Raw genomic sequence first — 240,923 nt, 5'->3', positions numbered from 1 at the left:
ATAAGAGCATTAATCACAGCTCATTTTGTGCCATAACTATGCCAAAATTTTATTTGTATAGTCTCCGTTCATCCCACCACAGGGCCTTTATTCTTGATGGCCCCTCTGCCAGGAACTTTTCCGTAGTTATTCACATGCCTGGCTTTGTCACTTCATTCAGATCACTCCTTAAACATCAGTAAGATCCTCACAGAGGACCCCAAATAAAATGACTTCCTGGAACCTCTTTCTCTGTTCTCTTCGTTTTTGTTCATAAATACTTATTACCTTAAATTTAGATAGAAAGACAGCTAGATGTAATATTTAGAAAGATATACATGTATTTTGTTGTTGTTTATGCTTTTGTTTGTCTGACTCCTCCAGTATAAGTTCCATGAAGACAGGGACTCTATTTCTTTTGTTCAACACCTTTATCCTTAGCACCTAAAACATCTGACACACGTTAGACAATTAATAAATATGTGTTGGATGACTGAAAGGATCCTCACAGTAATTCAGTAAGATGGAGACTATTATTATCTCCAATTTACAGATGAGAAAACTGGTGCTCAGAAAGTTAAATTATTATTCAAAGTTTCAAAGGTAGTAAGCATCTGAAGCAGGATTCAAACCTAGGCCAGTCTGACTCCAGGGCCTGCCCTCTTAACCATGCCATGCTCTGCAACTGCAAGAACAGAAAGCCTATGTGCATGGACAGAGCCTGACTAGCCCAATGGCTCAGTGAACTGGGGAGGCTGCCAAGGGAGCCAGGAATTTGTGGACAATTAACATTTGAGCAGCAGGGGCAAGGCAGATCCGTGAGAAAGGGAGAAGACATGATCTCAAAGATGCGGTAGGGGGTTAAGAAAAAGATCCAGGCCAGGCACAGTGGCTCACGCCTGTAATCCCAGCACTTTGAGAAGCCAAGGTGGGCGGATCACTTGAGGTCAGGAGTTCGAGACCATCCTGGCCAACATGGTGAAACCCTGTCTTCCACTAAAAATACAAAAATTAGCCGGGTATACACCTGTAATCCCAGCTACTCAGGAGGCTGAAGTAGAAGAATGGCTTGAACCCAGGAGGCAGAGGCTGCAGTGAGCCGAGATTGTGCCACTATACTCCAGCCTGGGTGACAGAGCAAGACTTCATCTCAGAAAAAAAAAAAAAAAGAAAAGAAAAGAAAAGAAAGAAAGAAAAAGATCCAAAGAGATTTGATGGTCTGCTAGAGGATTTTAGCAAAAAGAAGAATCTTACTATTAAATGTAATCTGAGAAGCTAAGGCCAACTTTTGACCCAGGCAGAAAGTCTTTCCATGGCATTTTCTTTTTATCTACAGAATAGGAAATGTGATCATGCATCAGAGATAATCAGAGATAGTCACTAAATATTCATAATGCTAAGAACGCAGCAAAAAATGGGAAGAAAGTGGTTAGATCAATATCAAAGGAAGACATTTAATACAAAGTGAGTCTTTCAAAAATATCCTTGACTCCAGTGAATTCAATGAAGGATTTTTTGCAAATTCCTCAAAGAATTTCCTTATATTATTTAAAATGTGCTGGAATATAAAAAATTATTTTGTGTTTTGTGTTGCCCAGCCTATTTTATGAGATAAGTACCATTTTGTTAAAATTTTATATTTAATATAGATAATAAATTGACTACCCCAAATGGTGGAATGCAAGGATAGCATATTACAAGGAAAATGTTACAAACAACTAACATTAACTAGACAAAGGATGAAATAATCATTTCAAAAAAAGTTGGGGAGGCTATCAGTAAAATTCAGTATCTATTACTGATAAAAATGTTGGAGGAAAAAGTGTATCAGAAAATATAATCATGGGCCAGTCGCGGTGGCTCACGCCTGTAATCCTAGCACTTTGGGAGGCCGAGGTAGGTGGGTCACCTGAGGTCAGGAGTTTGAGACCAGCCTGGCCAACGTAGTGAAACCTTGTCTCTACTAAAAATGCAAAAATTTGCGCGTGGTGGCACGCGCGCCTGTAATCCCAACTACTCGGGTGGCTGAGGAAGGAGAATCACTTGAACCCAGAAGGCATAGGTTGCAATGAGCTGAGATCCCGCCACTGCACCTCCAGTCTGGGGTACAAGAGTGAAACTCGGTCTCAAAAAAAAAGAAAATGTAATCATGTTCAGAGAAGAGAGGAAAGGATGTAGTAAGTCTAGAAAACCAATAACAGCAACTATAACAAATAATTGCAATAAAACATTTGAAATCCTCGATAAGGAGTTTGTGTTTAAAAGTTCTACAAAGGCCGGGCGCTGTGGCTCACGTCTGTAATCCCAGCACTTTGGGAAGCTGAGGTGGGCGGATCTCTTGAGGTCAGGAGTTTGAGACCAGCCTGGCCAACATGGTGAAACCCCGTCTCTACTAAAAATGCAAAAAAAAATTAGCCAGGCATGGTGGCGGGTGCCTGTAATCCCAGCTACTTGAGATGCTGAGGTTCGAGAATCACTTGAATCCAGGAGGCAGAGGTTGCAATGAACCGAGATGGTGCCACACAGCACTCCAGCCTGGGCAACAGAGACTCCATCTCAAAAAAAAAAAAAGTTCTAAATAAGCCAGGTGCTATGGTTCACGTCTACAATCCCAGCACTTTGGGAAGCTGACGCAGGAGGATTGCTTGAGCCCAGGAATTTGAGACCAGCCTGGGCAACATAGTGAGACCTCATCTCTACTAAAAAAAAAAAAAAAAATTAGCCTGGGGTGGTGGCCCACGCCTATGGTCCCAGTCACTTGGGAGGCTGAGGGAGGAGGTTCGCTTGAGTCTGAGAGGTTGAAGCTGCAATGAGCCATGGTTGGACCACTGCACTCCAGCCTGGGTAACAGAGCAAGACTCTGTTTCAAAAAATAAAAATAAATAAATAAAAATTCTAAATAAATAAAACTTTGTTTTTAGCGAGCATAACTCCCTAAAAATCCAAGAAATTCAGCCAAAACAAAGCAACAGCATCAATAACAAAAAAAAATCCTAGAAGCAATAAATTCAAAGTTACAGGGTACATGGGTATCAGTTTTCAAAGAATCAAATGTATCCCTAAATATTAGGGAGACAGAAAATACAGCATAAAGAGCTTCTATTTACAATAGAATGAAAACAAATTACGCTCAAGGTTTACTGTGTGCAGCATATAGTAATTATTAAAGAAAATTTAAAAGTACAATGAGAAAAATAAAAAAACATGAATTCGTGGAAAGCTAAACCTGACTGCCATTTGGGAAGGCAGAACGTAGTAAAGATAAAAATAAGTTACTATGAAAGAGTCAATTCAATATCAATTAAAATCCTTGCTGCATTTTTATAAAACATGACATATTGGTTGTGACATTCAGCTGCAAGAGTAATCAGGCAAGAATCTCAGAGGTTTTTTCTAAGTAATTATGAAGCGAATGAATAGATCACTGATGCTAACATATTTACCCCAACAGATTTTAAAACACATCAGACCACTGGCCGGGCGCGGTGGCTCACGCCTGTAATCCCAGCACTTTGGGAGGCCAAGGTCGGCAGATCACGAGGTCAGGAGTTCAAGACCAGCCTGGCCAACATAGTGAAACCCTGTCTTTACTAAAAATACAAAAATTAGCCAGACATGGTGGCGCATGTCTGTAGTCCCAGCTACTCAGGAGGCTGAGGCAGGAGAATTGCTTGAACCCGGTAGGTGGAGGTTGCAGTGAGCTGAGATTGCACCACTGCACTCCAGTTTGGGCAACAGAGTGAGACTTCGTCTCAAAAAAAAAAAAAAAAAAAAATCAGACCAAAGTGGCAATTATCAAAACCTTGTAGCATTAAGATAAAACCTGAAAACTCATTAGTCATTCAACATCTATTCAGGGACTATTTGTGGACCAGCTGCCCTGTGCCAAGCACTATCCTAGGAGCCAGGTATACAGCTGTGAAAAAAACAGGGAAGGTCCCTAGGGTCATGGAGAACCAGACAAGTCGACAAGATAAGTCAATCAGACAAGTCAACAGTTAACAGGCAGGATAATTTCAGAGGGAGAGAAGTGTTGTGAAGATCAAAAGTGATAGAGAGAGGGCTGGCGCCGGAGGGGCTGTTTTGGATTTAACTATGAGAGAAGGCCTCTCCGAAGAGGTGGACTTTTGAGCTAAGATCTCTAGAACAAAATGAGCTTTCTAAAAATAATTTCAATTGATTGTATCTCCATAAAGTTGCTTTTGGGCAATGCCCATCTGCAAGACTGACCTAAGTGTTACTGTCACATAGATGATGCATAGAAAAACATAGGAATTTTAACTTTAATTCTAACCTTCTTCTTAAGAATTTTATGTTCATCTACATTAAACACAAAGACTGGGAGAAAACATTTGTAATATATATGACAAGGGTTTCCTACAAATCAATATAAAAAAGAAAACAATGGAAAATTGGGCAAATTGTAAGAATGACAATTTACAAAATAAATAAATAAAGTCCAAGACCAGGCATGGTGGCTCATGCCTATAATCCCAGCACTTTGGGATGCCCAGGTCGGCAGATCACCCAAGGTCAGGAGTTCAAGATCAGCCTGGCCAACATGGCAAAACCCCATCTCTACTAAAAAATACAAAAAAATCAGCTGGGTATGGTGGCATGTGCCTGTAGTCTCAGCTACTTAGAAGGCTGAGGCACGAGAATCGCTTGAACACAGGTGGTGGAGGTTGCAGTGAGCTGAGATTGCACCGCTGCACTCCAGCCTGTCAAAAGAAAGAAAGAGAGAAAGAAAGGAAGGAAGAAAGGAAAGAGAGAAAGAAAGAAAGGAAGAAATGAAAGAAAGAAAGAAACAAAGAAAGAAACAAAGAAAGAAAGAAAACCAGAAAGCCAGTAAACATAAGAGAAAATGCTCACATTGACAATTTAAAAATGCAAATTAAAACTACAAGATATCAAAGTTCACTGATTATAATAGTAAAAATCAAGGTCATCTAGCATAATCAAAGGTGTGAAGGGCAGACATTCTTGCATCCTATTGTTGGGATGCAGATAGATAAACACTTTTAAAGACCAATTGGCAGAATCTTTTAAGATCGTTAATGAGTGTACTCTATGATTCAGCAACAGGAACTGATTCTACAGAAATAGAAGCTCAAGGGCCTAATGATATCTATGTGCAAGAATGACACTCTAGCAATTTTATTAATGGTTAAAAAAATGGAAAATATCTCATAAATCCATCAGTAATGGGAATGATTGAATAGAGCATGGTCAATACAGAATATGGAAGCCTCACAGCACTGAAAAAAAAAAGCTTTATGTACATGACAGGTTGGTAGAGAGTTGAATGATTGTTTAAAAGTTGAAAAATACCTCCTTTTAGATATCTATTTGTATAAACATAGAAAAAAGACTGGAAGGACATGCAGCACATTGTTACCAGCAGTAACTTCAGCAGTGGGGAGAATCTGAGTTTGGAGGGAGGGAAGGTGGGGCTTTCAATTTTTATCTTAAACATTTTTAATAGAGAAGAAAAATCCAATCTGTTAAAGAAATAGACGATCATTTATCCCAGCTGGGAAGGGAGCATTTCTATTTCTGAATATTCAAGGAGGATTGCATCAGCACCAAGATGAATGTTTCCAGATACAGTCATATTTTTAAAAAAGCATGCCCAACCAAAATGCAATTAAATAAATATCAGGCCAGGCTTGGTGGCTCACTTATGTAATCCCAACATTTTAGGAGGCCAAGGCCAAGGATTGCTTGAGCCCAGGAGTTTGAGACCAGCCTGGGCAACACAGGGGCACCCCGTCTTTACTAAAATAAAATTTAAAAAATTAGCCGGGCATGGTGGCACATGCCTGTGGTCCCAGCTACTTGGGAGGCTGAGGTGGGAGGATCACTTGGACCTGGGAGGTTGAGGCTGGAGTAAGCCATAATCGCACCATTACACTCCAGCCTGGGCAACAAAGTGAGATCCTGTCTCAAAAAGTAAATAAACAAATATCAAACAACAGAATGGGAAAATCTATGTGACGTGCATAATTGAAAAGTATATATAATGGTTGACAGAAAAGTATAGATGCTTCAGATTATTCTTGGAAGGAGGTAGAATCCTATGGACATGCAAAACATATATACAGTTAATATAGTCAAAGCACTTACTAATACACCAGAGAAGGTCAATGGAAGAGGTAAGTACATCATTTTAAAATGAGAAAAGGCAACGCTATCACATGGAAAAGCATATTTTTACTCTCACTGAGAAAAGCTGCATATTAATCCACAAATAAAACTACTACTGAATTCAAGCTACCTATTGAGCACATACTATATATGTCACATAGTGCTTTTTGTAGAGCACCTCACTTAAGGTAGAAGGTATCCTCTTTTAAAAATAAGAAAAGAGAGGTACAGAGGTTAGGTAACTTGCTCAAAGCCACACAGCTGACAAGTGGAGGAGTTGGGATTGAAATCCAGGACTGGTTCCAGAGCCCAAGATCTGATCTATTCTGCTAGCTGATCTCCTAAAATTAAAAGATCAAACCCAATGTTAGTGGAAAAGTGTGCCTTGCTAAAAAACACACACAGAGTACCTGCTTTTTTTTTTTTTTTTTTTTGAGATGGAGTCTCAAAAACAGACGGGAGAATATTAGTCCAAACTGCAACTGCACCATTTTGTAAGCTCCCTGCTATGGTTTTCTGTTTGTTTGTTTGTTTGTTTGTTTGTTTGTCTGTCTGAGATGGAGTCACTCTGTCACCGAGACTGGAGTGCAGTGATGCAATCTCAACTCACTGCAACCTCTGCCTTCTGGATTCAGATGTTTCTCCTGCCTCAGCCTCCAGAGCAGCTGGGATTACAGGTGCCCACAACCACACCTGGCTAAATTTTGTATTTTTAGTAGAGATGGGGTTTCACCATATTGGCCAGGAAGGTCTCGATCTCAGCCTCCCAAAGTGCTGGGATTACAGGCGTGAGCCACCGCGCCCGGCCGAATACCCGCTTTATTTTTGAGTCATCTATTTGGGATACCTCTAAGCCTCCAAAGTCTGCAGGACCACCCAAGAACTTTGTTCTAGTTCTGCCCTCAGACTGAAACTCTCTCTATAGCAGGGCCTGCTCCAATCGTCCTCAAACCCAAAGACTGAGACTTCTAGGTTCTTGGTTAAAACCTTCATGAGGCCTTTGCGACAGCAGACCTGGACCATCGCCAAGGCAAGACTTCTGGATTCTTGGTTAGAACTTTCAGGAGGCCTTTGTGATGCCAGACCTGGGTCATTGCCCCAGCAACCACAGGGCCTGGGACTGGGGGGTTCCCAGATCCTTGAAGCTCACTCCGCCTCCTCACTCTCACTGCATTTCCCACCTGCCTGTGGGCCCTGTGGCATCTTCATCACTGAGGCACCTGGTTACGCTTCACCTCTTGTTTCCTGCCCTCACTGCGTTTCCTGCCCTCACTGCATTTCCTCACCTCTACCTTTTTATCCTTCCACCCTAGGCTCCTCTCCTCCCTCTTCCCTCACTCCTGACTCTTCCTCTTCCCAGCGGACGGCTCGAGGACCGCTCAGTCTCTCCTCTCTCACTTCCCTTCCTCTCTCTCACCTTCACCACCCAACACCTCCCTCCCTGCCTCTTTCTTTCTGCTCCCTCATTCTCTCCCCACCACTCTCTTCTCGTGGCCCCCTTGCCCGCGCGCCCTCTTCCCTTCCCCTTGCCTCACTCTCTCAGCTTTCTTCCCACAGTTGAGCTCGGGCAGCTCTTTCTGTGGATAGCTATGGGGCTTTGGGGGAAGAAAGGGACAGTGGCTCCCCATGACCAGAGTCCAAGACGAAGACCTAAAACAGGGCTTATCAAGAAAAAAATGGTGAAGAGGGAAAAACAGAAGCGCAATATGGAGGAACTGAAGAAGGAAGTGGTCATGGTGAGGCCACCCAAAGTGGGCGCTGACAGCTGCCCTCTGAAAACACTCCTCCACCTATCTTTAACATCTTACCTTGAGAATGAAACACACAGGCCAGAGCCACATCTCTTCTCTGTTAGGCTTTGGAGGGAAGGAGAGGGTTAAAAAAAAAAAAAAAAAAGATACACACAGAGAGACAGGGCAGCTCAACAGCAAGCACAGGTATATTGCAGACACCTGTGGAAGTGGGGGACCAGCTTAATTCCACAGTCCACTGCCACTTACAGGCTGGGTACTTATAGGGATGGGTAGGAGGAGTCTGGGCTGTATGGCCTGCTGCCTGGCAGGATATCGATAAGATGTTCTCATGATGAGGTGATTTTTGGCCCTTGTTTCCACAGAATATAATCATGGTATTCCTTGGACCTTTGCCCAGCAGGATGTGATAGGGATGTTTCTTTAGTGGGGTCTTTGTCTTTAATTGGGCCTTCGTCTGCCCTGTGGTCAGGTGGTTAGGCAGGCTGTTTCTCTGGCCCGAACCCCCGTGAAATGTTTCACTTTGACCAAGGCCTGTAAAATAGTGGGGAGCTAGGCCGGGCATGGTGTCACACACCTGTAATCCCAGCACTTTGGGAGGCTGAGGCAGGCAGATCACCTGAGGTCAGGAGTTTGAGACAAGCCTGGCCAACATGGTGAAACCCCGCCTCTAAAAATACAAAAATTAGCTGGGCCTGGTGATGGGCCCCTGTAATCCCAGCTGCTTGGGAGGCTGAGGCAGGAGAAACACCTGTTGGGAGGCAGAGGTTGCAGTGAGTCGAAATCGCACCACTGTACTCCAGCCTGGGCAACAGAGTGACTCCATCTCAAAAAAAAATTTGCAGGGAGCTTACAAAATGGAGCAGTCACAGTTTGGACTAACATTCTCCAGTCTGTTTCTCCCCCTCTCCCTGGAAATGACCTGGGCCACCCCCTGTCCCTCAGTGCCTCTACTGTCCCCTCAGGATGATCACAAATTAACCTTGGAAGAGCTGAGCACCAAGTACTCCGTGGACCTGACAAAGGTGAGTAAGAAGCTCCCTGAGGAGGCAGAGAGTCTCCAACTCTGACTGTGAGGCTGCCAGGACAAAAGCTGAACTAGGAATCCAGCCCCCTAACTTCAAGTCCAATGTTCCCACCCCTCACCCTCTGCCTGGCCACGTTCCATGGACACTACCTGGAAAAAGCTGAAAATGGTAACTACCCTCAAAGAGAGTGTAGGACTAGATAAGAGAATAAGAATGCTTTAGGGCAGTGCTGGTCAAACGTCTTGTCCTTAGGTCTCCTTTACACTCTTAGAATTTATCTAGGACCGCAAAGAACTTGTGCTTATGTGGCTTAAGTCTGTCTATATTTACCATATTAGAAATTAAAATTGAGAGTTTTAAAATGTATTTCTCAATTCATTTAAAAATAACAAAAATAAAGTTATCATATATTCATATATAATATGTTTTGACAAATAACTGTATTTTTCAAAACAAAAAAATTAGCAGCATCTTACATTTTTGCAAACCTCTTCAATGTCTTGCTTTTTAATAGAAGATAGCTGGATTCTCAAATATTTTCTGTATAATATCTGTTGTGATGTTATGCCAGTTGGCCTTCAGAAAATTCCACTATATACTCTTAAGAAAATGAGAGTAAAAAAAGGCAAACAATGATTTAGTATTACTATGAAAATTGACCTTGTGGACCCCCTGAAAGGGTTTTGGGGCCCCTCGGGTGTTTCAGGCAGAGGTTGGGGAGTGGCTGGTGGGGATTGGCAGGTTCTACTATCATTTTCATTAACAGGAAAAAGCACATAAGCTTGTGCACAAGAGTGGAATGAGAATCTATGCATTCATGTTTTTTGTTGGTATTCTTTTCTATTTATGTTTTTTAAAAATTTATGGGCCAGGTGCCGTGGCTCACACCTGTAATCCAAGGCAGGCAGATCACTTGAGGTCAGTAGTTGGAGACCAGCCTGGCCAACATGGTGAAACCCCATCTGTATTAAAAATACAAAAATTATCCTGGCATAGTGGCACACATCTGCAATCTCAGCTACTTGGGAGGCTGAGGCAGGAGAATCACTTGAATGCAGGAGAATCACTTGAACCTGGGAGATGGAGGTTGCAGTAAGCTGAGATCATGCCACTGCACTCCAGCCTGGGTGACAGAGCAAGACTCTGTCTCAAAAAAAAAATGGATATGTAGATGTACATATTTATGGTATACATGTATTATTCTGATATAAGCATACAATGTGTAATGATCAAATCAGGGTATTTAGGATACCCATAACCTCAAACATTTATCATTTCTTTGCATGGGAACATTCCAAATCCACTCCTCTAATTATTTTGATATCCATAATAAATTATTAACTATAGTTGCCCTATTGTGCTACCAAACACTAGATCTTATTCCCTCTAAGTTGGAGAGTCAAAGCGTGGTGTTAATATGTTATCAACATTAAGTATTATATTTCATCATGACATTGGCCCTGCACATTATAATTATCTGTATGTATTTATCTCCCCACTGGGGCACCTTAAGGGTAGGGACCATTCTTATTCATGTTGGTATCCTCAGCACCTAGGACCCGAGATAGGTTCTCAAGTTCAAAAAGGTTTGTGAATCAATCCATAAACAAAAACCTTCCTATGTAAGCATGCTAAATGACATCCCTCCTCTAATGCAAATTTTGAAACCTCACCTTATCCAAGAAGAACTTCCAGACTGACCTTCTGAAAGCGTCTTTAGTCTCTAGACCCATTCTGGGGCTCCAAATGTCAGGTTTCCCTTTGCTATGGCTGTTCCTCTTTTCACAGCTCTCTATCCAACCCTATTTCTTCTCTACACAGGGCCATAGCCACCAAAGGGCAAAGGAAATCCTGACTCGAGATGGACCCAATACTCTTACCCCACCCCCCACCACTCCAGAATGGGTCAAATTCTGTAAGCAACTGTTCGGAGGCTTCTCCCTCCTACTATGGACTGGGGCCATTCTCTGCTTTGTGGCCTACAGCATCCAGATATATTTCAGTGAGGAGCCTACCAAAGACAACGTGAGTCTCTTCAGCTACTACTAGCCAGCCCTATCTCTGCTTAGCCCCAGACACTCTTTTGCTCAGCAGCCTAGCACTCCTGAAGTCCTCTGGCCCAAATACCTAATTACATTATTACATTAATGTAATAATGTAATAAGTGTACATTAATTATAAATGTAATTGATTGTAATTAATTACAATGTAATTGATTAATTACATTGTAAGGAATGTAATTAATTATAAAATATAAATAAATGTACATTACATAATAATGTAATAAATGTACATTAATGTAATAAACCAAAATCCCTAATACTCCACTTTCTAAGTTCCATCTTGGTTCCTCTCACCTTTTAATCTAAAAAGCTTCTGGTCCAGTTCCCTGAGGTGCACAATGTCCCCGAAAAACTTGCTGTTCTTTGACGACCTTCCCAATTGATCCCCAAAGCACTTTGCAGTCCCTTTCTCTTCTCCACAATTTTAACCTCATCTCCTTCCTCCCAGCCTCCCTCACAATCCACCCCCTCCATCCAGAGATTAGCCTTCCTGGAGAGAAAGATACAGGCCTTCTCTGACCAGGAATTTTGCTGACGGCTCACCATGGCTCAGGGTTCCTTCCCCAGGAAGCCAAGCGTACTGGTCCCACCTCAGATTCTTCTCTACCCCTCTGCTCTCAACTCAGTCTTACGGTCTCTTACACCTGGTGAAACTGCTGTGCCCCTTGCAGACTGATTTTCTGAGGATGAAGAAGAAGACAAGGTCCCACTGATAAACGCTTTCTTTCCCCACCCTCAGCTCTACCTGAGCATCGTACTGTCCGTCGTGGTACTCATCACTGGCTGCTTCTCCTATTATCAGGAGGCCAAGAGCTCCAAGATCATGGAGTCTTTTAAGAACATGGTGCCTCAGGTAGGATTGGAGTGGGAGGATCTAGTGGGAGCAGGAGCAGGATGTGGCCAAATACACAATGATGAAGTCCCGTGGAAAATTATATCCTATGATAAGTGAGCTGAGTGAGGTTGGTGATGAGGGGGTCAAGGTACTATATCAGTCCTTAAAAGTACCTGGAAAAGCTGTGAAACCCTGAGAAAGACATAACATCACCTATGAAGTGCTCTGATCTAGAAGGTAGAATCTGAATCTAAAGAAGAAACACCATACAAACCCCAAATAAGAACATTCTATTTTTTTAAAGAGACAAGTGTTGGTGGGGCTGGGAGGCGGGTGTGGTGGGGGGGGTGGCTGGATTCTTCAAATATCAATGACCTCAAAGACAAAGAACAGCTGTGGGGATGTTCCAGATTAAACAGACCAGGCATAGTGGCTCACGCCTGTAATCCCAGCACTCTGGGAGGCTGAGGCAACAGGATCACCCAGGAGTTTGAGATGCTATCTCTGCAAAAATAAAATAAAATAAAATAGCTGGTCTACATCTGTAGTCTAAGCTACACAGGCAGCTGAGATGGGAGGATTACTTGAACCCAGGAATTTAAGTCTGCAGTGAACTGTGACCAACCTGGGCAAGACCCTGTCTCAAAAAATAATAATAATAATAAAAAGAGGCTAAAGAGGCATGACAACTATTCCGAGGGTGGTGGCTCCCACCTGTAATCCCAACCGTTTGGGGGACCGAGGCAAGAGCACTACTTGAGTCCAGGAGTTCAAGACGAGCCTGAGTAGTATAGTGAGACCTTATCTCTACAAAAAAATTTAAAAATTAGCTGAGCGTGCCTGTAGTGCCAGCTACTCAAGAGGCTGAGGTAGGAGGATTGCTTGAGCACGGAAGTCAGAGATTGCATGCCATTGCACTCCAGCCTGGTGACAGAGAGAGACGCTGTCTCAAAAAAAGACAGGGACGTGGCAACTAAATGCAATATCTAACCCTAGATCTGATTCTGTGCCAGAGGAGAAAGTAATGCTTTATTTTTACTTTTTATTTTGAGCTTTTATTTTAGATTCGGGGATACATGTGCAGGTTTGTTATATAAGTAAACTGTGTGTCACAGGGATTTGGTGTACAAATTATTTCATCACCCAGGTAATAAGCATAGTACCTGATAGGTAGGTTTTCTGTCCTCACGCTCCTCCCACCCTCCACCCTCAAGTAGGCCTTGGTGTCTGTTGTTCCCCTTCTTTGTGTCCATATGTACTCAGTGTTTAGCTTCCAGTTATAAGTGAGAACATAAGGTATTTGATTTTCTGTTCCTGTTAGTTTGCTTAGGACAATGTCCTCCAGCTCCACCAAAGATAATGCGTTAAAGGATGTATTGGGTCAATTGGCAAAACTGGAATACTGACAGATTAATACAGTAGATTAAAGTATCAATGTGAAACTTACTGAAATTGATAACTACATTGTGGTTGTTTAAGATAATATCTTAATTCTTGGGAAATGCACAATGAAGTTTTTAAGATAAAAGATCATGATGTAGGTAACTTACCCTCAAGTAGTTCAGGAAAAGAGTATACACAGAGAGAGAGAGGATGAAAACAAATGACAAAGTAACTGGGGTGAAATGTTAATAGGTGAATCTGGATAAAGGTTATATAGGTGTTCTTGGTACTATTTTTATTCTTGCAACTTTTCTGAAAGTTTAAAATTATTTTCAAGTTAAATGTTTTTTAAAGGTACCTGGAAAGAATACGACGGTAAACAGAGGTTCCTAGGCACAGGACTGGAAACTTGCAAAGGAATAGGCTCCACATTTTCCCGATAATATGATCATGTTCCAGTAGTATAGCCCAGGATTTCCTTCTCTTTTTGGTATCACTTAATTCCTTCCTTGGGTAAGAGTTTTGGGACAAAGTGTTTGGGCAGTTTTGGAGACTAGGAGTTTAGGGATGGTTGGTTAGCTTTTGCTACCTAACAAACTACCCTAAAACTTAGTGGCTTAAAATAGCAAGCTCCTGTTTCTCATAATTCTGTGGCTGTGCTGTTGTTCCTCAGCTGGGGCTGGATGGTCTTAGATGACCTCATTCACACGTCTGGGCCCTCAGCTGAGATGACTGGGACAGCTGGGGCCTTTTTCTTCGTGATCTCTCTTTTTACAGAGAGGTTAGCTTGGGCTTGTTCATAGGGTGGCAGAGGATTCTCAGAAACAGGAATGCAAGCCCCAGCATGAAAGCACTTTTTTTTAAATTTTTTGAGACAGGGTCTCACTCTGTCACTCAGACTGAAGTGTAGTGACGTGATCACGGCTCACTGCAGCCTTAACCTTCTGGGCTCAAGCGATCCTCCAACTTTAGCCTCCCAAACAGCTGGGACTACAGGTGCATGCCACCACACCTGGCTAATTTTTTTTTCAATTTTTGTAGAGACAGGGTCTCCCTATGTTGCCCAGTCTGGTCTTAAACTCCTGGGTTCAAGCAATCCTCCCACCTCGGCCTCCCAGTGTGCTGGGATTACAGGTGTGAGCCACCGTCCCGGCCTGAAAGCACTTTTTAAACTCCTCTTTCCATCACATTCATTCTATGGGCCAAAGCAAGTCACATGGTCAAGCCCAGGTTTAGGGGTAGAGAGATAGACTCCACCTCTTAATGGGAAGAGCGTCAAAGTCACATTGCAAAGGGCCCTGCAAACAGCATCATGGGAATTTGCAATCTGCCAAAGACACCTTCAAGAATGATGTGGTGGGTGACAGTAAGAATGGGGAGTAAGGAGGAGGGAGACCAGTAACAGAAGGTTTTAGGCTAACAGTGGGATGAGGAAAGCCAAAAATTTTGGAAATGATCCTGCACTATCCTGCCATAGCAAGCTCTGGTAATTCGAGGAGGAGAGAAGATGCAAATTAATGTACAAGAGGTGGTGTTGGGAGACCTGGTGGAAATCAAGGGTGGAGACCGAGTCCCTGCTGACCTCCGGCTTATCTCTGCACAAGGATGTAAGGTGAGGGGATGCCGAAAGCTATGTGAGGGACCCAAGCGTGATCTCATGGCAGGGTAGACACCTGGGCTGTTAGAGAAAGTATAAGCTTATTACTCAGAATCTTGAGAAGTTACAAGTGCAGATTTGATGTTAGAGACAACAGATGTGTAAATTTGTTTCTCTCAGTCTGTCAGTGATGATGTTGGTGACCAGATGAAGACATACTATTTTTGTAAATAAATCTGCCTTTTTTCCTATGCTCACCTTACAACGCGTCCCCTCTCCCATCCCAGGTGGACAACTCATCCTTGACTGGGGAGTCAGAACCCCAGAGCCGCTCCCCTGACTTCACCCATGAGAACCCTCTGGAGACCCGAAACATCTGCTTCTTTTCCACCAACTGTGTGGAAGGTGAATATCGAACCATAAGTAGCATAGATTCAAAAGCAGGCACCAAAACATAAAGATTTTAATAACTGTCTTCTAAAGGTAGCGAGGTAGGTAAGAGCCAGTAAACAGTCGAGCTTCTCCATCACGAGCTGTATGACCTCTGGTGAAAGGTCAAGGTCATCATTTCCACATTTGCACAATGATGACAGTAAAAGTCGTTACTCTGTAGATTTTCGTGTGAATTGAGATAATATATGTAAAATGCCCAGCACAAGACCTAATACATTGTAAGTGACCTACAATTATTAGGTATTATTTTAGCTTGTGAATGGACTATGCTGTTTAAGCTGAAAATGGCACAGAGGGGAGGAAAATTGTTCAGCCCTGCTAAGTCATTCTTCTCTTAAGGTAAGCCCTAACTTCTAACTAGTCCCCTATCCAAGAGAAGATATTGGCATTGGAAACTTGAATTACCAGAGGTGCCACTTAGACTTTACCACTTAAACTTTGGCTTTCCTCCTAGAATCTAGGAATCCTTGAACTGGGAGACAGTTCTGGCAAAGTGGTAATAAAAAGGGACTGAACATCATTCTGTCAATCTCTCCTTTGCCCTTTCCCCTTAAGGAGGCCTGAAGACTCCATGGAGCACACTTGAAAACTATTATTCATGCTTAAGAACAAATGTTTGGTTATCTAAAAATAGTTCTTTTGTTTGTTTTGTGTTTTTTTGAAACAGAGTCTCTCTCTGTTGCTCAGGCTGGAATGCAGTGGTGTGATCTCAGCTCACTGCAACCTCTGCCTCCCAAGTTCAAGCAATTATCCTGCCTCAGCCTCCCGAGTAGCTGGGATTACAGGTGCCCACCACCACGCCCAGTTATTTTGTGTATTTTTAGTAGAGATGGGTTTTCACCATGTTGGCCAGGCTGGTCTCGAACTACTGACCTCAAGTGATCTGCCCTCCTCGGCCTCCCAAAGTGCTGGGATTACAGACGTGAGCCACCATACCCAGCCTAGAAATATTTTTTATTTGAATGCATAGTATTTGTTAAATATTATAAATATTATCTCTAATTCCCACACGCGCACAATACCCGATATTATCCCTATTTTACACGTAGCAGACTAAGGTTCAAAGAAATTAAGCACCATATCCAAGAGTACAACTCAATAGAAAGGAGGCGGGTCAGGGATTCTAATGTAGTTCTGTCTCCATATCTCATGCTCCTTCCACAGACCCTGCTCTGTGCTGAAAGATTGCTATTTAATTTGAAAATACCTTAAAGAAGAAGCGTAATGTTAAGACAGAATAGACTATGAGAAAGAATCCAACTAGAAAATAAAATACATATATTAAAAATGTTTTAAAACTGATTGGACAGAAGCAAGTTAGCAAGGTTTCCCCAAAAACACTAGATGTCTACTATTAGATTTTAGGAAAAAATTTGCCCAAATTTACCCTTACAAAGTAGGGTTTTCATCAGCTAAGTATATGTTCAGATAAAGGGTATGGAGGAAAGTGGATGGTGGCATTTCGACTGGGAAGCAAGGGTCTGTTTAGATAGAAAATGGTTTTGTAGGAGACTAACAAAACCCAACATGTGGCCAAGAAGGTGGAGCTAGGTAGAAGGAGCTGGGCGGAAGGACTTTCAGTTGAGGAATTTCTCAGCAATTCACAGACCGATAGCATTTACCCTAGATCAATTTGCCCTTTAACCTTTACCCTAGACTTTTAACCTTTGCCTTAGACCAATTTGCAAATTAGTAGCATAACTTTAACCTTTACCCTTGCCTCCCATGTCTCATCACCATAGACCTTGACATGGCTGTGGCACAGACTTCTCTTTGCGTTCTCATGCATCTTCAAGGGAGCCCAAGCTATTTCTCTGGCAATATATGGAAGGTGTATGAAGAAGCCAGTCTGGCCTGGGGTGCTGGATGCTTGGCCTTCTCAGCCTTCCCTGAGGTTGACATCAACCCAACCCCATCTCTAGACACACTGAGATTAATTATTAAATCCCGTTTCTCCAAGTGTGAGGAAACCATAGCAGAAGGAATAAAATAGAAGCACTAGACTAAACCATGACACAAGATATATGTAGGTGACACCATACACTACCCACCCTCCTCCATCCGACCCAAAATAGGAAACTCCTCAGCATCTCTCAAGTATTTCAGCATCTTCATTCCATAGGACCCAATATATGCCTTTGGCAACCAGTTTGAAGCCCATCTATAGAATGCCTCGGCCTGGGAATCTTTTCAGGATTCCTCCTCCACATAAACACTGACCTGACCTGTCTTCTCCTTGAGTAGGACCCTGCTCTCAGACTCATACAGCTAAAGGCAACCTTAGAAAACAGAGACCACCACGTGCAGCAATGTTCATGGGAGCTCCCAGATTAGAGATGCTCCTACTAAGTCACAAGTATGAGTCTATATTGGTCCTACTGGAAACCCTAAGTTCATCTAAATGATGAGAAGAAAGAGAAAGAAACTAATTTTCAAGTGCCTATGATGTGCCTAACCTTCTTCTAGACTCTTAAAAATATTCAGTCCTCACAGTTTAGTAAGTGCTTTCATTCCATTTCAAAGATGAGGAAGCCTGACTCTCAGCATTTAAGTAACTTGCCCCAAGCAAAAGAGCTAGTAATTTAGAAAGCTGAACTTCCATCCCTGAGTCTTTCTGCTTTTAAAATAAATGCAGCTTCAGTGATACGTTGCCTAAGTGATTCTGACTCTGATTTCAATGGTAGAAATTTCAGTCATTATGGTAAAGCAGGAAGAATTACTTTAAGAAAAGAATTTTGTCATGCCCCTCATTTCAAGGTGAGTGGCCTGCATCATGTGTGTGTAAAGCCAAACATGATGTCCAAGCTGCCCTTCTGACTGGGGCAGTGCTGGTGGAGAGGAAAGAGGGACCTCATAAGCACAGAAGCCCAGCTGTTATGGCCCGTGCTACCCAGCAGAGGTCAGATTGGCTCCAGCCAGCAAAGCAGGGAGGGGGCGCAAGTTACAGCAGGATTTCTCAACCACTCACATTTGGGGCTGGATAATTCTTTGTTGTGCGGGACAGGAGAGCTGTCTTGTGCGTGGCAGGATGTTTAACAGCATCCCTGGCCTCTACCCACTGCATGCCAGTAGGAGCCTTCTCCCACCCCAGTTGTGACCACCAAAAATGTCTCCAAGCATTGCCAAATGTCCCCAGGGAAGGGGGTTGGTGGGTAGGGATTGCCTCCAGTTGAGAACCACTGTGTTAGGGGATAAGGGGATGTTGGAACATAGGGCTCTACCAGAAGGGTAACCACTATTCCTGGGATCTAGAAACTCCTCAGCTGCTGAGGGCAAGATAAGAACTATATAGGCAATAGAAGATACTCAGATTAAGTATAATAAAGGCCTTCTTGACAGTGAAGGAAATTAGGCAATAAAATTGGGTATTTCAGGAGAACTGTGAGACCTCTTCAGAGATTTTTCAGACTAGAAGACCTTTATTTGTATAAACTAAATATGAGGAGAGCAGAACATAATGACCTCTCAGAGGGCCTTGAGTCTCCAGTTTGTTTTTGACCATTGACAGCTTGCTCTTTGTGGGAACCAAACCAAACAGCTTCCTCAATTCAGACTTAGCATGTCTTGGGTGACCATCTCTGATGGAAAAAAAAAGAAACAGCTTTTTTTTTTCTCTACACTCACACTGAACACAGAACACTTCTGTGTCCAACATGTGTAGACAGTTCTCCCCACCAACAACCAGTTCTCCAAAGGACGATGATTGGGTGTCCTATAATTCAATTCAACTCTGACACAATCCACCTGGAGATAGCATCAGATCCCACAGGTTAGGGCTCAGCCCCACAAGACAGTCCCTAACTCTAGACCCCAGTCGCAAGTCCTAGGTTATGGCCTGGCTATAAATTGGGGTTCCCACGACTCCCTCCTCAGGTTTGATTAATTTGCTAGGATGGCTCACAGAACTCAGGGAAACACCTTACTTAGGTTTACCCATTATTATAAAGGATATTACAAGGATACAGATGAGCAGTCACATGGAAGAGACGCACAGGACAAGGCACGTCGAAGGAGCATGGAGGAGCGTCCGTGCCCTCTCCTGTCCAGGGTGCCCTCCGGTAACCCTCCACATGGTCATACACATAGACACTTTCCAAACCCAGTCCTTTGAGGTTTTTAATGGAGATTTCATTACATAGGTATAATCGGTTACATTATTAGCCATTGGTGATCAACTCAACCTTCATCCCTCCTCCCCTCCAAAGAGGTCAGTCCATGAACTGCAAGTTCCAACTCTCTAATCACATGGTTATCTGCCCTGGCCACCAGCCCCATCCTGTGGCTATCCAGGAACCCACCAAGAGTCACCTCATTAGAACAAAGATACTCCTATCACCCAGGAAACTCCAAGGCATTTAAGAGTTCTGTGTCAGACACTCCTATCACTCAAGAAATTACAAGGGTCTCAGGAGCTCTGCGTCCAGAACTGGGTCAAAGACCAAATATTAGAACAAAAGATTCTCCTAGCACCCCTATCTTTAAGGGTTTTTAGAAGCTCTATGTCAGGAAGTGGGGGCAGAGACCAATATCTATACTTCTTATCATATCACAACATCACATTGCCCTCTCCTGCTTCATCCACAGGAACCGCCCGGGGTATTGTGATTGCTACGGGAGACTCCACAGTGATGGGCAGAATTGCCTCCCTGACGTCAGGCCTGGCGGTTGGCCAGACACCTATCGCTGCTGAGATCGAACACTTCATCCATCTGATCACTGTGGTGGCCGTCTTCCTTGGTGTCACTTTTTTTGTGCTCTCACTTCTCTTGGGCTATGGCTGGCTGGAGGCTATCATTTTTCTCATTGGCATCATTGTGGCCAATGTGCCTGAGGGGCTGTTGGCCACGGTCACTGTGAGTAGACAGGGTGGAAAATGGCCTCAGGGCAGACAAACCACCCCAGGGAAAAGGGATCACTAGCTTCTCTTTTGTTGTTGAACCTTTCAAGTGCAGGGTCTTCCTGATATGTAAATAGGTATCAGGAATAATTTAGCTCTCAATATTACACTGACTCCTTCTGCCCATATATTTCGGTGTCTTCTCTTTCCTCAATGAGAGAGGAAGCAAGTTTCAATGGAAAGTGCATTGGATTATCAGTCACTGAGAGTGAGTTCTAGTATTGGCTAAATCACTTAACATCTCCAGACCTCAATTTATTCATCAGTTTATGGAGGAAGATTAATTTGGAATTATAGAACCCTACAGGAAAGGACTTCAAAGATCATATAAATTCAACCTTTCAACCAGTGCTGAATATCCTCTATAAAACCCATGGGAGATGATTATTATTTATATTAATTGGGAAGCCCACCCCTTTCTGTCTCAATTCGTTTCATTGTTGGCTTGCTCTATTTAAATTTCACTGTGTTAAGCAGAACTATAAATCCCTGTTTGTCCTAAGTTTCCCAGCTGAAGAAACACAAAATAAGTCAATTCTTTCTCTTCTACAGACTAGCGCTTTAGATTTTTGATGGTAGCCATTATGTCCCCTCAAACTCTGGTGGTAGCAGGTGAAATAATCCCTCTTCCCTTAGCCATTCTTCCTATGACATGGTCTGTAGGCCACCTGTCTTGATGATCACCTGTTGAGGGTATGCTGTAGTTTGTCAATATTCTTAAAAGAGAAATGGCAATAATACTTGGGGTGTGTTTGGACTAGCACAAAAATGTAGGGACTAGTGATATTATGTAAATACATTATAACCCCTAATCCTGTTATTAGAAGCCCATACTTAGATAACCACAGCCTAAGAATTCATTAGCTTTTAAAACAATCTTGCTTCACACTTGACTTACATTGCCTTCACAATCAACAAAAGTCTTTTGGTTTAAATGATTTTTCAAGTCCTTTTCAATGCTGTGATATTATTGTTATCTCCTCCACATTCTTTGTTTAAACTATTGGTCTGCCGGGCGCGGTGGCTCACACCTGTAATCCCAGCACTTTGGGAGGCCGAGGTGGGCGGATCACGAGGTCAGGAGATCAAGACCGTTCTGGCTAACACGGTGAAACCCCATCTCTACTAAAAATACAAAAAAAAATTAGACAGGCATGGTGGCTGGCGCCTGTAGTCCCAGCTACGTGGGAAGATGAGGCAGGAGAATGGCTTGAACCCGGGACGTGGAGTTTGCAGTCAGCAGAGATCATGCCACAGAATGAGACTCCGTCTCGAGAAAAAAAAAGAATTATTGGTCCAACACCCCCTCCACACCTAGCATCTTATACCACCATAAAAGATTAGCTATCTATGTGGTCCCTGGAAAGATTGGACTTAAAGAGGTGTGGCCTAAACTTGAATGAAAAAGAGATTGCTGAATAGAAAAGATGCAAAGATCCTGAGGGAGCAGAATATTCCAGGGGGGAATAAAGAGGATCCCTGTCTATGATACCCTGGTAAAGAAATACACTCTTTTTTGGCCAGGCACGGTGGCTCACATCTATAATCCCAGCACTTTGGGAGGCCAAGGCACGCAGATCACTTGAGCCCAGGAGTTCGAGACCAGCCTGGCCAACATGGTGAAACCCTGTCTCTACTAAAAATACAAAAATTAGCTGAACATGGTGGTGCATGCCTGTAGTCTGAGCTACTTGGGAGCCTGAGGCAGAAGAATTGCTTTAACCTGGGGGATGGAGGTTGCAGTTAGCCAAGATCATACTCTGCACTCCAGTCTGGGTAACACAGAGTGAGACTCTGTCTCAAAAACAAAAACAGAAAAAGACATTTTTTTTAAATACACTCTTTTTTGAAACTCTTACCATAAAGCACAAACCACAATCACTTTCCTAATTTCCTTTACCACAGCCAGAAATGAAATGTGTAAAGAGTAGGTGGGAACAAAAGGGAAATAAGTACAAAAAATTAAAATAGCATTAAAAATGATCAAATATCCACAATGCAAAATGGTGTAAGTATTCCATCTCCCATGTGTGTTCTCTCCTCTCTTCTTGGCTTCAGGTGTGCCTGACCCTCACAGCCAAGCGCATGGCACGGAAGAACTGCCTGGTGAAGAACCTGGAGGCGGTGGAGACGCTGGGCTCCACGTCCACCATCTGCTCAGACAAGACGGGCACCCTCACCCAGAACCGCATGACCGTCGCCCACATGTGGTTTGATATGACCGTGTATGAGGCCGACACCACTGAAGAACAGACTGGTGACTAGTGGTATTGGTGGAACAAGAGTGGAGGGATTTGGGGGATGTGATGAGTGAGCTGAGAGAGAATGGTGAGTCCAGACAGACAGGAGGGAGCCTGAAAGTGGAGTGGAGAAGAGGGAGGTGTGAAGGAAAAGAAATGCTGCTCCTGTGAAGTATCTGGGTGCCAAAGAGGATGTGAATAACCGCTTGCTTAAAATTCTCATTCCCTGCTCACAATTCGTCTTTTCTTTCTCCCTAGGAAAAACATTTACCAAGAGCTCTGATACCTGGTTTATCCTGGCCCGAATCGCTGGCCTCTGCAACCGGGCTGACTTTAAGGCTAATCAGGAGATCCTGCCCATTGCTAAGGTGTCAGGCCCAAGGGGAAGAGGGTACCTCAGTGTCCAGGGTGTAACCTGACCTCTCCCAAAAAATCCTCTCCTGGAGCTCAGTAATTTCCCCCCAGGTACCCGCCCTCCCCATTTGTCCCCTCTCCATGTTGCCACAGGTATGCCTCATGCCCAGGTAGCATGCCCCTGGGGCTTACTATACAAACCCCATCCTGGCAGAGGGCCACAACAGGTGATGCTTCCGAGTCAGCCCTCCTCAAGTTCATCGAGCAGTCTTACAGCTCTGTGGCGGAGATGAGAGAGAAAAACCCCAAGGTGGCAGAGATTCCCTTTAATTCTACCAACAAGTACCAGGTACAGAACCCACAAAGGTAGGAGAATGGTGGTGGGGGATGGGCTTATCACTGGGACAAGGGGAGCTTTGCCTCTGCCTTCAACTTCACCTCAGAGCAGCAGAGGAGCTCAGCAGAACCTGCATCCCAATTAACAGAAGACTCACATCAAGAGAACGTGACAAACAGGTAAAGAGAGGCGAAACAGGTGATAAAGGGAGAGGCATCAGTCAGTCCTATGCAGAGATCTGAGCTCTGCCACTTGGGGAAAAAGCGAGTCATAAAATCCTCTCTGAAATGTCTGTAGACAGCAGAAGATGGTTGGTGAAAGTCATGTTAGAGTCACATGCAGCTGTTAGGAGGCCCCTCTGTGTCTACTAGGAGATTTGCCGCTGCAGAATTAGGTTGCATTTGCAGACACTTTATTTCATTAGCCATCAATATTTCCTTTCACCCCACACTTGACTTGCAGTTCTAGTGGCTGCCAGCGGGTAGGCGATCAGGAGTCTCTGCCTCCATTGGCACCTGACCCTCTCCCCTGTGTGTCTTGTAACTTCTTTTCTTATAAGGATGCAAATCATATTAGATTAGGGCCTTCCCTACTTCTATGTAACCTTAACTAATTACGTGTGTTCGTGTTCGTGAAGTTTTTCATTTCCCAGGAACATTTTGGTCCACTCTCCGGGGAGGAGTGGACAAGAGCAGGGGAAATGCTGAGTGAGGGACCATGAAGGGACAGCAAAGAGTCTTTCTCTCCAAAGTAGAATCTGGGCAGACTGAAGAGAGGGTTATGGTAGGATGCAGGAACAGTGACATTATCAGAATTGGAGCTTTGCCAGGCTCAAGCTGAGTTCCACAGGGCAATCATGATTTGCTCAGGGAAGTAGATTCTTCAACTCCTTGCATTACTGAAAAGGCCAGACATTCAGGTGTGGGTAAAATGTCTCAGAGAAAATGACAATGAGACTCCCAAGTCTGCTGGTATCTTTTTTTTTTTTTTTTTTTTTGAGAAGGAGTTTTGCTCTTGTTGCCCAGGCTGGAGTGCAATGGCGCAATCTTGGCTCACTGCAACCTCCACCTCCTGGGTTCAAGGGATTCTCCTGTCTCAGCCTCCGGAATAGCTGGGATTACAGGCATGTGCCACCACACCCGGCTAATTTTTTGTATTTTTGGTAGAGACGGGATTTTACCATGTTGGCTATGGTGGTCTTGAACTCCTGACCTCAGGTGATCCACCCGCCTCAGCCTCCCAAAGTGCTAGGATTACAGGCGTGAGCCACCATGCCTGGCCTCTATATAAATTTTTTTTAACTGAATTACTCATAGTTTTACACTGAAAACTGAGCAAGTAAGGGTTAAATAGATCTATCCTTTTCTGTCTCAACTGGTTGTTAGTCAATGTAATAAAATAGGTCTCTTAGGCCCAAATGGCAAACTTATTCCCATTTTTTTCTGATGTTTAGTGGCCTCATTAGTCTGACAGGAATTCTGTGGCTTGGCAGGGCCTTTGACAGCAGCATAGCCTTTAACTGGAAAGAATTAGGTACCTCTCCGTCCATGTGATTCAAAATAAAAGCAAAACATATTCACAACATTTGTTGGGGCATCCAACAAATAGTGACTTTCTCTCAAATGACTATGTTGGTGCCTCTTCCGAGCTACCAAACATGCGGCTCAAATGGCAGACTTGTCCTCAGTGGTTCACCGAGTGTGACAGGCTGTCCCACTGGCCGCCAAGCTCTGGCAGGCACTTGTTCTGGGAGGCCCTCGGTTTGCTGCCTTCCTTAGCTTGCCCTAAAGGTGGAGACTCCAGTCTTTGCAAGAGACATCTCAGACTGCTGGCGGTTTGCAGAGCCTGGTCTGTCTCCCTCTGAGATAAAAATGAAACGAAGAAGATGCTCTGTTCCAGCATTTCCAGACTTCTCCCTCCGTCTCTTTTATATGTAATTTTCTATCAAGATGTGATTTTCTTCCGTGACCTCTGAGATTACTAGTAGGTCTTGCCATCACCTCCTGGGCCCTTCACTTATTCAACACATTTTACTGAGCACTTAGAAAACTGAGCTCTTTAAACCTTTTCCAGCTTTCTGCTTAAGTGAGTTACGGTTCTTCCTCTTAATTGCTTAAGCATATTTTGAATGTAACTGAACAAACGAACAGAACAGTTGTAACCACGTTTTGTGCACTGGTTTCCCACCCTGCTTACCCTGTGGGCAGTACAGTCTGGCCTCCTCTGCACTCCTGCTGTTCCTTTCAATGCATCGATTTTGTTCTCAACAGGCGACCTAGCGGGCATTTCCTGTCCATCACAAGAGGAACCCCATGGAGAGCTCCTTTTCATACATCAGAGATCAAGAGGAAATGCAAAACCCACATTTCTCTCTCCTTGCTGCGGGTTGTCCCCTCGGGTTCATTTCATGAATGTGCCCTTTCCCTCCCCCACCACAGCCACAAGGACTCCCATGCCCAACCACACTAGCTAGCCCCTCTCAGGAGACTTCTCACGCTTTTAGGAGACAGAGGCCCAGGGACTAGAATGACTAACTTATTTTTGGATTGTACTTCACAGTTTTCAAAGTATTTTCTACACTATCTCTTATAAAAACCCAATGAAGGGCCAGGTGTGGTGGCTCATGCCTGTAATCCCAGCAGTTTGGGAGGCCAAGGTGGGCAGATCACCTTAGGTCAGGAATTCAAGACCAGGCTGACCAACATGGTGAAACCCCCATCTCTGCTAAAAATGCAAAAAATCAGCCAGGCATAGTGGCGGTGCCTGTAATCCCAGCAGTTTCCGAGGCCAAGGTTGGTAGATCACCTGAGGTCAGGAGTTCAAAACCAGCCTGACCAGCATGGTGAAACCCCCCGTCTCTGCTAAAAATGCAAAAAATCAGCCCGGCATAGTGGCGGTGCCTGTAATTCCAGCTACTCGGGAGGCTGAAGCAGGAGAATCACTTGAACCCAGAGGCAGAGGTTGCAGTGAGCTGAGATCACACCACTGCACTCCAGCCTGGGCAACAGAGTGAGACTCCATCTTCAAAAACAAAAACAAAACATGACAAAAAACCCCATGAAGGAGGCAAGGCAGAGGCTTTTATGTTTTGTCGAAGGAACTAAGATTTTGCGAAGTTAAATGGACTGACCTGAGGTCATAAAGCATTCTTGCTAGCCCCAGAACACAGGTCTTTGGACTTTTTTTTTTTTTTTTTTTTTTTTTTGAGATGGCGTCTGGCTCTGTCACCCAGGCTAGAGTGCAATAGTGCAATCTTGGCTCACTGCAACCTCTGCTTCCAGGGTTCCAGCGATTCTCCTGCCTTAGCCTCCCAAGTGGCTGGGATTACGGGCACATGCCACCATGCCCAGCTAATTTTTGTATTTTTAGTAGAGACGGGGTTTTGCCATGCTGGCCAGGCTAGTCTTGAACTCCTGACCTCAAGCAATCCACCCACCTCGGCCTCCCAAAGTGCTGGGATTACAGGCATGAGCCGCTACGCCTGGCCTTCAGACTCTTTTTCTTTCCTGTCTACTCTCTTTTCTTTCTTTGCCAGCCCCACTATTTCTGCTGTCTCGCCATCCAGTTGGCAAGGATGCAGGGGAAAAGTGAGAGTGCCTGGTTCTGCCCCCAGGGAGCTTCAGGCTGAGAAGATAATAGAGATTCCTGTGCAAATAATACCAGGCTGCAGTTTCCTGGAAAAAGGAGGAGGGGCTGGGCTCAACCTGGGGCGAGATGTGCATGGGGAGGGGAGGGAATAAAAGAAATGGGGGTATGAAACACATTTTTTTGCCTTTGAAACCTTCCCCTTCTTTTTGCCCCTGATCCTTGGTCTCTCCTCCTGTCCCATCAGTGCTCCCTCTGCTCTCCCTAGATGTCCATCCACCTTCGGGAGGACAGCTCCCAGACCCACGTACTGATGATGAAGGGTGCTCCGGAGAGGATCTTGGAGTTTTGTTCTACCTTTCTTCTGAATGGGCAGGAGTACTCAATGAACGATGAAATGAAGGAAGCCTTCCAAAATGCCTATCTAGAACTGGGAGGTCTGGGGGAACGTGTGCTAGGTGAGGAGCTTTGGGAGAAGTTTTTAAGAGAATGGCATCAAAATGGTTATTATCCGTGGGGTGAGAAATCAAGGATGTTGGGGTAAGCAGATAGGAATATAGAGTGCTGGATGACTACTGGTCCCTCCCTCTGTCTCTCTCCAGGCTTCTGCTTCTTGAATCTGCCTAGCAGCTTCTCCAAGGGATTCCCATTTAATACAGATGAAATAAATTTCCCCATGGACAACCTTTGTTTTGTGGGCCTCATATCCATGATTGACCCTCCCCGAGCTGCAGTGCCTGATGCTGTGAGCAAGTGTCGCAGTGCAGGAATTAAGGTAAATACTTGCCCAGACCGGGAGCCCCTCACCTGTCACAAGTTGAAGCATCTACTAGAAGGCCTTGCGCAGAGTAGACGCTTAATACTCTTAGTTTAATTGAGCGGATTTCTGTTTCCTTGGGCTTATGATTTTTAATTAATAGTAAGTTTCCTCTCCAGTTAGAATTCTACTTGCATTGAACATTAGAATCACCAGGGAGGCTTTAAAAATCGGATGTCTAGGACACACCCCAGACTGATTTAATTAGAAACTCTCAGGATGGGATCCTGGCAACAGTATTTTTAAAAACTTTCCTGGAGATTCCAATGAGCAGAGAAGTTTGAGAACCAGCGTCCGGCCCAGTGCTTCTCAGACCAACGTGCATGCAGATCCCTCAGGGATTGTTTTGAAATGCAGATCTGGCTTCAGAAGGTCCATGGAAACCTGAAAGACTGCATTTTTAACGAGCTCCCAGGCGATGCTGTTGCTGCTGGTCGGCAGACCACACTAGGAATAGCAAAGTGCTAGATGTCGTGTAAGTGTGCTGCTGAGATGGGTGGTAAAAGGGTGAGGCTAGGAGGGCTGGGGCTCTGGACCAGGCAATAGTGAGAAAGAGATATTGAGAGCTGAAGGATCTTCAATGGGTGTGAGCAGCTGCCCTAAGAGGTATATGCCCAGGTCTAAAAACTGGAAACCAAAAATCGGTCAGAGCAAGAGTGAAAGTTCAGCTTCAGAACAAACCCAGAGGTAGAAAATCCTCTTTGGTCAGGGTGGGCCTTGAACTTCATGGGATGGCAGCAATAGAATTCTTCAAATTCTGAGGTGTTCTGTGTCCCATGTTTCCCAGGTCAAATTCTAAGACTCATCATATACATCTTTACAGCTTAGATATAGACACCTTCCCTGCTCATACCTTACATTCTGGATTACCTGTGTATTCTGGCTCCTAGACTTGGGGGATTGGAGGTATTTAAGGAGAACTAGGTGTTCTCTGTTGGAACTGGCTTTATGTTAGACCTGTGACTGTTGGCAGTTTGTCCAGGGTCAGTCTGGGCCATGTGTGCTGGGAGGGACTTGGGAACCCTGGGCAGTGGTTTCCAGGTAGTGATCATTCCTCCATTCCTTCATTCAGTAATTATTTGTTGATGGCTTACTATGTGCTAGGCATTGTGCTAGGGCAGGAAACTTTACAAGGAAGCCACCCTTGCAGAGCTCTCAGTTCAGTGGGGAAGAGAGATAAACAGGCAATCACCATACAGAGAAGTGTGGCAAGTGCTGAAATATGGCAGGAACAGAATGCTGTGAAAGCACGTGGCCTGGGTATTCATCTTTGGGTAGAAATGGGACAGGACTAGGTACCAGGTATCCAAAACCAAGCTGAAACCAAGGCACAGGGTGAGGCCACAGAAAGAAGAAAGGTAGAGTGAGAATTTCAATGCACTGGGCCTTAGATGAAATTTTGCTAGGCAGATGGATTATTCCAGACATTCCTTTATTACCACTTGTTCTATGTGTAGGTGTTTCTGTCTTTGCACTTAAGGAAGCAGAATAGCTTCTGGAGCAATTAAATGAAATTCTGAATATAGTCAAATCTCTGGCTTATTCCTGGTAAATCTAGGACCCAAATTGTCCTGTTTTATGGTCTCATGGTCTTGACCCACTCCCAAGGGTTGAAATCACAGTAGCACGGTTTTTGGTCTACACCACAAGTTCTTGGGAATGAGCAACTAAAACCCTTGTTGAAAAAAGCAGTGGTCTGTCAGTTCTTAGAGGAGAAAAATGAAGGATCCGGGCTCTGAAGATGATTCTGCTCCTCTTCCCTCTCCTTCCCAACCCAGGTGATCATGGTAACAGGAGATCATCCCATTACAGCTAAGGCCATTGCCAAGGGTGTGGGCATCATCTCAGAAGGCACTGAGACGGCAGAGGAAGTTGCTGCCCGGCTTAAGATCCCTATCAGCAAGGTCGATGCCAGGTGAGATCACTAAAGAACTCAAGATCTGCCATGTTCCCTCCATCCCCAGCCTGCCCCACCCAGATGCCACTTTACTAAAGTTCTTGGAGTCTCCTTCAATAGGTAGGATGTGTGGGGTTTACACTACAAAGTAAAACATAATAGGAAAATAAAGTGAATATGTCAGTGGGTTTTCAAAGGAAGCAAGATGAAGAAAGAGGTAAAGAGAGGAGTGGTTGGCAAAAGTGTGCGGAGGGAATAGGATGTGTCAATTTGGGGACAATATAGGGCTAGGGACAAGTGAGGAGACTAGGTTGAAAGAAGAAGCAATGAAGCTATAGTCAAGATTGGCACCAAGACCCCTGGTGAATTCTCAACACTCAAAACTAGCCTTTTGAAATTATTTTCCCTCAGTGCTGCCAAAGCCATTGTGGTGCATGGTGCAGAACTAAAGGACATACAGTCCAAGCAGCTTGATCAGATCCTCCAGAACCACCCTGAGATCGTGTTTGCTCGGACCTCCCCTCAGCAGAAGCTCATCATTGTCGAGGGATGTCAGAGGCTGGTAAGGAATGAAAAGGAGCCCCAAGGAAACTGGCAGAACTCCTGTGGCTTAGCCCCGTCCCAAACCAAGCAGAGGAACATGTGGGCTGGGCTAGAGGAGACTCCAGAGAGTACCCCATCTGGAACCTCCATGGTGGCCTTCAGTTTGGGGCTCCCTGAAAGTTTAAATATCTCAGGAGGAGTGGGAGAAGGACGGGAGCCCTAGATCAAGCATGATTACATCAGGAAACAAGGGATGCAGAAAGCTTACTGATCTTTGGGACTAGTTCTTGATCTGATGCAATAAATTGTTCACTCTCTCTGTCTGGACTTCCTCAGGGAGCCGTTGTGGCCGTGACAGGTGACGGGGTGAACGACTCCCCTGCGCTGAAGAAGGCTGACATTGGCATTGCCATGGGCATCTCTGGCTCTGACGTCTCTAAGCAGGCAGCCGACATGATCCTGCTGGATGACAACTTTGCCTCCATCGTCACGGGGGTGGAGGAGGGTGAGGAGGCAGGGTGCCCAGGGTGGAGACTTCAACCTTGGACTCAGGTGGGGGTTGGTGTACAACCCCTCTTTCCGTTTTCCCATCATCCAACCTGCATGAGCCTGTACGGGCTCAGAAGAAAATCACTGTAAGACAAAATTTTGCAAATTAGATCAGCTGGTACATAGACCATCACTATCTGCAACCCCTTTTGATGAGATCGGAGAAAAGTCCCTTTTATTCATTTTGTTTTCCTATCAGGGAGACTGAGACTCTGGTATACATAATATCGTCATTGTCCTCTCACTGGACTTCAAGTAGGCCCACAGCCAGTTCCAAGATGTAGCCACACCCCTGGGACTATTCCATGCGCTGCAATCTTTAGGAGGGTCCCCTAGGAACCTGTTGCCTAAATAATGGTGACACATCAGGATCAGCTGGAGCTTGACCCGTGAATTGACTGCATGAGCCCAATTACACACCCTCTTCCCCAGAGAACTGTGAAGAGAATGCCCTCCTGCGAACAGGAGAGATCCAGAATTCTGCATTCCAGGTTCCCTGCTTTCTGCCTGGAGCTATCTTACTAAAACATATGGCAATCCACATCATAATCATGATTACCATTTTATTGAAACCTTGTATAATCCTGACACTTTGCTTGGTATTTTATATCCACTCAATTCAATAAGTTCATTTGAACACTGACTATGTGGGAGGCACTATGTTTGATGCTGGGGATACAACAGTAGGGAGAACAAAGACACAAATCCCTGCCCTCATGTAACTTAATTTCTAGTGGGGATGACAAACAATAAAATAATTAAATTATATAGTATGTTAAAAGAAGATAAGTGCCATGGGACAGACCAAGCAGAGAGTGCAGAGAGGGATTCGATCTTTGAAAAGGCAGTCAGAGACGGATGCAGCAATCTTGCAAGGCAGGAAGAATGAAGCTCACGGAGGCGAGGGTGCCCAAGGTCACAGCTAGCTATGGCAGAAGATGGGATTTGAACACAAGCCTGTCCCAAGCCCTGGCTGTTTCCATTTCAGCCTTAATCTTGTAAAGGCTTTTATACTGACATTCTCAAACATCGCAGGATTAACCAGGCCCAACCCTGCTAATTTTCAGAGATCAGATAACGTTAGCTAGGGTGAATCTAAGAACAAAGAGTACACAGACGGCATGGCTCTGATTAAAAGGCACACAATTTAGAAACAATACTGGGACCCTGGAGGTCTAGGACCTCCAGACCGTTTCCTGGACTGTGACACTTCTTTGAGGTGGCCTGTCTGTCCTGGAGCTGGTTTGAGGGAGGCGTGTTCTCCCAGGGCTTCTCACAGGAGGTTGACCTTCCTCCCCAGGCCGCCTGATCTTTGACAACCTGAAGAAATCCATCATGTACACCCTGACCAGCAACATCCCCGAGATCACGCCCTTCCTGATGTTCATCATCCTCGGTATACCCCTGCCTCTGGGAACTATAACCATCCTCTGCATTGATCTCGGCACTGACCTGGTAAGGGCCAAGCTGGTGAGCAAGAGATTCCCAGAATTCTGCCTCCTAAGCTCCCTGCTTTCTGCCTGGAGCTATCTTACTAAAACTCATGACAACCCACTTATGATCCAGCTCTCGCACCTCCTGCAAGATGGATTGAGGCTGCGTCAAGACAGAATGGTAGAGCTTGAATTACTGCTGGGTTTCCTTCTGAACTTTGTGACCCCTGTCATCCCCACCCTCCATCCTCCAGGTCCCTGCCATCTCCTTGGCTTATGAGTCAGCTGAAAGCGACATCATGAAGAGGCTTCCAAGGAACCCAAAGACGGATAATCTGGTGAACCACCGTCTCATTGGCATGGCCTATGGACAGATTGGTGCGCCCAGAGGAATGAGGGGTGGAGGGAGCAGGGAGTGGTTTCCCCTGCCTGGCAACATGAGCCATCTCAGTTTGGAAGTCAGGGAGATATTTTCTCAGCAACAAACTGTGCTAGGCCCTGAGAACACAAAGAACCACTCATCTCTGATCTGCCCTTGACTTAGAGTCCAGTACAAAAGGAACAAACATACATAAAATGATAGCATCTCCAAGTGCCAAGTAATGAGTATAGACAGAACATACTACAGGATTACAAAGCAAGCAGGCTCACCATTATGAGGATAGCCAGAGAGGCCTTATGCAGGAAATAGGACTTAAACTTGGTGTGGGAGAGTGGGGCTTAGACTAGTAAGTGTATGGTCAGGTGTGGGAGACCAAAGGAGTGGGGAATTTCATATGGCACAGTTAGAGAGGAGTGAATAAACCAGGTTGGTAGAGCCCTTAGTCTTTATAAAGTAGTGAAAAATAAGACTGTAGACAGAGATATCATTTGTGTTGGGGTCAGCCTTGACAGACATTTGAGGGTCATTAGAAGTCTTTGTTCTTGAGTTTCCAGGTGCAATGGTATTTCAGAAAATAGGGTGAGTGATGAACAGAGTAAGATCCTGGCTCAAAAAAAAAAATTGGGAGAGGGAATCAGTGGCCTCTAAAGTCCTTTTTAGTTTTAAGATTATGTGATTCAAAGCTGACTCTGGGTCAGAGTTTAGAAACAAATGTCAGGGCTTGAAGGAAAGTCCCACAGAGATGAGAGATGACAGGCTTAGGCAGCTGATGGCAAGATTCTTCCGCATTACTCTTCAGACACACACCAGCCCAGCCAGAAGCAAGTCCCAGCCCCCAGCCCTCCCCTGGCCTACCTTTTGGGGCCCTTCTCTGAACCAGGCTCCCCTGTCCTGCAACTCTGTCATTCACAGGGATGATCCAGGCTCTGGCTGGATTCTTTACCTACTTTGTAATCCTGGCTGAGAATGGTTTTAGGCCTGTTGATCTGCTGGGCATCCGCCTCCACTGGGAAGATAAATACTTGAATGACCTGGAGGACAGCTACGGACAGCAGTGGGTGAGTAGAAGGGATAAGGTAGGAGCTGAGACCAGTAAGAGTGAGAGTGACAGGGGAGAGTGGGTGTAGCAAATTTTTTAAGAGAGAAGAAGGGAAGCACCACACAAACAGAGCTGATGCCTTTTCTTCAGTCCTGTATGAGCCTTCTCACACTTGCCCTCTGTCTTCAGCCATAACAGCAAATCCTCTTCTGTTTAGCATAGGCTCATTCTGCTTGGCTCCTCCTGTCTGTTGTCTGGCCCTGCCTGTCTGAGTCCTTTGGCTCCTTGGAGTCTTTGTCATATCAACTTTTCTGAGCCGGTTTCTCTTTTCCCAGGTTTCAACCATGATTGCCCCAGAAATAAATGCTGGGTCCTCTCCTCTTATACTCTCCCTCCATGAGAGTTCAAATGATATGATTTAAAATTTGAGGCAGGGTGCAGTGGCTCACGCCTGTAATCCCAGCACTTTGGGAGGCCGAAGTGGGCGGATCACTTGAGGTTGGGAGTTGAGACCATCCTGGCCAACATGGAGATACCCCATCTCTACTAAAAATACAAAATTAGCCGGGCGTGGTGGCGCATGCCTGTAATCCCAACCAGTTGGGAGGCTGAGTCAGGAGAATCACTTGAACCCGGGGGGCAAAGTTTGCAGTGAGCCAAGATCACGCCATTGCACTGCAGCCTGGGCAACAAGAGTAAAACTCTGTCTCAAAAAATAAATAGATAAATAAATAAATATAAAATTTGAAAACCAGCTGGGCACAGTGACTCACGCCTGTAATCCCAGCACTTTGGGAGGCTGAGGCAGGCAGATTACAAGGTCAAGAGATCAAGACCATCCTGGCCAACATGGTGAAACCCCATCTCTACTAAAAATACAAAAATAAGCTGGGTATGGTCGTGGGTGCCTGTAATCCCAGCTACTCAGGAGGCTGAGGCAGGAGAATCACTTGATCCCAGGAGGCGGAGATTGCAGTGAGCCAATATTGCACCACTGTACTCCAGCCTGGCAACAGAGCGAGACTCCGTCTCAAAGAAAAAAAAAACAAAACCCTGAAAACCTATTTTCTTTGTATATCCCTTCCTAATCATTCTAAACCTTTTTAACCTAGAGATACCTCTCTATAGTTGTCTTTTCTAACAACCAAGATGAATGAGGCTCAAACTGAAGCCCTCTCCCCAACAATATGTGTTTAAGAATTTTAGTAGGTATGCTTTTTTGGTATCTGTGATACTCCTGTCCCAGTTTCTAAGACAGTGGGTCATGTGACATGTGACAGCAATTATTGCTAGAATTGTAGCATCATAGAGGACACAGTAAATTTTCATCATTCTATAGATGAGGAACCTGATCTAGGAAGATTCTGTAACTTGCTCAAAGTCCCACAGTGAATCCCTAAAAGAGCTGGACTTGAATTCTGGACTCTTGATCCCTGCCCAGCACTTTCCCACTTCACCACGATGTCTCCAAGCCAAGCCAATTGCAGGTTTCTCAAATTGTGTTCAAATCTGAATTGTTGGGAAAGTGCCCCTCACATACAGTTGGCTTCCATTAGCTGAGGCTGTAAGGCCATCAGATGTCAATATTCCCAGCTATTAACACTGCTGCAGGATCCAGTGACACCCAAAGTTCTCACTGCTGTGTACCCTGCCAACATCTCAACTCCCAGCTCAAGCCCTTGTTTTCCATCTTGATACTTCCTCCCTGCTGCCAAGATGCAGCATAACATAAATTTACTGACAATAAATTAAAGGTAATTAAAAGTAATTTGAGGTAAAAAGTTAAGAATTCCCCCCTGCACATTGAAGACATCTTGAAGTGTCACAAAAATGTGTTGAGAACAGTTGCCCTGAGCAACAAACTCTACAAAGGCGTGTCCGTGTCTCTTCTATGACTGTAATTTTCAGATAATCTAGTATAGAGCCACCCACCCGGGAAGTGCATGATGCACTGCTAGAAGCAAGGATCGCTTCTTACTTTCTAAATATCTTTCATTAATTCCAGTGATTCCCTCACTCATTTGTTCATTCAGACAATATTTACTGAGCATCTTCTATGTACCAGGTACTGTTCTAGGGCCTGGGGATATGATAGTGAACAAAAATCATCAAGTTATTGCTCTCATGGAGCTTATTTCTAGTTAGGGATGGGAAGACAGATAATAACCAAATATATAATATATTTAATCAAAATATTGTAAGTCCAAGGGGGTCCAAGAAGTGTTGGAACTAGAATACTAGAGTGAGATGGAATTATAAAAATGCTAGTCAGAGAGAGAAAGATGCTTGAAATTACAGAGAAATAATAGGTATTGGAAAGGATAATATCTAGAGTTTAAGGATGGGAGCAAGCAGCCCAGGTGGGGAGTACAGGACAACATCATTGGAGGAGATCAAGGAACTGTGAGACCACGGCATTGGAAGGATCATCAACATGGACATTTCAATCTCCAAAAACAAGGACAGAAGTAATCGTGGAGTAACAGTGTCGGAAGCTAAAATCTTCAAGAAATGATAGGGAGTGACGCAGGTAACGGCAACTGACTGGTCTTATTCTAAGTTCCATGCTCGGCCCATCAATTTCCAGCCTTTGTGTTCTATCATTTAAGGCTCTATATTCCTCTCCAAGTACCACTTTACCACATCCCGTGGGGTTTGATATGTAGTATTTCATTATTGTGCAGTCCTACATATTTTCAAATTTATTGGATCTACGAGTTATTTATAAACATGCTGTTTTAGTTTTTAAAACAGAAGCTTTTCTCTCCAGTCTAATTTAGATGCACCTCTTCTGTGTTCCCATAGCCCTCTGCAATCTCTCTCTTATAACCTGTCTATTGCGCTGACATGGTTAGCATAATTATTTTCCCCACTAGACTCTAAGTTCCTTAAGTGTAAAGTGTGAATGAAAGAACAAATGAATGAATGAATGTCTCCTATCTGATACCACTCTTTGGGGTATTTCTTTCCCCCCTGTATTCACATTGTCCTCTGGCCCCACCATCCTTTCTTTCTGACCTATATCCCCTGACTCTGCCTTCTTCCCTTTTTTTTTTTTTTTTTTTTTTTTTGAGACGGAGTCTCACTCTGTCGCCCAGGCTGGAGTTCAGTGGCGCGATCTCAGCTCACTGCAAGCTCTGCCTCCCGGGTTCACACCATTCTCTCGCCTCAGCCTCCCGAGCAGCTGGGACTACAGGCACCCGCCACCACGCCCGGCTAATTTTTTGTATTTTTAGTAGAGACAGGGTTTCATTGTGTTAGCCAGGATGGTCTCGATCTCCCGACCTCGTGATCCGCCCACCTCAGCCTCCCAAAGTGCTGGGATTACAGGCATAAGCCACCACACGCCCAGCCTGCCTTCCTTCCTAACTCCACCTTCTTCTCTTACCCTATCCTTCTTATTAATTCAATCCATATTTATTGAGCCATGCTACATGCCATCCACCGAACTAAGCACAGGGAGAGGACATAAAGCTAAATAAGGCAAGTGCTTGTTCTTGAGAAGCTCTCAGTCAGGCAAGGAAAACATAAACAAATCATGATACAACATGAAAAGCACTAAAACAGAGACATCTGTGAAGTGCTGTGGGGTCTAAAGAGTGAGGACCTGTCCGGGCACAGTGAGTCACGCCTGTATTCCCAGCACTTTGGGAGGCAGAGGCGGTCAGATCGCCTGAGGTCAGGAGTTCGAGACCAGTCTGGCCAATGTGGTGAAACCCCGTCTCTACTAAAAATACACAAAAATTAGCTGCGTGTGGTGGCAGGCGCCTGTAGTCCCAGCTACTCGGGAGGCTGAGGCAGGAGAATTGCTTGAACCCCAGAGGCAGAGGTTGCAGTAAGCAGAGACCACACCATTGCACTCCAGCCTAGGCAACAAGAGTGAGACTTAGTCTCAAAAAAAAAAAAAAAGAATGAGGACCTGACTCAGCCCAGGGGTCCTGGAAGGTGGGAGAGGAAAGAAGCCTTCGGGTGTACAGAATCCCCTTCTGACACTGTCTCCTCTCTCCCTGCTGTCTCTAGACCTATGAGCAACGAAAAGTTGTGGAGTTCACATGCCAAACGGCCTTTTTTGTCACCATCGTGGTTGTGCAGTGGGCGGATCTCATCATCTCCAAGACTCGCCGCAACTCACTTTTCCAGCAGGGCATGAGGTGAACATCCCACAAAACAGCCCCAGCACTCTCCCAAGCCCCACACACCAGGACATGCCATTTCCCCCTGCCTTTTCTTCTCCCTCCCCGCCACACCCATGAATGTTTCTTCCCAGAAACAAAGTCTTAATATTTGGGATCCTGGAGGAGACACTCTTGGCTGCATTTCTGTCCTACACTCCAGGCATGGACATGGCCCTGCGAATGTACCCACTCAAGTGAGTAAGGGAAGGGATGCAAGCAGGGGATGTGCAGGCACGGGGGAGCATACAGAGGAAGGGTGTGTTTCACTAGGATTGTCATGAGCCAGGAGCTGCCTGGATACATGGAGCTACATGTACACTCAGTGATACAAGGAGAGTCATCTGTGCTCTGATAAGTGGATCTTATTTAGGGAGATATTAGAGACTGTGCCAAATGATCACAACCCACTAGACACACAAATTTAGCAGACTTACCAGTGTTTAACAGAGTGAAATCTTTTTCGTGATGATGTGTGCTGTAGTTGTCCAAGGATACATATTGCTTGGAGCTGAAGTAACCATAAAAATAGCCTAATCTATGCTTAGCTAATTCTGTTGTACTTATGCAAATATGTTTTAATGTATATGTATGTGATCGTGCCTACTGAAATTCTTATTGTCTGGTGCCTTGTCTTGTTCAACTCCAGGTTTTTGCTTTGTTTTGCTTTGCATTAACATTAGTATAGGCTTGATGTGGAAAAATTTATATTTAAAAATGTACAGAGAAAAAAGCAAATGTTCCATTCCACTCCCATCCCCATTACCCAACCCAACTTGCATAGGTAGCCTCAGTTAAGGATTTAGTATGTATTCTTCCAACACATTTCTTTATTTTATTTTATTTTTTATTTTGAGATGGAGTTTTGCTCTTACTGCCCAGGCTGGGGTGAAATGGCGCATTCTCGGCTTACTGCAACCTCTGCCTCCCAGGTTCAAGCGATTCTCCTGCTTCAGCCTTCCAAGTAGCTGGGATTACACGCACCTGCCACCATGCCGGGCTAATTTTTTGTATTTTTAGTAGAGACGTGGTTTCACCATGTTGGCCAGGATGGTCTCGAACTCCCAACCTCAGGTGATCCACCTGCCTGTGCCTCCCAAAGTGCTGGGATTACAGGCGTGAGCCACCACATCCGGCCTTCTTCCAACACATTTCTATGCATGTCTCTACTCTGCTCACCTTTCCATCCCTTGTAATGTTTTACACGATGTTTTATACAATGTAGGCACTCAATTAATGTTTAATAGGAGACATTGGCACTGGCCTTAGACACTCACAATCCAAGGTGGAAATCTCAACTCTACTATGTATTATTCTGTGGCCTTGGACAAGTATGGAACCATTCTGAGCCTCAGCTACACCTGCAAAGTCTCAATAATACACTCCAGGGATGGACCTTGCAGAGTGTTGTGAGATTTACACGTAGAAATGGGCATAAAGCACCAAGCATGCTTAGGTCATGGTAGATGCCTTGTTACTAGTAGCTTTATTCTTGCTGTTATTAATGCCATTATAGACATAATAACAAATGTGGTTGGTATTATCTATGCTTTCAAACACTCTGTGTACACATTAACCATAAAACTTAGCACCTAATATTGCGATTCTGTATTCTGTGTGTGTGTGTGTTCACCCTCTTTTCTCTGATTCCCCTGAGCTCCTTGAGAGCTACTTGAGACCAACGTGTTATCATTTTTATTTCCCCAATACCTAACACAGACAGAGTACATAAAACAATTGTTTGTTGAATGAAGGGGTGGGGTGGCTGTTTGTGTAGAAATGTTTATATTTGTGTGTGTGTGGAATGAGCCATGACCTAGGCTTGTACTGTCCAATACAGTGGCCACTATCCATATACAACTATTGTGCTTTTGACATATGAGACTAGGGAGACTGGGGAAGTAAATTTGTAATTTTATTTAATTTTAATCAAAGTCAAAAACTAAAGCAATGTTTTTCTATATTATAACTTCACTATTTTGGTTGGACTACATTCCCCTTCAACTGTTGAAAATAATTTTGTATCTGAGTTCAAACATTCTGTCAGTGAAAAATATTCACTGAATTTCCAAGACTTAGGTTGAGAAGAAGAATGTAAAATATCTTATTGATAATGCTTTTTTTTTTTTTTTTGAGATGGAGTGTCACTCTGTTGCCCACACTGGAGTGCAGTAGCACAATCTCGGCTCACTGCAAACTCCGCCCCCCTGGTTCAAGCAATTCTCCTGCCTCAGTCTCCTGAGTAGCTGGGATTACAGGCACGCGTCACCATGCCCAGCTAATTTTTGTATTTTTAGTAGAGATGGGGTTTCATCATGTTGGTCAGGCTGGTCTCGAACTCCTGACCTTGTGATCCGCCTGCCTCTGCCTCCCAAAGTGCTGGGATTACAGGCGTGAGCCACCGCACCCGGCCTTGATAATGCTAATATTGAGGCAGGGGTGTAGTGGCTCCAATCACAGCACTTTGGGAGGCCAAGGTTGGGGGATCGCTTAAGGCCAGGAGTTCAAGACCAGCCTGTACAACAAAGTGAGACATCGTCTCAATAAAAACATTTAAAACTTAGCCAGGTGTAGCGGTGCACACTGACGGTCCCAGCTACTCAGGAGGCTGAGGCAGTAGGATTGCTTGAGCCCAGGAGTTCAAGACTGCAGTGAGTTATGATTGTACCACTGCACTCCAGCCTGGACGACAGAGCGAGTCCCTGTCTCTAAAAAAAAATTAAATGTAATTAAAATAAATAATGTTTATATTGATTACATATTTAACTGATATATTGATATCAGTTTTTGATATATTGGGTTAAATAAAAATATTATTAAAATTAATTTCATATGTTTCATTTTACTTATGTTAATGTGGCTACTAGAAAGTATTAAATTTTACATGTGGCTCACATTATATTTCTATTGGACAGTGCTGGTCTAGGCCATTTCTTCTGTCATCCAAGGGAACAACTGCTGTCCTGATTCAACGCCTCCCCAGAATCCATCTTCCTGGTCTAATTATAAAAAGAGGTTGAGAAACAAAACAATGTCCCCATCTTTGTAATACAGAAGCATCAATATATTCGCCGACAAAGTATCCCCACACTAAATGTCTCAGATAGACCCCTCCTGCTCAGACAACCTCCCCTTTGTGGGCACAAGCCCTAGAGTATGCAGAGAGCACAGGGGTCTCCCTCAGCAGCTCCACAAAAGTTGGTAGAGAATCTTGTGAACATTGCATATACTTCTAATATGACATTTATCATATTATATCATCATTGGCTTTTTTTTTTTTTCCCGACGAAGTCTTGGTCTCGCTCTGTCGCCCAGGCTGGAGTGCAGTGGTGCGATCTCAGCTCACTGCAACCTCCGCCTCCCGGGTTCAAGTAATTCTCCTGCCTCAGCCTCCTGAGTAGCTGGGATTACAGGCGCATGCCACCATGCCCCGCTAATTTTTGTATTTTTAGTAGAGACAGCGTTTCACCATGTTGGTCAGGCTGGTCTCAAACTCCTGACCTCGTGATCCATCTGCCTCGGCCTCCCAAAGTGCTGGGATTACAAGTGTGAGCCATCATGCCTGGCTATCACTGGCTTTTTATGTTTCTGTCTCGTGCCTCTCCTCTCCGCTCCCGATCACTAATCCCACAGGATTTGACCTCCTCAAAGGTAGGGCTCAGGCCGGGCATGATGGCTCATGCCTATAATCCTAGCACTTTGGGAGGCTGAGGCGGGCGGACTGCCTGAGCTCAAGAGTTCAAGACCGGTCTGGGCAACATGGCGAAACCCCATCTCTCCTAAAAATACAAAAAAATTGGCCAGGCACGGTGGCTCACACCTATAATCCCAGCACTCTGGGAGGTCAAGGCAGGCGGATCACAAGGTCTGGAGTTCGAGACCATCCTGACCAACACGGTGAAACCCCGCCTCTACTAAAAATACAAAAATTAGCCAGGCATGGTGGAAGGCGCCTGTAGTCCCAGCTACTCAGGAGGCTGAGGCAGGAGAATCACTTGAACCTGGGAGGCAGAGTTTGCAGTGAGCCGAGATCAAGCCACTGCACTCCAGCCTGGGTGACAGAGTGAGACTCCGTCTCAAAAAAAAAAAAAAAATTGCAAAAAATTAGCTGGGCGTGGTGGTGCACACCTGTAATCTCAGCTACTCAGGAGGCTAAGGCATGAGAATCGCTTAAATCCGGGAGGCAGAGGTTGCAGTGAGCTGAGATTGCACTCCAGCCTGGGCAACGGAACACACTCCAGCCTGGGCAACAGAACAAGACTCTGTCGCAAAAAAAAAAAAAAAAAAAAAAGGGATCAACCAGATCTTATTCAACTGCACTGTCTCCAGCACCCAGCACAGTCCCAGGCACACAGTAGACACAAGCAATGAAACGTGCAATTCCTGTGCATTGCCCTCTGCACCTGTCCTCTGGCATCTGTCTCTCCTGCCATGCTGACTGGCTCTTGCTCTCTACAGGATAACCTGGTGGCTCTGTGCCATTCCCTACAGTATTCTCATCTTCATCTATGATGAAATCAGAAAACTCCTCATCCGTCAGCACCCAGATGGTGAGGCTCCCCTGGGCCCCGCTCTGACTGAGTGGTCACCAACCCCCTGACTAGCTCTCCCATCCCACCTAGTCCCTCCAGACCCACCACTGACTTTCTCCCCTCCTCGCTGCCAGCCTTGACTGCGCCTGGAGCCGAGACCTCTCTACCCCTTGGCTGTACCCCTCTGCTCCATCTGACCCTCAGTGCCCTGTGTTCCAGACCTCCCACCTCCAACCTTGTCCCTGCTTTCCCTTCTGCCTGTCTCCCCTGGATGCCTCTAATTCCTTCTCCCAGTTCACGCTGGCCTCTTCTCTTCCACAGGCTGGGTGGAAAGGGAGACGTACTACTAAACTCAGCAGATGAAGAGCTTCATGTGACACAGGGGTGTTGTGAGAGCTGGGATGGGGTCAGAGATTATAAGTTTGACACAACATCTGAGACACTAGGATGAATTATCTTGGATGAGAAAGATGGGCAATCCTGGGCTGGCTTGAGGGAATCATGGGCAGAGGATGAGGTGGGCTGAAGGGAAGCCCAGCCTGCATCTAGCTGGAGCCCCGCAGGGAGGGGCATGGTCCTGCTGAATCCCGTAGCCAGTCTAGACAGTAAATGTCTGGAAAAGCCCTCACCAGCTGGATGTGTCAAATCTGATCTTGGGGGAGTGGGGATTACTGTGAAGCTCCCTCCACAGGTCTTCATGATGACCAGGCTGGGGAAGTGTTTTAAGGACCAGAGTCAAGGCTGGGATAGGATCAGTATCAAGCATCCTTGCCCTTTAAAGTCACTCTCCGAGCCACTGGACAGCAAGGACGGGGCAAATGACTGCCTCAAAATTCCAGCTGAGATCAGAGAAATGGAAGGTGGGGGAGAGAGGAGCAGCTAAGTCACACGTGGGAAGAGGGTCCACAGCATCCGCACAGGGGGTAGGTGGGGTGGAGTCATCTGACCCCACCTTGCAGTTCCTGAGACCAGCTTGCAGACCACAGCGCTGTGGTGCTAGAAGAGATCAGATTGCATCGGTGAAAAGCCTGAAGTCCAGAGAGGTTAAATGACTTGGGAATGGCCATGTGCTGAGTGTTGTCCCTCATCTGAGAAAAGGACAGGTAGGAAGGACAGTCTCCAGGCATACTGGTGGTCCCTGCCCTCTACCCTCGGTCATCAGGGCTCCTCAACCCCATTCTGACCCTCAGCCTGTTTTCTCTGGTGTAGCCTTGAGATAGAGGCTATAACAAGACTTTCTGAATCCCTGTGGCCTTTACTGTGAAGCAGCCGCCCCTGCTCTGCATGGGGTGATGGACTTTCCCAAGAGCCTGGCCTCTGTGCCTGGGCCCAGGTGCATTCTCAGATGAGTGAAAACTCGTGGAGGGCCTTTCTCTCCTGCCAACCTTCGTCTCAGCATTTCTTCCTTCCCCTTCACCCGCTCATTCACTTTTGCTCTGTGAGCCCCTCCACTGTGCCATGTGGGTCAGTTCATTCTCAGGCCTCTTTCAGAGTAGAACATTGGCTGTTCCCAAATGTGTACAGGGTGGAAGAGAAATGCTAACGAAAGCTAGGGGAACACCATCAGCTATTTCCACAACAAAACACATGTACTAGGTGTCTGCACACTACACTTAACACTGGGACGAGGGTTTTATATACACACCATCAAGAAAGTCACATAAATGTTTCCCTACCACCCACTCCATGTTACCCAAGAAGAAACCAAGGTCTGTCCATTTTCAGAACGTGGGCCCTTAATCACTTTCAGACTAGTCTTTCAGTGAGGGCTGGGCCAAAAATACACAAAAACAAAACAAAGCAAACTAAAAAAATAGGCTAGTGATGGGGAAGGACCCGGGGTGGGTCTGGAGGATGAGAGGCCATGAGCTAGCAAAGAGAAGGCCATCATGAGTATCGCCCGCCATTTTCCCTACATCAGGCCCCTCCTCAGAGGTCTCTCTCCCTCTTCTCCTCCCTCTTCCATCACAAGGTCTCCCAGGAACAGTGCTATATCAGCCTGGGGTCCTTCCCCAATTGCTGACATCGCTGAACCAGACCCTGGAAGATCAGTGGGCCAGGGTATATGTGAGTGAGGTGGGAAGCAGGAGCACAGAGGGGCCAGCTCCTCAGGTTTCAGTAGCAGGAGCTTCAGGTGTCTGGTGGGTTAAAAATACAGAGGCCCCAACTCACGGTCATTTGATACCAGTGGCTGAGGCTTCTCAAGTCCAAGGGCCTGAAGGGAAGGAGACTGAGTAGAAAGTAGACAGAGTGAAGCATCAAGAGAGAGCAGTGGGGGCGGGCGCTGGAAAGGGAAAGGGTGGGACTGGAGCCAGAGAGGGCAACGAGAGGGAACGGGATGGATGGCAATGTCCGGTAGCTGTAGGAAAGGACCAGGAGATGGAACAGACTCGCCACCAGAGTCCCATCTCATACTCTTGGGGGTACAAAAGGTCAGATTCAAGATGGAACAAGTTTTATGCTCCAGCGTCTCTGTCCCAGTGTCTCCCGCCTCCCCTGGAATGCAGAAGTGAGAAATCAGGGCTGGACATCACCTAGATCATCTGCTTCTGGGCAGGCCTCCCCATCTCACCTGGCTGCCTTTGCTCTGGCCTTGGGGCTTTCCCACGTTAGCCACTCTTCAGGGAGACCAGGATATGGGCTTCTGAGGTCTCTTCAGCTCCAATGTGCTGTGCTTAGGCTAGCTCCAACCTCTCCTGCTACAGTGACAGCTGTCCCTCTTGGCCTCACTCCTGCCATGCTTTTGAGATTTTCTGTGGCCTTCCGTGTTCAGCTGTGTAAGGTCCACCACACAGACATGTGGAAAAGTTATTCTGCTAACATAATTACATGCCCCTCCCTGGATGCAAAACAAAACAAAAAAAACACCACTGTCCCTCTAGAATCAGAGATACCTCAGGGTGCAGTGGCAGCATGTGACTTTGATCTGACCCTCTATGGTCTCCCTCATGCCTCAGTTTACCTGTGCATAGTAAGAACCCTGGAGGGCCATGAAGAGAATCCTTCCTTCCTACGTATCCAGAGTTAAACTCACTACTCTGTCCTCACCCCCAAGCTGGATCCAGAAGTTTAAGCCCCTACCCGCCCATCTCTGCTTTGGATCTCGGGTGCACAGAATTAATCATCAGTCTTGGTTCAGGGCACAGGGTTCACCTCTTCATGCTTACCTAATGTTAATTTTTTTTGCCCTGGTGTCAATACCTGATCCTCTTTGTCTTGTCAAAGACATGGGAATAATAGTAGCTATTCACTCTCCTTGGAAGCATGCAGCCTGGGAAAACCTCCCTTCCCACTGTGCCCCAGAAAACCGAGTCCCATAGGATCAGGGTAGGGAGTGCACACACAGGTGGCAACCAAAGGACAGTCCCCTTCTCATTGTGGGCTTTATGGGCAGAGAAACCCCAAACCCACATCTCTACAGGACAGGATCTGGGCCAGCCCTGTCCTTCCCTGCATTCCCAAGTTAGGAGTGCTGAGTGAAGCAAAGGAAACTGGCTGGAGCTGAGCCAGGTTGCCAGTCTTGGACGCGGCTCCATCTTTTATTCAGAGAATGACCTCATCCTTGGTCCTGGTTCTTTAAAAGAAAGTGGAGGGGGTCTCTTTCCTGCAGCCTGGCTTGCACTTTTTATCGCCCCACTCTCCTACATAGTATCAAAGAATCAGAATCAGACTTCACCTACAGAAGATTCCCAGGCTTTAGGACATAGAGCCAATACCACATTTGTCCCCCTTTTGTCCTATATTATCAATTTAGCCTCTGACTCAGTTAGCTCCTCCTCTCCACTGCATTTAACTTCTAATTACCCTTGCCCTACCCTCGGCCCTCCCTAATTACCCTTATACCTCCCCTCCCCCAGCCCCAGCTTCATTTACCTCCGACTCATCTGGTCTTATTTTTAGCTCCGGCATCTCTCCTTTTCCTTTCTTAATATGGCGATGAGCTCTTAGGCCAGTGTGGGGACCGGGGCTGAGGTGCCCTGGACACTGGAGGAGGGGGAGGGAAGGAGCCCCTGGGAGCCTGGGGTAGAAGTGTAGGAGGTGGGAGGATTCCGGCCCGCATGGAGCTGTCCTGGCCTCAGAAGGTTATCCGTCTCTCCTGCCAACCATGGAGACATATTTAGACAGGACCAGGTGGGGACTGAGGGGTGCCAATTTCAGGGGGCAGCTCCGGTTCCCTCCCCGCCCCCTGCTCCTATTCCTCTCCTGACCCTTTTTCCCTTGGCTCTGTCGGCAGTTTCTCCAGGACCCAGCAGTGCCCTCTGTCCACTGCTCTGGGCCATTCCCCAATCCCCCCTCCCACTTGAGCCCCTAACTCAGAATCTGGGACCCAGGGGCCCCTCCCTACACCAGCTAACCTCTTCTGGACCAGGAGAGCCAACCCAGATCCCACTACCTCCATGAGTGCTACAGACAGGATGGGGCCCAGAGCTGTGCCGGGTCTGCGGCTGGCACTGCTGTTGCTGCTGGTGCTAGGGACACCCAAGTCAGGGGTACAGGGGGAGGAAGGGCTGGACTTCCCTGAGTACGATGGTGTGGACCGTGTGATCAATGTCAATGCAAAGAACTACAAGAATGTGTTCAAGAAGTATGAGGTGCTGGCACTCCTCTACCATGAACCCCCCGAGGATGACAAGGCCTCACAAAGACAATTTGAGATGGAGGAGCTGATCCTGGAGGTGAGTTGGGGGCACTGCAGGCCTGCAGAGCATGTCTAGCCCCTCTCCGGAATCCCCTATCCTACACCCATGTAGCTCTTTGAGGATGGGATCTGGGGGTGAGGGGCAGTGTGGTAGGACCCCTGTCTTGACCAACAGGATGCAAGTGGCATGTGGCTTTAGTCAAATGAGAAACAGAGTCTCAGGAACCCAAAAGTACTATCAGCGTCAGGAAACCTTTAGCAGGGGTGCTGCAGGAAGAGCTCCCCTCCCTGCTATAGGAGGCTGGTAGTATTTGACTTAGGTTTGGCTAGGACAGTGAGGGTGAAAAAGGGAGGTACTTGGAGGGCCAGGGGAGAACAGCAGTGTATATTGCACTCCCCTACCCCACCCATCTGCTTAGCCAGAACACGTCCTCTCCACATACTTCAGGGGCTGCACCACAAAGAGATCCAAACTGAGTGTAAATATAAATGTTATGATACTTGCATGCCATGTTTAAATATCTCCTAGAGATCATGCCTCCCATTGGACTCCCAGTCCCCTCTCTCTTCCTTCCCCCTCCCTAATTCCCCATTTGTCTCCATTGGATAAGCTGGATGCCCTCACTGGAAAATTCTTATGGTTGCAGGAGGTGTCAGAATGTCTTCCCCAATCTTCTTTTTGTGGGAAAAGTCTTCTCACCTCCAAAATGACTTCAGGCCCAAAGGAGAAAGAAGTTATCATAAGAAAAGGAAAAAAACCTATGTTTGGGAATGTGTTCATACACACACACCTTTAGGAAATGGGATGTGAGTTTTCTTGTCCAAGCTCCTGTGGCCCCTTCTCCGGCTTGGCATTCAGATAGGCCTCAGCTTGTCCAGAGCTTGGAGCATTTCAGGGTGAGACACCAGAACCACAGGCTCTCATTTTGTGCACCCCTGCTGGGTGCTAGAACCTGCCATCTGATTAATGAGCCGAGTATTTTTATCCTGAGTGCTCAGTATCCCTGGCCATCCACCTGCCAACCGCCTCCCTTCCCCACCCCTCTGAGAATCACAGTACCTGAGTCTGTGCTGAGTGGGGGTAGAGCTGCAAGCTGTGCCCACAGCAGAGAAAATCAGGGTTGAACGCTAAGCTGGAAGGCTTATGGGGGCAGGGACCTCCAGGTGTGACTGTCCACAGCCTAAGGACAGGCTGAAGTAGAGTGCGAAAGGGGAAAGTTGGGCCCTGATGGGGAGAACTGTCCAGTCGCTGTCAGTCTCTCTCCCTCTGGGGGGTAACAAATGGTGACCTCTTATCTCAGCTCTCTGGCCTTCCCCACTCCTCAACAACGTGACCAGACCCACCACTACCCTCCCACCCTCCAAAATTCTTCCCATTGGGAGTCACTCTGAAGAATCTCAGGGACTTCCAAGATCAACCCCACACTGAGCTTGGCCCTTGACCAGGGACAGGGACCTCCAGGTGTGACTTGAGCAGGATGGAATGCAGGACTCAACCCTGAAGGAGGGAAGGGGCCCTCAGTCACTCTGAAGCCAGACTCCTCAGCACCTCTTAGGCACTGGGAAGTATTGAGTGCAGTGTCTTCAAGTCCAACATAATAAGCACATTGCAAATGAGCAATCAATATTCATGAACTAAGTTGAGCCAAAAACAGAACTGTGTGGCTGTAGGGAATTTGGGGGATATTCTGGATCTTAGCAAAGGGTCAAGGTCAACTCTTATATCTCCCGCCCCTCAACTGACCCAACTTGAAAGCATGAGAGGGAGAATAGGGGATAATAAAAATTCCAGGGGCTAATTTTAATCATAATCCTTCCCTCCAGTTAGCAGCCCAAGTCCTAGAAGACAAGGGTGTTGGCTTCGGGCTGGTAGACTCTGAGAAGGATGCAGCTGTGGCCAAGAAACTAGGTAAGAGAGGGGAGGGCAGGGGAGGGGAAGGTGGCATTGAGACAAGGGGAGGCTTAGGGCGGAGGACCTGTCAGGCAGTCCTTGGGATCCGAGGGGCTTGGGAATCTCTCAGATTTATGTCTATTCTAAAAGAGGGGGTGAGAAAATATGAGGTTGGGAGGGTTATGGCTCGGAGACTCTGCCTCTCTATTCCTTATGAAGTTCCATGCTCAAATCCCAGAAAGAGGTGGGGGAGGCCTTCTTTATACTTACCTTAAAACATGGCTAGGTGCTGGAGGGAAGGGGAGTCGGGGAATACAGGCGGGGCTGGCCAGACCTCTGCAAACTCCGCTTCCAACCCCTCCCATCCAGAGCCATGGTTGTTAGAGCAGCCAGCCACTAGGGGGCAGCACAGGCTTGAGACGGGATTCTGGACATGAATGGGGGAGGGGTGGTCAGTAATAATGAAGTCACCTGGTCAGTAATAGCAATTAAAGAGCTTGACTGGGAACCAGCTACTAGAGTGCTCAGAGGGGGTGGCATGAATACTCATCTCTAGTCGTTGCGGTCAGAGAAGGGGAGAAATACTGCTAGAATCTACACTTCTCTATTCCCTCCCCTCACCCTACCTGATCCCCCAGCTACTCCCTAGAAAGCTCTGGGGCCACGCTACCCCCCTAGGCTTAATCCAGGGGCGGAGACCTCAGGCCTGTCGGCCTCTGGGTCAGAGGAGGTGGGTGGGGCAACGGGCCCATGAGGTGGAGCATGTGGGGCCCCGGTGATTATCAAATGGGCTGTGGCCGAGGATTTGGACCTTGAATCTGTGGGAAGCCTGGGATCATGGCTCACCACCCCATCCCTGCGCCCGGCTCACTCCCTAGGCCTAACTGAAGTGGACAGCATGTATGTATTCAAGGGAGATGAAGTCATTGAGTACGATGGCGAGTTTTCTGCTGACACCATCGTGGAGTTTCTGCTTGATGTAAGGACTCCCCTGGACCTGACGGCCTTGCTTGAAAACTCCACTGCCTGCCCCCTAGTCCCTACCAACCCCAACCTGACATTGCACACACACACCACACACACACACATACACCACACGCACACACACCATACATACACACACACACACCCCACCTGCATACACACCACACATATGCATGCACATGCACACAATAGGTCACAAATCACCTACACACCACACACTACACATAGGCACCACATGCACACCACACACACTACACACACCACACACACATCATATATATACCACACACCCATCACACACATATCACATGCACACACACACCACATGCACACCACACACTCCACACACATCACACACCACATGCACATACACAACAAACACCACACACCACACATGCACACACACCACATCCATGCCACGCAAATGCACACACCACACACACCACACATGTACACACACACTACACACATGCACACACATCACACATATGCCACACATGCACACAATAGGCCACACATCACCTAGATACCACACACTATGCATATGCACCACATGCACACCACACACACAACACACACCACACACACACCATCCATACACACCACACACACAACATATACATGCCACACACCCACCAGATATATCACATGCACACACACCGTACATGCGCACACACACACCACATGCACATACATACCTGCACACCACACATGCACACACTACACACATGCACACACCACATGCACACTCCACACATGTACACACACCACACATTCACACACATCACACACATGCCACACATGTACACAATAGGCCACACATCACCTACATACCGAACACTACACATATGCACCACATGCACACCACACTCATACCATCCACACACATCACACACACATCATATACATACCACACACCCACCATACATATATATCACATGCACACACACACCATACATGTACACCACACACTGCACACATCACACACTATACACACACACGCACATGCAACCCCCCACACACACACCCACACACTGTCAACATCTAGCCCCCTCCTCCAGTTCCCCAGCCTTCTTTTCCCTAGGTCCCTTTCTGGTTCTACTTGAGGATAGAAACTCTCTTCCTGCAATGTCCTCCTCTTTCAGGTCCTAGAGGACCCTGTGGAATTGATTGAAGGTGAACGAGAGCTGCAGGCATTTGAGAATATTGAGGATGAGATCAAACTCATTGGCTACTTCAAGAGCAAAGACTCAGAGCGTGGGTAACCCTCAGACTCCACTGTGCCCCTCTCTGGATCCCCATCTCACCCGTCCTCCCACCTCCCCACATCACCCAGTGTCTCAGCCTCTACCTCTGCACTTCCCACCTCTTCCTCCAGCCGTGGTCAGCACCATCAACAGCTCTGACCTCCCTGTACTCTGGGGGTTCCCAGACAAGCACCTCCAGTATTCCACCTTCCTCTCACTCTCGAAGAACTAGAAGGGGTGGGTCTCAAAATGAACCCTGCCTGAAAAGAATTGGGGACGATAGTGGGGGATGATTCCCGGGCAGACCCTGGTTTCCCCAGAGACTGACTCTGCATTCCACCCCCCAGATTACAAAGCCTTCGAGGATGCAGCTGAGGAGTTTCATCCCTACATCCCCTTCTTCGCCACCTTCGACAGCAAGGTTCTCCTCCCCGCAGCTGTATTGGTTCTGCCTCATGTCCTGAAGCTGTCCTCCAGTTTCCTCTCCCAGAATCGATGGCTGACCTGGTCCCTTCCTACGTGCTGGCACTCCCTACCCGCCCCCCCCCCCCACCCGTCTCCTCCCACTCCATAGATTTAGAGCTGAAGAGGGGCTTTAGATGATCTAACACCCCTCTCATGTTAAACCCAACCCCAGGGAAGTTAAGACACTTGTCAGGTGTCACAGTGGCAGTGACAAGGATCCCGGCTTTCTGACTCCCTTCCTAATATTTGTTCCCCCATTATACTGCTTCTCGACATGACCCTGTGTCTCCTGCTCCACTCCCCTCCTACCCCCTCTCCCAAAGGTGGCAAAGAAGCTGACCCTGAAGCTGAATGAGATTGATTTCTACGAGGCCTTCATGGAAGAGCCTGTGACCATCCCAGACAAGCCCAATAGCGAAGAGGAGATTGTCAACTTCGTGGAGGAGCACAGGAGGTGGGGACCAAGGGCAACCCTCTCAGCGGGGTCGGCTCCTCCTTGGGCTAGAACACACTGTGTGAGATGGGCTGGGGAAAGCTTAGCCAACCGGGAAGCCAATCTTGCCTGGAGATGAATACACTTTGGGCACCAATGCTCTCTGATACACTGACAATTTTGCACAATATTTTATACCCCACTACTTAGCCCTGAGCCCTACACCGAGAGGGTCCTTCATAAGTGTGTATAATTCAGTGTGAGGTTGATTGAGACTTAAATAATCTCTGTCAACAAATGAGTGTTGACTGCCTGTGGTGGGGCAGGAACTGCAAGGTACTTTCCATCTCTATGATTATATTAAGTCCTTTTAACCTCAGTGAAAGGTTCTACAGGTAATAAGTGTCAGAGCTTTTAACCCTGATTTTAACCCTGATGCGTCCCATGTTTGTTCTTTTTTTCTTCTTCTTCTTCTTTTTTTTTTTTTCCGAGACCAAGTCTTACTCTGTCCCCTAGGCTGGAGCGCAGTGGCGCCATCTTGGCTCACTGCAGCCTCCGCCTCCTAGGTTCAAGCGATTCTCCTTCCTCAGCCTCCCAGGTAGCTGGAATTACAGGCACGCCACCACACCTGGCTTATTTTTGTATTTTTAGTAGAGATGGGGTTTCACCACGTTGGCCAGGCTGGTCTCAAACTCCTGACCTCAAGTGATGCGCCTGCCTTGGTCTCCCAAAGTGCTGGGATTACAGGCATGAGCCACTGCGCCTGGCCCCATGTTCTTTCTAATACAATATCGTACACCAATGGTTCTCTACAAGGTGGGAAGGCGTGGCGAGGTGGGCAGAGGTTTTTGCCCTCCAAAGGATGTTTGGCAATGTCTAGACACATTTTTGGTTGTGCAGAGTGCTACTAGTATTTAGTGGCTAGAGCCCAGGGATACTGCTAAACATTCTACAGTGCACAGGACAGCCCCCTACTACAAAGAATTATCTGGCTCCAAATGGCAATGGTGCTGAGGTTGAATAATCCTGCCGGGCACTCACACATAATTCTCTTCCTTCATAGTAGTCCACAGCTGGAAATATCCAATCACTCTGTCCCCCAGGCTAGTGTGCAGTGGTGGATCACTGCAAGCTCCCTTGCAGTATATACAGTACTTACTCTCTCCCATACTACTGGCTCCCTTCATCAAGGCAGGAACATGCTTGCCTGGTTCAACTGTATGTACCCAGCACCTAGCATAGTGCTTAGAACATATCGGGCACTCAATCATAGTGAGTGAGTGAATGAATGAATAAATTAATGAATATCCTGATGTCCAGTTCTTGCCTTTCTCCCCCAGTCTCTCTTCCAGTCCCTTTGCCCACCCTCCCCTCTCCCACCGCTTTAACCATGCAATGAGCCGGGCCTGGTGCCCAGAGTTGAGGCCTTGCCAGATGGCTTTGTTGTAGGCTACAAGCTGTCTGTGCCCTGGGCCTGACCTAGAGGCAGCCTCTGCTACAGGACCCTCTGGAGGGGGCATCCTTCTAACCCACTGAGTAATGACACTCTGTCTGTCTCTTCTAGATCAACCCTGAGGAAACTGAAGCCGGAGAGTATGTATGAGACCTGGGTGAGTGCCCCTGGCCAGGGTCAAGCCCTCAGGGAAGCATGGGTGCCAGAAGACTCAAGTCCTAGAAAAACCCCACCCTACTGCTCCTCAGGCCCATTTTTAGAAAAAACAGTGCACTGACCAGCTGGGTGTGGTGGCTCATGCCTGTAATCCCAGCACTTTGGGAGGCCAAGGTGGGTGGATCACGAGGTCAGGAGATCGAGATCATCCTGGCTAACACAGTGAAACCCCATCTCTACTAAAAATACAAAAAAAATAGCAGGGTGTGGTGGCAGGCACCTGTAGTCCCAGCTACTTGGGAGGCTGAGGCAGGAGAATGGCTTGAACCCAGGAGGCGGAGCTTGCAGTGATCCGCCACTGCACACCAGCCTGGGGGACAGAGTGAGACTCCGTCTCAAAAAAAAAGAAAAAAGAAAAAACAGTGCACTAGCAGCAACTGAAGGATTTCTACGCTGAAGAATGTGTGAGGAAATGGGAGACAGACATAATTGAAGATGACAAGGGAAGAGCCTCAAGCCTGGGGATAAAGGGATTATCAGAGGAAGTGTGGGGCCTTGGAGCTGAAAGGAGTGTCACTTGGAAAAAGGTCACCATCACAAGAATATATATGGCCAGGCGCAGTGGCTCACGCCTGTAATCCCAGCACTTTGGGAGGCCGAGGCAGGCAGATCATCTGAGGTCAGGAGTTTGAGACCAGCCCGATCAACAAGGTGAAACAATGTGGTACTAAAAATACAAAATTAGCCAGGTGTGGTGGCGCATGGCTGTAATCCCAGCTACTCAGGAGGCTGAGGCAGGAGAATCGCTTGAACCCGGGAGGCGGAGGTTGCAGTGAGCCGAGATTGCGCCATTGCACTCTACCCTGGGGGACAGAGTGAAACTCTGTCTCAAAAACAAAAAAAAAACAAACCCCAAAAGACAAAAGAATATATCTGGTCCTGAAGCTGGACTTCCACAAAATTGAGGTTCAATGAACATCTAGGATCTGTTCTGGACTCCTCAACTTCAGGGAGTATAGTAAGTTCTTCTCCAAAACCCTGTTCTCCTTCTTACCCCCTGACAGGAGGATGATATGGATGGAATCCACATTGTGGCCTTCGCAGAGGAAGCTGATCCTGGTGAGGGAGGAATACCGGGTTGGACTGGAGGGAAGGCAGGGGGAGGTGGGTGTGTTTATTGGAGCATGGGCCTCACTAGGAGGCTTTCCTGGGAGTTTGCAAACAGCCTAGGGCTAGACATGTGAAGCTTGGGGAGCAGGGAGGTAGCTCTGCACTCCTGTTTCATCTGGGTCCCTTTCCTCTCTACACACCTCATACCTTGCACTTGTGTTCCCTCCAAGATGGTTTCGAGTTCTTAGAGACTCTCAAGGCTGTGGCCCAAGATAACACTGAAAACCCAGATCTTAGCATCATCTGGATTGACCCTGATGACTTCCCCCTGGTAAGAGGCACAGCTCAGGCACTGCTATCTTAAGGTGGGGCCTTGGACTGTGACATCTTCTTAGTGAGGGCTTTGTTTCAGAGGTCCCATCCCCACCTCCTAGCTGGGGGGCCCTGGGAGGGTATGCGTGTTGCATGCTTAAGGGCACTGTTGGCATGGAGGGCATCCTGAGCAAGGGGAAACAGGACGGACATCACACACATTCCCAGAGCAGAGGCTGGATGGGTAGCTCAGGTGCTAGGGCTGACTCCTAAAGAAAACCAATGTTGTGAGGCACAATAGTCCTGCACATGGGTATACACACTCAATCATAGAATCATAGCACAGAGATTCCCTGTTTCAGGAGATGATTTTGTTCTCAGCTACATTCCCAACACCTAGCACTCGCTGTTGAATGAGTAACTGAAAGAACAAAGAGAAACGTGAGAAACATTGGCACTTACCAGGTATACTTGCCTTATTTTAGAAATGTAAGATCTGAGGGCCAGAGAGAAGTGACTTGACCTTGAACACAAGGATCTGATCCAGGATCAGAACAGGGTTTCCTATCCAGTTTTCCTCAGAAAAGAGGGGCCAGTGCGCCCGGCTGACCCTCCCGATTCTCTCCCTTTAGGATTTCTCCTCTTTTGCTGTTTAGTTCTACCCTTGCCTTGATGCCCTCACAGGTGGACCTGTCCCCATCCACTGCCAGTTCACACTGTCCCCTCTCCATCCCTGGGCTGACCCTCACACTCATCCTCCTGGATTCATGTGCTCCCTAGTATCTATTAAGTTGCTGTATTTTGATCTCTCTACAGCTGGTCCCATACTGGGAGAAGACGTTTGACATCGACTTGTCAGCCCCACAGATAGGAGTCGTCAATGTTACTGATGTGAGTTTCCTGTCCTCATCCCGGGTTGACCCCCGACTCTACTTCCTAGCATAGCTAGCTCTCCTCCTCTCTGCTAACTAGGAGTTGGGCCCTTCTCACAGGACGCAGACATGCCCAGTCTAGTGGCTGGAGGGAGGGGGGAGACTTAGGATCTGAATGTGGGCCTGTCCCACATGTTGGAATCAGTGGCTCATCCTTCAAGGCCCAGTTCAAATTCTTTCTCCTCTGTGAAGTCTTTCCAGATCTCCCATTTAAAATCATTCCCTCCCTGGCACTCCCAGGGCTCAATAGCCATTGAGAACATGACATTTAAATGGCTATTTATGTATTATGTGTGTCTCTTCCAGTAGATTTTTGAGCTTGTTCAGGGCAGAAGTCTTCTTATGCACACACAGTAGGTGCTTCAAAACTGCTAAGTTGAACTGAATGAGCCACAGTCTCTGCTTTCATAGAATTCTCAGACTAATTAGAGAGGCAGGTGTTCCATTAACTACAAGGCCAGATCTGATAAACTTTATAATAACGATACAAATAAGACACAGGATCACATTGATTTCTGCTTGACAGAATCAGAGAAAAGTTTAAGAAAAAGTGATATTCAAAATGGAGATTCTACAGTGTATACGATTTCAACAAGTGATGATTCAGGGAAGTCATTTCCAAACTGAGGAAAAAGCAAGATCAAAAGTTAAAAACAGGAAAATGAATATCAGGTTCCCGGAAAAGGCAGGTGGATTTTTATGGTTGAGAGTCTAGAGATCACTGAGAATGGTACTAGAAAAGCAGGTTATGAAAAGCCCTGGGGCCAGGGTAGTGGCTCAGGCCTGTAATCCCAGCATTTTGGGAGGCCAAGGTGGGAGAATCACTTGAGGCCAGGTGTTCAAGGCTGCAGTGAGCCATGACTGCCCCTCTGCACTTGAGCCCGGGCAATAGAGTGAGACCATGTCTCTTTTAGAAAAGAAAGAAAGAAAGAAATGTCCTGAATGCCGAAGAGTTGCTAACTTTATTCTTATAAGCCATGAAGAGCTACCAGTGGTTTTGCACCAAAGGCATAATAGGGAAGTTCAGTGTGGCAAGAGCACGGAAGACAGATTGAAGGGAGAAGGTCTATTTGCCAATCCAACTTTTCTTCCCACTCTCACCTGTCACTATTCTAACCCATACCTTCACCTGGACAGTTTCCCTGGCCTTTGGCAGATGAAGGGAAGGGACTGAGAATGTAGGGAAGGATGTACAGAGTCCAGTGAGTGGGAAGACAGATCCTAAGACCCGGGTTGGACTTAGCTTCCGTCCCCTGCCTGTGCCATCTCCTAGGCGGATAGCGTATGGATGGAAATGGACGATGAGGAGGACCTGCCTTCTGCTGAGGAGCTGGAGGACTGGCTGGAGGATGTGCTGGAGGGCGAGATCAACACAGAGGACGATGACGATGATGATGATGACTAGTTGCTATGGCAACCATCTTTCAGCCCCACTGGTGTTTTCATGCTCTCTCCTGCCTTCCCTTGTCCTTCCCTGAGTTCCTCCAGGGAGACTAGGTTATTCTCTGCCATAGAGCTAACTGGGGTCTATATGCTGGGTGCTGAGACACTGATCCCCCTCATTTGATGAGCAAATGAGCTACTTTTCCCTAGACACCAGGCCAGCTCTCTCTTATCTGACTTCTGTTTCTTATCCCATAACTTACTTGTATCTATTATGTGTCTCTTCCATCACTCTCCATACTCTTTCTTGTGATTCTCCTCTAGCCATATATATGGGCCCCATCTCTGTTCTGTTCCCTCCATCTATGCACAGCTTTCCCCCACTCTCTCTAATCCTGTATCTTTCTGACTGTCCTGTCCTTGGCCAGAAGGAAGGGAGAATACTGTGTTTGGGACTGTATCTCAGCAATCACTTGTTAATGTATTTGGGTCAAATGAGAGGCCTCAATAAAGACATCTGGGGCAGCATGAACAAGTGTATTTTGGTGAAGTCTCACTCCTATGGCAGGAGGAGGTGGCCACTGATGGGGAATTCAGATGTGGGTGCCTTGCTAGGGATGAGCTGGGGGACTCTTATAGTGGGGACTGGGGTTCCTCCAGGCAGCTTTCCCAGAGAAGCCTGGATTGTTTATCTGCTTCAAGTCAACAAGCCTTTTCTGAACACATGGTGTTTGTCCAGGGCCACTGTTAGGCTCTGGGAGAACAGAGAGTGCTAGGCCTGTCCCTGATCTTGAGCTGATTAGCCTCACGGAGAAGTCAAGACAAGCATACTAAACAATCGAAGAAGAATACAAAGCAATATGTAATTAAGTGATTATGTGCTGCTCGATAGCACCCTCTCTGCAGCTCTTATTTGAACATCAAGACAGAGCTCCAATTATACTTCCTTGGTGAAGCCTTCCCAGAGGTGGCCCCTCCAGTGATGACCTCTTCTGAGTTCCTGCTGCACTTCCATTCCAGTACTCAGCACAGTCTATTATTGTTCTTCATTTACGTGTCTGTCTTCCCCACTCAACTGTGAGCCCCTTGAAGGCAGGAACCCAAACTTTTTCTTTGTGTCCACAGGGTCTGACACTCAAAAGTTGTCCCTAATAAATGTTTCCTAAAGGAAGAACAAAGGAAAGAACAGAATGGACTCAGAAGAGAGATCAGAGTGGGCTTGATGACTTCACAAAGGAAGTAAGCCTTTACTAGGCCTTAAATTGAAGAATGGGATTTGGTTGGAGACAAAGGAGCTGAGGAGGAGACATTTCAGTCAGTGGAAAACATCAAGTACTGGCAGGATATGTTTGTCATATTGGGGGCACAGAGACCAGAGAGACAAGAAGAAAAATCAAGTTGTGGCCATGAAGTTGGGTAAGCATAATGGGGCTGGGTTGTAGAGCTGTTTGAATTGAATCCTGCCAGCCGAGGAGGCAGGGCAAAATTTAATCTGGTAGCGATAAGCAGGATGGGGAGGGGAGATGATGGAGATGCCAGAGGTAAGGAGCCCAACCCATAATCAGTGACTGTTATAATAATTGGAGTGATGTTGGGAGAACATGGACCCAAGTGGTGGCCATGGGAATGGAGAGGAGATATTGTATACAATGGGGATCTCCCAGACCTGGGCCTGCTGGAGGTCTTGGCAAGAAGGACCCACAGTCTTTCCAGAATAGGCCCAGGCTGGGGTAAGCAAAAAGGAGTTTAGGGAGTTGGGGATGGGAGGGCCAAATAGCTAAATAAGCCCATAAATAATAAACATATATATATATAGTTTTGAGATGATGCCCATGAACAATAAACATTTTATATATATAATATATACAAATAGCTAAACAAGCCCATAAATAATAAACATTATATATATATTTTGAGATGATGCCCGTAAATAATAAACATTATATATATATACATATACATATATATGTGTGTGTATATATATATTTTTTTTTCTTTTTTTTTTTTTTTGAGATGGAGTCTCACTCTGTTGCCAGGTTGGAGTGCAGTGGTGAGATCTCGGTTCACTGCAACCTCCGACTCCCGGGTTCAAGAGATTCTCCTATCTCAGCCTCCCAGGTAACTGGGACTACAGGTGCCCACCACCACACTCAGCTAACTTTTTTGTAGTTTTAGTAGAGACGGGGTTTCACCATGTTGGTCAGGCTAGTCTTGAACTCCTGACCTCAGGTGATCCACCTGCCTCAGCCTCCCAAAGTGCTGGGATTACAGGCATGAGCCACCACGCCAAGCCAACATTATATTTTTCATGGATCAGGTGTAAAGTTGTTGCTGAGAGACTTAGAGGATTTCTAAGTATGGAAAGATGAGACCTGAGATTAGATATATTTTCACTCTCCACAGACAAGTCCAGGAAGTGTTCCTAGAGAATGTGGCAGGGGTGTAGAAAGCAGAAACTATGTATTCATTCCAACTTGTAGCTATTTAATAAATGTTTAATAAGTAGTATGGGCACTAAGCTAGTCTTACAATAATATTGTGGAGCTTACTGTCTAGCATAGGTCAGTGGAAGGCCCCGGTCTAAATAATAGCTCCTATTTTTTAAGCACCCATCTGTGCCAGTCCCTAGAGACTTACTATTTCTGAATCTCAGAAGAACCCTCAGAAATAGACATTGGCACCCCGATCTGACCGGTGAGGACACTAAGGCTTTCAGGCATAACTTGCCCAAGGAATGGGTGGAACTAGCACGCAGCCCAAGGCCCCTGTGTCTTGTTGCCTCCAGACCTGAGCCTTTCACTTAGAAACTACATGAGTCTCAAAGATGGGTCAACGAAATAGGTTTTGTCCCTACAACACAGAGCAAACATGATATATACAAAGGCAAATGATTAGTGTGTGACAGGGAATGCTGGGGAGAGGAAACAGCAGAGAAATGCTATGAAACCCAGAGCAGCAGGAACTTGGGCCTCTTCTAGGAATGGTGTGGACCCAAGAAAGGAGGGGCTCGTTTGAGGTTTCTGGAGGAGTCTCTGCCAGGTAGGAACTGAGGTGAGATGGGTGATCCTGGAAGTGGCACAAACACTGAGGGGAATCCCCCAACCTGGGCCTGCTGGAGTTCCTGGCAGGAAGGACCTACCCAGGGTCAGACTTCTTTCCAGGGCCAAACCCTGCCCAGAGCTGAGGCAAGACCCCTTAGGCTATAGAGATGGGGGTGAAAACAGATGCTTCTCCAATTCTTCCTTTCCTCTTTTCAGTCTGGCTGAGAATCTGGGGGAGGAAAGTCCCTGGGGTAGAGGGGAAGTGAGAGCTGCCACATTGGGCCTGGGCAGAGGGGCAGAGCTAGGAGACGGAGCTAAGTGTGGCTTTGCAAGTTGTCTATATTTGCATGCTGAGCTCACTGCTGCTCTTTTTCTCCCCAGAAAATAAAATTACATCATGGTAGGGGGAAGGCAGGAGTGGGGCATGTTTGGGAAAGGTGAGAGGCACGCAAGAGGGCCTGAAGGCATCATCCTGGAAAGAGAAGATCCAGGGCTCCTCAAGTCCCCATGTGGCCCCAACCCCTCACTCCCAATGTGGATTAAGTCTGATCAGTCATTTTCCACTGCGCCCCTGACCCTTAAGGCAAGGCAAGAAGTTTTTACAAATATTAAAGCCAGCAGCTAAGAGAATCCAGCCCCCAAAGGCTTTCCAACCCCCTAAACCAAACCTACTCTGTGCCTCCCAGGGGTCCTAGGCACCGTGGTCATCCAAAGGTCAAAAGGGGAGGAGGGTGCCCTACTGGGTAAGAATTAAATATGAGAATTGTTTCGCAGTTCAGGGGGAAGAGACCGTCTCCGCTCCAGCCCTCCGCCCAATTCTGTCCCCCATCCTAGGAGTCTTCCAGAACCCCAGCCCCTCGGTCCCCCGCCCCCTCCTGCCTCTCCATCCCTCCCCCTCCTCCCGCCATTCCCCGCCCCCCGCCCCTCCCCGGCTCTGACATCACCGGCCAGCCGGGTGGAGTGAGCGGCGCTGGGCTCGGGCTCCGGCTCCGCGGGCGGAAGAGGCGGCGGCGGCGGCAGAAGCGGCGGCGGCGGCGGCGGGAGCCGAGGAGGAGGTTCCGGACGCTGCTTAGGAACCGGGGACTCAGGAGTGCCCGCGCCCTGAGCGCTCAGCTCCAGAGGCGGTGAGAGGGGCGGAGAGGAGACATGTCGCGGGGAAGGGGCAGATTTGGGGGTCTAGGCTTGGAGGGGCAACGATCTGGGACACCGGGGGCCAGACGGGGAGTGTGGGGACCCCGGACGAGTCCACTTTGTGTCAGGCCTCACGGGGTCCGTCCCTCGGTCGGTGCGTCCCGAGCGCCGAGCGTGTGCTGGAGGCGGCGTGGCTCCGGCCAGCCCGTTCCACGCTGAACGGCAGTTTGGGAGTCGGACCGGGGCCTGTGGATTAGGATGCAGCCTGCTTCCCGCCCAGCCGGCTCGGCCAGGCCAGCGCCCGCCCCTCCCTCCCCGCTCAGGCTTCGGACTCGCCTCCGCTGGCGGTCTCCCGGCCCAGCCCTGTCTCGGTTCCGCGGGCGGCTGGTACCATGTGCCCTCACCCCCAGCTCACTGCACCTGGGGAAGAGGTGGGCTTGGCGGAAAGCTTGTCCAGAGGGAAGGAGGAGCTGGGGGTGTAGAGAAGTGATGTATATCTAACGTAAAAACCCTTATTAATTTCATATAATCCGTGTCAAAACTGACAGGGAAACACGCACACCTATAAGGCACGCCAGCACACACAGTGACACACACCCATGTGACTTATACACATAGTCTAGCACACTCCAAATCACAAACGTCCCTGGACTACGCATCCGGCCGCCCACCACACCCCCACTCTGTGGGGTGGGGCATCCCATGAGGAGTCTTCTGAACTGCGGGCTCCAAGTCATCAGTCCGACAGGACAGCTGAGTGGACAGAAAGGGCCACTGTCCCCAAATCCATCCTGATTTTCTGGCAGCTTTTCCCAGCCCCATGGTTTCAAATTGTTCCTCTTTAAAACTGTGGGGAAAGATGGGAGAAAATCTTGGTCTCATTCCTCTAAAACAAGGAGACAGGATTTTGCAGACTAATGAGGGTAGGGGCTTCTGGTGGCTTCTCTTCCTGGGTCCAGTTAGGGCTTAGCGTGCTGGGAGTGGCTAGTTTCTGGGTAAGAGTGGCCAAGGGATGGAGGAGGAGGGGGTGGAAGAAACGGAGACGAAAAAGAATGGGTATGAGTCAGCCAAGAATGGAACCCAAGTCAGAGAGAGAATGAGAGGAATGTGTGTGAGAAGCAGACAGACATCTCCAGAGAGGTCCAGAGATAGTCAGGGAACCAGGGAGAGGGAGGAAGTGAGAGAAAGAGATGGTCAGAGAAGTGCAAAGAGTGTTTGAGAGTGCACTAAACAAATTAGGGAGGATGAAGGTTGGGGGAGACCACTGGGAGTTAGGGAAAGCGGTATGTGTGTCTGGGCCCCAGGCTGTCAGAGCGATTAGCTTTAATTGCTCTTCCCTTTGTGGTTAAATACTCCATTGGGGAAATTGCCAGTGATGCCCTAGGCTGCAGGCTTCCCTGGTTGCCTACTTCCTCAATTCCGTTCCCATCATGTGTGGATGTATTATCATGCATGAAGAGGGTCACAGAATCACAGAGCGCCTCACTCTCTCACACAGATCCTCACGCACAATGTCATGATGGATATCTTCACCAGCTGGTAGGCAGCCAACCACTGAATCTCCAAGCCACTCCCACCAAACTTACTCTGTCTTTTGTAGCAGGGATGCTCACCCCTTCCTAATTGCAGCTCCGAATATTCAGATGGGGACAGTGAAGCACAGATCTCAGGAGTCCTAAGTATTCATGGCTACCACTAAGTTGGATAGGTGAGTAGGAAATGCTAGAAGGGGTGAAAGCCTATAGAAAGGAGGAAAAGAGAGACTGAAAGATGAAGTAGAAAGGAAATGCATGACACAGAGTGAGAGAGATGGAGAGAGACAGAAATAGAAGCAGGGAGTGCCACACCAGAAGAGTGGAAACAGAGATGGGCTGGGGAGAGTCCTAGGCCCCATTCCCCTCCTCGCCATCAGCCGGCCCTCCTCTGCTCTGCCTGATCCAGTGCCAGCTATCTCCTGATGCCCCATCTTGGGTCTGGCTCTTTCTAGACCAAGGGCTGAAGGCTAATCCTTGTCCCCATGCCCAAAGGTAATCCATTTTGCTTCTTGGACTGAAGTGAACATTTTAGGGCCCAGATGTCCTGCCTCTCGTCACTTCCAGGCTGACCCTGGAGCCTCAAAACCCTCAATTTCCTTGTTACAGGAGTAAAGACAACCCCCTCCTCCCCCACAAAGCTGGATAAAAAGCTTAAAGAAGAAATTAATTGAGAATGATATTAAAGGAAATAAACTACAGGACTGCTTGAATTTGGGGCCCAGTTATAATTTAAAATAGGAAAGCTGGACCCCTACTCTCTCCCTTCCAACCCCTCTGCCTCTCCGTGATTACTTCCAACTTCAGGCAGAAGACTGACAGACTTGAGTGCCTGGGAGTCCCCTCCTGCCCAATACAGGGACCTCTAGGTCCTTGCAGCTGTCTGGGATGGCCCCTCCCCTCAGGCTTAGGCAGCTGCAACAGATGTGGAAGAGGGACGGGCAGCAACTCTTAATCTTCAGGCTTCCTTCTCGAATTTACAGAGGATTTGGAACCAAACGTTAGAAGGGATAATCTACCACGACTTAATGTCAAAATGCACAGAAATTCTTTTGGTGCTGCCACCTCCTCCACAGGTGGTTATCCCAATTGCCAGGCTTCTCAAAGCACTCCCAGGGCCTGGCTCTTGTTACCCCAGTGCCCATGCAGCTCCCACCTGTCCCACCCTAAAAGGTCAGTATATAATGGTCCTTACCTCCTGCCCCTCTTCCCCAGCATCCTCAGTTGGTTTGACCTTTGTCAGGGCTGTGCCTGGGGCCAGCTTGGAAGGAGAGGGAGGCAGGAAGGAAGGAAGGTGTGAGGAAGCGGTGAGCCTAGCACAGAAAGCTGGGAGGGAAGAGGACTGACTTCCTGGCAGCCGGGGCTCGGGTTCCTGATTCCTGCCCTGGTATCCTGTCCCAAGAATGGCCTCCGCCCAGACTGCCTGGTGATCCCTGAGCAGCTCTCTGCACTGCTCCAGAAATCAGGAGGATTTTTCAGAGCCCAGAGAGCAGATTTCTCCATGGGCCCTAAGGAAATCTGAATCTCTGGTGAGGAAAGTGACATGGAGGATGAAGGAAACAAGCTCTGCCAAGCCCCACCATGGCCAGGCCAGACCAGCCCAGGTACAACTGTTGATCAGTGAGAATTGAGAGCAGTTCCCCTAAACAACACTCCCTTTGCTTCTTCTGCCATACTAAGGCCTAGGCAAATGGATCTCTCCAAGAAGGGAGGCAACTGGGCTGCCTTTCCTTGTACCGTCAGGGGGCCTTATTCCTATCCTTTCTGTCCCTTCTTACTCACCATTCCCCACACTCCTCCCATCTAGTGGTGTCATCCTAACGACTGGGGGTGGGGGGCACCCAGAACTGAGGTTGCTATAGTAACAGATGAGCTGAGGCTACAGCCTTCTATAGTTGTGGACTGTATGCTCTCCTCCCCCTCGCCCCCCATGCCTCATTTGCAGCCTTAGTCTCTTTCTGTCTCCCAACTCCAGCTCTCTTTCTCCATTCTGTAGGCTCCCCTCACCCCTCTGGATGTGAGCCTGTGGTTATATGCCTTCTTACACATGCTCTTGGCTGGTTTAGACACATACAAACACACACACGACAGATACTCACAGCCAGTGCACCCACAGCCATATATCCAGTGCTGGCACATACACCTCCATTACCAGAACATCCAAACACACCCACAGCCATATATCCAGTGCTGGCACATACACCTCCATTACCAGAACATCCAAACACACCCACAGATACCCAGCCACTGCCTCCTCCAGAGCTGTGCCCACAACCCGGGGATTAGCATCCATAAGATCCGAGCACACACACATTTCTCCTCTGCCACTTTAACATTCCTACCCCCATCTCTCTTAGGGGCCTCCTTGTATCTTTCACTCTCTTAGAAAGCTCCTACCCACTGCCCCCAAGTCTTTGTGGGTGAGTGTGTTACACACATTAATCTCTTCCCGCCTACCTCCTCTGTAGATCTGTTTTAGATTCAAAGCCCTAAATCTGAACTCCTCCCGACACACACACACACACACACACACACACACAGATGCACTCTTTCCTCCCGCAGGATCTGTAATATTTACAAACTCTCCTTCCATATGAAAGCAGGGAAGTATAACCCCCAATCCTGCCCCCTTTTCCAGCTGAGGGCTTGGCCCCAGAGTTTCCTCCACTGGGGCAGGGTCTTCTTGTCTCCTGCTGCGCTTTCCCTTCCAGTTGTACTCATGCCCCCCTACTCATTCTTATCTCCATCTCTAGTCCCCTCCCCATCATCCCCCTCACCCGTACCCCCCTCCTTCTGTCCTTGGATTATCAGTGAAGTGAGGGGGGTTGGGCTCCAGAGCTTGCTGCTGTGACCTAGATTTCAAGGCAGAGACAGTTCCTGGTGCTGACAGTCAGAGAGCATTGTTCCTGGCCCGGCCTGGCAGGGCCACTGCTGGGCCCTTCTGTCTGGTTGCACCTGGGTGTGCAACTGAGCATGCCTATGACTGCCTGTTTCTTGCGGGGGTCATGGTAGCCCTCCTGTCTGGCTCATTGTCTGCCTGTGTCATGGTGCCTGCCACCAAGGGAGGCTTGTTTATTCTGGTCCAGGTAGGGGGCTGGGAATGGGGACTTCTGGGTCTGTATCTCTTATTTTGTGACCACCATGCCAATCTCAGTTCCCCTGCAGTAGAGCAAGAAGGAAAATGTGAATGTGTCAACCAAGCCCCTTTGATCTGCCACATTCCCAGCCTAATGCTGGGGTGATTTGCAGGCAGCCTCAGTCAGGGACAAGGTCATCTTGCTGCTTGCCCACCCCTTGGTCTAGTCGCATACAGTGTGTTTATGATACAATTTACTTTTTAAAACATGCTTTACTTTTCTGACTAAAAGGAAATAGATACTCATTGTGGAAATAAGTTCCATTTTTGAGCTTACCACTAGTGTCACATTTTATCAAATCCAGAAAGTCCATTCAAACATCTGACCTTCTTTCTTCTGTCTTAGCCACAGTTCCTATCTTAGTGGAAGGAAGGCCTTGAATGTTCTCTACTTCTCACCTAAAGATCATGAAAGAGGGATGGGGTGAAAGCCTAGGTGAGATCTGGCCTTGCTGATCTCATCAGACCATGCTGAAGGTAGTGCCAGTAGGATGTTGATACGAGAAGGGGGGGCAGTCCCCTTTTGCCATTCTCCCAAAGCCGCATCTAAAGTCCCCTCCCCCCACCACCCAGCCAGCCTGGGAACTGGGCAGGGGGCCAGAGCCAGTCGCTTGGTATTCTTGGGCACGGGGGCTGCAGGCACAGCACAAAGGGTAGCAGAGAGAGCTGAGTGGGGGCCTGGTAACCATCAAAGGAGAAAATGGGCTCCACAAAGGTGGGGGTGGTCCATTGCTTCCCCCACCTCGAACCCTAATGACTGAATACAAGGCTAGCATGGTGGGGCCAAGGAACCATCAGACCAAGCAACTAGGCATCCATCCAAAATGAGTCATTAGTGGGGTGGTGGGGAGTTGAAGTGAGGGACCCCTTTGCCTTTGAGGCAGAATGGGGAAGCTAGAACACATGAGTTCCTACCAAACCCTCCAGCTCTTTATCAGATTCTCACTGCCACAGCAAGCCTCGCCTTGGTTGTTTTGGAGTTTTTTTTCCCTGACATGGGGAGGGGTTGGAAGTGGGTGGGGCGATTCTGAGGGGGGACTTGGAGAGAGCGGGTGAGAAAGTCGGGAGCAGGTTGCTATGGTAACCGCCTCCTCAGTCAGGGGAACTGTTGCCAGGGTTACTGTTAGAGGGGGAAAACAGAAGAAAAAGATGGTGGGGGGAAGGAGGTATGACTTGTCACTCTAGGCTCCAGCCTGGCTCCTAGCTTCCCGTCTACCCTGACCGCCTCCCCTAGGTCTTCCTTTTCTCCCTCCAGCCCTAGCCACCTCCAGCCTCCATGTTCCAGGCACATGCCTGGTAGGGCAGAGTGGGGAGTAGGAGGGTAGTGCCAGTGAGTAAACCAGACTCCATACCTTAAGCTCAACTCCTATCCCTTTGTCGCCTCCCAACCCCAGTCATGGCTGAGTACGGGACCCTCCTGCAAGACCTGACCAACAACATCACCCTTGAAGATCTAGAACAGCTCAAGTCGGCCTGCAAGGAAGACATCCCCAGCGAAAAGAGTGAGGAGATCACTACTGGCAGTGCCTGGTTTAGCTTCCTGGAGAGCCACAACAAGCTGGACAAAGGTGGGGGAGGGGAGCACAGGGGTCCTGTCATCAGTCATTCAGGCTCAGTTCATTCAGCAAATAGAGATGAGCTCAAAGCTTTTATATCCACAATGTGTACCCCTCTATAGCAAGGCAGAAGAGAGGTGCTCTAAGAGTATGGGGGCCTTAGACATTTTTCACTGTGCCCCTCATCAGTAAAAAATGTTATTCAGATACTCCTGTGCTATTATCACATATACAACAGAACATAAAAACAATCTAAAAATAGTAAAATTTTAAGTGGCAAAAATTGGGAAGAATTCTAGACAATAAAAATGGAAGAATACCTGAATGAGGGGAGAACTCGAAGTGTAATCTAATCTGGTAAATAGTAACACTAATCTTTGTTAAGCATTTTTTAAAAACTGGTAAAATTTAAAACTACAAGTTCTATCATTTTCTTATCCACTTTGAGAGACTACTGCTTGGGGAGTGGGATCTATGGATTAGAGTAATCCCGCACAGCTGGAGGCTTTAGGGAAGAATTGGTGTTTAAGATGGCCCTGAAAGGTGAGTGGGATTTCTAAGGCGAGATCCAAAGGAGGGCATGCCAGGCAGAGGAACACTGTCACAGAGTATCTAGTGTGTTTGGAAATGCAATCAGTCCTGCTTGGCTTGACTAGGATGTAGGGTGTTTAGAAATGGCTGGGAAGGTAAGGTAAGACTGTGTTGTAGAGAGCCTGGGTATTGGATAGGTGAGGTGAGTGAACTCAGGGCCCTTCAGATATACTATTCTGACTGCTGTGTGGCTGGCAGGGAGAACGTATAAAGGAGGACGTGTTACAGTTAGACTATGGCAACAGTCAGAGGGGAGGAGCCAGGGAAGAAGGTCTAAGGGCATCTATAATCTCCTGGAATTGGCCAAGCCATGGACATCGTCCTTCTGGTGGTGTCCATACCTTCTCTCATTTAGAATAACCTTTCTCACCAGGCCCAGAATCTCTCCTGGGTTGCCTAGAGATTCCACCCTGCTGGTCCTACATGTGCTGTCAGCAAATTCTGATACTTACTTGGATGGAAAGTGGAAAAGGATGGGGGTGGGGGTGGGGTATCTGGAAGTCAAGTTGATTTTTCTTTTGTCCCCTCCCCACAACATATGGGAGCTAGTATCTCAGCTAAACCCCTCATTCTAACCACAATCTAGAAACTTCACTGACCAACTATCTGCCCTTCCTGCGAACAGTCCTCTGTATTGTTGTTTGGGTACCTTAGCTTTCTTCTCCTGGATTAGTAGCCCCTCTTCCTCCAGTGTTGTACCCTCCCATAACCAATGTCAGCAACTCAGCTTTGGTTCCAGGTCACTAGTCTGGTGGAGTAGGGGAAGCTGACCTCTACAGCCTAGCTCTGACCCTATCTCCTGCCTTCCTCCAGACAACCTCTCCTACATTGAGCATATCTTTGAGATCTCCCGCCGTCCTGACCTACTCACTATGGTGGTTGACTACAGAACCCGTGTGCTGAAGATCTCTGAGGAGGATGAGCTGGACACCAAGCTAACCCGTATCCCCAGTGCCAAGAAGTACAAAGGTAAGCAGCCACTCCTTTAACTAGCTGCACCTCTGCCTCGTCCCGTTGACTATCTTTGTAGTACTTGAGTTTTGGGAGAGTGGAGGCAGATGCCCAATGGGCCTGCCTGGCATCTCCCACACTGCTGTCCCTGGACACATCCCTTTTTGCCCCCAGACATTATCCGGCAGCCCTCTGAGGAAGAGATCATCAAATTGGCTCCCCCACCGAAGAAGGCCTGAGCAAGGGGGAGGAAGAGGAGGAAGGTTGGACCTTCATCAGACCACTCCCTTCCCCCATCCTCCAGGAGAGGGGGCAAGGGCAACCCACCATCTACCCACTTACTAACCTGGTCCTAACCCCCTTATTGTGCGCGTGTGTGTGCGTGTGCGCACGCTCTGGCTGTTTGTCTATATGTCTAGCTCATCTAGTTCCTCTTCTTAAGGGGATGGGGGTCAGGGGCTAGGGGAGGGGGCTGAGTTTCCCCACTTTAGGAGGAGGTGGGGGCTATTTCTATGCAAATAGAAATCAGCACATTCCTCCTACTTCCCTTTCCTCCACTCCCCCCATATCTTTAAAGTGTGGAAGCAGAAAGGACCTGCATTTTCCTACATTGAGGAGCTGACATAGGGGTAAGGTATGGGAGAGGTAGGTGAATCCAGGGAAAAGCAGTGGGGAGGGAAGGCAAAGAGACCACTCATCCCCCACCTGGAAGGGGCAAAGAAAAGCCAGAGTTCCATGTTTGTACTCCTGTGCTGGACTAGCTGTTTCCTGAGTACCAGCAGGTCCCTTTTTGCCTCTCATGGGCCTAGCATAGGTATGAGCCAGGGATCCTTTCCTGGTCCCTAAGATCAAACCCCATGGAGCAGCCAGCATTAGATGCCCCCACCCACCTGTACTCTGGAGAGACTGTGCTGGGAACATGTACCACTGAGCCTGAGATGGGGATGAGGGCAGAGAGAGGGGAGCCCCCTCTTCCACTCAGTTGTTCCTACTCAGACTGTTGCACTCTAAACCTAGGGAGGCTGAAGAATGAGACCCTTAGGTTTTAACACGAATCCTGACACCACCATCTATAGGGTCCCAACTTGGTTATTGTAGGCAACCTTCCCTCTCTCCTTGGTGAAGAACATCCCAAGCCAGAAAGAAGTTAACTACAGTGTTTTCCTTTGCACCGATCCCCACCCCAATTCAATCCCGGAAGGCACTTAGGAAACCCTTCTTTACTAGATATCCTGGCCCCCTGGGCTTGTGAACACCTCCTAGCCACATCACTACAGTACAGTGAGTGACCCCAGCCTCCTGCCTACCCCAAGATGCCCCTCCCCACCCTGACCGTGCTAACTGTGTGTACATATATATTCTACATATATGTATATTAAAACTGCACTGCCATGTCTGCCCTTTTTTGTGGTGTCTAGCATTAACTTATTGTCTAGGCCAGAGCGGGGGTGGGAGGGGAATGCCACAGTGAAGGGAGTGGCAGAATCAAATTGCTACATAGTCCAAACAAAAAAGAAAGCTTTTTCAAAAAAACATTAAATTCACATGCAGTCTCAGAGATTATTTAGACAAAGTTCAAGTTAGGAGCTTTTAGGATGTGGGAGTAAAACTTTAATGGGAGGGGAGGGCTGGCTGCTGGAAGAAGGAAGAAGCCAGACTGGTTAGACAGTACTCTTAACTCCTAGCCCAGCCTAGCGTGCCCTGCCCCTCTGGCCACTGCTGCAGACACCTGCCTTAACACACACACCTCTAGGACTCCACAGTTTTGCCTTAAAGGACCTTCCCAAGTCTCCCTTTCCCTGTCTGGCTTCTCCCTTAAGAAGAGAGAGATACTTGTAGAATTGGGTGGGGGGAATGAGCATGAACTGTCCTTCCATTTGGGATATGTTACATTAGAGTGAGAGAGAGAATAAGGAGCCTTTCTTATGGAAGAAATGGGAGAAGAGAGACAGGGTTCTTTTCAGCAGAGTCTAGTAGTTTCTCTGTAAGGCAAAATAATCTAAAAAGACTAACCTGCCCACCCACTCCTTATATTGCTGTGAGATTGCCCCTATCTTGTGCTCTTCTGTCTGCAGTGTGCACGGCCTTGTTCTAACCCGGAATAAAGGTGATTGATTGTATTGCAACTAACTGATTTTAAAATTTCTGTGAGTGACCAGGATTTTGCAGGCTTTGAATCACTGGGAAGGGAGGGGGAACAATATTTATGGCCCAGAACAAGGGCTGGGAAAATACCCCAAGTGTATACCCTCACCCCACCCAATCTCCTAAGTATCACTGAGCTAAATGGAGTGTATCCTACTTCCAACAGTCTCCAATTGGAGCCCAAGCACTGGAAATACGGGTCTCCCAAAATGGACTTTCTAACACTGTATCATGTGCAGAATGAGAGGGGAAGGCTAGGTACCTACATTAGTAGGAACAAAAACCATCCATTGTGAATAAATGGACCACATACCACACAGAGCAGCAGTCGGGAGAAGAAAAGCTTTACTGGGAGAAAATACAATAAATTCCAGAGTGCATGGTTTTTAGCCCACCCTATCACCCCACCAGCAATAGGAACACAGACCACTCAATCACCACACATTCCCTACCTCAGGGAGTAAGTACAGCAGCCAACATCTGGTCTCAGAGCTGCTGGGAAAAGGGGCAGGAGGAAGAAGTATCTGGGGATACCATTCTCTCACTCTTTTCCCCTCCTTCCTGGCCTGATTTAGTAGAATCTGACTGTCCCAGGATACAGAATTCTTGGTTGGATCTTGTGGAACTGGGGGCAAAAAAATAGCAGCAAAAGCACTTAAGGGCAAGAATTCAGCTGGGACTTTCAGACTCAGTGACCAGTGATAAGACAAGTGCCCAAGCTCCAGCCACTGTAATCAGTCCTTAGATTAATGACTTATTCCTCAATCCTAAAATATCAAGAGGTGGACAAGGTTTAAGTCAAACCCAGGAAGTCTTTCCCTTCACTCTTCTATAAAGAAGGGAACTGGCATGAAGTTGGATGGCTTAAAGATCAAGCAGCTAAAGGTAAGAGAGACAGAGTGAGAGAGTGTGTATGTATGTGTGTGGTGTGTGTGTACATGTCTTCTGTCACAAACTACCACAATAGTCTGCAGTGGTGGCACCACCCTAAAGTAGTTAAGTTTTAAAGACAGGCCAGCCTCTGGTTAGAAGAGCCATCCTTGGAACCCCCTACAAGACTTAAGGAGAGGTAGGAGATCTGAGGCAGAGCTGAGAGGAATTTCCTGTTTTTCCCAACCCCTACGCCAAAGCAGGGAACCAGGAAGGGCAGAAATGAGGATCCTTCCATTCTCGAGCCTCCTAAAACCTAAAGGGTAAGTCCCAATCTCTAGTGACCATACATAGAGGTAAACTGACCCCAGGTGTCACTTCCACACCATTACTCTTGTTCACTCTTAAGTCCCTTTATTGCATTCATAGAGAATATATAGGTATTTAAACTTTGACAATAATTTTACCTTGATACATCCAAGTTTGACTTGCTTTTTAATATATTTATAGATATAAAATTAGGCCTCTAACAGTGATAGGGACAGGGAGATTGCTGCCACCAAACAATGTTTCTTAAAAAAATAACAGAAGAGGTAATATCCTTCCTATTCTTCCTTCACTTCTGCCCCTCCTCCCACCTCTTCCCAACCTCCCTCACCTGACCTATTTAGGGGGTGATGGGATGAAGAGAAGAGAGTGAAGGATATGTAATCAAGTGCAAAACACTGTGATAAGTACAGAGAATGAATAAGGTGGAAAGGAAAGTGAAGAGTGTGGGATGGTTAGGGGCTTTAAGGACTTCCCAGGAAAATAGGATTCTGGGATGGGGTTGCTGAGGGGGGGAAAAACCAACTGTCATAAACTTTTAAAAAACAAAGGAAGAAAAGGTCAAAAACCTAAACCAAAGAGAGAGTGGCACTCCTACCCTCCACTCTGGCCCCTTGGTACTGAATAGCCAGTTGTTCCCCCCACCCCTCCCCCCGCCCAAGAAACAAGGGAGATTAAAGAAAAAGAAACCCCATTCCCTATCCCAAACCAGTTAACAAAATAGGCTTCCCTCTCCTCTCAAAAAGAGGCTTTGGGGAGAGGCCATTTCTGCTGAGTCCTATGCACCTCTCCATGGAGCCCCATTCCAGGGCTCAACTCCCATTCCTAGGTACTCTTTGTTGGTTCACTCCTCTGGTTTGTCCTTCTCCTGGGATGTCTTTCTTTTATCTAAAGCAAAAAGTCCAAAGTGCGTTTCTGCTGAATGTAGGGCCTGGGACAGGAAAGGGTTGCCCAGGCAGGATCAGGTTGGCAGCCCCAGCCTGCCCCACCTAGGTATGAGGCCTCAAGATGGCATGCACTGCACCCGGTCAGGGCCCTCCTCCTCGTCCGATGTGTCTGAGGAGCTGGGAGACTCATCAGAGTCCGCGTCTGTCGCCCCAACCCCAGGTTCTCGCCAGCGCTGTGGATGGGAAAGGCTTGTTAGTAACTTCCCTGGATGGAACAAGGACAAGCCTGTTAGGTCTTAGCCAGAATTTAGATGCTTTAGGCCAGAGATCAGCAGAATTTTTCTTAAAGGGCCAGATAGTAAATACTTTAGACTTGTGGTCTATATGGTCTTTATTGCAACTATTCAACTCATTGTAGCGTGAAGGCCGCCACAGACAATACACAGAATGGGTGTGGCTGCAAGCCAATGAAACTTTATTTACAAAAACCAGCAGCAGGCCAACTGCCAGTTTGCCAACCCCTGAACTAGGCCTCTTTTGGCATAAGAGGAAAAATAGAAGGGTCACACTGAGACTTGTTATTTCTTCTCAATTCCCTCCTCCACCCTCCAGCTTTTGCCTTTATGAAGATAGCATTACACATGGACGGCAATGGACAAAAGTAGATACCACCCTTTTCTGCTGATGTCTCTTCCAAGGCTATATCAGGGATCTGATGGGGATAGAGGACAATGGATAGGAAATCCAACCAAGATCACCTGATTACTGCTTGAAGTCACTACTCTGGAACTTTTTAGCCCTCTTAAAAGGGTCACTCCCTTGGGAATTCATTTCCAACCCTAGCTTACCCGGTGATGGCGTCTCTGTCTCAGGTGATGCATAAGGAACCACAGCATGTGACTATCAAACAGGTCAGTTTGGTGCAAGCTATCTTCATCCCGCTCCCGCTTGTTCTTCTTAATCACCTGGAACCCAAAAAGGTTGGGAAGAGGGGGCAGCAATGAAGAGGAACCCGGGACCTGATCAAGAAGGCTGATCTCCTATCCCAATAAAAGCTTCCCTTAAGTTGAAGTGGAGCTACATTAGATTAGGAAATGATGCCCTAGGTTCAGCTGCTGAAAAGGTGGCAGGCTTTAATACAGAATAATTCTTAAAGATGCTCCTTATCCCCATCCTATTACAAATTAGTGCCACTTCACAGCTGCCCCCTGGAGCAGGACTGTTCCTACAGAGGAAATTACAGGAATGTGGGGGAGGGTGTTAGAGCAGTGCCTTTAAAGAACTGGGCAGCAAGTTATTCCTCCCTATGACAATAAGAATCAACAGTATGTGGATAAGCAGAAAGAAAATAACTTCTGTAGTCAGCCACTTACATCTTTTAACCCTGTCAGCTCAGTGGAAGCTTCAGCTGTGGGTGCCCAGATCTTCACATCATGGTCTAGGCCACTGGTTGCCAGCACAGGCAGGTGAGGGTGGGGCTCAAGACAGTTTACCTGGTCAGGAAGAAAGGAAAACACAGACTCAGCAGTGTGTGGGAGTAGGGTTTAAAAACCACTACTCACCTTGAGCCAAATAACTGCCCTTGATCAGGGCTGAGGCAGCTGCTGGGGAAGGGAGGCCCACCCATCCTGAGCCTAAGCCAAAGGGCACTGAGGGTAGAGAAACCAGACACAGACTGGGTATAAGACCAGGCACATCAATCATTTCCTATGTATAGGTCAGGGGTGGCTTCATCCCCAGATATGGCCCTAGGGGTGGGTGAGTGGACTGCCCAAGCTTACTGCTGGCTTCGTAAGAAGACAATGAAATCCAGATGACCTCATTCACTCCAGATTCCAAAGCTCCAACTTGCCCAAGGCTGGAAAAAACCATCTCAGTGGCTTTCACCAAGTGGCAAATAAATTTTAAAAAATGAAGAAAGCAGCAGCTGCCAATGAACCCCCAGAGAAGAGTCGGAGAACTATATTCATTTGGCACTGTTTACTAGAACTGGAGGAAGGCACAGGCTGAGAAGAGGAGGCTGAGTTGCAGGGAGTGGTGGGAGTGATGGAGGCTCATGTCTGCTTGAGAGAACCTTGCACATCCCAGGGGGAACATCCTACTACTTGCCCTGAGCACAACAGGCTCAGCTATAAGGCAGCACATTAAAACCAAGCAGCTTCTTGGGGCTCCCAAAGCCTCAATCTCAGCCACCCTCTGGGTAAATTCACTGAACAAGGCAAAAGAAATAAACTACAGCAGGCAGGCCTTCTAGCTTAGGCAGCTTCCTTCTGTCCGAAAGGCACCCATGCCCCCTGCTGTCTGACTTGGAAACATGAGCTTCCCTAAGGGAAGGGCAGGGAAGTTCCTACCCCATCCGGAAGAGTTAGTTCCAGATCTAGCTGCTAAAGCATTTTGAGTCTTTTAGTGAAAAGAGGAACACATAGGAAAGGCACCCTGCCTTGCAGCTGGACCTATAGTCCAAGAAAACAACTTCTTTTAGTTCTCTCTGGACCAACCACCTCCCCTGCCTCACCTGCACAGGCAGAGAACAGCTGAGGAGAAGTCAAGGGCAGGCATGGAAAATAGAGCTGACCTACAGACTTCCCACTTACTTTGACTTCCATCTTACAAATAAACAAATGCTCAGAAAAGACTGAAGCTAAGACTGAGCTTATGAATAAAACAGAAACCCCGTTCTTTATCTACTCCTCCCATTCCACATATCAGCCTATTGTGAAGTTTATCTTTGGGCTCTTTTAGGCAGTGCAGTTAAAGTCCAATGCCTGGAATAGTATCTATCTATAGTAATGGACAACTTACATATACAAACCTGCACTTTTTCATCTATCTCCTAATAAGCCCTTGTTACAGACCTGTACTCTGAGCTAGCTCTGCTTGAATAAGTCAGCAAAATAAAAAAACACAGGGGAACAATTCCTTGGAACTTAAGACTAAGGAAAAAGCCAGTGGCAAGAGGAACAAGAGAATAACATACAGTACCTGAATTGGAGCCTGCGGGGGGAGCCGACAGAGAACTTCTGGGCCAGAGTACCTGGTCACTTCACCAGACCTGTCTGAATGCCAGGACTTATCCTGTCAATAATGCCTGAGCAGAGAAAAGAGCTCTGGCCTTAGATGACTGGGCTGGGGGAATGTAGAGAATGGGATCAAGCATCAAAGTGCTCTTGGGAGACTAAGGGGCTGTCCTCTGATACCACCCCCAACCCTTGTCCCTGTGAAGCTGAATGGGAACAAAGAAAAGATCCTCAAATCAGTCAGGAGATCTGGGCAAGGTAGAAAATAACTTCTAAGATCTTTGGTTCTAACATTCTACGTTACAATTACATTCTACTCTACATTTACAATTTGCATGATATAGAACTGCTGAGTCTACTACATTGAAAGTAGTGCCTGGTAACCCCCACTGCTGGAAAATTAGGACCAAAAAACAGAGCAGAGGGAGCCAAGTAAAAGACCACATCGATCATTCAGCTTACACAGAGACAAGAACATCTAAGGAAATTTGCTTCAGGGGTAGCCTCTATATCTCTTATTCTACTCATTTACTCTTAGGACCACTAAAACTTAGGCCTGGGGCCCACCCATCCCAAGTAGATGCCTTCCTCACCTGGGCAAATGGGTTAATCATCAAACCCTGGCATTGGCTGAGCTAAAAGCAAACTGGCCTGCAGAATGCTTTCGGAGAATGGACAAATGCTGGCCTGGGAGAGGGCATTCAGCCCTGCATCTCTCTGGAACAGAATGCAAGGCAATAGCTTATGTCAAGAAAAAATTCACTGGCCCCTTCTGACTTCCTTTCTCTAAATGCCTATTGCATAATTCCCATTAAGACTCAAGTGTTTTGGGTTTGTTCACTGCAGATGACACAGGGGGACCTATGGAAGAGTTGGAAATGAAGCAGGGAAGAGTGAGACACACCTTGAACTTCTAGACTCCTCTCCATTTGTATTCAAACCATAAAAACCCTAGATCTATGCAGGTCCCAGGTCCCTGAAATTTAGAGGAAACCAGAAGAAAATTTGAAATACCCTTTTACCAGGGCAAGAAAAACATAAGGAATGGGATCCTGATTGCAAAGAACCATTCTAAATTCTAAAACCACTCTCTGAAAAAACCTCATCAAGAGATGGCTAGGCTCTTTGAAGTTCCCCACAGCTAAGAAGGAATAAAAAGGAAGAGAGACTAAGCTGTCTCAGTCATTCCTTAGAGGCCTTGGATAACCAGACTATTCTGGGCAATCAGTATAATTTAGTCTTCCAAACTGTGTTTTTCCCATCTCCTGTGGTCCAAAAACCTTGTAACAGAAAGCGATTGAACTCTTTCCTAATTCTAGGTCTCAAAAAAAAAAAAAAAAAAAAGATAAGGTTAACCAGATACATCTTAAGAGCTGATTGCTCTTCATTCCCTAACTCGATTCTCACTCTTCCTTTTTGCCCTAACTCCACAGAGGGCTGCAGAACTCAAAGGACAGGCAGACTATGATACGATCATGGGTTATACAGCAAGTAGACTGCTCAGCTACTAAAAAACAATTGCCACATTTGCTTTCTCCTTATATGTACACATGTATATGTGTTTGTTATCTATTTGAATGTACGCATGACATTTCACCCCTAAATACTTCAACATGTATCTCTTAAGTACAAGAATATTCTAAGTAATCAAATCAATTTAATATTGAATACCATGTTATCTAATGTATAAACCATATTCTAATTTTCCCAACTGTCCAAAAAATGCTCTTTATAGCTTTTATCTGCTAATCTAAGATCCAGCCAAGATCACTACTTAGTTTAGTTTAAAGGGAAGAGACATGGAGAAATCTTTAGCCTTGTGTAGGAGGGTACGCCCTGAACACTAACGCTTTTTCATTTGGAAAAGGTGCACGCCTAGAGATAAGTTACATCACTCAGGACAGGACAGAGGTTCTTCCCTAAGATCCCTTTCTTGTCTCAATAAACTGTGCTTTACAGGGACAGAAGATAGGAACAGGAAGAAAATAATCCATCAAAAACTCAGCACCTCCAGGCTAACTAGTCTTTTATGGCTGGCTGGACCTCTAAAACATGGTATCATGTAGTCACAGTGAGAATTCAGTGTCCCTGCTAAAACCTACCTTAATGACTGGAGAGATTAGGGAGCCAGCCAGCTCAGCACACCATACTCACCACGCCTCCCTTGTCCCCCTCCATGAACTGAATAATCTGGCAGGATGATTTCTCCCAGAGGAAGATGTGCCCACAGTCACTACCGCTCACCACAAACTCACTCTTGGGGCCATAGAAATTGACGCCTTTTACTGAAATGATAAATGAGGGAAGAAACCACATGAGGGTTGGCATCAGGCCTATATATATTCATCTCAAACGGAATTTAGTTACTCACAAACTCTAAATCAGCTAGATTATGCATGTTTAACAGATAGTTGTAAGAATCACACCAGTCCCAAGAGATGATTTATATTCTCGCAAAGAGCTCGCTCCTTAGGGCAGAGGAATCTGCAGTCCTTTAGCAGCAGCCTTAGTCTCGTAAGTTTATACCCTATCAAGTAACCACAGGCCTCTCTAATCTCTTACCTGTCCCACCCTGAATCATCCCAGCTCTGCCTACTCTTAGGCAGCACTGTCTTATGGCCTAGGATTATCTTTGATATGTGGACTTCATTGGTACCTTGTCAATATTTCTGGGTCATCAGCTGATCTGAGACTGATGAAGGTATATGCCACAACTGCCTCGAGAAGCAAGTGATCTGTGCTTGCTACCATTAACAGGGCTCCACTCTCCGGAATCAGTAAAAGAAGCCAAGAGTTCCAATGACTATGGTCAGTACAATATTGGCCATGAGACTGGCACCCTTCCTTTATCTGCCTGTGTACTGAGATCCAAGAACAGATTTTTCCCTCCCTTCTTACCAGCTCAGGAAAAAAAATAAAACTAACCTCTAACTGCTATCTCCAAGACAAAATCATGACAGGTATCTGCTAGGAGTGGTAACAATAGAGAAATGATTCCTCAACTTTTCTGGACATTAGAATCATGTGGGTAGTTTTTAAAAATCTCAGTGCTCAAGTTGCAGCCCATCCCTATTAAATCAGAATATATGGGGTTAAGGCCAAACTGTTATTTTTAAAAGAACACCAGGATTGGGATTGGTGGCTCATGCCCAGCACTTTGGGAAGTCGAGGCAGGCGGATCACTTGAGCCCAGGAGTTAGAGACCAGCTTGGGCAACATGGTGAAACCCCATCTCCACAAAAAATACAAAAATTAGCCAGGTGTAGAGGCGTGCACCTGTAGTCCCAGCTACTCACGAGGCTGAAGTGGGAAGATCACCTGAGCCCGGGAGGTTGAGGCTGCAGTGCCTGGGAGGTCAAGGCTGCAGTGAGCCATAATTGCACCATGGCACTCCAGCCTGGACAACAGAGTGAGATCCTGTCTCATAAACACAAAACAAAACAAAAAACATCAGATGATTTCAATGTGCCCCAAAGTTTGGGAACCACAGACATGGAACAAAACAGGCCAATCATGGGCTAGTTACTACCACCATTCCTCCTCTTCTGCCTCATCTAAAAGAATCGTTTACTCCTCCTTCCTAGAGGTATAAGGTCACTCCCTATTTTAAGCAATTCAGGACCACTGACTGAAGAGGGCTTTCCCTGACTCCCTAACAAGGCATTTGTGCTTCTTTTGAAGTTGCCTGAAATCTTAAAAACAGTTAGTCTAGCCTCCTTATGTCCAAACCAATTAGAAGCAACATTATTGGAGTGGCAAGAGATGCTCTTGAGCGCTTTCTCCTCTAGCATAGCGGAGAAAACATGAAAACTCCAGCCCAATTCAGGATAATCCCTCAGTGCCCATGGCAACACAGGCAGGTAGTTTCTATTTGTATGACCTGAGTAAGACACTGTGGTTCTCCAAAGCCAACAGGCTTGGGCCAAAGAAACCTAGGAAGACAGTCTCACCTGTGGCATTATTTCTGTGGCCCTTGTATCTCTTAACATACTGGGCCCCATCACTGTGAGAGGAGTTGAAGAGGTAAATGTCTTCATCATTGTAACTGGCCAGGAGCTCTGCCAAGAACAAGAACATAGCAGTGAAGGCAAAGGCTGAAAAAAGCAGGGACCAGGAGGTGGGGGTTGGGGTGGGGCTTCTTGCCAGTAGTGCCCCCTCCAAATACCCAGGTGTAGCACCCATCTTATTTGGAACACCAGGCAAGTCCGACTGTACAGGGTAGACTAAGAACACACTGCCAACCCAGGGGCAGCAGAATGCTCAAAAAGGTCATACCCATTAACTCAGGAATGAGTCAAAGGCATAAGAACCTGCTCAGGCAAGCAACCTGGGCTTCAGGACAGGCCCTGCCAAATATCATCTGCAGCATTCTGCAAATGGTACCTGGCATCTCCAAGGGTCATCTACTGTATCCTCCCGCTATGTGCTCACCATCAGCAGTTACTCCCCAGCTGCTCTACTTGGAGCTATAGCACAGTGGTGAGCACTGGAGGGCACATGCCTCACTGGCTCAGCAGCTCCCTAGACAGAGGGGGCATGCCAGCCTAGGAGCTGGGCCCTGCTCACGTACCTGTGCCGTCGTGGCTGTACACAAGACAGGTGATGTTTGCTTTGGACTCACTGTTCACCTGCAATAAGGAGCAGATACTGACTGATGCCCCACCCCCCCATTTGTTATACCATCTTCAGGAAATAGCTTTTCCTTCAAACTCCCCTATATCTTCTCCCAGAGATTTGAGAAAGACAGACAGAGACAAGAGTACAACTGATGAAACATGACCACCTCAGGGGGTAGCATCTTGGGGCTTTCTTTTGGTTGTCATCCATGTGCTAGCCATTTTATGTACACTGTCTCATTAGGCCTCACCATCAAGGTGCAAGGCAGTTATTTTTATTTCTATTTTGTCGATTAAAAAACTGAGGCTATCAGAAGTGAAGTGACTGCCAAGATCACAAAGCTGGTAAGTGGTAAAGCCAGGATTCAAATCCAGATGACTGACTTGAAAGTCCAAGCTCTTCCCACCATACCAACAAGTTCAGGTGCAGCCTTGGAGTTGAGTCAGGGAAGCCTGCAGCAACTGGCCCTTCATGAATCTTACCAGGTGATGAGGACAGAACTTCTTGAGTACTCCATTGTTCTCATTCTCATCAATTTTCCTCTGGTCATAAATCCTACAGTTGGAAAAGCAATGAAAATGTAAAAATGTACAAACGAATCCCTTGAAGAGCTGCAATTTGATGTAGTGGCAGGAAACTGCCAGCTGGAGGCAGATAAACAACGTTTTCCAAACCAAGCTTCTGGTTTGTGCTCTTCCTTAAAGGGCATCCCTTTTCCAATCCATTTCCAAACCCTAAATCTTTTGTTTGTTTGAGATGGGGTCCTGCTCTGTCACCCAGGCTATAGTGCAGTGGCATGACCCCGGCTCACTGCAACCTCCGCCTCATGGGTTCAAGCAATTCTCTTGCCTCAGCCTCCTAAATAGCTGGGACTATGGGCACACACCACCACGCCCGGCCAATTTTTGTATTTTTAGTAGAGACAGAGTTTCATCATGTTGGCCAGGCAAACCCTTAAATCCTTTATCCACATACTTCCCATTTTAAGTGGCAATCCTCAATTCTGTCAGTTTGAAGTGGTTTATCTCTCTCCTCAAGTTTTATATCACATACTGCTACTTTTCACTGCAACAACTAACATTAGTATGGAGCTTTTTACATGTACATTACCTACCGAAAAATGTTACTCACGGGCAGAAACCATGCTTAATGTAAGTCAATGGGTCTGTAATCCCTCCTTAAAACTGTATTTGGCCTGTTCTCCCTCTCATACCCCACAATAATTATTAAAAACTACCACCCATATCCTCAAGACTCCCTCTCCTTTCCTCATTCTTATCAAGCACACTACACCTTCACCTTCCTTCCTCTCTCTAATCCAAGCTTTAAACTCATGAGGACACACATATTATGTGTCAAATATTATGCTAGGTGCTAGAAATACAGTGAGGAACAAGACAGATCCAGTATCTGTTCTCACCCAGTCTCCTCCAATCTCAGAGCCAATCTCTTGAAAAATGCTCTTCATTTCATCCTTCCAGGGACCTTGTTTGATGATTATCTAATTTCTCAACCTCTTCCTCATCACCAGCTGGCCACTTTCTAAAAATCCTTCTGCTGACTGTCCTTTCCTACTATTGCTTTTTTTCTCCTTCCCCTTACAGTTACACTACTGAAAAGAACAATCAACATTCAATATTTCCACTTTCTTACTTCCTATTCACTTCTCAGTCCATCCTAATCTGGTTTTGGTCCTCAACTCACCACTGAGACTTCTCTGGCTGAAGTCATCAGTTAATTATATCCATTTGTTAAGTAGGTGTAAGTCTAGAGTTCAGAATAAGTGTGGTCTGCAGACACAGATGTAAGTCATATATCCGTGTGTAAGGTGGTAGTTAAAGCATTGGTAATGGAATTAGATCTCCAAGGGAAAATACAGAGAGGATTTTCCCTTCGCCCTTTAGAATCTCTGGCCTGTTTCAGAATATAATGAAAACTCTAGTCCCTTCTCCCCAGAAAAATGCACATAAGCATACTTTCTGGAGGTTCACATAATATTTGTACTTCGAGTTAAAATTCCCTGGTATAGAGTAAGATGAGAGCTGAAGACTGAGCTACTGGAGAACATCAGCATTTAATGGGTGGAGAAAGGAAGACACACCCATGAAAAACACTGAGGAGTGGTTGGACATCAAGGAGAGAAGGTGCTTCAGGGAAGGAGTAATAATGTCAAGAGTAGAGAAAAAGACTTGAAAAGTACTTTGTTTGCTTTGGCAGTTAGGTTACTGATGACTTAAGCCTTGACATCCCCAGCTCACACGATCCTCCCGCCTCAACCTGCCGCGTAGCTGGGACTACAGGCACACACCACCATGCTGGGCTAATATTTTTATTTTTTGGTGGAGACAGCATCTGCCCAGCTTGGTCTCAAACTCCTGGCCTCAAAAGATTCTCCTGCCTCAGCCTCCCAAAGTGCTGGGATTACAGGTATAAGCCACTACACCCCAACTAAGTGTTTATTAATAGCCTACTATATTCTACATATGATGCTAGAACGGAGTTTGGCAAACTTTTTCTTAAAGGACAAGACAGTAAATGTTTTAAGCTGGTAAACTGGCAAACCATCTAATCTCTATTAAAACTATTGAATTCTGCCATTGTAGCATGAAAGTGGTCATAAACAACATGTAAAGTAAGGCCATGGCTGTGTTCCAATAAAACTTTATTTATAAAAACAAGCACCAGTTTGTCAAGCCCTGTGATAGACAGTAAGCATAGAAAGATTAATACAAACTTTCCTACCACTTTCTGAACATATGATAGGCCCTTGATACTTTATATTTTACTTTTAGTTATTTTTTTTGAGACAGGGTCTCACTCTGTCATCCAGGATGGAGTGCAGTGGTGTAATCACAGCTCACTGTAGCCTCAAACTCCTGGGCTCAAGAGATCCTCTTCTGCCTCCCAAGTAGTTGGGACTACAGGAGCATACCACCACACCTGGAGATATTTAATTAATTAAAAAATTAAAATTTTTTCTTAATTTTTTTTTTTTTGGTAGAGACACAGTCTTGCTATATTGCCCAAGTTGGCCTTGAACTCCTGACCTCAAGCTATCCTCCAGCTTTGGCCTTCCAAAGTGCTCTAGTTTTATAGTCATGAGCCACCACACCAAGCCCCTTGACATTTTAAGTCACGTAAGGAATAGTGTGCACACCTTTACCACATCTCTTCCCACATGCCTTCAGGCACCCACTAACTTGTTACCCTAAGTCTCTCTTCTATACCTGCCTTTAATCTAATGTTCTCTCAGTGTTGCTGATGTTGGCTTAAGAACTGGGGAATGAAGAGATGATTTACTGACTGTGCTTCATCAATCAGGGCCTATACTTAATCCTTTAGCAATAAATTTTCATGTCAGCCAAATTTACCACTAAAGGATTCACCTGATATATTCTCTTTTTCTTTACTCCTATAAATTCTTAAAACTAAGCTAAGCAGGAATTAGCTTAGCTTAGCAGGTGTAGTAGGGACTCACACCTATACCTCCTCTACTTACCTTTTTTTTTTTTTTTGGCCACAGGCCAAAAAGCATGTCTTCCCCAGAGCTTCCCTTAAATACTTTTTAATAACCCTAAACTAAAATTCGTATTAATGATGCAAAAGCCTTGAGGATCAGTAAGCTATTTCTCTGTATTCCCTTGAAGTAATTCCTTTAGGCTAGGAGTGAAAGTTAATGATGTTATGATATATAATATTCAGCAAAAATGTTTTCAAATTTATACCAGAAGATGAGCTGTTTGGGTTCTTTCAAAGGAAGAATAAGAAAGGAGAAACCTCAAAACATTCAGTTGGCTGCACAGGAGAGGTGCCAGAGAAGTTGAGTGTAACCTAATGTCAGAGAAGAGCTGGAGTGCTGAAAGGGCTACCTGCTTGTGTAGGATCAGCGTGCCTCAAAATCTTCACATAGCCAGGCGCGGTGGCTCACGACTGTAATCCCAGCACTTTGAGAGGCCGAGGTGGGTGGATCACTTGAAGACAGTTCGAGACCAGCCTGGCCAACATGGTAAAACCGTATCTCTACTAAAAATACAAAAATAGCCAGGCAAGGTGGCACATGCCTGTAACCCCAGCTACTTGGGAGGCTGAGGCATGAGAATCACTTGAACCCAGGAGGCAGAGGTTGCAGTGAGCCGAGATCGAGCCACTACACTCCAGCCTGGGCAACAAAGTGAGACTCTGTCTCAAAAAAAAAACAAAAATCTTCACATAACTTCTGCCCAGTAAATAGCCAATAGAGGAATATTGAGGCTGATAAGACACAGAAGATTTGAGTATTTCTCCTTGTGTTGAAATGCTAAAACTCTAAGCCTTACTCTAACCCTGGGAAAGTATCAGCTTTGGGTTAAGGCAATATGATATACATATCATATGAATACATATGAATACATACATACATATGAATACAGTTCTCAATACAGCAAACTACTACATTCCCCTCCAAACATCTTGGTCCTAGTGGTGGAATTTGTTAGAGACACAGACTTTTCAAGTAATCTGGAGCTCTAAGTAGGAACTCTCAACTCGAAATTTCAGTGAATGCTCAACTTGGAGGAGGTAGCAACTGAAAATCTATACAAACTACAACCCTTTTTGATCAACAGCTTCTTATTTAAAAATAAAAAAAATTGGCCGGGCACAGTGGCTCACGCCTGCAATCCCAGCACTTTGGGAGGCCAAAGGTGGGCAGATCACCTGAGGTCAGGAGTTCGAGACTAGCCTGGCTAACATGGTGAGACCTCGGTTCTACTGAAAATACAAAAAATTAGCCAGGCGTGGTGGCGTGCACCTGTAATCCCAGCTACTCGGGAGGCTGAGGCAGGAGAATCGCTTGAACCCGGGAAGCGGAGGTTGCAGTGAGCCAAGATTGTGTCACTGCACTCCAGCATGGGTAATAAGAGCAAAACTCTGTCTAAAAAAAAAAAATCTATGGCTACACATTTAAGGACTGTTGGTGACTAGAGGAAACGAATTTTGCAGGCATGGGAATAGGGGAAGAAGAGAGAAACAAGGTTTTGTCCAGGATTCTTGAACAAGGCAAAGTCATCTCATGTATTTTCTAAAAATTTACCCTATTCCCCATGATTCTTATTAATAAAATGAATCTGGAAATATAGCTATAAAATGTGCTCTCATTTCAAAAGGAAGATGATGCTTTTCACTTACCATTAGGAAAGCAAAAAGTCACTCATTTTTCTAGTGATCTTGTCCCTCTCTCTCCTTTCAAACTGATGAGCCCAAAGAAACATAGTTAAAATAGGCCAACTGGATAGGGATGGATACAGCTTATTACTAAGGGTCAGAGGAAATTAACTAATACATATGGAGACTGAATCCACAGTGTCTGTTTTCCTTAGGTCATGTCTCAAGAGCCAGTGTTAACAAAAGGTGTTCACGGTAACAAAGATATCACTATGGATAAAAAAAAGTGGTAGCTCGGGACAGTGAGAGCCAAAAAACCCTCAGTTCACACTAAGTGCTCCCAAGTCAAACTATTTCTGAATTGAAAACCAGTATTTAAAATTTCTAGTGCACGTTTATTTACATATGAAAAAGGTAGATTATTTACTAATATAGTACTTGCTGGTAAACCTAAATTTATGGCTTAGCTGCCACGTGAAGACCTTGGTCAATTCATCTAACTTCTTTTCTTTCCTTTTTTGAGACAGAGTCTCGCTCTGTCATTCAGGCTGGAGTGCAGTGGCACAATCTTGGCTCACTGCAACCTCTGACTCCTGAGCTCAAGTGATCCTCCTGCCTCAGCCTCTTGAGCAGCTGGGACTACACGCATGTACCACCATGCCTGGCTAATTTTTGTATTTTTTTTTTTAGAGACAGAGTTTCGCCATGTTGGCCAGGCTGGTCCCAAACTCCTGTCCTTAGGTGATCCACCCGCCTCACCTCCCAAAGTGCCAAGATTACAGGTGTGAGCCACTACACCTGACCATCATCTAACTTCTTTAAAACTTGATAATCTCTAAAATATGTAAAGTCACCCCTCAGAGACTGTTACATTAGAGAACAGAACAACTCCAAAGGCGTGTAAGATTTTTGGAAAACGGTAAAAAATTCAAGATAATAGTTAATGGATTCCTATAAAATTCGTAACTCTCCATAAAGGAGCACCTGGTAGTATACAATGCATCAGTCTTATAAACTGTCAAAGACACAAAAGAGCCACAAACTCACCTTACAAACTGATCTCGTCCACCCACTGCAAACTGGTGGGTATTGGCAGGATTCACATAGATCGTATACAGCCCCACTTTCTTCTCTTTCTCTTTTGTCACCACCAGTTTCCTTTAAGAGTAGAAAAGCACAGAAAGTTATATACTCCAAAAGATCCAGATGGTCATGGCAAAGGAGAGCCAAGAGAGTCACACGGCTAATAAGAAACCAAAGAGATTCTCATTTGCAAAGAAAGAATTGTTGTGTTTTCTCTGTTTGTTTTGTACGTAACAACAGGAAAAAAGCACATACATTTATTATATGGGACTTTGGGGATTGGGGAAAAAAATATGTAGTGAAGTCACTTTCTAGTGTTCCTTAAGAAGTATAAACTAAAGGTATATGAATGTACCATTCTTTAGGAAGCCTCAGTTTAGCTGGAGTCCAACACAGTAACAGCCAGTTATTAATCAGACAATACTACAGATACCTTCCTACCCTTTATTTATAAATATATCTTCCCTATCACCTGGGAACAAGGAGAGACGTGGAAGAAGAATCCCAGAAACAGTAGGCTAAAAAAGACCTTAAGGTCAGAGACTATTGCTCAGATTCCATTAAAATGTAACTTATGGCCAGGTATGGTGGCTCACGCCTGTAATCCCTACACTTTGGGAGACCGAGGCGGGTGGGTCACTTGAGGCCAGGAATTTGAGACCAGCCTGGCCAACATGGCGAGACCCCATCTCTACTGAAAATACAAAAATTAGCCAGGCGTGGTGGCGCATGCCTATCATCCCAGCTACTCAGGACAATCCCAGCTACTAAGGAGGCTGACGGAAGAGAATCACTTGAGCCTGGTAGGTAGAGGCTGCAGTGAGCAGAGATCATGCCACGGTACTCCAGCCTGCGCAACAAAGCAAGACTGTCTCAAAAAAAAAAGTCACTTAAAACCCAACTTAAGCCAGGCACTGGCTCATGCCTATAATCCCAGCATTTTGGGAGGAACACTTGAGGCTAGGAGCTCAAGATCACCCTGGGCAACATAGCAAGACCCCATCTCTATAAAAAATTATTATAAAAAGCCGGGTGTGGTGGCTCCCGCCTGTAATCCCAGCACTTTGGGAAGCCGAGGCGGGTGGATCATGAGGTCAGGAGTTCAAGATCAGCCTGGACAACATGGTGAAACCCCGTCTCTACCAAAAATAAAAAAATTAGCCGGGCATGCTGGTATGCACCTGTAATCCCAGCTACTTGGGAGGCTGAGGCAGAAGAACTGCTTGAATCCAGAAGGCAGAGGTTCCAGTGGACCAAGATCGTGCCACTGCACTCCAGCCTGGGTGGCAGAGGGAGACTCTGTCTCAAAAAAAAAAAAAAATTGTTATAAAAAATTAGCCAGTGTGGTGGCATGCACCTATAGTCCCAGCTGCTCAGGAGGCTGAGGTGTGAGGATTCCTTGAGTCCAGAAAGTTGAGGCTGCAGTGAGCCGTGGTCTTGCCACTGTACTTCTGCTTAGGTGACAAGAGTGAGACCCTGTCTTAAAAAGTAAAAAAATAAAAAACCCAGCTTAAAATATGCACACTGAAAACTGATAAATTTTTCACTGAAGAAATCCAGAATAATCTGTCTAAAAGAGCCATAATTTGTTCCAGGTTAAGGGTGGCATGAGGAATATTCTTCTCAGATCTAAGCATTCAATTAGTCAAATATGACATAATGAAGATTGGTAAATTTACAGCAAAGGAAAGACTTCAAGAAACTATAGGAAGAGGCTTGGCTTTAGTTTTTGTTTTTAAGTCTAAGGTTTTATTTATTTCTGATGCTATGGAAACAGAAAGAAATATAACCATGACAACAAGTTTCTTTGTAAAGAAATGATTTTAGCATCCTTTCTGCATAGCCAAAGTCACTTCAGCCTAGAACTGTTCTAGGCAAAGTGTTGAGATTTTACTTAATATCTCTGCAGCTTTTCATTAAATGAATACAGAGGACCAGGTGTAGTGGCTCATGCCTATAATCCCAGCACTTTGGGAGACTGAGGTGGGAGGATCGTTTGAATCCAGGAGTTCAAGACCAGCCTAGGCAACATAGTGAGCTCCCATCTCTATTTATTTTAAAATTAAAAACAAACAAAAAAAATACAGAGGGCACTGAAAATGAATGTCATTAGGGGAAACCTCCATCCCCTAATGGTGTCCCCCACACATCTCAAAAACACAAGGCAGGAAACATGTCAAAAGAATAACAGCTTCAGGGACAAAACTAGCTAAGAGACTGCTCTAATATGAGTTTTAGACAGGGAAAGAGAGGAGGAGCTGATGCTGCTCCTTCCCACAGGACCATCTCATTTCCTTAGCAATTTGAAATTTCAGAAGGACAAGGCCAAACAAATACAAAAGTTACCATGTGGAAGCAAAATGAAGAAACTAAGGAATAGATTATGAAGTACTGGCTCCACAGTTATGTAATCCTGCTGAAGAGCTCAATCTTACTATGCCTCAACTTAATCCCATAAAGCAAACATTTCTCCCTCCTGATGGGTAAATGCAGAGTACCTTGAACTCTGCAGGGGACATGCAGAGGTGCTATAAAAATGATTATCATGGCAATAGGAGGAAAAAATGTTCACATTAGAGGAAACATTAAACAAATTCACCAAATTTTGCCTTAAAATTAATGAGCAAGTATGTCCCAGCAAAAAGGGAAAAATAATTACAGATGAGACCAAAGGATTTCTTTGAAGAATACCTCAAACTGGCTTCCACTGGCTAAAGGAATATTCCATCCACAGGTTCAAATCAAACTTTTTTCCTAAGATGTTAGTCAATTTCATTAGCTTTCAGAGACTTGGCTATCATCATATATATACAAAAGAAAATCTCCCTTATGCCAACTTCACACAAAAATGCCTCTGACAAGATCATGCCACTGTACTCCAGCCTGAGCAAAAGAGTGAGACTGCACCTCAAAAAAAAAAAAAAAAAAAAATGCCTCTGACATAAGCAGATGTTCAGCTTTTCACCCCATGCCAGCCTGTAACACTACTTTAACCCTTACAACAAAAACTTTAAAGACTCACTGTCTTTATTACTCAAATCTAGATTTGGGCCTCCTTCTACTCTTCATTTTCTCCTTTACCCCTCTTTAGAGTCTATCCCACCTATCATTGCTTATGTTCAGATTCATGGTTAACTCTCAGCCAGACTTTCTGCCTATATAATTTCATTCTAAATTCAATAATCTGCCAAAGTCATTCGCTCTATTCATTACTTGCACCAGATTCAATTCCTGGTGGCCTAACAGTAGTTTCCCTCTGAACCTGATCCACAGGATAAGATCTCATTCTGTTTCACAACTCTTTAACACAGCATATTAAATAAACTTACTATCATTTTTTCCTTTTTTGCTCTTCCGTATGAAAAACTTGCTAATCTTCCATTACCATTACAGAACCCTGGAACTTTAGAACTGGAAATAACAAACATCATGTAGTTCAAAAGATTAAATGATTTCCTCAAAGTCAGATAACTACAAAGCTAGTACTAGAAGGCAGAACCCTTGTCATTTAGGCTTGTTCCATTTCCACTATAAATCCCCCAGTCTTTGTCCTCTTGAAGGTTATATAAACAAGCAACATATCTTTTCCCCAAGCCTAAAACATTTCTATCTTTTAAGCAGTTGTAGAAATTCTTCTACTATCCAAACAGCTTTTTCTGGACTTAGCTCTCCAAAAATAAGTCTAGTAATAATCAGCCTTCATGTTATATTCCCCAATATAAAATAATTTGTATTTTACTTACGTCCTATGTAAATCATTGCCATCCCTTACTCAATACTGGTACTGACCTATAAGATCTGTTATAATAATTTTTTTTTTTTTTTGAGACAGTCTTGCTGTGTCACCCAGGCTGGAGTACAGTGGCATGATCTCAGCTCACTGCAACCTCCACCTCCTGGGCTCAAGCGATTCTCCTGTCTCAGCCTCCTGAGTAGCTGGGATTATAGGCATGTGCCACCACACACCGCTAATTTTTGTATTTTCAGTAGAGACGAGGTTTCACCACGTTGGCCAGGCTGGTCTCGAACTCCTGACCTCAAGTGATCCACAAAGTGCTGGGGTTACAGGCATGAGCCACTGCACCTGACCAAGATTTGTTATAATAATCTTTAAGACAAACAAGACAATAAACAATCTAGATATCTATCAATAAGGTAAAGGTTAAATAAACTGTGGTACATCAATGCTATGACATTTCTCTCATGGTTAACAACAACGTAGCTTTTATGGTCCAACACAGAAAAATCTCCCACATTGTAACATGAAATAAGCAAACTGCAGAAACATACATATATGTTTATATATACATACAAGTATACTTATGGGGAGAAAGGAGAAAGTGTATATATGTATTTAGGTACAAAATGTATACAAAAGGGACTAAAAAGGTGTTCAAAATTACTTACAATGATTTTTTTTTTTTTTTTTCTGAGATGGAGTTTTGCTCCGTCACTCAGGATGGAGTGCAGTGGCATGATCTCAGCTCACTGCAACCTCCACCTCCCAGGTTCAAGCGATTCTCCTGCCTCAGCCTCCTGAGTAGCTAGGGTTACAGGCACATGCCAACATGTCCAGCTAATTTTTGTATTTTTAGTAGAGGTGAGGTTTTGCCATGTTGGCTAGGCTGGTCTCAAACTCCTGACCTCAAGTGATCCACCTGCCTTGGCCTCCCAAAGTGCTGGGATTACAGGCGTGAGCCACCGTGCCCTGCCCACAATGGTTTTCAATAGCTAAAAAAATGGGGGGGGGGGTGACTGAGGGAGCATTTACATTTTGTCTGTATACTTTATTACTTGAATCTCTTAAACAAGAAGTATTTGTTTATTGTAAGAGCAATAAAAATGAAAAAAGGAAACTAAAATAATTATAATTATAAGCTAAAACTTAATTTCAGCCATGGTGTTAAACATTATGCTGAGGCATCACACACACACACACACACACACACACACACGTACGTATACATATACATACATATATATACGTGTGTGTATATAAATATATGTGTGTGTACATATGTGTGTATATAAACACATATGTGTGTGTGTATATATGTGTGTGTGTGTGTGTGTGTGTGTGTGTGTATATATATATCCTCACAGAAACTACTAGAGAGGGAAGGACGGAGGGAGGGAAAAAAATATGCCCATAGCAAGGCTGAAGAAAATGAGGTTCAGAAGGTTACGTAAGTCATAACTAGCAGTGCCTGATTTGAGATTTGACCTAGGTCTGCCTGGATCCAAACAAGATGTTGTGTTTTTTCTATGATACCACACAGTTAAAAAGGAATAAAATTTATCTATGAGTCTCAGATTCACATACAAATGAACTGTGATAAAACAGAACTCAACTACAGCTACCAGTATTTTTGTTCAAATTTTATGTTTGTATGTTTCTATAAATAACTAAATTAAAAATTTATTTAAATTTAAAATTTACAGGACTGTACCTCTACATGAGTCTGTGGAAGAATGTGCTTTCTGTGGGTAAGATGAATGATATCCAAGTGAATAAAGAGCAAAAGATCATCAAATTATTAAAGGCCACATATAACAAGTAAACTGTTAGAGAAATGAAGGTAGACTGAATAGTATTTCACTACTGAGAAAGAGAGGAAGTAAGGAATTCCCCTTAACCTTAAGCTACCTCTTAACCATAGGCACAAAGGTACTATTCTGATGAACCACAGTTAGGCATTACCAAGACATATGGAATATGTTCAAGGCTAAGAGATACAGTTCTGTAATGATATTACTGCTACACTTACGACGCTGGGCGGTCTTGTCTCAGGTCAATGGTGAAAACAACTGCATCTTCACCTGCAGATAAGAACGTACAGGGAGAGTCTGGTTCCAGTGCCAACTGAAGAAGAAAAAGGAAAAACATGAGGTTTCTAAATATTAGAATTAGAGGTCATCTAGTTCATTCCTATAACTTTGGGAAGGGCTGCACTTAAAATGTTCCAAAAAGAGAAATGTCTACCTTTTTGTCATAAAATCCCAGGAAAGGACATAATCTAAGCCCACTTACTCTTGTTCTATGCGAATTATTTATAGTTTTGTTTATTCTATAACTAGTCAAAGGACAGTTGATTTGCTATTTCAACTAAGTCCTCAAGAGATATGAACAGATAGCAAAGAAAAACATCAGCCATTAAAGTTCATTTTCTTTTTTTTTCCAGTCAGGGTCTCACTTTACCACCCAGGCTGAAGTGCAGTGGCATGACCATGGCTCACTAAAGCCTCAACCTTGTGGGCTTAAGTGATCCTCCCACCTCAGCCGCCCAAGTAGCTGGGACTAGAGGCACAAGGCACTATACCTGGCTAATTTTTTCGCTTTTTTTTTTTTTTTTTTTCCACAGATGGGGTCTTGCTATATTGCCCAGGCTGGTCTTTAACTGCTGGCCTCAAGCAGTCCTCCCACCTCAGCCTCCCAAAGTATTGGGATTACAGGCATAAGCCACCACACCCAGCAACAGTTCATTCTCGAATAAAATCAATTCCATACCCTTAAGTGCAGAGAGAAATGGTGTCCAACTTCATTCCTTACATCTTAGTTCCTTACAACTAAAAATCAGTTAACTAGTGGGTTAGGAGTAGACTTAAGAATCAAAGAAATAGGTAATTTTCACATATCCTGGGCCGCCTTGGCTAGAAAAGGATACTCCAGGTCCACCTATATTTTTGCTTAGAGTTTCTAAGAGAGTAGCAACCTCTTTTCATGGCACAAAAGACCACCACCATGCCTACCTTAAAACTGGCAGCTCTTAACTCCTTGTTAGCTGCCACCATGGATTATTTGGCCTATATTCCCAGCTTTAAATAGGGCTTCCAGAAACAGTGCTATTTGTGAACTGAGAGTTTGAGCAGGTAAGCTGAAGCTCTCACACATGAGGAATAAAACACTAGCACCTTGAAACTGTCAAAATACCCTAAAAAATCACAATAAATGCAAAAGGTTTAGAGGGCACAGGAGACCTCAAAGATCTCCAAACCAACTATGGCTTAGCTTAGAGGCCAAATACTATAAGTGCATGATCTAGGGACTTTTCAGATACTTGCCTTCCTAGGAGTTTAGGGTGGCTGCTTTTGCTCCTTTCTTAACCACAAATCTTAGGACTGAAAGAGGTGAGGCACATGACCACAACAAATGTGACACAATGGGCAGAGATAAGGGAGAACCTTGGCTGAGAACCACAGAGGATTTGGATTGCACAAATTTTGAAGCAAGGTCTTACCTTGTGGGACGCTCCCTTGTGCTGGGCCACACGTTTTGTATTCTTGCAACACTGTGTGGCAGACAGTTCTGCTACCCGAACCTGCCCGTCACGGGCACACATGGCCAGAGTAGAATCACCACTGTTAGGAAGAAACTTGGCCTGGGGTGTTAAAAATGAAAAAAAGGACACACAAAAGAAATGAGAGAGGTAAACTTGAGAATAAAAAATACGATGATGACCTCAATTTACCCCCTTTTCTTACATGACAGCTGGAAACTTAGCTTTCCTACTCTTGTACAGCTGGCTAAGCCCAATTTCTTCCAGGAGTTAAAGGAAAGGGAGAGAAAAAATTTCCTTTGATGTAAGAGAGCATTTCAGTTGGCTCTGGAAGATTGAACTGGCACATGGTAAGAGCTCAGATGAACTAGGACTGTATCTAGCAGAGGAGAAAAGGAATAGAGGAGGAAAAATCTACCTTGATTCAGAAAGTAAATATAAATTTGCCACAAAGAAAAAGGAAAATAGGGGGAATGTTAGGGAAGAAAAGAGAACACCCTTAGGATAAATGGCTGGTACCAGTACAGTAGATGGGGCCAAGGAGTAAAATCTTTCCAGAATAACAACAGTATAAGCTAACATTTATCAAATGTTTATTAAGTACCAGTCACAGTTCTAACTGCTTAGCTTCTATTGTTACTTAATCCTCATAACCCTATGTGTTATTAGTCCCATTTTACAGATAAACTGAAGACAAAGGTAAAATAACTTGGCCAAGATCACTGAGCTAGTAAGCAGAAGGGCTAGGATTTGAACTCAGGCAGTTTGGTTCAAGAGCCTGTGCTTATACTACACTGCCTCCTACCAGCACACATTTAATAAGCTGCATGCACCCTACCTATGAGGCTTCCAACAGTCCACATGCTCAAGGAATCTAGGGTTGCCAAGAGTCTTTCAGTGTATTTAGGTCATTATGGGAGCCAAAGTAGGGCCATGTCCCGATATGTAATTCCTACAATAACTCACTATCAGCTCCCAATCCATGCTGCAGTTCAGATTTCTCTAACTCATGCCTGATTCTCTCAGTTGCTATTATGCTCCCTTGCCTCACCTGGAACACATTACTTTTGTGGCCACTCTCAAAGTCCAGTACTGGCTGCCGCCGTACCCAATCCCACACCACCACCTTCAGGTCGTCGCTGCCACTGGCCAGCCAGGTGCCGCGCTGGTTAAAGTGCAGGGTATTGACACAACCAGTATGGCCCTCAAGCCCATGCTGCAGGCGGAAACGCTGCACAAAGACTCTTGCCCCACAGGCCTCATAGACAAAGCGGGCACTTGAACCCAGCTCCCGCTCCCGAAGGGCAGGGAGGGCTTGCCAGCGAGGTCGGGGTAGAGCTGATGTTTCTGAGGACACCCAGTCCTCTAGCGCCCGCTCATCATCTGATGAGTCCTGGTCACGGTTAGCCCGCTTGCGCTGTACACGGCGCCGAGGCTGCTCTTCTTCCTCCTCTTCTTCCTCCTCTTCCTCTTCCTCTGAGCGGTCATGGACTCGATTTTCATCATTAATGGAGTAATGACCAGTGTCCTCCATGCTGTCAGAGTCCTTATCTTCACCTGAGCTCTCTGTGTCTGTGCCTCGACTTTCTGTGCTGGTGCGGTTGGGGCCACCATCATCCCCAGTCAAGCTCAAACTCAGGTCTGAGGCCTCCACTTCAATGCCTGAGGATGTCTCCCTCCCCTCTTCAGCTCCAGACATCTCCTCTGGACTGCTAGACAGGCTTCCTGCATGTTAGTGAGGAATGAGTAGAGGAGAGGGAAAAATAAGAAAACAGGATAGTGATCAGAAGGACTTCCCACCTTAGTCTAAGAAATCTTCACATCAAAAGACCAAAAAATGAACTTTGGTCCAAGTGTTTTCATTACAAATAATTACAGAGAGTACCCTCTGAGGGGAAATCTTGTAAAGGACAAGAAATTGAAAAGATTAAGATCAAATCCACACACATAAAATACTTCAACAAAAGCAAGGAATCTCAGGACAATCTAAGATTATATTAAGTTCTCAAGAGGCAAAACATTGGCATATTGTATAAAAGTGTGCCTGATACATCTACCATTGGCTCTGTTGTACTGGATGGGCATTTATTAAGTTATAGTAAATAATTAAACAGAATATAAAAAGAAGAGCCAACTCCAGCAAGAGCTAGCATAGCCATCTTCTTAGCGAAAGACGGAAACCAGCTGATAAAAATCACTCTTGACTTATGGATGTGGTGTTGCACCATTTCCTACTTTAAGAAAGTATCAGGCCAGGCACGGTGGCTCACGCCTGTAATCCCAGCACTTTGGGAGGCCGAGGCACGTGGATCATAAGGTTAGGAGATCGAGACCATCCTGGCTAACATGGTGAAACCCCGTCTCTACTAAAAATACAAAAAATTAGCCGGGCGCCTGTAGTCCCAGCTACTCAGGAGAATGAGGCAGTAGAATGGCATGAACCCAGGAGGCAGAGCTTGCAGTGAGCCAAGGTCGCACCACTGCACTCTAGCCTGGGCGACAAAGCGAGACTCCAACTCAAAAAAAAGAAAGTACCACTACACCTTCTGTCACCTAAATCCTAAGCTTCTTCCCTAAGTTTCTAAAATTCACTAAGAAAGCAAGCTGAAGGGGTAAGTGGGAATTGTGATCATTTGAGTGGGTTCTTGCTCACCTTTTGCTAGTAAATATATTTTGACTTACTTCCATTAGTTTGAATTTTTTAATATAATTCTTAGTCACACATTTTTAGTCTCTCTATTGAGACAGTTTTATTAGGAAGCATATATAAAATTGATAAAAAGCTGGGCTACTATAGTGGTGCCTAAGACGAAAGTTCAGTATATTCTAGGTCTGCTATGCTGATAGTTAAATAACTAGGTCACTTTTATCGATCTTATCTCCTATAACTACATACTGCATTCTCTTATCTCACAACAGTCAAGTCAATTCCAATGAGAACTTGAGGAATGTTCTAGAGCCAATACAACCACAACTTCCAACCTAAGTCAAGGTGTGAAGAAAAAAGGGGAGAATAAAGATTTTAAATGCTGCTCATGGGCCTCCTTTCCTCAGATGGCTATAAATTTTATCCGCCAGAAGTAAAAGCTGTCAGGAAAGGCAGACCATCCAGTATGAGCTATTCAACTCCAATACCACACTGATGTTTAAGGATTCAAAGGTGGAGCACCTTATTGCCTAGTCATGTGGATTAGAGCAGTAATTTGTGAAGATCTCTGAAGCAATGTACTCTTAGGCAAAACCCAATACTGAAAAAAGATCAACAATACAAGTGCTTTGATTCAAGCAGTAACAGAAGCCCAGAAGACAACAGTTCTTGCAGGTCGGGCGCGGTGGCTAACACCTGTAATCCCAGCGCTTTGGGAGGCCAAGGCGGGTGGATCACCTAAGGTCAGGAGCTCAAGACCAGCCCGGCTAACATGGTGAAACCCCCATTTCTACTAGAAATACAAAAAATTAGCCGGGCGTGGTGGCATGTGCCTGTAATCCCAGCTACTTGGGAGGGTGAGGCAGAAGAATCGCTTGAACCTGGGAGGTGGAGGTTGCAGTGAGCCGAGATTGTGCCACTGTACTCCAGCTTAGGTAACAAGAGCAAAACTCTGTCTCAAAAAAAAAAAAAAAAAGCCTCAACTAAGAGCACAGTATAAAACAACTGGGCTAGGGGCTGGAAGAAAAAGTTACGAAGTACAGAAATTTGAACCCAAGAACCACATTTGCTGAGCCTGTTATATATGCTATGAAAGTTTAGCAGTTATAGTTTTCTGAAATGCAGCTGGGCTTGAGCTTGGGAGTGGTGAGCAGGGACTGAAACACCAACCTAACAGGTCTGTAGAAAAGAAAAAATAAAACACCAAAACATCTAGTGTTTATTGTTAAAATTATGAGTAACAAATATAGACAATTTTGGAGGCCTTACCACATTAACATAAGGGCCAGAGGGTATCACAAGCTCATCAAGAAGGCCCCAACAGTAAATCACCAAGATCTAGAGTAGGGGTTTGCAAATTTTTTCTGTAAAGGGCCAGATAGTAAAAACTTTAGGCTTTGCAGACCATACGGAGCTCCACCACAACTACTCAACTCCAGTATGTAGAACAAAAGCAACTCATAGACACTACATAAACGAACAGGCATGACTGTATTCCAATAAAACTTCACAAAAACAAGTGGCAGGCTGGATTTGGCCTGCAATTTATAGTTTGCCAATCCTTGTCCTCGCTAATGGTCAAGCTCCAAATCAATAGTATACTTTAACTCCTCTAGAACCCTGTGCCTTTCAACTAAACCCAGTGAAAAATATGAACCACTTTCCTTTACAAAAGATGAATGAATGGCAGTGATAAAAACATATGGAGCAATAAAAAAGCATGTTGAAAATCTCACTTATCCTTCCTCCAATCACATCAATTAGAATTTAGCCTGTTATCCTGACCTTCAAGGTGCTAAGGAATGCTGGACTCTGTGCTGCCCAACTACATCCATTTAAAGGCGGCTTCTCTAATTTAAAAGTTGGCTCAGAGGTGAAGAGCTGGTTAAATAACCCAGGTGGTAGTTATACTCTATTAGAATTTTTATATTCTGCCTTCAAATCTGCCCTAAAGCCAGTGATTTGACACTTGGCAGCACTGGTCCTGAAAAGGAGGAGGAGGGAAAGGAAGGAAGGAAGGAAATAAATGGAAAGAAGGGAGGGGAAGTAAGGAAAGGAAATAAGGAGGGGAAAGATGTCCCACTCCTAGTTGGGTTGTAACTTCATCCCTTATGTAATCACCTTTTTTTTTTTTTTTAAAAAAAAAAGACGGGGTCTCGCTATGTTGCCCAGGCTGGTCTCAAGCTCCTGGGCTCAAGCGATCTGCCTGTCTCAGCCTCCCAAAGTGCTGAGATTATAGGCATGAGCCACCATGCCCAGCCATGTAATCTCTCTATCAAACTACTACTTACTGTGGAAAGGGACCTCTCAATATAACTGGGAAGCTCATCTTCCCTAAAATTCCCTTGTTCCTACTAGCCATTAGATTTTATTTTTCTCCTTTATTAACAGCATTTCCTAGGTTCTGCCCATCCTTATAGCTTTATAGAACTCCAAACCACTTGACCTCTTAGAAGTACAGCTCTGTTATTGATATTTTGAAAATGATCAGATAAAATGAGAAGAAGCAAAAGCATAATATAGTCCAAGGTGTTTCCTGTGTAGTTTCCTAAACTCAGAACAACACAGGAAAGTTTCCCTCTCTCCACTAAAACCCAGGCCTCCACTCTATCTTGCAGGGAGGAGGAGAACCTCAGTTGATAGTAAAAATAGCTTCACCTTCATTTTGGCCCCTTACCATTAGCTAAGTCTGTTCTGCCATCTGTGCTGCTCCCTTTGCTGGACATCTTGAATGATGTTTGCTGTAGCCAGCCTGGGTTTGGGAGAGGAAGAAACCAAAACAATTAGGAAACCACCTGGGAAAGAAGACAATAGGGACAAGGAGATTTAACAATGTACAGGTTTTATCATTTTTATAAAAATGATTTGTGTATGCATGCTTAACAGGTCTTCTCAGCTTGTGAAATTTTTTCTTCCCTATGTTTTCTTCCCTATATTTAAAATCCATATAATGACATATTTTTGGGGAGGTCAAGTGCCATCTCTTTACTTCACTCACTGAGTAACTGGCAGTGATTTTTCAGATGCGAAAGTGGGAACTAAAATAAAACCTGGAACAGGAGGCACGTATCAAATGACAGGTACTGCAAGCCAAGAGTCTCAACTCAATACATAAAGCTAACTTCAGCATTGCCCCCTAGGCAAGAATCTTCCAATGTAAATAAGTGACATATGTATCCTCAAACTCTGTACAACACTTGTTTTCACAACATAAAGAGGTGGGTCAGATTCTGAGTATCATTTTACACACAAATCAACAGAAATCAACCTCTTGGGGGAAGAGATTGAGCTTTCTGTTCACTCAGATGACTAACTTCAAACCTATTATTATTATTTCTTTTTTTTATTTTTGAGACAGAGTCTCACTCTGTCGCCCAGACTGGAGTGCAGTGGCGCTATCTAGGCTCACTGCAAGCTCTGCCTCCCGGGTTCACACCATTCTCCTGCCTCAGCTTCCCAAGTAGCTGGGACTACAGGCGCCTGCCACCATGCCCGGCTTTCTGTATTTTTAGTAGAGATGGGGTTTCACTGTGTTAGCCAGGATGGTCTCGATCTCCTGAGTGATCCGCCCGCCTCAGCCTCCCAAAGTGCTGGGATTACAGGCATGAGCCACCACGCCCAGCCCAACTAACTTCAAACTTATGAAAGGCACAGATACTAAGGATTATAGACCTGAAACTAGAAATCAGGAGCACCCTATCCCTAGGAAAGAAGCTTAAGTTGTTTTGTTTCCCTTAGGACTAACAGTCAGAGTCTCTAAGCACAAAGACAAAGGTGGGGAAGAAAAAGGCAACATTTCCATTAAACCATCTCATCCCATTTCATATAATGGCAAACACTATTTCACCTAACAGCACCAGCTTTCACCAGACTCATCTTTCCTTAACAAGGAATCAGGGTATCTAACTCACTTCCTTTTATGCCACTATAAAACATTCATATTTTTTTCAGAGCCTCACTGCCACCTCCAGTAAATTCCAAAGAGCAAAGAATAATATTATTCAGACCAGAATTTTGTTAAGCCCTTTCAGTGACTTGGACAAAAGGCACTAGTAAAAGACAAAGTATAATTATGACCCCAGTCCTTGTACCCAGGCACACTGGCCTCTAATCTTTCAACAGCCCTTTCATTCCCATGACAATTATTCCAGAAGCAGCCTCATCCTTATCTTTTCCTCCGCTACCCTCTATAGAAATCTAAGCTGCTTCATTAAAAGTATCCTCTGTCAAGAGACAGTAGCCCAAAGATTGTTCATAATAGGCCAAGGTGGGAATAGAAATACTGCAAGACTGGGGCTAAAGCTGACTGAACTTCAGGAAGGGACACCTGGAAGGGTGATGATGAAAGACAATGGCAACAAAAAACAGATATGTGAAGCAACATGAAGAAAAATAGTGAGAAGCTGTTTGCAATGCATTTTGTTTTCCTCCTTTTTGAGGTAGACAGTTTTGTATAGCATTCCTCACACAGCACTTGTTTTTCCCTCTCAACAGTCCTTGTTTATATTCTTTAGAATAGGAGCCTATCTTCTCCGTCTAGAGTTTAAAATTATATTAATTCCTATCAAGTGGGGAAAATGTACTACTTTGTTAAGATTAATCCCAGCACTTTGGGAGGCCGAGGAGGGCAGATCACCTGAGGTCAGGAGTTCGAGACCAGCCTGAGCAACATGGAGAAACCCTGTCTCTACTAAAAATACAAAATTAGCTGGGCATGGTGGCACATGCCTGTAATCCCAGCTACTAGGGAGGGTGAGGCAGGGGAACTGCTTGAACCTGGGAGGCGGAGGTTGTGGTGAGCCGAGATGGTGCCATTGCACTCCATCCAGCCTGGGCAACAAGAGCGAAACTCCGTCTCAAAAAAAAAAAATTAAAAAAAACTTAAAAACTAAGGTAATAAGCAGACCAGTGTAACATGAAGAACAGATCTGATGTTTTCCCACCTCCATAATCAAAACTCTTTACCATACGTTTCACCCCACTATTATCCACTCCCAGAGAATTCAAAAGCAGCTCCAGAGAACCTCTCTCAAAACCAAGCATCAACTCCTACAGGAGCCCAGACTGCCTGAACTTTTGACTCATAATTGCTCTAGAAAATACATGTGCACAGATGATAAAGGTAAGTAGAATTAAATGTCAAAATTTCTGCAGAAGGATACTCTAGAGCAGTGGTCTCCAAACTTTGATTATGAACCTATATGAGTGAAAACTTTGAGCAGGAACCTGATGCTCACAGGTGTGGCATGCACCTGTAATCACAGCTACTCAGAAGGCTGAGAAAGGACTGCTTGAGCTCAGGAATTCAAGACCAGCCTGGGCAGAACTGTGAGACCCTTGTCTCTATAAATCAGTCAAGGAGGCAGAGATGCTGTGCCCTAGGTGTCAAGTATAGGAGCCACTGAAAAATCTTTTCCAGCCAGGCACGGCAGCTCATGCCTATAATCCCAGCACATTGGGAGGCCGAGGCAGGAGTTGGAGACCAGCCTGGGCAACATAAGAAGACCCCCGTCACTACAGAAAAGAAAAAAATCAGTCAGGCATATGCCTGTAGTCCCAGCTACTTGGGGTAGGGCTGAGGTGGAAGGATCATATGAGCCATAGAAGTTGAGGCTGCAGTGAGCTGTGATTATACCACTTCTCTCCAGCCAGGACGACAGAGCAAGACACAGTCTCCAAAAAAATAAAAAATAAAAAATCTTTTCCATCACCAAAGAATACAGTCTTAACTTTATAAACTGAGGTCTGCAGAGAACATATTTGATTCAAATCCAAACTATCTTCTTCACTTTTCACTGTATTTCCAACAAATCCACTATTTTTACTTTGATCAACTTTCATATAAAATCTAGTCCAAAGCTAATCTTGCTGAGGTTGGAAAAGCTGATGAGCTCACTGTCCCAGGTAGTTGGAGGAGTTTAATTAGATTAGCTCCACTGTTCCTACTCTAAAAATAACCATAACCCCTGCCAAACTGAAGGTTAAAGAGTAACCCACTGGAGGGTGAGGAAAAAAGACCCAGGTGCCATTTTAATTTCACTAAGAAATTCCAGTGACCTAGATTTTTCTTGTCTTAATAAGAATAAAGCCTTAAATTTTTAACCAATTACATGACAAAATATTAACTAAAAACCAGGCAGAAAGACTTTACTATGCTGGATAAGAGTACTCTGTAAAAGAGATACCAAGTGTCTCTTGTTTAAAACTACTGGGGCTGCTCTTTTCCTCTAATATGATGAAAGATCTGCATAAGAGACTACGTATCCCTTGTCCGGTGTATCCTCTTACCCAAAATGCTTGGGGCCAGAAGTGTTTCAAATTTTTAAATATTTGCAATATACCAGTTGAGCATCTCAAATCAGAAAATTCAAAATCCAAAATGCTCCAACGAGTATTTCCTTTGAGCATCAAGTTGGCATTCGAAAAGTTTCAGATTTCAAAGCATTTTAGATTTCAGATTTTTAAATTTGGGATGCTCAACTTGTACCAGAATAACTGAACATTCAACTGCCAAAAGAAAAAAACTAAAGAACCTCAATCCATACATTGTACAATATACAAAAGCTAACTCAAAATGAATCACAGACCTAAATATAACTTAAAACAACACAAGTTCCAGAAGAAAACAAAGAAAATAACCTCTGTGACCTTGGGTTAGGCAACAATTTCTTAGGATAGGACACAAAAAGCACATACAAAAAAATTAATCAGTTGGATTTATCAAAATTAATAAATTCTGATAAATCTGAGCGGTGGTTCAGGCCTGTAATCCCAGCACTTTGGGAGGCCAAGGCGGGTGGATCACCTGAGGTCAGGAGTTCGAGATCAGCCTGGCCAACATGGTAAAACCCCGTCTCTACTAAAAATACAAAAATTAGCCGGGCGTGGTGGCACATGCCCGTAGTCCCTGCTACTGGGGAAGCTGAGACAAGAGAATCGCTTGAACCCAGGAGGTGGAGGTTGCAGTGAGCCAAGATAGTACCACTGCACTCCAGCCTGAGTGACAAAGAGAGACTCCATCTAGAAGAAAAAAAAAAATTAAGATATCTCCAAGAGATACTGTTACAACAATGCAAAGACAAGCTACAGACTGGAAGAAAGTATCTACAAAACACGTATTTGATCAAGGACAGTAACCAGAATATCCTTTAAAACTGTCTCAACAGGCTGGGGCTGGGCGTGGAGGCTCACGCCTGTAATCCCATCACTTTGGGAGGCCGAGGTGGGCAGATCACGAGGTCAGGAGATCAGGACCATCTTGGCCAACATAGTGAAACCCCGTCTTTACTAAAATACAAAAAAATTAGGCAGGCGTGATGGCGCGTGCCTGTAATCCCAGCTACTAGGGAGGAGGAGGTTGCAGTGAGCTGCGATCGCGCCACTGCACTCCAGCCTGGTGACAGAGCAAGACTCCATCTCAAAAAAAGAAAAAAAAAAAAACTGTCACAACTAAATAATTATCACGAGCTGGATGTGGTGGCTCACACCTGTAATCCCAACACTTTGGAAGACTGAGGTGGGAGGATCACTTAAGTCTAGGAGTTCAAGGCTGCAGTGAGCTATGATCCTGCTACTCACTGCACTCCAGTCTATGCAACAGAGTGACACCATCTCAAAAAAAAAAAAAGAGGGCGGGTGTGGTGCCTCACACCTGTAATCCCAGCACTTTGGGAGGCTGAGGCGGGCAGATCACCTGAGGTCAGGAATTCGAGGCTGGCCTGACCAACGTGGCAAAACCCCATCTCTATTAAAATACAAAATTAGCTGGGGGTGGTGGCACATGCCTGTAGTCCCAGCTACTGGAGAGGCTGAGACAGGAGAATCGCTTGAACCTAGAAGGCAGAGGTTGCAAGTGAGCTGAGATCGCACCACTGCACTCCAGCCTGGGCAACAGAGGAGACTCCATCTCAAAAACAAACCAAAAAAAGTACTGTAAATAATAATCCCTTGAAAAGATCCTCAACATTATTAATAATTAGGAAAATATAAATTAAAACCACAATGAGAATCCACTAAACACTTATTTGAATGGTCAAAAATTGTTTAAATAACAAAAATTTACTTTATTAAGTACTAACAAGAAGTAGAGCAACTACAACTCATATGCACTGTTACTAGAAATGCAAAACAGTACAGTTACTTTGAAAAAAGCAATTTGGCAGTTTCTTATGAAGTTAAATATACACTTATCATACAACTCAGGAATCCCACTTCAGCTTCAGGAATTTATACAAGAAAAAAGAGGCTCAGACCTGTTATCCCAGCAATTTGGGAGGCTGAGGCAGGAGGACTGCTTGAGCCCAGGAATTAAAGACCAGCCTGAGTAACACAGCAATACTCCATCTTTAAAAACAAATAAATAAAATAAATAAGAAGGAAAATGCATGTCCACAAAATTAAAAATACCCTGTAGGTGAATGTTTTAATAGTTTTACTTAAATTCATCAAAAAACTGGAAACAAATGTTCTTCAGCTGGGTCATGGATAAACAAATTGTGGTAGGTCCACACAATGGGATACTACTGAGTAATAAAAAGGAATGAACTACTGATACAAGCAACAACATGGATAGATCTCAAGTATGTTATGGTAAGTGCAATAATTCAGACTCAAACAGCTATACAATATATGATTCCACTTATAGTACTTTCTGGAAAAGATAAAACTATAGGAATAGAGGGATCAGGGATTGCCAGGGCTTGAGGGTAGGGGAATGAAACTGACTACAAAAGGGCATGAGAAAACTTTTTGGAATGATGGAAATGTTCCATGTGCCAATCACGGTGGTGTTACATAACTATGCCTTTGTCAGAATTAAAAGAATAGGCCAACTCAAAAAAGGATAAATTTTACTGTATATAAATTATACCTTAATAAACGTGGCCTAAAAAGAGCGAATGCAGGCCGGCGCGGTGGCTCATGCCTGTAATCCCAACACTTTGGGAGGCCAAGGCGGGCAGATCACCTGAGGTCAGGAGTTCGAGACCAGCCTGACCAACATGGAGAAACCCCATCCCTATTAAAAGTACAAAAAAATTAGCCGGGCGTGGTAGTGCATGCCTGTAATCCCAGCTACTCGGGAGGCTGAGGCAGGAGAATTGCCTGAACCTGGAAGGCGGAGGTTGCGGTGAGCCGAGAGCGCGCCATTGCACTCCAGCCTGGGCAACAAGAGCGAAACTGTCTCAAAAAAAAAAAAAAAAAAAAAAAAAAAAAAGAGGATGAGAGAAGAGTGATGGGGGAAAATCATGCAAATTGTTAAACGACATAATACCATTAAAAACACTAAATTCTCAAGGCTGTGATTAATAGAAGTTGACAAAAATGGTCAATATATCATAGCCAATGAGAGCATAATGTCCAGACTTCTCACTTGAAAACGAAAGTGCTGAAAGGATTTTTGCTGCAACCAAGACTGCCTGTGTGATTTATCAGCGACCACATTAATGGCAAGATGAATCCTAAATACATAAAAAGTCTACAACCCTATTGTCTTGGTGATAACTAAGAATAGCAGAAATTTAAGTAGCTCAAAGTTGTTCTTGTGGTTGTACTATTAATTTGTATGTTTATGCTCTTTATTTTTTTTAAATTTCTCTGAATTTCATTTTAAATCCTCTGGTGCCTAGGGTCTATGAACACTGGTCTGACAACTACCTTACCTTGAGCCCGATCAAAACATCAACATGTAAATATTATTATTGTCCTTGATCCCTTTACTAAGACCTGAATTCGGTCTGTCAAATCTCATGGTTTATATAATCCCAGCATTCTCTCAAACCAGTGCCTGCCTCATTCTGCTACTCAAGTGCCCAACTCTCCTACATAAACACCCATATTTAAATGAGACAAGGTTTTAGAATTTCCTCTGAAAGAAGAAGGTGATAAGAAAATACTTCAATTATTATTAAGACAGAGAGCCACACAGTCCCAAGTTTCTCTTGGGAGGACAGATGTCCCATACCACTCATAAATGAGCAGCTGTTCAGGGTTGATCTCCATCCAAAGTACAAATTTGCTTTTCTAGGTCCCACAGTCCATCTGGTATCAACTAGTTCTACTTTCTCCACCTCCAATTTTTGTTTCCAAGATGAAATGGCTCATTTTAAGTTTATTTTACTTTTCTTAATATTTCTCCTTCACAAGAAACACTTACTTCTCCAAGCCTACTTGCCTTCCACACTCTAATAGCATAGTGGTTTTGCAGATGTTCTTTTTTTTTAAGACACGGTCTCGCTGTTGTCCAGGCTGGAATTCAGTAATGTGATCTCAGCTCACTGCAGCCTCGATCTCCCAGGCTCAAGTGATGCTCCCACCTCAGCCCCTCCAGTAGCTGGGACTACAGGTGCATACTGCCACACTCAGCTAAATTTTTTGTAGAGATGGTGGTGGGGAACATGTTGCCCAGGCTGGTCTCGAACTCCTGGACTCAAGTGATCCACCTTCCTTGGCCTCCCAAAATGCTTGAGATTACAGGCACGACCCACTGCACCTGGCCGTATAGTGTTTATTAATCAGAGAACCTCAGGCACTGAAACTCAAAGGATGACCCCAAAGAGGCTGAAACTCATTATATAAAGCATGTTTATGGTAGGTAGGACTTTAGTTCTAGGCTATTTTCTATTAAGTACTTGGAGGGGTCGAACATATGACACTGTCTCCTCTGGTGGGCTGGACAGATGAGCAGAAAAAAACTGAATGTTTCTGTAACAGAAAAATTAATCTCTATTCCTACTGTGCTGAAGATCTGACAGTACAAACAACCCAGCTGCAGAGAGGCTCTAGCAGGTAGACTCTAGCTGGGAGTCTAGGCTACTCATTTTTATACAAATCACAAGCCTCTGGCACCACCCAGTGGCCTATCTATAAGCAAACATGCTGTTACACAACAGCATTGGTACCAGGCAATATAGAAGCTACAAATATAAACAAGGCAGTCACAATCCCCTTTGTAGCCAATTAATCAATTAGGAAAAATGAGTGATACAAGAGATAAAAGTATCAATATCATTTTTTAAAAAGATAAATAGAATGCTGTTGTGGTTGAACAGAGGAAAAGATTATATTTAGTTTCAGGGAAAAACGAAATGCTTCCATGGAAAATTAGCTTTTAAGATGGGCTTTAAAAGACAGGCAGGATTTCAACGGGTAGAGTTGAGAAAGACATTCCACAGGACCAGAGCAAGAAAAGATATGGAGGTTAAAAACCTGACATGGTCAAGAAACATATATGGGTAGTCTACTTTGGCTAGATGGTAAGGTATAGTTGATTAGTTAAGAAGTATAATAAAAGCTTTGTTGTTGGGGGGCAGGCGGTCAGGCATCAGAGAAATTATTTTGTCAAAGATAATAAGATGGACTGAAATGAAGGAAAAGGAAAGAGAAACAAGTTTAAAAGCTATTATAGTTGCCAAGATAAGAAGTAATGAGGGGCTGTCTTGGGTTGATGGCAAAAGGAATTAAAAAGGGATCAACATGAGAATCGTTGTAAAGGTAGATAATGTTTAGCTCAATAAGCAGTTACAAAGCTGAGTTAAGAAGGACAAGTTCTTAGTCTGGCGCCCAGAGAAAATCAAGTGACACAAATGAGAAGCTGGCAGGTGGGATGAGAAATTATTCTGAATAAATTTAAAATCCAAGCCGACATGTTAGGAAGGTAGTGACGAACAAATTTAAGTTTGGAACTTAAATAAAGTAAAGCCAGAGATACAGACTTGTGAATTATCTGTACAGAAAAACTTCAAAATCAAACACCTTGTAAATCATATCTCACTAAAACAAACAATTAGTTACCTAAGAAGGCTCTGGGAGAGGATGTTCAAGGGAAGAATCTTGAGGAATATCTACCCTTAGAGAAGAGAAAGGAGAGCAGAGAGAAAAATTGAGAAGAACGAATAATCAAAATTAAACCTCTGGAAGTCAAGAATAAAAAGGTTTCAAGGTGAGGATAGGCTGGGCGCAGTGACTCATGCCTGTAATCCCAGCACTTTGGGAGGCTGAGGCTGGAGGATCGCTTGAGCCCAGGAATTTGAGACCAACCTGGGCAACATCAGGAGACCCTGTCTCTAGAAAAAATTTAAAAATTAGGCCGCGCACAGTGGCTGACGTCTAAGTGACGCTGGTAATCCCAGCACTTTGGGAGGCTGAGGCGGGTGGATCACCTGAGGTCAGGAGTTTGAGACAAGCCTGGCCAACATGGTGAAACCCTGTCTCTACTAAAAATACAAAAATTAGCCACACGTGGTGGCATACGCCTGTGATTCCAGCTACTCGGGAGGCTGAGGCAGGAGAATCACTTGAACCTGGGAGGCAAAGGTTGCAGTGAGCCGAGATCGCACCACTGCACTCCAGCCTGTGCGACAGGGTGAGACTCCATCTCAAAAAAAAAAAAAAAAAAAAAAAAATAGCAGGGTGTGGTGGAGTACACCTGTAGTCCCAGCTACTTGGGAGGCTGAAGTGGGAGGATCACTGGAGTCCCAGAGGTCGAGATTGCAGTGAACTGTGATGGGGTCACTGCACTCCAGCCTGGGTGACAGAGCAAGTCCCTGTCTCAGAAAAACAAACAAAAAAACCAAGAAGGTAAGGAGGATAGTCCATGCTTCCAAAAAAATACAGAGAACAGTATACTGTCAAAAGGCTGTAAGAGTCAGAACAGCTTCTCCCCTGGAATTATCTGAGATTGAATGGAATGCTGATTTTCTCTCCAGTAAAGAATCATAAAACACTAGGATTCAGCTATCTCTTAAGTCTATAAAAATTATTTCCTGGGATGGGTGCGGTGGCTCATGCCTGTAATCCCAACACTTTGGGAGGCCGAGGTAGGTGGATCATGAGGTCAGGAGTTTGAGACCAGCCTGGCCAACATGGTGAAGCTCCGTCTCTACTAAAAATACAAAAATAAGCTAGGTGTGGTGGTACATGCCTGTAATCCCAGCTACTGGGGAGACTGAGGCAGAAGAATCGCATGAAACTGGAAGGCAGAGGTTGCAATGAGCCAAGATTGTGCCACTGCACTCCAACCTGGGCCAAAGAACGAAACTCTGTCTCAAAAAAAAAAAAAAAATTGTTTTCTTAAAAACTCATTAGCTTACCAATATAGCATAACTATGTCTAAACAATAAAAAAAGTTTTTATTCCTACTGTCATTTGAATAATTTATATACATATGTTTATAAGAAATATTTAATTCTACCTTTCAGCTTCATCTCTTGGCTTTGAAAAGCCCTGGTTTTTTTTTTTGGCCAGGTACCATGGCTCACGCCTGTAATCCCCACACTTTAGGAGGCCAGGCCGGGTGGATCACGAGGTCAAGAGATCAAGACCATCTTGGCCAACATGGTAAAACCCCGTTTCTACTAAAAATACAAAAATTAGCTGGGCATGGTGGCATGCGCCTGTAGTCTTAGCTACTCGGAGGCTGAGGCAGGAGGACTGCTTGAACCCGAGAGGGGAAGGTTTCAGTGAGCCAAGTCACGCCACTGCACTACAGCCTGGCGACAAAGCAAGACTCCATCTAAAAAAAAAAGAAAAAAGAAAAGTCCTATTTTTAAAGACAGCATGTGTTATGAAAGAAAGAAAAGGGCTTTGGTGTCAAACAGACCTGGGTTTGAATTCTACCTCTACCACCTGCTTTTGAGTTTTTCTTTTGTAAAATGGGATAATATTACCACCCTGCAGGAATTTAGAGGATTAAAAATAATGTATGCTAAGAGCCTGTTTGTACATAGTAGCCATTTATATTATTTTTCTAGTTTCCCATCTCTATACCAGACTACATTTCCTAGAAAATCCTGGACCTCTTTACCACTCAGCAATGATTCTCCAAACATCGTATATAATATAGGACACAGTTCCAAGTCTATGAAATCTGCTTACCCTTTCTCTCTGGCGTTTTAAAGAATTCAGAGAGCTCCGTTAATATCTTCTTTCAAGTATTCATGTTCTACGAACTGCAGTAAGGCAATCTACCCAGGAACCCACAATATAAGCCTCCCTAAGTTTTTCTCCCTCTTTTAATTTTTAAAATAGATTTTTTTACTATTATTATCGTAGAGACGGAGTCTCACTATCTTGCCGAGTGGTCTCAAACTCCTGAGCTCAAGTAATCCTCCTACCTTGGCCTCCCAAAGTGCTGGGATTACAGGTATGAACCACCACACCTGGCCTCTTCTCCCTCTTGAAGGTTCTGAGGATACCCAAGATGGAAGACTGCAAAGCAATCACCATGGATAATGATGAGGATTCAAACTATGAATAAGGAACTTTGTTCCTTCTTTGAATTAATGCCTTCTCTCCCTACTGGTAACATAAAATGCCCAGTGTTTATAGTTTACTGGCTTTAATTATTATTTTTTTATTTTTTATTTTTGAGACAGGGTCTCACTCTGTCACCCAGGCTGGAGTACAGTGGTGTGATATTGGGTCACTGCAACCTCTGCCTTCTGGGTTCAAGCAATTCTCCCGCCTCAGCCTCCCAAGTAGCTGGGACTACAGGTGCATGCCACTGCAGCTGGCTAATTTTTGTATTTTTAGTAGAGACAGGATTTTGCTATGTTGGCTAGGCTGGTCTCAAACTCCTGACCTCAGGTGATCCGCCCGTCTCAGCCTCCCAAAATGCTGGGATTACAGATGTAAGCCACCGTGCATGGCCTCTGGCTTTAATTCTAATAACAGTATTTCAGACTATGTCAGGAATGCACTCTAACCCTTAAGTGTTAATTTCCAGCAGCAGAACTAAGCAAACTTTTTTTTTTTTTTTTTTTTTTTTCTTTTTAAGAGACAAGGTCTTGCTATGTTGCCAGCCTGAAACTCCTGGGCTCAAGCAGTCCTCCCAACTCAGCCCCCCGAGTAGTTGGGATTACAGGTACATGCCACTGCACCTGGCTAAGAGAACTTTCTATAAAAACATCCAGGACCATTTATCTCAGTTTAACTAATTCCTAGGGAAATCTACTTTTCATTTTGTTTCCATCTCAATTTACATTTACATCAGAAGTCTGTTGCCATTAACAGTTTTTGCCATTTATATTTCAAATTTTTCTTAAACTGGAGAGGATTTAAGATGAAAAAATGATGCTCCCAAGGTACAACTTACAATAAAACATTAAAGAGAGGCTTAAAACCTCAAGAAGTGCCTTCCTACAGGTTAGGTTAGAAGAAAGGGTCTAATGTTGGATCCTAAGTAAGGTTAACAAAACATACCTGGTAATGTGGCAATCATTAAAGTACACCAGAGGAATACAGTCACTTGACTACCATTAGAGGTAAACCCTATAGTAGCTTTCCAGATGGCTAAGAAAAAGCCAGGAAGAAAAAAAAAAAATGGCACGTGAGGCAAATATGTATGCTTCACTTTAGAACTTGGCCAGACTTCCTTAAACAGTAACTTCAGAGGATAAACAGCAAATATCTAATCTAAAATGTTTGCATTGACCCAATCCACTAGACATACTATTAATACATTTCATTAATAAGATGCCATCTTTGTCATATTAATTACTCCCCAATGCCCTATTGGCAACCTCAAGGCAGCCTCCGTTCATTAATTTATCTGTATCATAACACATTCCTGGGGTTAGATGGTACTTGAGAAATCTGGCTTCTGGCCCAGGAACTATGTCCTACAGAGGTAGAGATAAAAAAAAAAAACTGCTGCAAAGAAGTGACTAATTCATAAAATTCATCACTCACTAATTTTTGAAAAGCTTTCAAAGACTTTCTACTCACTCCAAGAGCAGAATGACTAAATCAATAAAGAGCAAGTAGCCTCCTTTTCTGACTGATTTTAACAGCAATGACGTTTCTTGGGTACATTTGTAAAAATAAAAGATGAAGTTTTTAATATTACTATAAAGCTAATCTAAAACTCACTGGCTTTTGGCTCTAAAATGAAAATATACAAAGTCACTACCCCATGCCTATTGCTGATTCAATTAATTCAGTTGCCTGTGTTCCAAATAGGTGAGGGTAAACAGCAGATTATCTTAGCTCACTGATAATCTGCTTTAAAAAAAAAAAAAAAAGCTAATTCAATCTCAGAGACTTAAAAACTAACTCTAACACCAATGTTATGCAATAAAAAGTCTGGTTTGGATACCGTTATTTCTCTTTTATAATCTGGATATTTCCTAGACATGTTTAGAATAAACTTTTATACAGTAGAAATAATGGAGTAATGAATCTATCTACTGAAAGCATTTTAATAGTCACTTTATGATTTTAAAAGCCTATTACTCCCCTGATAGAATACAAGACTTAGAGCACGAAACTCAAGATCCCAGTCTTTCACAACAGGGTGCGCTTCTATACAATGTCTCCTACTAGAATCTGTTTGCTTTTAAAATGCCAGTATTGTTTTAAACTGGCAACAAAGAGGCTGCTTTCTTTCAGCTCTCTGTAGACAAGCTTCTGTCTTAGGTTGGTCCTACTCCACACTAAGGACCATGGCACTGGGAACTGATTCTTTTTTTTGAGACTAGGTCTCGCTCTGTTGCCCATACTAAACCGCAGAGGCGCAATCTCAGCGCACTGCAGTGATCACTGCGCAATCTCAGCTCTACCTCCTGGACTCAAACAATCCTCCCACCTCAGCCTCCCAAGGAAATGGGACTGCAAGTACCTGCCCCATGCTTGGCTTTTTTTTAAAACTTTTTGTAGAGACAAGGTCTCAATACTGCCTAGGCTGGACTTGAACAACTAGGATCAAGTGATCCTCCCACCTTGGCCTCCCAAAAGTGCTGGGATTACAGCCATGAGCCAGCCGCACTCAGCCTGGCAGATTCTTATACATTTAATTGACTGCACTTAGCAGGGTGCAGTGGCTCACGCCTGTAATCCCAGCACTCTGGGAGGCTGAGGCAGGAGGATTGCTTGAGCCCAGGGGTTTGAAACCAGCCTGGGCAATACGGTGAAACCTCATCTTTACAAAAAATACAAGGTACGGTGGCGTGCACCTGTAGTCCCAGCTACTCGAGAGGCTGAGATGGGAGAATCACCTAAGCCCAAGAGGTCGAGGTTGCAGTGAGCCATGATAGTGCCACTGCACTCTAGGTGACAGAGTGAGATCCTATTTCAAAAATAAATAAATAGACTGCACTTTAAGAGGTTGGTGGTGGGAACTAAAAGGTCACAAGCATTCTTGGCCTCCCACTCTAACCATCCTAGGAAATACTACCTAATAAGATGTCACAATTCTTAAGTAAACACCTAAAACCCTGGAAATATAAAAATATCTTCAAGCTGGGTGCTGCGGCTATGCCTGTAATCCCAGCACTTTGGGAGGCCAAGATGGGAGCATCACTTGAGCCGGGCAAGTAAGACCTCATCTCTTTAAAAAAAAAAAAACAAAAAAAAAAAACAAAAAAACCCAACCAAAAATTAGCTAGGTATGGTGATATGCCCCTGCGGTCCCAGCTACTCAGCTGAGGTGGGAAGATCACTTGAGCCCAGGAGTTTGAGACCAGCCTAGGCAACAAAGTGAGACCCTATCTCTACAAAAATAAAAAATAAAAAAAAACTTTAGAAAAAAAGTTTACAGTGTGGTCCACAGACTAGAAATACTGATTTACTATATATAGATGTCACCTGGGCATTCTTACCCAGCACATAAGGAAATAAACAGTCCAAGTTATCCCTCTTTCAAAGTATTTCCTTTTCTCCTCCCATCCTTTCCTTCACCCGACATGGATCTTCAGAGTTCATAAAAACACAAATGATACAAATGCAATCTCAACCCACCTCACTACCACCCTGGAGAATCCTTACCTTACAATGGAGAATTTAGACCCTGGATGATGGTAATGAAAAGTTCATCAAACCTAAAATGGTCACTGGTCTGAATGACACAGCTGCTTTCATTGTGATATTATCAGTACTTAATTTTCATGTGCCCTTGCCAAAAAGATACGAAGGAAAAGCCAACAAAAGGTTTAAAACTCTTCATCTGTGCTGTCATATTATTAAGATGGTCCAGCTGTGGAGCTGAAAAAAGAACTCTTTGGCCGGGCACGGTGGTTCACACCTGTAATCCTAGCACTTTGGGAGGCTGAGGCGGGCAGATCACAAGGTCAGGAGATTGAGACCACCCTGGCCAACATGGTGAAACCCCTCCTCTACTAAAAATACAAAAATTAGCTGGGCATGGTGGCACATGCCTGTAATCCCAGCTACTCGGGAGGCTGAGGCAGGAGAATCGCTTGAACCAGGGAGTCGGAGGTTGCAGTGGGCTGAGATCGCGCCACAGCACCCCAGCCTGGCAACAGAGCAAGACTCGTCAAAAAACAAACAAACAAACAAAACCTCTTCATTCCTAACTCCCCAGCCCTGATTCACTTTAAAAAAAAGAGACCTTTTCCTCATACAGTTCTTTGATAATTTGTTGATGAGGATCACTGTATAGCCCAACAAGAAGGAAAAAATGTATTCCCTTCATGGCAAAAAAGGAAAGTATAAAGAATAGTTGCAGTAGAAGTAAACAACATTGCAGCAGAAAGGGAAAGAACTACAACACGGCCAACTCTGATCAGGTGTGCTAACAGAGAGACCAAGATGAAGGAACCAATGAACAAAAAAATTTACTGATGTTTAAGAATACATTTTGAAATATACATACACCAATATCTAATATTCTCTGTCCTCTGGTTATGAACCCCCACCAAGGGTTTCATGTTCAGAAGACAACTCTAGGTGGGCACTTACAAAGGACACGTCTAAGCTGACCAATTAAAAATCAGTTGGGAAAATTAACCAGAAAAACGTGTTCTAAGGCAAAATGTAAAAGAAGCATAAATTAACGTATAACTTATTCAAAGCTGTATCAATGATGTGCAAAAAAACCCCCAAAAAACAACATTTTTTGAGTGTGTACCACGTGTTCTTAGATTACTAAGAGCTTTAAATAGATTCCCTATAATACTAACAATGACCCTGGGAGGTAAGTGGTATTATCACACTTTTAGAGTTGTGGAAATTAAGAGTCAGAGAAGTTTAAGTAACTTGCTCAAGGTCACATGGCTAAGAAATATTAGTCTAGTATTTAAACCTTAAAATTAAATTAAAAGTCTGTCCTATCTCTAAAGACTGTACTTTTCTCTTTATATCTTACTGATACACATATACACCATCACTAATAATTTTATTCCAGTCCATGATGAGCATTTTCTAATTCAGTCATCAGATGGAATAAAACTCACCAGTGTCACTCAATCTTTTCCTACTACAAATCATAAAGATATTAGGAATTGGCCAGGCCTACCTTCCAGTCACTTAGCTTTTCTGTCACATGCCATGAGCCTCTAGTCTCTGCTACCAGAAACCTGAAAGCCTCACGAAAACTGCATTTATAAGTATGTTCTGACTCCCTTTTTGGCACCAACCCATGCTGCTGAATGCCCAGGATGTTTCTTCTGCTAACCAAGAATTCTTCAGACCAGCTACAAAAGAAAGAGCAGCCACTATTTTTTTTTTTTTACAAAAAATTTCCCACTATATCCTAAAAAGTCGGAATTCTGAAATAGACTGGACTCAGACACCAACTAAAGGCAGCATCACTCATCACTCCCCAGCTTTTAGTCACAAGCAGCTAAATATTCTCCTCTAAATACCAAGGGATGACAACCCGAAGCTGTGAGAGGGGAAGAGACCTGATTTGACAACAGGCTGAACAGAACTCAGGCAAACTAAGTTCCAGTTTTTAACAACGTAAAAAATATGATCGACACAAAGACAAAATACAAGGAAAATGAATAAAGAAGAAAAGAAGACATGGGGCAGGGGGCACACATTCACTTCTAGGCTTAAGTCATTTGGAGATATACAGCAATAGTTTAGGACAGAAAGACAAGAAGCCCACAGACAAACTTGTAAAAGTAATTCAACCAGAGCTGGAACAAAGCCAAGAACAACACTCAAGCTCTTTGGGAAACTGGTAGGAATTTTATGACTTTAGTGGTCAGCAGTTGAGCATCAGCGCAGTCTGTCTTGAACTCAAGAATTTTAATGCCTCCAACTCCCACTCACCTTTCCTCCTTTTATCACTGAAGTAAGGCCAGGCTGAGCTCCTGAGAAAATAGGTCTGTAGATTCACTGAAGGACTGAGAAAAGTTAAAATTTACATGGCAAAGGTGTGTCTTCTACTGAACATAATAAAAATATTTATGAATACACTTTAGTATTTTTAGGCCTTCTCAAAACTACTTAAAAGCAGAATACTTTATCTAATTCTAATTACTGAACAAATAACCCACACACATATGGAAATAAAATGAACCAACATGAAGATTAGAAGCCAGGCAAGTAATCTCCCAGCTCCACTAAAACGTAAAGTCATTTAAAAGGATAACCTGAATCTTTTCAATGCTAAACCATAACCAAACAACGTCTCAACAAGAAGCCACAGAGCAGGGGGGGAAATCCCGGAGAGAATGTGATAGCGCTAGTGCCGGTTTGTTTACAGAGACTCCAGTAACAATCATGAGTCAGAAATTCAAGCCACCAGATGCTTTCCAACTAACAGGGACCAAATGGGACCGTTCTAAGCTATCCTAAAAGATTTGGGAGTTAGAGGAGGTAAACTAAGATAATTATATTACAAAGGGTACAAGACCACAAGACAACAACCGACTCCGGAATTCTTGGACCTCCGCCTTCCGTACAAGGTGCTGGGCCTGGGAACTTGGGATGGGGGAGGGGGACACATTGCGCGGTGGCCCTGAGGTGACGGGGAGACGCAGGGCGAGCCGTGTCCCTCAATCTAAGGGGAGAAATAGGAGCGCACACATGGGTCACCCAACGAAGCAAGGCGTCCCTGTGAACTGTGCGGCTGGCTCTTGGGGGCAACACCAGGGCTGACCTGAGGAAAGGGCAACCAGTACTCCCAGCGATGACTTCGGGTCGGCGGAAGGAAAAGACCTGATCGCTAAGAGCTTGGGATATGGGTCAGGCCCATCCTTAGGGGAAACCGGCTGGGAAGCGAGGGGGGGCGCAGGCCGAGCCGGAACGAGACACAGACCGGGTAGGTCAAGGGAGGGGGGGTGTCCGGCTGGGGCAGTTACAAGCACGGGAATCGGCGAGGCTCAGCAGCCCGCTTCCCGTCTTGGGTCATCCTTCTGCTAGCGGCTGCTCCGACTGTTCCAGGCCCAGCCGCCCCGTCCACTGCCACCACCAACGCCGCCGCCATCTTACACTGGCCAGCGGCCGCCACCACCACCGCCTCCGCTCTCTGCGCTTGCGCCTGCGCTGCCACGCTTTCCGGCCCCGTTTGCGACGATGTGCTCGAGAAGACTGAGGGAAGAGTGGTCGCGCGAGCTCACGGCTCGCAACCCTCCTCGAAGGACGCACAAGGGGCGGGGCTTAAGGCCAACGGAAAACAGAGCGAGAGGCGCCTGCGCATTACCGAAGAGGCAAGGTTGTTTTTGTAGTTTCTTCGGGCTTGCTTATCTTGTGATACTCAAAACAAATGCGAGTTAGGGGCTACCCAGAGTTGTGATAGAAATAAACTAAATTTCCAGCGGATTGGCAGGCCACTTCCTGGATGATGGCCAGTTTTGCCGTTTTTGAACACTGGAACGAGCAATGATTGCCACAAGGATTTCTTCTGAAAATCCCCGTTTCCTTTCAGGACTTTGTTTCCTTAAGTGGTTTCTATACTATCGAGGCCCATTTTCCCCTGAGAGTCCCCATTTACGTATTTTTAAAGAAGGGGCTCAGTAGCTTGAGGTGTAGCTATTCCAGAAGCTCTTTTCTGAAGAGGGGTGGTGTGGGTAAAGGTTCCCAAGAGTGGGCCGGGTGATGTGGGGTGACTTTTGTACTCTGTTTCGTTATGACACCTACAGTAACCCTGCAGAGGATTACTCCCAGCTGCCAGGCTGGGGTATTTTTTTTTTTTTCTTACCAGAAGCCCAGGGTGCAAAAATCTGACCCTTTCTCACCTCCCCTACCGCTACTGTCCTATTCCAAGTCATTACATATTACTTAAGACTACTGCAATAGAAACTTACCTCGTTTGTCTACTTCCATTATTGCCATTACAGTTAAACATAAGGCAGCCAGAGTGCTTTTTAAAAATGTAAGGTCTGGCCGGGCGCGGTGGCTCATGCCTGTAATCCTAGCACTTTGGGAGGCGGATGTGGGCGGATCACTTGAGGTCAGGAGTTCGAAACCCGTTTGAAACCAGGCCAACATGGTGAAACCCGTCTCTACTAAAAATACAAAAAAAAAAAAAAAAAAAAAATTACCCGGCATGGTGGAGCGCGCCTGCAATCCCAGCTACTTGGGAGGCTGAGGCAGGAGAATTGCTTGAACCCACAGGCGGAGGTTGCAGTGAGCTGAGATCGCACCACTGCACTCCAGGCTGGGCAATGGAATGAGACTCCGTCTCAAAAAAAAAGTAAGGTCGTATTATTTCCCCAGTCCCCACCCTGCTCAAAACCTCCAATTCCCATCACATAATAAAAGTCAAAAGTATGATAGCCTTAGAGGCCATCAAAAAATGAATTGCCTCTAAGGAGGACCCTACATGATCTGATCTAGCACCTGCCTATTTATCTGATTCATCTCCTCCCACACTGCCTAGCTCTGCTCTAGCCTCACTAGCCTTACTGTCACTCCAGTCAAAGCATGTCCCAGCCCTAGGGTTTTTTTTCCTTTTCTTGGAATGTCCATCTACTAGATCTTTACTAGACTTGAGGTATCTATTGAAATCCTACTTCCTAACACAGGCAGCTCTTGACTATTGTAACTAAAATGGAACCTCATGTCATCCTCCTCTATCCCCTTACTCTGCACTGTTTTTTTAATAACATTTTTTACCTATAACATTTAATCTAAAATTATGTTTGTAATCCAGCTATACTACTAGAATATAAATTCTTGAGGGCAAGGACTGTGTTTTTATCATCTTTGTAATCTCAACACCTAGAAGAGGGCTACAGCACAAAGTAGCTATTTAATGCCCCACCGTCCTATTCATTCTTTCATTCATTCAGTCAACAACTATTGAATTCCTGCTCTGGAAGGCCCTGTTCTATGTGCTGGGGCTGCAACAGTGAATAGAACCAAGATTCTTGCATTCATGGAACTTATTAGTGCAAGGGTTGGGAGCATAGGAGGAGGGGAGAGACACACAGATAATAAAGTTATAAAGAGTACTGTAAAGGAAAATAAAGCAGAATAAAAATGGGTTACCTGGATGGGTGTGCTCTTTTACATAGCGGATTCAGAGAAGGCCCCTCTGCTGAGGTGACATCTAAATAAAGGTTTGAAGTGAGACAGTAAGCTATACATACTTGGGAAAGAATATTTCAAGCAGAAGAAACAACAAGGTAAAGACCCTGCAGCTTGAGTGTGCTTGGCAAGGAAGCCACTGTGGCAAAAGAATAGATAGGAACTTAGTTTGGAGAAACAAGATGGGAGCCAGATCACTTACGGACTTATGGACCAAAGAAAGGACTTTGAATTTTATCCTAAGAATGCTAGGAAGCCATGGAGGGTTTTGAGTAAAAGAGTGGCATGATCTGATTTATAATTGAAGATGTTCACTCTGGTTGATTCTTTGAGAATTCCCTATAGGGAAGCCAAATAGAAGCTAAAAGACCAGTTAGGAAGCTATTGCAGAAGACCTGCAAAACTAGTGTTGCAATGAAAGTGGTAGGATTCAGGATGTACTCTGAAAGTGGTGGAGAGGTGATGTGTTAATAGATTGAATGTGGGGTACAAGATAAAGACAAGAATAAAAAATCAGTAAAAAAGTACAAAAGTCAAAGTACAAAAATCAGTTTGATTTGAGTAACTGGATAAATAGTGATGTCGTTTACTGAGAGCGCATGTGAGGAGACAGGAGCAAGGTTTTTTTTGGTGGGGAGGAATGTCCAATTTTACTTCAAACATATTAAACTGGAGATCCCTATTAGATTTCCGAATGGAGCTACTGAGTAAACAATTGGAAATATGAACCTGGGGCTCATACAAGGGACAATGAGAGGTATAAATTAAGGATTAATTAAGTTATAAATGGCATACATAGCCATGGGGTGGAGAGAAATCAATGTGGAAGCAAAGAGAAGCAGTTTAAAGACTGAGACCTCTAATCCTGAGGCATTCCAACTAATAAAGGTCAGAGAGGAGGAACATACAGCAAAATTTATTTAAAAAGAGTAGCCAGGAAATAGGAAGAATAAAACTCAAAAGTGAGGGGTCTTATAAAACAAACCAAAAAAAAAAAGCTTCAAGAAGGGGCTATAATCTCCATCATTCCTGTCATAAAACAGGTTAAGATAACTGGAAATTGACCATCGGACTTGGAAAATGAAGGATTAGACCATGGCAAGTCATCTTAGTGGAAGCTATAGGGATAGAGGCCTCCCTTTCTATGATATGCTTTTTGTACCCACTGTTTTGTGGACACCATGGTTATTACCACCGAATCAATAGCTATTACCACTGAATTCTCCCTTTCTTATTTGGGCTTTCCTATTGAATTTGAGGTTGTGATGATTATTATCCCTTGTGTATCCATCTTGTGACAGATACTCAATCCCACTGGTTTCCGTAACACTATATTCCACGGTTTTGTTTTTATCTCTCTAATCATTTATTTAATTAGCTTCTCTTCCCCTTCATTCTACGTCTTCTTTCAGTGATTGTATCCATTCTCACATTTAAACTACTGTCCAGGGCCGGGCGCAGTGGGTCACGTCTGTAATTCCAGCACTTTGGAAGGCCAAGGTGGGCAGATTGTTTGAGCTCAGGACCAGCCTGGGCAACAAGGCGAAACCTCATCTCTACAAAAAATACAAAAATTAGCCGGGAGTGGTGGTGTGCACCAGCTACTCAGGAGGCTGAGGTAGGAAGATCTCTTGAGCCTGGGAGGCAGAGGTTGCAGTGAACTGAGGTCACACCACTGCACTCCAGCCTAGATGACAGAGTGAGACCCTGTCTCCAAAAAAAAAGAAAAACTACCATCCACGTAATGATGACTTCCAAGTCTTTTATTTTTATTTATTTATTTATTTTTTAGAAACTGATGTTTATTTTCCATCAACCATTTTTCCATGTTGCTTAAGAGCCCATGCAAGAACAGCTTAAGACCATTCAGTGGTTGCTCCTACCCTTTCAGTGGCCTGAGCAGTGGGAGCTGCAGACCAGTCTTCCGTGGCAGGCTGAGTGCTCCATTGTTCAGTAGGAACTGCTGAATAGGCACAGAGGGCACCTGTATACCTTCAAACCAGTCTGCAACCTCAGGCTGAGTAGCAGTGAACTCAGGAGCTGGAGCAGACCATTCACCCTGAAATTCCTCCTTGGTCACTGCCTTTTCAGCAGCAGCCTGCTCTTCTTTTTCAATCTCTTCAGGATCTCTGTAGAAGCAGAGATCAGGCATGACCTCCCATGGGTGTTCACGGGAAATGGTGCCACGCATGCGCAGAACTTCCCGAGCCAGCATCCACCACATCAAACCCACTCAGTGAGCTCCCTTGTTGTTGCACGGGATGGCAATGTCCACATAGCACAGAGGAGAATCTGTGTTACACAGAGCAATGGTAGGTAGATTAACATAAGATGCCTCTGTGAGAGGCTGATGGTCAGCCCCTGGGGTCAGTAACCATAAGAAGCCATGGCTCCCGGAAGGCTGCCTGGATCTGGTTAGTGAAGGTTCCAGGAGTGAAGTGGCCAGCAATTGGAGTGGCTCCAGTGGCAGCAGCAAACTTCAGCACAGCCGTCTGGCCAGTATTCCTGGAGGATATAACACTGACATCAGCAGGGTTTTCAGTGGCAACAATAGCACGAGCTGCCAGCAGAAGCTTCTCCCAGGTCCCCTTCAGATTTATGATGTAGATGCCATCACTTTTCCTTTTATACATGTACTGTTCCATCTGGAAGTCAAGATTGGTGCTACCTAAGTGGGTTCCTGCTGCAAGGAACTTAAGGACATCCTCCTCCTTCATTTGCAGGACATCAAGGGCTCCGGACATTGTGAAAGTTTCCCTTTAAGTTAACGACGGGAATCCAGAACAACGCCATATGGACCCCTCTGTAGGTAGCACGGAAAGGGACTTCCAAGTCTTTATTTCCAGCTCAGGCTTTAGACTCACGTACCTGATGGCCAATGGCACTTTTTTTTTTTTTTTTACAGCTTGCTTTCTCCTTCTTTTTTCTCTTTCTTTTTTCTTTCTCTTTCTTTTCTTTTTTCCTTCCTTTCTCTTTCCCTCCCTCCCTCCTTTCCTTTCTTCCCTCCTTTCTCTCTTTCTCTCTTTCTTTCTTTTCCTTTCTCTCTCTCTCTTTCTCTCTAGACAGAGTCTCTGTCACCCAGGCTGCAGTGCAGTGGCACAATCTCGGCTCAGTGCAACCTCAGCCTCCCAGGTTCAAGCTGTTCTCCTGCCTCAGCCTCCCAAGTAGCTAGGATTACAAGCACCTGTCGCCACACCCGGCTAATGTTTGTATTTTTAGTAGCAACAAGGTTTCACCATGCTGGCCAAGCTGGTCTTGAACTCCTGACCTCAAGTGATCCACCCACCTCGGCCTCCCAAAGTGCTGGGATTACAGGCATAAGCCACCGCACCCAGGCTTTAACAGCTTTATTAAGACATATAATTCACATACAGTTCACTCATTTGAAGTATACAATTGGCCAGGCACAGTGACTCACTACTGTAATCCCAGCATTTTGGGAGGCTGAGGCAGGCAGATTGCTTGAGTCCAGAAGTTCAAGACCAGCCTGGGCAACATGATGAAACCCCATCTCTACAAAATAAATACAAAAATTAGCTGGGTGTGGTGGCATGCACCTGTAAGTCCCAGCTACTTGGAAGGCTGAGGTGGGCGGATAGCTTGAACCCAGGAGGCAAAAGTTGCAGTGAGCTGAGATCACACCATTGCACTCCAGCCTGGGCAACAGAGGGAGAGGCTGTCGCAAAAAGAAACAAACAAATAAAAAGTATAAAATACACTCATTTAAAGTATATACTTCAATGGCATTTTTTGGGGAAAAAATGTATTCCTAAGTAAAAAAAAAAAAAAAGTATACATTTCAATGGCTTTTCGTATACTCATAGATACATGTGACCATCACCACAGTCAATTTTAGAGTATTTACACCACCTCAAAAAGAAACCTAGTGCCTTTTAAGTTAATCCCCATTCCATCTTCCCATTCCCTCATCCAGAACCCTAAGAAACCATTCATCTGTCTTCTGTGTCTATAGATTCCTGTGCTCTAGACTTCCATATGAATGGAATCATATAGTATGTGCTCTTTTGTGACTGGCTTCTTTAACCGAGCACAATGTTTTCAAGGTTCATCCATGTTGTAGCATTAATCAGTACTTCATTTCACCTTATGGCCAAATAATATTCCATAGTGTGGATGAGCCGCATTTTATGTGTTCATCTGTTGATGAATATTTCAGTTGTTTCCACCTTTTGGCTATTATGAATAATGTTGCTATCAACATTAATATACAAGTTTCTGTGTGAATGTGTTTTTATTTCTCTTGGGTATATACCTAGGAATGAATGGAATTGCTGGGTCATATGGTTAACTCTATATTTAAGCATCTGAGGAACTGCCAGGCTGTTTTCCTTTTTTTGACGGAGTCTCGCTCTGTTGCCCAGGCTGGAGTACGGTGGCGCCATCTCGGATCACTGCAAGCTCCGCCTCCCGGGTTCACGCCATTCTCCTGCCTCAGCCTCCCAGGTAACTGGGACTACAGGCACCTGCCACCACGCCCGGCTAATTTTTTGTATTTTTGGTAGAGATGGGGTTTCACCATGTTAGCCAGGATGGTCTCGATCTCCTGACCTCGTGATCCGCCCTCCTTGGCCTCCCAAAGTGCTGGGATTACAGGCGTGAGCCACCGCGCCCGGCCTGCCAGGCTGTTTTCCAACGCAGTTGCACCATTTTACATTCACAGCAGCAGTGTATGAAAATTCCAATTTCTCCCCATCCTTGACAACACTTATCTCACTTTTTGATTCTAGTCATCCCAGTGGCTGTGAAGTGGTATCTCATTGTGGTTTTGATCTGCAATTCTCTGATGACTGGTGATGTCGAGTATTTCTTCATGTGCTTACATAGGTCACTTTTATATCTTTTCTGGAGGAATGTCTATTCAGATCCTTTGCCCACTTTTAAATTGACTTTTCTTTAAAAAAAAATTTTTTTTTTAGTCAAAGTCTTGCTCTGTCACCCAGGCTGGAGTGCACTGGTGCGATCGTGGCTCACTGCAACCTCCGCCTCCCAAGTTCAAGCAATTCTCTTGCTTCAGCCTCCCGCGTAGCTGGGACTACAGGCATGCGCCACCACACCCAGCTAATTTTTGTGGAGACTGGGTTTCGCCATGTTGGCCAGGTTGGTCTCAAACTCCTGACCTTAGGATATCTGCCCACCTTGGCCTCCCAAAGTGCTGGGATTACAGGTATGAGCCACCACATCTGGCCAAAAAACAATTTTTCAGGGAGCCACATCTCACTATGTTGCCCAGGTTGGAGTGCAGTGGTTATTCACAGGCACAATCATAGTACAATGCAGCCTTGAACTCCTGGCCTCAAGGGATCCTCCTGCATAGCTAGGACTACAAGCGCATGCCACCATGCCCAACAGATTTTCTTTGTTCTTTTTCGAGACAGGTCTTGCTCTGTCGTGAACACAGCTTATTGCAACCCTGACCTCCCGGGCTCAAGCAGTCCTCCTGCCTCAGACTCCTGTGTAGCTGTGACCACAGGCACATGCCACCATGCCCAGCTAATTTTTTTTTTTTTTTTAGAGACAAAGTCTCTTTGTTGTCCAGGCTGTTCTTGAACTCCTGAGCTCAAGCAATCCTCCTGCCTTGGCCTCCCAAAGTGCTGGGATACAGATGTGAGCCACCACACCCAGCCCAGATTGTCTTCTTTTTTTTTTTTTTTTTTTTTTTTTGAGATGGAGTTTCGCTCTTGTTGCCTGGGCTGGAGTGCAATGGTGCGATCTCGGCTCACTGCAACCTCTGCCTCCCAGGTTTAAGCGATTCTCCTGCCTCAGCCTCCCAAGTAGCTGGGATTACAGGCACCTGCCACCACATCCAGTTAATTTTTGTATTTTTAGTAGAGATGGGGTTTCACCACCTTGGCCACGCTGTCCTCAAACTCCTGACCTCAGGTGATCCACCCACCTCGGCCTCCCAAAGTGCTGGATTACAGGCGTGAGCCACCATGCCCGGCCCAGACTGCCTTTTTATTATTAAGTATATATTCTAGATACAAGTCACTTATCAGATATCAGATATGTGATTTGCAAATATTTTCTCCCTTTCTGCGGGTTGTGTTTCATCATGATGTCCCTTGAGGCACAAAACTTTTAAATTTTGATGCATTCCAACTTATATTTTTGTTGTTGCTCATGCTTTTGGTGCCATATCTAAGGAGACTTTGCAAAACCCGAAGTCATGAAGATTTTACCTGTGTTGTCTTCTAAGAACTTTAGTTTTAGCTCTTTCTTTTACATCACTCATCGATTTTATCTTTTGTAAATAGTGTGAGGTAAAAATCGAACTTCAATCCTTTGCATGTGGCTACCCAGTTGTCCCAGCACCATTTGTTGAAAAACTATTATTTCCATATGGGATGGTCTTGGCACCCTTGTCAAAAATCAATTGACTATAGATATATGAGTTTATTTCTGGAATCTTAATTCTATTACATTGATCACTACATCGATTCTTGTGCCAGTTCCACGTTGTCTTTTTTCTTTCTTTTTTTTAGGACAGGGTCTCACTTTATTGCCCAGGCTGGAGTGCAGTGGTGTGATCTTGGCTCACTGCAGACTCAACCTCCTAGACTCAAGTGATCCTCCCACCTCAGCCTCCCAAATAGCTGGGACCTTGCCTGGCTAATTTTTAAAAATGTATTTTATGTAGAGACAAGATCTCACTATGTTGCCCAGGGTAATCTTGAACTCCAGGGCTCAAGGGATCCTCCCACTTTGGCATCTATAAGTGATGGGATTACAGGCATGAGCCACTGCACCCGCCCTTAAATTTTTTGTAGAGATGGGGTCTCACTGTGTTGCCCAGGCTGGAGGATTTTTTGTATGCAAGATAATGCCATCTGTGAATATAGTTTTATCTCTTCCTTTCCAATCTGGATGCCTTTTATTTCTTTCTCTCGCCTAATTGCTCTGGCTAGAACCTTCAGCACAATGCTGACTTGAAGTGGCAAGAGTGAATATCCTTGTGTTCCTGATATTGGAGGAAAAGTATCCAGTCTTTCACCATTAAGCTATGATGTTGGCTATAGGTTACTCATAGGTGCACTGTTATCAAGTTGACCAAGTCCCTGTCTATTCCAGCCAATGGCACCTTAACATTCCAAAGCTGAACTCACTTTTGCTCTAGCTTCTGTCAAACCCAAACTGTTCTGATTCTTGATACTTCTTAGTTGGCACCACTATTAACCTCTCTTAGGTTGGATTCTCTAAAAGCAGAGCCTGAGAAAGTGAGTCTGCACAAATGGTTTATTGAGGGAGTGCTCTCAAGTAAAACCTGTAATAAAGTGAGGGAAGCAATATAGGACAGGTGGGGAAGGTTAGCCAAAGTTATAGATTCAGATGGTAAGTTTAGCCTCCACTAGGAACTCTGGAACATAAATGGCACCACATTTGTCCTACCTTGAGGAAAGGGGGAGGAATTTTGGAATATCTTTTTTTTTTTCTGAGATGCAATCTCGCTCTGTCGCCCAGGCTGGAGTGCAGTGGTGCGATCTCGGCTCACTGCAACCTCCGCCTCCCAGGTCAGGATAAATTTTTGCCTTTTCCAAAATGGAAAAGGTTCAGTGTAATCAACTCACCATCAAGTGTCTGGTTGTTCTCCTTGAGTAGTACTGAACTGGGGGCTCAGCATTGGTCTCTGTTGCTGACAGGTTGAACACTCAGCAATAGCAGTAGTTAGGTCAGCTTTGGGTGAGAGGAGTCCATGTTTCTAGGTCAATGAGTAGCCTCCATCTCTGCCACCATGGTGATTCTACTCATGAGTACACTGTGCAAGCACTGGGATAGCTGAGGTAGTCCTGATAAATTCACCCTGTCCAACATGGTGAAACCCCATCTCTACTAAAAATACAAAAATTAGCCGGGTGTGGTGGCAGGCACCTGTAATCCCAGCTACTCGGGAGGCTGAGGCAGGAGAATCACTTGAACCTGGGAGGCGGAGGTTGCAGTGAGCTGAGATCTCACCATTGCACTCCAGCCTGGGTGACAGGAACGAGACTTTGTCTCAAAAAAAAAAAAATAATAATCCTGTCCATCTGGTTACTTAGTCCTTTGCTGGCAATGCTTTAATAGGCTACACTCTCACTGACCCATCCAAATGCTCTTCATCCAACCTTGTCACCCATTTTTAAATCTTGTTTCTTCCAGGCCCCTGACCAGCAAAGCCACTGACCATGAGTTCTTGTATAACTTTATCTCCAGTCACTTTTTTTTTTTTTCCTCAAAGGAAATGATCAAGTACATTGCCTGAAGCCCTACACATTAAGATTTCCCTCATCACTGTCTTTCAGAACCATCCGAGTAAGTCTCAGTGAGAAGCTGTAGTCCATCTGGCTTACCCCAACGTAACAGGGCAGTCTACCCATAAACCAGGCCTAGATTTTTCCCTCCTTTGTGAGGTGGTTGAAGGAATTTCTGTATGGCCAGAGGCATGAGCTAAGAAAAAGGAATCAGTGCACCAGAGGTAGGTGACAGGGGAGTGCTGGGGCCCCTTGCTCAATTTAACTTACTTGTGCCACTAAGTTTGCTTGGGCTTCTTCCCAAATGTACCATTTCCACTGTAAGATGGGCTTGCTGCTATATACACCCAACCTCATGACTTGGAGGGTCTAATGATAACCAGCTGGTTATATGGGCAACTGGTCACATGGTCACTTGATATCTCATGGTCAGGCACTGAGTCTCTTCCAGGGCCTAACAGCAAACCAGAAAATGCATTTCAAATGGTAAAACTTTTTCTGCTAAAAATGACATCACCTTACTCCAGAATCCTGGAGGTCTGGGCTGGAACCGTCCCTCCTACTGGGTATTATCAAAGAATCTACAGTCTCTTTTCCTACCACAGATACCTCTAATACAATGGAATTTTCCAGGTGATATGGAGAGGCCTGAAATAACCTGTACTTTACTTTAGAGGTGATGTTCCAGAATGCTTCAGACCACTGAACTAAAAATTTCACCAATGTCGCAGGCCCCTGCATCTTTGCAGCATTTATCCCCCATCACCTTGAGTATATATGTCTAACCAAGGAATCCAGAGTACTTGACACTGCTTGGTTGTTGGGTCTGATTAACATATCCTTAATACCTGATTTGTATAACTTTTTTTTTTTTTTTTTAAGATGGAGTCTCACTCTGTCGTCCAGGCTGGAGTGCAATGGCACAATCTCAGCTCACTGCAACCTCCACCTCCCAGGTTCAAGTGATTCTCCTGCCTCAGCCTCCCAAGTAACTGGGACTACAGGCATGCGCCACCATGCCCAACTAATTTTTGTATTTTTAGTAGAGACAGGGTTTCACCATGTTGGCCAGGTTGGTCTCAAACTCCTGACCTCAGGTGATCCACCCGCCTCAGCCTCCCAAAATGCTGGGATTACAGGTGTGAGCCACCACGCCAGGCCAGATATTAAGTATTTTCAATTTTGCAGGCCATATAGTCTGTGTTGCAACTACTACATTCAGCCATTGTAGCACAAAAGCATCCACAGACAATATGTAAATAAATGATAGTTGCATGTTAATAAAATTTTATTTGCAAAAACAGGTAATGAACCAGATTTGACCTGTGGGCTGTAGTTTGCTGATCCCTGTGCTAGATTAGCAGCTATATACCTATACAAGAGGCTGTTACTTTGTCTAGTAAAGAAAGCATATCCAACACAGCACTGCAATTGGGACTACTACTTGCTTAAGTTTGTAGTATTCCATTGTTATTCACCATAGGCCATCTTGTTTTTGCACAGGTCAAACAGCTGAAACTGAATGTGACTATAATGGAGACAACACCTCTACAACCTTTAAGTCTTTAAGGGTTGAACTAATCTCTGCCATTTTCCCCAGAATACAGTATATTTACTATCTTGGCAGAGGTGGGGGTGCAGTTTCAGGAGTGTGGCCTTTCTGCCAAAACTGCTAAACATATTCATTCTGATTATACATTTGGAAATGGGGGAAATGATCATAATGTGGGTTTTTGGACCCACTGTGAGAGCAGGGTTGGGGGTGTTGAGAGGGGAAGACACTGTGGTGGTACTTCAGGTTCCTGGGTATCAATGCCAACTCAGACCCTGTAACCCTGTTTCCCAAGTCAAAAACTTCTGCATATTCTTTTCCCAGTGTTTGGTTGTGATATTGTAAAATATGTATTTGGTCTTTAACCCCTTTTCCTGGAATATAACTTCTAAAATCCTTAAAATCTTCAAAGTGATGTCTTATTGTATTCCAATGAGTTGACTGATGGTTGGCATCCCCTAGGTAGCTTCAGGTTCGGGGTCAGTCAACAAAAAGACCAAAGCAGTATTAGAGGGTTGGAACTTTCAACCCCACCCCCAAACCTCTAGGGAGGACAGAGGGGCTGAATTTTAAATTAATCACCAATGGCCAATGGTTCAGCCAATCATGCCTATATATAAAGCCTCCATAAAAACCCAAAAAGACAAGATCTAGACAGCTTCCAAGATGTCAAACACATGAGGGTTTATAGAATGAGGGGTCCCCAACACCTGGGCCACGAACCAGTACCAGTCCATGGCTTGTTAGGAACTGGGCCTCTCAGCAGGAGGTGAGTGGCAGGTGGGCCAGCAATACCGCCTAAGCTCCACCTCCTGTCAGATCAGCAGTGGCACTAGATTCTCAGAGGAGTGCAAACCCTATTGTGAACTGCACATGCGAGGGATCTAGGTTGTGTGCCCCTTATGAGAATCTAGCTAATGCCTGATGATCTGAGGTAGAACAGTTTCATCCCAAAACCATCCCCCCACCCCCCTCTGTGGAAAACTTGTCTTCTATGAAACTGGTCCCTGGTGCCAAGAATGTTGGGGACCACTGTCCTAAATGGTGGCATGCCCAGAGAAGGAATGGAAGCTCTGCAACCTTGCCTTATACATCTTTTCATCTTTTTTTTTTTGAGAGATGGAGTCTTGCTCTGTCTGTTGCCCAGGCTGGAGTACAGTGGCACAGTCTCAGCTCACTGCAACCTCCGCCTCCCCAGTTCAAGCAATTCTCCTTCCTCAGCTTCCCAAGTAGCTGGGACTACAAGCATGCACCACCACACCCAGCTAATTTTTGTATTTTTTAAATAGAGACGGGGTTTCACTATGTTCGCCAGGCTGGTCTCGAACTCCTGACCTTAGGTGATCCACCCACCTCGGCCTCCCAAAGTGTTGGGATTACAAGCGTGAGCCACTAGGTCCAGCCATGTTTTCATCTATATTCATTGTAATATCCTTTAAATAAACTGAAATATGTAAGTAAGTGTTTCCCCAAGTTTTGTGGGCCACTCTAACAAATTAACCAAACCCAAGGAGCGGGCTGTAGACACCCTGATTTATAGCACAGGCAAAATAACCCAGGAATTGCAATTGACATCGGAAGTTGGGGGAGACAGTCTCAGTGATTGATTGGTCAACCTGTGGGATCTGACACTGTCTCCAGGTAGACAGTGTCAGAATTAAAGTAAACTAGAGGATATCCAGCTGTTATCCACTGCAGAATTGTTTGCTTGTTGAGGGGAGGGAATTCCACACGTGATTACAGAAGAGTTCTGTGTCGCTCATTGTGGTGTGAGAACAGAGGATGAACAGTGCTTTTCCACTCAATGATTAACTGATAAATGGCTCTTTCCATTGATAGTTTGAGTCTAAGAACTATCTCAGGCTTAAAAACTGGACAAGAAATGGGGACTTTTCTTTGAAGTTTCTGACTTCAGCCTTCTGTTCAACCATTCTTGATTTCCCTTATATATAAGAAGACAATACTCTTCTTGGTTGCCCATCTATCCTCCTCCTAGGACCACTCACATTCCGTTAGCCATCTCCACTTTGACCTTGCTACCCTTAAGGAAATTTATTCACCTTGCTTCTGAGAGTTAAGTGTTGCCACCTGGCCTCTGCTATGTCAGGATCCTATCATTCCCCCACTGCTACTAGGAAAACAGTTTCTTTTACATCTTGTATCAGCTTCGATCTACAGAGACAGCCACTTCTAAATTTCTCAAAGATGCTGGTAACCCTTCATCAGTGCCTTTCCCATTGTCTTTATTAAAAAATAATTCCCAGGTCTTTCTGGGGTATATAGTCAGCTGGTGGGTTTACCAGTGTTATATAACATTCATTCTTGCATACCCATTTCCTCTAAGTCTTTTGGTCCTTTTTTGTATGGTCTGCCGTCTCCATGTCATTCAATATGGGCCAATGTTTTCTCCTAGCTCCCCAAAGCCATCTTAACATCATATTATAACTGCCTCATGGGGCTTTGACAAGACCTTCCAGAGTCACAGGAAAATGTCCCAATTATCAAAAAGTCTGTATTAATTCAATTCTTAATTCATGAAGCCACCCATACAATCACAAATTTATCTAACACATTTAATTTTGGAACAAAGGAGCAACTCCTTTAAAGTTTGAGAGTCGCATAAATATTTCATATACAGCTTAAACCTATGCTTTGTAATGATTATTTTTGAGCAGCAGAAAAGGAAGACTAGAGAAATGCTAGAGATGTCCTTACTAGTGACACATTCTTGCTGAAGAACAAGTTCTCTGGAAGTGAAACTCAAATAGGAGCGAACAAGAGGTACAGGTAGGTATCAGTTCTGCTAGGGTCTTCAGAGAGACTGAGGGCCCCAAAACAGTGCTACTCAAAGGTGACCTGCAGACTTGTGCTGGTCGGTGAACACCTTTTTTTTTTTTTTTTCCACCAGTCTGTGACATGGTGAATTAGAAATTGAGAGTGTTTAAAAACTTTTTAGCATTTCAATGTTGCTGTGATATCCAAGTACATGATCAATGGACTTAACCTACAGAACAGTCTGGCCAGTTTGGGTGCTGTCAAACTTGCCGGGTCGGCAGCACAGTGTGAACTCCATACCTGTCATGGGCAATAGGAATGCATATTGATAAGTGAAGGACTGGAAAACAAAAAACCTGGTCCTTTACCATACATAGTTTGAGAAAGACTGCCCTAGAGTACCATACCTCCACCACAAGTCCTGGAATAATTCCAAAAGTTTTTGGAACAAAGTGTGACCTGAGGTCAACTTGCTCACATTCAATCAAAATAAAAATAAAAATGAGTGCCTTGGGAACAAAGATAAAGTGGACTAGGGCATCTATTTAGATTCCTGGAGTAAGCCCTGGCTAGGCTAGCAGAAGTGAGAATCTGTAAAAGAAAACTGGTAGGACAGAAGGCACAAGGTTCATAGAGAAGGGCTCTTTTGTTCTTCCCTCCTCCTCTCTATCCTTGTCCAGTTTTTGGCTGGAGCTTTAAGGAGAAAATAGTGACACTCAAGCCCCATGACTATATCGCAAGTATACCTGTATTTTTTCCATCTCTGGCAGAATAGAGACGTTTTACATTCAGATCTGGGCTCTTCCATGCTCTGGTAAGGTATAGGAGTTGGAATTTCCCAAATAGCCTGAGACCTTAAGAACATTTCCTTCCTCACCAATACCATAAAACATGTAAGGTCTTCAAGGGGTGAAAAGTTTTAACCTCGGGGCAAGTGACATGTCAGAAGCTCAAAGCGACTCATAATGCATGTGAATTTGCTCTGGAGAGACTTATCTTCTGAGTGAACCAGGACAGCCAGCTGGGCTGACCAGAGTATCTATCAACATATGTCAGCCAAGGTCCGTAGACCCACTGGGAGCCACAGAAAAAAAGCCACGTCAGCTCAAAGAAAAATAATTTAGAAAACATAACAATATATTACTAACATTAATAACAATAATGTAAAAGGTTAAAATATAATACCACTTGAAGGGCTTTCTACATTGAAATACTCAAGGGAACATGAGGAAAGATGGCCATCCAGTCTCCTTTGCCAACTGAGGTGCAGACTGAGTTGTGGAAGGTGGGTGTTGATGGAACCCAGCATTACAATATTGTGTAGAACTAGTCTCCTAATATACCTCACTCTGCAACTTACGGAAGCTGAGGAAGATCAGAAAAAGACCACACTCCTCACTCAGAATATTTATTATATTCTGCCCCATGGGGCCTTGCAGGAAAAGGGACCCGAGCTATACCCCTACTCCTTTTCCAAGCTACTTTCCTGAACCAAGGGACAGGATTCTAAGAGAATCATGTATCTCAAATAAGCCAGAATGTATCTGGGGAAGAATAGCCATTAATTTCCTAGACCTGACACTGGGTTTATTTGTGTCTGCCAGGAAGACGGGGAGTCAGTGAGAATGGTAAATGGACTAGATGAGGGGAAATAGGATGGGCCCTTCTTTATCACAGCTTAAGCTCAAAAAGGTTGGGATAAACAGGTGTTTAAAAAAGAGAGGAGGTAAAAGGGAGGACGGGCAGGGGATAGAGGAAGGTCAGGGGCTGGGTTCACCCATATCACACAGCATTGTAGGAAGAAGCAGGGTAACCATTTGAGTTCTCAGCCTGGAACAGGGAGGTGAGGGCTCAGCACCTAGAGAGAGGAGAATCCTAAGGCCTCTCTTTCAACTCTATTGTGATTAGATGCAAAAGCCCTTTCCCTTTAGAGAATTCAGAATGGTCTGTCTGAAGGCAAGAGAGCATAGTGACAGACCTGTAGCCCCAGCCCAGGCTGTTTCTCCCCATTCTCAAAGGCTCTGCCAGGAGAACTATAGAAATACAGAGTCCCAGGACTCTGCCCCTCCTCCCCAGATCCAAGAGAGGGAGTAGAGACAAGGCACAAAGACCCTGGGCGTAAAGGTGAACATCAGTGTGGCCACATATAACATTATTTTGAGAAAGGAAAGAAAGTGCATGCCCCAAAAGGGATGCCTTCCTTCACCTTGCAGGTAGCTGGAACTTTGATAGTGGCAGAAACCACAATGGAGTAGGGTTCACAGAAATGGCCTGTGAAACAGACCCTATTCCTAGAGAGACAGAGGAAAAACCTCAGCTGGTATGGCACAATCTTGAATGGGATGACAGAGGGCAGCGGGCAGACTTCTCCCGCAGGTGACACTCCTGCCTCAGGTCCCAATGGTTCTGCTGACTCCAGATGTTCCCCATAGCTGGGACTCAGAGAGGAAAACGTGTTGTGTTTCACATGATCAGACACTGTTCGCCACTGGCACCTGGTGGGCCCGAAAGATTGAGGGCATCCAGGTCAAAGTTGAGGCCAGGAGGCTGGGGAAGAGATGAAGGGACTCAGATAGTTGCTCATTTTTTAGGACAGACATGAAGATCCATCCCCAGTAGCCACAATTTTCACCTTAGGTGGAATCCTGAGAGGTTAAAGAATTCTGGAAATTGGGGACTCAAATTAAAATCTGGAAAAAGAAGACATACTCACCATCTCTCCAGCCAGCTCTTTTGGAGGATGGCCTAAATCTTGTAGCTAGAAAATAAGGAAAATGGAACATGAAATAGAGAAAAGCCCAGAAAACAACAGAGGATCCAGAAGAGGAATCTAATGAATGATCTCTCTATTTCTTCTGAGAGAGATCACAAGAGAGGATCCCTCCTCCACCTAGGTCTAGCAGTATTGCATCCTTCCCAGATACTTCCTTCACTGAACACCTAAGTGGACAGCACCAGTGGGCAGAAGGCAAGAGGCCTTACCTGCTGCATAAGATCCAGCACCATCTCAAAACGAGCCTTTTGAGTGGTTTCACTGTCTGTGGGGGTCTCTGCTTCAAACTGCTCACATATTTTGCACATGACGCTGTGCTGCTCCTGATATTTTTCAAACTGCTCTGGAGGTAGAGATTCCCGATGACTCTGCAACCATTCTGGATACTAAGAAAAGAGAGAATGGGTGGAAAAGAATTAAGTGAACAATGGATATGGATGGGTAATCAGAACAATGTGATTAAAATGTGAAAGGGAAAGGGACGTAGAAAAACGAAAAGCTAAATAAGTAAGTTCATCATGAAAAGCAGCACTGACTCCAACCAGATCACCTGGCCATGTTAGCATTTATGGTCACCAGAGATTGGTAAGCTTCTGTAAAGGGCCAGACAGTGAATATTTTAGGCTTCAAGGGCCACATATGGTCTCTATTGTGTTTTTTTTTCTTTTTTTTTCAAGACAGAGTTTTACTCTGTCACCCAGGCTGGAGTGTGATGGTGTGATCACCACTCACTGCAGCCTCGATCTCCCCAGGCTCAAGCAATCCTCCCACCTGAGCCTCCCCAAGTAGCTGGGTCTACCAAGTGTGCACCACTGTGACTGGCTAATTTTTTTGTATTTTGTAGAGACAGGGTTTCATCATGTTGCTCAAGCTGGTCTTAAACTCCTGGGCTCAAGCAATCTGTCCACCGTGGCCTCCCAAAGTGCTGGGACTATAGGAGTGAGCCACTATGCTCGGCTATTGCACATTTTCTTTGTAGTTTTTTTCAAATGACCTTAAAAATGTAAAAACCATTATTTGCTAGAGAGTTGGATTTGTCCCACCCAGGTCTTGGCCTGCTGACTCGTGGTCTGTACTATTCATTACACACTTACCCACATTTCCCCATGTCACTGAAAAGCTTCTATTCCTGTATTTTATCTCTCCAGTAAAACTATACACTCTTTAGCCAGGTGTGGTGGCTCACACTTGTAATCCCAGCATTTTGGGAGGCTGAGGTGGGAGGATCACTTGAGCTCAGGAGTTTGAGACCAGCCTGAGCAATATAGTGAGAGCTCAACTCTACAAAAAATTTTTAAAACATTGGCCAAGCATGGTGGCACACACCTGTAGTCCCAGCCACTCAGGAGGCTGAGATGGGAGAATCACTTGAGCCTGGGATGGGGAGGCTGTGGTGAGCCAAGATCGTGCCACTGTGCTCCAACTGGAGCGAGACCCTGTCTCAAAACAAAATGATACAACCACACATATAAGCTCTTTTATGGCAGGGACCATCATTTAAACTACGCTTACACTGTTCACATCACAAAGCCAGTAAGTAAATCCTCAGTTAATTCTTTTTCTTTTTCAGATGGAGTCTTGCTCTGTCGCTCAGGCCGGAGTACAGTGGCACAATCTCAGCTCACTGCAACCTCTGCCTCCCAGGTTCAAGTGATTCTCCTGCCGCCTCCTGAGTAGTTGCGATCACAGGCGTGAGCCACTACGCCAGGATAATTTTTGTATTTTTACTAGAGACGGGGTTTCGCCATGTTGGCCAGGCTGGTCTCGAACTCCTGACCTCAGGTGATCCACCCGCCTCGGCCTCCCAAAGTGCTGGGATTACAGGCATGAGCCACCATGCCCAGCCAAATTCTTGCTGGAGAAATGAAGTCAGAAATGCAAGATTGATCAGATAACAATCCCAGAGTCTTGAACCAGTTTATAGAAAACTAGAACTGAAGGATTTCCTCTTAGACCCCAAACGTTATACCTCTTATACCCCAACATACCGTGTGACAGCTTTATTCTCTCAGAGACACAACTCTCCCCACCCCCCAACTCTCCCTGCCTCAAATAAATAAAGAAGGAAAAAAAGCACACTCAAGTTACTCTTTCTGCAGGCTCTGAGTAGACAAAATAGCCCACATCAGTTGATGTGATGGAGAATGAAGAGAAAAAGCAGAAATGGAAGTTCACAAACCTTTTCTGTGATCTCCTTCAGTGATGGGTACAGCACATCCTTGGAGAGTAGGTTCTGCATAATACTCTGCATGATGGGGAGGATGTTCCCTTCCCCATCCCCTTCGTCCATGCCTAGCCCTTCCATGGCCTTGGTCAGCTCTTCTTCCGACATGCTGGAGTTCTAGATAGGACAAGTAAGAGGTGAGCAGGTATACTACCTTCTTGGGATGCTCACCACTCTCTCAGGTGACAAAGATAAACTATCTAAACTTGCCTGTAACAAACAATAAGACAGCAACAGACTTGGGATGATACTCAAAGCATCTGTCTTTTGAGACTCTGCTGGAGAAATGTCTGGGAGTGGACCCCTTGTGGGCCCCTACTACTTTCTCCTCACCTGAAGGTCAGTGGCATTTTTGGCTAATCCACTTAGTGTTTCCTTTAGGCAAGAAGTGAATTCTTGTTGGGAGGTCATATCACTGCCTAGGAGAGATTAAAAAAGCCAGCGTCATTTAGGAGTTTGTTTCCTTGCCTAGACTGAACTGGTTACCAGCTTGGATATGAAGCATTTACTAGTGAATCATTATCACTCCCAATCTTGGAAAACCCTATGGTTATCTTCATAGTCTTTTCATAAATCTATTTAGTACACGGACTCTGCATCAGTTTATTCTCCATGATGATACCCACAATAACACTGTGACCTTTCAAATGGTCAGTTTTGAATAATGTTTTCTATTACTTTCCAACCTATCTCACCCCTTTTCATTAACAGGGATTCCCATCCTTTCTCTCACTGCCTTTACCCGTTCCTTGGCTGTGACATCATGATTGCTATCAACTTCACTAAGAATTCTGGTGTTTTCAGGCAACAAAGACTTAAGAGTCTGTTCAGATATTTCCGTGTATCTGGGGTCCCCTCACCCACTCTCCCTGCAGCCTCGGAGAGCTTTTGGAACTGCTCCACCAGGTGGGGCTCTTCCTCAGCCAACTCCTTCATTGCCTTCTCGAACTCCGCAGTGGCTTGGGAAGCCAGTTCACTGTCGAATAGTTCCTGGAAAAACTTCTCTTGGGAAGCGAAGAGGGCATCCTGCGGGGGAAGGATGGCTGAAATACATCTCTTACATAGGACTACACTGCACCTGGCCTCTGATAGAAGCCACAGGCAGTGGCTATGGGAAATGCACCTCCCTCCTACCCAATTCCACTGGACATTCTAACTACTGCTCCTAATGAGGATAGCAAAAAAGGTATCTAGTCATTGAAGGAGGGTATGGGATGGCATACCAATCCAACCATTTAAACCTACTATTTTTTCAAGGAACTCTGAGATTCCCCCACTCAACCTCAAGTCCTTATTTCACAAGGACTGAGGCTGGCAAGAGCACTCACCAATGTGAGGCCAAGGTACCCTCCCCCATTCCCCTCTGGCCCATAGGGGCCTGCCCGACCTCTGCTCAGGGCTGCATGCCCATCCCCTCCCCATCCCTTAAGGGGGTGGAATTTATACTTTGGCAGTGTCTCCTGGCGATCTCTTCTGGGGCCCCGAAGCATCAGGGGCCGTGGTGGTAGAAGGGGGTGCTGGGGAGGGTTTGGCTTTATCGAAATCATCAAGAGCACCTTCAGAGACAAGAGACATGGTGTGTGTGTTGGCGACAGATGAGAATGCAAGCAAGGCTGGGTGGTTTCTGGGCAAAGCATTAGGAATATGATTTTTCAAACTGCCAACTTTCCTCAATTTTCCTCCTTGAGTCCCCCACCTCCCCAGACCACCCTCAATGAGCCTCCTACTTCCTTCTGGATTACCTAATTTATTGTGAGCAAAGGCAAAGAAATCCCTTAAGGTGGAACAAATGTCCATCTCAGAGCTGGGAGGAGAGGATTAAAAAGTTCTGCAGAGACATCTCCATCTATAGTGTCTCCCTTGCCACACCCTAACGATTCCCTAGAAATCCCATACAAATACCCAACAGGAGTAGAGAACACAGATGTCCTTATCCCTCTGAACTCACTCTGGAGCTCTAAAAGGAATAACTTGGTGAGAAAGCACAGGACATCCCACCCAGCTTCCTGTTGGTACTGGTACCAGCACAGACTGAGGGACTACATACCAGACTCCATGGTAAGGCATTAAACTATCTTCTCTTATTCTCCAGTTTAGTGCTCCCCCACAACCTTCTAGAGCTCCCTTTGGCCTGATCTCTGCAGATAACCGTACACTAATTTACACAGTCACTTGGCACTCCTCAGGGTTTCTGTTCATTTTTCTGCCTGCCCACATCTCCGTGATTGAGCAAGCGATTACAAATTCACCTCTGCCCTGAAAAGCCTGTGTCCTCACCACCATTCTGCTCGCCAGGCCTAGGGACAGAGCACTGGCCCTACTCTGGGCAAGAAGTCAACAGGGGAGGGGAGAGTAATGCTAAGAAAACATCCCCCGTCTTTCAAGAGGGTGAACTGCTTTCCCCTGAAATCGCCACATCCTCAGTTTCTCAAAATAAGGGAAAGGAGTCCGCTTGAGCTACTGACAAGATGAAATAACTGTTAAGGGGCCTAACGAGAGAAAGAGAAAAGGACTAGGAGGAGAAAAGTGTCTTTCGTGTAAAGGAAGACAGGACGAGGCACACGAGGACCGGCCACGAGCTTGCTAGGAGTTAATGTAAGCAATCAGTGAGTGCGTGGTTCGCTACCCAGCAAGAACCAAATGCTGCTGCTGCTGCTACTGCTGCTGAAGTCGGACTTTAAGAACTTAGTAACCTAAAGAGGAGTTTGAAGAGGTATCATGAAACGCCGTCCTGCGGAAACATCCACCATCCGGACCACTGAGGGACCCCAGGTGAGCTCCCCAGCTCCAGTCGCCGGGGTGGGGCAGGATGACCCAGAGATTTTTGGGGGGCTCGGGGGTCAGACTCTCCGCCCCCATTTAACCTTTGGAGAGCCTCTCCTGCCCCGTCCCTAATATCTCAGGTTCACTTAACCCCCAGAATGGGTCCTCACACCTGCCCTCTTCGGGCCTTTCCCACTTTGGACTCTTACTTTCCAGAAGCTCCTCCAATTCCCTGTCCGCTTCGGCCCCGACACTACAGCCTTCCTCAGCGGCGGCCATCTTGCTACCTCCGACTTGCCGTAGGAGGCGGGACCTCTTCGGTGCCGCCACGCCCTCCACCCCTTCGCTCCCGCCCTCTTCTGCCTCGGGTAACCAATGGTATTGTTGACCAGTGCGGAACCGCCATTTTTAAAGGGCCAGGAAGCTTTGAGTGTTTGTGTTTTGGGTATTTTTCCCTTTTCTCCTGTGAAACAGAGAATTAGGGATAAGATAGGGTTATTTTCTGTCTGGTTTTAGAGGCCCGGACTCCTTTCTTTCAACTTCCCAAATTACCTGGCGAAGCTCTTTCATTATTTTTTCCTGAGCTGTGAGTAGGCCAGATTGAGACAAACTGCCTACAAATAACCAGAATCTAAACATATATAATTGAGATGACAATTATGGCACATAACATACTACTTTCTCTCATTTCATTTTTTTTTTTTAATTTTTTTTTGAGAAGGAGTCTTGCTCTGTCGCCTACGCTGGAATGCAGTGGCGCCATCTCGGCTCACTGCAGCCTTGGCCTCCCGGGTTCAAGCGATTCTTCCTGCCTCAGCCTCCCGTGTAGCTAGGATTACAGGCGCGCGACACCACGTCCGACTAATTTTTGTAGAGACGGGGTTTTAACATGTTGGCCGGGCTGGTTGGCCAGGCTGGTCTCGAACTCCGGACCTCAGGTGATCCGCCCACCTCGGCCTCCCGAAGTGCTGGGATTACAGGCGTGAGCCACTGCGCCCGGCTTCACTTCATTGTTTCACTCAAATATTATCTTTTCTGAAACGCTTTCCTTGGCCATTCCCGTTCCTTTTCTTCCTAACACTGAACAGTATCTGACATACTATCTACCGTACTTGTTTATTCTCCGCTCCCCACCCTGCAGAATTTAAACACCATGAAGGCAAAGATTTTCGTCTGTTGTCTTCACTGCTGTAAAGCCCAACTCCCAGGCTAGGGTTTAAAACTTAGTAGGCATTCATTGGCCACTCTTTGCTCTCGCAGTCCCTAATCAGGCACATCTGTCTGCCCAATCTAGTGGCATCTCTCATTTCCTATTATCTATTAGAACTGTTTGATTAAAGGACACAGGGCCGGCCAGGAACTTAGAACTCAATGTTATTAAGAGAGCCTCTGGGACCTTGGACTGAGCAGGGCAATTCGAATGCAGTAGTAATAGACTTACTTTCCCTGAACCATCTCCTTTTCTCCACACAGAACCCAACCTCCAACTGAGTGAACACGGGGAATGCTCAGATAGAGGTAACTCTAGACGTCCCTTTCCTCCTTTGGAATTGTTCTATTCAGATGTCAGAATGTAGCAACTGTTTCACATACAAATCTGTTTTCGCACTTAGCACCTATTATTAAGGTCTTGTTCTGGGCACAGTGAGGACAGAGAGATAAATCAGGACCACCCCCTGCTGTAAGGTAGCTAAGTGGGGGTGAGCCGGAGGTATGATGAGATATACACACAGTAAGTATGATACAAGGTAAGAATTTTAAATGAAAAAAAATCCTGTGTTAATTCACCTCATCACTTTCATTCTTAGCTTCCTAAACACACATTTGAGTACTGCATCAAGCACCAGATCAAGCACTTACTATGTCCTTCACAGATAGGGCACAGACTTGTAAAATCATATCTGCAAAACCTGTTTTCTTCCAACCACAAGTAGTGTGTTTTGGGATCAAAATATTATGAACTGTGAGTTAGAAAGCCTAAATTCCAGCCCCAATTCTGCCACTAATCACTTTTGAAGTCCTTTACAATTCTAAACTTCTGTAATCAAATCCTTTCCTGATAAACCTGTTTCCCCAACACCTGCAACATAATTTATTCCAGACTTTCTCATTCAAACTGCTTACACGTGTATCTCCAATATGGCTATAGTTGTAACAAGCACGTTAAAAAAAGAAAACTTGTCTATCAACAGGCATCTCTATTAGTTTTATTTTTTGAGACAGAGTTTCACTGTCGCCCAGGCTGGAGTGCAGTGGTGCAATTTTGGCTCACTGCAGCCTCCACCTCCCGGGTTCAAGTGATTCTCCTGTCTCAGCCACCTGAGTAGCTGGGTCTGCAGGCTCGCGCCACCATGCCCAACTAATTTTTGTATTTTTAGTAGAGACAGTGTTTCACCATATTGGCCAGGCTGGTCTTTAACTCCTGACCTCAAGTGATATGCCCACCTTGGCCTCCCAAAGTACTGGGATTATAGATGTGAGCCACTACACCTGGTCAATTGGCTTTAAACTAATGTAATATAAGCATGTTAATTAAAAGATAATAGATGATAATTAAAATGGAGTCAAAAACAAGCATGATTCTTTCTTTGCATTATTTCTTAAACTTCTTTCTGCTTTTCTCTTTTTACTACTAATATTCCTAACATCTCATCTCAGTATTTACTGACCTACTGACTGCTCCTTCTGCCCTTCTAATGTATAGCGAATACTGTTGAATAACAGTATTTTATAGCGCTTTCACATCACTCTGTTCCTTAAGGATTTAATGGTTCTCCACAGTTTATCAAACAAATTCTTATTCTTGCCTGGGAATCACAATTATTTCACATCTTGTTTCCCCAATTATGTAAGATTCAAGAGGCAGGAATTGTAAAGTTTTTCCATATCCCTCAGTAATAATGTTTTTGTGTGCAAAATTAATTTTGTAATTTAATTTGCAAATTATAAATTTAAAAAATTTGCCAAAATTTACCACCAACTTGTCTATGTTTATAGGGATAATGTTTGTAACTTGGGAAAGTGTCATCAAAGTAGTATGTACTTTTTTTTTTTTTTTTTTTTTGAGACAGAGTCTTGCTCTGTCGCCCAGGCTGGAGTTCAGTGGCATGATCTCGGCTCACTGCAACCTCCGCCTCCCAGGTTCATGCCATTCTCCTACCTCAGCCTCCTGAGTAGCTGGTACTACAGGTCCCCGCCACCACGCCTGGCTAATTTTTTGTATTTTTAGTAGAGACAGGGTTTCACCATGTTAGCCAGGATGGTCTCGATCTCCTGACCTCGTGTTCCGCCTGCCTTGGCCTCCCCAAGTGCTGGGATTACAGGCGTGAGCCACCACGCCCGGCTTTTTTTTTTTTTTTTTAAGACAAAGTCTTGCTCTTGTCCCCCAGGCTGGAGTGCAATGGTGTTATCTCAGTTCACTGCAACCTCCGCCTCCCGGGTTCAAGCAATTCTCCTGCCTCAGCCTCCTGAGTAGCTGGGATTACAGGTGCCTGCCACCCTACCCAGCTAATTTTTGTATTTTTCGTAGAAACAGGGTTTCACCGTGTTGGCCAGGCTGTTCTCGAACTCCTGACCTCAGGTGATCTGCCTGCCTTGGCCTCCCAAAGTGGTGGGATTACAGGCGTGAGCCACCACTCCCGGCTAATATGTACATTTTTTTTTTTTGAGACGAAGTCTCGCTCTTGTACCCCAGGGTGGAGTGCAATGGCGCAATCTCATTAGTAGTATGTACACTGTTGAGAAGGCAGCCTTAGTTTAGGGATGCTGTTTAAAAAAGCAACTCTTAAGATAAAGCTAAAAAATACAACGTATAGTATGAAGAGAAGTAAAAAACAAAGTGAAGCTCCCTAATATATTGATACGAGAAAATACCAAAAATGCTAAATGAAAAAACAAAGGTACAAAATTGTTAAATAGTGTGGTTTCATTTGTGTATAAAAGGAGATAGAGAATGGCATAGTGATATCAGCATGTGCATGTATATGTGTGTGTATGTGTATATATATATATATATATATAAAATTTCTGGAAGGATGTAAGAAAGCTGGTAACAGTGGTTACCTGTTTAGGGGAAGGTGATAGGAACTGGGTGGCTGATGAAAGGGTGGAAAGATTTGTCACAGAATAGCTTTTTATATTTACTGATTTTTCAACTATATGCATTTATTATTTATTGAAAACATGAATTTAACACGCAAAAAAGTACTTATTTTAATCAAAGGCACAGTAACGTCACTCTACCCAATTATTCTTAGCATATGACAAGCAAAATATTGTATTGTTAATGTAATCATTGTATCATTGTGATATATATAAAGTACTATTCTTTTATCTGTATATTACATGTAAAATATCTAGAACAGTGACAGTCACATGGCAGGTGCTCAATAAATATTGCTATAATTAGCAAAAGATAAAAGGCTGCAATCAAAAACAGAATAAGGGAGCTACTTGCTTTCTATCATTTTCACAGCAGTTTAGGTCCTCATATATATCCTATGAAAAATATGTGCTTCTTTTTTTCTTTCTTTTTTTTGAGATGGAGTCTCACTCTGTCGCCCAGGCTGGAGTGCGGTGGCGCGATCTCAGCTTACTGCAACCTCCGCCTCCCAGGTTCAAGAAATCCTCTGCCTCAGCCTCCAGAGTAGCTGGGATTACAGGCACCCACCACCATGCCTGGCTAGCTTTTTTTTTTTCCCAATAGTGGATGTTTATTTTGTAATTAAAAATGATTACTGGAAGGAAGATATGTACTTTGGTGGGGTGCCTGCATGGGTGAACAAGAACATGAGAGTGTCCAAGAAATAAATGGCCAAGTCAAGAAGCTCTCATAGAGATTTATTTAGTGTGAGAAATATGAGAACAATAGTTGTAAAGAACAAATCAATAACCCGCAGTGTGCATTTTGGAAAACCAAATAACTTCTTCAAATTTCTGAGTACACAGAGGGTACCTGCCTTGAAATTTAAATGTCTAAGGAAAATGGGAGATGATTAAGAGTTGGTGTGGCCTAGTCACACCAAAATGTATTTATTACATCCTGCTCCTTTCTAGTTGACAGGAAAGAAAGCTGCTGTGGGGAGAGGAGGGATAAATACTGAAGGGATTTACTAAACAAATGTCCATCACAGAGTTTTCCTTTTTTTTTTTTGAGACAGAGTCTTGCTCTGTCACCCAGGCTGGAATGAAGTGGTATGATCTCAGTTGACTGCAACCTCCACCTCCTAGGTTCAAGCGATTCTCATGCCTCAGCCTCCTGAGCAGCTGGGACTATAGGCGCATGCTACCATGTCAGGCTAATTTTTGTATTTTTATTAGAGACGGGGTGTTGCCATGTTGGCCAGGCAGGTCTCGAACTCCTGGCCTCAGATGATCTGCCCACCGCAGCCTCCCAAAGTGCTGGGATTACAGGTATGAGCCACTCCACCCAGCCCAGAGTTTTCATTTGTTCCTTAAAATAATTAAGCTGGAAAGGCAAGGACAATTATGAGCACAACTATAGTCAAGTTGAGAAGACCTCAAAAAAGTCAAGTTTAGACCTTCAGATTTTCCATAGAAGAGAAAAAGATACTAGGTTTTAGGGTACAGAGAGCCAGATCCGAAGAGTAGCTGCAGGGGGAAGGTGCTGTTAGAAGGAGGATATAGACACATTCTCTGGGGGGAACATATGGTGACTGACCCATGCACACAAAGGGGGCCTTAGCGAAACTGCAGAGGACTGATCCTTAAACCAATCACATCTTTGCCAATCTCTGTCACCTGTGGAAAAACGAACAAAGGAACAAGTTAGAGATTTGTAAGGTTGAGAACCCTAGAAAATGTATTCCCTATACCCCTCAATGGGCACAGTAGACAGGTATTGGGGTGTTCATCACTGACTGGCCAAGAGCAGTGGGGAGATGCTCTAGCTTTCTCCAGTGTCACTGCCTCAGGGAGCAGGAGACAAGCACAAGAAGAAAAAAAGGACCACCATGTTTCTTTCTTTTTCCCCTTCGCTCAATATCCTAGATATATTTATTGAGGACAGTACTTACTGTGGTGACCCTGCAGATTTGACCTTTGAACTCAGGGGAATAGCAGGCCCCACTGAGTGGACACTTTTCTACTGGCTTTCCACGGTAGATGGGCCGATATGATGCAGCACAAATGTCAAAGGGGTTGTGCATGTCATAATTGAGCTGGTAGGCATCTGTGGGATTCTTCTCACAGGCAGACAGGATTTTTCGGGTCTAGGGGAAGGAAGGAGTATTTAGGAGGACAGAAGGCTGCAGACAACACCTCAAAGGATCCCAACACCATGGTTTGGTAGTTCCGTTGATGTGAGACACAACTGTACTGCGTGAAAAGAGGTCCCAACCTCTGTACTGGATGTATGTGAAGGGTTAACAATCACCATTCCTATTGTATCAAACTTTCCCCTTCTCAATACAAAAGTGGCTCCATAATCTAGACCCACATTCCTCCACCAACTCTAGAGATTATCAGGGTCAGGTCCTAGAAAGGGTTAAAACAGACTTCCATCACCCAAAAAGAATGCATTTGGAGGACACAAGTAATGAGATGTGTATGTGAAGCTTTGTGGTGGTTGTGATGGGATATCTGGAGCTTAAGGACAGGACTGGGGTTACTTTCAGCTGCAGTGGAGCTATTCTAGGTTGCACGGCACTCTTAGACGAGTGCCATGTCTCAATAAACTATTAATTTTCCAGGAACAAAGGAAACACCAAGTCAGGAAGTAAACAGAGGGTAGCATTCTGTTGGCTTTTTGTTGAATGTTGTTATTTATTGCTTTGTTTCAGAGGCAAGGACCTTGGTCTGCTCCCTCCATGTAAGAGCTGATCTGGCTTCCCTATGGTCACTGAAGGAGTTCCATCTACCTGTTGGGCCACCTCAGGCTTGGGCCCGAGTTCTAGTAGGCGCCGAGCAAAGGTGGCAGCTGTCTTGAAGTTCTTGAGCTTGAAGAACAGATTGAGGGCTGTACGCAGCACCAGGATCATGTGCACAGGCTGCAGGTTTGAGTGGGTGAAATAGGCTGCCATCTGGTGGACAGAAAAAGGAACACATGCCAGGTTGATGCTACACCTGGTAGAAGTCATTTCTAAGCTGCTACACATGCATAAAAAACACAACACAAAACAGGATGATGGGCTACAAAGCTGAGAGGTCTTCTACCTCCTAGGTATGGAGGACTGGTGAGATGAGGAAGTAGGATGAAGAAATGTATCCTCCCCTCATAGAAATGAAGGGCCTAAATTTCTCTTCGTCCCCACTCAGATCTGGGTTTGAAATTAAAGAATTCAAACCTAGTGAAGGGTGAAGGGAAGGACGTCTCTGTTGTGCTCAGGGCCCTATAGATCTTACCTCACAGATGCGCTTCTGCTGTTCTAGAGTCTCTTTGGGCAGCTTCTTCCTTTCTGTCTCCATGGACAAACCCACAATGTACTCACGGCAAATGGTGATGAGCTGCTGGGCCTGTAGAGGGGGCAGAAGGTCAGGATACAGAGACAAGAATGTGGAAGTGCCCAGAACTGGGACAGCGGCTAGACCCTCCTACCTCTGCAATCTCTTGTTTATTGTCCACAACAAGAAGTGGCACACTGAGAAGGATGGAACGGAATTTTTCCACAGCCTCCTCAAATTTGCCAACTGTGGTGAGCTGGTAGCACAGCTGCAACCGTTGGATGAGGTCATTAAGCTTCAGGCCCACAGCTGGTACACCATTCTTCAGCCCTGCATCCTTCCTGGAAAGGGAAAAGTAGGAAGAAGACAGGATAGTCAGTAGCCAACTAGGACCCAGTTTCCTTTCCTGGCAAACATCCTCATAGCTACCCTCCTGTCTCCTGTCAAAGTAGCTGGGGAAGAGGATGACAGCAGGTGTAAACCAACCCCACAGAGTAACAAACCAAAGATCTTTTTCTACTGGGAAACCCTAGCTCTGAGAGAATTCTGACTATGTCACTGAGGCTACCATCTGAAATATCGACCACAACTTGGAACAGATGAAAGCAAAGAGCAAAGGGCCTTACCAGTTGCGATTAGGATAGCCATACATGGAGGGTAGGCAGGGCAGAGCCTGATAGGTTGTGCGGCCTCGGGCGTATGTCTGTAGGAACAGTTGCTTGTAGGGGCCAAACTGGATTACCCCTACTTGGTCATGAAGGAGCTGGAATAGAAGGAAAGAAACAAGGATTTTGGCCCTGCTGCATAAAAAGCTACTTTTCCTTGGGCAAGGTAATTAATTTCTCTATTCACGTTTCCTCATCAGTAAAATACACTTAATTGTAAGACCTACCTCATTTAATGATACCTATTAAAGTATTTAGGATAGTGCCTGGCACACAGTGAACATTAAATAAATGTTAGCAGTTATTGCAGTGTTATCATTATTGTTGTTATTATAACAATACTGGCTTAGTGTTCAAAACAGACCCCTGCTTGGAAAGGGGTACTTATCTCACTGATGTGAGCCAGAAAGCAAGCTATAAATGGGTGGAAGATGACTGAAGGATCTGCCCTAAGAGATTACTAGGCCAAGTGGAAAGCAGATAACAGGAAGGCAAGTGTACTTAACAAAGATAAAGAGTTTTCATGAAAAATATACACCTTTGCCCTTATGGGTAGGATAATTTCCCTTGATTAAAATGAGTCAACCATCTCCCGGGGACCCTGGGCTAGGCACACTCAAGAGGAAAAGCCAATGTTACTTACCCGCATGGCTGTTTCGAAAGAGCCTGCCAGGATGTGATCAACTGGAAGCTGAGAGTTATTACACCAGATCTAACAAGAAACAAAAAAACCCAAGCCAAGTGAAACTTTGTCCCTTCTCTATTCTCCTCTGTAACTATAGTAGAAAAGTAGCCAACACCTGTTATATACTAATCAAGTATTAGCCACTCATCCCTGCTGTGCTGGGTTTCTTCCCGCTTACCTGAGTTGGACTTGTTCCCTTGGTTGGGGGCACAAAGAAACCATCTTCAGCCCCACCAGCTGCCCCAGGGGATATATCCTAGGGGAAAAACAAAAATTGAGTATTGAGTAATTTTTTTTTTTTTTTTTTTTTGAGACAGGGTCACACTCTGTCACCTAGACTAGAGTACAGAGGCATGATCTCGGCACACTGCAACCTCTGCCTCCCATGCTCAAGCAATCCTTCAACCTCAGCCTCCCGAGTAGCTGGGACTGCAGGCATGAGTCACCACACCTGGCTAATTTTTGTATTTTTTTGTAGAGATGGGGTTTTGCCATGTTGCCCAGGCTGGTCTCCAACTCCTGAGTTCAAGTGATCTGCCTGGCTCAGCCTCCCAAAGTGCTAGCATTACAGGCGTGAGCCACTGTGCCCAGCCAAATTGAGTAATTTTTTAAGCCATTCAAGCACTTTGTTCTGTTGAATCTAGAACACAACCATTTACATTGTTCCCTGCCCCCACTGAGGAAGAGAGGTGATAGTTGTGGGAGAAGGCTGCCAAAATAGGAGCCACCTCACCAGTGACAAAATGACATATCAAAAACTCCAATTCAGATGAAACAGCTTGCTACCTTCTGATAAGCTGCTGCTGGCAGAACGCTGATTACCTCATTCTTCTTTCTTTCAAATGGGAGTTAAGCATCAGATTAGAGATAAGTCCTACATCCTCTCCTCTTGGAGCATATCAGGATAGATGGAAGTGACAAGGCCACTAACTTTGACTCTCTCGTTCTTCCTGCTTCTTTTACTTTTTAAAATAGAGACAGGGTCTTGCTATGTTGCCCAGGCTGGTCTTGAACTCCTGGGCTCAAGCAATTGTCCTGCCTTAGCCTCCCAAAGTGCTGGGATTACAGGCATGAGTCACCGTGCCCAGCCATCTTCCTTCTTTCAAATGGGAGATAAGCATCAGACTAGGAGGGTCTAGTCCCCTTCCCAGAAGGGCTGACCTTAGGATAGTGGTAGGGGATAGGATAGGAGACCTTAGGATAGTGGTAGGGGACAATAAGGCCTCTGGCTTCCACAGGGAGATATGGAGAGAACCTTCTAAGGGTACAAATTCCACATACCAGCTCAGGAGGGAGCTCCAGATCTTCTTCTACATCCCAGCCACCTCCTTCTTCCTGTCCCTTGCCAAGAGCATCATCCCCCAAACCTTCTGTAGCCTCCACAAACCCATCTGTAAGGAAAATTCAAGCTCAAAACAGATTTGGGCAGTGGCATAATCTTAGCCAAAGGAAGTAAAATCAATCCTAGTTCGTTTCATGGCCTGGAAGTCTGCAGAGATACCCACAACCCAGTCCCAATCCAAGGTGTCCATCACCCCAGAACAGTCTTAAAACAGCACTTTTACCTTCATCCAACTGCAGCTCTGCATCCTCTCCCCAGCCCTCTGTACCAACAGTGTCAATGTCAATGTCCGCAGCCAGTGCTCCTCCCTTCCCTACAGAGGGAAGGAACAGAATGGAACTGGTTATAGTCCAGCAAGTCTGAGATACGGCCTTTTCTGTAGGCAGGTTAAATCCTTTCAAAAACGGGTGCCAAGCTTCTGCCTACTTACTATTTATTTTTGTGTATTATTTATTTTTGTGGTATATATGTTATGCTAACTTGCAGTAGCTTTCACAGAGGGAGGGAATAGAAGACAGATGGAAGGAACTGGCCTTCCTGCTACCAAAAACTGGCTCTTAAATAATTTGTACTTACCAGCCTTTGGCTACCAACTCTTGAATTTCTTCCTGAGCGCTTTGCTAAGCTACCACCACTACAATGTGTACAGGGCATCAGGCATAGGGTAGATAGAGGAGGTGGAGGAAAGAGTGGGGTTTGGCACAAAATGCTCAAGAGTCTGTTTAGGCTCTTACTCACGGGAAATGAACTAGGAGACCCAGAAAACAGGAGGAGGTTAAGGATGGAAGTGGTGGAGGGTGATAGCACACATCTGCCTATACCCACATACCGGAATTACAGGTAGTTGAATTAGTACCTTTAAGATTGTATGTCATGAATGATAAAATACTGAACAAAGAACATGACTACATATACAGTAAAACCTAAGAAAATACACCAAAATATTAACCGAAGTTATTGATGGTAGTAGAGGGATCCCTTTTTTTCTCCCTATTTTCCAAATTTTCTTTAATGACCTGAAAATGCTATTTTAAGTTTTTAAGACTGCACCATAAATGACTGGCATTTCAATATTCCATTAGGCTCCATGCAGAAAAAAAGGACAAGTTAAACTAAATGCTAATGGTATTCTCTAGGACAGTTCTTCACAAAACAAACAACAAAAGTGCTATGGGAGAAATAGGTACTTACCTTTGCTGGCAATGGTGCCTTCAAAAAATCCTTTGGATACAGTCAATAAAGGCCAATTGGTATCCAATGGCATGATAGGTGCAGGTGGCTGGAGCAGCTTGGCATTAGGGTCAATGTCTGGGATCTGAATAGTAGAAGAAAAGAGGCTAAAAACAAATAGCACTTGGAAGTCACGTAAGGAAATTATGGAGCCTCCTTTGATCTCATTTGTTTCTCTGCCTCTCCTGGTAACCAGGTGGGAGAGTGACATTCATAATTTTAAATTGTTCTAAGATCCTAGAGTTAATCCTGTAATAAGAGACAATTATGTAAATAAAGACTCACTGTCTCCTTCTCTGGGTCAAATGTCTCCTTTAGGCTCTCAGCTTCTTCATCTAAGCCATGGGTAGCAGCTGTGAGATAGGCCAGGGACTCTGTAGAGAAAACAGACTTTGTGGTATAGGTACATTTCCAAATGCATGCTGCTGTGGTAAGCAACCTCTGAAATGGCCCCCCAGTAATCCCTGACTCCTGGTATTCAAGTTGTTGCAAAATACCCACCTCTTAAGTGTGGGATGGATTTATTAAATAGCTTCTAATGGATGGAACATGGCAGATGTGATGGGATGTTACTTCCTAGATCTGGTTACAAAGATTGTGGCTTCTATCTTGGGGTGCCCTCTTTTGCTCACTTGCTGTAAGGGAAATTAGCTACCACGTTACAAACTCCTATGGAGAGGTCAACACGAAAAGAAAGTGATGTTTCTTAGACAACAGGGAGCAAGGACATGGGGGCTGCCAATGGCCATTGAGTGAGTGCAGAAGTAGATTCTCTCCCCGGTGAGTCTTCAGATATCTGCAGTTCTGGCCAACACTTTGACTGTAGCCTCATGAGAGATCCTAAGCCGGAGGCACCTAGCTAAGCCATGCCACAAATTGTGAAATAATAAATGTTTGTGGTTTTAAACTACTAAATTTGGGGATAATTTGTTACACAGAAATAGAGAACTAATATAGCTGCTTATCTTTGAGACGTATCCATCCGTGCTGAGAACCTTGGATATCCCTGACTCCTCTCTGTTACATCTCAAATCTAGTTACCGCAATAAATCATGTTGTTTCTACCTTAAAATATATCCTGAATCTGACCACTGCTCACCCCTCCACTAATAGCGCCTTGGTCCAAACCTCATCTTTCACCTTGCTTGTTTCCTAATGTATCTCAAATGCTAATATAATGCTTGGTATATAGTGGGTTCTCAAAAAATATCCCTTGACTATATACATGAATAAATGAGTGAAACCTCCAAACTGAAAATAAAGAATAAAATTCTAATGGCATCCAACCAAGTGCATTTACTAGGGCGTCCACTCAAGACCTTTTAAAACCTCCTATGTCCCCCATGAATAACTATTCTCCTAAGGGTGTTTGGCTGGACTGAATATTCTGGCTGCACCTCCCTTTGGCTTTGAAGAAAATCTTCTAAGCACAGTAGGAGCATGTTGTCTCTCCTAAAAAAATGCACAATAAAGAGAAATCCCTGACCACTGTACACAGATTAACTCAACAAAAACAGAAAAATACTTCCTCAGACCCTGAAAAAGCTGGCAAGTCTCGGATACTTACTCTGTCCACAGTTCTTCAGGATCCGCACACGCTCTGACACATCACCCAGGTATAGGGCATTCTGATAGTGGCCACTCATGTCCTTTCTGATCTCAGCTGCACCAAGTAAGAGACACCAAGTTAGGTCTTTTCTCTTAAGTTCTCTTTCTCCTTTATTCACCTTCCTCCTTCCCCCAAGAACCCCTCTTCCCATCCTTAGTTTGAGGGCCTCACCAATCTTCATCATCTTGCGAAGTTTTTCTAAGTTGCCAGTGATAAGATACAGGAAGGAAAGTTTGTCAAAGTTTTTGGTACGCTGATAGCACATTTCCACAATCTGGTGGTTCCCCTGCAGCAGGGCCACTTCTCCCAGCTTTTCCCAGCAGTTCTTGTCATCCAGTGCTTTGGCTGCTTCCAGAGCAATCTAAAGAATCCCCAGGGTCGTGTTAACAGGTTGAAGGACAATGTGACTCAAAACCAAGGACTCTGCAAAGCATCTGCATCTATATAGATTTCCTGAAGAACTTCCTATACTTTCAATTACTCCTAGCTTTTAGTCTAATTCCATTGAAAATCGGCTGGGTGCGGTGGCTCACATCTGTAATCCCAGCACTTTGGGAGGCCAAGGCAGGCGGATCCCGAGGTCAAGAGCTCGAGACCATCCTGGCCAACATGGTGAAACCCTGTCTCTACTAAAAATACAAAAAAAATTAGCTGGGAATCATGGTGCACGCCTGTAGTCCCACCTACTCGGGAAGCTGAGGCAGGAGAATCGCTTGGACCCAGGAGGCGGAGGTTGCAGTGAGCCGAGATCATGCCATTGCACTCCAGCCTGGGCAACAAGAGCGAGACTCCGCCTCAAAAAAAAGAAAAAAAAAAAAAGAAAATCCAGTGAACACATAGGACCCCTTTGGATACAGAGATGGAAATAATTACATCGCATTATCCTCCTCCTCCTCAGAAATTTACTTTTACAACAAAACCACCTAGCAGTTGCTGATTCCATAGAGCCAGTTCTTGCTTAGCTACCTTACTTCCCACCTGCTAGGTTTGAAGATCCACAGGGGCTTTAGCAAAGACAGAAGAAATACTACTAGGAAGAAGTTCAGAACTGGAAAACATTTTCGTAAGCCCTTTTCGCCTTAGAAAACAATGCCTATACATTCTAGGCCCCAACGCTTAGTAGGTACTCTTTCATCTAAGTAGCCAGTCAGCAAGATCAAGTGTCAAGGAAATAATAAGATTTTCAAATTCCATGCCATCTTGCTTTTATCCTAGAAGTTACTGAATTCACACTAATTGAGGTTGACAAAAATAGAAATGCGGTGGCAGAAGCAGAGGCAGGTAAAAGTAGAGATGGGCAAATAGCAACAGGAAGATGGCTCAATGTAACAACTAAAAAAAACCCCAAATTTCATTATTCTGGCTAAAGAAGCAAGCCCAGAATAATGCCCTCCCAATGGCACTCTAACTCTCTCACCTCTAAGACAATATGGGGCTGATGACCATATTCCTCTCACCTCAATGTTTCCACACTCCAGTGCCAGACTAAAGCGAGTTTTCTCATCCTTGACAAAATGCAGTGCCACTTCAGGATAGCCCTTCTTCTGGAGATAAGCAATAATAGACTGGCCAACTAGTTTGGCATTCCTCACCATGTGCAGTACCTAGACATTTGGGGTGGAGTCGGGCAAGAAGTAGACATCACTTACAGGAAAGGAAAAAAAAAAGAGTGCTGCCTCTCTTAATACTCTAGTTTGCATCCTCACTTCATACCTCATCATATTTTCTGTTGATCAGGGCCAGCTTGAATTTGAACTCAGTGGGATCAATGGTGAGTACCCGGGGACGACACTCCCTGTCTAGGCAGTATACATTGTTGCCCTTCACCCGTGTGACATAGATGGGTAAATCCAGAGTTCGAATGATCCCGTGGTCCCTAAGAACAGAGGGCACAGCTTTCAGTAAGTGAGAGGGAAAATCCATCCTGTGAAGAAACGGAACAAACCTAGGAAACGGTCTTTTGTCAAGTGCCATTTGAACAATGATATAGATGGGAAGTGATTCAAAAAAGAGCAGAACTAAATGCCAAATTTATCATATTCTTTCTACGATGGGGTAGATGGCACGATCTTTATATGCTATTATCCTAGAAGATGAGTAACAGATGTGGCTATAGGAATCAGACCTAAAAGTTAAATCTTAAGTTCTGATATATAATCAGTAGGTGATTATGGACAGGTAACTCCTTTATAATCTATAACTGAAAGTAGAAGAGAGGTAGATGTGAAGAGTTCTGACAAAGAAATAATAAAAAACAAAGTATTTTGAACTGAATAATAATAAATAGATTGCAAATTGAAGTTTGTCAATATAGCTAATGCAACATTTAACAGATAATTTACAGACTGCATTAGAAGAAATACTAAAAATTATTGGGTTCTACATGCATATATTAGGAGAAACTGAAAATTAACAAGCAGTCATCTCAAAAAATTTACTGTTCTTTTTAAGCCAAAGAAAGTACTTAGAAGAAAATAATGAAGCCAATAGTAGAAATTAAATAAAAAACAAAAAATACAGTAGAGAAGTTCAATGAAAGCAAAACTTGAATAAAATTGATAAGCCTCTCATGAGGGTAATTCAGAGAAAAGAAAACAATAGGAATGAAAAAGGGGATATCACTACAGATCTTGCAGAATAAAGATGTAACTTTTTAAGAGAATCAAACTGGCCAGGTACAGTGGCTCACATCTGTAATCCCAGCACTTTGGGAGGCCGAGGCAGGTAGATCACATGAGGCCAGGAGTTCAAGACCAGCCTGGCCAACATGGTGAAACCCCGTCTCTACTAAAAATACAAAAATTAGCCAGGAGTGGTGGTGCATGTCTGTAATCCCAACTACTCGGAAGGCTGAGGCAGGAGAGTCACTTGAACCCAGGAGACGGAGGTTGCAGTGAGCCGAGGTCGTACCATTGCACTCCAGCCTGGGTAACAGAGTGAGACTCCGACTCAAAATAAATAAATAAATAAATAAATAAATAGAAGGATCAAACTCCTAAAAAATAAAATTTGCCAAAGTTGAATCAAAAATAAATAGAAAACACCTATAGTCCTATAATGGCTAAATAAACTGAATCAGATTTTTAAAATCCTCCCATAGAGAAAGTCCTATGTCCATATGACTTCAAGGGCAAATTCTAACCAATATTCAAGGAAGAATTAATTCCAGTTGTATGCAAACTCATTGAGGGAACAGAAAAAATACATTACTTTGCTTTATGAAATTCACACAACCTTGATACTAAAACCTAACAAGGACAGTAAGAAAAGGGAAAATTACAGGTAATCTCACTTATAAATATGTGAAAACATAAGTAAAATATTAGCAACCTAAAGCTAGCAATATTTGAAAAGGGTAAAAATATCAAGACCAAGCTAGGTTTACATCAGGAATATAGTGTTGATTTAACATTTATAAAAAATCAGCTGGGCACAGTGGCTCATGCCTGTAATCCCAGCACTTTGGGAGGCTGAGGCAGGCGGATCACCTGAGGTCAGGAGTTCAAGACCAACCTGAACAACATGGCAAAACCTCATCTCTATTAAAAATTCAAAATTAGCCAGGCGTAATGGCTCACGCCTATAATCCCAGCTACTTGGGAGACTGATGCACAAGAATTGCTTGAACCCGGGAGGTGGAGGTTGCAGTGAGCTGAGGTCATGCCACTGTACTCCAGCCCGGGGTGAGACTCCGTCTCAAAAAAAATAAAAAATAAAAAATAAAAAATCAATTTAATTCACTACATTAATCAATGAAAGGAGAAAAATTGTATGACTACCCCAATGCTGGCTGAGCATCCCAAACAGGAAATCTGAAATGCTCCAAAATCCAAAACTGAGCACTGAAGTGACACTCAAAGGAAATGTTCATTGGAGCAGTTTGGATTTCAGATTTTTGGATGTGGGATGTTCAATCAGTAACACAAATATTCCAAAATCAGAAAAAAATCAGAAATATAAAATAATTCTGGTTTCAAGCATGTCAAGTAAGGGACACTCAACCTGTATATGCAGAAAAGTTATTTAATAAAATTCAATATTTAGGCCGGGCATGGTGGCTCATGCCTGTAATCTCAGCACTCTGGGAGGCCACGGCAGGCCGACTGCTTGAGCCCAGGAGTTCAAGACCAGCCTGAGCAACACGGTGAAACCCCATCACTACAAAAAAAACAAAAATGAGCTGGGCATGGTGGCATATGCCTGTAGTCTCAGCTACTTGGGAGGCTGAGCTGGGAGGATAACTTGAGCCCAGGAGGCAGAGGTTGCAGTGAGCCAAGATTGTGCCACTACACAATGGGCAACAGAGTGAGACTCTCTACCAAAAATAAATAGTTAAATTACATTAATTTAATAAATAGATATAAATAAATAAATTCAACATTTAGGTTGGTAAATGCTGAATTTTACCAAGGTAAAAAAAAAAAAAAAACTCTTAGCAAAAAGAAATAGCAAAATTCCTTCATAGAAAAGGGATATACATTTTAAAAATCTACTGTAAGCTCACATAATTCTAACACACTGAAAATTCACCCTTTAAGTTAGGAATAAGACAAGAATGTTTGCTGTCATCATGTTAATTCTACATTGCTGGAGATCCTAGTCAGTGCAGTAAGCAAGAAAAATATAGTAATATATAAGTACTTGAAAGAGAAATTAAATTGTCATTACCCACAGATACTATGATTATTTGTAAAGGAAATACAAATAAATCCTGGAATTGATAAGAGTCTAGCAAGATTCCTAAAATCAATTTTAAATTGATTTTATTGTATTTAAATTGAATTAACTGTATTTCTAAATATCAACAAAATTAGAAAATTAAAATTTTAAATAGATATTATCCATTCACAAACAGAATTTTAAAACCATCAAGTGTCTAATAAATCTAACCAAAGAAATGCAAGCTCTCTATAGAGAAAACTATAAAACTTTATTGAAGGATGTTTCAGAAGACCTAAATGAATGAAGAGCTGCTATACCAAGTTCACAGATTAGGAAACTGAACACTGTAAGGACTGTAAAGATGACAGTTATCCCCCAACTGATGTAGAGAATTAATGCAATTCCAAACGAAACCACAAACTTTTTTGTGTGGAATTTCACAAGTTACTTTTTTTTTTTTTTTTTTTTTTTGAGATGGAATCTCACTCTGTCGCCCAGGCTGGAGTGCAGTGGCGTGATCTCAGCTCACTGCAACCTCCGCCTCCCAGGTTCATGCCATTCTCCTGCATCAGCCTCCTGAGCAGCTGGGACTACAGGCGCCCACCACCACGCCCAGCTAGCTTTTTGTATTTTTAGTGGAGATGGGGGTTTCACCGTGTTAGCCAGGATGGTCTCGATCTCCTGACCTCGTGATCCACCCGCCTCAGCCTCCCAAAGTGCTGGGATTACAGGCGTGAGCGACCGTGCTGGGCCCGGAATTTCACAAGTTACTTTAAAAACTTATATGAAGGGCCGGGCATGGTAGCTAACGCCTGCAATCCCAGCACTTTGGGAAGCTGATGCGGGAGGATGGCTTGAGGTCAGGAGTTCGAGACCAGCCTGGCCAATATGGTGAAACCCCATCTCTACTCAAAATACAAGTATTAGCTGGGTGTGGTGGCATGCGCCTGTAATACCAGCTACTCAGGAGGCTGAGGCAGGAGAATCACTTGAACCTGGGAGACAGGAGAATCACTTGAACCTGGGAAGCAGAGGTTGCAGTGAGCCAAGATTACGCCACTGTACTCCAGCCTGGGCAACAGAGTGAGACTCCATCTCAAAACAGCAACAACAACAACAACAACAAAACTTACGTGAGAAGGCAAAATTTACTTGAAAATACCCTAACGACTTTTAAAAAACAAACAGAATAGGATCAAAGGAAAAGTTGTACCAGATGTGAAGATTTATCATAAAGCTACATTATTTAAGACAGTGTGGAATTAGAGCAGAGATAGACAGACCACATTTGAAAACATGATTTATGTATAACAAAGACGAGACTGCAGAACAATGGAGAAAGAACGGTCTTTTCAATAATGCTGCTGGGCAATTGAGTGTCATTATGGAAAAAGTGGGATTGAGCTTTCTATACCTCACACCATACATAACTATCAATGTCAGGTAGATTATAGACCTAGATATAAAAAGCAAAGTTACAATGTTTTTACAAAAGAATACAGAAGAATGGCTTTATGATTTGGGAGTCAATAAATATTTTAAAAATAGGATGAAACCTAATATCCATAAAAGATAAAGATTCATAAACTCAACTACATTGAAATTAAGACTGTTCATTAAAGGATACCATAAAGAAAATCAGAAGACATGCTACAAAAGAGATACTGATATTTGCAACATGTAGCTCTGACAAAGGACTGACATGCAAAAAAGAAAGATAATATAAGATAGATTAAAGATTTGAACAGAATTCACATAAGAGGAAATCCTACTGGATGGCCAGATGAAAAGGTGCTGAATCTCATTAGGAAACAGAGAACAGCAAAACAAAATTACAAGGAGATACCATTACGCATCCATCAGATGGACAAAAATAAGTCTCACCAAACTTGTCAAGAAGACAAGAAAGGAAATTTTTTGTTCTTTTTTTTTTGAGACGGAGTTTCGCTCGTTGCCCAGGCTGGAGTGCAATGGTACGACCATGGATCACTGCAGCCTTTGCCTCCTGGGTTCAAGTGATTCTCCTGCCTCAGCCTCCGGAGTAGCTGGGATTACAGGCACCACCACCACACCCAGCTAATTTTTTTTTATTTTTAGGAGAGACAGGGTTTCTCCATGTTGCTCAGGCTGGTCTTGAACTCCTGACCTCCAGTGATCTGCCTGCCTCAGCCTCCCAAAGTGCTGGGATTACAGACGTGAGCCACCACGCCCAACCCAAAAGGAAATTTTTATACCAAGCTGGTGGGCATGCAAATTGGTACAATCACTTTGAAAAGCAGTTTCACAGCTGGGCGCGGTGGCTCACGCCTGTAATCCCAGCACTCTGGGGGGCCAAGGTGGGCAGATCACAAGGTCAAGAGCTCAAAACCAGCCTGGCCAACATGGTGAAACCCTGTCTCTACTAAAAATACAAAAATTAGCTGGGTGTGGTGGTGTGTGCCTGTAATCCCAGCTACTCGGGAGGCTGAGGCAGGAGAATCACTTGAACCCAGGAGGCGGAGGTTGCAGTGAGCCAAGGTCACACCACTGCACTCCAGCCTGGGCGAGACTCCGTTTCAGAAAAAAAAGAAAAGCAGTTTCACATTGCCTAATAAATGTGAAGATATGCATAATCCATGGCCTAGCAATTCTATTCTGGGGATACACTCTAGAGAAATGTATGTACATGTACCCCAGAAAACAGGTAAAAAAGAATGTTTAAGAGCATTGTTCATACAAGCCAAAAACTAGAATTCACTCAAATATTCCTTAAAAGAGTAGAACTGACAAACTGTGGCATAATCATATAATTATACAAAAATGAAAATAAATACATTGGAGCTACAAGATGGATGAATCTTACAAATAAAATATTGGGCAAAATATGAAATAATATATTCAGTATGATTTCATTTATATGAAGGCAAAACCAGGCAAAACTAAATCATATTAAGAAACACAGGGCAGTAAAATTACAAAGAAAAGCAAGGAAGAAATTACTGTAAAAACTATAATGTTACTTTTGGTGGAAACAGGGAGGGTTGTGACCACGTGGCAAAGGGCTTCTGGGGTGCCGGAACTGTTCTATTTTTTGACTTGGGTGGTAGTTATGCTGATGTTCACTACATAACTTATTTGTTATTCTATTTTTTTTTATGTAATTGTCTATATTTGTTTTAGATTTCTCAATTTTAAAAAAGTTGAAAAAAGAATGTTCTGATGCCCCTTGCACATATATGCCAGGTAAGGCTTTTCCATGAAGAAAATTCATGGAGGACTTCAGTTACATCTCAAGACAGGACAGTGATTTCAGGAAGCTGCCTTCTCCCATTCTGTATCCCAGATAATTAACTTACCCAGTGGTGACAGCATATTTGATGTGGTTGCTTGTGGTATAGATAAATACCCCACTCTCATCCCAGGCCCCACTCTTGACACGAATGTTCTCATGAATGTTACATAAAGCATCCAGTTTGCGGTTACAGATCACAATGGCTGTAAGAGGCAAAGGGCATGAGTGTTCTGTTGGATAGGGTAAGTGCCGTAGACTGGCAGGGATGGGGGTGGGAGGGAATGGTCTCTAAATCAGGGTGGATATAATGAAGACTCACCGTGTTTGGCTAGTAGTGCTACATGTGACATGTCTGCTGACCAGATAACGTATTTCACTTTAGAAATCTTCACAGATGCCAGAGTCCTGAGATAGATAGAGATGTGCAAACATGAATGGATCTATTTCCCTTGTCTCAGGCTTTGATCTACATCAATTGCACCCTCTAATTAATGTAAACCCCAATTTCTTAATGTAATTCTAATTACATAAAATACTTAATGTAATTCCTACATAGTAGCTCAGTGACTTAAACATTTTGGCTCACATTGTGCACTTAACCCTTCCTCAACCCCCTCTCCCTCATTTCCTTGTATTATTAGGGAATCTGTGTATGTCTGTTTTCACCACTGGACTGTAAGCTCCCTTAAATGTAGGAACTATGTTATTAATCTCTGTCTCTCTCTCATTCTAAGCTCCGAGAACACGCTTTGTTCAGGTAAGTACTGTAAAAACAGATAAATAACCAAGAATCTCACTGTAATGCTAGTGTGGACGTGAAGAATGGAGAGTGATCACAGAAGGGAAAAGTTACTACAAAGAGTCTTGGAGCACAAGAAGTGGCCAAGCCACAAGACAAACTCACTTGGGGAAAAAAGGTTCCCACTAAAGATGTCCACTCTCCCCAACTACATGGCTGTCTGCTTAGGGGCACCTGATATGTTACCGCTTCTGCTGTACGTCAAAGAGTGTGATAGAGTCCGCATCTCGAAGCAGGAGATTGCCTGTGCCAGCATAGAAGATCTCATCACAGTTGGGCACCTGTACCTTTTTGGTGATCTCATTCTTCAGATTCTTGATCAGAAGCTGCAATAAGTATTAAAGATGGGGTTAAGAGAAGAAATGTGTATAGATGATGATGACAACTGATGATGTTCCTCAGCAATTGTTCCTTAGCTTCAATTAACTAAGTATTTTTTGTCCTGTCCATGTCAATTACCACTGCAGACAGACCACGCCAACCAAGATCTTCTCTAAGGGCCTTAATACATATTTTTTCTCCTCCAACTAAAACATCCTGAGAAGTCTCAACTAACGTCTGAATTTCTCAATGAATGAGAGAGAGAAAACACTGTTTCTGGGGCTTAAATTTTGTTAAATATTTTCTTCAGAGTGCTTTATCTTGTGCTGGACCTACTACATTTCAAGTAACAATGGAGGCAGCAGAAGGAGGGAAATTTCCTCATCCAGCCCACTCACTTCAGATTTGATGCGTTTTGGGCTCCTGTAGTCAAGAGTGACTTTAGCTTGGTTCTTAAACCCAGAGCCACAGCGATCATCAACCCAATCAAATCAGTTTTAATGCCATTCCCCCAAGAGGGCTTAGTGTAGGGCTAGAGACAGAGGTACAGCCAATACATGAGAATCACGGCTACCCGGGGGAGAACAGAAAAAACAATGGTCTTTATTTTGCAATACACAGGCCACTGCCACCACACTCCCCAAATTAGTTTCTGCTTTTAGTCTTAACTCACCGAATGCATCCGATCTAGGACAGCAAACCGATTTCGAGCGACCCAAACGGCTGTCAGGCCTGAGGATCGTTTCCCTTCAGGCGCTGAGAAGAACAAAACCAAAGGGTGGGAGCATGTGGTGAGTCACTGGCAGGTGACATAGTCGGGTGCCATGGAGCTGCCAGTCTTGCTGGATGCCATCTTGGCTTTGCCAGATGAGCTGCTTCCTAACTAATTCAGCCATAACCTGGGGCTATTATTGAGTGACTTTTCCCCACCAGTCCCCTCCAAACACCAACCACCACCCCTGCCAAGGCTCTTTTCTCTAGGCCAAGTGGTTGCATTTCAGCCAACATCATGTACTGGCAGAAGGGCCGCCCATCTTGGGAGACAGCACACTCCATCAAGCTAACGAGCAGGGCCTCCCTGGCCAAGCTGCGGCAAAGCAAGCCTGTGTCATAGGACCCCCTCCACAGGATGCAGCTGCTCTGCTGCTTTTAACATGCAAATGCAGACTTCCTAGTAGGGCAGGGTGAGGCAGAGCACTCCCAACTAAATCTTGACAGGAGAGCTTGGTGCTGGGCGGTATTTAGAACCAAGTTGTTGCTCTGTAAATGTCAACTGACCATTCTTATCACCCTGAAGAGAGTTACAAAATGTTCCTCAGTTCAGTGGCTTATTAGAATTTTGAAATGGACACTCCATTCTCTGGGAAACTTGTAGAAGGATAAACAGAAGGGTGCATCAAAATACTCTTTTACCTATTAGACCAGCAGAAAACTGGAGAGAACATGCTGGCCAGTCTTGCCCCTGGCATCTGGAGTGGCAGGCAATTTATGAAACTAATTATTATCAAAACCAACACTCCCGTTTTCCAGGGGCCAGGAATCTGCATTATTCAAGCCCATCTCTGTTGCCCACCATTGGGCTGCTCCTTTATTATTATCTCCCTCAAAAAATGAAGTACAGAAAATAAAAGTGGTAATAAAACAAAAGAAAATATTTTAAATTCTATTAATTGTAAACACAGATGGGGGAAAAAAAAAAGCAAAGAGCTGAGTTGGGAGGTACCAAACCATAAGATTTAGTCAGAAATGGCTTAACTGACTAATTTATAAGGGAGACTTTGACTTATGGATACCAAATACAAATATCTTTTTTTCTCTCACTATGAACACATTTAAAAGAGAGGAGATCGATTAGCAACAATAATAACCCAGTGGCACCCACAAAAGAAACAGAGCTAGCAAATTATTTCTTAGGAATCTGTTGATGGGGTCTAAAATATCATTAAAATATGCCAGTAAGAGTGGGGATCTGCAGAATAAATCTCTGACCTGGTACTAGCCATAAACCCGCTGGAGGAAGTGCACTGAAAGAACCATAGGCAATAGTCAAATCCATTCTGAGAATGTTTTGTCAGCAAGTTCTAATCACAAGGACATCAACAAGGGATGGTGGTGATGGAAGAGGTAGGCAGGAGTCTCAGCTGGATCCTGGGATCCCAGGTGGGGTGTGGGGCTGTTAGCAGCCTCATCTTTTTGACATGCAAAAGGAAGCAAATCGGATCTGGATGTGGATAGGACAGTATAAATCCCTAGTCCCAGGATGAGGCATTATAAGATTGGAACCACATTTTTAAATAAATGAAACTACCAGGGTGAAAGTCATATCAACTGACAATAAACTAGGATAACATGCTGTGCTGAAAGAGAAAATGGAGAGTTTCTAATAACCAAATTATAAAATATATATATCTAGCTGGGGTAATAAAATGGAGGAGGAACATGAATATTTCACACCATGGTCGCCTCTGATGCAATTGTCAGCAGCACCTGCCAACAGACATGAGTGATGTGGCCATGGCTTGGGGATGGAATGTGAAAAACTTGAAGAGGAGTTATGATGTGGGTGAGGAGAGCTGGAAGCAGAGTGGGGTAGACAAAAAGAACACTTACCATCAGGATTCTGGGAGTCGGCATCTTTAGGGATGGTGTACAGGTCATAGGTACTATTCTCTAAATTGCTAGCTCTCTGTAGAAGAAAAGGGGAAATTAAAATGTTAGTGAGAAGCACCCAAGATACCAGTTTTCCAGTTTACTCTGACAGAGAAAACAGTTCCATTGCACAGACACCAATCTGAAACCATACTTTTCTTACCCTTCACCCAGAGGGCATTTGACTGTTTCTACATCTATGAGTTATAGGGCTCTTTGCCAAACACATCAGCACTGATGTCACTTTATTTTCTTTATCCTCCAAAGATGCAGATATTATCTGAATGAAAGTAAGAAATGCTCTCTACTCCACAAATTAACAGACTAGGACCCTGATATTCTGGTACCCCACCCTGAGGACTCATCAACTGAGTACTCAACCGCTGGAAAGGAAAAAAAAAGACATCAAAGAAAAGACACTATAGGAATGCAAATGTTTATTGGAAAAAGAAGAAAAGAAAAAACACTCAAGAAAACTGTCAGAGTATGGGACTACTAGATATTGAAGAACAGATTAGACAATATAGTTATATGAGGAAAGACATATAACTTCATTCCTTTTAACTTGGCCACGAGGGCACTAAAATTAGAATGTCATTTCTTTTTTTTTTTTTGCAAATTCTGTTGCAAGAAACAGAGAGGAGTCTTTGATGACTCTGAAGCCAACCCCACTGATACGAACTCCCTCTCAAAATAATAGTTCTTCTATTTTCACCCAAAGGAAGGGATCAAGGTAAACATTTTCTTTCCATAGGAGATATATATATATAGTCTAAACATTCTCCCAAATTATTTCTAGTGATCTGGGTCATTCATTCTGATGCTCCATTAAGTTCAGCTTTATGAAAGATAGGCAGTTCACAAATGCTTAATATGTTTACGACAACTGAAACCTACCTGATTTGAGTCTCTGAGTGATCACTGTGTCAGCTCTCACAAAATGACCATTAAATAGTTTCTAAGAAGCCATTAAAGATTCCCTAAGGGCATAAGAAAGAGACCTATGGAAAATGAGGAGAACCTAGGAGGGCTCCACAGGTTACTTACTGTACAAAGCAGGACTGCATTTTCTGCTGGATTGTATGACATATTGAATACTGGAAACTTGGAACCACTAGAGATATATATAGAAAAAGGAGAAAACAGGGAAGAGGCATAAGAATAGAAGGAAGAAAGGAATCACCCCCACACCTCCTACTTATCCAATCTTTACACTATATACTCATCACTTTTATAATCAGGAATAAAATGAATAAATATTGTATTCTCTTCCTTTAAGGCTTGGCAACTTCCCTAGCTCAGCTTTGAACAAACAGTTTTAAAAAGTAAGCCATAGTAGAAGTCAAATTATTCAACAGAAGGTAGGTAGGGTTAACACTCACTGTAGTGAGTGGGACTGGTTCTGCTTGGATACAAATTCCTACACGTAATTGCAGTGGACACCACACAGTAACATAATGTGATTTGTCTCTGGCTGGTTTCTCCTGTCCCTTGGAGTGTTCACATAAACCCATTTTTTTATTGTAATGATGCTAAAGGGTGGTTATCAAAACCTCATGCCAAATTTTGCCACCATGAATGTTTCAGCATGCTGATGCAGCTGGCTTTTCAAAAGGACAGTTCCTTTTGCCAGGCATCCCAGAGGTTATTGTATCTTCAGAATTAAGAGTTTCCAGGGACATATATTCTGGTTCAGAGTTGTGCGCTTTTTGCTGGAAGGCAAGGGAGAGTTAAAGAAAAGAAATGCCAAACAAAGGCGAAAAGTTCTGTTACCAGTTTGGGCCATTCTCTATCAAGAAACTTCCTCTGGCTTGCAAGAGACCCAGCAAATTGTGGCAGAATGATTTTCCATCCACAAGGTCACTAGCATTCTCAAGAAGGGAACTATCATTCTACTCATGACCACTTCCTTGCCTCCCTCACTCATTGGGTTTAAACTGAGCGGGCTCATCTAATGGGGATTCCATCTGTGACAGAATACGAGATCCAAAACGTCATTTAAAAGAAGAGTCTTGGTTGGGTGCGGTGGCTCACGCCTGCAATCCCAGAACTTTGGGAGGCCGAGGTGGGCGGATCACAAGGTCAGGAGTTCAAGGCCAGCCTGACCAACACGGCGAAACCCTGTCTCTACTCAAAATACAAAATTAGCCAGGTGTGGTGGTGCACACCTGTAATCCCAGCTACTTGGGAGACTGAGGCAGGAGAATTGCTTGAACCCAGGAAGGAGGTGGAGGTTGCAGTGAGCTGAGGTTGCATCACTGCGCTCCAGCCTGGGTGACAGAGTGAGACTCCGTCTCAAAAAAAAAAAATTTAAAAATAAATAAATAGGCTGGGCGCGGTGGCTCACGCCTGTAATCCCAGCACTTTGGGAGGCCCAGCCAGGCAGATCATGAGGTCAGGAGATTGAGACCATCCTGGCTAACATGGTGAAACCGTCTCTACTAAAAAATACAAAAAATTAGCCGGGCGTGGTGGCGGGCACCTGTAGTCCCAGTACTTGGGAGGCTGAGGCAGGAGAATGGTGTGAACCCGGGAGGCGGAGCATGCAGTGAGCCGAGATCGCGCCACTGCACTCCAGCCTGGGCGACAGAGCGAGACTCCGTCTCAAAAAAATAAATAAATAAATAAAATAAATAAATGAAAGAAAGAAAAGAAGAGTCTTGTTTGTGGGAGTTGTATCGGGTGACAGATGAGAGGGTTTGGAGGAAAGAAACAAGTCCGATTTACCTCCGCAACTGCATCACAGCTACATCTTTGGAGCTGTTGAAATCCAGCTGTCGTAAGAATCGGTCCTTGACATAGTGTAGCATATTGCCATGAACAGCATAGGCTGGCCGTTCCCGTTCCAGCTTAAACACAATCATACCACCATCATGGCCTGGGGGACAGGGAGAGGAGGAGAAAAAATTAAGCTGTAGGCAAGAAAAAAACCTGGAAATTGGAGATACATAAGGATGAAGATTATATCTGTAAGACAAGACACCTGAATGCATCCCTTATTTGCCTAAATTCTCACAATTCTTGGAATCTTTATTTAAATAATTCTCTGTGAATCCTTTCCTAATACTATTCACACTGCCACACTTAGTGCCACTATCCACACTGCCCTTTTCTGTGTTCCCCTAATGCTTTGTACAAACCTCCATTACAGTACTTATCATCCTGCACTGTAATCATTTAGGTCTATCACCCACATTGTAACATGAATTCCCTGAAGGCAGAAATTATAATTTCCATCCTTCCCCAGTCTCTAGCATATAAAAAGAGTATAAAAAGTATTTACTGAAAAAATGAATGTTAAAAACTCTTTGTGATTCTGTTTTTTAAAATGTTTTGCTCTTTCCCTACTAGCACCATCATCCCTTATAAAACCCTTCCACTCTTGTTCTCCTACTGTCTGCTCTCCAAACATAAACCAGATCATGTCACTTTCCTGCCCAAAACCTTCCAATGGCTTTCCATGTATTCAGAATAAAATCTTAAGTTCTAACCATGGCATAGAAGGCAATACACGATCTGGCCAGACCTCACCTGTTACTCAGTCCCTTACTCACTGTGCTCCAACTGGCCTCTTTGGTGTTCCTTAGCATGTGATGGTGACATGCTAAGCACTTCTCACAACACAGTCTCTGCATTTGCTGTTCCCATTGCCTCATACCCTTTCACTTTTCTGAACCACCCAATATAAAGCAGCAGTCCCCATACTCATCCGTCTCTATCTGCCTTACCTTTAATTTTTCTTCAAAGCATTTTTCACCACACATCATTTTATGTACATATAAAGTGGAGGAAAAAAAAGGAGAAAAGCTTCAACTAAGTGGCTCTGAGAGTCCTTCTTCTTCTTGTCATCCTACTATACATTTACTAGAGACAAAGCTAATAATCACTTTCAAGACTTATAAACTTTGAATTAAGCAAAGAAAAGAGAGAAAATGGCCCTTACCTGCTGCAAAGAGGTTAAGGTTAGGGTGAGCAGCTAGGACCCAGAAACGATCATGGTCTCTGCGGAAAGTCTGAACCCCAGTCCTAGAAAAGGTACACAAAAAGAAAAACATTAATTTCCTAGGAATCTTAGCCCATCCTACACAAGAATATTAAATGGTAAGCCAGCAAGCTGATTAAAATGTAAATCAGGGAGAGTAAACTGCATATCCTAAGTAACAGTAGTCGTGATAAATTCTACCAAGGAACAAAAAGAGGAGACTTCAAAACTGACCATATTATTATGATATATAGATTTCCCCTTTTCAGCATAATTTTATGGCTTTCATTCTGCATTTTTTTTTTTTTTTCGAGACGGAGTCTCGCTCTATTGCCCAGGCTGGAGTGCAGTGGCGCGATCTCGGCTAACTGCAAGCTCCGCCTCCCAGGTTCATGCCATTCTCCTGCCTCAGCCTCCTGAGTAGCTGGGACTACAGGCGCCTGCCACCACGCCCAGCTAATTTTTTGTATTTTTAGTAGAGACGGGGTTTCATTGTGTTAGCCAGGATGGTCTCAATCTCCTGACCTCGTGATCCACCCGCCTCAGCCTCCCAAGTGCTGGGATTACAGGCATGAGCCACCGTGCCCGGCCTCATTCCGCATTTCTTACTTCTCTAGCTACAGAACTGGGGAAAGGGGAAAGAAGAAAACATGTTTAAATTTAGAGGCAAAAAATAATATACATGGAGATTTCTATTTGATGGAAAATTTGTAAATGTTGACTGATCTCTAGGTCTCTTCAAATTTTCATAATATATGATTTGATTTGTCTACATGCTGAAGATGATGACAGACATAAAGAAGTATTCCAATCTAATTTTAAAAGAAAGAGTAAGAGAAAGTTCGCACAACACTGATGACTACCTTACCGCTTAGACATATCCCAGACTCGAATACTCTTGTCCTCAGAATTGCTGAGGATCAACTCTTGGCGAGGGTGGAAGACGGCACAAGATACATTGTTGTAATGGCCCCGGCAGGTATCAACCTCCCATGCCTTTGATTCTGAAGGACAAAAAGAATTAGGTCATCACAATTCCCTACTACTATAACTTTAGGATTTGGAGATATGACATCCTCTTCATCAAGAACTAAGTACTATTACAGAATGCTAAATTGCCAACTTCTTTCTAATATGGCAATCTTCTTCATTTAAGTCTCTTAATCTTTACATGTCTTGGTTCTTTCATTCTGACCCTCTTATTGATTATAAAACCTCTTCTCTTGGCCAGACATGGTGGCTCACACCTGTAATCCCAGAACTTTGGGAGGCTAAGATAGGGGGATCACTTGAGCCTAGGAGTTCGAGATCAGCCTAGGCAACATGGTAAAAAACCCCATCTCTACAAAAAATACAAAAATTAACTGGGTGTTGTGGCGCACGTTTGTAGTCCCAGCTACTCAGGAGGCTGAGGGGGAGGATCGCCCAAGCCCAGAAGGTCAAGACGGCAGTGAGCCGTGAATGCACCACCGAACTCCAGGCTGGGAAACAGAGCAAGACCCTGTCTCAAAAAAACAAACACCTCTTTTTCATCATTCTCCATCCCTTTATCCTGTTTTATCTGTCCTGATAACAACTGTCCTAGCTGGCCTTTCAATTTTTGTTATTTTTTCTTTTTTTCAGGGACCTGCCACTTTAGGAGTTGCCATTTTAGAACAAATATGAGCTCCTTCAGACAGGGGCCTTATCTGTTTTAGTCACCGCTGTATCTCCAGAGCCTTAAACAAAGTCTAGTACAAAGGAGGTACTCAATAAATATTTGTCAAATGAATGGATGAATTCTATGTTCATACTCCTCAAAATAAGGGTACCACCACAGGAAAAAAGGGAAAGAAGGAATACTTTCAGTTTCAAAACAGTGGTATAGAAGCAAGCTGGCTTCACTCCCCTCCACAGAAAACCCAAAACAAATATACAGTGCTGAGATTTTCATCAGCAACAACCCAGAACTCAAATATGACAATGAGACAGTTCCTGGGGCCACAGAGAGATGAAAAAACTCTGAGCAGATGGTAAGAGCATCTGATTTCCACATCTGCAATGGCCCTCCCCCAACTCATGGTTTCTACACTGGAAAAAGTGAGACTGAGGTGGTCAACTACCTTCCCCATCTTCCTGGGTGCCCTGGCAGGAGACCTAACCTTGACTTAACCCATGGGAAGCATCACGACTGCCTGAAAGGGGAAATATCCCTGAGGACAGGCAGAGAGAAAGGGGGGAGGCAAGACTATCACACCCAGCCCCAGAAACTCTGCTCTGTTACTTGGCCAAAGGAGATGCCAAATCAGAGTGGCTGCTCAGCAGCACTGCGTTGCAGGAAGTATATTCCACAGGTCTGCCCATACACGAACCTCTAGCCAGCCTTGACACACAGCTGGGATAATCCCTTTGGGACCTCCCCATTCAGGACAATGCTCTGGTCATTTACTAAAGCCAAGGTGAACCCGGACTTAAGGTGTCACCTAAAGCCAAAGAGGAGGAAGTCACCTAGCAGTACAGATTTGCTAAGCAAATATATCCAATAAAAACCAAAGCAAGCCAAACAGAGAAAACTGGAATAAGTAACTAATCTTTCAATACAAAGACATAGGTGTATACCCAAAATAAACAATAGCAAACAGGGAACCATAACCTCCCCACAAGGACAAAGCAAAAATACAATGACTGACCCTAAAATGACAGCAATTTGTGATCTCTGACCAAGAATTAAAACTGGTAGTTTAAAGGAAACCCTGTTATCGCCAAGAGATGGCTGAAAAACAATTAAGAAATTTACCAGAGAAGTTTAACAAAGAGATTGAAACAATGAAAATAAATCAAACAGAAATCTTGAAACAGAAACACATTTGCTGAAATGAAGAGCTCATTAGAGACTCTGAATAGCAGACTGGACCAAGTGGAGGAAAAAAATCAGTGAGCTCAAAGACTGGCTGTTTGAAAAATACACAGTCAGGCTTGGCATGGTGGCTCACACCTGTAATCCCAGCACTTTGGGAGGCCGAGGTGGGTGGATCACAAGGTCAGGAGTTTGAGACCAGCCTGGCCGACATGGTGAAACCCTGTTTCTACTAAAAATACCAAAATTAGCCAGACATGGTGGTGGATGCCTATAATACCAGCTACTTGGGAGGCTGAGGCAGGAGAATCACTTGAACCCGGGAGGTGGAGCTTGCAGTGAGCTGAGATTGTACCATTGCACTCCAGCCTGGGTGACAGAGCAAGACCCTGTCTTGAAAAAAAAAGAAGTCAGAGGAAAAAATAAAAAGAATGAAAAGGAACAAAGACTACCTACAAGACTATAAGATACAGAAAATTGCCTCAAAAGACCAAATTTAAGAACGATTGGCTGGCGTGGTGGCTCATGCCTGTAATCACAGCACTTTGGGAGGCTGAGGTGGGCGGATCATCTAAGGTCAGGAGTTTGCAACCACCCTAACCAACATGGAGAAACCCTGTCTCTACTAAAAATACAAAATTAGCCGGGTGTGGTGGTGCATGCCTATAATCCCAGCTACTCGGGAGGCTGAGGCAGGAGAATCACTTGAACTCGGGAGGCGGAGGTCATGGTGAGCTGAGATCGCACCATTGCACTCCAGCCTGGCCAACAACAGCGAAATTCTGTCTCAAAAAAAAAAAAGAATGATTGGTTTTCAAGAGGGAGCTAAGCAAGAGCAAGGGTAGAAAGCTTATTCAAAGAAATAATTACAGAAAATTTTCCAAAACTTGAGGAAGAAATATCCAGGTACAGGAAGGCCTGAGAACACCAAACAGGTCCAACCCAAGTAAGACTACCCTAAGGCATATAAAAGTCAAACTCTCAAAAGTCAAGGACAAAGAAAGGATCCTAAAATACACAACAGAAAAGAAGCAAAGAACACATAAAGGAGCTCCAATTTGTCTGGCAATAGATGTTTCAATGCAAACCATACAGGCCAAGAGAGAGAGGAATGACATTTTCCAAGTGCTCAAAGAAAAAAACCTGACATCTAAGAATACTGTACCCAGCAAGATTATTTTATTTTCCAAATATGAAGGATAGTCTTTCCCATACAAACAAAAGGTGAGAATTTACCACCACCAGATCCATCTTACAGTAAGTGTTAAAAGTAGTTCTTCGATCTGAAAGAAAAAAACACTAATGTGGTAGCGGAAGTTACTGCAGCTGCGGTGTTGTGCTGTGGGGAAGGGAGAAGGATTTGTAAACCCCGGAGTGAGGTTCTGCTTACCCGAGGCCGCTGCTGTGCGGAGACCCCCGGGTGAAGCCACTGTCATCATGTCTGACCAGGAGGCAAAACCTTCAACTGAGGACTTGGGGGATAAGAAGGAAGGTGAATATATTAAACTCAAAGTCATTGGACAGGATAGCAGTGAGATTCACTTCAAAGTGAAAATGACAACACATCTCAAGAAACTCAAAGAATCATACTGTCAAAGACAGGGCGTTCCAATGAATTCACTCAGGTTTCTCTTTGAGGGTCAGAGAATTGCTGATAATCATACTCCAAAAGAACTGGGAATGGAGGAAGAAGATGTGATTGAAGTTTATCAGGAACAAATGGGGGGTCATTCAACAGTTTAGATATTCTTTTTATTTTTTTTCTTTTCCCTCAGTCCTTTCTCATTTTTAAAAATAGTTATTTTGTAATGTGGTGTTAAAAACGGAATTGAAAACTGGCACCCCATCTCTTTGAAACATCTGGTAATCTGAATTCTAGTGCTCATTATTCATTATTGTTTATTTTCATTGTGCTGATTTTTGGTGATCAAGCCTCAGTCCCCTTCATATTACCCTCTCCTTTTTAAAAATTATGTGTGCACAGAGAGCCCACCTTTTTCAGGACACTGCATTTTCAGGCTTGTGGTGATAAATAAGATTGACCAATGCAAGCGTTCATAATAACTTGCCAATTGGCCCTGATGTTCTAGCATGTGATTACCTCACTCCTGGACTGTGACTTTCAGTGGGAGATGGAAGTTTTTCAGAGAACTGAAACTGTGGAAAAATGACCTTTCCTTAACTTCAAGCTACTTTTAAAATTTGAGGGTCTGGACCAAAAGAAGAGGAATATCGGGTTGAAGTCAAGATGACAGATAAGGTGAGAGTAATGACTAACTCCAAAGATGGCTTCATTGAAGAAAAGGCATTTTAAGATTTTTTAAAAATCTTGTCAGAAGATCCCAGAAAAGTTCTAATTTTCATTAGCAATTAATAAGGCTATACATGCAGAAATGAATACAACAGAACACTGCTCTTTTTGATTTTATTTGTACTTTTTGGCCTGGGATATGGGTTTTAAATGGACATTGTCTGTACCAGCTTCATTAAAATAAACAATATTTGTAAAAAAAAACCAAAAAACAAAAAACAAAAAAAACACTAATGTGCAAAAAGAAAACTTTTCAAGATATAAAACCCAAGACGTAAAATTAAGTTCATAGACAAACCCAGAAGACTATATTACTATAATGGTGGTATGCAATCCACTTATAACTTTACTATGCAGCCCAAAAGACAAATCTATCAAAAGCAATAATAGCTATAGCAACATGTTAAAGAGATAGTCAAAAAGGCAGGAACAGAAATGGATTTAAATGTATAATTTCTGAGTGTGTTTTAGCCTTTGTTTTTGTTCTTGTGTTTGTGATATAAGATAAGCTGTCATCTCTTTAAAATACCTTATTCTATCTATAAGATTTTTTTTTGTGAATCTCATGGTAATTACAGCACAAAAACTATTAATATATACTCACTAAAAATAAAAAGCATCAAATTAAGACATATTACCAAAGAAAATCACTTAACCACAAAAGAAGACAGTAAGAAAAGGAAGAGAGAAGCCTCAAAAACAAAAACAAAAACAAAACAAAACCAGAAAACAAGCAAAAAACAGCAGTAATAAGTCCTTGCTTATCAATAATATCACTGAATGTAAATGCTCTCAATTCTTCAATTAAAAGGCATAGAGTGGCTAAACGGATAAAGAGAGAAGACCTAACTATATGCTGCCCTCAAGAAACCCATTTACCTATACAGACACACATAGACTGAAAACGAAGGAGTGGGAGATATTCCATGAAACTGGAAACCAGAAAAGAGCAGGTGTAGCTATACTTACATCAGATAAAACAGACTACCAAACCTAAGATTGTAAAAAGAGACAAAGAAGGTCACTATATAATGATAAAGGGGTCAATTCAGCAAGAGGAAATAACAATTATAAGTATCTGTGCACCCAACACCAAAGCTCCCAAGTATATAAAGCAAACACTAATAGATCCAAAAGGAGAGGTAGACTACAATATGATAATAGCAGGAGAGCTAATACCCCACTCTCAAAAACAGACAGATCATCCATACAGTAAATCAACAAAGAAACAGTGGAGTTAAACTACATACTAGATCTAATAGGCCTAACTGCAATTTACAGAACATTTCACCCAACGGCTACAGAATATTCTTTTCATCAGCACATGGAACACTCTCCAGAATAAACTATACTTTAGGCCACAAAACAAGCTTGAAAAAATTGTAAAAAATAGAAATTATATTAAGTATCTTTTCTGAACACAATAGAACTAGAAATCCATAACAAGAGGAACCTCAGAAAATACAAACACATATAAGTTAAACAACATGTTCCTGAAAGACTAATGGATCAATGAAGAAATTAAGAAGGAAATTTAAAAATTGCTTGAAACGAATGAAAATGGCAATACAATGTAACAAAATTTATGGGATATGACAAAAGCAGTACTAAGAATGAAGTTTATAACATAAACACCTATGTCAAAAAAAAAAAAAAAAAAGGAAAGACTCCAAATGAACAATCTAATGATGCACCTCAAGGACCTAGAAAATAAAAAACAAGCCAAACCCTAAATTAGTAGAAGAAAAGAAACAATAAAGATCAGAGCAGAAATAAAATTGATACTAAAAAAAAATACAGACTATCAATGAAACGAAACACTTGCTTTTTGAAAAGATAGTATCAACAAACCGTTAGCTAGACCAACTAAGGAAAAAGGAGAGAAGACTCAAATAAATAAAATCAGAAATAAGAAAGGAAACATAACAACTGAGACCTCAGAATTACAAAGAATCATTAGAAACTATTACAAGAATGACATGCCAACACACTAGAAAACTTACAAGAAATGGATATATTCCTAGACACATACAACCTACAAAGATTGAACCATGAGGCCAGGGATGGTGGCCCACGCCTGTAATCCCAGCACTTTGGGAGGTGGAGACAGGTGGATCACTTGAGGTCAGGTGTTCAAGACCAGCCTGGACAACATGGCAAAACCCTGTCTCTACTAAAAACATAAAAATTAGCTGGGTATGGTGGCACAGCCTGTAGTCCCAGCTACTTGGGAGGCTGAGGCAGGAGAATTGTTTGAACCCAGGAGGTGGAGGCTGCAGTGAGCTAAGATTGCCCTGCTGCACTCCAGCCTAGGCAACACAGCGAGACTCCAACTCAAAAAAAAAAAAAAAGATTGAACCACGATAAAATAGAAAAACTTCTAAAAACCAGTGCCTAGATCAAAGCCTTAATAAAAATTCTCCCATCAAAGAAAAGCCCAGGACCTGACTGCTTTACTGCTGAATTCTACCAAACATTTAAAGAATTAATGCCAATCCTATTCAAACTCTTAAAAAAAAAAAAAAAAAAAAGGAAGAGGAGGGAATATTTTCAAACTCATTCTATGAGGCCAGCATTACTCTGATAACAAAACCAGACAAGGACACCACAAAAAGAGAAAACTACAGGCCGATATCACTGATGAACACAGATGCAAAAATTCTCAACAAAATATTAGTAAACCAAATTCAATGGTATACTGATAAGATCATTTACTAAGATCAAGTGGGATTCATTTCAGGGATGCAAGAATGGTTCAATATACATCAATAAACATGATATATCACATTAACAAAATCAAAAACAAAAACCATATGATAGTTAAACAGATGCTGAAAAAACACTAGATAAAATTCAACATCCCTTTATAACAAAAGTTATTATCAACATGGGTAGAGAAAGAGCATACCTCAAAATAATAAAGGCCATATATGATAAACTTACAACTAATATTATACTTAATGGTAAAAAATTGAAGACCTTTTCTCTACGGACCAGAAGGCAAGGATGCCCACTTTTACCACTTTTATTCGACAAAACACTAGAAGTCCTGGCCAGGTCAAGTAGGTATGAGAAACAAATAAAGGACAACCAAATTGGAAAAATTACCCTTGTTCACAGATGACATTATCATATACCTAGAAAAACCTAAGACTCAACCAAAATGATAAATTCAGTCCAGCTGCGGGATACAAAATCAACATACAAAAATCAGTAGCATGACCAGGTGCAGTGGCTCATGCCTATCAACCCAGCACTTTGGGAGGCCAAGGTGGGCGGATCACTTGAGGTCAAGAGTTCGAGACCAGCTTGGCCAACATGGTGAAACCTCGTCTCTAAAAAAAGTACAAAAATTAGCCAGGTGTGGTGGTGTGCACCTGTAGTCCCAGCTACTCAAGAGGCTGAAGTATGAGAATCACTTGAACCTGGGAGGGGGAGGTTTCAGTAAGCCAAGATTGAGCCACTGTACTCCAGCCTGGGCAACAGAGCGAGATCCTGTCTCAAAATATCAGTAGCATTTATATATGCCAATAGTGAATAATCTGAAAAAAATATCAAGAAATCCATTTATACTAACTACAAAAAATATAAAATGCCCAGGAATCACTCTAACCAAAGAAGTGAAAGGGCCATACAAGGAAAACTATAAAACTCTGATGAAAAAAGTTGAAGAGGACCCCCAAAAATGGAAAGATAGTCCATGCTTGTGGGTTGAAAGTATTGTAAAAATGATAGGGTAAATTACTACCTAAAGTAATTTACAGATTTATTGTATTCCCCATCAAAATATCAAAGACATTCTTCACAGAAACAGAAAAAAAATCCTAAAATTTATATGGCAGCACAAAAGACCCCAAATAGCCAAAGCAATTCTGAGCAAAAAGAACAAAGATGGAGGCATCACATTACCTGACTTCAAAATTTGCTACAAAGCTAGAGTAACCAAAACACTGTGGTACTGGCACAGAAACAGACACATAAACCAATGGAACAGAATAGAGGACCCAGATATAAATCCACAAATCTATAGCTAACTCATGTTTAACAAAGGTGCCAAGAACATACAATAAAGTGTTGGGAAAACTGGGTAACTATATGCAGAAGAATGAAACTCCTATCTCTCACCACACACAAAAATCAAATCAAAAAAGGATTAAAGACTTCAATCTAAGACCAGAAACTATGAAACTACTAGAAGAAAACATTGGGGAAATGTCCCAGGACATTGTCTGGGCAAAATGCTCATCACTAATTATCAGAGAAATGCAAATCAATGTGTCCTTAACACAGAGGCTGAAATATATATACATATATATAGAAAAAAAGACATGCGAATCAAATCCACAATGAGATATCATTTCACCACAGGTAAAATGGCTTGTATCAAAAAGACAGGCAATAACAGATGCTGGCAAGGGTACGGAGAAAGGGGAACCCTCCTGCACTGTTGGTGGGAATGTAAATTAGTATAGTCACAATGGAGAATAGTTTTTTTCCTCAAAAAATTAAAAATAGAACTAACATATTATCCAGCAATTCCACTACTGGGTATATATCCAAATAAAGGAAATAAATATATCAAAGCGGTATCTGCATCCCCATGTTTGTTTATTGGAGCACTATTTACAATAGCCAAAATATGGAATCAACTTAAGTGCTCATCAAGGGATGAATAAAGAAAATTACATATGCGCACGTGCACACACACACACACACACACACAATGGAATATTATTCAGCTATTAAAAAGAATGAAATCCTGTTATTTGCAGCAAAATGGATGGAACTGGAGGCCATTATGTTAAGGCAAGAACAAAGAGACGAATATGGCATGTTCTCACTCATATGTGGAAGCTAAAAAGTGGATATTATTAAGATCGAGAGTAGAATGGGAAGGAGGGTGAAGGAGGAAATGGAGGAAAACAGAATATAAATATATTTATTACCGCTTAACTGTACACATAAAAATTGTAAAGATGATATATTTTATTTGTAAAATAATTTCTATGCTCCTGGGATTAGCATTAATTAATCACCTAAGGTAGAAAAATAGGTCAGAGTCCAGAAGACCTGGCTACTTTACCTTGCTGGCTGGCAGTTTCTCAGATATGGCGATAATGTAACCGGTTCACTCACCATTCATACGCCAGATCTTCACTTGACGATCATCTGCCCCAGATACAATAAGGGGCATAGTGGGGTGGAAGGCAGCCCAGTTTACTCCACGATCGTGACCCTGTAGAAAAAGAGTGGTTCTTCTAAAACATCTTTATAGTCATTACTCAAAGCAAACCAATGAATCAAGCTACTCGTTGTAAAAAATGTCTCTGATTTATTCTTCATGTGAACAGATTCAAGAGACTACGCTGCTCTAAAATTTTGAGCATCAGAATTACCATGTCTGTCCTCCAATATTACCCCAAATTCTCATGTGAATTTCCAAATACATATTTCTAACCCCTAAACTCAGCCTCATTTGCATTTAGGATATTCTGCTTTGTTTTTTACTTGCCTATTTTTATCTTATTTCTACAAATAATTATTAATATCTCCAGACAAATTTTATTTTTTATTTTTTATTGTTTTTAGATGGAGTCTCGCTCTGTCACCCAGGCTGGAGTGTAGTGGCACGATCTCAGCTCACTGCAACCTCTGCCTCCCGGGTTCAAGTAATTCTCCGCCTCAGCCTCCCAAGTAGCTGGGATTACAGGCACCCACCACCACACCCGGCTAATTTTTTTGTATTTTTAGTAGAGATGGGGTTTCACCATCTTGGCCAGGCTGGTCTTGAACTCCCGGCCTCATGATCCACTTGCCTCGGCCTCCCAAAGTGCTGGGATTACAGGCGTGAGCCACTGCACCCGCCCGAAAAATTTTATAACTTAATGCAGAAATCTCAGTCTGGTCTTGAAGGAGCTCCAAGATTATTTTAAGAAGTTTGCAAGGTAAAAACTATTTTCATAATATTACTAAGACTTTGTCTTCTTCATTCTTTTTTTTTTTTTTTTTTTTTTTAAGATGAGGTCTTGCTGTGTCACCCAGGCTGGAGTGTAGTGGTGCAATCATATTAATTGCTCCCTGAAGTCTCAAACTTCCAGGATCAAGTGATTCTCCTACCTCGCCCTCCCAAAGGACTACAAGTGAGCACCACCACGCCCAGCTAATTTTTTTTTTTTTTTTTTTTTTTTGGTAGAGACAAGGTCTTGCTATGTTGCCTAGGCTGGTTTCAAACTCCTGGCCTCAAGTAATCCTCTGGCCTCGGTCTCCCAAAGTGCTGAGATTACAGGTGTGAGCCACTGCACCCAGCTTATTTATCTTCTTCATTGTTATTCTTTCATAAGTATACAATAGAGTTTCCCAGCACATGATATGTGATATCATCACTCTGACAGCTAATAGAATGTGTGCTGATATATTTCATGTTTTTAAAAGTTGTTTTAATCTAAAATGTGGTAAAAAATGGACAGATATAACCCACATAAACAAAAACTCTTTGGGGTCCTCAATAAATTTTAAGAGTATAAAGAGATCTTCAGACCAAAAAGTTTAAGAACTGCTGATTTTAAGATACTGTATACCCTATTTATACAGTTATATGGTATATTGTGACAGAATCCTGGATAAGGCAGTTTTGAATTAGCAGTATTATTGAGATGTATCATGATGCAGCAAAAAGCACCTGGGTTTTGGAGTCAGATCCAAATTCAAATCTTATTTCTTACATTTATTTACTAGATATATGTAGATTTTGGTAGACCACTTAATTTCTCCAAATCTCTTTTTTTTTTTGTCTGCTAAACAGGGATAATAATATCTACTTCAGTGGGTAGCTATGAAGATTAGATAATTTTTTAAAAGAAAAACTAGTTTCTTTCCCTTATGCTTTTCTGTTTTCCGACCTGCACAAAAATTACACATGGCTGGTTCTCGATAACTCTGATTAAATTTCCTGCTGCCCTGCCTTACAGAAAGCTTGAGAATGGGCTCTGCTTTGGGATGGTGATGAGGTCTACGCCTGGCTTTCTCCCTTTCCCACTGGGTTTATAAGGTAATAAGACTCTCCCTCAGGTGGCACATAAGCTTCATTTCTCTGTTGGTTCACGCACAATTTGATTTCTAGTACCTCAAACAGTGCCTGGCACTTAATAAGCACTCTGTAAATATTTGTTGAAGGAATGAATAAATGAACAACATATTGTGACTTTCCCAAGATGACAGCCCATATTCAGCCCCTGGCTATAAAGATAAGTACCTCTAGTACATGCTTCACCACTGCATCTGTAGTTCCAAATAGATCAACCCCAGTTATTCCTCTCACATCCGATTCCACCGCACCAGGGGACAGGTTTTTTTTCCTCAGACCTTTGAAGGGATAAGGAGTGGGATGAAACATGTAAACATAATGTTATCTAAAACAGCACAGTATCAGAAACACAGAAATTACAGTGAAAAAGAAAAGAAAAAGAAATGGAAAAGACTGAAGAAAGAAAAGAGACTCAAGAATTCCTATTTCTAAAAATATTCAAAATATTAAAGTACATTCACCGTCTTCTCTTCTGCTCCCTTAACACTTAAACAGATCCATTACTGGAATTTCTTTCTAGAGGAGGGTAACCCAAATTTCTGGCACACTTTAACCTCTTCTTCCACAAATCTTACCTCAAGAGGTGTCTGCTTCAGTTAATGCCCACTTTCCATTCTTCAGTGTTCTTGAAATGTGGCCCCAAATGGTAAACATTCAATTTCTACTCTCAACTTCATAAAATTTATAGCAGCTTTTCCCCGATCATTTCAGAAATTTTTTTCTTTTTTTTAAAGAATAGTCAAGTGCAGTAGTGAGAATGGGGAAAAGAGTGGAACAAGGAGTTCAATCTGTAACTGACTGTGAACAATCAACTGAGATAACTCACTATCTTCGGACTAGGCTCAAGAAATTTTAAAGGAAAGCCATTTGAGGTTGGCGTGGTGGTTCACGCCTATAATCCTAGCACTTTGGGAGGCTAAGGCAGGTGGATCGCTTGAGCCCAAGAGTTAAAGATCAGCCTGAGCAACATGGCAAAACCCCGTCTCTCCAAAAAATATAAAAATTAGCTAGGTGCAGTGGCGCGAGCCTGTAGTCCCAGCTACTTGGGAAACTGAGAGATAGGGGGATGGCTTGAGCCCAGGAAGTCGAGGCTGCAGTGAGCCATGATGGCGCCACTGCACTCCAGCCTGGGTGACATTGAGACCCTATCTCAAAAAAGAAAAGCCATTTGAAGAAGCCACAGTGCAGTGTTTCTCAACTTGAAGCCTTTCGACAGCTGATGGGGGAAGTTCCAAATGGGTTACAGAAACTAGGCCTATTAAGTACAAAACAGCTATTTGGTAGAAGATAATGTAAAGCCATAAGCCATGTAAAAAGTGTACTCATGCCTACTACTTGACTCTTGGACGAAGAACAAGATAATTAAAACTGTCATGTCATTTTAAGTTCCTGCTTAAAAGGCTGATTATAGATTTGAATACTTGGATTTTGCCATTAAAACCTTTGGAGCCTAGTTTTACTGGGAGGAATTATCCTGTAACTTAAAAACGATGGAAAAAGACACCAGAATAATAATAGTCTTATTTGTAGAGGACCCACATATATGGCTCAAGTAAATCTATCTTTAAAAGCTATTTGTGCTATAGTCAGAACCAAAATTATGATAGCACTGCTACTATCTCACATTCGGAAAGTACTTTGTGGTTTTCAGAGAGTATGTTATGTAACTGGACTCTGATAACAAACCTTTGGAATGAACAAGCAGGTAAAATTATAACAGTTTGTAGATGAGAAAAAAGAATTGAGACTAAAATCCTATATTTTGAAGTATTTTGGGGGAATAGTGGAAGATGAAATTACCTAGCACTTGTAAATATTTTTTAAAAAGACAGTTATGTGTAATGGAAAATAAAAACTCTCATTGAAAATAAAACCTAAAGGCTGGGCGCAGTGGCTCACGCCTGTAATCCTAGCACTTTGGGAGGCCGAGACGGGTGAACCACCTCAGGTCAGGAGTTTGAGGTCTGCCTGGCCAACATGGCAAAACCCCGTCTCTACTAAACATACAAAAATTAGTCGGGCATGACAGCGCATGCCTGTAATCCCAGCTGCTAGGGAGGCTGAGGCAGGGGAATTGCTTGAACCCGGGGGGCGGGGCTGGGGGGGCGCAGCGCGGAGGTTGCAGTGAGCCAAGATTGCACCACTTTACTCCAGCCTGGGCGAAAGAACGAAACTCCGTCTCAAATTAAAAAAAAAGGAGGCTGGGCACGGTGGCTCACACCTGTAATCCCAGCACTTCGGGAGGCCAAGGCAGGTGGAACAACTGAGGTCAGGAGTTTGAGACCAGCCTGGCTCAAATGGTGAAACCCTGTCTCTACTAAAAATACAAAAATTAGCTGAGTGTGGTGGTGCATGCCTGTAATCCCAGCTACCTGGGAGGCTGAGGCAGGAGAATCACTTGAACCCGGGAGACAGAGGCTGCGATGAGCTGAGATCCCGCCACTGCACTCCAGCCTGGGCAACAGAGTGAAACTCCGTCTCAAAAAAAGGAAAGAAAACCTAAGTCATTTTAAGCCTAAACTTTGCCATCTGTAGGAAAATATAAGAACTTAAGTTTAATAACTGCATTTATATTTATTGTTTTAAAATTATAATATATCTCTTCTGTTATGGTGGCACCTACATGTTAACACTGGAGAAGCAAGAGCTTAGAAGGCCACAACAATTTTAATTATCTTGTCCTGTGTCCAAGATGAGCATTTAGCCAGTAGGTAGAGAGAAATAAAGCTGATGTTTTACAATATACTCTCCCAAAGGTTCATAAATACTTTATCGCTGGGATGCCTCCTTTCACTTATTTCACTTGTCCCTTTAATAAGATCTGTCAACTTTTTCTAACGAGTCTGGTATATGAAACAGATTCAAAGGAAAATACAAAGATAGACAGCTGTGAGAAACTTCACCTCCAATAAGCTTCAACAAACACATTAAAAGGAAAGCCGTATGACAGAATGGAAGGCTTTGTTGCATTTGCGTGTAATGATCCGGGAAAAGGGGAAGGGCAAAAACAGACAGATGAATGGTGACAGGCAGTGAAAAGATACTTAGAGAAGAAATATTTGAGCCTTCAACAAGCCGCTCGCTAGGACTGAACGACAGATGGAAAATTTCTACAGCAGCTACCCAAATCCAGAGGGAGGAGAGGACACTCTCAGAATGGACCAGTTTGATGCACACCTCCCAATACGGACCAGGGAAAGCAGGAAAAAGAGAGGGATGATAACAGGATTTGGCAGCAAATTAATACTTTTTTAGTAGCCTTTTCAAAGACTGAGCCTGAATTACATGGGCTTGACATGCAAAGGTATAAGCATATTAAAATAATTTAACTGTCAGTTTACTTGGAAGCTCAAGTTAAGAAAGTAACCTTTTATATGTAGGTTTGTAAATACATTCCCTTTTAAACAAATAGTTTTTGCCAGGGTAACACAAAAGATTCAGGTTAAGCTAAGCCCTGTGGGGTTCAATCCCTATGGGAGAGGTACCAAGAGATAGGTTTTCCTTTAAAGATCTCTATATTCTCTTACTGCTTAACTAACTCAGAGAGTGTCCCTTTCAAAAAAAAATAGTCAAAAAAATTAGAACTAGTCCTCTAAATTTGGGAGTATTCATACTCTCATTCAGAACTAACTTCTCCCTTTCGGAAATATAAGCACTGGTCTTTAACAGACCGGAAAGCTAATTCCTCTTCCTGTTTTCAGACTTATTTGAACCCAACAGCAAAAAAGAACCCTGCTGAAAAAGAATATGCTGATTTCTAGAGAAGGAAAGTATAAAAGTCTAACCCAAAAGCTTCTTGCACTTTGTTAAATACCAAAGCATCTCCTTCCACTCTGGTTAAGGGGTTACTGGAAGTCAAGAGTTGTGGGTAAAGAACAACACTTAGAAATGGTAAAAAGAGCATTAACATTAGTACAGCAAGCTAGCACAAAATTCTTACTACCACATAAATAAAGTATAGCAATTGCAAGGTTATTATATAGTAATCCATGCACTTCACACATTCAAGAGCAAGTATAAACCCCATGGGGTCACACTCCCTCTCTTCTCTGATCTAGGGCCCTTAATTTTGATGTAAAAATGTTCTCTGTCTGCAAAAGGTAAAGAAAAGTATTTCATGCCTTGAGCATTTCATGACCACCAAGAATCCAACCACCTGACTGCCCCCAAACTGCATTGGCTAGACTGCAGGGAACATGCAGGGCTGGCATCAGGTGGCACAAACATTACTCTTACAGTGGAGCCCTTCTCAACCCGGCGTTCTGGAAAAGAATTAAGTTTTAATGCCCGAAAGGCATCAGTTTAGGTATGTAACAAATTCTCTATGACCTAGAATATCATTAGCTATATACCATTCTTAGAAGAACTACGAAAACAGCCACTGAAAGTACTTTCTATAGCACTTAATTCTCTCACAGAATCCAGGTTGACAAAGGCTATTCTGAATAATTGCCGGCCAGGGGCAGTGGCTCGTGCTTGTAATCCCAGTACTTTGGGAGGCTGAGGCAGCCGGATCACTTGAGGTCAGGAGTTCGAGACTAGCCTGGCCAAAATAGTGAAACCCTGTCTCTACTAAAAACACACAAAAATTAGCTGGGCATGGTGGCATGCGCTTGTAGTCCCAGCTACTTGGAAGACTGAGGCAGGATAATTGCTTGAACCCAGGAGGTGGAGGTTGTAGTGAGCTGAGATCATGCCACTGCACTCCAGCCTGGGTAACAGTGAGACTCTGTCCCCACCGCCCCCCACCAAAAAAAAATTGCCCCTGATCAGCTGGAATAGCATGAATTGGGATCCAAGCCCATCAGGCTCCTATATCCTGAGACAGAGAGAGTGCTTTGAATGTGTGCACAGTGAAAAACCATGGAAAGCCATAGCAAGGTTACTGGGAGAGTACATGCTAAGCTCCCTGGTACTGGCAGTGAGGAGAGGACACAGGTTCACAGTGCCTGTGTCTAGCTCCTCCTGTTGGCATGGCTGGTCACATCTGGGTGTACTTCAAAAAACCTTGTCAGTCTGATGAAAAACTGCAATGGCAAAGCCCTAGGGAAAGAGAATACAACTGCCCTATCTCCAATACCTCTTGTTTATACTCCTCCCTTTCATTCTATGCCTTTGAAAACTACGAAGACAGCATGATCTAGAGGTTCTACTCTACAATTGTCCCCATCTCCTCTTGTCTTGTTTCTATGCTACATTAACCTAAACAACTGCTATTGCAGTATTCCAAATGCTGTATCTCAGAATCCAAATTTTCAGCTTGCTGTTCATTAATGGTCTATAAGAACAAGTGCCATTATTGCCCCAGTCCCCCATGCCACAATGGAGTTGGGAATAGTTATCACATCAGCTGTACAATGCAGAGGATGACTCCTTTATTACAAAGAACCAAACAAAGATCTATGAGGGGGGCCTTCCTTTCATAGAATGAAACATGTTTTGTAGTCCAGTCACTGACATTTCAGAGGACTCAAATCTCCAAGAATTTCTAAGGAAATGAATAGAAAGAAACAACAGGCTGGGCATGGTGGCTGGCGCCTATAATCTCAGCACTCTGGGAGGCAAAGGTGGGTGGATCACCTGAGATCAGGAGCTCGAGACCAGCCTGGCCAACATGGTGAAACCCTGTCTCTACTAAAAATACAAAAATTAGCTGGGCATGGTGGCACATGGCAAAAAAAAATAAATAAAAGTTAAAAAAAAAAGAAAGAAAGAAACAACAAATACTAACTGGTCAGAGAACTACAGCATTTAGTGTTTGATTTCCCTATTCCAACATGAAGCGCTTCCATAGGTCTCACAGGTACAGTCCATTCTCTACATTTAAATTCTCTAGGTAGCACTTTCTTAGATCTCCTCTATATAAGACTAAACATTTAAATCCTTGTCTCAAAATAAAGATACGTAAACTGTAAAAGGAGGAATTATCCCAACTATCCATAATCTATAAATTATTTAATTTCTAGTCCTAAATCTGTCCATTAAAAGGTATTCTGGGCCAGGCACAGGGGCTCATGTCTGTAATCCCAGCACTTTGGGAGGCTGAGGCAGGCGAATCACCTGAGGTCAGGAGTTCGAGACCAGCCTGGTCAACATGGTGAAACCCTGTCTCTACTAAAAATACAAAAATTAGCTGTGCGTGGTGGCGTGCACCTGTAATCTCAGTTACTTATGAGGCACAAGAAACGCTTGAATCCGGGAGGCAGAGGTTGTAGCGAGCCGAGATTGCGCCACTGCATTTCAGCATGGGTGAGACAGAGTGAGACTCCATCTCAAAAAAAAAAAACAAAAAAAACAGGCCAGCCACGGTGGCTCACACCTGTAGTCCCAGTACTTTGGGAGGCCGAGGCAGGCAGATCACAAGGTCAGGAGTTTGAGACCAGCCTGGCCAATATGGTGAAACCCCATCTCTAATTAAGATACAAAAATTAGCCAGGTGTGGTCACATGCATCTGTAGTCCCAGCTACTCAGGAGGCTGAGGGAGAATTGCTTGAACCCGGGAGGTGGAGGTTGCAGTGAGCCAAGATCATCACACCACTGCGCTCCAGCCTGGGCAACAAAGCAAGACTCCCTCTCAGAAAAAAAAAAAAGGTATTCTGGACATAAAAGTCACCAACTCCTAGAACCCAGCCATGCTCCCTGCACTAGAAGAAACGTAATAGAGAGATTTTACTATTTTTAAATAAAGCGATAGGGTCCAAGAGTCTTGTTTCCCTGTATTAATCTATTCTCAAAATTTCTTTTTGTCATAGATGTATTTTTTCTTATTTGAGTGGAAAGCATGATTCTTAATCAAATGTCGCAACAGTAAATAGATTTTAACAAAAGCTGATGTAACTAGAAAGTTAAAATTTCTTCAAATCAAATGAATTTTCTAGAGTTACCTCTTTTCTTAGAGAAGACTTCCAATATGAAGAACCATCAAAGCAAATTCAACAACCTCAGAAACAAAGATGTTATTATAAAACAGAATATTCTAAATTTTCCAGTTCTAAGTCAACTCTCCTCACTATTTTAAGCAATTGCAGTTTTGCACCAGACATGACCAGGTTGTCCCCTGAACTTGGGCAGCTCACCAGAAATATCCCAAACGCGCACAGTCTGGTCCAGGCTGGCTGATACTACCAAGTCTTCTGCGGGGTGGAACTGAGCACACATCACATAATGGTTGTGCCCTGTTAACACACTGCAAGAAAAAAAAAAAGACAATACCAAATTAGAGGTGGAAGTCAACAGACTCCTAAACTAAATACCTTTCTCCATATTCAATAAATGCTTATCCAATTTTACTTTTATGGAGACAAAGGCAGGTCATCCTACCAATTCTGAACTAATAATAATAAGCCCAGTCAGCTATTTTAACAATAGTTCTCTTCTTGCCTCTAATGCTTTAGTATTTAAATATTACTAATTTCAGGAGGACTAAGATTACATAGCTTTTCTCTCAAAAATATTTTAAAATATCAAAATAAATGTAATCTCAGTAATCCATACTGTAAATTATCTGTGAGATTTTAGTAGAGTATCCCTTTTAAAGGCCATCACTTTATTTTTTATTATTATTATTTTTTTGAGATGGAATTTCACTCTGTTGCCCAGGCTGGAGTGCAGTGGCGCAATCTTGGCTCACTGCAACCTCTGCCTCCCCAGTTCAAGCGATTCTCCGCCTCAGCCTCCCGAGTAGCTGGGACTATAGGCACATGCCACCGCGTCCAGCTTATTTTTGTATTTTTAGTAGAGACGGGGTTTCACCATCTTGGCCAGGCTGGTCTCGAACTTCTAACCTCAGGTGATTTGCCTGCCTTGGCCTCCCAAAGTGCTGGGATTACAGGCATGAGCCATGGTGCCGGGCCAAGGCCATCACTTTAAATGGTCCCTAACTCTTCATGGAAAGTTCTATGTAAAGCTCCAGCTCCAAACACAAAATAAGACAAAGGTCTAGACCTTGACTCAGGTTTTATGGGAAAATAATTGAAAACCAGCTAAAAGTTCTTGTTCTAAAAGGCTATATGACTTCTCTTCCTGGTAAGAAATTATTGGAAGATCCAGATTCATATATGGGATTGCCTCTACATTTATTATTTTGCACTTAAAAGCATCCTACAAATACAATCAGTAATTAATCAGCCGACATAGTCCATTTGAGAAGGGAGAAGATTGTTCTAAGAGAAGCTCATTATGAAAAACTAGGAAAAATGAAGACTCTTTTCGAGCCCTCTGCCTCCTGCTTTACCAAACACAGGTTCTAGATTGCCAATTCCACACTCGGATGGTCTGATCATCGGAGGCACTCAGAATCCAGGGATATTCCTGAAAGATATTCCAGACAAAGGCTTTAAACATTAAACAAATCTGTTCTATCAGGTTCTTGTAATCATTTTTCTCTAAAGAACTGCATTGCTTAACGGCTCAGCTACATTAGCAAAGGGGCTGCTGCTTTTGCTATCAGGTTAGCTGTCTCCTTTTCTCTACCACTCTAACAGCTTTTCTCAACTTCGGCACTTTCACCTATAAGACTTAAGAATGGAAGCCAGTTAGAGGCACAATACATTCTCAGAGGCAGATAGTGAAACATACATTTACATTTACTTCTATATGTGTGTGTGTGTATTTATATACAGTTAATCATGTCAATTAAGATCCTGTGAAACACTCTTCTACCTTTAACTCTAGGATGGGAATATTATTTTATTGTCTGACTTCTTTCTGTCCAGTTTCAAAAAATTCCCAGGTCTCAGCAACCAAAGCAGAAAGTAACATGTAAAGACAATTTAGCCTTTTTAGAGCCTATAAGATTGTTGAGAAAAGGAAGTATTTCTTATTTACACTTCCTTCTTACTACACTTGCTAAGCTTTGTGTTAAACACTGAAAATAGATGGTATTTCTATTTTCAATAGAGATAGTATCTCTACCTTCAGTATTTAGCACAAAGCTTAGCAAGTATAAGGCACACACATATTTAGTGAGCTGGTAAAATGAAAGAAAATAAGGTCTTTCGTAACTTTCCAGGTAGATGGCAACTTGTTCTAGGCAAGGGTCTTCAGGAAGTCCTTTATGGCAATGACAAATAATTCCTACTTAATAAGTTATCTTATTGAGTGGTTATCATTCTCAAATGTTTAAGCTGTAATTTTCTCATTCTCTCCCATCCTAGAATTTTTTAATTAAAAAAATAATATATACTCAACCAGTAAGTTGTTTATTTCATCATATTCTTTCTAACTTAATTAAAGAGACTTAATTTACTGGCAATCAAAGAATAGTGTAAGTTAATGCTAATACACAGGACTATAAGGAGATCCTGTCAGGTTGCAACTGGATTCTGAGGTTGGGAGTCTGTAATCTGCACCTCACTATCTAAATCTACTATGTTACCTGGCAGATCAAAGAAAGTAGTAAGCCTGGCTAAGGGAACAGCCTCCACCAGACCCAAAAATCCTAGGATAGAGGGGTATGATTGTTAATACTTCAAAACGTTTGTTAGCTGATCAAAATGGCATCTTAGTCTGACCTTCTTCCAGCCACACCTACTACTTACTAATAATACCCTACATGGGATTAGCTGGCTAACTTTTGTTTTTTGGTTCAGCAAATCTGAAATCAAATCCCTACTTTTCCCTACAGAGAAACAATGACTTCCCATAAAATCCACTGAATCCAATAAAATTAAATTCAGTATAATCCCAAGTGCTTCCTTTTGCAGAAAGAAACAAAGCAGAAAGGTCAATACCACACAGATTGTAGAAGAGCCACTCCAAAAACAACTCTATTATTAAAACATGGGTTCTCAAGGATCAAATAAAGATTACTATGGGGAAACTAAGAATGCTCCAAAACTAGCACCACCATGACTACTTACATGATGAAAAAACGTGGTGCGAATATAATCTAAGTGCCCAAGCAATGTGAAAAGACAGCGCCGAAGCTTGTAATTCCAAACCTGCAAAGACAAATCAAACTAAGAAACAGCAATAGTTATTGAGCCTCTAAAAGGCTCAGAGAAATTGATATCTTTACAGAGATAGAAATATGTATATAAATATAGATTTATATACATTATTTGTATTTTGGCATTTCTAAATAGGTAGGAACCTTGGTAGAAAGCCTTAAGATTTGAGGGGAAAAGAACAAGAATGAAAATATAGGTCAGATAAACAACATGGGGTTGGGGTAGGATTAGGGAAAAGCTAAAGATAAAATTATTGAAGTTTTTCAGGCTGGGCGCGGTCACTCATGCCTGTAATCCCAGCACTTTGGGAGGTCGAGGCGGGTGGATCACAAGGTCAGGAGATCGAGACCATCCTGGCTAACACAGTGAAACCCTGTCTCTACTAAAAATACAAAAAATTAGCCGGGCGTGGTGGCATGTGCCTGTAGTCCCAGCTACTCGGGAGGCTGAGGCAGGAGAATCGCTTGAACTCAGGATACAAGAGGTTGCAGTGAGCCGAAATCATGCCATTGTACTCCAGCCTGGGTAACAGAGCGAGACTCAGTCTCAAAAAAAAAAAAAAAAAAAAAAAGTTTTTCTTTCTTTGGGAAGAAGCCATCTGCATTTAATAGCAGGAGATATTTATCCAGGGCTTGATTTGAAACTCTTTTTTCTACTGCAAAATTGTGCTCTTGGCTTGAATATAGACCCCTTAAGTGCTTTACCCATCACTTTTAAAAAGTATGACAGGCTGGGCACGATGGCTCATACCTGTAATCCCAGCACTTTGGGAGGTCAAGGCAGGGGGATCACCTGAGGTCAGGAGTTTGGGACCGGCCTGGCCAACATGGGGAAACCCTGTCTCTACAAAAATACAAAAAAAAATTGGCCGGATGTGATCCCAGCTACTTGGGAGGCTGCGGTAGCAGGATCACTTGAACCTGGGAGGCGGCGTTTGCAGTGAGTTGAGATCGCTCCACTGCACTCCAGCCTGGGCGACAGAGAGAGGCTCGGTCTCAAAAAAAAAAAAAAAAAAAAAGTAGGACAGATAAATACCATGACTCCAAGGGAAACAATAATATAGGGCATCAGCTTCTTAGACTCCTAACTTGATGGCAAACAACGCCCATACATATGTGGTCTGTACTCACCTGTCAAGCAAACAGACTTTAACTTATTACATGGAAAATACTACATTGCTCAGTAAGCCTGAGCTAAGCAGAGAAACAATATCATATTCAGATGTGAAGTTGAGTCAACTACCAAAGTACTAGGCATCAATGAACACAACTGAAGACATGAAAACCAGGATCATAAATATAAAATAGCTTATCTTCCTCATTCAGAAAATCCCCTAAAATGTACAAAAATAAGAGACCAGATGCATTTTTCTTCTTATTTAATTTTTAAAAATTTCTTTTTAATATTTGTTTATAATCAATCTGGGCCAGCTTGTTACTATTTCTAATTTTTAACTTTTCTTTAGTAAATTATAAAAATTTCGTTTCCTATAACAAGTTCAGACAATCCAAAAGTATGATCTTCCAAACAAGAATGCTGAGTTCCTTAAAGGCAGGGTTCTTGTCCATCATGCTCAACACTATACCCTTACCACCTAACACAGTGCCTGACATTAGGTAAGTGCTCAGTAAGCATTATGTATGGAAATAAGAATAACATGAAAAGTTAAGGTATTCCAATACCTTTGCCTCTATCTATTCAATCAGCTACATATAAATACACATGTACACAGTAGAGTTTCACATAAAAATTAGACCATACCATAAACACTATTCTTTAACTGACTTTTTTCCCCTTATAGAGTTCAGTGTTTTAAACTTTCATATTTCTAGCTTCAAAATGTCTTGACTCCTTTAATGGCCTAAGTCAAGCTCCAAAACTGCAAATCCTTAAAAACTTATAGGGGTTTTAGACGAATACTCTGACCATTTGCTGGGCTCCTTGTCTTACTCTTTGTCAATGAGGATTATACTAATGCTACATTTATCTGGATATAGCAAGCAATAAGATGGTCCACAGACATGACTTTTCTAGATAATCCCCCTTTTTATGAAAAAATGTTCAAGTTTATTAGTCATCAGAAAAATTAATTAAAACCACCGAATGGGCCGGGTGCGGTGGCTCACGCCTGTAATCCCAGCACTTTGGGAGGCCGAGGCAGGAAGACGACCCGAGGTCGGGAGTTCAAGACCAGCCTGACCAACATGGAGAAACCCCATCTCTACTAAAAATACAAAATTAGCCGGGCTTGGTGGCGCATGCCTGTAATTCCAGCTACTCGGGAGGCTGAGGCAGGAGAACCATTTGAACCCGGGAGGTGGAGGCTGCAGTGAGCCGAGATCACGCCACTGCACTCCAGCCTGGGCAACAGAACAAGACTCCATCGCAAAAAACAAACAAACAAACAAACAAACAAACAAAAAACGAACCAAAAAAACCCACCAAATGATAGCACTACACACCTACCAGCTAATAAAGAATTCCTTTGTTTTAATAACAGCTTTATTGAGATACAGTTCAAATACCATACAATTTATTCATATAAAGTATAAAATTCAATGGCTTTTAATATATTCACAGTTGTGCAACCATCCATTTTAGAACATTTTTATTCACTCCCCTAAGAAATTCATACCCATTAGCTGTCACTTCTCATTTCCTCCCAACCCCTCCAACCCTAGACAATCACTAACCTACTTTCTGTCTCTATAGATTTACCTATTCTGGACATTTCATAAGTGGAAGATAATTTCTTTTCCAAAATATTAGTCATTTTGGGAAAACTTTTTCTTAATTAACACCCAGTTTTTCCTTTTTAAACAGATTATAAGAATCCCAAGTTAACCATTCTTGATACTCAATGTTCATCACTATAAATAACAAATACAAAAATACTATAATGAGGTGATATCCTTATGGGCTTTTGAGATCTATCAGGTGGTTTGAGTTTTGATTGCCCCAGGATGTGGTGCCTAAAAACCAGAAAACAGAAAGAAATGTCCTTCCTATAATTCTAATAGCTCTTTTCTCTGTAGGCAGCTGTCACTCTTTACTCCCATCACCTAAGTTCTGCGGTATAATCACAATATATAACTTCTTGAAGTTGCTTATGAAAAGACTTTACCTTTTTATGAATTAAATTTCACTGGTTCGGTTTGATACATAGACTTAATGAAAACAACTAAAGGAAGTAAACAGAGGAAATTTTGATTTATTTTTATAGGTTGCTAGTCTCTGGCTCTAACTTTTGCTATTATGATAGTCAGTTGTCTTTAAAGAATTGCCTACATTCTGTCTGCTTCCTCATTTCACACTAAGGCCTTCCAAATTAAGCAATTCAAAGGTTATTTCTCAATCTTGATCTTATTCTAAACGCTTTCTCCTTCCCAAAATTCTCTTCTTCCTTGGCATCCAAGAGGCTTCTTCTCCCTCTTGGTTCATCTCGAACCCCTCGAATCACTGTTTCCCATACTAACTCTACTTCCTCTCTCTCCCTTAAATGATGGTCTGTCTTCTTATTCAACGTACTCCTTGAGCAATATCTTCTACTGCTTCTCCTTTGGCTCCTCCCTTCATGATGACAAATCACAAATATATTTCTAGCACAGACACCTCAACTAGACTGTCCCTTAGGTCCCTCAAAATCACCACAGACAAGATGGAATTCATTATCCATTCTCTTCCACTCCAGAAAACTATCTCCTCCTGATTTTCCTTTCCTAGTTAATGACACCCGCTTTACCCAGTGACCTAAACTAGAAGCCTGAAAGTCATCTCATTTATTTCTCCTTATTGGCCCTTATTTCTCCTTATTGGCCATCTCATTTATTTCTCCTTATTGGCCATCATCCAACAGACACACTGATTCATTTCCTTAAATTCTCACATCCATCTCCTTCTCTCCATTTCAAATGCTACTACCTAAGCTCAGGTTTCCTAACTGGTATTTTTGCCTCCAGTCTTGCCCAAATCATCCAATCTTTTCTTTAATTACCACCAAGTAATCATTTTAAAAACATATAAATCTGGTATCACTCCTGTATTTAAGTTCCTCAAATGGCTCCTAGTTATCTGCATGATAACATCTAAACTCCTGAGCGCCACAAACAGGTACTCCATGATCTGGCCCCTCTCATCTTCTGCCCCTTCTCTCACCATTTCTCCAGGTTTTCTCCATACAAAACCAATAACAGCTGCCCTGTATCTAGCTGTGTCATGCCTTTTGTCTTTGCACCTATACTGTTCTTTCCTATTTCACTGTGAATATCTCTCTATTATATCGCTTACCAAACTGTACATGCTATTACTTGGATATATGTTTATCTTCTCTATTAGAATAAAAGCTCCTTGAAAATAGAAGCCATTTCTTATTTATTTTTGAATTCCCAAAAAAGAAAACAGTGTCTGGTACACAGTAAGCATTCAATAAATGTTTGCTGAGTAAGTTCTCCGGATAATGTTGTCAAAGGCCTGAGCTCTGTATGAATGAAATTTCCTGTCTTTCAGTTCCTTTCATGATTCCCAAACCTTCCCACATCCTCTGTCCTTTATTCTCAGTTATGACAGACCCTCTGTACCTTAATCTTATAGTCATCTCCTCCAGAGACGAACAGTGGCTGCTGCTTATGGAAGTCAATGCCTCGCACTGGACCTGGTGGAGAAGGCAGGCAATGTATGTTAGACAGAGCTATCCTTTCTAATCTCTAAGGTGATTCCTATTCAGGATTTTTCAGTTCTATCATTTCCACATTCTTTAATCATAGAGGAATCCATGTCAAACAAGGCTTAAAATACCCCAGGATATTATAAATACTTATACTCTTTAACTTCCTCCTAGAAATATCTCACCATCATGTTCATCAAACTTGTCAATGAGAGTGCACATCCGATAGTCCCATAACTGGATGACCCCATTATGTAAACTAGTCAGGATCCAAGGTCTTTTGGGGTGAAAGCTGAGCCCTGAAAAAAACAGAAAATGATACAATGAGCTAACTAAGCCCCATGATGTCACCTTCTGTCAATTCTGATAAGAAAAAGAAACATCAAGGTTAATCCTAGGTTCATTCATTCGACATGCTTGATGATTTTTTACTGGATGCCAGACATCGTGAATTTTATGTTTGGTACTAGATTTTTGTCATATTCCTTTACATATTCTTGGGCTTTGCTCTAGGATACAATTAAGTTACTTGGAATCAGTTGATCCTTTCAAGGCTTGCTTTTAGGTTTTATTACAGGGGGGCTACAGCAGCCTTCATTCTAGGCTTAATCTGGAACCACTATTAAAGCAATAGCCATCTGAGGTCTCTATTTGAAGCCCTGTAATATTAGGAAGTCTTTCCTTTCTGGCAAGTAGGAACACAAACTAGTCCCAGTTCACTAGTGTGAACTCTGGGGATTGCTCTGCCTTCTCCTTTCCAGTGGTCCTTTTTCAGGTTTTGAATAGTTTTCTCACCTGCAGATCAGTACTCAAACAAAGACCTGAGAGGACATCCTGCAGATCTCTAGTGCTCTCTCTCTGCAGCCCCCTCTTCTCCGGTATTTTGCCCAACAAAATCTAGCCATCTTTGCTTCCCCACACTCTAAATTTATGTCTCCTCAGAAAGACCAAGGGATTCCCCTCTTCACTGAAGCCTAAAAACTCTCTAGGCAGTAATCTACGACAATCACAGGACTCACCTTGTTTATTTGCCTTCTCTGGAGAATTATTTTCCTGCACTGCCTGTTGCCCAACATCTGTGAGCAATATATGAACCTTTGTTTCATACATTTTGTTCAGTTGTATAGTTAAGGTGGGAAGGTAAATCTGGCCCTTGTTATTCTATCATGACTGGAAATGGAAGTCCCCAGAGGTAACAACTACTAACAGTTTGAAGTGTATCCTTTCAGATTTTTAATGCAGTTACATATAGACATAGGCTTCAGTATTTTATGAAAGTGGGGATCACGTTATGATGTTGTTCTGCAAACTTCTTCCTCACTTAACTATATAATATGGATCTCATGAAAGTACATATAAACATAACCTCATTCTTTTTAACTACAAGGGACAAATGTACTACACTTATATTATTCTAACAGGCATTTTGTCCCCCAATTTTTGGCTATCAGAAGAGCCTACTGAAGATACTTCTACACATAATCTAGCCTATTTGCATTATTACTGCCCTAGGCTAAAGACCTGTGAGATTGCTCAGGAATAGAATATGTGCACTTAACATTTTAGTACATATAGTTTAAATGTAAAAATACTGTATCAATATACAGTCTCACGAAGTTTATGGAGGTGCCCATTTTGCACACAGGCTGCTATCAGCTATTTGTTGTTTTGTTTTATAAATCTAAGACCCTCCCCCCAAAAAAGTAACTTAACTTTGTTTTTCTTGCATTTCTTTCATCACTAGTGAGGTGGAACTATTTTAATTATTTATTGAACATTTACAATTTTTCTTCTAAATTGTCTATTTTTCCATTAGGTTCTTTTTTTAAATTATGATATATAAGTACACTCAACAATGGATGTTTGCCCTCAAATATTATGACATCTTTGTTTTTCCTTCTGTACTGCCCAGCAAGAAATTAGGAGCAGAAAAGAAAACTGAAAGATTATGAAGACCCATTTCACATTTCACCTATACAGGTCTCAGAAATTCTTAATGGTACCCATCTTTCAAGGTCAAGTTTCCCAAGAGACTTAGAAACTGCTCAAAATATATTCACACATTGATAACAACCTCCAGTTTTTGAGCTACTGAGTCTACACCAGGCGCTGTAATAAATACACTCCATATACTTTCTCATTTTAATTCTCTCTATAAAAGACGATTTTACAGATGAGGAAATACAGACTTAGAGACATTAAGTAAGTCATCCAAGTCATACAGCTTGTTAGTGGATGTCTCAGGATTCCAAGGCAAGCCCATCTGACTTCAAAGACCAAGTTCCTAACCACTTTGTTACGCTGCATCTCACTAAATATTCTAGATACTATTTTTTCCAGGTCTCCGGAGACCTTACTTCTCTGACTTTCACATTCTAACATTCTGAGGCTAATACTGCGATCTCAGTATTTGCCCTCCACCCCCAACGACCCACACTCGAGCTCTAGAGCTGCCGTACTTAGCAAATAAAAATACGAGATGTCCAGATAAATTTGAACTTCTGGTAAGCAACGACAGACTAAAAAACTATTCATTGTTTACCTAAAATTCAAATTTAACTGGGTATCCTGCATTTTATCTGGCAACTCTATCAAGTTGAGACTTTATTGGGGTTATAAGCCTCAAGTACTATTTCCGGGTAGTAAATAAAGCCGAATGGAGGCACTGATGTTGAGATGCTGCAGCCAAGGCCTCCTTAAGTGAGGTAGCCACTACTCGTCTCCAAAAAGGCTACTGACTCGGGTGCGAGTAACAGAGATCGAGACTCAGTTCCCAGGGCCACTCCATATAACACAGTCATCAAAAAGCCAACAGATCACAGGGCCTTTAGAGCAGAACAATACAAATCGGGAGCACAGCCAAGAGAGAAAGGGAGAAGAAAGAATAGGGAGGGGGTCTAAGGAATCCCCTGCAGTGTGGGAGCCACTTTATAGGTAAATCGAAGCCCAAGGACACACCAAAGAAGAGGGGACTGGAGAACTGCTAGCCAGGCCCAACCTCTCTCCCACCCTCCGTCTTCCTCCGGGTCCGTCTGGTGGGCCCATTTCGACCAGCACCTCTACCCATTTTCTCTTCCCCGGTGTCAGCGCCGCTCCTGACATCCAACCTCCATGTTCCCCCTTTTATTCTCCACTACCTTTGACCCGCGCGCTCTTGGTCTCGAATTTGGTTAGCATCTCTCAGGTCTCTGACTCCGATGTCTTAATCCGAGCCCCGACACACCCTGCTGCCCTTCGGACGCCTCCACGTCAGCGACCCTCTCCCGCGGTTTCCGGAAGCGCCTGGAAACACGAACTTCCGGTCTCTTAGGCTCCGGGCCACAGAGACGGTGTCAGTGGTAGCCTAGAGAGGCCGCTACCCGACAGGAGCCGAACGGGGGCTTCCGCTCAGCAGAGAGGCAAGATGGCTACGGCAGGGGGTGGCTCTGTGGCTGACCCGGGAAGTCGGGGTCTCCTTCGCCTTCTGTCTTTCTGCGTCCTACTAGCAGGTGAGGCCTCCCCGCCCGTGAGCTCCGTTCTCTAAGGGGAACTCTCGGATCGGCCCCGCCGCGACCGCCACTGTCTCCCTTCTGGTTCCTGCTGCCCCTCTGTCCCCCCACCCTGTAAATCCTCTTTCTTTTTCGTTCCCACGACAGAAGTTCCCCCTTTGCCTGGACCTGAAGGTCCCTTCTCCCCCGCAGCACGTCGTGTCGCTTCACTCCCTTCTCTAGGCCTCTTCCTGGACTTCGAGCCTGACCCTCTCCCACTTTGTCCAGATGTCTCGTTTTTCCCACAACCCCAGCCACCCACCCCACAGTCGAAAGGAACAGGTGTGAAAGTTAGCTTTCTTCCTCGCGTTTAGACTTTTTGAGACGAAAGCAATCTTGTTCTGTGGGTGCTGTGCGGCGCTTAAAAGGTGGATTTCTTATTTCTTCCTCTGTTGATTACATCCTAAGTCTGTGTCCCCCTGCCTTGCCTCAGGTTTTTTTTTTTTTTTTTTTTAATCAGTAAAGCAAGAATAAGGTAGGATATGGGTACTCTTAACTGTGAAGACCCTGAAGTAACGATTCAAGCAACTTTTGGCATTTATAATGTACTTAAGTGTTTGCTGATTCGCGTTCATTTACTGATACATGGCTTTTTAGTTGGTCAAGCCCTAAAATGCAAATGCCTGTGTATAACTATGACTGTGCCTTCCCCCAGTTCACATTGTTTTTAAGGATCCTCAAAGGAGAAACTACAGCTGCCCCACACTGTGGGCACACAAATGACCTGCTGATGTTAAATTAACTGACCCGTGTATGTCATAAGGTTTCTCTCAATTCTGTTCACACTCTTGGAAAAATGCCTCAGAAAGTTTTCTTAGCCCAGCACCTGTGTATTAACCGATTAGTAATATACATACAGGATATACAAGCAGAAGTGTGATCACCTGTGCAACCAGAATCTGGCAAATCTAAGGTCAAACACCTTTCCTTTGACCAAGTTTTCTCTCTTTTAGTGTCACTGTCAATGGCGCTACATGGACTTTGTAATAACCCTTTGAGGCACATAGCTGGGTGCCATGTAGAACATGTATCTGTTACGATAAGTGTGTGCCCAAGAAATAAGAAGAATGGACTTTAATCTCATTTTAGAAAGTATGATATTAAATGATTTACCCAAGCCATACTTCAGGTTAATGACACGATAGAAGCTAGTACCTGTGTCTCTCAAATTTTTCTAACACTTTTTATCTTCCGATCAGGTTTGTGCAGGGGAAACTCAGTGGAGAGGAAGATATATATCCCCTTAAATAAAACAGCTCCCTGTGTTCGCCTGCTCAACGCCACTCATCAGATTGGCTGCCAGTGTGAGTTGAGATGGATTCATGTTTGTGGACATTGATATTTGTCTGTGCCCTAGATACTAAGTAACATCCATGTCCTGCTTAGGAGTTTTGACACTTATATTGGACTGTATGTAGGCAGTTACAGATAACCGTCTGTCAAGCTAGGCAAGATAATTAATAAGAACTAACATTTAGTAAATGCTGCATACCAAGCTTTTTACATGTGCATCTCATACAACCCCCACCACAACCCCACAAAATAGGTCTTACTGTTATTGTCACTTTATAAATGATGAAACTAAAACTTAAGTTGAGTAACTTCCCCAAGATCATACTGGTAATAAGTGATGATGCCAGGATCTGGTGGCCCGAGCACTAAGCTAGGAGGCCTTTTTTTTTTTTGACATGGAGTTTCACTCTTGTCCCCCAGGCTGGAGTGCAATGGCACGATCTCGGCTCACTGTGACCTCTGCCTTCTAGGTTCAAGTGATTCTCCTGCCTCAGCCTCTTGAGTAGCTGGGATTACATGCACCTGCCACCATGCCCAGCTAATTTTTGTATTTTTAGTAGAGATGGTGTTTCACCATGTTGGCCAGGCTGGTCTCGAACTCTTGACCTCAAGTGATCCACCCACCTTGGCCTCCCAAAATGCTGGGATTACAGGCGTGAGCCACCGCACCCAGCTGAGCCAGCACTCTTAACCACCCTATTATACTGTTTTTTAAGGAGAAAAAAGTCTCATATTCTATGGTGTCCAGTCATCACTTGCACTCTGAACTTTTTGGAACCAAAATGGGCTTCTTAAAGGCAATGAACTATCTGAAGAGAAGGCACTGAAAATGCCAAATAGGCTGGGCGCAGTGGCACATGCCTGTAATCCCAGCACTTCAGGAGGCCAAGGCGGGTGGATCACTTGAGGTCAGGAGTTTGAGACCAATCTGCCAGCATGGTGAAACCCCCCCATCTCTACTAAAAATACAAAAATTAGCCGGCTGGCTGCTGTGGCATGCCTGTAGTCCTAGCTTCTCGGGAGGCAGAAGCAGGAGAATCCCTTGAGCCCAGGAGGCGGAGGTTGCAGTGAGCTGAGATTGTGACACCGTATTCCAGTATAGGTGACAGAGTGAGACACTGTCTGAAAAAAAAAGAAAAGAAAAGAAAATGCTGAATAATTGCAAGAGGAATTAGTGAAGCATTCTATTTATCCTTTTTTAAAACTTTTTTTCCTTAAATTCAACTGACAGGCCGTTTATTTTTACACTTTGTGTGTTCCAAAAGAAGGTGCCATGACACTGTGGCTTTAAAAACTATCAAAATCATAGGGCAGGAAAAGTAGTAATCTAAAGGCTAACCTGCTGTCTTCAGATTTTGTTTCCCATGGACAATAGCTCTGTCAGAATGTAGTTTTGCAGATAAGCAGGAAACTTGGGGTCTGATACTGGCTTCTTCATCATCAAATTGATCACCTCTGAATTTCAGTTTACCCCTGGAATAATGGTTGGAGTACTTGCATAAAGCTGAAAGTCAAATACCTCTTAATAGTTGTTTATTGATGATGCTAGGTAAATAGGGTGGTCTCAAAAGTGCTGTATAATTTCCTGAAGCCTTCTTCCAATTTGATAAGAGAAAACTGGGACACTGAGAAGTGAAGGACTTGTTCGTGGAAGCAGTTACTACTTTTTTAGCCATCTTTCCCTGAGCTATAGTATCTTAATTGTCCCATGTCCCTGCTATACAAAGCACTGGGAGTAGGTTGACTGGTTCCAAACAGCCCCAAATAAAGTTTTTGTTGTACTTAGTTTCTTTTTTTTTTTTTTGAGATGCAGTCTCGCCCTCTCGCCCAGGCTGGAGTGCAATGGCACAATCTCAGCTCACTGCAACTTCCGCCTCCCAGGTTAAAGCAATTCTCCTGTCTCAGCTTCTTGAATAGCTGGGATTACAGGCGCGTGCCACCGTGCCCAGCTAATTTTTTGTATCTTTAGTAGAGGCGGGGCTTCACCATGTTGGCCAGGCTGGTCTCGAACCCCTGACCTCGTGATCTGCCTGCCTTGGCCTCCCAAAGTGCTGGGATTACAGGCATGAGCCACCATGCCCAGCCCTCTGGACTTAGTTTCTGAACTGGTTTGTAGGTAGAAGAGAGCTAGGTCCAGGGTGGGCTGAGATCAGACTGCTGGTCTTGCTGGAACCTCACTATAAAGTACAGAAGGCCAGGACCCCAACCTCTTGTAACTAGGCTCTAAGAAAACTCCTTTGGGAATAAGTCATTCTACTCTATGTTCTTAAAACAGCTCTGTAGGAAGCAAAGCCTCTAGAGGTAAAGCCACGTGCCAGTACAGAGAAACAAGAGGGGGTAAGCGGGACTGTGGCCACTTCCTCATTAAGATCTTGGTTCCTTTTCAACCTGCTTATTTCCAAATCTTACTTCATCATATCTGTCTTTTCTGAGCAGGCTCCGCCCTTTTTAATTAGTGTAGCTAACATGATAAAACTAAGGAGAAAAAAGTGATACCCAGATTTGATTTCTGATTATAATACTCTGCTTCTCTTAGATGCTTTAAAGTTCTCAAAGGGGGCTTTAAATAGGTTTCTTTTCCCTCCCTCCCTCCTTCTATCCTTTCTTCCTTCTTTCGTCTGTCCCCACAGTATGAGATGAATAGAGGTAGAAAACCTCATTGAAGGCACAGAGAAAATAAGCAAGTTACTTAAAACTACACCATTACTAGTTGGAACCCAGATTAGAATCCAGGTTTTTTTCAGTCCATTATCATAGTTTGTCTTATTCCTGTCCTCCCTGGAGTTGAAGTTTTGGGGGGGGTGTGTGTGTGTGTGTCAGAGTCTCACTATGTCACCCAGGCTGGAGTGCTGTGGCACAATCTCAGCTCACTGCAGCCTCCGCCTCCCAGGTTCAAGCAATTCTCCTGCCTCAGCCTTCTGAGTAGCTAGCATTACAGGTGTGCGCCATCACACCTGGCTAATTTTTGTATTTTTAGTAGAGATGGGGTTTCGCCATGTTGGCCAGGCTGGTCTCGAACTCCTGACCTCAAGTGATCCACCCACCCACTTCGGCCTCCCAAAGTACTGGGATTACAGGCATGAGCCACTGTGCCCGGCCGAAGTTATATATGTTTTAGTTGCCACACTACCTGTTCCTTTTCCCATGTTTTAAATGCTGTGGCAAGGGCCGGGCATGGTGGCTCACTCCTGTAACCCTAGCACTTTGGGAGGCTGAGTGGGCATTTAAAACTCTAAAGTGATTCTGATATACAGCCAGGGCTGAGAACTACTGGTCTAAAATAATTGATGAATAACATATCCAATTTTCTGTAGGGAGAAGACTCACAGGGAGACCCTAGGATATCTCCACACAGATCACTGGGGACTTAAGGAGTATTACCTAATGCCTTGAATTATGTAGAATTCAAAGTATTCTGGACTCTGGGTCATCCATCCTCTAATACAGTGCTTCCCAATCTTTATCATGTCATGAGACACATAGAAAATGTTATTTGTATGGCATCCTGGCACATAGAGAAATGGGTGATATTTTCGGGGCATCCTGGGGTAAATGATAAGTAGGCTCCTGGCTGGAGGTGACTTTGGAAACCCTAGGTTTCCTGGAATGAGGAGAACCAATGAGAGCACATCTCTGATCCATTCGAGGCTTACCAATTGGGAAACTCTGTTTTAGAAACCTCAGAGTTCTTGATTAACCTCATCTAAAACCGGCCAGAAGCAAGTAAAGTCATTCCCAAAAAGGGCAAAAGGAATGACGATCCAGGAAAGCTCCTGAGGCCAAGGGCATGTATGCATGTGTTTTTACAAAGGAAGATTCAAAGCTAAAACCCTGAGCTAGAGATTTAGTGGCATTTCCTAGAGAAAATATAGGTTTGAAAACTTTGGTGTCTATTGTTGTAGAATCTTATGTATATGGCTAAATAAGGTTGAGGGCAGAGGGCAAAAAAATGAAGTTCACAGAACCTTTCTGGCATATAATGAGTCCTGTTGTGCTCTTTTATATTCCATTCCCTCCTGATAACCTTCAGATGGAGCTGGGGCAACAGCTTTTCAGTTCAAATCTAGAGGTGCCTGTATTCACCCAAATATGTTGTGACATCTTTAGGGGATAAAAGATACGCAGAATCAGTGAGGCAAAGTCAGAATTGTTAACTATGGGAGCTTTAATTTGACTCATTCTGTCCTGGCAGCTTCAATTAGTGGAGACACAGGGGTTATCCACGTAGTAGAGAAAGAAGAGGACCTACAGTGGGTATTGACTGATGGCCCCAACCCCCCTTACATGGTTCTGCTGGAGAGCAAGCATTTTACCAGGTAAGAACTAGATGTATCTGCTGGGAAAACATCCATAGAGGGAAAGTTTCAGTGAACAGTCCTCACACTTATTAGTGAAAACTTCCCTTGGCTGCCCTGGTCTGGTCAGGGGAGAGGGCAGGGTGGTCCTCAGAAGGAAAGGTGTACCATCAAAAGAAATGATCTTGAGCTTAGGGCTAAATTTCACCTACCTGTCCCTGAGTAACCCTGGGCATCCCTCCCCTCCCTCCCTGGGGTCCTTACTCACTAAAGCTCTACTTTTTAGAGCAGATCATTGTCCAGACTCAGAATTTAGAGACTGAAAGGGAAGAAATAAGTCAACAGTTTGATTCCCCTAGTTCCCCATTTGTTTCCATCCTGCAGGTAGGATGTCAGGCTGTCTGATACCTTCCTGTGTTCCTTCATGGAATTCCTTTCCTATTCCAGGGATTTAATGGAGAAGCTGAAAGGGAGAACCAGCCGAATTGCTGGTCTTGCAGTGTCCTTGACCAAGCCCAGTCCTGCCTCAGGCTTCTCTCCTAGTGTGCAGTGCCCAAATGATGGGTTTGGTAAGTGTCCCAAAGGATCAGGAGAGCCTACTGTCACCTAAGGCTCACTGTTGCTTCGGTCTTACGTCTTTGTGAGGGATGTATATGTGTTTGTGTCTGTGTGTAGTGTCAGTAACTGACTCCCAAACAGGGGGTAGTGTTTATTTGTCTTTGCTGCTCATCCCTTCCCTCTCCTGCTTCCCCTTCCTTTGCCTTACCTGGCATTATCTCTTTTTGTCACGTGTTCACATCCCTAATCTTACAGCCTAAGACTCCCTGATACCATTGTCTTTCTATTTTAGTGTGGATGGTAATAGACTTCATGCCTACTTCTTTGAGTCACCACCTCCTTTTGAACTCTTAGTCCCAACTGAAAGATTCTTCTGCCGTCACCTGGTTCCTAAGTACTTGGTGTCCCAGTAACCAGTCCCCCTATTCCCCATCCTTCCCTTCAGGTGTTTACTCCAATTCCTATGGGCCAGAGTTTGCTCACTGCAGAGAAATACAGTGGAACTCGCTGGGCAATGGTTTGGCTTATGAAGACTTTAGTTTCCCCATCTTTCTTCTTGAAGATGAAAATGAAACCAAAGTCATCAAGCAGGTAATGACACTGCCAGCTCCTAGCAATTCCAGTTAGAAAGAAGATTATTTTTCTAGCCAGGTGTGGCGGTGTGTGCACGTAGTCCCAGCCACCCGGGAGGCTGAGACAGGAGGATCACTTGAGGCTGGGAGGCAGAGGTTTCAGTGAGCTGAGATGGCACCATTGCACTCCAGCCTGGGTGACAGAGCAAGGCCCTGTGTCACAAAAAAAAAAAAAAAAAAAGGATTATTTTATAGGCTCTCCTATTTGGAGGGTGGCTCATTCTTCTGGTACACCTGCTGAAAGACGGTTGGTCCAAAAAGAACCAAGACGTTTATTTTTCTCACATTCTTTCCCCACATTTTGCTCCTACCTGATATTACAGCATTAAAGCCTTTTAGACTAGAAGAAAATATAAAGAATATCTGAAAGAGTAATATGAAACAAGGTACACAGCCCAGGTTAAGAACCACTAGTATCGTTTAAAAAAAAAGCATTGGATTAGAGATTGAGAAATTCAATTTGGTAATTTCTGAGCTTCTTTTTAGCTCTAATATGCCTTAATTCTGGTCTAGTATTTCCATTTTGACTCATAGAGTAGTTAAGAGATTTGTCCAAAGTTGCAAGGTGAGTTGATCTCCAAGCTGTGTCATATCTGATTTCCTATCTCTAGTTTGGTGCTCTTTGTATCAGACCACACTGAATCTTTCCAGTGGCTGAAGCTTCAGATTGGGCCAGGCCATCTGGAATGGGATAATTTCATCTCCAGCTAAACCACTGAGTCTGCAACCCTTTGTAACTCTTGATGAGTTTTTTTCTTTGACCTTATAGATCCTATGGTGGTTCTAGGATAACTATAGCTCAGGGATAAATGTCTCCGAAAAGGGTGTGGCTCCATCCCAAAAGGATGGAACTGGGCCCTCCTCCTTCTGGGATGTAAGGGAGGGCCTCCACAAACTAGCTGTCTCAGTGGGGTCCATCTCCCCTTTCAGTGCTATCAAGATCACAACCTGAGTCAGAATGGCTCAGCACCAACCTTCCCACTGTGTGCCATGCAGCTCTTTTCACACATGCATGCTGTCATCAGCACTGCCACCTGCATGCGGCGCAGCTCCATCCAAAGCACCTTCAGCATCAACCCAGGTAGGGCAGATCCGAACCATGAGGGTAATGGAATAAGGGGCAGAGGGAGAGTGGAACCAGGCCAGGGAATGTTAGAGAGACTGTAATAGGGAAGGAGTAGACACCATGAAGGAGCTCTGCATGGGAGAACTAGAAACAATTCTGAAAAATTTAGGCAGCTTGTTCCTAAAGTGGATAGTGGCAGAGAAGCCAACCTCGGACTGTTGGAAGTAGAGAAAACGACTTAGAGTCCGTGGGGCACTGGTCAGAGATTTCCAATGTTGCCTTTATAGCTACCCTCTCCTTTAGCCTTGTTGATCTCTCATTGTTTGTGTCCTGCTTAGAAATCGTCTGTGACCCCCTGTCTGATTACAATGTGTGGAGCATGCTAAAGCCTATAAATACAACTGGGACATTAAAGCCTGACGACAGGGTTGTGGTTGCTGCCACCCGGGTGAGTGTTGGCTTCTGATCAGGATGGGCGGGGCTGGCACAAAAAGAGCTGGTAGGCCCCGCTCTAGCATATCAGATTTCAAAGTTGCTAAATTGGGAAGCCTCAAATGGGGAGGAATCTGGGCTGTGGGACTCCTGGGTTGTCTCCATTGCCACAGGACAGGTATATTCTCTTGACTGGAGCAAGAAAGGAGGTTTGGGGCCAGTTTTAAAGTATATATCCCCTGACTTTTCTTCTGTTGTACCTAGCTGGATAGTCGTTCCTTTTTCTGGAATGTGGCCCCAGGGGCTGAAAGCGCAGTGGCTTCCTTTGTCACCCAGCTGGCTGCTGCTGAAGCTTTGCAAAAGGCACCTGATGTGACCACCCTGCCCCGCAATGTCATGTTTGTCTTCTTTCAAGGGGTAAGGGCTCTTTGGCTGGGGTGCAATGGCAGGGAAGAAAGAGGATAGTAAAGATGAGAGTGGCTACTGGTTGGAGAAGACCTCAGCACTTGACCTAAGTTGTTAACCAGCACAGAGCTTCTGGATGTGTCTACATGTGTCTCCCCTTTAGATTCCTCCATTTTAGGAAGCTTAGATTCCTTCTTTTTAGGAAGCTTTTACATGCTGAATTGGTATGTAACCAGCCCCCTCTTTCCCCCACTGATAAGATATATTGGAGGCGGCCTTTTACTTTTATTCTCTGGACTTCTTTACTGCTATCTCCATCCAGGAGCCCTTAGGCTCCTGACTCTCATCACTAGGACCACAGCCCTAGAATAAGGGAACAGCATCTGTGGCTGAGTCACTGGAGGTGGGGGACCGTTAAGAAGCAGACACATAATAGCTGATGTTCATCTTAGGCCTTTACCAAGGCTACTTTCCCCATTTCTGGGCTTCAGAAGTCTTGTAATACATATGAGGGATAGTCACAGCTGGGAGGTGGGGCCAAGAGAAGCCGAAAGTCACATGACTGTAAGCTGACTAGCAGTTGAGGTGACCTGAGATAGTCGTCTTGCCTACAGCTTTGATGATCTGGCCGTCTTCGAGGCTCTCCTAACCCTTTGGAATCTCTGTTCCCCCTCCCACCTACCTCCATCTCTCAGGAAACTTTTGACTACATTGGCAGCTCGAGGATGGTCTACGATATGGAGAAGGGCAAGTTTCCTGTGCAGTTAGAGAATGTTGACTCATTTGTGGAGCTGGGACAGGTATGTGGCATGTCCCCCAGCCCCTTCCTTTTTAATTAAATCTTCCTCCTTTGTTGTTCTGCGGTCTTAACTGCAGGAACCGCCGCCTCTTCCCTTGACTTCTATCCCCTAGGCATGGCCCAGAACAGGAGACTGATTCTAAGTGTTGATTCTTCATCCTCCCCCCAGGTGGCCTTAAGAACTTCATTAGAGCTTTGGATGCACACAGATCCTGTTTCTCAGAAAAATGAGTCTGTACGGAACCAGGTAACGTGAGCATCTCCCCTCATTTCCTATTCCTACAGCTCAGAATCCAGACCCCAACCCCTGCCCTGTTTCCACCAACCCCCAGGGCCTGTGAGACAGGGTAAGAGACAGGATTGGATTGGGTGTTGGCCAAAGGATGAACACCACAGCTGTTGTTGCTGCTGGGAAGAATCAGGAACTCAGTGACATTCCATTGGTTCCCTGGACTGGGTAGTTCTCTGATCATTTGTTGCCTAGCAGACTACCACTGCCCATTAAGGATAGGTGAGTGACTAGCTCCCTTCTTGCCTTGCTGCCCCATGGATCCAATTGTCAAGGCTGCTCTGCCCAAGTCCTGGCTGTGTCACACTCGCTGCCCAACTTGTCCTCCACTTTCCTCATTGCTTGTTCAAAACCTTCCCTTCCCTCTAGGTCCACCTTTAGGTCTGCTTTTTTCCAGGTGGTCCTCTTTCTGCAATTCCAGCCTTCAGCATCATCCCTGCTCTGGACTCCTGTAGCATTTAAAGAATTGGTTATCTGTTTGGCATTCAGCACGCAGTTTTCTATTATTATTTGCTCCCTTCAATTCTGCACAATAAATAATAAGTGAAGCATCCACTGAGGATAAAGCAGAGTCTTGAAGACAGTAGAATTTACTTATAAATATGAAAAAAAAAGGTCTCTTCTTTATGCCCCAATTTTCTAACTCTAAAAAGAATGGTGGAAGCTACAGGAAATTCAGAGAGCCTTGGTCCCAAAAGGCTTGAGGGATAAAGGTCTACTAGAGATAGGGTAGCTCCCCAAGCAGGGGACTTGAAGTATAGAGCATTTCAGGCCTAAAAGAGACCTCCTGCTTCCCATCCCCCAGCCTCCCATCAGTTAATCTCCCTCGTACCCCCCAGGTGGAGGATCTCCTGGCCACATTGGAGAAGAGTGGTGCTGGTGTCCCTGCTGTCATCCTCAGGAGGACAAATCAGTCCCAGCCTCTCCCACCATCTTCCCTGCAGCGATTTCTTCGAGCTCGAAACATCTCTGGCGTTGTTCTGGCTGACCACTCTGGTGCCTTCCATAACAAGTAAGAATCACTTGGCCCTGCACCCTCTTCATTCTTGAAGAGAGTCTATTCTGCAATCTGGGAGGAAGGTCACTGCCCTCCGCTTTCCCACACTACCCCCTCCAGAACTTCAGGTCCATCTGTATTCTTTGCTCAGTGGCGTTTTCACATCTGAACTGAAACCCTTATTTGTTTGACTGGATATTCATCTTAGAAACTCATCCTCACCCTTAGCCCTTTAATGTCAACAATCCTCGGTTATGGTTCCACTGCTCCCTAGCTCTCCAGGGTCCTGAGTTCCTCAGGGCTGCCAGCAGAGGGCATCATCTCAAACACAAGCATGGGAAGGATGGTGGGGGCCCTTTGGCTAGAAGACAGAAAGCAGTCCTTCTCTGGAACTCACCCAGAGGTGCCAGAAACAGTATTCATACTCTGTGAAATGTACCATGTTCTTGCCATGTAGTAGATGGCCATGGTTCAGTGCGAGCGTAAAAGTGCCTCCTATAGCCGATGGGGCTCCAGAGATACAAAGGGTAACTCCGGGTTACCCTTTAACTGCTCCTAACTTGAGGCCTTGGATAACAGGGGACTTCTTACTCAGGCTGGATTGCCAAGCTTCCCTAGGGCCAAATGAGTTTCGTAGTGAAAATGCTTGAGCTCTATTTCTGACCCTAGCACCTTCTCATTCATTTAGGGGAGTGACCGTCCTAGCACTTACGGTCAGCTGTCTTCTCTAAAGCTATCCTTGTACCACTTTGGGGCAAGTGAAGATTCATCATTTGAACACATTTTGGATTTGATTATGTAGCTGACTTGACTTTGTGTGGGACAGGGATTTACTGATGGTAAAGACTGTGGAGCTCAGCCTCTCTTTTAAGATCTATCTCCTTGGGGCTCCATAAGGATCATCATGGTGATTTTATCAGTGTATTCTTATATATCAGTGAGCAGACCTGATCCTAAGACCTGCTAATCACCTCCTGCTCCCAGCCACCCTAAATATAAATGTTCATTGGAACAGTTATACAACTGATCTCATGATATATGGCAGAGTTCTCTGAAAATCATCTTAGCCATCCCCCATATCTCCAGCCCAAATGATGTAGAAGAGTCTCTCCTTTGTTTGAAGATCTGAGCTCATTCAGCTTTTCTACCTTGTCTGTCAGGAAAGTCTTTAATTTTCACTAACCACCTCACCCTTACTCCTACCTCCCTGTTCTCCACACCTTCTGCAATATGGGATCCTGATTGTCTCTCACCCCTTTCTTCTGATGCTGAAAATGAGATACTGAGTCCCTGCATAAGGAGCATTTGAGGGAGGAAAGGGGCAGAGCCCTGGCTAAATGTAGCCAAGGCTCATGCCGGCTTTCCTGGCAGATATTACCAGAGTATTTACGACACTGCTGAGAACATTAATGTGAGCTATCCCGAATGGCTGAGCCCTGAAGAGGACCTGAACTTTGTAACAGACACTGCCAAGGTAGCACTGAGCCAGGCTGGGTGGGAGCCTGGGACACACAGTGAAGATGCTAGCATTTGAGGATTGGAGAGGTGGGCCATTCAGCCCCCTCCTCACCTACCACAGGCCCTGGCAGATGTGGCCACGGTGCTGGGACGTGCTCTGTATGAGCTTGCAGGAGGAACCAACTTCAGCGACACAGTTCAGGCTGATCCCCAAACGGTAAGCAGATGGGCCCTAGCTCCTTCTTTCTGTTTACACAGCAAGCTGTCCCTATCCTCCCTTGCCCTAGTGTCCCAAACCTTGGAATTCCACATGACTGTTGATGCCGGTGAGAATGCCTCATGCCCCAGAGAGCTCTTGGGTGGGCCTCATCTGCATCTTATGAGCCAGCCACTGTCTCCCAACTCCAGTCCATCTGGCCAGTCTGGTTCCTGCCCCATGACTGGGTCTCCACTGATAATTCTTTCCCTGGGCTACCTTCAAGTCACAGGGTTTTCTCTCTTTACTGTTCCAATCCTAGGTTACCCGCCTGCTCTATGGGTTCCTGATTAAAGCCAACAACTCATGGTTCCAGTCTATCCTCAGGCAGGACCTAAGGTCCTACTTGGGTAAGCATCTGGTGTGGGAATGGGACCCTTAGCTGAGGAAAGGGATAGAGAAAAAGTCATTTTGGTTTAACATTTATTATTTTTTTTTCTTTTTCCTCTCTGTTTTTCTTACCCCGTTTTCCTTTCTTTCTTCTCATATTTGATGGATCCTTTTCCATTGCCCTTCTTTCTGGCTGCTGCCAATCTTGGGCTTTTCCTATTTCACCCACCATCCACCCACCAAATCTTCCCTTCCCTTTGGTCTGCACTCAGGTGACGGGCCTCTTCAACATTACATCGCTGTCTCCAGCCCCACCAACACCACTTATGTTGTACAGTATGCCTTGGCAAATTTGACTGGCACGGTGGTCAACCTCACCCGAGAGCAGTGCCAGGATCCAAGTAAAGTCCCAAGTGAAAACAAGGATGTGAGTGGTGGTGGGTGTTGGAAGTGCCCTGGGGCCCCTTTCCCTTGGGAAAGTTGGAGGTTCTTCTAGACCTAGTTAGACCCAGGGGATTGGGATAGAGAGGTGGAGAGATGCAGTCCTCAGCAACTGGGTGTTGAAAAGCCTGGGTGAAAATGGACCATCTGAAGGGTAAAGGGACAGCAGCCAGTTAGCTCAATTGGTTAGAGCATGGCACTGATAGAGGGTAGAGGGAACGAGTGAGAAGAGGATCACCCTAGCCGTGTGTTGTGGCGCATCTTCTGTGCAGCTGTATGAGTACTCATGGGTCCAGGGCCCTTTGCATTCTAATGAGACGGACCGACTCCCCCGGTGTGTGCGTTCTACTGCACGATTAGCCAGGGCCTTGTCTCCTGCCTTTGAACTGAGTCAGTGGAGCTCTACTGAATACTCTACATGGACTGAGAGCCGCTGGAAAGATATCCGTGCCCGGATATTTCTCATCGCCAGCAAAGAGCTTGAGGTGAGATGGGGCAGGGGGGTAGGTGGCAGGGATCTGTTTGACTTCTTTCTCTGCTTTCTTGTGTCATATAGCCCTTTCCATCTCCCATTTGCCCCACATTTGTAGCAAAAGCCTACTGCAAATCTGTCCCTGGTCAGCCAGCATGTTCCCTTAGGGAGCCTTTTTTTTTTTTTTTTTTTGAGATGGAGTTTCATTCTTGTTGCTCAAGCTGGAGTGCAATGGCACGATCTCAGCTCACTGCAACCTCCGTCCCCTGGGTTTAAGCAGTTCTCCTGCCTCAGCCTTTCGAGTAGCTGGGATTACAGGCATGTGCCACCACATCCAGCTAATTTTTTTTTATTTTTAGTAGAGATGGGTTTCACCATGTTGGTCAGGCTGGTCTTAAACTCCTGACCTCAGGTGATCCACCTTTCTTGGCCTCCCAAAGTGCTGGGATTATAGGCGTGAGCCACTGCACCCGGCCAGGAGGCCTTTCTTCACAGATAGTTTGAGTAGATGTTCATTCTGGAGAGCCCCTGTGGATCCCAGAACTCTTTCACAGCTTCAACTCCCGGCTGGCATTCCCCATCTGACACAGCTGGGATGAGTCAGTCTAATGTACTGAGCTCCTGTCACAAGTCAGTAATGTAAGTGCCGCAAGGGAACCAAAGCCATGGGCCCTCCTTTCAAAATGCCTAAAATCTAAGTAATACAAGATGGAAGCAAGAACAGAGATGCTTTACTTCTCTTTTCAAATGGGGAGACAAAGTCTGTAGGCTGGAGAGATGTTGCCCATGATTATTCCATACTTGGTGCTTAGAGCCAGCATCCGAATTCCCATGGCTCCAAACCCCAAACAGTTATCCAAAAAACTGCACTGAGTTCTGAGAATGCCTTTGTCCTTTCCTGCCCTCCCTCCCCCTGCAGTTGATCACCCTGACAGTGGGCTTCGGCATCCTCATCTTCTCCCTCATCGTCACCTACTGTATCAATGCCAAAGCTGATGTCCTTTTCATTGCTCCCCGGGAGCCAGGAGCTGTGTCATACTGAGGAGGACCCCAGCTTTTCCTGCCAGCTCAGCAGTTCACTTCCTAGAGCATCTGTCCCACTGGGACACAACCACTAATTTGTCACTGGAACCTCCCTGGGCCTGTCTCAGACTGGGATTAACATAAAAGAGTGGAACTATCCAAAAGAGACAGGGAGAAATAAATAAATTGCCTCCCTTCCTCCGCCCCCCTTTCCCATCACCCCTTCCCCATTTCCTCTTCCTTCTCTACTCATGCCAGATTTTGGGATTACAAATAGAAGCTTCTTGCTCCTGTTTAACTCCCTAGTTACCCACCCTAATTTGCCCTTCAGGATCCTTCTACTTTTTCCTTCCTGCCCTGTACCTCTCTCTGCTCCTCACCCCCACCCCTGTACCCAGCCACCTTCCTGACTGGGAAGGACATAAAAGGTTTAATGTCAGGGTCAAACTACATTGAGCCCCTGAGGACAGGGGCATCTCTGGGCTGAGCCTACTGTCTCCTTCCCACTGTCCTTTCTCCAGGCCCTCAGATGGCACATTAGGGTGGGCGTGCTGCGGGTGGGTATCCCACCTCCAGCCCACAGTGCTCAGTTGTACTTTTTATTAAGCTGTAATATCTATTTTTGTTTTTGTCTTTTTCCTTTATTCTTTTTGTAAATATATATATAATGAGTTTCATTAAAATAGATTATCCCACACGACTTGTACTGCTAGTTATTCTTCCCAGGCCACCTTGTTCAGCGAGCCTAGACTGGAAGTCATGAAGTTATCTTTTATGCTATCATCTTGAGCTCCAGAGGACCCAAGGAGTAAGGCTCTGTCAAAAACAGTTGAAGTCCTTTCAAATTGCAGAGCCCTGGTTCTCCTCTTGTAAGAACAATGTTAACATAGTTTCTTCTCACTTTGTAATGAACGGGCATTTCTTTTTTTTTTTTTTTTTTTTTTTTTTTTTTTTGAGATGGAGTCTTGCTCTGTCACCCAGGCTGGAGTGCAGTGGCGCGATCTCGGCTCACTGCAAGCTCCACCTCCCGGGTTCACGCCATTCTCCTGCCTCAGCTTCCCAAGTAGCTGGGACTACAGGCACCCACCACCACGCCCAGCTAATTTTTTTTGTATTTTTAGTAGAGACGGAGTTTCACCATGTTAGCCAGGATGGTCGCGACCTCCTGACCTTGTGATCCACCCACCTCGGCCTCCCAAAGTGCTGGGATTACAGGCGTGAGCCACCGCGCCCGGCCATGAACAGGCATTTCTTTATTCACCCTGAGACACTGGCTGGGGTCCAGAGATGAAGAGAATATAACCCTAACCCTCGAGTAGCTCAGTTGGGATGAGAAGAGAGACAGACATTCTCACAACTACATGTAATCCAGTGTAATAAAAGGCATAATCGTAGCATATCCCAAGTGCTCTGGTAGCACAGAGTGAAACTCAGGACCATGTCAGGGGTGACATTCAAGTGATGATTTAAAGCATTCACCAGGTGTGGAAGCACAGAGTCAAGAAAAGGAGTGAGTCATGTTTGGGAGATGGTAAGTTCAGTGTGTCTGAGCCATAAGCATCAGCAGGAGGCGAGGTTGGGCTAAATCCCGAAGTTCTTGGCTGGCATGCTGCTAAGGAGTTTGGGTTTCTGTTAATGGTGGGCCTTTTGTAGGCCAAAACAAGTTTGGACTGTTTTAGAAAAAGAACATCACCTCTGTAGAGATCCTCAAATTCCCTGGGTCTTCACGGAGGCAAAATTCTGGAGTATAGCAGCACTGCTAAATAATCGTGAGCAGCGGCTGAGTCAGCCAAGGGGGAAAGAGAACCTGCAGGAGCAGAAGCCTAAACCCAGCCTTCACTCCACTGCTGGCCAGGAGGCTGCTTCTGACACGTGCCTGAATACTCGCAGCAATGGAAAGGGACTGGCTGGCAGTATTCACAGGGTCTCAAGCACTCCTCTTAGTTCCCTGATTGGACTACTTACCTTTTCAAATCCTGCTGAGAAGAGGTGATTTTTCTCCAGGTTTCTCTCCAAGTTCCCCTGGGGGGAAGGGAGACATGTTTGGAGTTCAAGAGATGAAATACACCCTGCTACTTCTCCCCCACCCCAACCCTCCCAGTTTGAGCTGGAGAGGCTGTGTGATGCTGGCGGGAGTCGAGTACAGCTGCCACCATCGACTGGGCCGGGCTCCACACCTCCCTCGGCCAACAGGTCTCCCAGCGGACAGAGCAGTAAACTCCCTCATCCTGCTGGCAGCTTCAGGAAGCAGAGAAGTGGCTGGGTACCAATGAGGGGGCTGAACAGGGAAACAAGGTTGGGCGGAATCGTGATCAAGGGGTAAGTAAGAAGTTACAAGATGTAGGACTGTCACTACTTCAATGTCCTCTGCCTAGGGAAGCATCCTGAACACAAGCTTGTCTGCTGCCTTCCATGTTCCCTTACCTTCCACCTCCTAAAAAACCAGCTTAGCTTTTTCTATGGCTCATGGAGAGGCCAGGCCCCATAGAAGGAGCACAGCCATCCAGATGACCCACTGGGCTCTCACCCTCCCTTTCTGAGACCATGGTTCTGGCTTCTTACCAGGTATCTCCTATGCCCTGAAGACCATGTGTGACTGGCTGGAAGCATCTAATGGGCCATGTACTTCTCAGTTCCTTAGCCTCCACCTCTCCCTTGATCTAGGCCTTGCCTACCCATGCCTTCTGAAATATTTCATTTTCCAGTCCCTTTCCTTTCCCTGAGGGCTTTCCTCCCTACCTACTCCTGCTTGTTGCTAGCTGACACTGTACCTTCTCTTCCTCCCAACCCATGCCAATAATTGAATAACTGACCACTCCTGCCCCAAGACCCAGCCTGCCTCTGCCTATTGTGATATCTCGTCCCTCAAGACGAAGCCTTTCCTACCCACTGGTGTTTCTTTCCCAGCTTATTTGAGTAAAGGGATTTTCTATTTTTTTCTTTTTCATCTCTGGGCCACTGCTCTCAAAGGTACATACTGGGATGAGATACTGTTTACCCAGAGTACTCTGTGTCACCATTATTCAGTAGGACTTTTGTTTCTTCAAGGGACCTTAGAAATCATTTGCATAGTCTAACTCATTTGACTGAAGAGAGAAACAGCCCAGAGGAGTGATGTGGCTTGCCCAAGGTCACACAGCAAATTAGAGACAGAACTAGGATTAGAACCTTCTGTACATCTGCACGGGCAGCCACAGCAGTAATAAGCATTTATTGAGCATGGCTCTGGGCAGGGCATTCTGCCCAGCATGGACAAAGGGGAAGAGAGAGAGCAACTTCCCTTGGAGATTTGGGACCTAGAGTCTAGATGGCAGGACGAGACATAAGATAAATAACAGGCAAGGCAGCATAGGCCCCATGCAAAATCAGTGCTATAAGCAAGTTCTACAGAGAAGTTCAGAGGATGAAAGGTTTCCTTCCCAGGCGAGGCCAGTATGGAGGAACGTCGTGGGAAAAGCTAAGGACCAGGATTCTGCCACTAATGCTCTTTGTGACCTTGGAAAGGGCATTTCCTCCCTCTGTAAAGTGTAGTTAGACAAGGGACTGCTCTCAGGTCCCCCCTGGCTCTGTCAGTCTTGTTCTTTGAAGAGAAAGCTGGAATTGAAGCCTCTTCCTTCTCCCTTCATCTGAAAACTCGGAACAGGGAACGTTTGGAGAGGTTGATCAATTCCTGAACTTTCAAAGGTAGCCGGAGAATCAACTCTAGGGAGGAAAGCCTGAGGGGCACTATTGCCCTATAACCCAGGGACAGCAGGAATATGGGGAAACTGTGGCATAACACCATAGAAAAGACCCTGTCACCCAGCATCCCATTCCCAAAAAAAGTTTGGCAGGAATTGAAGTTAAACTGGGGAAGCAGGGACCCCTGGAAGGTTGGGGTCCCAATGGGCCTCAGATTGGATTTTTATTCCTTCCTGAATTCAAACTCCAAAGCTAGAGGAGCTCTCCCACTCCTATTGTGGAAAAGGGCAGCTGTTGCCCCTGTCCCCAATCAGGGGAAACTTGGAGCAGGAGTGGAGGGGTCATCTCAGGAGGCCTAAGGAGAAGTCATTAGTCGGAGATGATGCAATTGTGAGTAAATGTTACAGCCTCTGGCTCAGGCTAGTTGGATGCTCAGAAGCTGGGGGCTAGGACCCCTAGAGTCCCCACTATCTCCCCCAACTCACAACTGAGAAGGAGTTAGATAAACTGAGGGAAGAAAGAAAAAAAGTGAAATGAGAGGGTATCCAGAAAAGGATAAGCTAGTGAAAGGAAACTAAGGAAGTAGGGGGTTCCTGAAAGGGCTGAAGGTGGAAAGGGAGGCTGAAAGCTGTGCTGAGAGGGATCCCAGCCTGAGGGGAGAAAGGCCAGGCGGGCGTGGCCAGGAGGGGAGTAAGCCCAGAGCTGGTGGTGACAGATGGGTGGACACAAAGAAGAGAGCTTCAGGGAAGACAGATGGATGGGGGAGGGAAGAGAAGAGGTTGGGGGGGTTAGGGGGGAGCCCAGTGGTTGGAGGCCATAATGAGATTGGAGATGGACTATGAGCTGAGGAGAGGTGAGTGAAGAGGAGAGAAGAGAGGGGAGGCCGCCTTAGGAGACAAAGGCAATACAGCCTAGAGGGCTGGGAGGAGAGGGCTCAGTTGGGTGCTGAGAAGGGGGGCTTCCAGCCTGGCTGGCAGCAGAGAGAGTGACAGATTGTGTAGTGAGCCAGAGTGGAGACCCGCTGTCACCTTCCAGAGGCACAGAGAGGTGGAGACAGAGAAAGACAGACTGACAGAGACCATGTGGAAAAACAAGGAAAGAAGCTAAGACAGAAGACATCCAAGACAGGCTGTCCCTTCCCAGAAACAACAGCTCCTGCCCAGGAGGAGCAAGCTCTGCCTGTCTTGCTCCTGTGACCCAAAACACTGCCACTGTTACAAAATAACACCCTAGCCATAGGCCACTCCTGGGAAGGGTCAGGCGGTGTGGCACAGCGAGGGTTAATGTCGTCTGCTGTCCCTGCCAGCCGCTTGCCTGGTTGGGTCCCCAGGGCTCCCCACATATGTCACCACCTCTCCTGCCAAACCCACTGCTTCCCAGCTCCTCCAGGCCCTCCCCCCGCCCTCAAGGACAAGGCCCAGGCCCCTGTGTCTTCCCTACACACCAACCTCCCTCCCCTCCCTCAACGATCTACCTCTCAGGCTATGGGGAAAGATTTGTGAATCATGATCTGAAAAAGTGAATGCCTATAAAATGTAAAATAGCAGGAACACTCATTCTATTGTATCAGGTTTTGCTTGATTATCGGATTATAGCAAATAAAAGCCAGTGGAGATTTTTAAACAACAAAAAGAAAGTAAAATAACAACAAACTATAAAGCCATAATCATCCTCCTTATCCCCAGGCCCTGGTCTTCCTGTCCTCCTTGCAGCAAAGACCCACACACAACTCCAAGGGTTCTCCCTTCCACTGGGGCCAGAGGCCAGACAACCTGGGTTGGCCTCAGAGCTCTCCCCAGCCTCCACAATCATAATGCCTCAGATATATGTGTGTATGAAACTTCTTGCCACTTTTAAATCACCATAGGAGGTTGGGATGAGCACTTTATACAGTTCACCTAGCACTTTCCCATGCATTATTTCACCTGGGTGTCACTACTATAACAAAATAAAACTCAGTCAAGGTTAAGTGACTTATCCAAGGTCACCAGGACTTAGACCCATGTGTAGCTGCCCCCAAATTTAGTAGATGTCGTTCTTCCCACCATTTCATGCGTTTATGTCCTCTTTGTCACAACTGTGTTCTTTTTTAGCTACTCCCCTAAGGAGCAAAAGCTGAAATCCTAAGTGAAAACTGGGGCAGGAGGCCCCAGAGTCCAGGATCCTGGGATGCCAGATGCAGAGGAGGAGGAGCAGCCCCCAGAGCACTCTTTCACCCTCCTCTCCCGTGGAACCTTAGCTTGAACTGCGACGGGTTCAGGCGGGGTGCTTCAGGGATGGAGGTTGCAGAGCTTAAGTATCTGAGCAAAATGGCCTGAAAGGAGGGAGCCCTGCAAGGGGTTTGGCTTCTTCCTGCATGCTCTATGCCATCCTCAAGGTTCCTTTCTGCTTCGGGGGTCTCTCTAGATTCTGCTTCTGTTTTCCGCAATGTCTTACTTTTTGGGATCTGGCCTCCCTGTTTCAGTAATAGTCCCTCATCTCCATCGTTCAGTTTATCACCTTTCCCCACCTTGTTCTCTTTGTCTCTGGTATTTTTTGTTTCCTCCCAACTGTCTGCTCTCTGCTTACCCCGTGCCTATGTGGCCCCACCTTGCCTTGGGGCCTCCCTCAGGACTCTGTCTCATGGTGTCAGTATTTCCCTGTCACTGAATAGCTGTTTCCTCCACATATGTATTCATCCAAGTCTGTGTCTCCCTAGCAGCCTCCTTTTTTTTTTTTTTTTTTGACGGAGTCTTGCTCTTGTCACCCAGGCTGGAGTGCAATGGCACAATTTTGGCTCACTGCAACCTCTGCCTCCCGGGTTCAAGCGATTCTCCTGTCTCAGCCTCTCGAGTAGCTGGGATTACAAGCGCCCACCACCACGCCCAACTAATTTTTGTATTTTTAGTAGAGACAGGGTTTCACCATGTCGGTCAGGCTGGTCTCGAACTCCTGACCTTAGGTGATCCACCCGCCTCGGCCTCCCAAAGTGCTTGAGATTACAGGCGTGAGCCACCGTGCCCGGCCACAGCATCCTCTTTTAAAGCCTCTCCCCAAGTCTCTATCTCTCCCATAGCTTGGGTCTCCAAGTCTTCCACAAAGCCTTGGCAACCTGGCAATTCTGTTTCCATTCTTTTTTTTTTTTTTTTTTTTAAATCTTTTTACCTCCTTTGTGTCTCAATCTCCCCATGAGACTGTGTCTTCCCATTTCCCTATGTCTTTCCCATGTCTGTTACCCAATGACTCTGGTTTCTCATTTTTTTCTCTCCCTGAGTCTCGGTATCTTCCTGTGTCTTTCTCGTCGTTTCCCTCCGCTTCCCCTGTCTCTGTTCATCTCCCCTTCTTTCTGTATCTCTCATCTCCCCCATGGCACTCTCTCCTGAGTCTCTTGGTCTCCCAATTTCTTGGATGGGGTGGAGGGCAGGAGAGTGGAGGAGGTAGAATTGTTGTTGCTGGGGGCTCATTAGGTGGAGATTGGTTTTTAATCAGCACCATGGCAATGATGATGCAAGAACTGAGATGCCACCTGATCCCCTGCCCCCCAGCCCCCCTCCTCAAGCCTCCTTTCCCCTCCAGCTCAGCCCATCTGCTGGCGCCTGGGCACCTGTCTGGGCCTGCCCAGGTGGGAGTTGGCACCTCCCAGACTCAGGGGTGGGGGCAGGTGGGGGAGCTTGGGGAGGAATTATGGGACCCCCTTAGGGAATGCTTCACCCTGGAGAAAGCCCAGAAAAGGTTGACCAGCAACAGGGAAATGGCAAGTCCCTCCAGCCTGAAGGTGGGATGTGCTCCTACTAAGCTCTAGGCCCACTACACATATTATCTCCCTTAATTTCCATGGCAACCTAAGAAGCAGCTATTAGCAACCCCATTTTACAGGAAAAGAGGTCCAGGCTCAAAAGGTTGTTATTTGTCCAAGGTCACACAGCTGACAGAGCCTTTTTCACTGTACCACACTACCTCTGGAGTCCTCTCCAGCCATGGTTTTTTTGAATACTCTCAAAGGTTCAGAGAAGACATCCAACAGCTGAGTGGGGAGAGAACTTCAGATACTGAAACCCTCTATGCGCTGTCTCTCTATGCACTCTGGTCCCTGTGCTGCCCCTCCTCAATCCTGCCACTCGGCAACACACACATACACACACACACTCACACTTACATTCACATACACACACACTTGCATATACATGCTGGAGGCTGCTGAGCTATTGATGGGAACTTAATCAGTGCCCATTTGCATATAATTTTGTGTCTGGTTTCCTTATTGCTGATTTGATGCCCTCAAAACACACTCAGAGCCTGCCTAGGCTGCCCTGCCCTCCTCTCCCAGTGTCCTTCCAATCCTGGTTCTTCCTGTCTTGGCACTCCTCCACTCCTCTCCTTTTAGCCTTTACCCCTTTCTTCCTAAGAGCCCTCTAATTCCCAGTGGGTCAGGTTGGGCTGGCCAGCCTAGAAAAACTCCCTGTGGGGTCTGTGTCCCAAATTTGATCCTGCTCCTCCCCTTGGTGATGGGTTAGGTAGGAAGATAGCGGGTGGGGTAAGAGGGTATGGGGGTGATTGAGTCCCAGGGTGATGAGGGTAGGGGCCTGAACAGTTGCTACAGGCAGGCTGGCAAGCAGTGGGTACCAGCTTTATGAAGGATAAGAGCTTGAGGGCCAGGACCCTAGGGTCCTCTTCTGCATTTTAGTGCTACCCACTTGCTCTTTTCTCAGTTTCCCTGTTAGTACCTTGAAGAGTCTTCCTCTCAGGAAAAAAGAGACACCAGGAAGGGGCTGTCCAAGTCACGCTGGGACTCCGAATGGGGCCATGGCACTTAACCATAGCTTGCTGGGAGCCTCTGCCCTGCTGCCTCTGGTGTGGGAGACTGAGGGGGTTCATCTGTGGTCCTGCCCTGGCTCTCGCCCCAGCCCCACCCCTTCCCCAGCTCTCCATTTCTTGCTTATGAAATATGCATGGAGAACAGATGTCCCTGCTCCCCCACTCCCCGCCCCCCCCCAGGGCCAGCCCCCGCCCCCAGCTCCCGAGGGGTTCCCAGATCCCTCTGCCAATGGCTGCCTGGCCTGGCTGTTTAATATTGATGAGGGGGGGGTGGGCCTGGGCCAGCCAATGGAGAGCTGGGGGTGTGTGTGTGTGTATCTCCATATATATACATAGGGCTGGGCCAGCTCAGGTGTGTGTGTCTGAGGGTGTGTGTGTGAGTGTGGCTGGCCCCAGTACCTGGCCAAGCCCACCACTTCCACCTGGGCCCTACACCCCCACAATGTGTACCCCTCTTATCTGCCCTGGAGCCTGTACAGCCATGCCACGCTACCCCTGAGAGTCTAGAAAGCTGGTCACTAACTTTGCAGACGGATGAGCCTTGAGCACCCAGAGGAGACTGGGGCTGTCAACGCTGCCCCTTGTCCTGCCGGCTTGGATCCCCTGACAGGGTCCTTCTAGGTAAAGGGGAAACCATGGGCGGGGAGGGATGGGCGTGTCCCTCCCATTCTCTGGCTCAAGCCCCTTCCTAGAGCCTCCCTCTAGTTCTCTCCCTTGTGCGCTGTGTCTCTCCCTGTCTCCGCGTGTCCCTCTTCTCCACTCCTCCCCTTCGACTCTTTGTGCCTATCTATCCTCAGTTGGGTTAGGGCTGGCAGAAGTGGGGTGGGAAGTCCTGTCCTGCAGGCTTGGAATTGCTGCTCCCCTGATCCTTGGACCCTGGAACTTTGAGACCAGAAGTGGAATTGGGGGTGAGGACTTGATGGGTAAATAGAAGCTGCTGCCGGGACTGGAACTGGGGAGGACAGTGGGGCCAGGTGGAGATGAGACTGGGGCCAGATGGGGAGCACGGAGAGGGGAAGGAAGGGCATGGCAAAGTGATGAGGGATGAAGGAACATAGGGACCGGGCAGAGAGAATTAGCCTGTGATAGATGTGATAAATGTGTTGGGAACTCCGCAGCTGAACTCCTGCTCCCAGCCCCAGCATGGGGGGTGGGGAGTTGGGGGCACTAAACATGTACTGGGAGGTGCTGACTTTGGGGCCTCCCACACTATTGCCATCCCCCCATAGTTCATTTGAACCCCAGAATATGGAATGTGTTCTCAATTTCAGCACTAACCACCTTCTGTTTCCTGTTAAGATTGTGTGTGTACTTGTCATCAGATGTGGATGACTTTGCATCCCTCCAGAGCTTCATAGCTGTTTGTTGGCTTGACTTGAACCTATCTTCTGTGTGGTGGGGTGGGGCAAGGCTTGGGAGGATCCTAACCCCTTTGAGAGTATCTATCAGACAGGAAAGCCAGGGCTGGGGAGGAAGGGGAGATAGTGATGGTGCAGGCACCTTGGTGCTTCTGTTTCTAATCATTCTTAGTTGAGCTGATGGTGAGTGGCCCCACTGTTCCCCTTTAACACTGCACACAAGCAAAACCCTTTCCCCAGCTTTTCCCAGGCCATGTTTGTGCTGCCTTGCCCTGATCTCCTCTGGTCCTAGGACAAGCAAACCTTAGCTGAGTCCCATAAGGGTAGCCCCAAAAATCTGTCTGTGTCCTCTGCAGGCCGTGTCTGAACCTTCCTTGGGCTATGGGAGAGTATGGGGGTAGAAGGTTGATTATGTTCCCTTTCCCCAATCTTCCTTGCCCAGCCTCCAAAAGGGCCAGGGAATGGCAAGGGCTGAAAATTTCGAAGACAGAGGTGGAGGAAGAGGCTGGTTGTGCACAGGGGGGTGGTGGTGAGAAGAGATATCTTCCCCTGGTTTTAGTGGACAGGATCTCATATCTACAATGGTTCTGCTGGGAAGGTTTGGGGAACTGGGAGGGGAGCTGTGCAGAGCTGGGGCAGCTGTGCAGAGCTCCATATGTCCTAGTCTATTCTACAATGGGCAATCTGTGTGTTTATCCGCTCCTCCACCTCAGGCAGCAAGGGTGGAGAGGGGCCCTGAGAGGGAGGGGACCACAGGGCCAAGGCTTGTATTCTCCCCTCACAACTGGGAAGCATCTAGAGTCATAGCTAACTTCTCTTGGGGCTGTGGCTGCAGTCTTGCTCAGATTTTTTCCTCCTTTTATTTATTCATTTAGATAAAAAACAACATACAATTTATAATCTTAACCATTTTTAAGTGTACAATTCAGTAGTGTTCAGTATATTCACATTGTTGTGAAACAGATCTCTAGCAATTTTTCATCCTGCAAATGTATAATTCTATACCCACTAAACAACAACTCCCCTTTACCCCCTCCCTCCAGCCCCTGGCAACCGCCATTCTACTTTCTGTTTCTATGAATTAGACTACTTTAAATACCTCATATAAGTGGAGCTATACAGTATTTGTGTTGTTACTGGTTTATTTCACTTATCATCATATCCTCAAGGTTCATTCATGCTGTAGCATGTGACAGAACTTCCTTTTTAGGGCTGAATAATATTCCACTGTATGTATATACTACATTTTGTTTATCTGTTGTCTATTGATGGACATTTGGGTTGCTTCTACCTCTTGGCTATTGTGAATAGTGCTGCTATGAACATGAGTGTGCAAATATCTCTTTGACACCCTACTTTATTTGTATATATACCCAGAGGTAGGATTCCTGGAGCATATGGTAGTTCTATTTTTTATTTTTTGAGGAACATTTATACTGTTTTCCATAGTGGTTGTATCATTTTGCAATCCCAACAAGGCATAAGGGTTCCAATTTCTCCACATCCTTGCCAAGACTTATTTTTTGTTTGTTTGGTTTTTGTTTTTATAGTAGCCATCCTAATGGGTATGAAGTGATATTTCATAGTGGGTTTGATTTGCATTTTAATGATTAGTGATGTTGAACATTTTTTCATATGCTTGTTGGCCATTTGTATAAAATCTTTGGAGAAATGTGTATTCTAGTCCTTTACCCATTTTTTTCTTAAAAAATGTTTATTTATATAAATTTATGGGGTACAAGTGCAATTTTGTTACATGCATAGATTGCATAATGGTCAAGTCAGGGCTCTTAGGATGTCCATCACCTGAATAACATACACGGTACCCATTCTGTAATTTCTCATTTCACCCCCCTCCCAATCCCTCCTTTGCCCATTTTTAAATTGGGTTATTTGATTTTTTGCTGTTGTTGAGTTGTAGGATTTATTTATATGTTCTGGATATTAACCCCTTATCAGATATATAATTTGCAAATATTTTCTCCCATTCCATAGATTGCCTTTTCACTCTGTTGATTATGTTCGTCAATAAATTAAAGTCTGATGTGGTCCCGTTTTTTTCTATTTTTGCTTTTTGTTGCCTGTGCTTTTGGTGTCATTTCCAAGAAATCACTGCTGAGTCCAACATCATGAAGGTCTCTCCCTATGTTTTCTTCTAGGAGTTTTATGGTTTTAAGTCTTTAATCCTCTTGCTCAGTTTTAACCTGCCTGGTGTATCCTTCTCATCACTTCTGTTCCTTTCCTGTTACTCGTTTTCTCTTCCCTTCTTACTACCTTTCGTCCTCCTCTTCCTTTCACCCTGTCCACCTGCCTCTCTGTCTCTCGGCCTCTCCCCACCCCGACCCCCACCAGTTTCTACTGTTCTTCCCTCACATTCACAGTTCCTTACCCATCCCAGCCCATCTCAAACCTGCTTTCCCACCTCTGAGCTGAGCATTCCCTCCTCCCTCCGCTGCTATCACTTCTCTCTTCTCTTTTTCAGGCTTCAGACTGGCACCCTGACCATGGAACCCTGAAGTGGCAGTGACTTCTAGAGCTCAGTGGCAGACCCCACGACCCTTCCTCCCCCTTCCTCCCCCTCCCACCACCAGCTTTCAAGCTCCCAGAGGGAGGGGTGGGGAGGGGATCCTGATCTCACAGGGCAGGGGGCTTCCATCATGATGCTCAACTCAGACACCATGGAGCTGGACCTGCCGCCCACTCACTCGGAGACTGAGTCGGGCTTCAGTGACTGTGGGGGCGGGGCGGGCCCTGATGGTGCCGGGCCTGGGGGTCCGGGAGGGGGCCAGGCCCGAGGCCCAGAGCCGGGAGAGCCTGGCCGGAAAGACCTGCAGCATCTGAGCCGCGAGGAGCGCCGGCGCCGGCGCCGCGCCACAGCCAAGTACCGCACGGCCCACGCCACGCGAGAACGCATCCGCGTGGAAGCCTTCAACCTGGCCTTCGCCGAGCTGCGCAAGCTGCTGCCTACGCTGCCCCCCGACAAGAAGCTCTCCAAGATTGAGATCCTGCGCCTGGCCATCTGCTATATCTCCTACCTGAACCACGTGCTGGACGTCTGAACTCAGCCTGTCTCCCACCTCCCGGGCCTCTCTGGGGCCCCTTTCCACCGCTCACTGCTTAGAAAGGCCGCATCCTCCCCGAGCCCTTATACCTTGGCATGGAGTCCCAAAGGCCCTGGGCACAGGCAGAGAGCCCACCGGCTGGTCATGAGGGCATCTTCCTTTCTCTGACCCAGGCACCTCGAGGGCTATTCTCCTGGGTTCCTTCCGGGGTTTATTGCTGAGGCCCAGCTGTGCAGAATTGTTTGCTAGTGTGGTTGGTATGGAATCCTTGCTGGCTTTACTAAGCCAGCCACACTTGGAGTCTGCCCCCAAGCTCTCTCACTGAATGCTGCCTCTTCTACCCCTATGTCCAAATTTTCAGCCACCACAGACCTCAGCTGTGTATCCTATCTGTTCTAGCTTCTCCTGCCCCTGGTGGGGATGGGCTGTCAGAATTGCAAGGGAGGAAGGCTGGGGTTAGAGTGGGGAGTGGGCTTCTTCCTCCAAGATCTCAGTCTCTCAGTGCTTGGCAGAGGGGTAAGGCCCTGGGGAGGCAGGGGTTGGTGCCCTGACTCCTGTGAGGGGAATCTCAGTAGCTGGGAATTATGGAAAAACTCTTCCTGTTTCTGTCCATCTTGTTCCTGTGGCTTAGCACATACAGACCTCAGATCTTACTTGGTAGTGAGTGCCTTGCCCTCTTTGAGCTATTTGGCTACTTCCCTGTCCCTCTGACTCCTACTGTCCCAATTTTCTCCCTCCCTGTGTGTCACTAGAGAAAAAAAAAAAACAAAAACCTAGATTCCGGATTAGGGGATGACATCCCAAACAGCCCGGAGTATTTGCAGAAGGCTCAGGCAACGAGTGGGCCACATCTCACTTCTGCTTCCTCATCTCAGCCCACTCTGAAAATGTGCAGCACCCTCACTGGTTCCTCCCCCCAACGCAAGGAGGATGCCCAATTGTTGCCCTCTGGGAATGCACCGTTCTCCTGGCCCTAGGACCTACTTATTACATTTTTTTCTCTTTCCTTGAGCTGCCTTTGGCAAGGGAAGAGACCCCCAACTCTGCGCCCCTACTCCATGCTGCTGATCCCCACCAGCGCACTATAGCGCAGGGTCAGCAGTGGAATGAAGGGCCTTAGAACCTGCATAGAAGAAATGAACTCACTGCATTTCTGTGCTCCCTCCTCCCTCGCACCAAACTCCTAGCTCTACAAGTATATTTATTTATTTATTTATTTATTTATTTATTTATTCATTCATCTATTTATTTACTTATTTATTTATAAATATTGCTATTTATTGCCGAGTTGTGCACTTTGGGGTAGAGTGAGGGGCTCCCAGCAGCTCTAGCCGGGTCTCTCTTGCTTCCTCCCTGCTTACGCCTTTCCTTTTCTTGCTCCTTCTTCAACTCCTGGTGTGTGTGAGCATGCCCTTTGCTTGCCACACCATATCCTTTCCCCAGATCCACCTGTCCTGACACTCTAGTCCTCCAGGATAGTGCTCCTCCCCCAGCTCCAGGGCTCCTGGATGTCCTTCCTCAACTCCCTCCACCCCTAGACAATCCCACCTGGTCCCATCTGCCTCTTTTCTCTCCCCAGCCTGCCCTGTGACCCTTGCCTCTTCCTGATACTCCCAAGAGCAGGCCCCAGGGGTCTGTGTCACATATCTCTGTGTGATTCCTTCTGGTTGCATCCCCAATTTCATACAAAAAGAAAAATAAAAGTGACCTCGTTCTAGCACCAGGTATGGTTGTGGCTCATTCAATTGGGTTAGGAAGCTGGCCTGCAGGTTATGGTAGGGTGGGCATTGAGGGTCCTAGGCTTCGTAGGCTCTTCTGATGGGGTCAGGAGAGCTCAGTTTGGGGAACAAATGAAGACAGAGAAAAGGGGCCACAGGGAAAAGAGGTGCAGGGGAGAGTATAACATACAGGTCCAAGATCTCCTCACCAAAATCTGGGTGCCAGATACTCCCTTCTTGGCACTAATTTAGTGACACTATCTGACTTCTCTGATGTTGTGCTTCCGCTCCTGCTCTCTATGGCCTGAGAAGGAGGTGAATATTTCGGTGGAACCCAAGTTAAACATGTGTCTGTGGGTCCATGCTGCTGGGAAAAGCTATGGTATGAAACTGAGACATTGCCTTCCCCTTTATTGTCTCTAGGCTGGGTCAAAATTCCCTGCAATCTCAGTTCTTGGCCTATTTTGTGTTCCCCAGCCTTAGGATACTGGGGAAAACAGATGGCAGGCCTGGGACTCAGAGAAGAATATGGACAGGGATTAAAAAAAAAAAAAAGAGTGCTGAAGGGACCCTCAAATGAATTTATAGATGGGGACACTAAAGCTCAGAGAAGGGTAGGGTCTTACCCAAGGCCACACAGCTAACTGGGGGCACAACTAAGGCCCAAATCCAGGTTCTTTCTACCATATGCTGCCAACTCCCCTCTGCCTCCCTAAAATGACCCAGGCTGACAGTTAGCCCTCTTTTGGACCCCATATTTTCATAGGTGCATTGATAAACTAGAGAGGATTTAGGGTTGTGTGGCGAAGAAACCAAAAGGTCTGGAGACCACTTTATAGAAGAAATAGTTGAAAAACTGAGGATATGTGTCTTGATAAGAGTAGACTTGCGGGTAATATGACACCCATCTTTAAATATTGAAAGAAGAATCAAAAATGGATATTCTGTGGGGCCCCAGTAGGCCGAACAAAACCCGTGAGTAGAAGTTAGAAGAAAGCAGATTTTAATTTGAAGAAAAATTTTGCAACACCTGGAGCTGTCCAGCAATGGCACTGACTGCCTCAAGAGGAGAACTCCAAATAGAGAAGCTGGAGAATCAACCACACGCAGAGAAATCATAGAGCACATTGCTGCCTCAGATGGAACACTGGCTAGGTTCATTAGAAGATCCTCTCCAAACTTAAGGTCATACGAGAAGGCTGAAGGCAAACAGCAGGAGGGAAATGCAGAGACAACTTTCAGTCCCTGAAATATTTTCTTTTTTCTTTTTATCTTTTTGAGACAGAGTCTTGCTCTATTGCCCAGGCTGGAGTGCAGTGGCGGGATCTTGGCCCACTGCAACCTCCACCTCCCCATTCAAGCCATTCTCGTGGTTCAGCCTCCTGAGTAGCTGGGACTACAGGCGCCTGCTGTCATGCCCGGCTAATTTTTGTGTTTTTAGTAGAGATGGGTTTTCGCCATGTTGGTCAGACTGGTCTCTAACTCCTGGCCTGAAGTGATCCTGCTGCCTTGGCCTCCTAAAATACTGGGATTACAGGCATGAATCACCGTGCCCGGCTATGGGTTTTCATCTTTGATGAACAAAGAATGACATAAGCAGCATGAAGGGCTTGAGTTAGACCTAGGGAGGAGCTTCCATACAGGAGGACTTGACATCTTCCCCTTCCCATGTGAGTTAAATGACATGTGCTCTGCCCAGAGCCTGGCAAAAGGGAAGGCTGAACTGAGATCAGGGAGAACTTCAGGACTCCAAAGGGCCAGAGTTGGACGGGAACACAGAAATCACTGAATCCAACAACTTTATTTCAAAGGCAGGTAAACTACTGTCCAGACAGGTGACGTGACTCACCCATGATGATGGCCTGGGATTAGAAGCCAAATCTTCCATTCCTGGCCCTGAGAGCTTTGTGCTTCTCTGTGCTCAGCAGCCACAGTCCTCTGGGCTCCCTGCCTCCCTCTCTTGTCTCTTTGCCTGGGCTGGAGAGCAGAAGGGCTTAGGGGGCCCCTCCCCTCAGGGATCCCTGAGGGCCTGGAGGTGGTGAGAGGGGGAAGCTGCAGCTGTTCTACTGCTAGCTCCGAATTTCTTCAGATAATCAATTGGCCTCGCTGCCGCTGTCGCTCTTGTTGCTCTTCTCACTCTGGGAAGGACAGGAGAAGGAGGTGGAGAGTGGGAGGAGGAGGGAGCAGGGGACCAGGCACTGGGGGAAGAGGGAGAGGGCAGGGAGATGGAAGTCCCTGGGCTGAGGGGAAAGTGAAAGCTTTGGGGCTAGCAGATAGGGAGGATGGGGAAAAGGGATTGTTAGAAGAGGATCTGCTCTGCATCCCTCATTCCACATCCCTCTAAACCCAACTCGTGGGTGGTGGGGTGGGGGAGGGGCAGTTAGGAGGACCCCAGAATGGGACTCTTGCACTTCACCCCTGCTTTCTTACTCCCCTTGCCAAGTATCCCATGCATGGCCATAGCTCCCCCAGCTGTCCATGCCCTCTTCCAGTCCTAGTGACCACAGGTGCCTGACCCTCCAGTCCTGTCTTCATCAACGCCCTGTCCTGTAACTCAGCAAACCCATCACCAGTGACAGAGCAGAAGGCAAGGCCCCAGGGGCTGGGTGGGGGTTGCCTAAAATATCTCTCTCTCTCTCTCTCTCACACACACATACACACACACACACGCACACACACACACACTGTCATAGGCTGCCAGGCATATGGCCTCTTTGTGCCCACACAATGGAGGCCCTGTCTGTGCCCTTTCCCAAGTCTGGGCACAGTGTGGAGGGTGCTCCGCTCCCTCATTCCACCCACCTCCCTTCCCTCTCCACCCCCAGTGCAGGCCCTGTCTTCTTTGCCTTTACTTCTTCCTCTTTCTGGAAAGCCCTTTCTACCACCCAGTTCCTTTATCTTTCTGCTTTCTTCTTGTGTTCTTTCCTGAGATTTTGACCTCTCATTGGATGAGGATTATGGGCAGAAGAAAGAGGCTCACAGTGCTGGGATGTCAGCGCAGGGAGGAGAAGGGAGCAAGAAGAGATGAGCCTGAAAGGCTGAGAGGGAGTGGAAGAAGGGAGGCAGTGGTGGCAGCGCAGCAACACTGTGCTAGAGGGGAGAAAGCCCACACCCGGCAGCCAGAGGTCCCGTGTCCCTGCTCTGTCTCCACCTTTCCCCTTTGTGCCACAGTGAGCAAACCGTTCGCATGCCCTCCCTGAGTGACAGCTTTTTCATATGGAAAGCAGGAAAGACAACAAGACCCACCGGGGTGTGATGAGGATTAAATGAGATCATCGTGAAAGTGTTCAACACCGGAAACGCTCATCAGATGCTATCTCAGGGGCAGTAAGTAGCAGGGTCAACTGTACTGTCATACAGTTTGTGCACTTTACAAAGCACCAGGCTAAGGGCAGTGCAGGGGCCTGACACCCAACCCCACTTCTACTAGACCAGCTGTGCACCAGGATGCAAGCATCCCCTGAGAGGTGGCCCTGGAACTGAGCCCCTCATGTGGGTTCCTGAGCATTGGTCAGGAGTCCAGATGAAAACTCCGAAGTCCTGACCACCTTGGGAACCAAGACAGAATGGAAAGGGACAAGAGGCTAAGGGGGATGCCTCTCCCTGAGGGGGAAATTCCTGAGCTTAGTCTTCTCTGAGCAAATAGACAATCCATGAGATCTACTAAACGAAGGATGGAGAAACTGCAGCTGAGGAGAAGAAGGGGGCTGAAGAAGCAGAAAAAAAAAAGGGAGACATGGATCGAGGGTGTGATCAGAGCAATGTGTTGGTCTGAGGACCCTTTCCTGGTTCCCTCGTCCTCCATTCCCTCCCTTCAGCAAGTTGAAGGCTGATTTGATTATTGCTTGTTGAACACTGTCCCCTGCTGGCTACTAGCAGAAACATTTTCCCTCTTCCCTATCCCTAGCTAGGAGCTGCTGAGAGCCTGAAAAAGAGAAGAAATGACCTGACTGGGGACAAAGGACGAAGGAATTGCAATTCTGCAATCTGGAATTCTCTACTTGTCAGAGATTTCTGGAAGGTGAAGGAGGCTTGAAGGCTGACTAGGGATAAACAGAGTTTAGAATTCATAGGTGGTTCATTTACATATATTATGGCCTATAATTTTCAGATTGATTTTTTTCTGGTCTGTGCCTGTTTCATGTATTGTGTGTCTGTGTTATGTGTGTGTTCTGTATCTGGGCATGCTTACCTGATTCTGTGGTTTTTGAACACGTGTATATCTGTGTACTTTTTTGTGTGTGTGCTCTTTTTAATGTAGGAGTCTGAGTGACAGCTGGCAGGTATGGAGCAAGGAGAGGGAGCTGTCGAATTTCCTCTTTCCTAGAAGCCCGTTCTCCCCTTGAAGTTTTACCTTTGTCTCCCAGCTCCATGAGCTATAACCTATGGCTATTTATAGGTTACAGGTTTTGTTCTGGCTCCTGCCCCTCTTTGGACATCCCAAGCTCAGAGCCTTGATTTGCTCTAACCTGGGACTCTTGGGCCTCCCAAGCAGGGCCTCCAGTGTGGTTCCCAAGTGAGAATCTCTACTGTCTACGTCCCTTTTATCCTTTCTAGCATTAAACTCCAGCCTCCTTCTTTTATAAGCTTGTAGCTACCTCTTTCATTGGTTGATTTCAATTTATTCAGTGCAGCATGCCTTTATAGAATAGCCAATGTATACCAGGCACTGTTCTGGATTCTGAAATACAGGATCAGGCCCTCCCCACCATCTACTTGGGAGGGAGTATGGGAGACAGGCATGTAAACATATCAATTTCCCAACAGTGAGAGGCATCTGCAAGGAAGCGAGTGATTACCTGAGAGAGGGTGTTGGTGAGGAAGGCAGCCGGTAAACTCTGAGCTGGGTTTTGAAGACCATGAGATGCGTACAGTGAATTCTGTGGTGTGCTCCACGCACTTCTCCAGCTGTGGAAGTGTTGACTCACAGCTGAGTCCCTCTCCAGGAATTGCCTTTGGAGGAAGAAAGCCGCCTTGCCTGAGGTGTTGCTCTTTCCCTAGGGCAATGACTGGTTGATGTGGGGTTACAAAGTTATCCCAGCTTGAGAGCCCCCATGGGAGGGACAGAAGCCTCTGTTGCCATTGCATTGCTTTTCAGTTTCTCTCTCGGCTTATTGCAGCTTCCCTCACACCTGACAGGTGTTCTCAAGAACTCTCCTGCTGGCACTCTCCTGTATACGATCTCAGAGTTCAGGAATCCACTTCCCAGGGAACCCCACCTACAAAGGAAAGGCACTGTAGGTATGAAGGCATGGAACCCTGAGAAGCTCTGGTGAGCAAGAGCACACTATAAGCAGTGTGGTATTGTTGGGACATTAAGTGCAAGGGGCTGGTGGGACAGGAAAGTGACAGAATGGTCTGGAGAGGTAAGCAGGGGCCAGGTCAGGAGAAGCATAATAGGGAGTGTGTGCTTGGCCACACAGTGATGGGAAACCAATGAACATTCTCTAGTGGGGTAGATAAACACTATCATCAGATGTACACTTTAGAAATATCACTTTCAGAACATTTCTTTCTTTCTTTCTTTCTTTTTTTTTTAAGAGAGAGTCTTGCTCTGTCACCCAGGCTGGAGTGCAGTGGTGCAATCTCGGTTCACTGTAACCTCTGCCTCTGGGTTCAAGTCATTCTCCTGCTTCAGCCTCCTAAGTAGCTGGGATTATAGGTGTGCAGCAACACACCCGGCTAATTTTTTATTTATTTATTTTTTGAGATGGAGTCTTGCTCTGTCGCCAGGCTGAAGTACAGTGGGGTGATCTTGGCTCACTGCAATCACCGTCTCCTGGGTTCAAGCAATTCCCCTGCCTCAGCCTCCCAAGTAGCTGGGAGCACAGGCGGGCACCACCACGCCCGACTAATTTTTTGTACTTTAGTAGAGACGGGGTTTCACCCTGTTGGGCCAGGCTGGTCTCGATCTCCTGACCTCAAATGATCTGCCTGCCTCGGCCTCCCAAAGTGCTGGGATTAGAGGTGACAGCCACCACGCCTGGCCACTTTTAGGACATTTCTGAACATAGCTGCTTAAAGGTAAGCTCTGTGCAGGGAACAGTTTTAGGAGGCTATCGCAAAGTCAGCTGCAAGAAGCTGAGGGTCTGTATTTAGGTAGTGGCAGTAGGAATGGGGAAGGGAGGACAGATTTAGGAAGCTATTTAAATGGTAGATTCAACAGGATGTCGTGATTCATTAAATGTGGCAGGCTAGAGGAGAACTCCCAGGTTTCTGGCCTGGGAGCCTGGGTGCACAGTGGTGCTACTTTCCACAGTAGCACACATAGGAAGAGGAACGTTGTGGAGAATTGTGGTGGAGATGGTGGCAGTAAGGTGGTGTAATAAGGACAAACTGAATGAAAGCCCCCCAGGAGCCTTCCCGTGGAGCTGCCCAGAAGGAAGTTGGCTTTCTGGGTTTGTAGCTGAAAAGTTGTACCTCTTTACTAGGATATCTCCCAGGAATGTCCAACTCCACATGTTGCAAACTGGCCACCTTATCTTCTCCCCTCTTCAACCCTCCTCCTCTCCTGGTATCCCCACGGCAAAACATGGTATCATCAACATTCAGTTGCCCTGACTATTGCTACATGTTTTTCCCTCTAGTCTCACCTCCAATCCATCATCAGTAGCTATTCATTTTACCTCCTAAACATGACTTCTGTTTTTCTACCAGTTCTACCAATGCTTTTCTTCACCTGGACTATTGCGGTGGCCTAGCTAGTCTCCCTGCCTTTCGGCTTCCTCCCCGTAGGTCCACCCTTCAGGCTGCCCTCAGACTTAGCTACCCAAAATGCAAACTGAACCAAGACACTTCTACACTATCCTTTTAATGATTCCCCATTATTTCCCCAGGATAAAACCCAAGTTCTTCAACATGGTATGAAAGTCCCTTCACAGTGCAGCTCCTGCCAGTTTGTCCAGCCCCATCGGCCATTCTGTCCTTTGTACTTTTTGCTCTAACAATTCGAAGGCACTCAAAGCTCTCTGGCACAGTCCATGTTACTCCTGACTGCCATTCCTTTGCTCCCGTGGTTCCTCCTCCTGTACTTCACCTATACGAGTCCTATTCATCCTTCAAGACAATGCAGATGTCCTTGCCTTCAGAAAAGTACCCCAACTTGGTGTGTCTCTCCTATAGCCCCAGCTTGGCTCCTGGTGTGCTCCCTGGTCTTTCTATGCATATCTCTATCATTGCACTCACCACATTGAAGTTTACTGAAATCATCTATCTGCTAGCACATGGATTTCAGTGTGACCTGGGGTGAGTTACTTCAAATCTCTGAACATGTTTTCTTTTTTTTGTTTGTTTGTTTCTTTGTTTGTTGTTTTGAGACAGAGTCTCCCTCTGTCACTCAGGCTGGAGTGCAGTGGCCCAATCTCAGCTTACTGCAACCTCTGCCTCCCAGGTTCAAGCAATTCTCGTGCCTCAGCCTCCCGAGTAGCTGGGATTACAGGCGTGCGACATCACGCCTGGCTAATTTTCATATTTTTAGTAGAGGTGGGGTTTCACTATGTTGGCCAGGCTGGTCTCAAATGCCTGACCTCAAGTAATTCACCCACCTCGGCCTCCCAAAGTGCTGGGATTACAGGCATGAGCCACCACACCCGGCCCAAGCTTCACTTTTTAGACTTCTGCATAGGACATATGTATATAATTCATTGAGCTTTCCTCCTGCTGATGGCTTCAATCTTTCATTATTAACAATGCTGCAGTGCACATGATCTCATGCATATATTTGTGCATTTATATGAGCATTTTTTTTTTTTTTGAGACAGAGTCTCACTCTGTAACCCAGGCTGGAGTGCAGTGGCACAATCTCGGCTCAGTGCAACCTCTGCTTCCTGGGTTCAAGCCATTCTCCTGCCTCAGTCTTCTGAGTAGCTGGGATTACAGGCGCGTGCCACAACACCCAGCTAATTTTTGTATTTTTAGTAGAGGCGTTGGTTTCACCATGTTGGCTAGGCTGGTCTCGAACTCCTGACCTCAAGTGATCTGCTGGCCTCAGCCTCCCAAAGTGCTGGGTTTACAGGTGTGAGCCACCGCGCCCGGCCTATATGAGCATTTTGTGAAGGTAGATTTCTAGAAATAAAACTGCTGGATTAAAGAGAATGTACATTTTACATTTTGATAGATACTTCCAGTTCCCCTCCAGTAAGGCTTTATCAATCCGCACTATTTCCAACCACATATAGGAGTCTACATTTCTCCTACCCTTTATAACAATGAATGTCATCATTTTTTTTTGCCAGTATGATGGGCAAAAGGAAATATCAAATTTTTCTTTAATTAGAATTTTTCCTATTATTTGAAGTTGATGATAATTTCATGTACTTATTAGATATTTGTTTTTCTTCTGTGAATTTCCTGTTCATATCCTGGGCCTATTTAAAATTTATTTTAATTCTTTTTAAAATTAAAGCTATATATATATATATATTTAAATGCAATTTATTTTAGGTAAAATAAAAATGTTTTTATTCCCCCTTTTTTTTCAGAGATGGTATCTCACTCTGTTGTCCAGGCTGGAGTGCAGTGGTCCTATCCTAGCTCACTGCAGCCTCAAACTCCTGGGCTCAAGTGATCTTCCTGCTACAGCCTCCTGAGTAACCTCAGTGTTTTATTGGTTTTTTTTTTTTTTTTTTTTTTTGGGTGGCACACTAGATAATTGGTTCATGTATCCCTTTTTGTTGCATCCTCTTTTCCCATCCCTAACCTTATTCTCCTTATTTTTATTTATTTATTTTATTTTAGATGGAGTCTTGCTCTGTCACCCAAGCTGGAGTGCAGTGGTGCCATCTCAGCTCACTGCAAGCTCTGCCTCCCAGATTCAAGTGATTCTCCTACCTCAGCCCACCAAGTAGCTGAGATTATAAGTGTGTGTCACCACACCTGGGTAATTTTTGTATTTTTAGTAGAGATGTGATTTCACCATGTTGGCCAGGCTGGTCTTAAACCCCTGACCTCAAGTGATCCACCTACCTCGGCCTCCCAAAGTGCTGGGATTACAGGTATGAGGCACTGTGCCTAGCCACCTAATTCTCTTTATCACCCCCCATAGGCGTTGACTCATTTATTTAGTGTGTGTCTTTGAATCTACCTTTTATTCTTTTATTTTCTTTCTTTATGTATCCATGATCAATACATTAGATTATTTTGCATATTTTACATTTCAGAACAATATTGTAGTGTACATCTCACTCTGCTTCTTTTACTTTTCCTTCTTACCAAACATTTGTTATTAAATTCTATTCTGCTTTTATATGAGTTGGAATTTAAAACAATATATGGTGACTTAGTTCATTCTTTGTATCTACATTTACTATATGTACATTCCACAATATATTTATCATAGAAGATATTTTTCCTAATTGTTTGCTGCAATGAATAGCCTTGAGTATGTCATTTTACATGTCCTTTGCAGAATTATTTTTGTAATATACTCCTAGGTATTGGAACTAGATCACAGGTTACACACATATTCAATTTTACTAGACACTTCTAAATCACCCTACAAAAGGTACCAATTTATATTCACACCAGCAGCTCATGATGCTCTTCATTTCCTACCACTTCACTAGTGGTTGATTTTTTTTTTTTTTTTTTTAATTGAGATGGAGTCTCGCTCTGTTCCCCAGACTGGAGTGCAATGGCATGATCTCTGCTCACTGCAACCTCCACCTCCTGGGTTCAAGAAATTCTCCTGCCTCAGCCTCCCAAGTAGCTGGGATTACAGGTGCCCACCACCATGCCCGGCTAATTTTTGTATTTTTAGTAGAGATGGGGTTTCACCATGTTGGTGAGGCTGGTCTGGAACTCCTGACCTCAGGTGATCCACCTCCCTCAGCCTCCCAAAATGGTGGGATTGCAGGCATGAGCCACCGCACCCAGCCACTAGCACTTGATATTATCCAAACTGTAAATCTTGCTGCTTAGGTAAAGTGATGTAAAGTGAGAGGTATTCTTTTTCCACTTTCTGTTTGATTGTTTGGAATTTTAATTGATTCTAGGATCTCTAGAATTATTAAACTGAGGATCCATAGGTTTATAGACAGTAACACTTGCCATGCAGAAAATTTTTATTTAGTCAAATGTATAATCTTGTCTTCTATGACTTCTGTATTTTGGGCCTTGGCTTTCCCTGCTCCAAAATCATAAAAGAAAAAAAAAATCCTTTGTTCTCTTTTCATACTTACATTATTAATTTTTTGTGGGTAGTATTTTACCTTTAACACTTTAATGTATCTGCATGTTATTAGATTAAGAAATGAGGTAGGAATCCAGCTTTACTTTTTCCAAATGGCTATCCAGTTGTTCCAACACCATTTATTGAACAATCCATCTTTTCTTTATTAAAAGAATAGTTTTATTCTCCCTTTGCAATACTTTTATATATTATTTTCTTTTTTCTTTCTTTAGTTTTGAGAGTTATTTACGTAATCTGAATACAAGTTTTTAAAAAATCAAATACGTGATTTGCAATGTTTTCCTCTAGTCCTTGACTTGTCTTTTTCACCTCTTAAAAGTGTCTTTTGAAAGTGGAAGTTCTTAATTTTTAGTGAAGTCCCACTTATCAATTTATTTCTTTTATGGATCATGCTCTTGGTGTAAGAAATCTTTGCCTCACCCAGGGTCACAAGGATTTCTCCCTGTTTTTGTCAGGAAGTTTTATAGTTTTGGGTTTTTTGTTTTTGTTTTTTTTTGAGACGGAGTCTCCCTCTGTCGCCCAGGCTGGAGTGCAGTGGCGCGATCTCGGCTCACTGCAAGCACCGCCTCCTGGGTTCACGCCATTCTCCTGCCTCAGCCTCCCGAGTAGCTGGGACTACAGGCGCTCGCCATCACACCCGGCTAATTTTTTTGTGTTTTTAGTAGAGACGGGGTTTCACCGTGTTAACCAGGATAGTCTCGATCTCCTGACCTCGTGATCCGCCCGCCTCGGCCTCCCAAAGTGCTGGGATTACAGGCGTGAGCCACCGCGCCCAGCCTAGTTTTAGGTTTTATATGTAGTTTTATGATCAATTTTGAGTTAATTTTTGTGTATGATGGGAAGTATGGATTGAAGTTCTTTTTTAAAATTTGCACGTGGGTATTCAACTGTTCTTTATTGAAAAGACTATCCTTCCTCTACTGCATTGCTTTTGTACCTTTATGAAAAATCAATTGATCATATATATGTGGGTCTACTTATGAACTCCTCAATCTGTTCAATGGATCTATTTCTCTGTCTTGATGCCTGTACTATACTACTATACTGCCTTGATTACTGTAGCATTATCATAAATCTTGAACTTATGTAATATGTTTTTCAAATGTATTCTTTTTCAAAGTTGTTTTGGCTATTCTAGGTCTTTTGCATTTTCATATGATGTCAATTTTTATAGAAAAGGTGGCTGTGATTTTGTTTGGGTTGCATTGAATCTATAGACCAAACTTTTTTTTTTTTTGAGAAGAAGTCTCGCTCTGTCGCCCAGGCTGGAGTGCAGTGGCACGATCTTGGCTTGCTGCAAGCTCCACCTCCCAGGTTCCCGCCATTCTCTTGCCTCAGCCTACCGAGTAGCTGGGACTACAGGCGCCCGCCACCACTCCTGGCTAATGTTTTTGTATTTTCAGTAGATATGGGGTTTCACCATGTTAGCCGGGATGGTCTCGATCTCCTGACCTCCTGATCCGCCCGCCTCAGCCTCCCAAAGTGCTGGGATTATAGGTGTGAGCCACCACGCCCGGCCGATCAACTTTTAGAGAAGTAAAATCTTAACAATATGAAATCTTCTAACCCATAAACAATGTATAGTATATTGCCCCATTTATTTAGACCTTCTTTAATTTCTTATTTTATTTTATTTTTTATTATACTAGGGTACATGGGCATTATACTAGGGTACATGTGCACAACGTGCAGGTTTGTTACATAGGTATACATGTGCCATATTGGTTTGCTGCACCCATCAACTCGTCGTTTACATTAGGTATTTCTCCTAATGCTGTCCCTCCCCCAGCCCTCACCCCCCAAAAGGCCCCTGTGTCCAAGTGTTCTCATTGTTCAATTCCCACCTATAAGTGAGAACATGTGGTGTTT

The 240,923-nt window shown here is 44.5% G+C and overlaps 9 protein-coding genes, 4 long non-coding RNA genes and 1 pseudogene across 66 annotated transcripts; 9 read left to right on the top strand and 5 right to left on the bottom strand.

Moving 5' to 3' along the window:
• Positions 1-7,204: 7,204 nt before the first annotated feature.
• ATP1A4 (ATPase Na+/K+ transporting subunit alpha 4) lies at positions 7,205-42,641 on the top strand. 3 transcript variants are annotated; one of them, XM_016930297.3, is made up of 22 exons: positions 7,205-7,862; positions 8,843-8,902; positions 10,727-10,930; positions 11,708-11,821; positions 14,664-14,798; positions 15,071-15,188; positions 19,821-20,089; positions 22,192-22,390; positions 22,632-22,741; positions 22,942-23,076; positions 26,918-27,107; positions 27,252-27,424; positions 29,245-29,381; positions 29,775-29,925; positions 30,243-30,411; positions 31,756-31,910; positions 32,143-32,266; positions 33,183-33,328; positions 37,330-37,460; positions 37,577-37,678; positions 41,940-42,031; positions 42,335-42,641. In XM_016930297.3, the coding sequence occupies exons 1-22, from the start codon at positions 7,716-7,718 to the stop codon at positions 42,361-42,363; spliced, it is 3,090 nt and encodes a 1,029-aa protein (XP_016785786.1). In that variant the 5' UTR covers positions 7,205-7,715; the 3' UTR covers positions 42,364-42,641. The 3 variants fall into 3 exon arrangements, 2 of the variants coding, with proteins under 2 accessions (XP_016785786.1, XP_054528543.1); XR_010157589.1 differs by lacking the exons at positions 37,577-37,678; positions 41,940-42,031; positions 42,335-42,641 and having other exon boundaries at positions 7,208-7,862; positions 32,143-32,226; XM_054672568.2 differs by lacking the exons at positions 7,205-7,862; positions 8,843-8,902; positions 10,727-10,930; ... (11 more) ...; positions 30,243-30,411; positions 31,756-31,910 and having other exon boundaries at positions 32,143-32,226.
• A 2,522-nt stretch (positions 42,642-45,163) lies between these two features.
• On the top strand, positions 45,164-57,553 carry CASQ1 (calsequestrin 1). Its single transcript, XM_001171165.7, has 11 exons — positions 45,164-46,689; positions 48,477-48,561; positions 49,422-49,522; positions 50,673-50,784; positions 51,122-51,195; positions 51,563-51,693; positions 53,237-53,282; positions 54,346-54,400; positions 54,622-54,722; positions 55,520-55,594; positions 56,909-57,553. Exons 1-11 carry the CDS (start codon positions 46,411-46,413, stop codon positions 57,038-57,040), a joined length of 1,191 nt encoding a protein of 396 aa, XP_001171165.2. The 5' UTR covers positions 45,164-46,410; the 3' UTR covers positions 57,041-57,553.
• On the bottom strand, positions 57,421-60,795 carry LOC134810179 (uncharacterized). Its single transcript, XR_010157601.1, has 2 exons — positions 60,732-60,795; positions 57,421-58,180 (listed from the first exon to the last, which is right to left on the bottom strand). It is a non-coding gene; the product is annotated as an uncharacterized LOC134810179 (long non-coding RNA).
• Positions 58,347-60,919, top strand: LOC134810176 (uncharacterized). The gene is made up of 3 exons (XR_010157599.1): positions 58,347-58,434; positions 59,997-60,057; positions 60,834-60,919. It is a non-coding gene; the product is annotated as an uncharacterized LOC134810176 (long non-coding RNA).
• Positions 60,920-60,989: 70 nt separating this feature from the next.
• On the top strand, positions 60,990-71,082 carry PEA15 (proliferation and apoptosis adaptor protein 15). Of its 2 annotated transcripts, none has more exons than XM_016930464.3 (4): positions 60,990-61,183; positions 67,253-67,426; positions 68,819-68,974; positions 69,131-71,082. In XM_016930464.3, the coding sequence occupies exons 2-4, from the start codon at positions 67,255-67,257 to the stop codon at positions 69,193-69,195; spliced, it is 393 nt and encodes a 130-aa protein (XP_016785953.1). In that variant the 5' UTR covers positions 60,990-61,183; positions 67,253-67,254; the 3' UTR covers positions 69,196-71,082. The 2 variants fall into 2 exon arrangements, with proteins under 2 accessions (XP_016785953.1, XP_016785956.1); XM_016930467.3 differs by having other exon boundaries at positions 61,022-62,898.
• A 347-nt stretch (positions 71,083-71,429) lies between these two features.
• DCAF8 (DDB1 and CUL4 associated factor 8) lies at positions 71,430-119,156 on the bottom strand. 41 transcript variants are annotated; one of them, XR_010157558.1, is made up of 16 exons: positions 118,146-118,282; positions 116,982-117,055; positions 99,646-99,720; positions 95,373-96,046; positions 94,283-94,423; positions 92,813-92,907; positions 87,009-87,119; positions 81,302-81,374; positions 80,773-80,830; positions 80,153-80,260; positions 78,357-78,487; positions 76,796-76,919; positions 76,168-76,311; positions 74,559-74,678; positions 74,034-74,150; positions 71,430-73,418 (listed from the first exon to the last, which is right to left on the bottom strand). XR_010157558.1 is itself a non-coding variant. In XM_513922.8 (14 exons), the coding sequence occupies exons 3-14, from the start codon at positions 99,692-99,694 to the stop codon at positions 73,302-73,304; spliced, it is 1,794 nt and encodes a 597-aa protein (XP_513922.3). In that variant the 5' UTR covers positions 99,695-99,720; positions 116,982-117,055; positions 118,146-118,300; the 3' UTR covers positions 71,430-73,301. The 41 variants fall into 41 exon arrangements, 16 of the variants coding, with proteins under 16 accessions (XP_513922.3, XP_003308591.1, XP_009433850.1 ...); XR_010157559.1 differs by having other exon boundaries at positions 76,168-76,273; XR_010157549.1 differs by having other exon boundaries at positions 117,814-118,246.
• Positions 118,278-132,745, top strand: LOC107968973 (uncharacterized). The gene is made up of 3 exons (XR_010157583.1): positions 118,278-118,368; positions 128,483-128,655; positions 132,659-132,745. It is a non-coding gene; the product is annotated as an uncharacterized LOC107968973 (long non-coding RNA).
• On the bottom strand, positions 121,979-123,023 carry LOC100615995 (small ribosomal subunit protein uS2-like; annotated as a pseudogene).
• On the bottom strand, positions 132,543-142,024 carry PEX19 (peroxisomal biogenesis factor 19). 2 transcript variants are annotated; one of them, XM_001171920.8, is made up of 9 exons: positions 141,960-142,024; positions 140,728-140,981; positions 139,202-139,311; positions 138,616-138,781; positions 138,089-138,174; positions 137,711-137,872; positions 135,741-135,917; positions 135,472-135,516; positions 132,543-135,305 (listed from the first exon to the last, which is right to left on the bottom strand). In XM_001171920.8, the coding sequence occupies exons 2-9, from the start codon at positions 140,795-140,797 to the stop codon at positions 135,222-135,224; spliced, it is 900 nt and encodes a 299-aa protein (XP_001171920.1). In that variant the 5' UTR covers positions 140,798-140,981; positions 141,960-142,024; the 3' UTR covers positions 132,543-135,221. The 2 variants fall into 2 exon arrangements, with proteins under 2 accessions (XP_001171920.1, XP_003308595.1); XM_003308547.7 differs by lacking the exons at positions 139,202-139,311; positions 141,960-142,024 and having other exon boundaries at positions 140,728-140,830.
• LOC107968979 (uncharacterized) lies at positions 140,440-147,406 on the top strand. The gene is made up of 3 exons (XR_001710549.4): positions 140,440-140,527; positions 141,992-142,036; positions 147,319-147,406. It is a non-coding gene; the product is annotated as an uncharacterized LOC107968979 (long non-coding RNA).
• On the bottom strand, positions 145,337-199,412 carry COPA (COPI coat complex subunit alpha). 9 transcript variants are annotated; one of them, XM_001171574.6, is made up of 33 exons: positions 199,117-199,412; positions 196,165-196,278; positions 195,894-195,967; positions 191,227-191,307; positions 189,600-189,676; positions 188,443-188,552; positions 181,534-181,643; positions 179,418-179,517; positions 170,003-170,138; positions 169,096-169,178; positions 167,880-168,030; positions 166,200-166,266; positions 165,114-165,189; positions 163,177-163,259; positions 162,369-162,508; positions 161,703-161,788; positions 161,448-161,586; positions 155,164-155,326; positions 154,908-155,054; positions 153,622-153,811; positions 153,409-153,504; positions 152,127-152,215; positions 151,803-151,926; positions 150,835-150,924; positions 150,551-150,660; positions 149,448-149,525; positions 149,228-149,296; positions 148,546-148,682; positions 148,074-148,260; positions 147,881-147,991; positions 147,397-147,558; positions 146,554-146,748; positions 145,337-146,278 (listed from the first exon to the last, which is right to left on the bottom strand). In XM_001171574.6, exons 1-33 carry the CDS (start codon positions 199,154-199,156, stop codon positions 146,219-146,221), a joined length of 3,675 nt encoding a protein of 1,224 aa, XP_001171574.1. In that variant the 5' UTR covers positions 199,157-199,412; the 3' UTR covers positions 145,337-146,218. The 9 variants fall into 9 exon arrangements, with proteins under 9 accessions (XP_001171574.1, XP_001171563.1, XP_063668108.1 ...); XM_001171563.6 differs by having other exon boundaries at positions 161,448-161,613; positions 199,117-199,274; XM_063812038.1 differs by lacking the exon at positions 189,600-189,676 and having other exon boundaries at positions 199,117-199,263.
• LOC746844 (small ubiquitin-related modifier 1-like) lies at positions 173,291-175,946 on the top strand. The gene has a single exon (XM_054672668.2). It carries the CDS (start codon positions 173,408-173,410, stop codon positions 173,711-173,713), a length of 306 nt encoding a protein of 101 aa, XP_054528643.1. The 5' UTR covers positions 173,291-173,407; the 3' UTR covers positions 173,714-175,946.
• Positions 199,340-214,949, top strand: NCSTN (nicastrin). Its single transcript, XM_513923.7, has 17 exons — positions 199,340-199,467; positions 200,706-200,810; positions 204,992-205,115; positions 205,542-205,663; positions 206,098-206,243; positions 207,215-207,365; positions 207,689-207,798; positions 208,047-208,199; positions 208,883-208,987; positions 209,156-209,233; positions 210,115-210,287; positions 211,644-211,746; positions 211,852-211,947; positions 212,249-212,336; positions 212,589-212,743; positions 213,030-213,242; positions 214,149-214,949. Exons 1-17 carry the CDS (start codon positions 199,383-199,385, stop codon positions 214,269-214,271), a joined length of 2,130 nt encoding a protein of 709 aa, XP_513923.2. The 5' UTR covers positions 199,340-199,382; the 3' UTR covers positions 214,272-214,949.
• A 1,516-nt stretch (positions 214,950-216,465) lies between these two features.
• Positions 216,466-228,870, top strand: NHLH1 (nescient helix-loop-helix 1). 2 transcript variants are annotated; one of them, XR_010157582.1, is made up of 2 exons: positions 216,466-216,571; positions 226,568-226,661. XR_010157582.1 is itself a non-coding variant. In XM_001171930.7 (2 exons), exon 2 carries the CDS (start codon positions 226,743-226,745, stop codon positions 227,142-227,144), a length of 402 nt encoding a protein of 133 aa, XP_001171930.1. In that variant the 5' UTR covers positions 223,082-223,348; positions 226,568-226,742; the 3' UTR covers positions 227,145-228,870. The 2 variants fall into 2 exon arrangements, 1 of the variants encoding a protein (XP_001171930.1); XM_001171930.7 differs by lacking the exon at positions 216,466-216,571 and adding an exon at positions 223,082-223,348 and having other exon boundaries at positions 226,568-228,870.
• The last annotated feature ends 12,053 nt before the right edge of the window (positions 228,871-240,923 follow it).

This window comes from Pan troglodytes, chromosome 1 (genome assembly GCF_028858775.2).
Source record: "Pan troglodytes isolate AG18354 chromosome 1, NHGRI_mPanTro3-v2.0_pri, whole genome shotgun sequence".
NCBI classification, from domain to species: domain Eukaryota; kingdom Metazoa; phylum Chordata; class Mammalia; order Primates; family Hominidae; genus Pan; species Pan troglodytes.
This window is presented reverse-complemented; position numbering and strand designations above follow the sequence as displayed.

What these genes read in the sequence shown, in the direction of transcription:
- ATP1A4 (XM_016930297.3), top strand. Translation starts at nt 7,716, where the DNA reads ATGGGGCTTTGGGGGAAGAAAGGGACAGTGGCTCCCCATGACCAGAGT. An exon ending in TGAAGAAGGAAGTGGTCATG is followed by an intron (nt 7,863 to 8,842) that starts GTGAGGCCACCC and finishes CTGTCCCCTCAG; the next exon opens with GATGATCACAAATTAACCTT. An exon ending in ATTCTACCAACAAGTACCAG is followed by an intron (nt 23,077 to 26,917) that starts GTACAGAACCCA and finishes TGCTCTCCCTAG; the next exon opens with ATGTCCATCCACCTTCGGGA.
- CASQ1 (XM_001171165.7), top strand. Translation starts at nt 46,411, where the DNA reads ATGAGTGCTACAGACAGGATGGGGCCCAGAGCTGTGCCGGGTCTGCGG. An exon ending in AGCTGTGGCCAAGAAACTAG is followed by an intron (nt 48,562 to 49,421) that starts GTAAGAGAGGGG and finishes CTCACTCCCTAG; the next exon opens with GCCTAACTGAAGTGGACAGC. An exon ending in TCGCCACCTTCGACAGCAAG is followed by an intron (nt 51,196 to 51,562) that starts GTTCTCCTCCCC and finishes CCTCTCCCAAAG; the next exon opens with GTGGCAAAGAAGCTGACCCT.
- PEA15 (XM_016930464.3), top strand. Translation starts at nt 67,255, where the DNA reads ATGGCTGAGTACGGGACCCTCCTGCAAGACCTGACCAACAACATCACC. An exon ending in CCACAACAAGCTGGACAAAG is followed by an intron (nt 67,427 to 68,818) that starts GTGGGGGAGGGG and finishes GCCTTCCTCCAG; the next exon opens with ACAACCTCTCCTACATTGAG. An exon ending in CAGTGCCAAGAAGTACAAAG is followed by an intron (nt 68,975 to 69,130) that starts GTAAGCAGCCAC and finishes TTTTGCCCCCAG; the next exon opens with ACATTATCCGGCAGCCCTCT.
- DCAF8 (XM_063812057.1), bottom strand. Translation starts at nt 119,144, where the DNA reads ATGTTGGCCTGGTTTCAAACGGGTTTCGAACTCCTGACCTCAAGTGAT. An exon ending in AATGGAAGTAGACAAACGAG is followed by an intron (nt 99,721 to 118,960) that starts GTAAGTTTCTAT and finishes TCCCAAACCCAG; the next exon opens with GCTGGCTACAGCAAACATCA. An exon ending in GGACGAGATCAGTTTGTAAG is followed by an intron (nt 81,375 to 87,008) that starts GTGAGTTTGTGG and finishes TTCCAACTGTAG; the next exon opens with GATTTATGACCAGAGGAAAA.
- PEX19 (XM_001171920.8), bottom strand. Translation starts at nt 140,797, where the DNA reads ATGGCCGCCGCTGAGGAAGGCTGTAGTGTCGGGGCCGAAGCGGACAGG. An exon ending in ATTGGAGGAGCTTCTGGAAA is followed by an intron (nt 139,312 to 140,727) that starts GTAAGAGTCCAA and finishes TTGTCTCTGAAG; the next exon opens with GTGCTCTTGATGATTTCGAT. An exon ending in CGCCAGGAGACACTGCCAAA is followed by an intron (nt 138,782 to 139,201) that starts GTATAAATTCCA and finishes CTTCCCCCGCAG; the next exon opens with GATGCCCTCTTCGCTTCCCA.
- LOC746844 (XM_054672668.2), top strand. Translation starts at nt 173,408, where the DNA reads ATGTCTGACCAGGAGGCAAAACCTTCAACTGAGGACTTGGGGGATAAG.
- COPA (XM_001171563.6), bottom strand. Translation starts at nt 199,156, where the DNA reads ATGCTAACCAAATTCGAGACCAAGAGCGCGCGGGTCAAAG. An exon ending in TTGACCCAGAGAAGGAGACA is followed by an intron (nt 151,927 to 152,126) that starts GTGAGTCTTTAT and finishes TCTACTATTCAG; the next exon opens with ATCCCAGACATTGACCCTAA. An exon ending in AGAGCTGCAGTTGGATGAAG is followed by an intron (nt 150,661 to 150,834) that starts GTAAAAGTGCTG and finishes TTTTCCTTACAG; the next exon opens with ATGGGTTTGTGGAGGCTACA.
- NCSTN (XM_513923.7), top strand. Translation starts at nt 199,383, where the DNA reads ATGGCTACGGCAGGGGGTGGCTCTGTGGCTGACCCGGGAAGTCGGGGT. An exon ending in AAACCAAAGTCATCAAGCAG is followed by an intron (nt 206,244 to 207,214) that starts GTAATGACACTG and finishes CTCCCCTTTCAG; the next exon opens with TGCTATCAAGATCACAACCT. An exon ending in TTGTGGTTGCTGCCACCCGG is followed by an intron (nt 207,799 to 208,046) that starts GTGAGTGTTGGC and finishes TGTTGTACCTAG; the next exon opens with CTGGATAGTCGTTCCTTTTT.
- NHLH1 (XM_001171930.7), top strand. Translation starts at nt 226,743, where the DNA reads ATGATGCTCAACTCAGACACCATGGAGCTGGACCTGCCGCCCACTCAC.